This window comes from Anabrus simplex, chromosome 2, assembly GCF_040414725.1.
Source record: "Anabrus simplex isolate iqAnaSimp1 chromosome 2, ASM4041472v1, whole genome shotgun sequence".
Classification (NCBI taxonomy): Eukaryota; Metazoa; Arthropoda; class Insecta; order Orthoptera; family Tettigoniidae; genus Anabrus; species Anabrus simplex.
The window spans coordinates 206,619,814-206,908,171 of NC_090266.1; positions in this window are offsets into that span (position 1 = coordinate 206,619,814).

A 288,358-nucleotide genomic window follows, 5' to 3' on the forward strand; every position below is an offset into this window, starting at 1 on the left:
GTCTTCTGCGCATCATACCTCCATCACATCTTCCCCGCAAATCTCCTCCCATTCTCAAAACTGTAGTCAAGAGGTATCATTTTCCTCCTTCCTCAAATCATCGCATAGCTCTATCCACCTTCCTCACAAATTTCCTCACAGTTACGGCCTGGGAGACGGCGTTAAAATGTAGGGGCCCACCCCTCTCTTTGGGAGGGGAATGAAACACATTTTTGTCGTCATCATTCCCTCCACGGTATGCACTAGCCATGCATCCTGGTGGGTGTGCTATTTGCCAATTGATGAGCCCAACTTCGCACACTGGGGCAAAAAGCTGACAACCTGGAATGAGTTAACTGGATAATTTATAATGTCCACTAATCTACTACTGCATTTATGTTATTATTAAACATTTACTCATTCAGGACAAATATGTCAGGTTCCCTATGGGAATCAACATCTATATCATCTGATGTCCAGGCAGGCATCAATTTTTGCTATTGAGACAAAGTGTTTTATAGTCCATTGGCATTCCTGGTGGCTCCAAATAGCCTTCGCAGTGGCCTTCACGGTACGCACTAGCCATTCAAAAATAAAGGGTAGGATTCTCCACCTGTTCAATACAACTTAAAATGTGATATAAATTAAAATGTCACATTTTATTAATAATTTTTTTTAGGTAGCGGTTTCGGCATTTTTTATGCCATCATCAGCCTAGGTTTAGCAAACAAGGACATTGAGTAAATTACATATGTATATACACAAATAAACCTTCTAAAATTCTAGCAATTTATAATTGCATCACAATATAAAACATTTGACTGCATAAAACTCTTATATATATATATATATACATCATAATAAAGTTCTAAACAAAAGGTAAAATTGATCTATGTACAGCTCTGTGCATTTCTATCACCTGGTGATATTACATGCTACGATTGGGAATGGAGTTACAGTAGCCAAGAAGTTTTTGTAAAATCTTCTGTCTAGACTATCTACACAGCTGATTAAAATTAGATTATTGACCTTGAAGCATTATATAAGATCTTTTTGAATGTTCTATCATGAGAGATTTCAGCATATATACATTATTAGGTAAATTTTTCAGAGTATTACTATATAGTATAAGAGGGAAGAGCATTTATTGTTCGATGTTTGTTACAGATAGTTCCTCAATGGATTATAATCGGAAAGCCATCATAAACTGGTCAGATTTTTTAGAATCCAGTAAAAGGCTTTCATGGCTTGTATCTTGCTTAAATCTTACTGAAATAGCTTGACTATCAGGGTATAAAATGGTTTTTAAACCTTTATTTCAGCAGTATATTCAAACATGTGAATGGCCTTAGGCCGTAGGTTAATGGGTGCGAGTTCATGAGAAACAATGTTTTCAGGTGGTCAAATGTAATTCTAGAAGGATCCTGATTCAAAATGGACCTAACAGAAATTGAAAACTGTATAAGTATGATGTAAACGGATCGAGAAAGGAATCAGGCAATTTTAAAATCTCACCTCAAGCACCATGATACCGGCGAGAAATCCGACCAGTTTATGATGGCTTTCCGATTATAATCCATTGAGGAACTATCTGTAACAAACATCAGACAATACATGCTCTCCTCTCTTATACTATATAGTCATACTCTGAAAAATTTACCTAATAATGTATATATGCTGAAATCTCTCATGATAGAATGCTCAAAATGATTTTATATATTGCTTCAAGGTCAATACTCTAATTTTAATCAGCTGTGTAGATAGTCTAGACAGAAGATTTTACAAAAACTTGTTGGCTACTGTAACTCCATACACAATCGTAGCATTTAACATCACCAGGTGATAGAAATGCACAGAGCTGTACATAGATGAAATTTACCTTTTGTTTAGAACTTTATTATGATGTATATATAAGAGTTATATGCAGTTAAATGTTTTATATTGTGATGCAATTATAAATTGCTAGACTTTTAGAAGGTTTATTTGTGTATATACATATGTAATTTACTCAATGTCCTTGTTTGCTAAACCTAGGCTGATGATGGCATAAAAAATGCCGAAACCAGTACCTAAAAAAATTATTAATAAAATGTGACATTTTAATTTATATCACATTTTAAGTTGTATTGAACAGGTGGAGAATCCTACCCTTTATTTTTGAATGTAAATCTTTTTTCAATACGGACAAGTTATGAAGTTTTTGAAGTTTAATATGTAGTAGCCATGCGCCTTGGTGGGTGTGCTATTTACCAACTGATGAGCCCGACTTCGCACACTGGGGTAAAATGCTGGCAACCAGAAATGAGTTACCTGGAAAAATTATAATGTCCTATAACCGACCATTTATACTGGTATTATTAATAATGGACCATTTATATTGGTATTACATACCACTTAGTCGAGCAGCTCTTCTTCTTTCTCTCAATTCTTCCCAACCCAAACTTTGCAACATTTTTGTAACGCTACTCTTTTGTCGGAAATCACCCAGAACAAATCGAGCTGCTTTTCTTTGGATTTTTTTCCAGTTCTTGAATCAGGTAATCCTGGTGAGGGTCCCGTACACTGGAACCATACTCTAGCTGGGGTCTTACCAGAGACTTATATGCACTCTACTTTACATCCTTACTACAACCCCTAAACACCCTCATAACCATGTGCAGAGATCTGTACCCTTTATTTACAATCCCATTTATGTGATTACCCCAATGAAGATCTTTCTAGATGTTGTTTCCCACAGGGAACCTGACATATTTGTCCTGAATGAGGAAATTTTTATACCACCATGAATGGTCCATTAGTGGACATTATAAAATATCCAGCTAACTCATTCCTGATTGCCAGTGCTTCGCCCCAGTGTGCTAAGTTGAGCTCATCAATTGGTAAATAGCATACCCACCACAACGCATGGCTAGTGCATAAAATGGAGACCACTGCGTATGCTATTATGACCCACCGGCAGTGCCAATGCACTACGAGACACTTTGTCTCATTACCAAAAAATGATACCTGCCTGGCCATCAGATGATATAGATATTGATTCCCATAGGGAACCTGACATATTTGTCCCGAATGAGTAATTTTATTATACCAATATAAATGGTCCGTTATTGGACATTATAAATTTTCCAGCTAACTCATTCCTGGTTGCCAGCGTTTCACCCCCGTGTGCTAGGTTGGGCTCATCAGTTGGTACCTAGCACACCTACCAAGACGCTGGCTAGTGCATACCGTGGAGGACCAAGGACCAAGGGGGATGTTTTCATTCCCCTCCCCTAAAGGGAGGGGTGGGCCACCTAGAAGGTAACGCCTTCTCTCTGTCCAGGAGATTTGGTGGGGTTCGGGGATTTGGAATGGTTTGAAGTTAGAAAGGGGGAGCTTTAGGTTTTAGTGAAATGGGGGTGTTTGATCTCTTGGCTAAGTGTGCACAGCATGTGCCCTTGTGCTTTTTATTAAGATTTTACTTACAATGGTTACATGAAATTACAATACTGGTTTATAATACATAGGTTATACAATGGTTTCTTACATACTAGTGAGTAGGATAGGAAGGATTTGTTGGTAAAATGCTGTGATGTTTGCTAGGGAGGAGAGTAGAAGGTGAAGGAGGTTGGTGTTATGATGTGGATTTGGGAGATGGTGTTGGGGACGGGGTTGGTTGCGAGGTGGGTTTGGGCGATTTTGGGTTTTGGGAGGGGAGCGAGATGGTTCAACTCGGTGTTGCTTCCCGAAGAGTTGGATTCCGTGTTCGATGAGACGCTGGGTCTCTTCGGGAAGCTGGAGTTGGAGCCGCACCATGTAGGTCGGCCCGGCTGCATTCTGGATTCTAGTGGCCTTCTTAGGTTGGAGTCCTATTTTTCTGATTTCTTGAATTATGAGCTCCGGAGGGATGGCTGGGTTGATGCCTCGGATGACGCAGCTGTTGGTGCTTTCTTGTGTTGATGGCATCTGGGTTGTTCTGTGGGGTCCGGACTCAGACTCGGGAGCTGGTGGCGGTGGTACAGGTCTTTCGGTTTCCATTGTGCTGTTGAGGGCTTCTTCTTCTGTCAGTGGCCGGGTAGGGCTGGGGAGGGTTGATGTGGTGGGAGACATCATGATGGGAGTGGAATGGGCCATGGTTGTAGTAGTTATAGGGATATGGGGAGCGGTTCGTGCGGGGGTAGTAGCAAGGGTGGTGGTGATGGTAGTTACTGGGGTGGTGAAAGGATGGGTTGACGGTTGGAGAGGTGGGGTGTATGGTGGTGGGGTGTATGGTGGTGGAGGTATCTTTGTTGTCGTTCGTGGTGACTGGGGTGGCTGGGTTTCCGGGTCCGGTCCGAGATCATTTACCATGTGCAGTGGGCATGGCTCTGCAAAGTGTGGTTTGCCGTTGATGTATATTCCATATCTGATGGCCGCATGTACTGCCTGTTCTGTTGCTAACTTGATTAGAACTCTGTCAGTGGGGATGAAGTCTGCTTGGATTCTGGATAAGTTTACAGCTGGTACTCCTTCGTTCTTGGGATAGGCCAGTAGAGCTGCATCGCTGGAGGAGAAATCTACACCGGATAGAACGATGTTGGGCATGATGGGGGAGGCCGGCTTCCTGCTTGGTGCCTGGCCTGATTTTGTTTTATTGGGACGGCTAGGGCACGAAAGTAGAGTTGTGGTGTCCCCTAGCCGTAATAAAAATGGTGTAGATCGTTTCTCGGATGATGGAGTGGCCTCCATGGTATGCACTAGCCAGCGTCTTGGTAGGTGTGCTAGGTACCAACTGATGAGCCCAACCTAGCACACGGGGGCGAAACGCTGGCAACCAGGAATGAGTTAGCTGGAACATTTATAATGTCCAATAATGGACCATTTGTATTGGTATTATAAATTTACTCATTCGGGACAAATATTTCAGATTCCCTATGGGAATCAACATCTATATCATCTGATGGCCAAGCAGGCATCAATTATTGATAGTGAGACAAAGTCTCTCATAGTGCATTGGCACTGCCGGTGGCTTCAAGTAGCCTACGCAGTGGCCTCCACGGTATGCACTAGCCAGCGTCTTGGTAGGTGTGCTAGGTACCAACTGATGAGCCCAACCTAGCGCACGGGGGCGAAACGCTTGCAACCAGGAATGAGTTAGCTGGAAAATTTATAATGTCCAATAACGGACCATTTATATTGGTAATATAAATTTACTCATTCAGGACAAATATTTCAGATTCCGTATTGGAATCAACATCTATATCATAAGTGGTATGTTCCGAGCTGTCAGCGGAAAGATGGCGTGGAATGACATTAGTAGACAAATAAGTTTGAATGGCGTTTATAAAAGTAGGAAAGATCACAATATGATGATAAAGTTGGAATTCAAGAGGACAAACTGGGGCAAATATTCATTTATAGGAAGGGGAGTTAGGGATTGGAATAACTTACCAAGGGAGATGTTCAATAAATTTCCAATTTCTTTGAAATCATTTAGGAAAAGGCTAGGAAAGCAACATATAGGGAATCTGCCACCTGCCCTAAATGCAGATCAGGATTGATTTGATTTGATTTGATTTGATTTGATTTGATTTGATTTGATTTGATTTGATTTGATTTGATTTGATTTGATTTGATTTGATTTGATTTGATTTGATTTGATTTGATTTGATTTGATTTGATTTGATTTGATATATCATCTGATGACCAGGCAGGCATCAATTATAGGTAATGAGACAAATGCTCTCATAGTGTATTGGCACTGGCGGTGGCTCCAAATAGCCTTTGCAGTGGCCTCCACAGGAGAGATGACCGTCATCGCTTCTTGGGGGACACAACAACTTCTCTAAAGCGGACACTTTTCTACATCCATGCATATCTCCGTCTTTTTGCTCAGCTGGGTGGCTATCATCTTCAGCTGCCTCGACGCCCGCAACAAAAGCATATAGGCTGACGCCTTGTTGGCAGGCGGCCTTCCCATCACTCTGTTCACCAGTGTCATCCCAGAGATTGCTCCAGCCATATCAGAGGACGACATCTGCATTGCAATCTGTTTTGCCGCCTTCGGACTCCATGATGCCTACCTGCTATTGGATGGTGCCAGCTGCTTACGATCTATGCAGATTTTCTGTACTTACCCACGTTGGACGACCAGAACCACCTCATTGACACCGGCGTGTCCATTCATGATCGTTACTACATCGTGGGACCCACTCCTCAAATCATACTTGCTCAACTCTCCTCCGACCTAACTCGCCTCCCCGTTGTAACCACGCGCAACAGCCTACATCGCCCTCCTCCTCTCTTTCCCCCACAAAAACTATCACCAACTCGACCCCTACCACAACAGCTTATTCCTCCTCTCATATACCTGGCACTTTTGTCACAACTTGCCATCCATCGCCAATTACGACCTCCTCCATTCCCATTTCTACACTTCCTGCAACAGTTAATTCCTTTCCACTCCCTGACAACACCTCGGCATCCACCGCCTCAACACCGCCGTCACCTCCATCATCGCTTCAGGAAAACACCACAGCAGTAACAACGTCATCACCGCCCACGCAGCTTCCCACGTCTTCCCACGGTCTGCCCAGCTGTGTGATCCGTGGCATCGACCCTTCGATCTCCAACCAGGGTATACTCAGTGAACTTCATACCGCCGGAGTGAATGCCCGTCGTGTGTTTAGATTTCAGACATGTTCAGTCCCGACGTACATGGGACGCCTACGTCTACCGACTGCAGACGATGTTCACAACCTCATTGTCTCTGGTGTCAACAACTACTGTCATCAATACAGAGCTGAGCCTTCTTGTTCCCCACCTCAGCCATCTCACTATCCATCTAACACCACCTACCATCGCCCCCGGCCAGGCCCTCCTCCTGTTCCACCCCCTCAACCCGTTAGTCCACCCCTTCCTCTAACTAATTTCCTCTTTCCGCCCCCCCCAATCCCCCCCCCCCTCCGACCTTTTCCGACTCTTACTCACTTCTCTTGTTAGTTTCTCATCTGTGTTTCATATCCTTGCTCTTCAACTCCCTCCTCACCACTTCGCTTAAAATTTATCTTCCTTCAGTTCCTTAATGTGTATCTTAAGTCTTAAAACTTCCACATGCACCTCCCTTTTCTTCACTTCAACTTCCCATCTACCTACTGCCCTTGCTCCTTCCAAACCAGCCGAAATTCCTGGCCAGGGTGAAGGTGAAGGTGAAGGTGAGGGGAATGAAAACATAGGAAAAAAGCAAAAAGGCCTCCACGGTATGTACTAGCCATGCATCTTGGTGGGTGTGCTATTTACCAACTGATGAGCCCGACTTAGCACACTGGGGCAAAATGCTGGCAACCAGAAATGAGTTAGCTGGAAAATTTATAATGTCCTATAATGGACCATTTGTATTGGTGTTAGGTGCCACTGTATCTAAAATCCAAAAACTATAGAACCATCATTAGACAAGTAGCACTGTATGGAACCGAGTGTTGGACAGTTACAAGGAGGTACGAACAACAGCTGCATGCCATGGAGATGAAGGAGCTTCATTGGCCAATCAGACTCACCAGACTGGATCACATCAGAAATGAGGATGTTCAGATGGCATTTGGTGTAGCCCCAATCTCTGAGAAAATGTGTGAGAATCGTTTGTGTTTGTATGGCACGTGCTATGCAGATACAGTTCTTCAGTTGCGAGGAGGGCATTACACTTAACTCCTGAGAGCCGCAGATCATGAGTGTGACCGAAGATGCACTGGCTCGACATTCTGTGGGCTGACATGAATGTGTCTCTCCTAAAGATGCACAAAACCGCATCAAGTGGAAGAGAAATTGCACAACAGCAGACCCTGCAATTAAGTGGCATAAATGGTAAGAAGATGACCAAAAAGATTATTTGGTGCATGCTGATGAAATAGCTTCACATACTATCAATCAATCAATCAATCAATCAATGAACTGCATTTACGGCAGTCAGCCAGGTGGCAAATTCCATATCTGTGGTGCACCTACCCTGTTCTTAAATAATTGCAAAGAATTTGGAAATTTACTTGGTAAATTATTCCAATCATTTACTCCTCTTCCTATAAATGAATATTTGCTCCAATTTTTCCTTTGGAGTTCCAAATTTATCTTCATATTGTGATCTTTCCTACCTTTAAACACACTTTTCAAAGTTATTCATCTACTAATATCATTCCACACCATCTTGACACTGAGAGCTCAGTACATACTAATTGGTCAAGCAGCTCCCTTTCTTTCCCCCCAAGTCTTCCCAGCCCAAACTTTGCAACATTATCGTAATGTTAGTTTTGTCAGAGATCACCCAGAACAAACTGAGCTGCTTTTATTTGGACGTTTTCCATTCCTCAAATCAACCAATCCTAATGAGGGTTCCATACACTGGAACTATACTCTAGTTGGTGTCTTACCAGAGACTTAAATGCCCTCTCCTTTACATCCTCACTACAACGTCTAAATACTCACATAACCATGTGCAGAGATCTGTGCCCTTTGTTCACAATCCCATTTATTTGATTACCCCAATGAAGATCTTTCCTTATATTAACACCTAGCTTCTTACAGTGATCCCCATAGGGAATTTTCAACCCACCAATGCAGTAATTAAGACTGAGAGGACTTTTCTTATTAGTGAAAGTCACATCCTGACTTTTAAGCCTGTTTATGATCATACCATTGCCTACCATCCATCTCACAACATTGTCAAGACTTTTATGCAGTTCCTCTCAATTTTTTAACTTACCAGTACTTATTACTCTATACTGTATAATAATAATAATAATAATAATAATAATAATAATAATAATAATAATAATAATAATAATAATACCAGCTTGATACTTGCATTATTTACCGATGAGTGAGAGAATATTGTTTTCAAGTTATATCAGTATATTACACTTGCATCAATATCCCTCCCTAGTAGAACCCATGGCCCAGCTGTTTATCCACCTTGACAGGACCAGCCCACTTAGGTGCGAGACTTGTGTGAAACCCTCCAATCCTATTAATGACTGGGTGGTTATGTCGCAGTACTTGTTGGTCTGGCAGGAAGATCTGGGTCTGTTTGACATCCTGAGCTTTGGCCTGGGTAAGGAATCTCTTCTCGGCCAAAGCTTGCTCCTCCTTGATGTCCTGCTGCTGCTGCTGCTGCTGCTGCCACTGTGCTAGGGAAACAGCTGCATCATCTTGACCGGCAATGGGTGGTGGACAAAGCTCCCAATCCCCGGTGACGTACAGCTGTTGACCATGAAACAGCTCTTCTGGGGTATAGCCAGTGACACGGTTGATGCATCGTCACAGGGCAAAAAGTGACTGTAGTATCTGAAGGTCCCACAGTCAATGCTCTTTGTCTATGAGGTGGACTCATAGCATCCTTTTTAGCTCCTGGTTTCTTCGTTCTGTTGGATTGGTGCAAGGGTTGTAGATCAGTGTGGTCCAGTGCTCCACACCCCAATCTGTCATCATTTGCTGCCATTTCCTTGACGTGAACTGACTCCCGTTGTCAGACAGAATACACCATGGATAACCGTAGCAATGAATACCTCATCTTGCAGAAGGCTGGTGATGCATCCTGTCATGACATGGTATTGGAAAGACCACAATCCATCTTGTGAAGAGGTCGGTGATTACTAGGAGTCCTGTTTTACCCGATGGTGTTCTAGGGTAAGGACCCATCAAGTCCAGGGCTATGACTTCCCAAGAGCGTTGCGGTTGTCTTCCTCGTTGACTGGAATCTGCCTTCCTGTTGCTCGCCTTGGTGCAGGCAAAGATGTAGCAATCCTTGACATAGTCCAGAATGTCTTTCTGAATGCGGACCCAGAAGAATCTTTGTCAGATAGACTGATACGTCTCTTCAACTCCTGGACATCCGGCTTCAGGGCTACTCAAGGATGTCCATCATATTTTAACTGGGGAACACCCTCCCATAACTTGAAACTATTTCTACAGTCCATCATACTCATCGACTTTGCCTTGGATGCAGATTGTATCTTCATTCTTCCTTGATGTCGCTGGATGTGCTCTCTTCTCCTTGACCAGTCTGTGCCATGTCGGGGGTCAGGGTTGCTTCACTGCCAGACTCTTCCTATATGATAGTCGATGCATTCTCCTCACGATAACCAGATTGTGCTGTGTCATTAATAGCCTCTCCTCGAGGCTTACACTGTATGCGCAGCGTCTGGGTCGCTTGCTGCAACTCTGATGCATGGACCTTGACAGGAGGGTTGGTCTTTAGTAAGTAGACCCCATGGCCCAGCTGTTTATCCACCTCGACAGGACCAACCCACTTAGGTGCAAGACCTGTGTGAAACCCTCCAATCCTATTAATGACTGGGTGGTTATGTCGCAGTACTTGTTGGTCTGGCAGGAAGATCTGGGTCTGTTTGACATCCTGAGCTTTGGCCTGGGTAAGGAATCTCTTCTCGGCCAAAGCTTGCTCCTCCTTGATGTCCTACTGCTGCTGCTGATGATGACACTGTGCTAGGGAAACAGCTGCATCATCTTGACCGGCAATGGGTGGTGGACAAAGCTCCCAATCCCCGGTGATGTACAGCTGTCGACCATGAAACAGCTCTGCTGGTGTATAGCCAGTGACACGGTTGATGCATCGTCACAGGGCAAAGAGTGACTGTAGTATCTGATGGTCCCACAGTCAATGCTCTTTGTCTATGAGGTGGACTCATAGCATCCTTTTTAGCTCCTTGTTTCTTCGTTCTGTTGGATTGGTGCATGGGTTGTAGATCAGTGCGGTCCAGTGCTCCACACCCCAATCTGTCATCATTTGCTGCCATTTCCTTGATGTGAACTGACTCCTGTTGTCAGACAGAATACACCATGGATAACCATAGCAATGAATACCTCATCTTGCAGAAGGCTGGTGATGGGTCCTGTCATGACATGGTATTGCAAAGACCACAATCCATCTTGTGAAGAGGTCGGTGATTACTAGGAGTCCTGTTTTACACAATGGTGTTCTAGGGTAAGGACCCATCAAGTCCAGGGCTATGACTTCCCACGGATGTTGTGGTTGTCTTCCTCATTGACTGGAATCTGGCTTCCTGTTGCTCGCCTTGGCGCAGGCAAAGATGTAGCAACACTTGACATAGTCCAGAATGTCTTTCTGAATGGGGACCCAGAAGAATCTTTGTTGGATAGACTGATACATCTCTTCAACTCCTGGATGTCTGACTTCAGGGCTACTCAAGGATGTCCGTCGTGTTTTAACTGGGGAACACCACTACTGCGGACATGTCTGAGAAGTTCTTGTATAACATCTTGAATTCCCTATCAGTGTTCTGACTCCTAATCCACTGCGTTGTGTTCCTACAGGGCTTATCTTGTTCTTACCCCTGTTTGGTTCTCTCAGATCAAGTTCCTTCTTGATGGTCATAAGGACAGGTTCCTTAGGCTCACTCTGGTGTTTTCGTGGGAACGCCCTCTCGACAATGGTGCTCCTAGCTTCAAGTTCCATCGCTGGGTGCCTAGATAGACTGTTTGCTGCTATGTTCAATGGTCCTGGGGCGTTACACACATTGAAATCAAATTTTGCGATTAACAGAGCCCATCACATCAAGTTAGATTTTGAACCAGAGACTGAGTTCAACCATTTGAGAGCGGCATTATCTGTGTAGAGCTGGAACTTCCTTTCCTCCAAGTAGCCTCTGAATTTGCCCATGCCCCACACCAGGGCTAAGGCTTACTTCTCGGCAGTGCAGTAGCGTTGTTCGTTTGGAAATGACTTTCTGCTGGCATACTCAATGATGTCCCTTCCACCTTCACTCCTCTCGTGGAATACCACTGCTCCCAAGCCAGAGTCACTGGCATCTGTCTGCAGGCACATCTTCCGTTGAGGGTTGGGATGGACTAGACCGGGAGCATTGCATATTGCTGCCTAAATGTCTTGGAATACTGCCTCTTCCTTGCTGGTCCATCGGAACGGGCATTGTTACAGAGTAGATTCGTGAGTGGTATTGCCTTCTCTTCAAAGTGTGGCACAAAGCTGCTATAGCATCCACACAAGCCAAGGAACTGATGTACTTGTCGCCTGGTCCATGGGCATTCATCTTCTTCGATAGCTCGATTCTTCTCTGGTTGCCTTTCTAAGCCTTCAGATATTAGGACATTGCCAAGATATTCTACATGGGACTGGGCAAAGTGGCACTTGTCCAGTTGGCAAGTCAGTCAATGAATCTTTAGTCATTCCAGTACTTTACTCAGATGTACAAGGTGTTCTTGAAAATTCTTGCTGTGAATTAAAATGTTGTCGAGATACACTTGGCATAAATCTCCAACATATCCTGATAATACCTTATCCATCAGTCCCATGAAGGTGGCAGGAGCATTCTTCAATCCAAAAGGCATTACTGCAAACTGGTACAATCCTTTCGGTGCCATGAAGGCGGTCAGTGGTTTAGAAATTTCCTCGACCTCCACTTGCCAGTATCCAGAGTTGAGATCCAGCTTGTTGAAAATCCTAGACCCACTTACTTGTTTCAGCGAGTCCTTCAGATCAGGCATGGGGTAGGCATCACTAACGGTCTACTCATTCAACCTGCATAAGTCCACACACATTCGATACTCCCTGTTCTTCTTCTTCTTCTTCTTCTTCTTCTTCTTCGATGGGACGATAGGTGATGCCTAACAGGATGTAGAGGGTTCGATAAGACCTTGCCCTTCCATCTCTTGAATCTTCTGGGTGACAAATTTGCTCTTTAGAGGTTGATTGGATACAGACTTTGCTTGATGGGTCAGGAACTGCTGCATTCAATGGCGTGCGTTACCGTGGTATTCTGTCCTATTTTATTGGTGATGACTTCCACAAAGCCCTTTAAGGTGTGTCTCAGCTCCTGTTCTTCACTCGGTCGAAGATGTGTTGACTAGATATCTCCCAGGTCTAGTCCGACTTCCGTATCCTTGCGAGTCTGGAGATTTCCGTCGTGCCAGGTGACCCTCAGACGTCTGTCTTTTCCCAAAAAGAATTCATGAGCTGCATAGTCTAGGATCACCTTTAATTCCACCAAAAAGTCATGACCTAATATGATGTCAGGTATCAGGTTTTGAATCACTGCAACGTCAATTAAAATACATACATTTAGCGATTAGGTTAGTCCATCCTTGGATGGAATAAGTTACCCCGTCTGCTTCTCCCACTATCCTTCTGAGGTGGTGAGACTTCATAGGTGGTAGTAATCTGGCAACAGTTCTCAAATGAATTGCTTGCTTGGCTGTCGAGTATGGCTGAAAATTTCTCGTTGCCAATCCTTAAGATGATAGCTGGGCGGGGTTGGTCTGTTCTGCTCACTATCTGACCAATCCCTCTCCTACTTGACCAGGGTTGCTTATCTGTCATGTCATGAGGCGCATTCCTGTTCCCGGTCCAATCCCACCTCAATCCAGAATGGGCCGAACCTAGTTTTCCAATGTCAAGTTTGGGTTCTTGTTCTTCAGGTGTCCCATTCTCCCACACTGGTAGCACTTCCTAACTGTGCTGGTCTCTTCTGTAGCTTTGCTCTTGTGTTCCTCCTCCAGCTGGGCAATGATTCTATGTATATCATCAAAGGATCTCGGTTGTGATACTTTCACTAGAGGTCGAATCTTATCATGGAGTAGCTCTGGGATGATCTCGTTTCCACTTCCTTTTGGGTGCAGACGCTTTAAGAGTTGGTATTCCTGTAGGACGGATGTGCTAGCTCTCATGCCAGTAAATTGTGCCTCAGTCAGTAGCTTCCTTTCATGGAGCTCCTCAGCCTTTTGGAATTAAACCTAGTGAGGAATTCCCTCTTGAAGTCCGCCTGGTTTTAATTTAAACCCTTCAAGTTATTCCACCAAGTAGCCGCTTGACCCTTTAATCACAGTGTGATGAGTTACATGAAGATGTCCCCTCGTAGATTACTCTTTCCTAACAGACTGATCGATGCTGCGACGAAGCTAGTAGGGTTCTCTTCCAGTCACCCGGGGAATTCCGAAAGGCTCTCTATAATCACCTTCGGGTCTAGGTGTCCTGTACTGCCGGTTAGGTTTGAGGGGTTAGAGGTACGGGGGTGCATCCTGTTTGAGTTTAACCATCTTCTACTGCATGAAGGAAGCTTTCCCTTATATTCTGCACATCTCTCTTGATGGTCAAAAACTGGTTTTCTAACCTTCCTTGAACAGCAGAAATACAGCTCCCAAAATTTCCCTCGATGGCAGAGATATGGCTTTCCACCTGTTGCTTTATACCGGAAACCTGGATTTCCACCTCCTTCTTGAGGTTTGAGATATCCCCTTCCAGCTACCCTACTATCGATCTGTTCAACCTGTCCCAGTTTTGACCTGATGTCTGATATCTGCAGCGTTAATCAATTGGTGACGTCGCTAATATGCCATGAAATTTTGTCATCTATGGTTGAAATTTTCTATTCTAGGCCCTGTTAAATTTTGTAAACCTGCATTTACACTTGTGATATTTGTCTGGTTAAAACCTATTAATGACTGGGTGGTTATGTCGCAGTACTTGTTGGTCTGGCAATAAGATCTGGGTCTGTTTGACATCGTGAGCTTTGGCCTGGGTAAGGAATCTCTTCTCGGCTAAAGCTTGCTCCTCCTTGATGTCCTGCTGCTGCTGCAGCTGCTGCCACTGTGCTAGGGAAACAGCTGCATCATCTTAACCGGCAATGGGTGGTGGACAAAGCTCCTAATCCCCGGTGATGTACAGCTGTTGACCATGAAACAGCTTTGCTGGGGTATAGCCAGGAACCTGTCCTTATGACCATCAAGAAGGAACTTAATCTGAGAGTAACCAAACAGGGGTAAGAACAAGATAAGCCCTGTAGGAACACAACGCAGTGGATTAGGAAACAGAACACCGATAGGGAATTCAAGATGTTATACAAGAACTTCTCCGACATGTCTGCAGTAGTGTAGTGTGTGATTATATTTCAGGCCTGAACTCTCACCAGACAGGTTTTGTCATCCAGGTTCAGTATTGCATGACATATATCAAACAAATTTTCATTCTATATGATACACGTGCTGTGGTCCAGTTTGTCTCCCATTCAACATAGTCACATAACGGTATTTTCAAGTGCAACAAGGATAATGTCCAGATAGAGGAGGAGACTAAGGCTAAATAAGTATTAAAATTTACATATGATAACAATGACATTTACAATAAGATACAAAAGTTGAAAACTAGAAAAGCGGCTGGAATTGATAAGATTTCTGGGGATATACTAAAGACAATGGGTTGGGATATAGTACCATATTTGAAGTACTCATTTGATTATTGTTTGGTCGGAGGAGCTATACCAGATGAATGGAAAGTTGCTATCGTAGCCCCTGTGTATAAAGGAAAGGGTGATAGGAAGTGAAGTCCACAACACTTTTGACCTCAAAGAAGCCTATGTTGGTGAAGATAACTAAGCTGGCACAGTAAGGGAAGGAGACTTCTGTTGGAAGCAGCATCATCAACCCTAGAAGAGAATCAAATCAAATCAAAATCAAAATCTCTTTATTTGAAAATGAGTTGTCTACCTCAGTGGCAAATGGTACACTAAAATACATTATTGTCAAGCACTAAGTATTAAATTAACAAGAAGAAAATTTTCCTATAATACAATTATACAATTTACGCTAACAATTTTTTCTATTAAACACACAGTTCATCCTTAATAAATTTCTATTGTTTACAAAATTCTACTTATAATATCTCCTGTACTACTTACAAATATAGTCAACTGATATACAGTATGTGGAATTACTTCAAATGATACTAAACAACTGGTATAAGATTAAAATTTACATTGCATTTATTTACTTTTTATTTTTTACCCATTCTGGAACCTAAGTAGCGTAACGACCTGCTGCGTCTTAACCAGAGCCCCTTCTGCCACCACTTTTCAGAGTACCTGAAGGGCCTTCACAGCTACCATACTGGTCCCAGGACCCTGGAAGTCCTCACTGTACATCACCCCTACAGGCATTCCCCTACTTTGGCTGTCCAAACTCCTTAGACCAGGGGATGGAATTAATTTATTCACACACACATTTTTTTTTTACATTAACCTGCACTGGTCGAATGCCCTCTAACATTTCATTTCTTTTCTCTGTTCCTGTTTATTCTCTTCTTGAATATCTGTACAGATTTTGGAAAAGGATCAAACACTAGCCCTGGTAAATTGTTCCACTGTTCCACTTCTTCACACCCTTCCCAATGAATGAAAATTTACCCCAATCGCTTCTGCTAAAATTCCTTCTAATTTTATGTTTGTGGTCAGTCCTGCCGATATAATTATTTTCCAACTGAAGCCTCTCACGGATATCTCCCCATGCTTCTTCTCCTGTATAGGCTCTATATAATCCTGTAAGTCTAGTTTTCTCCCTTCTCTTACTTAAAGTTTCCCACCCAAGTTCCTTTAATATTTTTGATACACTACTCTTTCTCCTGAAATCCCCTGTTACAAATCTTGCTGCTTTCCTCTGAACACTATCTATTTCTTTTATTAGGTACTCTTGGTGAGGATCCCAGACACTGTTTGCATATTCCAATAATGGACGAACCATACTTAAGTAACTTTTCTCTTTTAATTCTTTGTTGCATCCTTTAAGTAGCCTCATTATGGCATGTAACGATCTGTATGCTTTCCCAACAATGTCATCCACATGACCCTTCCAGTGCAAATTACTTTCAAATCTCACACCTAAGTATTTGCACTTGCCATCTTTTGGGATAACTACCTCATTCAAAGTATATTCAAATTCAGTTTTAAAGCTCCTGTTTGTAAATGTTGTAACAGTTGATTTGCCTCCATTAACCTTCATATTATTTTCTTCAACCCATTGTTGGATACTCTCAAGGTCCCTTTGTAATTCTGAACAATCCTCAATGTTATTTATTTCCCTATAAACAATTATGTCATCTGCATACAATCTTATTTTTGATGTTATATTATTCCCTAAATCATTTTTGTATATTAACACATTGCAGACCGGGTGTCCTTCACCCCATGCACAGCCCTGTTCCCGGCCCCTTTATAACTAACTGGAGTGCATGCATTCAAATAAACTGCCAGAACTTCACTAGCCTTTGAAGGACTACGGTGTTTTATTCTGGAGGCCTTCGTGAATAGTAGTTGAAATACAGGTAGGTAAGTATTTGCTGAAATATATTTCGGCTCATAGTTTTCCGAAATATGGGGTTTCCTATTAGATCAGTTGGCCAGTAATCTTTCAGGCACGATTTCTTCATCTGCTCTATCAATATACACAAATGAATTTTTTAATTTCCCTGCTAGGGACATTACTCCACTTTAGGGTTTTATGGGATACGTTATGAGAATGTGAATTCTGCTCATAGTATAAGTTTGTCTGCTCAGCTACATAATGAAAAAATCCTCACCAAACATAAGTCCTGCTACTTGTCCTATGTTTCCAGATTCACTAGGCCATACCTTTATACCAGGAGCACCTTCAAAGTTCTCTAAACTAGATTCACTGTTGTCCCTAACCCAGTTGTCAGAAAACACTGCATTACTTACAATATTAACAATATTTATACCCGTAACACAATTATCACACTCGTTCTGCGCCACGTGAGTTCCACACCTTGAAGATAAGGCTATCTCCTCATCATCACTTGAAACATTTCCGTTAGAATATATTTCATCATCGAACTCTAAATATTCAGCATCACTTAGGCATTCGGAGCCTGTATCAGCACATAATTCGTGAATAATTTCATCCCTGTCTAAACATGTGCGATCCCTCAGCGCTGCCATCTTGTATGGCCCTTCAAACTTTGTAAACATGTTGTCAGGAAATGCAAAGAAAAGCTATGATATGAAGAATAATCGAAAAGAAATGCGACTATCGATTGTGTAGAACCATACATAAGAGTTCTAGCACCCTTGACCTCCAAATAGTTCCAGTATATCTCAAGAGATAGCACTAAACTTCAGTCTGCTGCTAACACGAGATAACTCGGGACCGGTCCGCAACGCTCGGCCAGGCAAACACAAGTTTTCTCGTGACTGGTCCGCAATGTGTTAAGAAAAGTAACGGACTGATTATACTACCCTGTGCAATTCCCTTACAAACTTTCTCTTCCTGCGATACATTATTTCCTACTTTGACTTTCTGAACCCTTGAATTTAGAAATGTTTTTATCCAACGTGTAACCCTTACGTCCAATCCTATTCCCTCCAATTTCTTTAATAATATTCCATGTTCCACTCTATCAAAGGCTTTGGAAAGGTCTATAGCTATGCAATCTAACTGGCCTCCTGTATCCAATTGATATATGTCCTGCTGAAATCCCACCAGTTGTGCCTCACAAGAAAATTTCTTTCTAAATCCATACTGGCTCCTCATGAACCAATTTTTATCATCACATATTCCTCTGATGTACTTTGATATTAAACTCTCCAGTATTTTACAAACTATACTGGTCAGGCTGATTGGTCTGTAGTTCTCTGGTTTCCTTTTATCACCCTTTCCTTTATAAATTGGTATTATTATAGATTCCTTCCATTCCTTTGGTATTACACTATTATTTATGACATAGTCAAAGAGAAATCTTAAATAAGGCACTATGTACCACCCCATTGTCTTTAACACCTCCCCAGTAATTTGATCACTTCCTGCTGCTTTTCCTTGCTGAAGCAGTTGCATTTCTCTGAAAATATCTTCATTTGTGAATGAGTAGCTTCTTGTTTCCCTCTGTGTCCCTCCCTCTATGTCTTCTGTTTCAGTTTCCAACTCCTGACAATCATCTACTGAATCTCTGAATACCCTACTAAATAGGTTTGCTTTTTCAGTATCTGTTAAATAGTGTTCACCCCCTTCTCCCTTGGATTCCTTTTCCTTTTTGATTCCCGATATATGAATACAGCTTTTTCCATTTCCCTTTGTGGTCATTACCCTCTTGAAGTATGCCATTCATATAATTCTCTTTTGCTTCCTTTTTCACTCTGTTCAATTCCATCATTAGCTGTTTTCTAGTTTCTCTACTCTCCTTACCCTCTTTGATTTTCCTGTTTACTATTCTATATTTTCTTTTTAATTTTCTTATTTCCCTTGTATAATAAACAGGGTCTGAGGTCATTTTACCCTTCTTAACAGGTACAAATCTCTTCTCTCCTTCCCAAATTATTCCTTTAAATTTAGCCCTAAGTGTATCCACATTACTCCCTTCACTTATCCAACAACTGAATTGTGATTTAAGGAAAGTCCCAAATTCATCAATAGTTTTTCTGTACAATGTCTTGTGTGACTCTCTTATTAAGCCTGTTTGGTACCAGTCCTACATCCATTTTTACAGCCTTATGGTCACCTATTCCTTCAATTATTACCTCAGTTTTATCAACAATTTCCCATGGTTTAACCAAGAATACATCTAGTAAGTTAATGAGACGATTTGGTTCTTGTACTACCTGTGTAAATCCTCCCTCCCAAATTAACTTATTTGCCAGTTTCTGTTCATGGGCTTCACTTGGAGGGAGAATGTCCTGACTGCTCTCTTCCTCGGTATGTGGGCAGTAGAATACACATGTTGTATCCAATGCCCTTCATAAGAGGTAACTGTAGTGGGACCAGGGGCTCTCAAATTTGTAGCATGGATTGGCATACATGAATACCCTAGCTGAGTTTCACATTGCTTCCAATTGTCGAGTCTCCTCACTGTAATTTTTATATCCAATTTCCCTTGGTCAACTTTTCTTCCTTTCCGACCCTGGCTGTTCAATGTTTGTGAAGCTAAAGGATTTAATCATTCTGAACAGGAATGGAGTAACTTTAAGAGTGCCTTTATAAGGTGTGCAGAGGAACAATTTAGATTCAGAAATGGAAGGTCAACATTGGAACCTATTTCCATTCTGAGACAAATCATGGAAAAGAGCTGAGTATATGGGAAGGATATAGTGATGACATTTATAGAATTAGGAAAGGCATACGAGGGCATCCCCAGAATAAATGTTTGGGAAAACATGACACACAAGAGGATTGGTGAGGAACTAATAACGAGATGAAAGCAATGTATGATAAGTGTTACAGATGGGTGAAGACAATGGTGAGTATAACAGATTGGTTTGGAATTGACAATTGGCTAAAAGGTGTGTGTTGTCAACTTAAATGTTACTTTGGTGATGGATGAAATTGTAAAGGTAGCAAGGGAGGATTAGAGGGAAAAGAATTTATGGAATGATGTTTGTGAATGATGTTGTGATCTGGAGATAAAATGAGGAGAAGGTACAAAAACAGTTGAAAGTACTGAACAGAATTTTAACAATGGGGATTCATGATCATTATGGAGAAGAGTAAGAAAATGTTGATGAGTAGAGAAAGTAAAAGTGGAAAAGGAGTTATCAAAATTGGAGACAAGAAACTGGAAATGGTAGAACTCTTCAAATACTTGGGTAGGAAGACTGGGTAAGGAAATTAGTAGGACGATGTGACTGGGGAGTACCTTTTACCGCGAGGTAGGGAGATTGATATGGGATGAAGATGTATCAGTTAATGTTAAAGGAGTAATATACAAGGGATATTACTTGCCTACCATAACATTGCAGCAGAATCCTGGACAATGACTCAGAGAGATGAGAGTAGAGAACAGGCAGCTGATATGAAATTTCTGAGGAGTATGGTACGGAAGGCAAGGAGGGATAGAGTGAGAAATTTGAAATTATCATTTATCACTAACATTTACAAAAACTGTATAAATAATAATAATAATAATAATAATAATAATAATAATAATAATAATAATAATAATAATAATAGCAACAACAATGACAATACTAAGAGAACATTAAGGGTAAAACACTCAAAGGGGAAGTGCAGCATGTCATAAACCTGACCAGGGTTGGAGGTGTGAAGTAATGGAGCATCAGTGAACTGGCAGCCGTTTGGTTTCGAGCAATGAAAGAGCAGCAGTTTTTCAAACACCTCGCATTTTATTTTGGAGTGGTGACAAAGCAGGGCTTCATTAAGGTAAGTTGAAAATTTCAAATTCATCGATGTTTGGAGAGAAATAAACATAAATACCTCCAAATTTTGAATGTGACTTGAAAGAATCTGATGATGTTCTTTTATGAATGACACATATCATTGTTTGTTTAATAGTGTGTATTCTTATTCCTTGTTTAATAATATACTTTTTTGCAGATTTGTTGTAGTGTGATATTTACATTGAAATTGTATGTTTGACAAACTGAAAAGCTTTAGAATGACATTTTCCTGTACAAAACAGGCAGATTGTAGAAGGTTTAAGTCCCATTTGTGGACTTTTTAATGTTTTAAATACCCCAGGTTTTTTTTTTCTATTGGCTTTACGTCGCACCGACACTTTATGGTGACGATGGGACAGGAAAGGGTTAGGACTGGAAAGGAAGCAGCCGTGGCCTTAATTAAGGTACAGCCCCAGCATTTGCCTGATGTGAAAATGGGAAACCACGGAAAAACATCTTAAGGGCTGCTGACAGTGGGGTTTGAACCCACTATCTCCTGAATACTGGATACTGGCCGCACTTAAACGACTGCAGTTATTGAGCTCGGTCCCAGGATTTTTGATTTGCCAATGAGCTATAGTTTGAGATTATGGTTGCCTGTTGCATGCCAGGTTGTAACTCTCTCCATACCCCCTTTATAGCCCGGAGATTATTATTTTTCTTGGATGCAAGAATTTTTGAGGGCAGTATTCCAAAATTCATACCAGACTCAACCTCATCACAGTTGTAAATTTGATCCCCAGATAGACTCTCCTTTTCAATTAGTCTGTGGAAATTTTCTTTGAATTTATTAGCATTTTGCAAATCAGTAGAAATTTTTCACAATAAGTGTATAACTGTCTGATTCCATAGTGCTTACTTCCACCTGTTGAGCCAGCCAGTACTAGCAGTAAATCCAGCCTACCCTTCTTAAAATTCCTTGTAGAATTTGAGAGTTCCTCTTGCAAAATTGGTCCTGAAATGGGTGTTCCTTTTTCCCTTTTCTGCCTTAACCACAAAGAAAGCACCTCACTCACTTTCTCATATTCACCACCCTTCGGTGCATACTCTTTCCTCACACCAAGACTCTATTTTAGACCTCTTCTTTTTCCACCCTGCTTTGCCCAACAGCTAAGTCCATGTCGATTTTATTAATGCTTTTTCCTGTGTCCAGTCTTTGCAAGACATCAATTTAATTTCCATTGTCATGTTAATTTGTTTCCTTTTCTTGTGTTCCAACATTTTTAATTGCACAGACAACACAACACAACATTTATAAGTCTGGATGTAAACTGTGAAACTGTACTGACAATGAACTGTTAAGTTCATCTAACAATAGAGAACAGTCTTCAGTCAAGCCCCCATTAACAAAAATAGAAAGAAATGTGAGTATTGATTGGCAATTTTCCCCAGCAGTTTCTAAAGGAGGAATGAGGTAGATTGTAATTTATATGAAAAGGACAGAACCTGCCAACAGTTTTGTTAGACAGTTCCATGAATTGAGGAGCTAGATGCAATAACAGCGTAAGTCTACTTACGCTGTTATTGCATAAATACCGTTTTTGGATTTCTCGGTCCCTTCACTACAACCTAGTCCAGGTCTTAGTTCGCTAGGGTGCCGATAAAGGTCAGGAGATCACTAAAACCAGTACCATGCGCTACGCTGTTATTACATGAAGCATGCTTCATGAGCGGCACGTTCAGTTGCTGCCAGTTCTTTGGCTAGAGAAGATGTCAGCGAGCGCAAGAGAAGGTTTTGTGGCTAGTGCAGACAAAAGGGTTGATGTTCTTTACTAATGAAATACTTAAAACCTGAAAATTTTGAGTGGTGTGTGCAAGTCATGTGTGCGTAATGATTCCCTACAGTCTGCTAATGCAGCATGTGAAAGGTGAATCATCCTGATTTTGGTCAATGATGCGGTATTTAAGTATTTTAAACAAGTAAGACATACAATGTCTAAATCCTAATTATAAACTTTGTGATATGTTTTTGGTTTCTTTTCATTTTTTAAGTTTAGAGAATCACTTTTTAAATGAAAATAGGAATAAAAGTTGTTCAGAAAGCAATGTTTCTAATTTTGTAACATTTCAAATATTTGTTGGGGAAGGTGGGGAATTACCGTAGCCTAATACTATAGTTGGGGAGAACACTGTAACAAACCTCTCTCGGCCCTTTGCTCAATAAAGAACAAAAAAGGTGAATATTATATAACGAATAAACTTATTTTTTACCTCTCTTAGTTGACAATTATTTTAATGAATTTGTTCTTAATTTGAGTAAGTTTAGACATTTTTGAGAACTGAGGTGTGATAAACTGCCACTTTTGTTCCTCTATAGTGGGTGTTCATGCTTTTCTATCTCCCTGATCAATACTGGTGTATGGCAAAATATAATATTCCTGCTCTTCATGCAATAACAGCGTATAAAAGGAAATTTTAAATAACTCTGTCTTTCTTATATGCTAACAGATCAATAAAATTCTTTGGGAAATACATTTCCTGGCTGTTTCAAACGTCTTTTAATGAAATTCAGGTTGATTCCTAATATTACCTTTAACTCAGAACATTTATAAACTTCAAGCTTCTGTTTCTCAAAATAACGTAAATCTACTTACGCTGTTATTGCATCCAACTCCTCAATTAATGCCCCAAAGGGAAATGGATACAAATTGAATACAAGGACAAATCTCTAAAGGGAGCATGAAAACATGTGGATATTCAGACACATAAATATGTATGGTATTCTACTTAAAATAATATAATACTGCAATTAAAATACACCTGTAGGTTATCAATGCACAATGTTCTTTGTATTTTCTTTTCCTGCATACTCCTTATTCAACAGGTGAGAAAAAAGAAGACATGGCTTCCTATGTATTGGTAATTTGTGGACGTGATGTTAATCACATTAAAAAATTGTAATCTGTTCCTGAAGTGATAGTTATTCAAACTATTAGAACTTGTAGATACGCAGGTAGGGTAAGCAATATAAGGTAACATTGTGGTGACCATGCAGGTTGTGTGTTCTGATGAAATGTTGTGTCTGGAAGGAAGTCTTTGTTTACATCATGGAGCAAGAATTGGATTGTTCATTGAAGTTAAGAAAGGTTATACACACGGTGTTTACCACACAACTGAACATTCTACAAGGATATATTGAGGATTTAAGTCAAGAGGAGAAAAGAAGAAATGTTCAGGTTTCATTCTCCTTACTGCGAGAGAAAAATTAAAATTAACTTTTGTTATACGGTAAGATCTTAAGTTTGAAAATAGACGTCGGACAGGACGACTTGGAAGGTGAACGCTGGATTGCCGACGACTGTCAAAGGCAGTTCCTGGACACAGAGGTAAGTGAAAGTGAGGTATTAACCTCCACAATGAATTTATCTGATACGGGGAATACCACCAGTGGTAATGTTGCTATGGTAAGTAGGCAGAAGTTCAAGCTCCCGAAGTTGGAATGACAAAATTTGATGGAAATGTCAGACAGTAATTACAATTTTAGGGTGAGTTCAAAAAATTTGATAAAGGGCCAGGCTATAATTTTGAAGCACTGGATAAAACAGTTCTCTGTGATGGTATTCCTCCTGTTGAGAAAGGACCTTGGTTAGAGGACCTTGCAGAGGAGAATATTTCCTTAAAAGATGTAGGTGGAAGGGATGGCCCTGTAGACTTGCTGATTGGGGAGGATGCAGCTGGTAAGCTAATTACAGGGAGACTGAAATTATTGGATTCAGGCTTTGTAGCTATTGAAACTAAATTAGGTTAGACCCTCATGGGGAAGGTTCCGTCACTCTTCAACCAACTTGCAGTAGAGGTTACTTCACTAATTATTAATGGTTTTAGTGACCTCTGGAGGTTAAATATCACTGGTATATCAGACTCAGGCACTCAGAAGACCAAAGAAGAAAGAGATCAGGGGATTCAAACAAATTTTAAGACGTCTATTATCAGAAATGATGATGGGCGGTATGAGGTACCCCTATTGTGGAAGGAGGACCATTTACCTCTTCCAAGTAACCAGAATTTAGCACTTAAGAGACTAGAGTCCACAAGCAGAAAATTACATAAACAGAATTTGTTTAGTTCATATGATGCTGTTTTGACCAAGTGGGAACAACTGGGGATAAGTGAGAAAATGCCACCTCAGGCACTGGGAGATTATGAGCACTATTTACCTCATTGAGCTGTTCTTAATGTGAACATCAATACAAAAGTATGTCTGGTATCTGATGCTTCTGTGAGAGAGAGAGAGAGGTTCACCCCCTCTGAACTAGTGTTTGGAGTATGGGTCTAACCTCATTGAGCTCATCCTCCCATATTACTCAAATTTAGAAAAGGAAAGTTTGGGGTAGTAGAAGATATTGAAAAGGCCTTCCTGAAAATAACTATTTGCCAAGAAGACAGAGACAGTGTTCATTTCCTCTGGTGGGAAAAGGATGGCAGGGCAAAGGTTAGAGTGTTTTGGCACCAGCGGGTGGTGATCAGTTTGAAATATAGCCCTTTCATCCTTTGAGCAGTTCTTGACTATCTTGTCAGTCAAGCAATGCGTAGTCTACTATACAACAACATTATTATGCTGGAAACGAAAAGAAATTTCTATGTTGATAATGTGGTAACCAGTACTGAGTCAGTATCTGAATTACAACAATTCATCAATAAGGCTGTTAACCCTCTGTCGGTCGCGCCATATCCAGAAGGCATCAGCACTAGTTTTTTGCGCCCTACTTCACAGCGCATGCATCTGGTGAACCTGCACTCACAGTATCTTCATAGCTCCCAGTGTCTTACAATACAGTTGAGAAGTTGTCATTGTTGATAACATTAGTGTTGGGATACTGAACGTTGGTGCCTACCGGATGCCATGCGACCTAAACCTTCCATGTTTTTAATATGGCCGGTAGGTAACCATCAGGTTTTTGATTTAAACAATCCTAGTGACTTGAAATTAATGCACAGTTTACTTACTGATGATAATTTTGATGAAGCACAACAGAATGAAGAGGACAGTGATACTGACACTGAAGATCTGCCAGCTGAGAGCAAAGAAGACAACTCCGATACTGAGGAAAGTGGAGCGGAAGATGAACCTCTTCTCAGGGACATCCTGTTTTATGCAGGGAAGGATGGAAACACCAAATGGGGTAAGCACCCTGAATCTAATCGTAGGAAGAAAACATCCCCACATAATTTGCTCACCAAACTGTCAGGAGTTATTGGTGATGCACGTCACATAAAAGATGAAGGTGAGTGTTGGAAATTGTTTATAACTGACAAAATGTTACATAATGTCATTCGGTATACAAATCAGTATATAGAACACATAAAAAGGACATTTTCAATCGAAAGGAGATGCAAAAGTGAATGATATTATTGAAATAAAGGCATTCTTAGGACTTTTATATTTGGCTGGCACTTTATATGCAAACAAAATAATGCTGGAGGACTTGTGAGGCACAGACGGCAATGGAGTGGAAAAATTCTGTCTTGTTATGAATTCGACGCGTTTTAAATTTTCGCTTCATTGCTTTCGTTTTGCCAACAGGGTTACAAGAGGGGAAGGTAAAAAGTTAGACAACTTGGCAGCTATCCAGGAAGTATTTCAATCATTCGTAGACAACTCTAAGAAGAACTATTCCCTTGGGGTGTTCATAACAATAGATGAAAAGCTTGAAGCCTTTCATGGAAGATGCCAGTTTAAGTAGTATATCGCATCAAAACCAGCCAAATATGGGATGAAAATATACACCCTAGTGGATGCAAAACTTTCTATTGTCATAATTTGGAAATTTACCCAGACAAACAGCCAAAGGGACTGTTTCATATCAGTAATAAACCATCAGATGTTGTTAAGCGGTTGGCACAGCCTACCTATAACACAGGTCGTAATATTATGGCAGATAATTGGTTCACAGACTTTGTCTTGATAGTTGACTTGAAGAAGAAGAAGAGATTATCTTAGGTTGGCAAAATTACAAAGAAAAAAAGATGTCTGCCAGCTGAGCTTATGAATGTGAAACAAAGGACAATAAAGTCATCAATGTCTGGTTTCAATGAACATGCCACTTTAGTCTCCTATGTTCCTAAGAAAAACAGAATTGTCCTCCTCGTTTCCAGTCATCATTTAGATGATGACTCGATTGATGATGAAACTGGAGAAAATGACAAACCTACAATCATGACAAGCTCAAACGGGACAAAGGAAGGAGTAGATGACGTGGATAAAATGTGTGGGAGTTACAATGTAGCCCAAAATACCACACATTGGCCACTAGTTATTTTCCTTGCTATGTTGAATGTAGCTGGCATAAATGCTCAAGTAGTGGCTATTGGGAACAGAGTGAATGTTGGTAGAAGGAGACTGTTTCTGAGAACACTATCTCAGCAGTTGGTGTCAGAAGAGATTAGGCGAAGGAGCATGAATATAACAGGTCTCCATTCAACACTACATTTCCAACTCGAAAAATACTGACTGCAGAGCAAGACAAAGAAGCAATAGCCACTGGAACTACCCTTCCACCACTTGCTGAAAAGAAATGATGTGACACTTGCAAGCTTGCTAAACCAAAGAGGCACAAGGCACAGCTGCGAGAAGGGTAAGAAACGTTTCTGCCTGGAACACGGAAGAATGTTGTGAATGCTTCGAAAATCTGGACTTCGGCAAATAAAAGGAAAGATGAACGGTTCATTCTGTATTTTTTCTTTAGTTCTGTACTACATTGCATACTGTTTTTACGTTATTATTGAAAATGAAAACCTACAACCTGTTTTCCAGTCATTGACCAGGTCAGGAATGTGATGAATGAAGCATATATAGGCTGTTAGTACGATGAGGTCACCACTCCCAAAGTGATATATTAATGACTGATAGATGCTATGAAATGAGAATAGAGAGTGTTGCTGGAATGAAAGATGACAGGGAAAACCGGAGTACCCGGAGAAAAACATGTCCGCCTCCGCTTTGTCCAGCACAAATCTCACATGGAGTCACCGGGATTTGAACCACGGTATCCAGCGGTGAGAGACCGACGCGCTGCCGTCAGAGCCACAGAGGCTCCTACGTTATTATTACCTACTTTAAATTCTGTGAACAAGGTTACAGTATATCATGCTATAGTTTTTATTGTTGAGCATATTATTGTATGTGAAACAAATACTACCTAAGAGATATGACACTGAGCATTCTTGTAATATTTGAAGTGAGGTAAAACAACCTGCAGGACTTTATTGTTGCTGTTTATAATGGAAATAAGAGTAAAAATAATGTCAACATTATTTAACTCAATTATATCCAATCATGTCTACAAGAAATGTATTTTTAAAACTAATAACACAATGGCGCCTCCTAGATGCCGCGCGACTTATCATGTCAAAATTAGAGCATGACTGACGGAGGGTTAAGGTAATGGAAGATGGTAAATTCTGTTTAAGGAGATGGCAGTCTAACAACAATAGCTATAATGGGATTACAAAGGTTGTGGTATTAGGCTTGCTCTGGGATATAGTTTTAGACACATTGGTGTTGAAATTGGAATGGCTGGACAATTTTTTGCTAGGTGAGGTGACGGAAAGAACAGTTCTTTCAGTAGCCCAGAAGATCTTTGGCCCTATAAGGATATCCAGTCCTGTATTGTTAATTCCCAGAGTTAGTATAAAAACTTTGGAAGAGTGGGATATCCTAGGATGAGGCAGTTGATACAGATACTAGATAGAATTTTTGACATGATACCAAGGACTTTTCCTTCTTAAGGAGTGGCTGGTCCCACGTTGGTTCCACTATGTTACCAACAACTCTGGTGTAAGTGTTCATACCTTCTATTATGCTAGTGGACTAGCTTATGCTGCAACTGTGTTTATGAGATTGGAGGTCAATTGTTTGGTTAAGATATGCCTTTTAGCAACTAAAGCAAGAATAGCTCCTATAAAGGCAGTCACAATTCCCCGACTGGTGTAGATTGCTGCACTGGTTGAAGCTAGATTGTGTAAGTCTGTGCTTGACTCACTTGATTTGAAAGATACTGACTTGCATTTCTGGACAGACTCTACCACCATTTTGACTTGCATCCAGAAGCAAGACAACTGGATTGTGTTTGTAAACAATCGGTAAAAGAAATCCACAGTCTGATTCACAAGGAGAGGCCAGACCCTGTGGCCAACCGATTTCAACAAGCTTCAATGTACATGTGGGGTTACACTCATTGCTAGCTCGTGTATAAGGGTTGAAATCAATACTCTTTTGTTTGAAAAAAAAAAGAGAGGTCAAATTTCATGACGTAGCATCCACTTTGGGCAAAGTGAAGGTGACAGAACACTAAAAGGCAAACAAATTTTACTTTAAAATGTCAAGTCTGCGAGCCTCCATGGCTTAGGCAGCAGCACGCTGGCCTCTCACCTCTGGTTTCTGTGGATCAAATCCCAGTCACTCCATGTGAGATTTGTACTGGACAAATACGAGGCAGGACATGTTTTTCTCTGGGCACTCCAGTTTTCCCTGTCATCTTTCATTCCAGCAACACTCTCCAATATTAGTTTATTTCATTTGTCAGCCATTAATCATTGCCCCAGAAGAGTGCGACAGGCTTCGGCAGCGTGCATAATTACTATCCTTATCACTAGATTGGAACTTCATTCATCTATTCCTGACCTGGTCAAACGACTGGAAACAGGCTATGGATTTTCATTTTTCATGGCAGGACTGCAACCTAATAATTTCTGAAAAATTTATAAATCCCCGATTCCAGTGCAACACATATGTACATCACAGCCAATCAGTGTGGTGGCATAGTGGTCAAACCTCAAAGATGTGAGTTGAAGTCTCATTACAGCTATATTTTATGTACAAAATAAATTATTATTTGAGGGAACGTGAAGATAAAAATGGGAACAAATGTATTATGCAAATTGCAGTACATTTTATTTTCTACCTAAAATTAATATAGGCCTAAACATTCTCACAGTTACTGCTGGATCTCTCTCTATATGTATACATATATTAATTTGAGGAAGAAAATAATCTAGGTTCGTAGACAAGTACGGTGACCATTCGGCCACCACTCCACTTGACTGTGCTGTAACTCTCTAAGTATATATGCGTTGCATTGAAAATAGGGGATTCACCAATATTTTGGGAATTATTAGGTTGTGGTCCTGACATGTTTAAGTAAAATGTGTTCACCTTTTAATATTCTATCACCTGCACTTTTTCCGAAGCAGATATTGCTTCATGACATTTGTCCTCAAATTTTTCAAACACAAAAATATATTGACCTAAACCTGTATACGTAAGTTACTGTTGAGTGTCCTCCAACAGGTATATCGAAGCTTGTTGAAATCTGTTTGATGCAGGGTTTGGCCTCTCCTTGTCAGCCTGAATTGTGTAAACACATGCTTTGCCACTAAAGCTCTGCAGATCTTGTTTCAAGAGAATGCCAGGCAGATAAACTACTGACACTGAAATGGTGGGAGGGACCAGACTGGCTTAAGAAACCTGAACAAGAGTGGCCCTTGGGAGAGGTACCTGTGGATGAACAGATGAACTCTCTGGTGATGAATGAATCATCACACTTAGTGAGATGTCTTGTGAAGGAGACATTTACCTGTTACTGGTGCAACAGTCCTAAGGAAAAGCATAATGAACAGTGTGAATACCATGGCCTTAGTTGGTAATGCAGATACTACTCAAACTATGACAAAATGATTCGAATGACTGCGTGGATGAAAAGATTCATCCATAATTCCTAGAGCATGAATTTGGTGAAAAGAAGTGGGGAATTATCATGTGAAGAGATCCGCTTGGCTGGAAAATTAGTAATCTGTCTTGTACAAGAGAAAACTTTCATTTCAGAGGGTGATAAATGTTCAAGTAGCCTAAAGGTATACAAGGATGAAAGAAGGCATTCTTAGGTTGAAGACAAAACTAGTCAGCAGGCAAGACAGTGAGTATTTTTATGCAACAACCATTCTTCCTTCTTCTCATCCTGTAGTGTATCATCTTATTATGAATTAACACAATATAATTCACAATGTGGGCCTCCAGACCCTCCTTAATATTTTGAGGGAATGATACTGGATTTTGAAAGCCAGGAAAGCTGTCCAAAATTTATTGTGAAAATGTGTAATTTGTTTGAGGCAAGTAGGACATAATTTAAACACCCCAGCAGCACCTCCTTCTAAAGACCGAATCAAAGACTCATCTGTATTTGATGTGGTTGGTATTGACTTAGCTGGACCCCTTCATCTGAAAGGTGGTGCCAAGTCTTGGTTGCTTTGTTTACTTGTGCTGTTTATAGGGCAGTATATCTTGAATTGTTGTCTTCACTGTCTTTAGAAAACTGTCTGCAGGGCCTTAGATGATTAATTGCTCACAGTGGGAGACCAGCAATGATTTGCTCAGATAATGGGAAAATTTTTACTGGAGCTTCAAATGAGCTCAAATCAGTTGACTGGGACCATATTGCGTGGTACACTAGCATTAGGAAAATTGAATGGAAGTTTATTCCCCTGCAGGTTCATGGTGGGGTAGATTTTTGGGAAAGGTTAACTGGAGTTATAAAACAAATTCTATGAAAGGTCTTTGGCAAAGCTTTGCATTCCTACGAAGAAATGAGCACTGTCTTCTGCAACACAGAATCGCTTATACGAGGGATGTTCAACAGATAATGCAACAGATTTTATTGCTCAGCCAATTTCGGTTTCAAAAAATTGGAATTTTGTTTGGGACATCCTTGAATATTACTGCTTTGCCTTGCAGAATTTCATTAATTTCTGATTGGTGGCAGTGCTATAACTAGCCTTCAAAATGGCATCTGTAAAGGAGGTGCGTACCAAACAGAGAGCAGTTATTGAGTTTCTTTCGGCAGAAAGCCAGGGCATCACAGATATTCATAGGCACTTGCAGAATGTCTATGGAGACTTAGCAGTGGATTAAAGCATGGTGAGTCATTGGGGAGGCGTGTTTCATCATCACAACTAGGTTGAGCAAACCTGTCTGATCTCCCACATGCCGGCCAGCCGCACACAGCTGTGACGTCTGCGAAGTTGGAACATGTGGACACCCTTATTCGAGGTGATCGACGGATCACAGTCAAACACCGCACTGCTGAACTTCATGTTTCTATTGGAAGTGCTGACACTTATCCACCAGCAGGAATATTCAAAGGTTTGTTCCCGCTGGGTTCCTTGATACCTAACCGAAGATCAAAAATTAGATGTATAGCTTTTCAGGCGTTTGCTCTATTAACCAGCATTTCATCCTAGGTCTGACACTAGACTCTTCAGAGTGGGATGTGTCAGACCCTACCCACTGATGCTGGGGTGTATGCAGGTGAACTTATCAGAAGCCTTTTATTAGGCACAGTCTGATAACTGCATACGGGAGATAAGACTCCACAATGGAATTAATTGTACAAGAGAAAACTTTCATTTCAGAGGGTGATAAATGTTCAAGTAGCCTAAAGGTATACAAGGATGAAAGAAGGCATTCTTAGGTTGAAGACAAAACTAGTCAGCAGGCAAGACAGTGAGTATTTTTATGCAACAACCATTCTTCCTTCTTCTCATCCTGTAGTGTATCATCTTATTATGAATTAACACAATATAATTCACAATGTGGGCCTCCAGACCCTCCTTAATATTTTGAGGGAATGATACTGGATTTTGAAAGCCAGGAAAGCTGTCCAAAATTTATTGTGAAAATGTGTAATTTGTTTGAGGCAAGTAGGACATAATTTAAACACCCCAGCAGCACCTCCTCCTAAAGACCGAATCAAAGACTCATCTGTATTTGATGTGGTTGGTATTGACTTAGTTGGACCCCTTCATCTTTCCATGATGGAATGATCAACTCTGAAGTGTATTGTGCTACTCTAGGGAAATTGAAGAAATTACTTCAGCGTGTTCGTAGCCACAAAAATACAAACAAAGTTCTCCTTCTCCAGGACAACGCAAGACCTCACACATTTCCATTGTGGAGTCTTATCTCCCGTATGCAGTTATCAGACTGTGCCTAATAAAAGGCTTCTGATAAGTTCACCTGCATACACCCCAGCATCAGTGGGTAGGGTCTGACACATCCCACTCTGAAGAGTCTAGTGTCAGACCTAGGACAAAATGCTGGTTAATAGAGCAAACGCCTGAAAAGCTATACATCTAATTTTTTATCTGATTTTGATATGCTCTATTGGTGGAAAAATATCTAATTCCCTCCATGGGAACTTAGAATTTCCATTTGGAATTGCTAGGCGGGCATTAATTCCATTGTGGAGTCTTATCTCCCGTATGCAGTTATCAGACTGTGCCTAATAAAAGGCTTCTGATAAGTTCACCTGCATACACCCCAGCATCAGTGGGTAGGGTCTGACACATCCCACTCTGAAGAGTCTAGTGTCAGACCTAGGACAAAATGCTGGTTAATAGAGCAAACGCCTGAAAAGCTATACATCTAATTTTTGATCTGATTTTGATATGCTCTATTGGTGGAAAAATATCTAATTCCCTCCATGGGAACTTAGAATTTCCACCTAACCGAAGACCATAAACAGCAAGGAAGAAACATCTGTGTAGATTGATTTGCTCATTATGAGGCTGAAGGTGACAATTTCTTGTCAAACATTGTCACAGGTGATGAAACATGGATTCATCACTTAGAACCAGGAACAAAATGGCAATCAATGGAATTTTCTCCTATGAAGAAAAAGTTCAAAACCGTACCCTCAGCTGGTAAAGTCATGGCTACGGTCTTCTAGGACTCTGAAGGGGTTATACTGTTCGATGTCCTCACTCATGATGGAATGATCAACTCTGAAGTGTATTGTGCTACTCTAGGGAAATTGAAGAAATTACTTCAGCGTGTTCGTAGCCACAAAAATACAAACAAAGTTCTCCTTCTCCAGGACAACGCAAGACCTCACACAAGTCTGTGCATCTGACAGGAGCTCACAAAACTTCAGTGGACTGTTCTTCCTCATCCACCCCACAGCCCTGATCTCACTTCTTCTGACTTCCATATGTTTGGCACAATGAAGGATGCACTCCGCAGAAAGCACTACATGGATGATGGGGAAGTTATAGATGCAGCACGACGTTGATTCCAACATTGACTGGTCAGGTGATTTCATGCAGGCATACTGGCCCTCACATTAAGGTGGCATAAGGCCATAGCATTTAACAGAGATTATATTGAAGAATAGGGTATTGTAGCAAAAGGTTTGGGGAATAACACGGTGTATTTCAATCTCAGTAAAACCAACCTGCTTTTAGAAAAAGTATGCTGCATTATATATATAGAACTCCCTTCATAAATTCCAGAGCATTAACCTATATTTTTGAGACTGATTGAGAACTACTTCCATTATCACCAGCATTGTTCTTGCATGACATCTCCAAAACTCGAGTGTCAGATAGTGATTTCATTGAGGTAAATTCCCTCAGCAAGAGATTGCAGTATCAGCAGAAGACAATGACAGATTTCCACAACATACTTAGTTCAGAGCACTTAGGTCTATTAATCCAGTTAGCACAAGTAAAAGGTAGTGAATGTTACATAAAATTAGGGGACTTAGTCCTAATAGCAAGTGACAATGCAAAATGGTTAGATTGGCCATTGGGGTGGGTTATGCAGATTTCGCCTTGTAAGGATAATGTTATCCGCTTACTATGATCGCAGACTGCAGCATATATTTTACGCAGACTGAACCTTTAGAAGTCTCTGCTGAATGTGTGGAAGACGTGAAGGTTACTGAATCATCTGGTCCTTCCACAAGAGAAGGAGTATCAAGGAGCATTAGGAGTGGCAGGCTTCAAAACCAAAGATTAATTTGTAAATATTCAGGATATTGTATAAAATGTTTGACAATGTTGTTGTGATTCTTTCTTTTCCTACAATTTAGCTGTGTTTAATGTATTTTTTGTTGTGTTATTTTTGATTTGCCTAAAACCAAATCAAGGTGGGAGGATGTGAGGTTATCAATACACGATATTCTTTGTTTTCTTTTAGTTTTTTGTATACACCTTGGTTAACAGGTGATAAAATCAAAAATCAAAATCCCTTTATTTGCAAATGAGGTGTCTACCTCGGTGGCATAATTGTCAAGCACTAAATTTTAGATTAACAAGAGAAGAACATTTTCCTGGAATACAATATTATACAATTTATGCTAACAATTTTTTCTATTAAACATACAGCTCATCCTTAATAAATTTATATTGTTTACAAAATTCTACTTATAATATCTACTGTACTTACAAATATAGTCAACTAATATACAGTATGTGGAATTATTTCAAATAATACTATACAACTGGCATAAGATTAAAATTTACATTGCATTTAGTTACTATTTACTTTTTTTACCCATTTTGTAACCTAAGAAGCATAACGACCTGCTGCGTCTTAACCAGAGCCCCTTTTGCCACCACTTTTCAGAGTTCCTGAAGGGCCTTCACAGCTACCGTAGTGGTCCCAGGGCCCTCGAAGTCCCCACTGCATATCACCCATCCAGGCAGTCCCCTACTTTGGCTGTCCAAACTCCTTAGACCAGGGGATGGAATTAATTTATTCACACACATTTTTTATTTACAATAACCTGCACTGGTCGAATGCCCTCTAACATTTCATTTATTTTCTCTGTTGCTGTTTATTCTCAAGCAATATAACGTAACAATACCTATACTGTTTGCACTGTTTAGGCAATATTAATATTTACAGTCTAGTTATTAAGAGACCACATTATTTTAAAGGTAATATTCTGATTGCCCAGCCAAAATCGTTTACAAATTAAAAAAAAAAAAAAGAGAGAAATTGTGTTTGTTAAGTTTAACAAACTTATTATTATTAATATTTATTTTCCTTAAATTACACATGTACAATTTAGGGGTGGTAGATGGAAAAAGGGCAAGCCCCACATACACAGAAGTGCCTCCATCTCCACATGTGTACATAAACTCTACTGAATATTGACATACAAACTTATGTAGACAATTTTAAATTTATATATTTACACTACAAACACTGTACCCTTAGAATAATAATTATCTTGATTTATCCTGAAAATATTAGAGTACGAACAACCAGCCATTTATACTCTCACTCAGATCCCTGTATACACACTCATTCACAACCACTCCCACACGTGCACGCATACACATTCGCCCACATACACCTGTACTTGCACCCATCCTTCTTACAATTCTAATTTATACAAGTTATATACATTGCATATGGGTTTCTATTTACATATGCATTTTCTTTACTTCGCGAAGGAAGTGAGGAAGAGGAAGTAGCTTTACCTCAGATGGTATAAGGTTCCAGGTACGAGCAGCCCTTGAGTAAAACCCATTTAAATATGAAGTTGTTCTAGCGAAGGGAGGTACAAGAGTAACTCCTAGGCCTCTTTTAACAGAGCGGTAATTGAGCTGCAGGCGGTGGAAAGGCGGGAGGTGTGTGTTATCTGCCAGGGATTTCCTAAGGATGGCTACATCTATTTGTGTACATAACGAGTTCACTGGTGGCAATGACCTGGCTGTATTTAAGGGGATGTGTTTGTTAATTAAACGTTCTGCTCCTCGCTGGATACCTTCTAGTTTCCTCATATTTTCTATTGTAAGTGGATGCCAGAAAGGAAGGCCATATAATAGTATGGGCCGCACAAGGGAAATATAAGCCGTTCGTAGGGCTTTACTTCTTCCTCCCGAGAGACATCTACGGACGAAACCTAGCGCCCGGTATGCCTTAGACCTCACTTCCTCCACGTGTTTATTCCATTTCAGATTGTCCGTAATGTGAATACCGAGCAGTCTGATGGAGTTAGAAGTTGACAGTTGGATTCCTCATAGAGTAGGTTGGTTCTGGAGTGGTTGTTTAGCTCTGCTTGGTCTTATATATTTACACTTCTTAATATTTGTATACATTCTATTTACCTCACACCACAGAGCTATACTATCCAGATCCGATTGGAATTGTACAATATCATCATTGTTTTCCATGGCTCTGTAAATGACCGTGTCATCGGCATACTGCGCCATGGTCGAATTTACACAATCCGGTAAGTCGAGAGCATAAATCGTGTACAGGAGGGGCCCTATCACACTGCCCTGAATTACTCCAGAAGTAATTGTGGTTTGGTCTGATTTGGCTCCTCCGTACACAACACATTGCGTTCGACCCACCAAAAATGACCTCAACCACGACAGCAGTTTAGCCTGAATGCCGTAGTTGCTAAGTTTTAACAGAAGTCTTTGATGTGACACCTGGTCAAAAGCTTTGCTCCAGTCCAGAGTCACACAGTCTATTTGTGAGACATCAGTCTGCTCCAAAGAGAATTGCCAGTCATCAATGACTTTTGTTAGAAGTGTTGTGCAGGATTTTCCCGGAATGAAGCCGTGCTGGTTTGAGTTCAGCAGGTTTCTCTCCTTGAGAAAATCCAACATATATTTAGCAACTAGACGTTCCATACATTTACAGACCCCTGATGTTATAGAAACTGGGCGGTAATCATCTACGTTTTCCTTATCTCCATCTTTGAAAACTGGCACTACGTTGGCTTCTTTCCACTCCAAAGGTACAGACCCCGTATTAATGGAATAGTTGAAGAGAGCGCAAAGCGAGGGCGCCAAGGCGACTGCACAATTCTTGAGAATTCTTGCTGGCACTCGGTCCGGCCCGGTCACAGCATGAGGTCTTGTTTTCAGAAGGCTCTCCTTTACTTCATTCGTTGAGAAATACAGGTTGGTTAGAGGGAAGAGAGGGGTAGATGTTGTCCTTGAATATAGCATGTTCTCTTCCTCAGTACGTACGGAGAAGTTACTTTTAAATTTCCTGTTGAAGGTGTCTGCAATTCCTTGTGGTGTGGAGACTGCCGTACCGTTATGTTTAAATACAGATGGAGCTCTGTTGCAACCTTTACTTCTGAGAAGAGCCCAGAGTTCCTTGGAGTTGGTGTTGAGACTGTGGATGTAAGAATCGTAGGAATCTCTGATAGATTGTTTAGCCTTGTTCCTAGCCAGCCTGTATTTCTCCCACTCATAATCGGTTGGATTTCTTTTCCATTTCTGGTACAGGCGGTCCCTTCTTCGAATTTCTCGCACTATCTCCTTGGTAATCCATGGAAATTTCCGTCTGCTGGTTATGTTTACTGTTGGTGTGGTTTATTCTACGCATTGAAAGAAAATTTTCTTCCAGTCGTTCCATATCTTGTTTATGCCAGTACTGCCAGTGAAATCCGAGGTGAGAACGGGGAGGCGGTTGGATAGTAAGGTGGATAGATCGTTCCAGTTTGTTCGGGAAAAATTATAAACTGTTCTGGTATGGAGTTTGGGGATGGTTTTATATGGGTCAGTGTTGCGAGAATTGCCTAATGATCACAGAAACCAGGAATAGTATTAAGAGATTGGACGGACTGCGGTATATTACTTAGGAAGAGATCAAGGGTTGAGCGTGTTGTTTGCGTAATACACGTGGCTTCGAACATTAATTGATGAAGGAATAAATCATAGAAAGCGGAAAGGAATTTATTGGCGAGGGGTTATTTGGAACAGGTGCAGCATTTCTGGACCACGTAATTTCTAAGTTGAAATCACCGACAATATAAATGGCATCGTAATTTTGTTGTACATGTTGCACACATTCGAGAGAGAGGATTAGTTCATCGTTCATTTCCGGCGACGACTTAGGGGCGCGATAAATTGATCCAATAAGGAATTTGCGTTTGTTGCACGTCACTTCCACCCACAGTGCTTCGGCTGCTGTCTCTAGGTGATGAACTCGAGTTGGATTACATTCTGGCTTGGCTGCAATTAGAACTCCCACTGCAGAGCGGTGGGATTGGTCCTTACGGAACAATATCAGCGAGTCAGGGAACACTTCTGAGTCATTAATTTTGCTGGACAACCACGTCTCATTGACACATACGATGGTCGGGTCAAGGCTTTCAAGCGATGCATGGATAATTTTGTTTAGCGTTATTCTTCTGGACCAACAAGGTTGAAACTGAAAGGAAAATGGCTTCCACTTTAGGATTACAGCCAAATTCAAGCCTTTTAACGTGTTTGATGGGCGATGCGGTGAGATCCGTGGCTATAACCCGCTTGTTCCGCAGGGACCGTGGAAATATCCCCTGTTTCTAATTTTTGTTTTTACAGTTGCCTGCCTGCTGAGGTTTATTTCTTTTTCAGCAGCATATTCTGGATGAATCTGCCCTCTGATGTGAATTTTTTCAAGTATGTTCTTCCAATACCAATGATTCATCCACAAGTTGCGTTATGAAGAACACAACTAAGAACGACCTAAAGCCGAATAGCTTCATGCTGAAGTTTTATCTCATTGTGTAATTGTTCCTCAGATGCAATAGTATTGCTGTAGAAGGGATGTTTGGAGATTTCGATACTAAATAGACCTCTCTGATGAGATATTAGAACTATGACCTGATTTATTATCCTCACTCTTGAGTTCTTCCTTCACGACTGGAGTGTGTGTTAACCGCAGGTTACACGGCATTTATTATCAAACGCATGTCATAATATAGGCACAATTCATGATTTCCTTCCAAACAGCAGTGACCATGGTTCTATTTGATTCTCTTCCTTACATTTTTCTGCTAAAATGTCTAAAAGGAAGCATCAGCCCTCACTGTTAGAGGAGGATGATTTACGGGCCATGATAAATGAAATGCTGGAATTTAGCGGGGAGGATAGTCATCTTAGTGAAGTAAGTTCTGCTGAAGGGGAATTTGTAAGTGATGGGAATTTACCTTGAACAAATACTGCAGGCTCAATTGTACAGGGTTCAGGCCCAACTGCTGTGAATGAGCAGCAGTCATGAAAGAGACAACACATGTTCGATTCCAGTTCAAGTAACGCTCATGACAGTGACAGCAGTGATGATAATACAGATTATATGCCAACCAATGCAACTTTTTCATCAACTTAGACTGAAAATGGACAATGAAGGTCCCTCTTTGATCCAAAATTCCGTCATGGTGTAAAGGGAGAGTTTTTAGGGAAACAGAGCCAAACAAAATATTTGAAAATTTTTTTGATGACAAGATATGTAATCTAAAACAAAAGCTAAAGGTTTCCACCCATTCAATACTATTTATTGTAACCTTCAAAAAAGTCACATATATTTGATGAAACTAGTTTTGGTCTTGCTAGAGACCATTATCAGTCAAAGTCAATAAAAGTTAAGGCTAGACATGAATTATAGATAAAATTTATAAAGCAAGCATGTGTTGTTGAAATTTAGAAGACCTGGTCTTCTGTGAAATGCATTCTTCAAACTGGAAGAAAACTGAGAACATACACAAGACATGTGATAGTGATGAGTGTGTAACATCCAAATCTTTACTTGTTTTGCACTGAAAACAGGTGCAGGTCAGTGCTCATCCAGCTCTCATGGGAGATGCTTCCCTTAAGCCAGCACTGAAGAGCTGTAGCCCTGTGCTTTTTCTGTCACTGCACATGGCTTGGCAGAATTGTGAAGGGTGCTGGCATATTTTATTTCCTCCTATTGAAAGCTCACCAGAAAATCAACAAAGAAATGTAAGTTCAGTCTTAAGCAATTTCTGTGTCAGCCTAAGCAGTGTGTGACCAGCCAAGTTCTCTTGCTTGATAACCTTAGGAAGTGCACTAACATGGCACATTGACGTGTTGCTAGCTTTCATGCAACCTTGCTAGTAATGGTGATGTATCACAGAGCAGCATCTGATCAACATGCCTGGATAATATAGTATCCTTATTCCGATTATCATGCGCTAAAGGATCCTCAACTGATTGGCATACAAAACTGAAATCCTAGCAGTAAAACTCCTCCTGGTTTCAAGTGAGAACAATGCATATTTTTTGAAGCATTTTGGTAAACAGAGTACATTATGTCCATGTCAAAGTTTGCTACATTGCAAAATAATACTGAAATGACACACCCACCTAACATAAGTTATGTAACAAAAATAAACTTTGCAAACACATCCTGTGGTATTGGCAGGTATTAAAGGCTAAGTTCAGAACAGAGAATGCTAGGATATAGACTAATAAAACTATGTCTAACATAGTTCCATATTTTATTATTATGTTTTGATGGGTGTTAATCAGAAATGTACACCACTATTAATGTCAAACATCATCTTTACTCGCTTGGTAATTTAAGAAATGTCTGAATAAAAGCAAAGAAACAATATTGTGCTTAAAACATTGTTGTACCTGAGAACATTACAAGAGAATAACAAGGAGGGATCTGTCATATTTTTGTACGAAACTTATATCGATTCATCATATACCGTAAAGAAGTTTGAGAGGATGGTTCAACAGAAGGTTTTCCGACCTTTCCACTGCAGGTCAAAGTAGATCAAATGCATTTAGTGAGTAGTGAGAAAGGGTTCATACCATGCAAAATGTGTATGTCCAAATGAAAAATTAAAGCTGACTACCATGGCAAAATGAAAGGCGAGATCTTCATCACATGGCTTAAAACAGATGCTACTCGACGTATCAGATAATGTACCATGGTGATGGACAACTTGTTGAACTGTACCCATCAGATTAATGAAGTACCTACTGCATCTGGTAGGAAATATGAAGTAAGAGACCTGCCTAATGACCAATTGGAGTAATATGCAGCATCTAATTGCTGACAAAGATGTGTTCCAGTTACTCAAGGACAAAGAGCACATCATCATGAAAACTTTTGCATCTGTTATAAGCAAAGAATGGAAGAATGAGTGTGGACACGCTTACAAGTTAGGGGTTGAGTACTGTAAGGGGAGTGGTTTGCTCGAAGGACTCGTAATACATGTTGATAGTGACAGTAATTGCAATTCTAACACCAAGCATGACAGTTTGCTTCACAATGATATATCAGGTATAGAGGAATAAAATTAATAGTATTAGTACCTACCAATGGCTGGCGATACTCTGAAGCAGGGTCTGTCAGGATGCATGCACCAGTGCATTGCACAGTGCACGGTGCTAAAGAAGACTTCGCTGGGTTGATCAGAGTGCGGAGCCCCACTCTTCTATTTAGAGCAATAGCACTGTCTTTCTCTTTCCCCATGCCTGTCTCGCTCACTCTGCCAGTCTCCCTCTTCCTCACTTGCACTGTGCATTCCAAATTCAAGCCGAGTTCAGCCGAGCTTAGCCGAGTCGTCCCAAGATGATGCGCTCGTCCAAGCTGAGCCGAGTGGGACCGAAGCACTGTGCACGGGACCTCTGCACCTCAGTTTGCTTGCGCGAGAGTTTGGGCATTTGAGAGGCCCTGCTCTGAAGGCAACTCAACCATGCATTGTGAGATCACATCTGAACTGGACGTTCCTTATTTCATATTCTATGTTAGAATTACTGGTTTCTTTAAGTCTATTTGCACAGTAAACTGTTCTCTCATAGTGTTAACAGCAGGCTATGACTGTTGTACTTTGCTATGTCAGTAACAGCACGTTCACAGTATCTTCTCTTATAGTCACTCTGATCTGTCACACCAGCTGGTTGAACTAGCACTTATATTACTTGGCATCATGGGTGTTCCTTCAACTTGTTGTGCTATACATTGCTGGTAACCAACTTCACATCGCATGAATCTCAATTGTTGGTAGAGTTGCACATTTTTGAGGAAATTCTCAACTGATTTCCCCTTGTCTGCCAAATCCTATACAACTGGCAAGATACATATCCAGTTCTTCTACCTTTGAAGGCAGTTCCCAACCTTAAAATATAGATTGAAGAGTAGGCTTACATTTGTTTCTTTCCTAAGGAGCTTCTCATACAGTGGGTCAAATGCCTCATAATCAACTGGAGTGGCATTTCATCCTCGCAAAGTAGCTCTATTACTCCATGCATCTGACCCCCCATCAGATATTAAGATTATTTTCCATTACCCAGCACTCAGCGTAGAGTTCGTGGCAATAAGGTCTATAATAGAGTCTCACAAATCCAAGGCTCTGTTAAATTCAAGTGTTATTTAAATTTTTCTTTTTGCAAATTTAAATAGAGTTTTCTACAATATTTAATTACCTGTTTATTCCTGCCATGTCATTGTACTGTGCCTCACCTCTACTTAGATCCGCTATGTATTTGTTGTCATACCTGAAACTAAAACGTTTTTGAGAAATAAGGGTCTGGTGAGATGTATATGCAGTTCTCCTGCCTTTGAAGGCAGTTTCCAATCCTTAAAAAAATAGAGTGAGGAGGAACAGGACCTGTTTCAAAAAATAACCTGAATCCACTCTGTAACACTTCAGGAAACAACAATATAGGACTTTACCTTCATTTGTTGCCTATCCAGATGCACAGGAATTCATATTTTATTATTTCCCCCTCATCATCATCATCATCATCATCATCATCATCAATGTCCCACTCCAATCGCCCAGGTGTAGTTTATTTCCCCCCTAACACGATACATTTGATACAACCTACCCCTTGTACGGATCAGATGGTTTTGGAACATCCAAAATTTAGTACATTCACTCCTGGAAGCAACAGAACATGAGGAAAAAAATCACAAACTTCCTCAGACAGATAAACATGAGGAATGTAGTGTATTGGTTAGGAGAATCATGGAATGAAGTAAAGCCAGAGACACTCACAAAATCATGGAAGAAGGTTTTATGAAGTGCCATATCTGGTGACAATAACTCTGATGACAGAAATAATGGTGCACCGAACTTGCCAGATCTAATCTCAGAGATATCTGGATCTAAAGATGCTAGTGAAATCAAAGTTATGGAATGGATGAAAAGTAATGAACAGCATGAACTTACAGATGCATCAAGCATTCAAATGTTGAAAGAGCCAACAGGAGATAATGAGGAAGAAGTTTTAGTAGAGACGGCACTAAGTATGTCTCACAGCGAGGGTCTCACTGCGTTGGAGGCAGCACTATGCTACATAGAACAACTAAAAAGGCTACTCCCACTGACATCCTACTCTGCAAGAGATGGTGTGACATTGCTGCACAGAAATGATGCAGCATACCAAACAGAAGTCAATAAGGACTTCTTTCAAAAAATGACCTTAATCCATGCCGTAACACTGTAAGAAGGGACAATACAGGACTTTAGCTTCAATCATTGCTGATTTGTTTAATATTTCACTATTTTTCCTGTGTTTCTCCGTGTAGTACGAGTTATTCCAAATCCGAGGTGCCTTCCACCCAATTGCCTCCGATTATCAAGACTCTAATGTATTCGGTTACCATAGCAAGATACTAATCTCATCCTGTGCCCACTTTAAACAAAAATCACCATCACCACCACCTATAAAATGGTTAAAAAAATTTAAATAATTTATCAAATTTAACAAAAGAAGATTAATGTATTGGACAGATGGTATTTTATTACAGGGTGATCAGGCTGGAGAACAGTCAGAAACATGTTTTGATCTAAATGAAAATGCATAGAGATTGTATTTCTCACAACGGGAATAAAATGAAGGTCAGGTTTCTCAATGACTTGAAATTTCTAAGTGAAACCTTGAGTCTCACTAGAAAAATATCTGATGTTCACTCATAACAGTAATACAAGACCACAATGCATTTCCTTCTTTCGATATAGCCAATGGCAAAATCATGTGAAACACCGGATCCCATGAGATCTCTAAAGTTAAGCAACCTTGGGCATGGTGACAAGTGCATGGGTAGTTTATCTGCTATTCGCTAGAGAAGGAGCAAAATGCAACTGGCTATCCCACTGCAAGTAATATCTGACTCAGGATGCCTATGAGCTAGCTGGTGGTAATACCAATGTAGTTGGTCCATTATTGGACATTATAAATCTTTCAGCCATCTCATTCCTGGTTACCAGTGTTTTGACCCTGTGTGCTAAATTGGGTTCATCAGTTGGTAAATATCACACCAACCAATATGTGTGGCTAGTACATACCATGGAGGCGACTGTGTAGGCTACTTGGAGCCACCGGCTGTGACAATGCACTATGAGAGACTTTGCCTCATTTTCAATAATTGATGACTGCCTGGCCATCAGATGATATAGATGTTGATTCCCATAGGGAACCTGAAATTTTTGCCCAAATAAGTAAATTTTTAATACCAATGTAGTTGGTCCGTTATTGGACATTTTAAATTTTGCAGCTAACTGATTCCTGGTTGCCAGAGTTTTTCCCCAGTGTGCTAAATTGGGCTCATTATTTGATAAATAGCACACCTACCAAGATACATGGCTAGTGCATACTGTGGAGGCGTAGCATAACATAAATGTGTTTTTTCAACTCTTACCCTATTACGGGTAAACAGGTCATCAGTTAAACTGGTAGCTCTTTGGCCTTAGAAAAGTAAAGAAGACTCATGAGGGTATACAGAGGGGGGTATGTATCATACATACCGGGAGTGGGAAGGAGAGTCTTATAGAATGTCCGGCGCAGGGGGAACAGCGACAACAAGTTGGACTCAGAGAGAGAGACCCGCATCCCACCCCAGATAGGGAAGCCCCTACTACACCCGTTCTATTGGTTTAAAACAAGATACAGAAACATAGATAGAATATATACATGCTTGAATGACAAGAAAAATTTCTTCTTTGGTATTCAGAGTCCATAGAATTTCTATTCACATACAAATAAACAAAGTTCATCCTAGTGTTTAAGAAATAACAACACAAGGTAATCTTCTGAACATGCACTTCACTCAGTAACGAGTCAGATTAAGAATATAAATATTTACAAGAAAATATAACAAGAAACATAGGAAAAAACCACACGGAATAAGACAGGAATATATACAACAAATAAATAAAATATAAACACAAACAATTGGTGTGCATAAATCACAGCTTGTATATAGCATGCGTGAGGGAGATAGTTTGTAAAGTCAGCTGTGTTAAGAAATAATATGTGAGTTATGAGAATATAAACACAAGCAATTGGTGTACATAAATCGTAGCTTATATACAGCATGCTTGAGGGAGATTAGTTGTAAAGTCAAGTGTGCTGAGAAATAAATATGTGAAGTGCAAAAATAAAGAAGAAGAAGAAGAAGACTTTGGCACCACCTTTCAGATGAAAGGGTCCAGCTAAGTCAATACCAACCCCATCAAATACAGATGATTCTTTGATTCAGTCTTTAGGAAGAGGTGCTGCTGGGGCGTTCGAATTATGATCTACTTGCCTCAAACAAATTACACATTTTCACAATAATTTCACTGCACTTTCACTTGTTGTGGTGCTATTGCCGGTGAGTGGCTGAGACAGGCACAACCATGGCCAGGAGCAATGAACTCAAACTTAGTTTAAAGAGGATAGCCTGTAACAATGTGGGTTGCAGTGTAGAGAAATAAGCGGATGTTAAAGCGGAGCGGGAGGGAAGAGGTAAGCAGTTTGAGCAGTTCGAGCATTGTTTAAAATTGAAGTGGCGAGAGGAGATAATGTGAGTGCTTCTTTAATAATGGGATTATTATGTTGGTGACTGGTAGTAAGATATTGGAGACCTAAGAAGTGGAGATGAGTGTGAATATGAGGGAATTTATAATAAGGCAGGAAGTTAGCAGAGGAGGTATCTAAGGGAAGGCGATACGCAATTCTATTAGCATGGAAGATAGGAAAAACTAGAAAGGTTCCACCTTTTCAATACAAAAATGTTATAGGTTTATTTATAACATGTATTTGCACTTGGGACTAGTTTCGACGCTGTGTTGGCGTCATCATCAGCCAAAAAATGGGAAAATAGGCCAGTGTGTAGGCATTCATATTACACAAGGTGTTACATTAAACAATACAAATCTTGCAAGGAGATAAAAACATGGATGAATATAGAAACAAATGAATCGTTGAGAAAGCAAAAGTTATACATGTTAAAAAATAACCTTAACCACACATCTTGCAGTGCGAAAATATTCTTCTTGAATGATTCCTGAGTATAAAACACACGCGCACACATTTCTGAAGAGCCAGCAGGCAGGACAAAGTAAAGTGAAACCTTAAGGGATCTTCTGAGAAGAGTTCATCATTTTTCTACGTTCCGATTAAATAATGAAGTCTCCCTTGAGCTCCTGATAAACATACACAACAGGAAATTCTCCTTCACTCTCAACAATGGCTATAAAGACCAACGGTAAATTTCATTTTTCAAAGACGTGAAAGCATGATCTTGAACGTGATGTAACTCCTTTCATTTAACCCATTTTTTACACAAGGTGTTGCATTAAATAATATATCTCACGAGGAGATAAAAACAGGGACGAATGTAGAAACACATGCACCGTTGAGAGAGCAAAAGTTGTACATATTGAAAATAAGCTTAAACACATAACTTGCAGTGCAAAAATATTTGAATTTGAAAGATTCTTGAATAAAAGACGCACGCGCACACACTTCTAAAGAGCCAGCAGGCAGGAAAAAGTAAGGTGAAACCTTAAGAGTTCTTCTGAGAAGAGTTCATCATACTTTCAATGTTCCGACTAACTAATGAAGTCTCGTTTGAGTTCCTGATAAACATACACAACAGGAAATTAAACAATATACATCTTACAAGGAGATAAAAACAGGGAAAGTTATACATATTAAAAATAGTCTTAACCACACATCTTGCAGTGTGAAAATATTCGTCTTGAATGATTCCTGAATACAAAACACACGCGCATACAATTCCGAAGAGCCAGCAGGCAGGAAAAAGTAAAGTGAAACCTTAAGAGTTCTTCTGAGAAGAGTTCATCATTTTTTCTATGTTCCGACTAGCTAATGAAGTCTCCCTTGAGTTCCTGATAAACATATACAACAGGAAATTCTCCTTCACTTTCAACAATAGCTATAAAGACCAACGGTAAATTTCATTTTAAATATTGTGCAGAGACGTGAAAGCATGATTATGAACATGATATAACTCCTTCATTTAACCCAATTTTTACACAAGGTGTTACATTAAACAATACACATCTTACGAGGAGATGAAAACAGGGCCGAATGTAGAAACAAATGCATCGTTATGCATATTAAAAATGAGCTTAACCACACAACTTGCAGTGCGAAAATATTTGCCTTGAATGATACCTGAATACAAAAACGCACGCGCACACATTTCTAAAGAGCCAGCAGGCAGGAAAGAGTAAGGTGAAGCCTTAAGAGTTCTTCTGAGAAGAGTTGTATTTTAAATACTGTGTAGAGATGTGAAAGGATGATCTTGAACATGATATAACTTCTTCATTTAACCACCTATGAAAGTCTCTCTCTATATTACATAGCTTCAAAAACAACCATTCTGTAGATGCACAAAATAGTCTTGTAATCTTCACAGGTCCGGTATTCAGCTCGACAAGAATATAAAATTGGTATTCAGGAATACGTTTTTGAGAGTTTGGAGGTTGACTGTGCCAGTATTTGTGGTGTATTGTTGCAGCATTACGTGTAGGGGGGGGGGGGCAGGTTTCTGTGATGTTTATTGCGGGACATGAGGCGGAAAAGCTATGTCGCGAGATGAAGAAGAAACAGAGCGTGTTGTATAGTTTAGGTCTGGGGAGCGGCCATTGTTGGATTAGGAGGGGGGAGGGGAGGAGTGGTAGGGGATGAGGAGTGGAAGGAAGGGAAGTATGGAGGGTGATGTGGTGAAAGTGTGTGGCGTGACAAAGTATTATGCATAATCTGAAAGACCGATCTGTTTTTCGGGATATTCATGTTTTTGAAAAATTCAATGAGAAAGTCGAATAGGATCTTTGGTTTCTCTGAGATATCATTTAAGTTTAGGTTGGGATTGAAATATTGGTCTAAATGAATATAGAGGTTTTCAGTGACGTCTAGGAGAGAACCTTTGTTGAGAATATCTAGTACCTCAAGATCTTGATTTATTTCAGTAAAATTGTGCTTAAATTCTTTTATATGTAGGCCGACTGCAGAAAAACGGTTGTGTTTTATGGCATTGACATGTTCTGCATATCTGATTTTAAAGCTGCGTCCTGTTTGCCCTAGGTAAGAACTTTTGCAGTCTTGGCAAGAAAACCTATATACACCTGATTTAGAAAAAGGACTACTTTTATTTATTGATGAAGAGTTGTGTAGAATCTCTGTGCTTCTATTGTTAGTACGAAAGGCTATTTTAACGTTGTGTTTTTTAAGGACGTTAGTGACGTTGTAAATTTCTTTATTGAAGGTAAATGTGGAAAACGTGGCAGTGCTAGTATTGTCTTTCATTAGGGTGGTTTTTGGGCGGTGTCTGAATTTATTGATTATTCTTTCAATAAAGGATTCATTATATCCATTGAATTTTGCTATAGAGCGGATGGTGTTCAATTCTTTATTTAAGTTTTTTCTTGACATCGGAATTTTGAATGCTCGGTCTACTAAGCTATTATATGTAGCCGCTTTGTGTGTTTGGGGGTGTAGTGAGTCATTTCTTATAGTAGTGGCCGTTTGAGTGGGCTTTCTATAGATACTATATGTGAACGAAGAGGGGTGCCTATTGATTGTTAGGTCTAGGAAGTTGATGGAGTTGTTTGTCTCTGATTCTAAGGTAAATTTAATGTCATGATCAATGTTATTAAGGTTTTTGAGGGTGGATGGTGCGTCTATGGAGCGTTCATCTAGGATTATAAATGTGTCATCTACGTACCTCGCCCAGAATTGGATATTAGCAAATTTGATGTTATTGTCGATGGCGGTGTGCTCTAGGAAATCAAGGTAGATCTCTGCTAAAATTCCTGAGGCTGGTGAACCCATAGCCAAACCATCTTGTTTGTAAATGATCTTATCGAATGTGAAGTAGTTATTGTTAATTAGTAATCTTAGTATGGTCATAAAGTCTTGAATTTCTAGTTTACTTAGTTGATTGTTGGCAAGTAAGTTCTTTTTCGATGATCGGGAATAATGAGTTGGTTTTTATACTGGGATACATGTTGACTATATCAAAAGAGTGCATTGAATGATATGGTTGAAGCTTGAAACTGTTTAGTTTGTTCACTAATTCTATAGTGTTCCTGATAGATTTATTTGATGAGAATTTATAATGTTTATTAAGAAATTGTTGGATAAACTGAGATAATTTATATAAGGGGCTTGGTCTGTAGTTTATTATGGGTCGAATAGGGACCCCGGTTTTGTGGATTTTGGGTAGTGCTTTAGCTGTTGGTAGGCCTGGGTTCATGGTAATTAACTTTTGTTTTTCTTGCTCAGTGAGGAGAAAAGATGTGCTTTTTAGAATTTGTTTCAGTTGCCTTTGAATTGATTGTGTTGGGTCCTTCTTAACTATCGAAAAGGAGTCATTATCTAAGAAAGTTTTGGTTTTTTGAATGTAATCTGTTTTATCCATAATGACTGTTGTGTTGCATTTGTCGGCCTTTGTAATGATGAGGTGGTTGTCTTTGACTTTCTTTTTAAGATTGAGAATTTGTTTTCTTTCAGTAAGGGAATCTTTGTTGATTTTGGTGATAGGGGTCGCAGTGCGATTATTTGAGAAAAAACTTTTGTTTAATTGTTTTTTTACATCCATTCTGAGTTCGTCTTGTAGTTCATGTGGCATTTTGCTGATAGCAACTTCTGATTCAACTACGAGTTTGGAGGCTGTAAGGGCCGAGTTGAAACAAGGCCAGTTGTGCTTTGGACCTTTCGAAAGAATTCTTATATCGTCCTCATCTAAGTTGGTGGTGGAAAGATTAATTACTGGTGGGTGGAATTGTTGTAGAGTGTCATTAGCGAGGTTAGGCTTGCTGTTCGGTTTTGGAGGGGAGTTGCTGTGTTTTACCTTATTTTTAAGTGCTTCAAGTTTTTTCTCTAGTGTTGTCTGTTTTTTGGACAAAATATTGAACAACTTGAGTTGGACTTCGTCTTGAAAAAGATTCCATTGAGCATTTGAGAGTAAGGTGGTTGCCTCTAAGTGAGTTTCATATAATCGATGATTTAAAAACGACTTTTTCTTATAGAGAAATTTTAGTTCATTTTCTAACCAAAGTTTGTTTGTCCTAACCTGAACATCCTGTTGATGGGGAGGGACGAAACGTTGTTTCGTGACGCTTTTCAAAAAATTAGGGGTTAAATTCTGTGTAATGCATTGTTTGATGAGGCAACCACCTTACTCTCAAATGCTCAATGGAATCTTTTTCAAGACGAAGTCCAACTCAAGTTGTTCAATATTTTGTCCAAAAAACAGACAACACTAGAGAAAAAACTTGAAGCACTTAAAAATAAGGTAAAACACAGCAACTCCCCTCCAAAACCGAACAGCAAGCCTAACCTCGCTAATGACACTCTACAACAATTCCACCCACCAGTAATTAATCTTTCCACCACCAACTTAGATGAGGACGATATAAGAATTCTTTCGAAAGGTCCAAAGCACAACTGGCCTTGTTTCAACTCGGCCCTTACAGCCTCCAAACTCGTAGTTGAATCAGAAGTTGCTATCAGCAAAATGCCACATGAACTACAAGACGAACTCAGAATGGATGTAAAAAAACAATTAAACAAAAGTTTTTTCTCAAATAATCGCACTGCGACCCCTATCACCAAAATCAACAAAGATTCCCTTACTGAAAGAAAACAAATTCTCAATCTTAAAAAGAAAGTCAAAGACAACCACCTCATCATTACAAAGGCCGACAAATGCAACACAACAGTCATTATGGATAAAACAGATTACATTCAAAAAACCAAAACTTTCTTAGATAATGACTCCTTTTCGATAGTTAAGAAGGACCCAACACAATCAATTCAAAGGCAACTGAAACAAATTCTAAAAAGCACATCTTTTCTCCTCACTGAGCAAGAAAAACAAAAGTTAATTACCATGAACCCAGGCCTACCAACAGCTAAAGCACTACCCAAAATCCACAAAACCGGGGTCCCTATTCGACCCATAATAAACTACAGACCAAGCCCCTTATATAAATTATCTCAGTTTATCCAACAATTTCTTAATAAACATTATAAATTCTCATCAAATAAATCTATCAGGAACACTATAGAATTAGTGAACAAACTAAACAGTTTCAAGCTTCAACCATATCATTCAATGCACTCCTTTGATATAGTCAACATGTATCCCAGTATAAAAACCAACTCATTATTCCCGATCATCGAAAAAGAACTTACTTGCCAACAATCAACTAAGTAAACTAGAAATTCAAGACTTTATGACCATACTAAGATTACTAATTAACAATAACTACTTCACATTCGATAAGATCATTTACAAACAAGATGGTTTGGCTATGGGTTCACCAGCCTCAGGAATTTTAGCAGAGATCTACCTTGATTTCCTAGAGCACACCGCCATCGACAATAACATCAAATTTGCTAATATCCAATTCTGGGCGAGGTACGTAGATGACACATTTATAATCCTAGATGAACGCTCCATAGACGCACCATCCACCCTCAAAAACCTTAATAACATTGATCATGACATTAAATTTACCTTAGAATCAGAGACAAACAACTCCATCAACTTCCTAGACCTAACAATCAATAGGCACCCCTCTTCGTTCACATATAGTATCTATAGAAAGCCCACTCAAACGGCCACTACTATAAGAAATGACTCACTACACCCCCAAACACACAAAGCGGCTACATATAATAGCTTAGTAGACCGAGCATTCAAAATTCCGATGTCAAGAAAAAACTTAAATAAAGAATTGAACACCATCCGCTCTATAGCAAAATTCAATGGATATAATGAATCCTTTATTGAAAGAATAATCAATAAATTCAGACACCGCCCAAAAACCACCCTAATAAAAGACAATACTAGCACTGCCACGTTTTCCACATTTACCTTCAATAAAGAAATTTACAACGTCACTAACGTCCTTAAAAAACACAACGTTAAAATAGCCTTTCGTACTAACAATAGAAGCACAGAGATTCTACACAACTCTTCATCAATAAATAAAAGTAGTCCTTTTTCTAAATCAGGTGTATATAGGTTTTCTTGCCAAGACTGCAAAAGTTCTTACCTAGGGCAAACAGGACGCAGCTTTAAAATCAGATATGCAGAACATGTCAATGCCATAAAACACAACCGTTTTTCTGCAGTCGGCCTACATATAAAAGAATTTAAGCACAATTTTACTGAAATAAATCAAGATCTTGAGGTACTAGATATTCTCAACAAAGGTTCTCTCCTAGACGTCACTGAAAACCTCTATATTCATTTAGACCAATATTTCAATCCCAACCTAAACTTAAATGATATCTCAGAGAAACCAAAGATCCTATTCGACTTTCTCATTGAATTTTTCAAAAACATGAATATCCCGAAAAACAGATCGGTCTTTCAGATTATGCATAATACTTTGTCACGCCACACACTTTCACCACATCACCCTCCATACTTCCCTTCCTTCCACTCCTCATCCCCTACCACTCCTCCCCTCCCCCCTCCTAATCCAACAATGGCCGCTCCCCAGACCTAAACTATACAACACGCTCTGTTTCTTCTTCATCTCGCGACATAGCTTTTCCGCCTCATGTCCCGCAATAAACATCACAGAATCCTGCCCCCCCCCTACACGTAATGCTGCAACAATACACCACAAATACTGGCACAGTCAACCTCCAAACTCTCAAAAACGTATTCCTGAATACCAATTTTATATTCTTGTCGAGCTGAATACCGGACCTGTGAAGATTACAAGACTATTTTGTGCATCTACAGAATGGTTGTTTTTGAAGCTATGTAATATAGAGAGAGACTTTCATAGGTGGTTAAATGAAGAAGTTATATCATGTTCAAGATCATCCTTTCACATCTCTACACAGTATTTAAAATACAACTCTTCTCAGAAGAACTCTTAAGGCTTCACCTTACTCTTTCCTGCCTGCTGGCTCTTTAGAAATGTGTGCGCGTGCGTTTTTGTATTCAGGTATCATTCAAGGCAAATATTTTCGCACTGCAAGTTGTGTGGTTAAGCTCATTTTTAATATGCATAACGATGCATTTGTTTCTACATTCGGCCCTGTTTTCATCTCATCGTAAGATGTGTATTGTTTAATGTAACACCTTGTGTAAAAATGGGTTAAATGAAGGAGTTATATCATGTTCATAATCATGCTTTCACGTCTCTGCACAATATTTAAAATGAAATTTACCGTTGGTCTTTATAGCTATTGTTGAAAGTGAAGGAGAATTTCCTGTTGTATATGTTTATCAGGAACTCAAGGGAGACTTCATTAGCTAGTCGGAACATAGAAAAAATGATGAACTCTTCTCAGAAGAACTCTTAAGGTTTCACTTTACTTTTTCCTGCCTGCTGGCTCTTCGGAATTGTATGCGCGTGTGTTTTGTATTCAGGAATCATTCAAGACGAATATTTTTACACTGCAAGATGTGTGGTTAAGACTATTTTTAATATGTATAACTTTCCCTGTTTTTATCTCCTTGTAAGATGTATATTGTTTAATTTCCTGTTGTGTATGTTTATCAGGAACTCAAACGAGACTTCATTAGTTAGTCGGAACATTGAAAGTATGATGAACTCTTCTCAGAAGAACTCTTAAGGTTTCACCTTACTTTTTCCTGCCTGCTGGCTCTTTAGAAGTGTGTGCGCGTGCGTCTTTTATTCAAGAATCTTTCAAATTCAAATATTTTTGCACTGCAAGTTATGTGTTTAAGCTTATTTTCAATATGTACAACTTTTGCTCTCTCAACGGTGCATGTGTTTCTACATTCGTCCCTGTTTTTATCTCCTCGTGAGATATATTATTTAATGCAACACCTTGTGTAAAAAATGGGTTAAATGAAAGGAGTTACATCACGTTCAAGATCATGCTTTCACGTCTTTGAAAAATGAAATTTACCGTTGGTCTTTATAGCCATTGTTGAGAGTGAAGGAGAATTTCCTGTTGTGTATGTTTATCAGGAGCTCAAGGGAGACTTCATTATTTAATCGGAACGTAGAAAAATGATGAACTCTTCTCAGAAGATCCCTTAAGGTTTCACTTTACTTTGTCCTGCCTGCTGGCTCTTCAGAAATGTGTGCGCGTGTGTTTTATACTCAGGAATCATTCAAGAAGAATATTTTCGCACTGCAAGATGTGTGGTTAAGGTTATTTTTTAACATGTATAACTTTTGCTTTCTCAACGATTCATTTGTTTCTATATTCATCCATGTTTTTATCTCCTTGCAAGATTTGTATTGTTTAATGTAACACCTTGTGTAATATGAATGCCTACACACTGGCCTATTTTCCCATTTTTTGGCTGATGATGACGCCAACACAGCGTCGAAACTAGTCCCAAGTGCAAATACATGTTATAAATAAACCTATAACATTTTTGTATTGAAAAGGTGGAACCTTTCTAGTTTTTCCTATCTTCCATTCTCAGTTCAATACGGACCAAAAATGAAACTCTTATGTTTAAATAAAAAAAATAAAAAAAAAAATTCTATTAGCATGTCGGTCGAGTCGTGAAATTGCAGGTTATAAATTTCATTTTTTGTCCATATTGAAAATCTACTTGTGATACAATTCTTATAATTTTATTAATACCACCTCTTCAATACATAATAAACTAAAATAAACTAATAACGATGTAAGTCCTTCTTAGTTTACTGTATTATGTATTGAATAGGTGGTATTAATAAAATCACAAGAATTGTACACGAGTTGTGAAAGTCGGGTATAGTCTGTGGGATGGGCTGATATCCAGGTTAGGGAGGCGTAAGTGGGTAAGGGGCAGATGAAGGATTTGTAGAGTGTAAGGATATGATGAGGTTTCGGTCCCCAGGAGGAAGCGGTTAAAGATCGGAAGGGTCAGAAGAGGTGTAGTGCTTTACGGTGGATAGAGGGTAAATGATGTTTCCATTGAAAGGTATTTTGAAAATGTATCCCAAGGTATGTTAGTATTTTAGTCTCGACAAAGGGAATGTTATACATGGTTGGCTGGAGCCTGTTACTAAGGGGAAGAATGCGGGATTTGTTACAGAAAGTCTGATATTGTGTTTTAGTAGTGTTAACGGATAGGTGCCAGGAATTTAACCAGGTTTCAAGAGTATTGAGGTATGTTTGGAGTTTTTGAGAGAGGGTGGTAAAGGTAGGACTAAAAAGCAAGGATAGAGTGGGGAAAGCGGAGAACCTTGAGCTACGCCGGAGGTGATAGGAAAAGTGTAAGAATGGGTAGCATGGGTAGATATTTTACCAGATGTACATTAAAATAATTAAATAATAAGTGCAAGAGGGTAGTGGGCGAGGGCAAATGTGATAATTTGTGAAACAAAAGCCCCTGTGCCAAACGGTATCGAAGGCCTTGTTTACATCAAGGCAGATTAAAGCAGCGGGACAGTGAGTTTGCTGATAGGTGTCGAGAGAGGAAGTGATGTCAAGAAGGTGATCATGTGTGGAGAAATGGGCTCGGAAGCCGGCTTGAGTATCAGGTAGGAGGTGAAGGGACTGTAAATAATGGGATATTTTCTGACATTAAATGCCTTTGAATATCTTGGAAAGGAAAATTCTAAGTTCCCATGGAGGGAATTAGATATTTTTCACCAATAGAGCATGTAAAAACAGATCAGATATAAGGCTTTTCAGGCGTTTGCTCTATTAACCAGTGTTTTGTCTTAGGTCTGACACTAGACTCATCAGAGTGGGATGTGTCAGACCCTACCCACTGACGCTGGGGTGTATGCAGGTGAACTTATCATGGGAACTTATCATGGGAACTTAGAATTTTTCATTCGGAATTGCTAGGCGGGCAATAATTCCATTGTGGAGATTTATCTCCCGTTTATCAGACTGTGCCTCTTATAATGGGCTTCTGATAAGTTCACCTGCATATACCCCAGCATCAGTGGGTAGGGTCTGACACATCCCACTCTGATGAGTCTAGTGTCAGACCTAAGACAAAATGCTGGTTAATAGATTAAATGCCTGAAAAGCCTTACATCTGATCTGTATCTTGGAAAGTACGGAAAAAAGGGAGATGTGTCTGTAAGATCATATGTCGGAGAGGGGTTTGTTAGGTTTTGTGAAGAGGAGTGTAACGGCCTGGCCCCAGTGTTTGGGGAACAAACCAGTATAGAGCATGGTATTAGAAATAGTACAGAGGATATGGATGAGATTCTTAGGAGCTACTTGGATATGTCTACATGTGATATGATCGGAACCTGGAACGGTATTACATTTATTGGAGATAAAGTTAAGGATTTCCTGTGGTATGATTTAAGCATTTAAAGGGTGAGAGTAATCGATATCTCAAAAGTGGAGAAAGGAAGGTTGAAGATGGGGGAGGGTGGGATCACAGTGTTGTAATATTGTAGGTTCATCAGGATGGTGATATTGGGGTAAATGGGATGTTGAAAATAGAGTAGACAAATAGTCCTCAAAAATATCTTTTTTCTTTGGGGGTAGTAGGTGGGGTAGCAAGCGGCAGTAAGAATGGGGTATATAGTGGGGGATGTGCCAGTTTTACTCAGTCTGTGAAAGGTTGTCCGAAGTTTTCATGGGTTGTGCATGCCCAAAAGTTTCTTACAAGTATTGTCCAGTGTTTTTTTCTTAATAGCTTTTATAATGTTTATGTTGACCTAAAGGTTGTATACAGGCTGAAGATGCCCAAAATAATGGGTGAAACATGTACCTGACCTAAAAATGTCTACAGAAAATCATGTAGATAATAACCACATTAAACATTGAAAGTACTGAATAGATGGTTTTTAATTAAATTATCCATGATATCTATGCCTAGCTTTTATAATGAGCGAGCATGATGGAATGTTCGTCGGAATGCAAGTAGAGTTGTCAGATCTCAAGTTTGGACATAGGAATGGTAGCATTCATGAGCTAATTTGAGGAGAGATAGAGCTTTAACGGGTATTGGAGGCTTAGAATGATGATAGGTATGATGTGGAATGTGAAGAGTGTCAGCGGTTTGGCGAGGGGAGTCATGAAGGGGATTACTGATCATGGTTCGATAATTTGTCCAATTCGTTTGGGAGAATCTATGAGTAGGTGGGGGACGAGAGGGTTGGGTACAGGTCGTGTATGAAATGGCCGGAATGAAAAGGAGAGCTGGGAGATTATCGGAGTCGACCAGAAGAAGTTTGTCTATGGTAAGGTGGGTGGAAAGGGATGGGGAGAGGATTAAGGCATCTGGAGTGGTGCTGGAAATTGGAAAGGAAAGGGAATCTGAATGGCCCGGAGTTCAGAAAGTAATTGAGTGAAATTGTTAGATTGAGTGACATTATATGAAGGCGTATTAATATCTGTTATAAAAAATATAAGTAGAGAACTTAGTGGTGGTAAATATAGTGACATTTGCGAAGAGAAGAGTTGTTAGGAAGAAAGGTTTCATTTATAAGGTATTCAAAGAAGTTGTTAGGAAAATTGTAAAAATGAAGCTTACTGGTAATATGTCGCTTTTGACCAATAGCCACACGTCCATGAGCTTCACCAAATCGATCAGCTCTATAGAATCGATACTTAGGAAAATGTGGCTGTTGAAGAGGTGTTAAAAATGTTTCATTTAGAATGAAGACATCAGGGTCACGCAGATCTAAGGGTAGGTTCAGAAGATCCCGGTGAGCATTCGTAGAACAGATATTAGTGTAATATAAATTCAATGTCTTAACTAATCAAAGGGATGGCATTTAGGGCAAGAAATGCAAAGTACATTTTATTCCCCAAATATGCAATGTCAAGATGCGTATTAAATACCAGCCGGGACACTAAATAACCTGATGGAGGATGTAGGGATGGTTAAAGGGAAGGATATTTTGGAGGACCATCGTCAGAAAACAAATTATGTTTTCCAAACATGGGATGGGGAGGGAAGAGGATTGGGCAGGGTTGGTGATGCCTTGGGAGATCAGAGGGATGACGGTTTCAGGATGATTGGGTTCAGGTGCTGGAAGAGATTTACATTTATATGAAAAAGAATGGTGCTGGGAACAATTAACACAATTTGGGGTAGACTTATTAGGACAACTACTGTATTCATTAAATGCTCCTGACCACAAATGGCGCATACCTGAGCCTGCTGACACGGTGCTTCAGGAGGGTGGTCATAGCGCTTACACTGCTCACATCTGATCTTCTGCAGGGGTGCCAAGCGAGATGGTTCCACAAGGTGACAGATCACGTAGATGACTGCGCCATCGCACAGGAGGGCGTCGAGGGTGGCAATGTCATGGAAGAAGATCCTGATGAGTGACGTTGATTCCTCTGCATTGCGAGTGCGTAACATCCTGAAGATCTGGTGGCCCTCCAGTTGAAGTTGGGAAGCCACCTCATCGTCAGTCCAGCTCCTGTCAAACTGGTAGGCCACAATAGAGTGGACGGGCATGAATCAAGAGGGAGTAGCGTGTCTGCTGTGTAATGTTGACCGCACTTGCCTGTTTTCCAAAATTGTCGAGGCCAATTGTGGTAGTGAGGTAGGTGTAGAATGATTGAGCTTTCTTTAGGTTGAAATATCTGTGTCTGGTATGCTGAATCTGCAGTTGATATTGATGTATCCAAAACAACGCACACAAAATGCTGTCAACTTGCGTACAGGGATTTATTCACAATTATTTACTATTTAAATACACATAACCTAAATCACTGCTGTCACAACAAAACATTTCACTCTGTAAACATCAATAAACCACCATTTCTTACAACTGCCTATCATGAAATATCTTACATGAAGACTGCAAACACTGCATGTCAACTACCAACTTTACTAAACCAATTCACATATTTCAAACACTGGTTATCACGAGGCACGTCTCATTAGAACAACTCCTGTTAAACCATGACTCTCACTAAACAGTAACTCTCTCCACCACCAAGACCACTTCCTTATATATGTGCCTTTCCAGCCTTCTAGAAAGATACCATTTCTCGTAAATTCTAGAGTGCTTAAAGCCCAGATATAATGTACAGACTATTCTATAGAGTTCTTGCCTACATAGTACCATTCTGGATATTACAGTGTGCTGCACAATACTGTAGGGGATTACACATTATATACAGGTAATAATAAATGATATCATATTAATTACAGGTTCTTACATTAAATAAACTCATATAAATATCTATATACAACAAATGTTTTATGACATAACCTCACAACTAGTATGATCTTAAACTAATAATGATACTAATAAGTGGATGTACATCACTTCATGGCCATACATTACAAATAATAATAATAATAATAATAATAATAATAATAATAATAATAATAATAATAATAATAATAATAATAATAATAATAATAATAATAATAATAATAATAATAATAATAATTCCAGCTCGATACTTGCATTATTTACCCATGAGTGAGAGAATATTGTTTTCAAGTTATATCAGTATATTATACTTGTATCAATATCCCTCCTATAACTTGAAACAATTTCTACAGTCTATCATACTCGTTGACTTTGCCTTGGACGTAGATTGTGTCTTTATTCTTCCTCGATGTCGCTGGATGTGCTCTCTTCTTCTTGACCAGTTTGTGCCATGTCGGGGGTCAGGGTTGCTTCACTGCCAGCCTCTTCCTAGATGATAGTGATGCATTCTCCTCACGATAACCAGATTGTGCTGTGTCATTAGTAGCCTCTCCTCCAGGTTTACACTGCATGCGCAGCGGTTAGGTCGCTTGCTGCAACTCCGATGTGTGGACCTTGACAGGAGGGTTGGTCTTTAGTAAGTAGACCCCATGGCTCAGCTGTTTATCTACCTCGACTGGACCAACCCACTTAGGTGCAAGATCTGTGTGAAACCCTCCAATCCTATTAATGACTGGGTGGTTATGTCTCAGTACTTGTTGGTCTGGTAGGAAGATCTGGGTCTGTTCGACATCCTGAGCCTTGGCCAGGGTAAGGAATCTCTTCTTGGCCAAAGCTTGCTTCTCCTTGATGTCCTGTTGCTGCTGCTGCTGCTGCTGCCACTGTGCTAGGGAAACAGCTGATTCATTTTGACCGGCAATGGGTGATGGACAAAGCTCCCAATCCATGAAACAGCTCTGCTGGGGAATAGCCAGTGACACGGTTGATGCTTCATCACAGGGCAAAGAGTGACTGTAGTATCTGATGGTCCCACAGTCGATGCTCTTTGTCTATGAGGTGGACTCATACCATCCTTTTTATCTCCTGGTTTTGTCGTTCTGTTGGATTAGTGCATGGGTTGTAGATCAGAGTGGTCCAGTGCTCCACACTCCAATCTGTCATCATTTGCTGCCATCTCCTTGATGTGAAGTGACTCCCGTTGTCAGACAGAATGCACTGTGGATAACCATAGCGATGAATAACTCATCCTGCAGAAGGCTGGTGATGTGTCCCGTCATGACTTCTGGTATTGGAAAGACCACAATTCATCTTGTGAAGAGGTTGGTGATTACTAGGAGTCCTGTTTTACCCAATGGTGTTCTAGGGTAAGGACCCATCAAGTCCAGGGCTATGACTTCCCAAGGATGTTGCGGTCGTCTTCCTCGTTGACTGGAATCTGGCTTCCTGTTGCTCGCCTTGGTGCAGGCAAAGATGTAGCAACACTTGACATAGTCCAGAATGTCTTTCTGAATGGGGACCCAGAGAATCTTTGTCGGATAGACTGATACATCTCTTCAACTCCTGGATGTCTGACTTCAGGGCTACTCGAGGATGTCTGTTGTGTTTTAACTGGGGAACACCACTACTGCAGACATGTCGGAAAAGTTCTTGTAGCACATCCTGAATTCCCTATCGGTGTTCTGTCTCCTAATCCACTATGTCATGTTCCTACAGGGCTTATCTTGTTCTTACCCCTGTTTGATTACTCCTAGATCAAGTTCCTTCTTGATGTTCATAAGGACAGGTTCCTTAGGCTCACTCTGGTGTTTTTCGTGGGAACACACTCTCGACAATGGTGCTCCTAGCTTCAGGTTCCATCGCTGGGAGCCTAGATAGGCTGTCTGCTCCTATTTTCATCGGTCCTGGGATGTTACACACATTGAAATCAAATTCTGCGATTAACAGAGCCCATTGCATCAATTTAGATTTTGAGCCAGAGACTGAGTTCAACCATTTGAGAGCGGCATTATCTGTGTAGAGCTGGAACTTCCTTTCCTCCAAGTAGCCTCTGAATTTGCCCATGCCCCACACCAGGGCTAAGGCTTCCTTCTCGGCAGTGCAGTAGCGTTGTTCGGTTGGAGATAACTTTCTGCTGGCATACTCAATGATGTCCCTTCCACCTTCACTCCTCTCCTGGAATACCACTGCTCCCAAGCCAGAGTCACTGGCATCCGTCTGCAAGCACGTCTTCCGTTGAGGGTCAGGATGGACTAGACTTGGAGCATTGCATATTGCTGCCTTAATGTCTTGGAATACTGCATCTTCCTTGCTGGTCCATCGGAACGGGCATTGTTACCGAGTAGATTGGTGAGTGGTATTGCCTTCTCTTCAAAGTGTGGCACAAAGCTGCTATACCATCCACACAAGCCAAGGAACTGACGTACTTGTCGCTTGGTCCATGCGCATTCATCTTCTTCGATAGCTCAATTCTTCTCTGGTTGCCTTCAGATGTTAGGATATGGCCATGATATTCCACGTGGGACTGGGCGAAGTGGCACTTGTCCAGTTGGCAAGTCAGTCAATGAATCTTTAGTCGTTCCAGTACTTTACTCAGATGTACAAGGTGTTCTTGAAAATTCTTGCTGTGAATTAAAATGTGTCGAGATACACTTGGCATAAATCTCCAACATATCCTGATAATACCTCATCCATCAGTCCCATGAAGGTGGCAGGAGCATTCTTCAATCCAAAAAGCATTGCTGCAAACTGTGGTACAATCCTCTTGGTGCCATGAAGGCGGTCAGTGGTGTAGAACTTTCCTTGACCTCCACTTGTCAGTATCCAGAGTTGAGATCCAGCGTGTTGAAAATCATAGACCCACTTAATTGTTTCAGCGAGTCTTTCAGATCAGGCATGGGGTAGGCATCACAAACGGTCTACTCCTTCAACCTGCATAAGTCCACACACCGTCGATACTCCCTGTTCTTCTTTTTCTTCTTCTTCGGTGGGACGATAGGTGAAGCCTAACAGGATGTAGAGGGTTCGATAAGACCTTGCCCTTCCATCTCTTGAATCTTCTGGGTGACAAATTTGCTCTTTAGAGGTTGATTGGATACAGACTTTGCTTGATGTGTCAGGAAGTGCTGCATTCAATGGTGTGTGTTACCATGGTATTCTGTCCTATTTTATTGGTGATGACTTCCAGAAAGCCCTTTAAGGTGTGTCTCAGCTCCTCTTCTTCACTCGGTCGAAGATGTGTTAACTGGATATCTCCCAGGTCTAGGCCGACTTCCGTATCCTTGCGAGTCTGGAGATTTCCATCGTGCCAGGCGACCCTCAGACGTCTGTCTTTTCCCAAAAAGAATTCATGAGCTGCATAGTCTAGGATCACCTTGTATTCCACCAAAAAGTCATGACCTAATATGATGTCAGGTATCAGGTTCTGAATCACTGCAACGTCAATTAAAATAGGCATGCTCATACATTTAGCGGTTAGGTTAGTCCATCCTTGGATCAAATAAGTTGCCCCATCTGCTTCTCCCACTATCCTTCTGAGGTGGTGAGACTTCGTAGGCGGTAGTAATCTGGCAACAGTTCTGTTGATAAATGAATTGCTTGCTTGGCTGTCGAGTATGGCTGAAAAATTCTCGTTGCCAATCCTTAAGATGATAGCTGGGCGGGATTGGTCTATTCTGCTCACTATCTGACCAATCCCTCTCCTACTTGACCAGGTTGCTTATCTGTCATGTCATGAGGTGCATTCCTGTTCCTGGTCCAATCCCCCCTCAATCCAGAATGGGCTGGACCTAGTTTTCCGACGTCAAGGTTGGGTACTTGTTCTTCAGGTGTCCAATTCTCCCACACTGGTAGCACTTCCTAACCAGCAGGCATCAATTTTTGGTAATGAGACAATGTCTCTCATAGTGCATTGGCACTGCTGGTGGCTCCAAGTGACCTACACAGTGGTCTCCATGGTATGCACCAGCCATGCGTCTTGGTGGGTGTGCTATGTACCAACTGATGAGCCCAACGTAGCACATGGGGGCGAAATGCTGGCAACCAGGAATGAGTTAGCTGCAAAATTTATAATGTCCAATAACGGATCATTTATATTGGTATTATAAATTTACTCATTCGGGACAAATATTTCAATTTCCCTACAGGAAACCACATCTATATCATGAAATGGTACAGATGAGCCAAATTGAGCAGGGTTGATGGTGTTGCAGCTTCTTCGCTGTTCACTTTGATGATGATTCCTTGTCCTGTTGGGCGGATATCAGCAATGTCGTACTTTTGTATACTGAAGTGAAGGAGAGTAGAAAGGATTTTGTGAGCTGAGCGGCATTCTGGTGTGGGATTGGTGAAGAGTAATGAATGGGTCCCTTGGGGGAGGGGTTGGAGCGTATGAGTTGAAATGATAGAACGTTTGGTTGGTAGGAGAGGGAGGGAATTGTTACCGAGAATAGTGTTGGGAGACACTAATTTTTTGATGATATTGTTGTCTGGTTGAGAGGGAGCAGGTACTCTGTGAGGTGGATTTTCCGTTGCGACACGATTATGAGCAGGCTCACTTCCATGTGCAGCAAGAGGTGCTGTACGCTTATACTGGATGTTGTGGTAATACTGTGGAGCAAGTTGTACTAACAGGTGACGAGACTAATTTGGACGATTCATAAGAGTAGACATCAGTGCTGTGTGATGGGCTACTGCTGCGGTTTCAGCAGCTGAGTGGCTTTGCTAAGTGGTGGTGGTGATGGTAGAGGTGGCTGTAGTGACTGTAGCAGTGGGGACAGGTGCGTACTGGTTGAATGGATACATTATATCCTAGAGGAAGGGACGGTGAAATTGCTGGAGACTTGACACCAGTAGAACGTAGTGTATGTAGGCGTGGCTGAGGAGGCTTTAAGTCGGGATCAGAAGAATGAATAGATGTATTGCACTAGTAGAAGAATATGCAAGTCCAGGGTCGAAGCCCCATGAAACCACTCAGTCCACCTGTCCGATACACTCTTTTAAGCGTCAATAAGACGTTGTGCTGGATTACGATTTGCGGGCTCGTCGGGCTTGACACGTACTATGTGATTGGAGAATACACTGCCAGGAGTGCAGTATCGACGAAGGATCCCTGCACTATGGGAGAATTTGCCCCATTTTCAAAAATTGATGTCTATCTGGCCATCAGATGAAAGAGATGTTGATTCCCATAGGGAACCTGAAATATTTGTCCTGATTGAGTAAATTTACAAGACTAGTATATTTGGTCCATTATTGGACACTATAAATTTTCCAGCTAACTCATTCCTGGTTTCCAGCGTTTTACCCCAGTGTGCTATACTGGTGCATTAGCACTGCTGGTAGCTCCAAGTAGCCTACGCAGTGGCCTTCACGGTATGCACTAGCCATGCGTCTTTGTAGGCATGCTATTTACCAATTGATGACACCAATTATTAAAAAGAACAATGGAATTATTATCTGTGGTAAAACTAGTGCTTGATTCATTAAAATCTAGAATGAAACATCAAATTAAAATATGAATAGGAAGTGCATGTATCAAGTTGTAACACATTTCTGACAAACTAATCACTAAAGTCTTAAAATTGTTCTTTGTGTTTATACACAACATTTTGTTGTAGCAATGGTCTCACTGCATTGGAGGGTGCACTACATTACATAGAAAAACAAAACGCAGCTTCCTAAATGGATAGTATAAAATACATTCAACACATGATTTTGTAAATTATTTTACAATAAATATTTTGCCATTAATGCTTTCACGGCCCAAACTTATAGACATGATACTGTATAGGCTTTTGGGCTTATGCCGTGTCAAGAAAACTTACGTTTCGCAGAGAACTGTGCTCTGCTTCTTCAGAAAAAAATCTTGACTGTCCACGAGAAAGAAGCCTTTCAATGTTGCAAGGCCTTCTCAAATTTACAATTTTTCAGACATGCAAGCTCTTCACAGTAAGATGTCAAATGATGTAGCTTTTTCATGACATTACAATGTTTGTAGTAAAAATGGTGATAATTTATATCATTTTGTAAATAATTAAATTGAACTAAATTAAATTATAATATCAATATAAATGGCCCGTTATTGGACATTATAAATATCCAGCTAACTCACTCCCCGTTGCCTGCATTTTGCCCCAGTGTGCTAAGTTGGGCTCATCAGTTGGTAAATAGCGCACCCACCAAGACACATGGCTAGTGCATATCGTGGAGGCCAATCAACCAATCATTCAAAATGGTAATTTCATTCCCACACCTCAGGGAGGGGTGAGTGGGCTGACAGCTTTACGCGTAGCTCTTGGGCCATAGGATGGGGAGGAGAGTTGTGAGATTGAAATATTATAATACATATATGTATGCCTTGATGTCTTGTCCACCCCCCACATGGCACAACAGCCCTTGAAGGGCCTTGGCCTACCAAGCGACCGCTGCTCAGCCCGAAGGCCTGCAGATTACGAGGTGTCATGTGGTCAGCATGACGAATCCTCTTATCTGTTATTCTTGGCTTTCAAGACCGGGGCCGCTATCTCACCATCAGATAGCTTCTCAATTCTAATCACATAGGCTGAATGGACCTCGAACCAGCCCTCAGGTCCAGGTAAAAGTCCCTGACCTGGCCGGGAATCGAACCTGCGGCCTCCAGGTAAGGGACATACATGCTACCCCTACACCACGGGGCTTGCTATGTATGACTTCTACATACAGGAATTTGAAATTGAGTTATATTAAACCTGGCTGGCGCAGAGGGATAACCGCGGCAACAGGACGGACCCCAAGAGAAGCCCACAGAGCACCCCGCCCAGGACAGAGACCCCACCAAACACCCTGTTTATTGATCAGAATCAGATTACATAGTTGACAAAACAGAATCTGGGTAACTCAACAAAATAAACATATAAGTGGTTGGCCTTGAACTTGCTGGGCCGAGTGAAACAAGTTCTGAGTCCAGAGAAACACAAACAAACAATGACGTCATTGACTGAACTGCACACTAAAGTCTGTGAGTGTCTGTTAAAGCAGATGTATCGGTATGAGACCAAACAAAAGAATGAACAGAAATGAATAGTACACTGTGACACAGAAACAAAATTGGTAGATACACTGTACCGTAGAAAATAAAATATATTGTGGAAAACCGACTTCAGGCACAAACACTACAGTACACAACACATGCTGTAAAGGAAACAATGAAGATAGATAGCTGTGTCACATGATGCTAAAGAAATAGTATAAATAATAGGAGAAGTACAGTGGGATGACTTAACCTAAAAATAAAATGAACTAAAGATAACTAAAGCTAAAGAAAATAATAATAATAATAATAATAATAATAATAATAATAATAATAATAATAATAATAATAATAACTACTACTACAAAGAAGTTAGTCGAAGAAAGGCCTTTGCTGGCAGGACCTAGTGTTTACAGTGCACTATATCTTCTGGTATGGGCTAGAGCAATTTTGTTACTTTCATTGATCTGTCTCTGTCTTATCATTGGCTTTGACTACATGAAAGTGACTGAGGTAAGAGCGATACTAATGCCATTCCTTCTGCAGCCAGTCCCTGCTATGAATGGTGTGAAAATGTTGCTCATAGGGTCAGTTGGTGCATGCATTTCAGTGGGCTTGGCAGACTGATATGTAATAGCAACTTCTGGCTCGGTGAGGAAAGCAATGGGAAACTACCTCACTCCTCATTTCCCTAGTACGCCTCTTCAGTGATGCCTAGGCCATCTATGACAGCTGATGGCAGAGCTGTTAAGGATCCAGCCAGCCTTAGGTCTGAAGACTGAACTTACAATAATAATAATAATAATAATAATAATAATAATAATAATAATAATAATAATAATAATAATGATGATGATGATGATGATGATGATGATGATGATGATGATGATGATGATGATAAGAATAGTAACAGGAATAATAATAAGAAGAATCGGAATATAGTATTTATAATAATAATAATAATAATAATAATAATAATAATAATAATAGAATAAAAAACAAACAAAAAATCATGCAGTACTACAAGTGTGGTTTGCACCACTGTACCCAGGAGCAAAGACAAGTAGATAGAAAATATAAACCTGTAGAAATATAAAGTGACTGGTGGCAAAGTGTAGAAGCTAAGTAATGGGAGGGGGGAAGAGATGAGAAGCAGCAGGCGTACGGGCATTATTCAAGATGATCGTGGCTAGAGGGGAAAGGGGTAGGGATTCAAAAATAAGGGGATTGTTGTTGAGTTTTCCTGTGTTGAGGTATTTCAGATGAAGAGAATGGAGATGTTCGAGAATAGTGGGAAAGGAGTAAAGGGGTGTGAAATTTGCAGAAGGAGTATCGAGAGGAAGGCGATGTGCGATACGTAAAGCATGGCGGTGAAGTTTGAGTAGTTGTATATACTGTCTTAAGTCAGCTGTTATTCAAGTGAGGGAGATGTATATAATGATAGGACAAATGAAGGTATGCCCAGTAAGCATACGAAGGGCTTGGAAACGGGAGTAGGCTCTCTTATAAACAAAGGTAAGGTGATGGATCCAGCAGAGATTGTTCTGGAAAAGGATACCAAGATATGTTAGTGTATTAGTTTCCAGCAAGGGAGTGTTATATAATGTAAGTTGGACGCAATGACAAGGACGGCAGAGATGGGATTTCTTACGGAAAACCATAAATTGAGTTTTGACAGGATTTACGGAAATATGCCAGGAATTGAACCAGGATTCGAGGTCATCAAGGTAGTGTTGGAGTTTTTTAGGAAGGGAGAGAGTTGTGTTACATAGTGAGGTCATCCGCGTATTGATATAGGCGGAGGGGAGGATCAGGATGTGGAATATCATGGGTGAATATAAGATATAGGATCTGAGACAACAGGCTACCTTGTGTAACACCAGAAGTGATAGGAAAGGAATATGACGGGGTATGATGAATGATGATGCAGGCAGTACGGAAGTGCAGGAAATTATAAATAAATCTGAAAAGCGTAATAGGGAGCAGGAGTAAACAAAGTTTGAAAAGCAGGCCCAGATGCCAAACAGAGTCAAAGGCTTGATTGACATCCAGACATACCAAGGCAGCGGATTTGCAGGGGCAAAGAAACTGTTAAAGGATGCTGTAATATGGAAAAGATGGTCATGGGTAGAGAAATGAGACCTAAATCCGGCTTGAGAAGATGGAAAGAGGTTTAATGAGGTAAGGTAATGAGAAATTCTGTGCGCAAGTATCACTTCAAAGTTTTTGGAGAGAATACTTAACAGACTGATGGGGTGATAGGAAGTGATGTCAGAAGGAACCTTACCAGGTTTAAGAAACAGAAGGATATTTGCTTTACCCCAGTGTTCTGGAAAGAAACTGGTGTAGAGCATAGTGGTATAAAGTATACTGAACAAGTCAAGGGGAAGGGGGGAGCTTACCAGATATGGCAATACGTGATTTCATTGGAGCCAGGAGCAGTGTTGCGGCAAAGGTGAAGGAAGGAACGGATTTTGGCAGAAGTAATAGGAACGTTAAGAGGATGAGTGTAGTCAATGTTAGCATAGTGGAAGAAGGATAGTTGTAATTCGGGGCGAGTGGGGTGGGCAAATTCGTTAATGAGTGGTTCATCGAGGTGATGAAAACTGGGCGAATAAGTAGACAGTAGCATAATTTGTCAGTGGTAAGGATGTAATTATGGTGGCGAATTGAGTATGTGGGTCTGAGTAAGGCTTTTAATAGTTGTCCAGAATTTACGCGGGTCAAGGGTGTCAGAAAGATCATTACAGGCGATGGTCCATTGTTTACGGTGGATAGCTTTGATATAGGAGCGTGCATGTCAGAGTGTATGTCTATGTTGAATTAAAGTGTCTGGGTCACGGGTACGAACATATTCACGATATAAGTCATGTGCGAGTCAAAGTAATTGTAGTCCTTTGGGTGGGATAGGGGGTTTAAGTGGGGAATAAGAATGGTGGGGAACATGAAGGGTATCTGCTGTTAGTAAGGCATGTTCTATTTTAGCAACAATGTAACGGATCAAACACCCGATATAGACAATTAAAAACAATTGCACGCTGGATGCCAGGCTTCGAAATTAAATGTAATTTGAAACTGAATTTAGATATAAAATGTACTAAACATAATTTAATAAGACTATCTCGGTCGTGAGGTATAGGGATACTAACCATTAAATACCATGTGGGAAAACATAGGGAACCTATTAAAAGTCAATTATTTAATGACGTAAAAAGAAAAAAGTTTTATTTAAAAAAAGATGAAATTACGTAAAACCGAGTTTTTACCAAAATTAAAAATTACTGACTGAGATTACAATTCATTACTACACGCGCGGACTTGCATTAACAGGGATTACTAATGCTCACCGTAGGTTGATCTTCTCGTAGTCTGCTATCGTGGTTGATCGTTGTCGTCCCTCTTCCAACAGCATCATCCTCGTCATCTGCTTCATGGAATGGATTCCATCCTGAATTTATCACTCCCTATTTTGCTGAGTACCAAAACATAGTACCAGCCTTACAATCGGAAATTCCACATCGGAATTAATTGAATAGAGAGAACGGAAAACGTCCAGTCCTTCTATATTATTTGAACTTGTCTTTTTAAATAATCTGACTAAGTCTCACAGAGCCGATAAGAAATGTTGAGTATAAGCACAGCGTAAGCGATGCACCCAAATAGCCGAGTCGGATGCAGAATGCAGAATACAGAATGAAGAGGAATGATCTTCACCACGCCGTGTAGATCTATATAAATCCTCTTCAGATTCCCACTTCCTCCCTTGGTGTCACATGACATCTCGTTCCAATGAGAGCCGATATACGTCACTACCCTCTCGATATATAGATGAAATGTCTGTCCTTGAGAGAAAAAGCCCCCCTGATAGGAGCACGTGATATGAGGTAATTTAGCGTCGCAACAACGAAATTAGGTAGCTTCCTCTTGCTGTTGCGTACGTTTCCGAGAACCATCCAAAATTAACCTTCCTGTACTATTGCGAAACACCAAGTAGCCTGTTAGCGCAAGACCTGTTTTGACATTACCACGGAATATTCTAATATATTACAATTAAAAATTATATCTCGTTCTTACGTACAATTACATAAATGATGATGATGGACGTTAATAATGAATAAAATTACATATGATACATGATACATGATACATATATATACAATTAATTCGGGTGGGCAATCAAATTATGTAAATGTCGTGGCGACCACGATTATTACAACAAGAGAGAGAAGATTAGTGGGAGAGGTAGGGGAAGGGGAATCGCGAAGTAAAGTAGTAAGAGTCTGTCAGTATGCAGTCCAATTAGGTATGATTATATCAACGGGTAGGAGGAGGGCGGGGAGGGGGAGAATGACTATGTGAAAGAAAACCAGGAATCGTAATAAGTGCAGGAGCGTGATCGCTACCAAGCATGAAACATGATTCAATCTTAAGAATATTGGAAAAGGAGGGAGAGACAAGGAGGACATCAGGGGTGGTATTGTGGGCATGTAAAGTGGGGAAGGGGAAGGGGAAATGTATGCCCTGGATATTATGACAAACAGCAGTAAAAGTGGAGAGATCATGTGGTGTATTAGAAGTGATATTAAGATCGCTAATGAAAATATAATCACGAGAAGTATTATCAATATGTTTGATAAAGGCCGTGGGAGGGAGGCTGCAAGCGGGAAGGTAAAGAGTGACTGTGGCAAAGGACTGGGTAGAAGTGAAAATTTCTAAGATATTCTTGAAAGTTATAAGGAAAATTACAGTAATGTTGACGAGCTGTGATATCCCTCCTGACGCCAATCGCCATGCCACCACGAGATTCATGGGGTCGATCAGCATGAAATAAAACATAATTAGGAAAGTCAGACTGTTGGCGGCACATCTGGAAGGTCTCATTTACAACGAAAAATCCAGGGCATACAAGAAAAGGATGGTTTTTAGGAGGGCATGGTTGGCATGAACAAATCTAATATTTAAAGATTAAGGTTTAATGGTAAACTATAAACTAATAATGGAGATGGTGTTTAGGAGAAAGAACGCAAAGTGCATTCTATTCCCCGTATATGCCACATCCGCATGAGTATTTAAGACTAACTGTGCCACAAGTTGAAATTGCTTTAGGAACTGTTGGTGATGAAAGTAAAGGACATTCTGGAGAACCACCATCATGAAGCGGATGATGTTCCCCGTAATGGGGGAGGGGAGGTTGGAGGAAGGGGCGGGGGTAGGAAGGTCCTGCGAAATGACATGTACAGCAGTTTCAGGATGGTTACGAACGATCAACGGTTTCACTTTACATTTATAACTAAAAGAGAAGTGTGACTCATTACAGTTAACACACTTTGGAGATTGTTTGTTCGTACAAGAAGTTGGATAATCCTGAGCACAAATGGCACATACCTCAAGGTGCACGCAGGGTGTGCCTGGAAGGTGGTCAAAACACTGGCAGCGCTCACCGCGGACTCGACGAAGCAGGGCAGATCGTGATGCCTCGACACGATGACGGCGAGCAAAAATCAAGGCGCCGTCCCACAGTAGGTTGTCCAGGGTATTCACGTCCCGAGAGAGGATCCGGCAGCAAGGACGTCAGTTCCCGCTGGTTTTTGATTCGGACGACCCTGTAGATGATGTGTCCCCCGGGTTGGAGTTAAGCTGCCACTTCCTCGTCAGAGTAATCACAATGTAGATGTTGATTCCCATAGGGAACCTAAAATATTTGTCCTGAATGAGTAAATTTATAATACCAATATAATGGTCCGTTATTGGACATTATAAATTTTCCAGCTAACTCATTCTTGGTTGCCTGCATTTCGCCCTCATGTGCTAAGTTAGGCTCGTCAGTTGGGACTTAGCACACCACCCAAGACGCAAGGCTAGTGCATACCGTGGAGGCCACTGCATAGGCTACTTGAAGCCACCAGCAGTGCCAATGCACTATGAGAGCTAAGTCTCGTTTCCAAAAATTGATGCCTGCCTGGCCATCAAATGATGTAGATGTTGATTCCCATAGGGAACCTAAAATATTTGTCCTGAATGAGTAAATTTATAATACCAATATAATGGTCCGTTATTGGACATTATACATTTTCCAACTAACTCATTCTTGGTTGCCTGCGTTTCGCCCTCGTGTGCTAAGTTAGGCTCGTCAGTTGGGACTTAGCACACCACCCAAGACGCAAGGCTAGTGCATATTGTGGAGGACGAATGAGACTCGTGTGCCATAGCGTTCACGATGAGGGATTTATCCGAAGATTTACCCCCTGGGGTATGTTTCTTGAAATGTTGTGTCATCATGCTTTTTGACTTGACTTTGCTTTGGACGGGTACCCATCCTTTTACAACTGGGGTTGTTAGCCCTAGAGGTTGCCTCAAGATGTTTTCTGGCTTCTGGTCATTTACCAGTCTTCGCCGTAACCCTGGCAAGGGACCAGTTTTTTTTTCATGGTGGTATTTTATTTCCCTACTATGGCAGAGCCAGCGAGCTTCCCCAATTCCAATGGGACGTGCCCAATGGAGGTAACCGGTAAATCCCCACATGGGTATTATTATTATTATTATTATTATTATAATTATTATTATTATTATTATTATTATTATTATTATTATTATTATTATTATTATTATTATTATTATTATTATTATTATTATTATTGTTGGTTCATGGTGTGGATTAGTGTAGTCACATCCCAGTTTGTGAATCACAAGCATGCCTGAGTGGCCTAGTAAGTGGTCCTGAGAGTAGCGAAACCAGTTGCTAAGGGATGGGAGTGGGCATCTCGGATATATTCTGAGTCATGGCCCACCTTGCGCTCAGGCAGCTAGGACTAAACAATCCACCAGTTGTCCCTAACCGATTAGAGGAGGGATCCTCACTTGGACTTTGTGTAAGTAGGGTAGCATCCTGCTTCACAAATTTACCGAGCTCAGAAGATTTTAAGCAAAACTTGGACCTATGGGAGTAATGGAATCCCACTCGCATTTGACAGGTGACGGACCCCTTGGAAACAATTTGGCGAATGAATGGGATTCAATGGGGAGCTATCAATATTAATGGGGTTTATGGGAGAAAGAAAGTAGAGATGGCTGGGTCAGCAAAGAGGATGCGTATGGATGTGCTAGGTGTAAGTGATATTCGGGTAAGGGGAGATAAGGAGGAAGAGATAGGAGATTATAAATTGTACTTGACTGGTGCTAAAAAAGGCAGAGTATGGGGTAGGACTGTTCATCAAGAATACTATTGCACGCATTATAGTTTCAGTTAGGCACATAAATGAGCGAATTATGTGGGTAGATTTGGCAGTTTGAGGAATTAGGATGAGAATTGTCTCAGTGTATTCAGAATGTGAGGGTGCAGATGACACTGAAGTTGACAAGTTTTATGAAGCATTGAGTGACATCGTAGTCAGGGTGAACAGCTTTTTTTTTTTTTGCTAGTTGCTTTACGTCACACCGACACAGATAGTTCTTATGGCAACGATGGGACAGGAAAGGGCTAGGACTGGGAAGGAAGCGGCTGTGGCCTTAATTAAGGTACAGCCCTAGCAATTGCCTGGTGTAAAAATAGGAAACCACAGAAAAACCATCTTCAGCGCTGCCGACAGTGGGGTTCAAACCTACTATCTCCCAAATACTGGATACTGGCCGCACATAAGCGACTGCAGCTATTGAGCTCAGTAGGGTGAACAGCAAGGATAGGATAGTGCTAATGGGCGATTTCAGTGCGAGAGGTGGAAATAGAACTGATGGATACAAAAGGGTGATTGGAAAATGTGGGGAAGATATGGAAGCTAATAGGAATGGGAAGCATTTGCTCGACTTCTGTGCTAGTATGGGTTTAGCAGTTACGAATACATTTTTCAAGCGTAAGGCTATTCATCGCTACAAATGGGAAGGTAGGGGTACCAGATCCATAATAGATTATATCTTAACTGACTTTGAATTCAGGAAATCTGTTAGGAATATACAGGTTTCTCAGGGATTTTTTGATGATACAAACCACTATCTGATCTGTAGTGAACTAAATATCTGTAGGCGTAGGTTAGAGAGAGTGAGATCTGTCTGCAAATGAAGATATTAGACAGAAGTACATGGATATGATTAGTGAGAAGTTCTGAACAGTGGACAGTTTGCACGGATGTTTGCAGTTTGCAGGGATGATGCAGTGGAAACAAGAATATCTATATGTAAAGATGGGAAAAAGCAAACATCTTGGTAAAACGATGAAGTGAGAGCAGCTGGTAAACGTAAAAAGAACGCTTATCAGAAAATATTCCAAACAACGGCTGATGCAGACAGGGGATTGCACGTAGATGAAAGAAACAGAGCAAAACATATAGTTGCTGAATCCAAAAAGAAAATATGGGAAGATTTTGGTAATAATCTGGAAAGGCTAGGTCAAGCAGCAGGGTATACTTTCTAGACAGTAATAAATGATCTTAGGAAGGGAGGGAAAAAGGAAAAGACCAGTGTTTTGGGTAATTCAGGTAAAATCATCATAGAACCCAGGGAATCACTGGACATGTGGAGGGAATATTTTGAAAATCTTCTCAATGTAAAGGAATACGTATTGGTGGTGTTGTGAACAAGTGAGCTCATGGGGAGGAGGAAAGTGATGTTGGTGAAATTGTGCTTGAGGAAGTGGAAAGGAAGGTAAATAAACTCCACTGTCATAAAGCAGCCAAGATCAAGAAGAACGGAAGGGGATTGTGAGATCGGCGCGGGAACTTCACATCCCTCAGAAGCCTACGGAGTGAGTGAGTGTGTGAGTGAGTGAGTGAGTGAGTGAGTGAGTGAGTGAGTGAGTGAGTGAGTGAATGAATGAGTGAGCGAGCGTCATAAAGCAGCAGGAATAGATGAAATTTGACTTGAAATGGTGAAGTATAGTGTGAAGGCATTGAAGAAATGGCTTCATAGAGTAGTAAGATTAGCATGGAGTGTTGGTAAGGGTATCTTCAGATTGGACAAAAGCAGTAAGTGCACCTATCTATAAGCAATGGAACAGGAAGGATTGCAACAACTATCGAGGTAGGTAATTGATTAATACACCAGGCAAAATATTCACTGGCATCTTGGAAGGGAAGGTGCGATCAGTGGTTGAGAGGAAATTGGATGAAAACCAGTGTGGTTTTAGACCACAGAGGGGCTGTCAGGATCAGATATTCAGTATGTGCCAGGTAACTGAAAAATGCTACAAGAGGAATTGATCGTTGTGTTTATGTTTCGTAGATCTAGAGAAAGCATATGACAGGGTACCGAGGGAAAAGATGTTCACCATACTGGGGGACTACAGGATTAAGGATAGATTATTAAAATCAACCAAAGGCATTTATGTCGACAATTGAGCTACAGTGAGAATAGATGGTAGAATGAGTTCTTGGTTCAGGGTACTACAGGGGTTAGACAAGGCTGAAATCTTTCAGCTTTCTTGTTCGTGGTTTATATGGATCATCTGGGGAAAGGTATAAAATGTCAGGGACGGATTCAGTTAGGTGGAAATGTAGTAAACAATCTGACCTATGCTAACGATTTGGTCTTAATGGCAGATTGTGCCGAAAGCCTGCAGTCTAATATCTTGCAACTTGAAAATAGGTGCAATGAGTATGGTAAGAAAATTAGCCTTTCAAAGGGTAAATTGATATCAGCAGGCAACAAATTCAACAGAAATGAATGTCAGATTGGTGATATAAAGCTGGAACAGGTAGATAATTTCAAGTACTTAGTATGTGTGGTCTCTCAGGATTGTAATATTGTAAATGAGATTGAATCAAGGTGTAGTAAAACTAATGCAGTGAGCTCGCATTTATGATCAACAGTATTCTGTAGGAAGGAAGTCAGCTCTCAAATAACACTATCTTTATATCAGTCTGTTTTCAGACTAACTTTGATTTATGGAAGCAAAAGCTGAGTGGACTCAGGATATACTATTCATAACAGGTGGGAACAATGGCAGGATGATACTCGGAATGATTAGATAAAGGCTAAGTTAGGAATGAACTTGATGGATGAAGCTGCACGCATGAACCATCTTCAGTGGTGGAGACATGTGAGGCGAATGGAGGAAGATATGTTACCTAGGAAAATAATGGACTCTGTTATGAAGAGTAAGTGAAGTAGAGGGAGACCAAGACAGCAATGTTTAGACTCAGTTTCTAACAGTTTAAAGATAAGAGGTTTGGAACTATATAAGGCCACAGCACTAGTTGCAAATAGAGGATTGTGGTTATGTTTAGTAAATTGACAGAGGCTTGAAGACTGAACACTGAAAGGCATAACAGTCTATAATGATGATGTACGTATGTTATTTTGACTGATAATGGAGAAATTTTAGTGCGTTGGAAGGAACATTTCTCTGCGCTTCTAAATTGTGTCTCCAATGTTGCTGAGGACTTTCTTCGTAATGTCCCTCAGCAGCCCCAACTACCATGGATGGCAGTTCCACCCTCATACAGAGACTTTACCGAAGCACTCAATCAGCTAAAACCAAGAAAGGCTCCTGGTCCTGATTACATCCCTCTGGAACTGATACAAAATGAGGTATACCCTTGAAGACTAGACTTTACACACTCATCCTCTTGATTTGGAAAACTCGAGAAGTACCTGGTGACTTGAAGAATGCTACCATCATCACTATCTTCTAGAAAAACAATCGTGGTATATGTGGGAACTACCATGGTATTTCGCTTTTGTCAACTGCAGGTAAAATTCTCGCAAGGATTCTATTAGACTGGCTTCAAGTTATCTCAGAGAGGATTTTGCCTGAGTCTCAGTGTGGTTTCTGAACTTTCAGAGGCACGACAGATATGATCTTCTGTGCTAGACAACTCCAGGAAAAATTCAGAGAGGAAGAGCAGCCTCTGTATTTAGTTTTCTATATCAGGAAAAAGCCTTTGATTCAGTATCAATCAATCACTACTGATTTGTATTTAAGGCAGTCGCCCAGGTGCCATATTCCCTATCTGTTGTTTTCCTAGCCTTTTCTTAAATGATTGCAAAGAAATTGGAAATTTATTGAACATCTCCCATGGTAAATTATTCCAATCACTAACTCTCCTTCCTATAAATGAATATTTGTCTCAATTTGTCCTTTTAAATTTCAATTTTATCTTCATATTGTGATCTTTCCTACTTTCAAAGACACCACTCAAACTTATTTGTCTACTGATCTCATTCCACGCCATCTCTCCACTGACAGCTCAGAACATACCACTAATCCAGACGAAGGTCTTCAGAAACATCTTTCTAATTCCCATATCAATGTTTGATGTGAGCAATTTTATTTTCTTAAGAAGGGCCTCCTTGCTTGGGCTAGTCTGCAATTTATCTCCTCCTTTCTTCTGACAGTGTTAGTTATTTTACTATACAAGTAGCAATATTCATCTACTTCTTTAATTAATCGATTGATGATGATTGATAGCGATTGATTGATCAGCCTGGGTTGTGTTTGGCCGAACTTGTGACACAAATTTGCCGACTATGTTTCCTGCCCCTCTTCTTGCATTACAGTTGTGGTAAAAGTGGCACTTTAACCTCGTACAAACAAGGACATTTCTGGTATTCATCCAGAAAAACACTAACAGCTTCCTTTGTCCACCCGGATCCTGTCATTTTAGATTAAAGTGTTCTTTTACAATCGAGCTTCACATTCTTCTCCTGACATAGCGCCAGCATGATCATGATGTCAGCTTCAAGATCTGCTATGTGGAAAGTATTGAGACATTTTGGATGTCCTGAATGTTATGTGGAATTGGTTCAAACTCTTCATGATGGCATGTCTGGACAGGCTCTTCATGGTAACTTAGTATCAGGTTCGTTCCCATTCACTCATGGATTGAAGCAAGGCTGTGTGCTTGCTCCTACACTCTTTGCACAGTACATGGCTGCCATGCTGCATGAATCATTTGCAAACAACTAAGGCATGGATATTAAATTTTTTTTTTGATGGAGGCCTTTTCAATCTGGCAGGCCTCACTCACAGAGACATACTCTGGTTACCGGGGTGACAGAACTGCAGTATGCCGATGACACCGCATATCCTGCTCTAACACCTGCAGCACAACAACAGTCAGTCAACTGCTTTAAAACTGCATGTGAACGCTTTGGTCTTGCTATTAATGTGAAAAAAAAACTAAGGTACTTGCGCAATCTATGCCTGGATTAACTCTTCCTGAGTTCAGTATCTCCATCTTAGACACAACACTGGAACAGGTTGATCACTTTTCATATCTTGGAAATATATTTTTCTAAACGGTGTACCAGCGAACAAGACGTTGATAAAAGAATTGGGGATGCTCATGCAGCATTCGGATGGTTAATGCAGAGTCTTCATGAATAAACGACTTAAAACTGCCTACCAAACTCATGGTATACAAAGCTGTTGTCATTTCCACGCTGCTGTATGGCTGTGAAATTTGGTCACTCTATTGCCATGATATCGAAAAGACTTGAACGCTTCCACCAACAGAAAATGAGATACATCTTGAATATTAAGTGGGAGGACTACATGACCAATACAACAGTTCTTGACAAAGTGCAGCTAAATAGCATTGAGGCAACAATCATCACTCATCAACTGAGATGGTTAGGCTATGTTCACTGCATGGGTTATACCAGGCTTCCCCGCCAAATTCTTTATGGTGAACTTTGCTCTGGCAGTAGACCTAATGGAGCCCCTCTTAAGCGTTTTAAGGACCAGCTGAAACACATCATGAAGACAACTGGTATAAATATACAGACATGGGAAGAATGTGCTGTGGACCGTTTACTGTAGTGGGACATTACATCCACCGCTGTCAACTTGTTTGAAAAAGAATGCCCCAGACATCAAGAGGCCAAATGACAAGCAAGAAAACTCCTCCAATTACAATCCCACCCTCCTGGATCCCTTCAGTGTGATTTGTGTGGGCATATGTTTTATGCCAGGTTGGTCTGTTTAGTCATCGCAAACAAATCCATAAACTGAGCTGAACTGATCAAGAAGAATTTACATATACATGGATCGAGTTACAGCCGATGATGATGATTATTATTATTATTATTATTTCATTTTTGTTTGTCAGAAAACGTTTATACTTTACCTTAATTAAGATCCGTACAATTAGTATGTTACCACGAAATAAAGCAACAGCAATAGAATGTCACCAATAAGTTGAGAGATTCTTTTACTTCCTTCCTCACTGTTGTATGCTTTAACGCACTACTGCAGTTACTACAATTACACAGATTATCGAACAAATTCTACATACATACAAGTTCATGAGACATAAAACCCTGATGTTACAACACTGTTAATAAATCAACAACAACCACTTATAAAGATTGCTTAGTTAATGAGAGAAGCAGCAAAATGCATCTCATTACCCTATGCTTTATAATGAACACAGAGATTGAAATAAATAAATAATAATAAAACAGTAATAATAATACTTCCATAAGGGTGACACGCTTGCAAGTTTAAGCCTGGAGTCAAGTAATGTTAAGTCTGCACTCGTAAGTTTGCAAGCCTGCTGCACCTACATTCCACATCTCCTGTACTGTCATTTATCCTGCTAATATCTTTCACACATACCCTCCTCACCTGCAGAGATAACACAATTCTTCTTAAGCCTGCGGTCTGGTAAGATTAAGTTTGCAATCTTAGTGTGGCACCCTTATCACCTCAAACCTGCTGCACCCACATTTCAAATCTCCCACACTCTTATTTATACCAACAACATCTCCTATGCATGCACTCTCTGCCCTCAGGGGTGACTCCTCGTAAGGTTAAGCCTGGAATACGTTTAGCTTGTACTCTTCTAAACATCTGTCAGGTTGGCAAGACTTTTTTGGTTGCTGCGATGTCATGCATGAACTGACATTTATGCTGCCAACTTCTCTCACGCTCTCACACTTAGCTCACAGGGGTGACACCCAAGCCTTGTTAGGTATCCAAGCTGTGATGCATGCACAACAAACAGCCCCCACTTTTCAAATCACGGGTGCTGTGATGTCACCTTGGCATCACACCCAACAGCCCATCAGGAGCCACGCATTCACACATACCCATTTTTCAAACTATGTGTGCTTTGATGTCACATCCCAACAGCAAATCAGGAGTCAGCTCTGTGTATGGAATGAACATACGCACCCTACTTATGTTACAAAGGAGGGCGAGCTAAATAATAAAATAACTTGCACAGGGGGGATATTAAGGTTTGGTATCCTTTGGAACCAACGTTGTGCCTAGTCTGACATGGGTAATGCTGAAGCAAGTGGCTGCACTCCATTTCATGGAAGCAGAAGAAATGAAAATATACTGGAAAGGAAGGTGTAAATTTCACCACAAACATCACAAATCCAGCTGATGAATATTTGGCTAAGGATATCACCCACTATATTTCAGCAGACCATAGTACTACACAGCAGAAATATAAAAGCGAAACGACACTGAAACATTATTGAAACCCGTATCTGTTCAAAAGGTATGATGCCGAAGCAAATGGCTGCACCATGTTTTATGGAAGCACAAGAAATGGGCACATACTGGAACTAGGAGTGAGAATTTCACCACCAAACAGCACAAATCCCATTACTGAAGATTTTGCTGATTATATGCCCTGCCCCACTTCAGGAGGCCTCCGTAGTACATGGTAGAAATGGACAAGTGAAACGACACTGAAATATTATCTAATTGCATTGGCACAGTATGCATTCCAAATGCATACCTAACATACCGCACACTGTTCATAACGATTCTGAGGATTATTAATTTTTTTTTTTTAGCAAAATTTGCTATAAGGTCTCAAAAAAATTATATTATCTTCTCTCTCATAATTTGGGAATATATGAAGGTTGCTCATCTTTCTTGAAAACTGATTCTTTATCTCAAGTGATTCCCTCACAGTGGGGGACTATAACACCTGTTGGAGAACCTGCAGGATTCTTGTTTGCAGTGGGGGATTTTTGGGCACACCATTTCCTGCTTTCATTGGCAAAATATTGATCTTGTATGCTAGAACTTGTCAACAACAGTTAATATTGTGCTTTTATTTGGTATCTCCTGATTAAATTGTTCCTTGTACTCTAAATCAATCAATGAATCAATCAATCAATCAATCAATCAATCAATCAATCAATCAATCAATCAATCAATCAATCAATCAATCACTGAACTGCATTTAGGGAAGTCAGCCAGGTGGCAGATTCCCTATCTGTCGTGAACCTAGTCTTCTCTTAACACTCCGGTTTTTGCGCGAAGTAAAGTAACGTCAGTGGTCACGCGGATCACAATTGTGATCCATATATTCTTTCTGTGCTACTTATTCAATGAATATGATTATGCATTGTGAAAAGAACTTTATTTTCTGTACATTATAATATAATTATGTATGCAAAAGAAATACCTGAAAAATTACTGGACATTGTGATTCGTCTCACTCACTCCCTCCATAATGTTTTTGCGGTACCTTAATATTATGTGTCTATACTGATATAGTCTGAAACTGTTCATTCATAAAGAGACTATGCAACAAAAGTTTTAATCTTTGTATTGCAACAAATATATAAATGTAATGTAAAAAAAATTCAGAGAAAATGTTACACTTTACTCACAATCTGTGTTCAGGGAAGTTCTCACAAGACATTATCTTCATCATGGCAAGTGTCACATTACAGGTCGTTGGTGGTCAGGACACACCCAGTTGGTACATACATGACAGGATTTCCTGCTTGTCTTGTTTCATGCTCGTCCACAAATAAGGCAATTTTGCTTGTTTTAGCAGGAGTTGGGACAGGATCTTCTTCAATTTTCAAAAGCAACTTTCCACAACACTTAATTTCTCTTGGAATTGTTTCCAGGTTGATCCTCCTTTGCTTTTCAGGTTTCATCAAATCCAAAGCAAGAGTTCGCAAGAAATTTTAGTGAGACACTACGGCATAAGTTTGATTTGCAGAAAATATTATTCGAGCATTGATGCCGCCAATATTCAGGCAGTTGAAGGATATAGTTAGAGGCCATCTCCGAGAATTCCTCGAAACATCAAAATGTCCACACATCATATCCAACACATCAACACCATATTTTGCCATCGTGAAAATCTCTGGTTTTCTGTCAACACCTGTAGAATCATCTATAGCCGTGTCATGATGCATAGAAGACACTGCTAGGACAGCTTTATTCTTTTTTAGAACGTAAGATACTAGAGTACAATTTTTATGAAAGCCAAACCGTGAACTCTTTACCTCTCGGGTTTTATTGCGCAAGAATTATTTTGGGATTTCCCATTTATTTTTTCTCAGTGTTCTCAAATATGTTAGTTTCTTGTCCTCTAGTAGCTCAAGCACCAAAGGGATTGATGTGAACCAGTTATCGGCCATGATATTCCTACTTGAAACCTCAACTGGTTCCACAGTACATTTCACTATTTCATTTGGTGTATTACTCTGCTTGAATGGTCCATGAGGTTGAAGTCCTACATATACTTCAAAGTTGTGAGTGTATATGTTTTTACAGTCAACGAGTGCGAATAAGTTAATGCCGTACTTCGCCGGTTTACTAGCCATTTACTGGCAAAATGCACAGAGCCCACAAAAGCTACCTAATTTCTTTGAAATCATTTAAGAAAAGGCTAGAAAAACAACAGATAGGGAATCTGCCACCTGGGCGACTGCCCTAAATGCAGATCAGTATTGATTGATTTGATTGAAACTATCAATTGTTTGTGAAAGGTGAGGTATTCACTTGCAGAATAATTCTACCTACAGTTCAATACGAAGTTCAGAAATGATTCTCTGAAGGCTGCACCTTTCTACGTTCAAGTCTACTATGAATGTCATCAAATCGGAGGCAACGCATGAGAAACTTGAATCTTTGTGCATTCATAGTTACACAAATAGCCTCTACTCCTGTTCCACAGCTATTATCCCACAAATCTGACATATTTCACCTTCCTAACTTCAAGACACTGGCAAGATACAAAATACCTATAAGTGATCTAACTACACACACATCTGTAGGTTTTACATCTCGTTAACGCTGAAAATGAGACCTGATATTTTCAATGTAAACATTTGCATACTCAATATTTTTTGTATTATGTTGTCATCAAAAAATAGTTGAAAACACTGCAAATGTGTGCTAGCATTTCTGGCCCTGCTCTTAGGACCCGGCAAATGAACAATAATGTTGTGAGAACATGTGTATGGTGGTGGCACAACAACTGACTTTCTGCACTTTGTTCCATCCTTTCCAGTATAATAATTAGATGGCACAGAATCATCAGTGGTTTCTTCATCACTACCAGAAGCACTGTTATCCCCACTTTCAGTATCACTTTCCACATCTGGATGCACTTCTACGTGGTCTTCTTCAAACTTGTCTTCATTATCTTGCTCACTATCTGGTTCAATCAGCCATCGATTTATATTCTCATATCATAATTTATGAGCTTCATATTCGTATTGATGATTCACACAAATGCAAAGAGGAGAAGAACTCCACCTAATCAATACTTGTTTATCATTGTTATTAAAAATACAGGACCGGTTTCAACCCTAGCGAGTCATACAATATTTAAAAATTAAGAGGGTTCCTCCTATTCAACATTACATACATACATTATCATTATAGACTGTTATGCCTTTCAGCGTTCAGTCTACAAGCCCCTGAGAATTTACTAAACGTCGCCACAATCCTCGATTTGCAACTAGTGTTGTGGCTTCATTTAGTTCTATACCTCTTATCTTTAAATCGTTAGAAACAGAGTCTAACCATTGTCGTCTTGGTCTCCCTCTACTTCTCTTACCCTCCATAACAGAGTCCATTATTCTCCTAGGTAACCTATCCTCCTCCATTCACCTCACATGACCCCACCACCGAAGTCGGTTTATGCATACAGCTTCATCCATCGAGTTCATTCCTAAATTAGCCTTTATCTCCTCATTCCGAGTTTCCTCCTGCCATTGTACCCACCTGTTTGTACCAGCAATCATTCTTGCTACTTTCATGTCTGTTACTTCTAACTTATGAATAAGATATCCTGAGTCCACCCAGCTTTCACTCCCATAAAGCAAAGTTGGTCTGAAAACAGACCGATGTAAAGATAGTTTCGTCTGGGAGCTGACTTCCTTCTTACAGAATACTGCTGATCGCAACTGCGAGCTCACTAAATTAGCTTTGCTACACCTTGATTCAATCGCACTTACTATATTACCATCCTGGGAAAACACACAACCTAAATACTTGAAATTATCGACCTGTTCTAGCTTTGTATCACCAATGTGACATTCAATTCTGTTGGATTTCTTACCTACTGACATCAATTTAGTCTTCGAGAGGCTAATTTTCATACCATACTCATTGCACCTATTTTCAAGTTCCAAGATGTTAGACTGCAGGCTTTCGGCACAGTCTGCCATTAAGACCAAGTCGTCAGCATAGGCCAGGCTGCTTACTACATTTCCACCTAACTGAATCCCTCCCTGCCATTTTATACCTTTCAGCATATGATCCATGTAAACTACAAACAGTAAAGGTGAAAGATTACAGCCTTGTCTAACTCCTGTAAGTACCCTGAACCAAGAACTCATTCTACCATCAATTCTCACTGAAGCCCAATTGTCAACATAAATGCCTTTGATTGATTTTAATAATCTACCTTTAATTCCATAGTCCCCCAGTATAGCGAACATCTTTTCCCTCGGTACCCTGTCATATGCTTTCTCTAGATCTACGAAACATAAACACAACTGCCTATTCCTCTCGTAGCATTTTTCAATTACCTGGCGCATACTGAAAATCTGATCCTGACAGCCTCTCTGTGGTCTGAAACCACACTGGTTTTCATCCAACTTCCTCTCAACAACTGATCGCACCCTCCCTTCCAAGATGCCTGTGAATACTTTGCCTGGTATACTAATCAATTACCTACCTCGATAGTTGTTGCAATCCTTCCTGTTCCCTTGCTTATAGATAGATGCAATTACTGCTTTTGTCCAATCTGTAGGTACCTTACCAACACTCCACGCTAATTTGACTATTCTATGAAGCCATTTCATCCCTGCCTTCCCACTATACTTCACCATTTCAGGTCTAATTTCATCTATTCCTGCTGCCTTATGACAATGGAGTTTATTTACTATCCTTTCCACTTCCTCAAGTATAATTTCACCAACATCATTTTCCTCCTGCCCATGAGCTTGACTGTTTGCAACACCACCATGATGATTTCCTTTTACATTGAGAAGATGTTCAAAATATTCCCTCCACCTCTCCAGTGATTCCCTGGGATCTGTTATGAGTTCACCTGAATTACTCAAAACACTGTTCATTTCCTTTTTCCCTCCCTTCCTAAGAATCTTTATTACTGTCCAGAAAGGTTTCCCTGCTGCTTGACCTAGCCTTTCCAGGTTATTACCAAAATCTTCCCATGACTTCTTTTTGGATTCAACAAGTATTTGTTTCGCTCTGTTTCTTTCATCTACGTACAAATCCCTGTCTGCCTCGGCCCTTGTTTGGAGCCATTTCTGATAAGCCTTCTTTTTACGTTTACAGGCTGCTCTCACTTCATCATTCCACCAAGATGTTCGCCTTTTCCCATCTTTCCACACAGTTCCTGGGCATTCCCTTGCTGTTTCTACTACAGCATCCCTGTATGCCACCCATTCACTTTCTATATCCTGAACCTGCTTACTGTCTACTGTTTGAAACTTCTCACTAATCATATCCATGTACTTCTGTCTAATTTCCTCGTCCTGGAGATTTTCTACACTTATTCGTTTGCAGACAGATTTCACTTTCTCTACCCTAGGCCTAGAGATACTTAGTTCACTACAGATCAGATAGTGGTCTGTATCATCCAAAAATCCGTGAAAAACTCGTACATTCCTAACAGATTTCCTGAATTCAAAGTCTGTTAAGATATAGTCTATTATGGATCTGGTACCCCTAGCCTCCCATGTGTAGCAGTGAATAGCCTTATGATTGAAGAATGTATTCGTAACAGCTGAACCCATACTAGCACAGAAGTCCAGCAAACGCTTCCCATTCCCATTAGCTTCCATATCTTCCCCACATTTACCAATCACCCTTTCGTATCCTTCAGTTCTATTCCCAACTCTCGCATTGAAATCGCCCATTAGCACTATTCTATCCTTGCTGTTGACCCTGACCACGATGTCACTCAATGCTTCATAAAACTTGTCAACTTCATCCTCATCTGCACCCTCACATGGTGAATACACGGACACAATTCTTGTCCTAATTTCTCCCACTGATAAATCTACCCACATCATTCGCTCACTTACGTGCCTAACAGACACTATGTTGCATGCAATGGTATTCCTGTTAAAGAGCCCTACCCCAGACTCTGCCCTTCCCTTTCTAACACCCGTCAAGTACACTTTATAATCTCCTATCTCTTCCTCATTATCTCCCCTTACCCGAATATCACTTACTCCTAGCACATCCAGATGCATCCTCTTTGCTGACTCAGCCAGTTCTACCTTCTTTCTTCCATAAGCCCCATTAATATTGATAGCTCCCCATCGAATTCCATTTCGTTCGCCAAGTTGTTTCCAAGGAGTCCCTCGCCTGTCAAATTGGAGTGGGACTCCATTACTCCCATAGGTCCGAGGCTTGCTTAAAGTGTTCTGAGCTCGGTAAATTCATAAAGCAGGATGCTGCCCTACTTGCACATAGTCCAAGTGAGGATCTCTCCTCTAACGGGTTATGGACCACCGGTGAATTGTGTAGTCCTACCCGCCTGAGCACAAGGAGGGCCACGACTCAGAATATGTCCGAGATGCCCACTCCCATTCCATAGCAACTGGTATCCCGACTCTCAGGACCACTTACTAGGCCACTCAGCCGTTGCCCATGATTCACGAACTAGGACGTGACTACAGTAACCGACAAACATGAACCATTCAATACAAAGATAAACACAAAGATAAATAGATATAGGTGTTGAATAGGAGGAACCCTCTTAATTTTTAAATATTGTAATCCCACTTCAATACGGATCATGAAATTTCTAAATACCTAGCGGGTCATCCTCAGCTGGACATACATATACATATAACACAACGGGCAATTGCAAACATTACCATATCTAAAAAGGAATATCATGTGACGATAACATGTCAGGTTGTACTCATGAATAGGGCATTCGTCAAATTGGAAGTTAAGTATATGTTATCATGCGTGAATGCACATCTATGAAAAGTGAATATTCCTAAACTTAAAACTAACTTATAAGGATTCATAAAATAAAAACAACATATGCGTAAAACACTTTCATGCTTGTGAATGTTTGAGTTTATGGCTTGCATTGTTTCTTAATTCTTCAGTGTGACTGCTATCATTAAGTCTAGTTGTCCACAACTTGTTGTCCTCTTTGCATTTGTAATATTCTCATAGTCATCCATTTTAAACCTATATACCAATAATGAATATAAACTCATAAAACAGAGTAGATACATGCGCAGGAACTGAGATTAGATACCGTAATAAGAAAACGAACAAAGTCAAAAGAAGTCACGCTAGTGGTCACACGGATCACAGTTGTGATCCACGAGTATAAATTGTTTTATAACACAACAGCCATCAGTCAAGGTTAGCAGACTTCTGCGAATAAGAGAGGGGACGAGGCATGAGGAAGGTACACAGATGCTCAAGGTCAACAGTCATACCAACAAACAGTAGCAAAAAACTAAACGGCTGGATCAGTATTGTGATCCGAGTGACCACTGGAGTGTTAAATAATTGCAAAGAATTTCGAAATTTATTGAACATCTTCCTTGGTAAATTATTCCCAGTGAAGATCTTCACTTATGTTAACTCTTAGGTAATTGCAGAGATCCTCATAGATACCATTCACCCCATCAATGAAACAATTAAAACTGAGAGGACTTTTGTTTTTAGTGAAAACCTCAACCTTACTTTTAACCCTGTTCACCATCATACCATTGCCTGCAGTCCATCTCACAACACTGTAGAGGTTTTTGCTCACAACTGTGTAACTTATTTATTATTCTATGCAGTATAACACCATCCACAAAAAGCCTTCCTCATTGAGAAGGAATCTCCAACTAGGACACAACACTCCACATGATCGGAAAGATTGGTCCACAATAAACATTTTGTCTCTTGGGAGAAACATAATTGCAGAAGTTAACACAACACTCAATTCAAAATTTATCAAAATATCATAATAAATAAATAAATAAATAAATAAATAAATAAATAAATACATTATCATAATAGACCATTATGCCTTTCAGCATTCAGTCTGCAAGCCTCTGTGAATTTACTAAACGTCGCCACAATCCTCTATTTGCAACTAGAGCTGTGGCCTCATTTTTTCTATACCTCTTATCTTTATATCATTAAAAACTGAGTCTAAACATCGCCGTCTCGGTCTCCCTCTACTCCTCTTACCCTCCATAGCAGAGTCCATTATTAACCTAGGTAACCTTTCCTCCTCCATTCGCATTACATCACCCCACCACCGAAGCTGGTTTATGCGTACAACTTCATCCATCGAGTTCATTCCTAAATTAGCCTTTATCTCCTCATTCCGACTACCCTCCTGCCATTGTTCCCACCTGTTTGTACTAGCAATCATTCTTGCTACTTTCATGTCTGTTACTTCTAACTTATGAACAAGATATTCTGAGTCCACCCAGCTTTTGCTCCTGTAAAGCAAAGCTGGTCTGAAAACAGACCGATGTAAAGATAGTTTCATCTGGGAGCTGACTTCCTTCTTACGGAATACTGTTGATTGCAACTGCGAGATCACTGCATTTAGCTTTACAACATATTGATTCAATCTCACTTATTATATTACCATCCTGGGAGAACACACAACCTAAATACTTGAAATTATCGACCTGTTCTAGCTTTGTATCACCAATCTGACATTCAATTCTGTTGAATTTCTTACCTACTGACACCAATTTAGTCTTCAAGAGGCTAATTTTCATACCATACTCATTGCACTTATTTTCAAGTTCCAAGATATTAGACTGCAGGCTTTTGGCACAATCTGCCATTAAGACCAAGTCATCAGCATAGGCCAGACTGCTTACTACATTTCCACCTAACTGAATCCCTCCCTGCCACTTTATACCTTTCAGCAGATGATCCATGTAAACTACGAATAGCAAAGGTGAAAGATTACAGCCTTGTCTAACCCCTGTAAGTACTCTGAACCAAGAACTCATTCTACCATCCATTCTCACTGGAGCCCAATTGTCAACATAAATGTCTTCGATTGATTTCAGTAACCTACCCTTAATTCCATACTCCCCCAGTATGGCGAACATCTTTTCCCTGGGTACCCTGACACATGCTTTCTCTAGATCTACGAAACATAAACACAGCTGTCTATTCCTCTCAAAACATTTTTCAATTACCTGGCGCATACTAAATATCTGATTCTGACAGCCCCTCTGTGGTCTAAAACCATACTGGTTTTCATCCTATTTCCTCTCAATGACAGATCGCACCCTCCCTTCCAAGTTGCCAGCGAATTCTTTGCCTGATAAACTAATCAATGAGATACCTCGATAATTATAGCAATCCTTCCTGTTTCCTTGCTTGTAGATAGGTGAAATTACTGCTTTTGTCCAATCTGAAGTTACCTTACCAACACTCCATGCTAATCTGACTACTCTATGAAGCCATTTCATCCCTGCCTTCCCACTATACTTCACCATTTCAGGTCTAATTTCATCTATTCCTGCTGCTTTATGACAATGGAGTTTATTTACCATTATTTCCACTTCGTCAAGCAAAATTTCACCAACATCATTCTCTTTCTCCCCATGAACTTGGTTGTTCACGACACCACCATTAAGATATCCTTTTACGTTGAGAAGCTTTTCAAATTATTCCCTCCACCTGTCCAGTGATTCCCTGGGATCTATTATGAGTTCACCTAAATTACTCAAAACACTGTTCATTTTCCTTTTTCCCTCCCTTCCTAAGAATCTTTATTACTGTCCAGGAAGGTTTCCCTGCTGCTTGACCTAGCCTTTCCAGGTTATTACCAAAATCTTCCCATGACTTCTTTTTGGATTCAACAACTATTTGTTTCGCTCTGTTTCTTTCATTTACATACAATTCCCTGTCTGCATTGGCCCTTGTTTGGAGCCATTTCTGATAAGCCTTCTTTTTACGTTTACAAACTGCTCTCACTTTATCATTCCACCAAGATGTTTTCTTTTTCCCGTCTTTACACACAGTCGTTCCTAGGCATTCCCTTGCTGTTTCTACTACAGCATCCCTGTATGCCACCCATTCTCTTTCTATATCCTTAACCTGCTTACTGTCCACTGCTCGAAACTTCTCACTAATCATATCCACGTACTTCTGTCTAATTTCCTCGTCCTGGAGAATTTCTACCCTTATTCGTTTGCAGACAGATTTCACTTTCTCTACCCTAAGCCTAGAGATACTTAGTTCACTACAGATCAGATAGTGGTCTGTATCATCGAAAAATCCCCAAGAAACCTGTACATTCCTAACAGACTTCCTGAATTCAAAGTCGGTTAAGATATAGTCTATTGTGGATCTGGTACCCCTAGCCTCCCATGTGTAGCGGTGAATAGCCTTATGCTTGAAAAATGTATTCATAACAACTAAACCCATACTAGCACAGAAGTCCAGCAAACGCTTCCCATTCCCATTAGCTTCCATATCTTCTCCACATTTACCAATCACCCTTTCGTATCCTTCAGTTCTATTTCCAACTCTCGCATTGAAATCACCCATTAGCACTATCCTATCCTTGCTGTTCACCCTGACTATGACGTCACTCAATGCTTCATAAAACTTGTCAACTTCATCTTCATCTGCACCCTCACATGGTGAATACATTGAGACAATTCTCGTCTTAATTCCTCCAACTGCCTAATCTACCCACATCATTCACTCATTTACGTGTCCAACAGAAACTATGTTGCGTTCAATGGTATTCCTGTTAAAAAGCCCTAACCCATACTCTGCCCTTCCCGTTCTATCACCCGTCAAGTACAATTTATAATCTCCTATCTCTTCCTCGTTATCTCCCCTTACCCGTATATCACTTACTCCTAGCACATCCAGATGCATCCTCTTTGCTGACATAGCTGGTTCTACTTTCTTTCTTCCATAAGCCCCATTAATAAATAAATAAATAAATAAATAAATAAATAAATAAATAAATAAATAAATAAATAAATAAATAAATAAATAAATAAATAAATAAATAAATACTTTATCTCTATGGAAACGTAACCAGAATATGAGCAATAAGTTCACTGTCATTTGTTTGCTGCATACCTTACTTACAATTGACCAGGCCAGACTGAAGTGACCGAGAGCAAACATCTTCATTGCTTAGTAACAAAGGGGTTTCTTAATCTTGCTACCAGAAATGTCCACAATATTCTTGATGAAAGAAAAGCATTATTTGTCAATAGCCACCCTACATTTGAGCATTTCAACATGTTCAAAAAGGAGGTACAAAGGTCTGGAACTTCAAATAATGAAGCATGGGCCTAAACCGCAGATACCCGATATACTGATTCCAGAGCTTCCAAGACTTGAAGGAACGCAAGGGGCCGCTCTTTTGTAAACAATAATGTATTGAACGTCTTTGAGTGCACATATCATCGTCGCACCTTAAAATACTGTTATGAGACAATGTTGAAGTTAGAAATACTGACCTGCAGCACACGCATAAAATAGAATTTAAATTTATTGATATTATTCATGAAATACTGGAACGTAGATGACACAACCTTTCTGGACAGAGTTCCAAACTGAAATATCATCACATAGTGGTTTTTCTAGGCTCAACAACAGTATATTGAATCCAGAGGCATGGACTTGAGGCACAGGCCTGGATTATCCAACACTGAAGACTAATTGGAGGCCGAGGGAGATGCTAGATATGGTGAATGAAGTATGGCAGCCAAAATCTCTGAGAATGACAACCTTCAAAATATCAGTGATCTAGTCTTTATTTGAGCAGCTACCAATTACGGTAAGGAGAGAAAACATCAACACAAAGAAGCTAAGAAGCCTGCATGGGAGAGAAGAAATGAAGTGAAGATAGAAAAGCTGCAAGTAGAAATTTGGCACCTGTTAGCACAGCCACTCAATTGCAAATGTCATATGAACGTCTAAAGGTATTTTGAAAGAATTCCAGAACAGTGAGAACCCAACCTTCAGAGATATCCCTGACACTCTGAAGCACAACTTCTCCGTATGTGCAAACAAAATCTGAAGATACTTCGAAAGTCACTAAAAGCATAGAGAAAACAATACATGTGAAACCAACCAGAGGCACTTCTACACAGAATTAAACAGTAATGTCAACAGTTGCAACACACCACTATCACAAACACCTGCCATAGCAATTATATTTTGGAATGGTGTGTAGTCCACTCAATAAGATTACGATACGAGATCTGAGTAGATTCAAACAGAAAGAGAGTGAGAAGGTGGATCACGAGGCAACGCTGGAAGACATTCAACGAGCTATGAAGATATGACAAATGACATGTGACATACACTGCCTGCCAAAACCTTCCAGACAAAACATATATATACCCACACAAATATCTTTAACTCTCTCGCTGTGCTATTTTTCAACAGAACACTTACAGAAAAATGTAATTTTTTTGTATTTTCCAAATGAACTGAAACTTTTTTTTTCAAGGTCAGTGACATTCAACACCATTGCACCATTTTTAACTCAATTTTGGCAAACTAGCAGTGACATTTGACCTTGAAACACACATTACTGTGATACATCTCCGAACATGGAACTGGACACATTGCAGGCTGTCCTGGGCAATTCTTACAAAAAATACTGTCTGTTTTCTCTTGCACAGTCCCTTTCTTTTCTTTGAACATTTTTCTGGTTATATGGAACAAGCAACACAATTATGCTTTTGACTCTTGTCCTGCTGCTCCCCAAGAAAGTGCCTCTCCATCAGGCGCCTTGAGGTATGTAATCGGAAGTTCTTCCTCGATTCACCGGCTGACTTCGCTGATACTCTCATGGAAGTCCAATTATGGCAGAATTTCTGAAGTCAGGAGCACTAATTGCCCTCTTTTAAAGCTTATTGTACAATATTCTTTCATTTGTGCAGTTTCAATGTCATCACAAATATCCCGCTAGACCGATAAAAAATTAAGATCTTCCTCGTTGGCACTATCTTCCGAACAATCACTATGCACATCATCACTTGTTTCATTGTCCAAATTTACTGAACAGTCTGAATCAGAATTGGCAACTAAAAGATAGGAGATTTCTTTACTTCCACTACTAATGTTGTTCCGCATGCTCATAACTACTGAGTGAAGCCTGCTATCGGCCAGACAGCTGACAGGGATGTTGGCGGGCGGGCGGGTGAAAGATAACAAATAAACATAGGTCCAGTATTGGCGGCAAAGATTTCAAACAATGCTTAGTACATAGTGAACACATGACTATAGATGTTTGTATTATAAAATGGGCCTTTATTGAAGAAGCGTGCGGAAATTATAGCAGGAAAGTATCAAGTCGACAAAAGTCGATTACCGCAGTGAATGCTATAGGGAAGTAAGATGACAAAAGTCAACTTGCACGGCGAAAGAGAATGACTGTTTAATAATAGAATATATTACTGTAACCAAGTTTCAAAAGTTTCCGGGCAACGGCAATGAGTTTATGTTCGACGTTTAGCATTGGAAAAAATGCTTTCTACTGTATAACACCTACAGTGAAACATGGAGAGGGCTCTGTGGTAGTTTGGGGTTGTTTCACATTCAGTGTAGTTGGTAGACTGCACTGAATACAAGGAGCGCTGGACAGAAACGCCTACCATTCCATCCTATCTCGTTATGTTCTTCCATCTGGACAACAACGTGGGTTTGCCCTTCAACAAGACAATGACCCCAAACACATGTCTCGCTGTTGCATGAATTATATGAAAATCAAACACAACTCTGTGAAATTGTTTTTAATGGTATGCCCCTCCTCATTCCCGGACCTAAATCCAATTTAGCTGCTGTGTAAAGTGATGGATTGGCAAGTCTAAAAATAGTGTCCTTCTTCATTGGAAAAGCTGTGGGACTTTTTGCAGAATGCCTGCAAAGTATCCCTGCATTAGTTTAGAAAAACATTTCTGAGAATGCCAAGGATATTTAAATGTGTACTTGCAGCAAAGCGGGGTTTCTTCGATGAGAAGAGCATTTGATGTGTTCTGGTGATTTGTGGGAGTAAATGTATACATATTGTCTATTTCTTGCTCAGATGTAATGTGAAAACCTAGTTTTATTGTAAATAATTAGTTTCAGAATATATATTTTTCAATTACTTGCATAGGTATGTTGTTTTCTTTTAATAGCCAGTCATTCTTTTATAATTCAATGCTTGTCTGGAAACTTTTGGCCAGCAGTGTATTCCCCTCTAAAACCATGCAAGAAGTTTATATCCCAGTAAACACCAATCAATAATGTACAAGTCAATAACATCCATATTCACTGAGAATATCCTGCATCACCTGACTGAAAGCATTGCATACAAGTATTACTACAAAGCATTTGACATTTGACAGTATTCTCCCCCAACACATAGTTATGGAAGTGCTGAGCATCTACAAGACAAACCTAACAATTTGTAGTCTTATGGATAGATTCATGCCAAAATGGCAGACCAAACCATGAAGGGAAGAGAATTGAAGCTGAAAACATCTGCATCAAGAGAGGCATATTCCAGTGAGATGCAATGAGTGCCCTGTGGTCCTTTTTAATTCTATACCACCCGTCTGCAATGGTTAATGAGAGAAAACAAAGTGGATAAACGATTAAAATGATTATTGGTGCAGGTTGCTCAGTAACACACAGACTGTACATGGGTAATGTGAAGTTGTTTGTGAACATATACAGGGCCTCAGAGTACTTCTGAGACGAGTGAGGAGTTTTTGACACCATCCGTATGAACTTTGTGTTGTATAAGAGTCGCGTAAATACCTTGGATTAGGGCCGCTGGGCTAAACATGCTGTACACAAACTCAACAAAGCAACTGGAAAAATTGGAGACCTGCAGAAAGGAGAATGCTACAATGATCTGGGATAGAGTACAATTGAATGCTTCCATGAAAGCACTTTGTCTGCTTTACATTCTTGACTGGAAGGTGTACTGTTCGGCAAAGTTCTGTTCAATGTGCAGAAGCTGGTCTTATGGGACAGGCCTTGAGTGGGGTGTTAGTGGTAGCATACTGTTACTCTTCGACTGGTCACATGGTACACTCTGGGTAGTGTTGCCTGTTGCAAGTCAGGATTTTAACACCACTTTGTTTGTGAATTAGGGCAGAAAAATCATTTTACTTCTTAGTTGAGAGGAATTTTGTATGGCCACTAAGAATGTTGATTGTTTGGATTGTGAAATCAATCAATCAATCAATCAATCAATCAATCAATCAATCAATCAATCAATCAATCAATCAATCAATCAATCAATCACTACTGATCTGCATTTAGGGCAGTCGCCCAGGTGGCAGATTCCTTATCTGTTGTTTTCCTAGCCTTTTCTTAAATGATTGCAAAGAAATTGGAAAATTATTGAACATCTCCCTTGGTTATTCCAATCCCTAACTCCCCTTCCTATAAACAAATATTTGCCCCAATTTGTCCTCTTGAATTCCAACTTTGTTTTCATATTGTGATCTTTCCTACTTTTAAAGACACCATCCAGACTTATTCGTCTACTGATGTCCTCCCACGCCATCTCTCCACTGATAGCTCGGAACATACCACTTAGTTGAGCAGCTCATCTCCTTTCTCCCAAGTCTTCCCAGCCCAAACTTTGCAACATTTTTGTAACGTTACTCTTTTGTCGGAAATCACCCAGAACAAATCGAGCTGCTTTTCTTTGGATTTTTTCCAGTTCTTAAATCAGGTAATCCTGGTGAGGGTCCCATACACTGGAACCATACTCTAGTTGGGGTCTTACCAGAGACTTATATGCACTCTCCTTTACATCCTTACTACAACCCCTAAACACCCTCATAACTATGTGCAGAGATCAGTACCCTTTATTTACAATCCCATTTATGTGATTACCCCAGTGAAGATCTTTCCTTATATTAACACCTAGATACTTACAAAGATCCCCAAAAGGAACTTTCACCCCATCAACGCAGTAATTAAAACTGAGAGGACTTTTCCTATTTGTAAAACTCACAACCTGACTTTTAGCCCCGTTTATCAACATACCATTGCCTGCTGTCCATCTCACAATATTTTCGAGGTCACGTTGCAGTTGCTCACAATCTTGTAACTTATTTATCACTCTATAGAGAATAACATCATCCGCAAAAAGCCTTACCTCCGATTCCACTCCTTTACTCATATTTATATATATAAGAAAACATAAAGGTCCGATAACACTGCCCTGAGGAACTCCCCTCTCAACTATTACAGGGTCAGACAAAGCTTCACCTACTCTAACTCTCTGAGATCTATTTTCTAGAAATATAGCAACCCATTCAGTCACTCTTTTGTCTAGTCCAATTGCACTCATTTTTACCAGTAGTCTCCCATGATCCACCCTATCAAATGCTTTAGACATGTCAATCGCGATACAGTCCATTTGACCTCCAGAATCCAAGATATCTGCTATATCTTGCTGGAATCCTACAAGTTGAGCTTCAGTGGAATAACCTTTCCTAAAACCGAATTGCCTTCTATCGAACCAGTTATTAATTTCACAAACATGTCTAATATAATCAGAAAGAATGCCTTCCCAAAGCTTACATACAATGCATGTCAAACTTACTGGCCTGTAATTTTCAGCTTTATGTCTATCACCCTTTCCTTTATACACAGGGGCTACTATAGCAACTCTCCATTCATCTGGTATAGCTCCTTCGGCCAAACAATAATCAAATAAGTACTTCAGATATGGTACTATATCCCAACCCATTGTCTTTATTATATCCCCAGAAATCTGATCAATTCCAGCCGCTTTTCTAGTTTTCAACTTTTGTATCTTATTGTAAATGTCATTGTTATCATATGTAAATTTTATTACTTCTTTGGCCTTAGTCTCTTCCTCTATCTCAACATTATCCTTGTAACCAACAATCTTTACATACTGCTGACTGAATACTTCTGCCTTTTGAAGATCCTCACATACACACTCCCCTTGTTCATTAATTATTCCTGGAATGTCCTTCTTGGAACCTGTTTCTGCCTTAAAATACCTATACATACCCTTCCATTTTTCACTAAAATTTGTATGACTGCCAATTATGCTTGCCATCATGTTATCCTTAGCTGCCTTCTTTGCTAGATTCAATTTTCTAGTAAGTCCCTTCAGTTTCTCATTACTTCCACAGCCATTTCTAACTCTATTTCTTTCCAGTCTGCACCTCCTTCTTAGTCTCTTTATTTCTCTATTATAATAAGGTGGGTCTTTACCATTCCTTACCACCCTTAATGGTACAAACCTGTTTTCGCATTCCTCAACAATTTCTTTAAACCGATCCCAGAGTCTGTTTACATTTTTATTTACCGTTTTCCACCGATCATAGTTACTTTTTAGAAACTGCCTCATACCTGCTTTATCAGCCATATGGTACTGCCTAACAGTCCTACTTTTAAGACCTTCCTTTCTATGACATTTATTTTTAACTACCACAAAAACAGCTTCATGATCACTAATACCATCTATTACTTCAGTTTCCCTATAGAGCTCATCTGGTTTTATCAGCACCACATCCAAAATATTTTTCCCTCTGGTTGGTTCCATCACTTTCTGAATCAGCTGTCCTTCCCATATTAACTTATTTGCCATTTGTTGGTCATGCTTCCTGCCGTTCACATTTCCTTCCCAATTGACATCTGGCAAATTCAGATCTCCCGTTACAATCACATTTCTTTCCATGTCGTTTCCCTCATAGCTGACTATCCTATCAAATAATTCCGAATCCGCATCAGTGCTACCCTTTCCCGATCTGTACACTCCAAATATATCAAGTTGCCTATTATCTTTAGAAATGAGCCTTACACCTAGAATTTCATGTGTCTCATCTTTAACTTTTTCGTAGCTTACAAATTCTTCTTTCACCAGAATGAAAACTCCCCCTCCCACCTTTCCTATCCTATCTCTACGATACACACTCCAGTGCCGTGAGAAAATTTCTGCATCCATTATATCATTTCTCAGCCATGATTCAACTCCTATTTCAATATCTGGTAAATATATATCTATTAAATTACTTAATTCTATTCCTTTCCTTACAATACTTCTACAGTTCAACACTAACAATTTTATGTCATCCCTACTTGATTTCCAGTTCCCTGTTCCCTTATCACCGCTCCCTAGGCCATCCCGTTTCCCTGAATGTACCTCCCTATTACCCTTCCAAACAAATTTCCTAACTTATACGTACCACTGTGGTTTAAATGAAGGCCATCCGAGCGCAGATCCCTTTCTCCTACCCACCCATTAGAATCTAGAAATTTCACTCCCAGTTTCCCACATACCCACTCCATAGTCTCATTTAAATCCCCAATCACCCTCCAGTCAGTATCCCTCCTACACAGAATAATAAGAATGAGTGAAGAAGTTTCAGAGCAATTGAAAGCTAATTTGGATAACTCCCAGATTTATGCAGTACAGTATGTTTTGATGAAAGCATGGATGTGACCTTACAAGCAAGGATAGCCGTTTTCTTCTGATTTCCTTGTGGAAATGTGATGAGGTAGAAATTAGTTAAATTGTTGAGCATACAAACTATGACAGCATGGAAAGATAATGAAGCTAATGGAGGATGTGAAGTCCACTGGCAGTATTAGTACTTTTGATTTTTGTATCTAATAATATTTATCTTTTTAAAATTCGTTTTACGTCGCACCGACATGGATGGGTCTTATGGCGATGATGGGATAGTAAAGGCTTACGAATGGGAAGGATACCACCATGGCCTTAATTGATATATAGCCCCAGCATTTGGCTGGTGTGAAAATGGGAAACCACGGAAAACCATCTTCAGGGCTTCCGGCAGTGGAGCTTGAAACCACTATCTCCTGGTTGCAAGCTCACAGCTGAGCGCCTCTAACCGTGCGGGCATGTCGCCTGCTAATAATATTTAATGACGAAGTGTGTTACAATCGGGCTTATTATTTATTTATTTATTTATTTATTTATTTATTTATTTATTTACAAATAATAATATCTATTCTCAAAACTTACATATTTAAATTTGCAAAATACGACCACGGAGCATGCAATCAAATGTATTTACAAGACATATATCTAATATATAAACAAATAAATAAATAAATAAATATATAACATTTTATGAGCCATAATTAGGAATTTGGAAAGGAATAATACCAATATAAATGGTCCATTTATATTGGTATTATAAATTTGCTCATTCAGGACAAATATTTCAGATTCCCTATGGGAATCAACATCTATATCATTTGGAAAGGAAGTCGCAGGGGGTGGGGGGGGGGGGGCGTATTGTAGGGTGTAGCCATTCCTTAAAGGAAAAAAACAAGTGGCACAGTCAACAGTTGAAAATAATAAACCATACTTAAAATGGCACACTAGTTAGAAAAGGTTCACCATCCCTGGTATAGGGGATAGTACACTTCCCTGTCGGAGACCAGTTTCAACTTTAAACCATTTTGTTTTTCCCATACTAGTCTTCACACTACCAACACAATTTTTGTACATAGCTTTTATCATTTGCACTTCCATCCTGTTAACTTGTTTTTTCCTTAATGTGTCCCATACCAACTGTCTGGGCACACTGTCATAAGCTTTCTCAATGTCAATAAATGTCATCACTGTGTCTTTTCCGAACTCCCATCTTTTCTCCATCATAAGTCTTAAAGTAAAGATCAGGTCAAACATTGATATGTCTTTGATCATTGATCTTTCCTTTCCTGTATGTGAGCATTGAGGTTAAAAGTTTTCAGCAAAGAGAAGTCATTGATGCATATCTGAAGAAGTATTCATGGTAGTTATCCTTCAAGTGGAGAAAATATCACAAAGTTTTATGTACAGCATGTGAAATTTGTGGAAGCGAATTTGCTACAAAATACCCTTTTGATCGCCACTTGAAAATTTTCCATGGCATTGATCCAAAAGCTCTTGAGAAGGAGTTCATTTGCCCACATTATAGTGTTTCCTATGTTACTAAGAAATCATTGTCTCATCATGTTCATCTGAATCATTTTGGTAACATTCATTTTCAGTATAAACTTAAGGTCATGGTGATGTTATATTAATTTTATTACAAAAACATAATCATTTATTGTTATTCTTTGCCTGTGCAGTTCACTCTACCTGTATGTTTTAAATAAAAACTATAATCACTCAAGTCAGAAGCAAAAGACATGGGAGTACCAGGTTCTATGGTCAAACTTCTCAACTTTGATTTCTTAAAAAATTCTAGTTTTGAAATTTGTATGATTAATTCAATTTCTGAAATATGGACAGCCCTTTCTTTTGCTTGTTTTTGTACTGTGCATGACTTAATTACATTCTACAGTCACTCATGCTGCAACAGTCACTGTAACTAATAATAATCACTAAATCACAGGCCCCCTGTAGGTGGGATATGCAGATGAAGAATACTCCTATGGTGCCTGACAGAAGAGGCAACTAACCTTGGTGACCTTGGTGCAGAAATGGCTTGTGCCATTGGAACCATGAATTGGTCCCCTGTGGGTGGGAGGGTTTGAATATATCCACAGGTAATCCCTGCCTGTCATAGAAGGTGACTAAATAAGGTCATGTGTCCATTGGTCCCCTCTCGAGGGTCAGTCGTTGACCAATCAAAATTTATTTGTGTGTTGCTTGGGGAAGGGCCTCTTAAGCCAAGATGGTATCCATAACCCGTCGGGTGGGTGCTCTTTGTATTCTGCAGTAGCATTCGCCTGACAGCGCATGTCTCTGCACTACCAAATGCCAAGGACAATTATTAGTATAAATTTATTTATTTTATTGTTATTAGCTCCGTACACACTATGGAGTACATGCCTGTATCGATGATTTGAGGAAGGGAACTCTGTTGCTCATTGCTTCAGTCATCCTGCCCAGGCGTCGTCAACACTGACCCCAGGCAATATCGTCCATGACCAGGTAGTTATTGCCTTGGCTGCTTGGTTATGCTACAGAGGCCCCTGATCTGAGTGGGGGGTATTCAGGAAGGATGTTTTTTGGACAAGGCTGCAAACAAATGTCAAAAGCCTGTCCAGGGTGTTCTGCCATCCAACTTTTGATTCCTTACGGGGTGCAACCCCATGGGAATATGCACAGCATGAAATGATGGAATCCAGCTTCCCTAGCTTTCTGGTTGCTACAAGAATCAATGGGCATGACTGTAAGTTGGTTAAATAGATCCTATTCTGTCAACATATTGAAAACATCTGCAGCAATTTTGAAGATCTTAAAAAATGTGCTTTGGAAATTTGCCGATCCTGGCTTGTATCGAGTGTAGGAGCACAAATCCTTTAATCTGGTTCATGGAGTCATCTTCCACCATGATGTGACGTTGAACACTGAGAATGTGCTGATGGAAAACATAATGAACCATGCCATGACACACATTATACTCAAAGTCAAAGTTGAGGCTTTAGTCCTTAGTGCTTTCAATGTCTCCTTCATGTTGTCAGTGTTACCAGAGAATTTAAAGGTAACAACCTATCATTGTGATGTGAGGCCATACATCCCATCTACAATGGGGCGCTATAACTGCCAAAGCTTCAGACAAGGTAGTGACCGGTGCTGGTATTGTTCCGTGTCTTTTGTCTATTAGTAGTGTTCAAATATAATATCAAGTCCGTTCAAGTTTGTATCCGGGAGGCAGTGTGTTAGACTTTGATGCAAAATATGAAAAACTTTGGGAAAATGCCCTTGTGAATGGCTCGGAGGTTTGTATTTCATTTCATGTACTGGCTTTAAATGGAGCTATGTCTCTGGTGACGTAACGAGGCAGCCAGTCTGCGAGAAAACAACAGAGGAATTCTAGGCTGAAGATATCGGGTTCAGTTATTTGTATGCTTCTATTAGCTTTGTCCGGTGATTTACAACTGAACCCAGCACGACAATGGTGTAATTCTTTGACAGACTTTAATCTCGTTTTCAGTGAAGCCAAAAAAGTTCGTATTTGTACAGTTGAAAGTTGGTTAAATGATTCTGTTTGTGATAATGAACTGTTATCTACTGATTTCTGTGTGTTCTTTCAAGACAGACATCAGGTCCACAGTAGCAAAGTGAAAGGGGGAAGGATTATGGTTTCTGTGAAATCTGCACTAGGGCAGTGTCCCTGCCAGAGCTAGCGGGAGACTGGGAGTGTCTTGTGGTCAAGGCCACCCCAAGACTAGGAAGGGCTGTGTTTGTAGTGTGCTGCTGCCTGCCATCAGACAAAGTGACTGCTAGGATGAGTAATCTACAAGCAACACTGGCGAACGTCACAGCTGTTTTAAACCCACAGGATATTCTTGTAGTTTTCGGAGATTTTAACATCAGGCAAATGGCTTGGAATTCTGGTCCTGTTATAAAACAAAGACTGTGGAAGTCAGTGAATTCAGTCTCAAGCAAATGTGTCACTTCCCAACAAGAAACAATAACTTGCTGGACCTTGTTTTAATCTCAGAACAATACTATGGATTCTTGGACTGCTTTGAGACAGAAAAGGTAGTTACATCCAACCATCGAGCACTTGAATTCACTTTATCTTTACCGCGAGATATGTACCCCACGCCACAGAAGAAGCTAATGTTCCCATGGACTAAGGCCACTTTTCCTCAAATGGGAGATCTCCTTTTGTTGTGTCCCCCTCCATCGATGAGGCCTAACCCCTTTTCATGATCTTCTTCTTGCTGCAATAAGAGACACTGTACTGTCCCGGACAGTTAGCACGTGGTATGCTGGTATAACACGGAGGTGACAAATAAATTAAAAGAAAAGGAAAAGGCAAGAAAATAGTTTCAAAAACGGGCCATAGTAGTGATTACATGCAATTTTAGACCATACAAGGTGAATTTAAGCATCTTCAGCTCAAAAGATGCAGAAACTATATAACTTCGATGGAATCGAAATTAGCTGCCAAACCAAAGTTTTTTTGGAATTTTTTGAACAATAAACAGAGGTCATCTTGCCTGCCATCTACTATGGTTCAGGACGGAAAAAACTGCAAGAAAAAAGGAGCATCTTGGACAGTTTTGCAGATGCTTTTTAATAGTATCACTCACCTACTGCAAACTGTACTCTGTCCACTTTTTCTGTATGTGATACAGGCCTAACCTCAATAGTGACCTCTCATGCAGAGGTATCTTCAATTCTCGCATCTTTGGAAACCTCCAAATCATTTGGTCCGAATGACATACCCGCAATTATTTTGAAAGAATGTTCATCTGAGCTAGAGAGGCCACTTAGTATAATAATGAATAAGTCATTCTTGTCAGGGTATTTTTGTTGTGAGTGGAAGGAAGGTTATGTCATACCAGTGTTCAAGAAAGGAGACAAAATGGCAATTGATAACTATAGGCTTGTTGTGTTATTATCCCTGATTTCAAGGGTGACAGAGAAGATTGTATATAAGGTATTGCACAGTTCAGTTTCACAGTATATTAACCTGACATTATTCGCTAGGTCTTTACATACACCGTTACTCACTAGTGTTTAAAAGCCATAGTATGCCCATATAAAAATGGAGGTATTTTTAATATGTCAATTTGAGATAATTATTTATTTAGAAACATGAGCGAGTGGAGTGGTCATGAGTGTTAGGCGCTACAGCTATTGGGCTAAGCTCTGCATTTGGGAGACATGCAGGTTCGAACCCCATCATCGGCTGTCCTGAGAATGGTCTTGTATGGTTTCCCATTTACACTTCCAGGCAAATGCTGAGTCAGTTCTATTCATAGGCCATAGCTGATCCCTTCCACCTCCTTACCCAACTTCATTCATCATCATTCACTTTCTTCTTCATTATCTCCTCAACTCAGGTTGGCAACAGGTTGGGCATCCCGTCATAGAACATGCCATATAAATTCATCTCACCTCATTCCTGACCCTGTACAAAGAAATGGGACTAAGGGGTAGACAAACTATTTAAGAACATGAATGCTTAAATTTGAACAAATAGTTATTTATTTAGGAACACGAATACTTAAATTTAAATATATTTGAGATATGAGGAGTATGCTCAGTATGAACTAAATAATGCAAATATATAATCCAGCATAACAGGAAACAAACATTTTACACAATCATTCATCACTTCTGTTCATTTCAGCATCTTTTCTGGAACATAATTTCTGAGTTCAAACATTAGTAGCAGGAGCATGGAGACCCCACATTGTAATTCCATCCATTCCTTAAATGAATGGAATACAGCCTTCAATCAAAGAAAGTGCCTCTTCTTCCTCAGAATTTGCAGACACTCTTTTTATGGAGTTGGTATCACTTCCATAAACCTTACCTGTTTTATTACTGTCACTTTTGGTCTCCAAATCCACTTCCTGCAACGTTCCACCCAACCACAAAATTATCTGATCTGTGGATGTAAATTCACTAACAACAGTCACAATATAAAAATTTCACATTAAACACATGCCTAAAACAAACCTTGACTTATTACAATGTGCACAATTGAGCAGCACTGTTACTTGCTACTGAGCGCACCGCTCACCAAACATACATTGTTGTGCCTAATAATGGACTGAGGGTCTTCGTTTCCAAAGACAATGAAAATAACTGACACCTCCCCTTCCTAACAATCTGCTTGAAAGTTATATGGAGTTTCAAATGTAGAGATGTTATAATATACCAACAATAAGCAATATACTACGGAGGTGAGTGCCACGCTCACCATGCAAGTAACTGCAGGTTAATATAGCTCAGCAGGGTTTTGTGCAGAAATGCTCTACCCTGTCCAATATGCTGGTGTATATCATTTCATTTCAGAATCTCTGGATAGAAGGCAACAAGTAGACGTTGTTTACATGGACTTCTCAAAAGCCTTTGATTCAATTCAACATAATTCTCTACTCATTACACTGTCAACATACGAGATAGGTGGAAGTGCTTCGGAGTGGGATTAGGAGCTACCTCACTAACAGGGTTTGCATAGTAAAATCTGATGGTATTATGACAAAGCCATACCACCCTACTTCTGGTCCCTTTACTGGGTCCTCTTTTCTTTGTCATATTCATAAATGATACAACTCTCATAGAACACAGTAATTGCCTTCTCTATACTTATGATCTAAAGATCTTTAAGGTGATAAATAGTGAGTTGGACTGTAAGTTACTACAGTCTGACTTAAACCTCCCATCTAACTGGTGTCATAAGTGGCTACTTGGTTTGAATACCTCAAAATGCAATGCAATTACATTTTCACATAAGTTGGAAGCAGCAAATTACCCTTGGTTAATTGATGCAGAGTGGGTCTCGGCCCGTAAGTGGTCACGGCTAGTCCGTTGTCCAACAGCTCTGCACTCAGACCGGCCGACCTAGCAGAGGAGCATAGTCACGGCTCTACCATGGCTCTACGCCTCTGTATTCCGGAGACAAGACAAGGCTGGACCTCATGGCTGGCCCCAACTATTGGCTGTCCTGAGAATGGTTTTCCATGGTTTTCCATTCTCCTGTACTAAGGCGAATGCCGTGACAGTTTCTAGTATAGGCCACGGCCACCAACCCTCTCACCTTCTTCTCAAATCTCCATAATTGTAACAAATCTCCTGGCCTGAAAGACGGCATCACCGTCTAGGGGGCCCACCTCCCCCTTCAGGGGAGGAATGAAAACTTTATAGTAGTAGTAATAAGCCTTATCATTTATGCAATTTGCAAATAGCTCATGTGAATGAAATAAATGATCTGGGTGAGACAATTTCAAACTGTTATAGTTTTTCCTTTCAAAAACATTTAAACAAGATTTCTAGGAAATTGTGTAAATTACTTGGCATTCTGAAAAGAATGCATAAAATTTGTTTCTACTAAAACTCTGATAACTTTGCTTTCACTCTAATCAAGCCATCGTTAGAATACTGTTGCAAGGTGTGGCTACCTTCTCAGCAGTATTTAATTCAAAACTTTCAAAGAGTCCAAATAAAGTTCATGAAATGGTTCAACTACAAATGTGTGAATATTTCTCTCTCTTCATCTGATTACGAGTCTTTTTGTATGACTATGAGTAAGAGGATATCGCACACGTGCCACAAAATATGCCAATGGCCTTTTCTTTAAAAGTGTCTGACGAATAGAGTGGATTGCTCAACATTATTGGAGTTGATTCCATTACGTGCTCCTCATTGCAATACTAGGCAGGTTTGCAGTACCCCCATTAATTCTTTATGTTTATTTTAGGTAAAGTTTTATAATTTGGATTACTCAACTGCTGTATTTTCATTCAACAAGACAAACCTATCAAAAGCTTGAAAGAGCAAAGATTGACTACAGGAGACTACAAGCCGGTACTCTTAGATGGTCACTGCAAGAGCCGAAAAGTTTGCAACAGAGAGTCAACCTGAGGTACGATGAAACCTGGACTGCCAGAGGGGTGCGCGGGGCTGATCAAGGGGTGCTTGTTGGCTGCTAGAGGGGTGCGTGGGGAGAGGAAAAGATAGGCGTGGCTTCTTATACATTGCTTAAACGGAGGTCTATCAACCTGGCTCCTCCTACCATGGCCAACTTGATGCGTCGCTCTAGCTAGCTCCTTGCAGCGCAGCGAGGGATCCAATCAGCCGTGCTCCTACATAACCAACTACTAGCAAAGTCACTAGAGACCGTTGGCGCTCAATGTCAGAGTGTGTTACAGAACAGGGATGTCACCTAGCGACATTGGATGGAAGTTCATCTGCTAGATCACCGCCGACTGGATCCCTCGCTGCGCTCCCAAGGAGCTAGCTAGAGTGACGCATCAAGTCGGCCGTGGCTGGATATATAACTAATGGCTTTAAATTTGAAAATAAAAACCACCATTCCTTTCAGTATAGTTGTGAGCTTTGTTATGTGCATACAAGCTAAGTAGCTTATTGATTTCACTGTGTAAACATTCTTGTCAGCGTGTGTGGTTTTATAATTGTGCATTTTTATATTAGTGGTATTTTACCAGATCATGAATTCAGTGCAGTCTTTGTCTGGGCCATTTCCGCAACGGACTGCCGAAGAAAAATCTGAGGTGAAACGAATGGATAGGTTCATGCAACGTTTAATTTCGAAACCAGATACAATACCAGAATTAGGCTACCTCAAAGTGTTTCATTTCAATATGGTAAAAGAGTTTTTAAATGAAAAAATGTTACTGGGTTGTAGTAATATTCCTGAAAATAGAAATGTAAAATTTTTGTTTTATTCTTAATAATAAAAAGTATTCTTGAGTATCTGGATTAGAAAATTAGACTGTAATCATATTATATCAATGGTAAAAATTGTGCACCACTGAACTTTTAAACCACCAGCCGCCACTGGGCAAAGGTATGTTTTCCATCTGCCTAAAGTGAGAACTGTGGCTCGGGCAAACTCATGGCTGCTGAGGGCACTAAAATCACATTAATGAGGTGGGTGAATCATTGGACCTTTTTTATTCACCCCTGTCTAAAATTAGACATGCCCTAATGACCTCATGAATGTAAGGTACCAGTACTCTCTGTAAAATATATAAATATGTGTATGTAAATGTCTCTAGATGTAGTTTAATCATGACAATTATTTAAGGTGATTTATTTATTTATTTATTTATTTATTTATTTATTTATTTATTTATTTATTTATTTATTTATTTATTTATTTATTTATTTATTTATTTATTTAAGGGGGTGTAAATATGTGTATATTAATGTCTCTAGGTTTATTTTAAACTTGGTTATTGTTTTAGGAATTTAGTGTTATTTATTTAAGGTGTATTTGCTGTATATATTATTTTATTGAATCATCTATATTTGGGCAAATGACCTGTTGCCTATCTATCTATCTATCTATCTATCTATCTATCTATCTATCTATCTATCTATCTACCTATCTTGGTAACTCATTGTTTGAATCAGTCTATGTTTGGTACATATGGAAGAAAAGTTTATAGTGTGGAAGAGTGCACCCCTCTAAAAAGGTGTACGAACTGCTCTGGTCTTCATTCTCCTTGAGACAGAAACTGTCCTGTCTGTTTCAGTGAGAGGATCAAGAAGATCAGGAAATTGGATTTTCTTTCATACCAAGTAATGCACCATAAGTTTAATTTCTTGAAGTCATCTGCCAAGCCCATTGACTTTAGTATTACTGTATAAGTTATTACATATTCTACCAGGTTCGTATTTTCTTCCAGCAATACATGTGAAGATCATTTCTCCTGTGAGCAACACCACAAAGAGGAAAAGCACAAAGGTAAGGATCACCCAGTCTTTGACCACAAAAGAAGCCAATGCTGTCTCAGAGAACTAAGCCAACACAATAGGGGAAGAAAAAGTCTCCCTCCCGCAAGAGGTAGCCAAAAGCCGCACTCAAGCCGGCTGAGGTGGCATCATTGACCAGGGCTGAGAATCCACCTCCCAGCCCAACTAAACAAGTAGAGAAGTTGGGGAAGAATAGAGCCCTTCCCAGGTGCTCCCGGACCCTTCCCATGAAGGGGAAAATATGTCCTCCACCTGGACGGTACATGTCAGCCTGAGCAAATCAATCTGCTGCAAAACCTGCAAATGCTTCCTTGCAGGAGGACTCTCTGCCAACGAAAAGCATTGAAGAAGCACTCGCGTATATCACCTCTTCCAGTGACAAGGTTATGGATGTTGAGCATCCATCTCCATCCATAGATGGAGACATTGAGAATGGAGATGGTAGTTCCTTTTAAATTCTGCACTATGGGACTGTTATGGCAGACTTGTAATGGTAAAAACAGGCATTGTACTGAGCTGCGCCACCAGCTGATCAGCCAGTTTGCTGTGTGTAGTTTGTATTCAAGAAACAAATCTCAGACCAGGTCATCATACGGTCTTGACAAACTTTTAGATTGTACTCATCAGAATGGAATTATGCAAACCAGGCTTTCTGTGGTATTGGTATTTTTACTCGTTTTAACACCTATAGAGAACCAAGACGGAGGCAGCAGCAGTTCGTGATAACTACAGTTTGTAATGTTTATTTCCCACCAGGCCAGTCTCTTTACCCATTCCCATCATTTGACGAGCTGTGGTCTTGCACGGTGTTTCGGCGCATGAATCAAATTCCAGGCTCATCTCACAATGATATAATATCTTGCTTATTTTGGTATATTAGATTCCCATTGCAATATAATATGTCACAATACACACCAGAGCCATGTACTGTGGTAAACAATGCAACACTGGGATTGTTAAAAAAACCAATTTACTTTCATCACTAATCAGTATTCATCATGCTTGTGATAATGACAACGGGAGTTTGAAAGTGCTCGTAGAAAGTGTTTTAGACAGCGATTCTGGCAGTAATGACATTTGTGAGAATGAAACAAAGTTTGAGGGAAGTGATAGGGACTATGTAAGTTACTCAAGTGTGGAGAGCATTGAAGAAAATGAGGGTGAACGTACCACGCCACGACCTTCCAGAAATGCATGGCCTATAATGCAAAAGAACTGCAGTGCTTGGAAATGGGAGAATAAAGACAAGATCTTGGTATATATATAACCCTTTTGCAGATACAGTGGTGTTTAAGAAATACTGTACTTACAAAAAGTTAGTCTGATCCATTGTCCCAAAGCACGAGCATTTTAGAGAGTACCTGGATCCGCTCTTAGAAATTATCTAAAATGAAAACATATCAATAACTTATAACTTTCAGTGACTTGAATGCAAAATTTTGGCAAATTATCTTCATTAGGTAGTATTTTATGTATTTTTTTATATGAGCTCAAACCACTTGTGGGCAAATTAAAACTGATACTGCAGGCAACAATGTGGCCATATATTGCGACTTGGATGATTTGATATGAATGATGTAACTGACCTTATAGATCAGCTCTCAGGGGTGTTCAACCTAATCTGGACAGAGGGTGGGTTTCTGTCACATTGGAGTGAGGGGATAGTAATTCCTCTCCTGAAGTTGGACAACGACTCTAAACATCCAGGAAGTTTCAGACACATTTGTCTCACAAACTCTGTGTGAAAACAATTTGGAATGTTTGGAGAAAATAGGATTTTTGTCTGCATACCAGTGTGGTATTTGAGCTGCTTACTCCATCACTGACCACTTGGTACACCTGGCGGGAAGATGCTTTTCCCTGAAAACAGCATTTGGTGAATTCTTCAATTTGGGAAAGGCCTATGGCATCACATGGCGATACGGCTTCCTTTTAGCCCTGCATCAGTGGAAATTCTGAGGTAACTTGCCAGTTATTATAGAAATTTTTTTGTCCCTCCCTCTGTTCCATGTCTGAGTAGAGAGGGCATAGTCGCAATATAACGTTCAGGGAAATGGAGACCCACAGGGATAGGTTATCAGTATCACTCTGTTCGTGACTACCCTAAGCGGTATTATCGTTTCTGCAGGTTCAGCAGTAATACCACTGCTATATGTGGACAATTTTGCTCTGCATTCTAGCTCACAAAATATGACAGTCTTAGAGCGACAATTACAGCAAACTATTAGGAGGAGAGTGGAACAGTGAAGAACAGAAGAGAACAGAACAGTGAAGACCTCTGTTGTTCTCACTTGTGATGGAAGCGTACACTCCACCCCCCATCCTGAGCATTATTTAAGGGAAGTCACTCTATCTGTTGTAGACATGTACCGTTTTCTTGGGCTTCTTGTCAACAGTGCTAGCTGCACATCCATCAATTAAAAGTCGAAAGTGCTATGAAACTTAATATTTTGAGGTTTGTTAGCAGCAATATGTGGGGGACTGATTGCACAATGCTGCTATGCTTTCATAGGGCACATATTTTATCCAGATTAGACTACAGAAACAAGGATTAGCAAGGCAAAACTTTCTTGATAAACTGAATAGCGTCCACCACAGTAGAGTCAGGTTTGGAAGAGAAGCTTTCTGTACAAGCCTGATCGCTCAGTCTGTTATGCCGCATTTACACATGAGGCACCAGCAAATGCTCTTATCCTATGCTATGAATTTTCAGCAGATGCCACTACTTCCAAGCTATCCCTGTATATTCCACAATGAAAACTGTTGGCTGTATGCTGCTTATCCATGAGCACCACAACCAGGTGTTATACATTCTCGGCTGAGATATTTGGTCATGTCCCATAGGGAGTTTCAGTGGAAGAACAATTAAAGAAACAACTAAAGTGTAGAAGAAATCATCCTGGATCTGAACACTGGTGCAAATGTGAATACAGCCCCCTCCAATTATCGGAGGCTGTTCATGTCTCTTTTTAGCTACAATCCAGGGTCAGTAATTATTTACATGGATGGTTCGAGTGCAGAAGCAAAGGTAGATTGTGCATTTCTTGTTGGTAATATGAGGTTTCTTTTTCCTCTGCCTGAAACCTGTAGCATATACACAGCAGAGCTCTATGTTATCGTTGAACCTCTGAGGTACTTGACTCCAGTGAACATCAGCATATTTTGCTGTGTACTGACTTCTTACTATCTATTGAGACATGCTTCCCATGGCATCTTCTGGTGCAGTGGATCCAGGACCTGCTGGCAGGATTGTGGAGGTTTAGCACCAGAATTACGTTTCTGTGCCTGAAAAACCACATGGTTATAGTGGAAAATGAGTAAGCCGGTACGGCTGCCAAGGAGGCGGTCACATTAGCCCCGTTACTTTGCAAGGTTCCAGCCATGATATTCATTCTCGGCTGAGATATTTGGTAATGTCCCATAGGGAGTTTCAGTGGAAGAACAATTAAAGAAACAACTAAAGTGTAGAAGACCCCCCCTTCAGATATCTCAGAAAGAAACAGTGGTATTATGTCGTCTTAAGATTGGCCATGGTATAGCTTCACACTCCTACTTACTGGAAGGGATAAGAGACTCCTGTGTTTACTTACAGCTGTCATATGATCATAGTACACATCTATTTTCTTTTCTCAATGCTTAACTTCACACCGACACAGACAGGTCTTATGACGATGAACAGAACACATTCTTATGGAGTGCATGGACCTGGCCAATCATTGGTTTGAGCTTTAAGATGAATAAAATAAATTATTTTGCTTCAAAGGTAATGACTTACTCAGTTTTATTGCATTTTAATCTATTTTATGTCATTACATAGGAAAATTATGCATTACAAATTAGATCCAATGATTATTTCAAATTCATACTCATCTTCTTCAATATCATTTTTAAGACCTAGTCAGTGGTTACAATTTAATTAATCACAGGTCAAATATCCACCTTATGATTACTCAGCAAAATAATAAAACTGCAAGATAGGGAAATGCATCTTCAAGCTACTCAAATTAAATAGGATGCTTGGAACAATTGGTGGACACGTTCAGACAGTGTATGCACCACTGCATCCCCACTATATGTACTGAGCCCTGATTAAATTGCTCATTTTATTGCTGTACTATCATTTATAGAGAGTATAGTGAAAATTCATTTTCTTAGTCTTGGTAACTTGAAGTGACTAGGGCATATGTTTCACAATTGGACAGGAAGTTTGGTGCCAGTGGTCTATTGTCTGCAAGCTAAATTAAGGAAGAAGGGTTTGCTACCTCACACATGCACGATCTTCACATACATGCTTCATAACAAGGGAATGAAGGAAGACAATGGAGTAGGCCAACGGACTACATTTTGGAAGCCCGACACAAGGCTAAAATGATTTAAGACATGAGTTTAAAGTAAGCATAGGTGATGCGATGATTTGAAAGAGTGGAAAAGTAGCATAATTTCAATATTGGCAAGACATTGGCTAAAACAAGAGATGTTCCCTGAATGAGGATAAGTAACGGCTGTGGGGGTGAATTAATAAAAGTGACCAGCACGTGGCTGAGCTGTTGATTTCTTTTTGGAGTCTTCGAGGAGCGAAGTTGTCTATTTACATGGAAAGGAAGAAGAGAGAAAAATTTATCCACTTACCGTGTGTGCACGGAGAGGAAAAATATGATATTTGAAAATAATGTTGTGTGCTAGGACAATTTAAGATTCAACTCAAGTGCTCAGACTTAGATACTTAAATACTTCAACGTAATCGAGCTCTGTATAAATTCTCATAGGCATGGGGACTTGTAAGGACAACAGAAGCACGTGTATATTTTTCCTTGGGCACTAATTGTTTTGGGTGGAGATGAACTTGTAGCAAATTTTAAAAGTTAGAGACAGCGAAACTAACATGGGATGGACAACATTATGAATTAACATTTGCTTATACATTTGACCTACCTATTCTAATTTCATAACTGTGTGAGATCATTTAACTTTCAAGGGAAAGAAACCGTGCAGAGTAGAACAATTCCCGGTCCAGTTGTAACACTGAACGATGTGCGTAGAGTTGCCAGATAACACTGGTGCGCAGTTTAGAGTGAGATGGGGAGAAAACAAACAGTTCCAATATCAGATAAATAGTGAGGTGTGTCGCGATGATGGCTAAAAACAGGTTTCTCGGTCATTGGTAACCAAGGGCAGGAGTAGTGAATTTTAGAATTCCCTGACCCAGTTCTAATGACAGAATTGATGGTGTGTCGCAGCAAAATTCTACAGGCAAGAGACAGGCAGAAGGCGTCAAGACATGGTTTTCCTCGCCAAGGAGAGAGATGGACAGTGTTTTCCTGTTAATGTCTGAAGACATCATGGTGACAATATGCCGTCACTAAAAGAATGGGAGATGGCTGGTTCAGTGAGTAACAGCTTTTCTATGAAATCATGAGTGTGAGCATATGTTTCCATGTAGCCAATGCTACAGGTTAGGTTTTGCTGCATAAATTTATTAGGCTTAATGTATTTTGTTCCACTGGACTACGCCCTAAATTTCAGTAAGAGGTGGGATGGATTTGACATTGAAATGTATTGTAAAGTACATGTTCGACTGTATGCCTGAAGTCATAGTTTGCCATGTTTATTATAATTGCACAGCTGAGTGGTTACCATTATTTATAAGTAATTTTTTTAAGTCAGTGTTTTGTAATTTCTTTTCTTGAAGTAGAGATGCAAGGAACATCTCAGGTTAACAGTAACTTTAAAAGAGATTAAGATTATATTTAAAAAAAGGATAAGGTTAGTTATATGACGGGTTTTCAAAGGGTATGTCTACATGCTGTCACATTTTCCAGATAGTCTGCATGAAGTATGAGAGTGTGTGGATGCCAGTGGGGCTCTGACCCATGCCTGTGTTTAGTGTCATCTTTATGTTTGTTTGTGTGTAAATATATGAATTAATTTTTGTGGCGTCAATTGAGCATTGTCATAAGTGTTGGAAATTTATTGCTGCTTTACATCGCACCGACACAGATAGGTCTTATGGCAAGGAAATTTATTGATGGGTTATTTGTTCTGCCATTTCAGTTTCATATTCCAAGTCCAAATTGTAGGTTTTTGGTTGTCATTAAAATTTCGTTATTATTATTATTATTATTATTATTATTATTATTATTATTATTATTATTATTATTATTTTGCTATTGGCTTTATATAGCACAGACAGAGATAGGTCTTATGGCGATGATATTATTATCATTATTACTATGGTTATTTGCTCGAGTTGGAAATATAAGTTATTTCAGTAACTTTCTGGTGTTTCGTGAACGAAGCATGTCAAGTTTGTATCTATTTCAGTTTTCTACATATGTATCACAGCAGAGTTGGGCCTTTTTGTTTTAAGTTTAATTTAGCAAGCGCAGTTGCGTTTCAATATTGCCTAAAACGAGAGATGTGCCTTAAATGAGCATAAGGAACGGCTGTGGGGGGCGAATTAATAAAAGTGACCAGCGCGGAGTTAGCTGTCCATTTTTTGCGGGAGTCTTCGAGGAGTTAGTTGTCTATTTACACAGAAATCATTGATTACCGCATGTGCACGGAGTGAAAAAATATGGTATTTGAAAATAATGTCATGAGCTAGGACTACTTAAGATTCACTTCAAGTGCTCAGACTTAGATACTTCAGTATAATCGAGCTATGTATAAATTCTCATAGGCATGGGGACCTGTAAGAACAACATCAGCACGTATAGATTTTTCCATGGGCACTAATGTTTTTGGGCAGAGATGAACTTGTAGCAAATTTTAACAGTTATGGTCATCGTAAACTTTGGTGGGATGAACTTCATTATGAATTAACATTTGCTTATACATTTGGCCTGGCTATTCTAATTTCATAGCTGTGTGAGATCATTTAATGTTCAAGGAATATGAATCTTGCTGAATAGAACAATTTTCGGTACAGTTGTAGGACTGAATGTAGTCTGTAGAGTTGCCTGATAACATTTTTGCAGTTTAGAGTGAGAAGGGAAAAAAACAAACAGTTCCAGTGTCAGATAAACAGTGAGGTGTGTCACGATGATGGATAAAAGCAGGTTTCTCGGTTATAAGCAGCCAAGTGTGGGAGTAGTGAATTGTAGAATTCTCTGATCCAGGTCTAATCAGTGAATGGATGATGTGTTGTAGTGATATTCTGCAGGCAAGCAACAGGTAGAAGGCATAAACACGTGGTGTTCTTTGCCAAGGTTGGAGATTGATGGTGTGTTCCTGTTAATTTATGAAGACATCGTGGTGACAGGCTCTTTTTCTTATTGAAAGCAACTGTACTCAATACTCTCCTGCTGACTTGCTAGGCCTAACGCATAAGAGGATTTTCTTTCAGGGTTTACTCCCTTAGCCTTTGAGGATGCCTTCCTCGTCCTACAAGGCAGTAGGTTCCATCTGTACACCCCAGAAGGATGGGTTGCCTCTTCCGCCATCTCCGCCGTACCGAAGTCCATCTTCTCCGCCGTAGATGCCGTTGAGGTCTTCACCCTTAACCCAGGGCAAGGGCCCTCCATATTTATGACCCCTGGAGAGAGGGTGTCCCAGTATTTTAAAAACCCCAGGAATTGGGCTACCTGTTGGTCCGCGGGTTGTATTGGTTATTTCAACCAGCCTTACATACTGTAGGGGCCCCCTATCCGCCACCTGGGGACGCGCTCTGTAGGGGTCAGGTTCCCCTGGTTACTTATTGGAAGTTAACCCCACCCACAAGGAGTAAGGTTATTTGCAGCCTTTATTTCTAATATTTTTTGACATTGAGAAAGCATATGACAGTGTACCAAGGGAAAGAATTTGGCAATGCATGAAAGAACTTCAAGTGCGAGACAGCCTCATAGACAAAGTGAAAATGTTGTATAGTGGGAACAGAAGCTGTATTCAAGTAGGATGTGGTTTGTCGGACTGGTTTGAAACAAAGAGAGGAGTGCAGCAGGGCAGCTCATTGTCACCACTTCTATTTATTATTGTAATGGATGTAGTAATGAAATCTATTAAAATGAAAGAACATGGAGATATCAAAGCCTTCACATTTGCAGATGATGTTGCGATCTGGAGTGACTCAGAAGAGGAACTGGGAGAGAGAATACAAAGCTGGAATGAGGAGTTTAAGAAATATGGTTTAAACATCAGCAAGACCAAGACGGTGGTGATGAAAGTGTATGGGGAAGGAGCAGAACCAATAGTCATGTTAAATGAAGCTCAACTGGACAGCGTTCCAGTTTTCAAATACTTGGGTAGCGTTATATCAAATGACAACCTAGCAAAACATGAGGTGAATAATTGAATCAATAAGGCAGCACAATTTTACCACCAGGTAAGACACCTGCTGTGGGATGAGCAAATACCCTTGAAAACAAAAATGACATTGTACAAGTCCTATTATACACCAATTCTTACATACAGTCTCGAAACCACAACACTGACCAATAGAGATAATTCCAAACTTCAGGCAGCTGAAATGAAATTCCTATGCACTATGATCCAGAAAACCAGGAAAGACAAGATTAGGAATGAGAAAATTAGAGAAGAAGTAGGAATAGATGATTCTCTCCTCAATAAGATTCAGATATCAAGACTGAAGTGGTTTGGCCACATGAAGAGGATGCCAGTAAACAGAACTGCAAGGAAGGAATTTGACAGAAAGGTAGAAGGAAGACGACCCGTGGGAAGGCCACGAAGGAATTGGATAGATTTAGTTAAGAGCGATGTACTGCTGAGAGGTCATGATTGGGACAAGTTGATGGAGGAAGAATGGTACAAGGACAGGATGAGATGGAGGAGGCTCATATACCACACCCGGGAAACTGAAGATGGTTTAGGATGATGATGATGATCGTGGTGACAATGAGTCGTCACTAAAAGAACGGGAGACGGCTAGTTCGATGGAGCTCATGGCAGAATCTTCAAGATAAGATGAGTAACAGCTTTTCTATGAAATCATGAGTGTGAACATATGTTTCAATGTAGCCCATACTACAGGTTAGGTTTTGCTGCATAAATTTATTAGGCTTAGTGTATTTTGTTCCACTGGACTATGCCCTAAATTTCAGTAAGAGGTGGGATAGATTTGATGTTCAAATGTAAATACTGTAAGATACATGTTTGACTATATGCATGAAGTCATAGTTTGCCATTTTTATTATGATTCCATAGCTGAGTGGTTAGCATTATTTATGAGTAATTTCTTTTGTTTAATCAGTGTTTTGTAATTTCTTTTCTTGAAGTACAGATGCAAGGAATGTCTTGCATTAACTGTAACTTTAAAAGGGATTAAAATTCATTTCAACAAATGGATAAGTTTAGTTAGATTATGGGTTTTCGAAGAGAATGTCTACATGCCGTCACATTTTCCAGGTAATTTGCATGAAGTATGAGAGTGTGTGAATGCCAGTGGGGTTCTGATCCACGCCTGTGTTTAGTGTCATCATTATGTTTATTTGTGTGTAAATACATTAAATATTTTTGTGGCATCAAGTGCGCATTAATTATTCTGATACTTTCCATCGAAATTGCATGAGTGAGATCTACCTGAATGTGGCATGCTTTCGGTATGGGAATGGAAAACGTGATGTATGTTGCTCTTTGATCAGTGTATATTTAATACTTTTATTGTGATTTATGGTGTGTGGGGCAATCCACAGTTGAGTTTGATGTCTTGTTTGTTGCTCGTTCTCAAGTTGTAAATTGGTATTATGAGTAACCACTCAGTGTATACTTTTTCTACAGCTAAACTAGGTTATTTTCACCCACAAAGTGCATTAGAACATGTATAAGTTATGGGACCGCCACTGCGATGTTAAGTGCATGGGTAAGGGAATACTCATCTGAAGTGGAAAGAATTATCAATCCAGCCAGGCATGTGGTGCAGGCATGCTAGCAACATCGCCTTTTAAGAAGTGTTAAAGTTTTCAACCTGTTTCTTGTGTAAATTTTAAGTACGTGTGTCAGCGTACGATTGCTTATTTATAAATGTTAATTTCTTCTAGATGAACTCTATGAAGGATTGAGACAAAATTTTAATCATATAAATTTTTGTCACACTTTCATTTGAGTGGTCTGTTTCCATTTTTTTGTTTATTTTAACAAATATTTTTTCCTCAAAACTTATATCATGCCTTGACTTGCATCATTTATAGCTATTAGTTGACCTCTCTCGTCCATATTAGATATATGTTCCCCCATCAAATCCAGGGTGTAATTTTAAGTTATTTTCATAGTTTGAGTTGTTCGAACTGAGCACACCTGGGAGTGGCTGACTAATCTGGGGCTGATTACCTTGATGGTAGAAAATGGGGACAGTACCTCCAATAAGAGATCTTCCCCATGGATTATTTAAGACATGATATGTGAAATCAGAACCCTAGTGAAGAAAACAGGGAGAAGCTCCAGTAAAAAGGGAAACGAAGTTAAGAACATTGTTTGCTCTGGCTACAACGAATACTTGTGGAATCTGGGCCACAGAAATAATAGTGTGTTTTGTTTTGTTTATTCTTCTCTACTGTTATGTAAAATGGTATTACCATTAATAAAGTATTAAACCATGTAGCTCAAGAAACATATTCACAGCAAATATGGCAACACTGTACTCAATAGCTTCCAACACAAGTGGACAAATATCCAAGGTAACTCCAATGTAGTGAGACCATTCAATATCTCATTCAAGGACAACATGAATAAATCCACAAATTTGCTTCCCCTCCAGCCCTTCCTGCATTCCAAACCATCCCTCCCACTGAGGGAAGTACAAGTGACTTCTTAGGAAATCAAGTTGCTACTATGTAACCTAAAGATAGACTGTGCCATAGGACCAGACTTTGTTCCTGCAAAAAATCTTCAGAACTGTGCCTCGGCTGTTTCTCCACCCATTACAGCTACTGAATTTACAACCTTTCACTTTCCTCTGGCAAATTATCATCAATGTGGAAGACAGCTAACGTTGCACCAGCCTTCAAACATGGAGGCGTGCAAAAGATTCAGAACTACAGGCCCATATCAATCACTTTTTTCTTACAAAAAATCCTGGAAAAAGTAATCAACACCTGAATTATCACACATGTGAAGAACAGTTTCCTCTTGAATGATGACAACATGGGTTGGTACCCGGAAAGTCCTGTGCTACAGTAGCATAGCCAGGATTTCAGTTTGTGGGGGCCCCATTATGGTAGGTCTTAATCCAGAATTTATTTTGGTGGGTGTCCAAACTTCCAGAGAGTTTAGGTGGTATGGAATTCCTTATAAGGAAATGAGTGTCCTTGGTTCCTAGGAAGAGTGGTGGATTTGCTCCGATTATGGAAACTAATAATAATATACATGGTTAGTAAAAGTACATTTGTTAAAACTCCTGGGGTGTCTTGACTCTTTGGACACTTCCCCCCTCCCCACCTCTGGATACGCCCTTGTCTTCATCTATTATTCCCTACCCTACATAACTGCAGCATTTCATATACTCCGAATAAAAGTGAAATGAAAGGAAGAATAAAGATGCAATATTCTGGTCTAGAATAAATATGATAATATTATTGTTATAATGGTCATGTGTTAAGCCATAAAGAAGCAACATTTTATACAAATAATATGGCGAAGAAACATACACACACACTATATATATAGAATGTAAGGGGTATGGGTATAGATATTTTATTATTTGGTAAAGAAAAATATGTCATAACCTCATCCTCACAAGCCTGGGATACAGAATATAGTAGTATAAAGTTACAGTTTTGTGACGCTAATATACGTATGTGCAGTTTGTATATCCATCCTTTGTCCTGAAATTTTTTTTGCTAGTTGCTTTACGTCGCACTGACACAGATAGATCTTATGGCGATGATGGGATAGGAAGGAAGGATGGGAAGGAAGCAGCCATGGCCTTAATTAGGGTACAACCCCAGCATTTGCCTGGTGTAAAAATGGGAAGCTACGGAAAACCATCTTCAGGGCTGCCAACAGTGGGGTTCGAACCCCACTGCAACCTCACAGCTGTGTGCCCTTAACTGCATGGCTTGTCTTGAAATTACCTGTTACACAATAGAAAGGGAGCACAGGTAGTGAGCTGGGCACTGAACCTGTTTACCAAGCTATTGCCTTCCCCAAAATTGTATCTCTTTGCTCCGGAAAATAAGTTTTGCAGGTTACAAAAATATGATTGTATATTGGTTTGTAACATTGTTCTTGACTGCTACAAGAAATATTTATACTCATACCCTCACACCCTACATATCAGTACATTGTTTAAGAACAAGCAGCTTACCTCTAAAAAAGAGGTAGTCTTCGAGCACTATGTTCAAAATGTTTCACAACCTCGCCAATATCCATATTGATATCTCTATGTACTGCCATGAGTGCAAGAGCCATCAGCTTTCCTCACCAGTTTTATTCCTCAAATATGTCTTTAGCCTCTTCAGGGTGGAGAAGCTTCTCTCCACAGATGCTGTAGTTACTGGAATAACAGCCAGGATTTTAAGAAGAGTAGCAATGTTTGGGAAAGATGTCTTGTCGATTTCTTTTAGAACTTCAGTCACAGTCTTTGATCGATTTTCTGGTGAGATTCTGCATTTCAGCTTCCACAAACGCCACTCCACCTCCAGAATGTTTTTGTTTGAATTTTCCAGATCGCTTTAGTAAAATTCAATCACCTTCACAATGTCACCAAAATCTTTCTTAACTGCATATTTTGGCAATAAACATTCCAAAACGAGTAAAGTTTCTTTGTCATTTGAAAAGTTCTTTTTAAGGGTAGCGGATATCTCATCCAAATACGGAATAAATACTGCATGTCTGTAGTAGTCCTCAGGTGAGCTGGCTTCCACATTGCTTCAAAATTTCTGTGTTCCTACTCTTCTAGGAATCAATGAGATCTCCTCCTATTTTTGATACAAAGTAGAATACCCTGCCTCAGCCTGTTTTCATATTTCCATGAAGAGTTCCTCAACTTCTTCAACTTTAGATATTGCTGAAGAGAGATCTAAAGACTCCATTTGAAGGAACTTAGACAACCTGTACGTTACTGAAAAAATTTGCTCATTGTAAGAAGAGTTGTGATGAACAGTATAAACTGTTGCTTTGGTTTTTGAAGACTGGTTGTGATCTGTTGCTATTATTTTCTCCAAGGCTCAAACAGTGCACAGGAGTGACTCGGATAATACAGAGACAGCGTCATGTCGTTCCACCCATCTAGTTTCACAGTTCTTGCAAATCACAGAGTTATATTTACCATCAGATTCAAGTTCTTTCCTTAGGATGTGTATCTGTTTTGGTGAAACCAGGAAAAAAGCTGTAGTTTCTGACATAGTGCAAAAACAAATATGAATGAAATCAGTCCGTGCAGCAGAACTGAGGCACAAGTTCAGAACATGGGAAAAGCAGTGAGTATAAGAAGCTTTGGGGTATTCTTCATGAATAAGAGCCTGTACTCCTTTGAATGTCCTACTCATCGCTGCAGTGCCATCATACCTATGATCACACAAGTTTTCCAACTCTAAGCCATGTCTCTTAAGTTCTTGTTTGATGACTGATGCTAATCCAACCCCAGTCAAATCACATACAGGAAGAAATGTTAAAAAGTCTTCTCTAAGATCTTTAACATCAATGTCAAAATATCTGATGCATAAAGAAAGCTGCTCCACCTGGCTAACATCAGCAGTTTCATCTGCAAGTACAGTGAAGAACTTCACTTTATTCACTCTTCCAACTATATATCTTTTAATTTTCTCTCCAATCAAACCGATTTCATTTTGTACTGTTGGACTAGTATACAATGCGTTTGCTTCCCCTGTGTTGATGTGGAGAGTAAGGAGTAAGTCCCCGCCTTCTGCACGATAGCGAAGCAACACACAAAAATTTCCACTGCTGTTCACGGGTTCTTCAACAGAAAATCGCCCAAAATGGCTGTGATCATGCAGGCCTTTTTTGTCTGCCACTAAATAGGACGGTCTCCGCCATCACGGATATGATTTTTCTGTTTCTTTCAATTTTCAGTTTTGTAGTTTCTAAAATTTGATCCCTAATATTAGGTTGCTTCCCATAAAATATTTGTGAAAACAAATTTCCTGATGCCTGTGAATTTGCATGGTATTTTATTCTTGAATGTTTTCAAACACTTCAAGAGCATCTTTCCACTTGTTGAAGGGTTTGCTGACTAGGTTTGAAGGTACTTTATGAGATCCGTTTCCTGTTTCCAATGGAGAAACCCCCCCCCCCATGGCACATAACACCCTTGAAAGGGCCTTGGCCTGCCCAGCGACCACTGCTCAGCCCGAAGGCCTGCAGGTTATGAGGGGTCGTGTGGTCAGCACGATGCATCCTCTCGGCCGTTATTCTGGGCTTTTGAGACCGGGGCCGCAATCTCACCGTCAGATAGCTCCTCAATTCTAATTACGCAGGCTGAGCGGACCTCGAACCAGCCCTCAGGTCAAGAGAAAGATCCCTGACCTGGCCGGGAGTCGAACCCGGGGCCTCCAGGGGAGAGGCAGGCACTCTACCCCTACACCACAGAGCCGGCGATGGAGAAAACAAAATGTAATATTTACAAAATGCCCCTTGAAATTTATTAGAGTAGGCAAGTCATGGATTCTTCTGAAGCCATTTTACTTGGAACATTTTTTTCTTTGAACCAATTACCCACACGTAACACTTGTGAGATGCTGATGGCTCCCATGTTCTCCTAAGCAGCATTTCCTTCTCAGAATTTGTAATGCTTGATACTGGCTTTCCTATGGACATACCAATGTCTTCTCTAGGGTAATCCTGATGTTCTCCTGTCTGTGTATGGGAGGTCGCTCTGGATGACTAGTCTGACCATTACTCATGCTGGGATTGTTATCTGATAATTTATAATTTTCTGAATTTCTTTCCTGCCCCTGTAAATTAATGAAAAATATAACCACTAAAACTTTAATGGTGAGAAATACACACCTCATCTATGAAAAAAGTTAAGCTTAAATAGAAGCTAATTATACCATAACTTTCTCCTATCCTGATGGCTCAAATATGAGCACATGTCCTGTATGTTGGCTCACTTGTATCCTGACAATGTTGTTGTCACAATGGCACTTCAGATTTTAATTTTTGGATTTTAAAATAATAAATCGATCCAGTGGCATACAAGGGAGGGTATTTCAGGGTTAGAATCCCCTACGAAAAGTACACGAAATTAACACAAATGGGAACGGAATGTGTTGAAAGCCTCGATTACGTTAGTAGTGTCCAGCTCCATAGCTGAATGGTTAGCGTGCTGGCCTTTGGTCACAGATGTCCCGGGTTCGACTCCCGGCGGGTCGGGAATTTTAACCATAATTGGTTAATTTCGCTGACATGGGGGCTGAGTGTATATGTAGTCTTCATCATCATTTCATCCTCATCACAACACGCAGGTCGCCTACGGGAGTCAATTCGAAAGACCTGCATCTGGCGAGCCGAACTTGCCTCGGACATTCCCGGCACTAAAAGCCATATGCCATTTCATTTCATTATGTTAGTAGTAGTTCATTTCAAGTTCTATGGAATATAAACACTCACATCATTACTCTGTCCATTACCGAGCTCGATAACATCAGTCGCTTAAGTGAGTCCAGTGTCCAGTATTCAGGAGATAGTGGTTTCGTACCCCACTGTAGGCAGCCCTTAAGATTGTTTTCCGTGGTTTGTCATTTTCACACCAGGCAAATGCTGGGCCTGTTCCTTAATTAACCCCATAGCCGCTTCCTTCCCACTCCTAGCCCTTTCATGTTCCATCGTCGCCATAAGAGCTCTCTGAGTCGGTGCAGCTTAAAGCAACTTTGTGACAGTATTTAGTGTAACAAACTGCCACAGAAAACCTTTTGGAATGGTATCTTCACCATTAGAAATTCGTATCAACAAACTTTGAAAATGAACATTGTCGTATCACATTTAATGTGTAATATCTTGCTATCTTCGTTCGAATTTGTTTACCATATCAGGTCGGTCTATGAAGTGCTACACTCGGGCGACTAGGCTTCAAACTTTCGAGACTGCCTGAGGGATTCTGCATGCATGCGTGCAGCAGGAAGGGTAAGCCATGCTTCTCAGCTTGGGACGCCACCAGTGTGAGGTGAATTACCATGGGAGTAAGTTGTGTGTGGTGGAGCAGCGATATGCTTCTGGTTGGCGGCTTTGATCCTGGATAAAACCAGGCCTCTGTGGGCATTTGGAGCCCTTTAACCTGGTAGCTGGCCTCGATAATTTTTACATGCGTGCGACGAGCAGTTAATCTGCATTTTCTTCTCCTTTTGGCCTATTTGTGAAAGGTAACATTATGTAGCCCTCAGAGTTGCTCCGTTGTTCATGGATTAAAAACTGTAAGTTTCATCTTTTACTCACTCATGGGAATTCTACTTTAAAAAGGAAAAGAAAAATTCCAAGAAATTATTTTAGTTATGTGTTTCAAAAGTGATCTTTATCCGGAGTAATAATAATAATTATTATTATCTTCGACTGATATAATGACTGCACATTCGTTACGTTACCATGTGTTCGACAAAAGAAGTTTCATCTTGGTGTTTTAAGAGAAAAGCACGGTGTGGACAGTTTTTCAAAATTAATTTTAAGTTCTACTATGATTTTAGCCGGTAAATATTTCTAGAACTCCATGTGAATCGCGAGCCAGTGCAAGGATCTGTTTAATTTTGGTTATCTGTTCTAAATTTTTTTTGGTTGAGCTTTTGGGTTAATGCCAACGGCCGTAGCCGTGTTGAAACACCGGATCCCGTGAGATCTCTGAAGTTAAGCAACATTGGGCGTGGTCAAGAGTAAGGGGTAAGGGAATGGAGGAGCGGAAAGGAACTGGCCACCCTACCACACGTAAACTCCGGCTCAGGAACATCTCTGCGGAGGTTCGGACCTGCCTTCGGGCAGAATAACCCTTACCTATCTTGGGTTAAGTTATCATTTTCTGTTCTGTTTATTTTGGCTCTTACAATTTATTATTCTCTTTGGGGCTATTTTTGTGCCGTATTTTCTTTGGGGGACATGCTGTTTGTTGTTATTGTTGCCTTAGCAACGAGTTGTTGATTCGATTGCTGGGCTAACTTGGATTTTGATCCATCTGGTGACTTAATTGTACCTTCCTTAGTGTGGATATGTTTTGATTTTCATGTGCACTAAGTGTAATGTGATCCTAAATTTTATATGCCATTTATTTTTCAAGGTTTTATAATTCTTGAAAGGGGATTTGCGTTATTCGCTGGTGTACAAAAAAAAAATCCTTGCGTCGGCTTGCCTTGATGTAAAAGGGATTCTTAATTATGGAATTTTACTGCAACCTAGGGCTAATTATTTTCTAGATGTTAAGTTTAATTAATTTTAAGGTAGGTGACCGGTCATTTTAGTAAGCTTTAGTCCTTCTTGTTTTTATTGATTTTTTTATCGAGGTCAGCATTTTATTTTATTTCAACCAACTCTAATTGACCTATATTTTATTTTCCTGTAAATTTTGTCAATTTTGATAACAATTTATTTATTTTTAACAAGGTTAATTGGTTTTCAACTTATTGTTCTTTTAAAGCATTCCAAAACTAAATGATGTTTCATAGTTTCCAAAAATTATTCAGAAGGTTTTAAAAGCCTTCAAGAATTTTAATTTCCATCAGAATTTGTATTTTCTCTTTTAAGTTGTTGCAACATATTTTCTTAAGTGAATTAAAGTCACTTTTGTTACAAAACGTGGATTTTTATTTCACTAAATCAATGAAGCACTGTAACTGTTTCGTTTTCAATTTTTGACTGTGGCCTTTTTCTGCTTCCTCCCACCTTCTAAGGTAAGTGTCTGTTTTCCTCTTGTTTTTTGTATTCTTGTATGTTGTTGTTGTTTTTACATGACTATTTTGGTCTCTCTATTGTGTTCACTTTAACTCCCTTTTTGGGGCGGATACGCTACCAACCTTCTCACTTGGGGGCCTCACTCCTAGGTGGGTAAGCTTATAAGCCCATCGTCTGAAGGGTTGTTCTGGTACCCTTGAGGATGGTGCCGGTTTGAGTGGCCTCAGAGCAGTGGTTGTTTTTTGTTTCACTGTTGTTCTGCACCTGACATTGGTTGTTTCCGCTAAGTGCAGCGTAATTTCCCTCCACTTTTCCCTTGATTTGTTCAGTGCAGTGCTGTATTGATTTGGAGGTGAATGAAAATCAAAAACAAAGAAAGTCAATATTTACTGTGAATGACTATTGCGAAAGGAAGTGCAAAGATCTCATGTAATTCTCTTCTTGATTCTGTTTCATGTCTACTAAAATGTCACATGCGGTCATGTTCCCGTATTACCTGCGCCATGTCGAGGTGGAGTACGAGTTAAGCATTCGCAGCCTTGAACCTGCCTGTACTGTTGCCAAATGTGCTGCCTTGCTATCAGCTTACCGCCAGGTCCCTATTAACCTATCAGTAATTAACAGGAGCCAAGCTGGTGAGTACTTGAATTTGATCTGTGAGAACTTCAATGAAATAAATATTGTTATTGAAGAAATTATTGAAATGCCTCCATTGAAGGCACAGGTAAACTGGCTGAGGGCCAGAGCGAGCCACTACTCAGGCCGAATTCAGGACCTACTATCAATCAAGTCCGATGCTGAATTTATATCTGAATGTGCTAGATTGTTGAAGGTTTTTTCAGGTATTACTGCTGATCTGGACTTGTTAGTCAGCAGGGATATGGAGAATTGCTCTATTTCAGTCGGCCATAATCCTGTTGTACCTACCTCCAATATTTCTTCAAACCAATTTGTGTCCTCTACCCAGAGTTAAAGTACATGCTGTGTAACTGCTCCCTTCTTAGAAAATTTAGTGTCTAGGTTAAATTCTGTTTCTTCTCCAAACTGCTTAAGAGAAGTTTTCTGTGGAGTGAGAAGCTTTTCAGGGAATTCAATCAATGAAAGCATTAAGTTTTTATGATTCCTTGTAGAGTTAACCGACACTGGAAATGTTTATTCCGTCGATGACTTGGGGATTTTCTGCGCCCTCTTCCTTTATTGTCAATGGATTCTAAAAAGGGAAATTTTGGAAGCCATTTCTAGAAATTAAACTATAAATGCATTTCATGAACTTGTCTTATCCAAATTCATTCCCCTCTCTTGCTCTTCAAAGCTCTTCTGCAGTACTGTTTTAGGATGCAGTTTCTCAATAAAAACTTGCTTGCTTATGTTCTCAACTTAAGGTTCTATTGCAAGGTTTTTAAAATTTCTGTTCCCGAAGGGGAAATGTTAGCTCGAAACCTAAAGGGTATCTCTCCTTCATACCGTCCTACCTCTCATTATACAGGTGACCTACCAACTTCCAAGAGTTAGAAGAAGCATGCTCATTTGCGTAGGACGTGAAACGCGGGGATGCTTCGAGACCTACTAATGTTCCTCCTCCTACTGTACGTGCCTATCCAGTTGTTTCTCTGACTTCTAATGAGGTGAATGGTCACAAATACTTCAATTGTGGTTCCAAGAATAATTTGAAAAAGCATTGCCGAACTTTGAAATGTAATTCTGGTGGTTGTTATACCTGTGACTCGAAACAGCATCTTAAAAAGAACTGCCCCATGTCATTTCATGGTACTGGTCAATGACTACAGGGCAACAAGGGAGTGTTTGACCATCATAAACCTATAAATTTTGAATCTTTTGAAAAGTCTGTCTATCCTCCCCTGTGCAAGAAGATCTCAGTTCATGTCCCCTCCTCTGGTACTTGCATTTTTGTTGAGGTTAATAATGAACCAGTAGATGCTCTACTCAATACTGGTGTGTGGTATGTTTAATTAGTTCTGCTTGGTACCATCAGATGAAAGCCTCATGTAAATTACCTGAATTGGAACCTACCAACTTAAAATGTGTTTCTGCCAATTGTCAGTTCTTGGAAATCTTGGGTTCGGTGAAGGTCAAATTAAGAATAGGTAATTTTACTTGGAAAATCAAGCACTTGGTAACACCTAACCTTTCCTGTAACACAATTCTAGGGGCCAATTTTCTGTCTAGGGCTGGATTTGTTTTGGATTTACAATACCAAAATTTCTTTTTCAAATTTTCACCCAGTTTAAAATTTGACTTCATTAATGTTCCATTGAATGTCCCTATTGCTTTGTGTGTGGGTTACCCTCAGTATGATGATCCTAGCAACATTGATCACCTTGACTTGAACCATTTGGGGAATGCTGAAGCCTGTCAGCTCCGTGCTCTATGTAAGGAGTTCCTGGAAGTTTTCACTAGCAAGTTAGGCTTGACTGATATTCTGGAGTACTATATTGAGTTGTTGGACCATCAGCCAGTTCGATCTCCCGTACCATCTTTCCCCACCTCGCATGCTGGAATCAAAAAAGATTATTGAGCAAATGGAGAGGGATGGCGTAATTAGACTTTCTACTTCACCTTACACGTCCCCAGTGTTCTTGATACCCAAGCCTTCTGGTGGCTTTCGCACTGTTATCGATTATAGAGCACTGAACAGCAAGATTGTGTTTCAATCTATCCCATTGCCTGACCTTCGTACTTGTTTTGGATGGTTCTCAGATTTTTCATGGTGCTAGACTTGAACCAAGCATACTACCAAGTACCTTTATCCAAGAAATCCATTCTCCTTACTGCATTCATAACGGATTTGAACCTGTATTACTTTCTGAGGCTCCCCTTTGACCTGTTGTGCAGTGCCGTAGTGTTGGCTAGACTGTTAAATTCCATCCTCTCGGACATAAAATTTAAATTCGTATTCAATTATTTGGATGATTTTGTTATTTTCGCAAATACCTTTGAGGAATATATGGTCCACGTCAGGGAAGTCTTGCAACGGCTAAAGAATGCCGAACTGATAGTGAAGTTATCAAAGGTTGCATTCGCCAGACCCAGCATGTCCTTCCTAGGATCCGGAATTGAAAAGCATCATTAACAAAATCAATAGTGGGACCAAAGTAAAACCTTACTCCTTATCTGAGGACGTTTGCTGTTGTATGGGTTGCAAGGACCATAATTTCAAAATTGTTGTTCCAAAAGTTCTGGTACCAGTCATCTTTAGGTATTATCACTGCTCTCCCATGGTGGTCATTTAGGTAACTTCATAACCAGACAGAAAATTAGGCAGTCCATTGTCTGGAAGATAATGGACAGTGACATCTAAAACATGTTCAAATCCTGTAAATCTTGTGCCATCAGCAAACCTAATTTAAATTACTCTGTGGGATTGTTGTCATCATCACTAGCCTCCCGTCCAATGTAATGGCTGTTCATCAATTTTGTAGGTCCCCTTCCTCGGTCTTCTTGAGGAAACACCCACATCTTGTCTGTATAGATGCCATCTCCCAGTTTTGTTGGATCTTTCCCACCAGGTCCACCAATTCCCATACTTTAATCACCTGTCTGAATTCTATTTTCACATCCTTTGGTCCTCCCAAGTTCTTAGTATCTGACAATGCTAGTTCTTTCACCAGTAACTCTTTCAAAATGTATCTGTTTGAGTTGTGCATCTCCTATGTTACCATTACACCGTACTATCCAAATCCTTCATATGCAGAGAGGTTGAATCGGAACCTAAAGTCTGCGTTGATAGCGCATCATCATGACAATCAGCCCAAATGGGAATCCTGTCTGCACTGGTTGGCCCATGCCTTTAATTCTGCTATTCATTAATCACGTGATAAGACACCTATGTCTCTAATGTTCAGCTATACCCCATACTCCCCCATGTCTAATGTTCTGTGTATCAAAGATCTTCTGCCGGAATTGTCAAAGCCTAATGACATTCAAAGGATCTGGAATGAAGGTAAAATGAATTTATCTGTGTCATATGAGAAGATCAAAAGGAAATACAATAAAGGTATAAAGTCATTTGAATTGAATGTTGGTGATGTGGTATATGTTAAATGTTAACCCGTGAGCAAGGCCGTGAATAAGTTTTCGGCAAAGCTTGCCCCTAGATATCAAGGCCGTGTACTGTGTTGGAGTTCTTATCTCTGGTTTCTATTTTGGTAAGCAATCCAGTAGCAAAACGGATTAGGCGCATTCATGTTTCCCAAATTAAACTGGGTTAACGGGTAATATTGTACTGAATCCTCTGTTGATTGGATGCATCTTTGGTAACTGATCCGTACATTTAGTTGAACCTGGTACACATACTGCGGTTTGGTGGATGAATCAATTTGGTCTTTGTTGTGTCTAGTGTTTGTGACTCTAACTTTAGTGCTTCTTATGTATTATTGTTACACTGTTTGATTACTTGTAGCCAAAAATCTGTTTACCTTGCCTGTCTTGTGGTAATGGTATTTTTTCTTTAAAATATTATCTTGGTATAACTGAACCTTGTGCTTGCGTGGTGTGCGACTAAATTGCCACTGTGGGTGTCTAATCTCATCTAACTTTAATTTGTGCTTCTGGATTGATTCCCTGTTTACTCAAGTGTTGTAATTTAAATTAACGGAATTATATCTTACTTCGTTCTGCATGGAATTTCTTGTGCTGGATCCAGCTATCATCGAATGGCTTAATCATTGCTGGGCTATAGTGCATTTGGGATGGAGTGAGTGGGAGTGAGATTGCTACTTGAATGGTTTACCATTTTATCATCCTTTCATTGTATGTGTGTGAGTATGTGAGGAGCTTAGTATGATTTGGTTGCAATCTGCATCATTTTGGTATTGTGCGGTTACTGGTTATGGTGTATTATGATTTGTTGGGGTCGGAAATGGTTGCCTGCTTGCCTAGTGCATGGACTGTATGTCTTAAAGGTGTTTCATTTTCCGGCTACTGATGTTTTGTATTCATCTATGACTAAGTGATCTAACACTCTTCTTTTTGGTTATTCCGGGCAGCTGTTTCTGGTGCTGTATTCTATGTATAAACCATTGCTAACCTATTTTACCTGTAAATGTTTTAGGTGTGGCATTTATCATCCTAACCTTTCAATTTAAAATTGATTTGAAATAGTGTAGAAATTCTGTCTCTCCATTCCTTATCTAATGGTGTTTGGTTTGTGCACTACTGCGGGCATTGTGGTTGAATCTCCGGTCTTGTAACTTGGCAAAGTTTTTGTGGTTTGCTTTTCATTCTTTGAGTTGTGGATTGTTAGCGATGAAGTGTAATTTACTTTACCTACTAATTACTGTATGGGTTGTTCGGTGGTACAATGTAGGACTTCTTCCCTGAAGGGGGGTATATCCTTTGTACCTATATGATATGGTCCTAGTCCTTGGGTTGTACCTTGTTGTTTTGGTGATGTAGTTTCTGCTCGGTATTGCGCTGAATTTGTGTAATGGCTGGTAAGCACGTGTTGAGGATGGATATCCTTTAACCTCTTTTGAGTTGACTCATGTATCTAGCTGGTCATTATTGGAATAGTGTTCATGCTTCAGATGTTTGGTTGTCAGGACACTTTGGTAGGGATGTGAATTGTCCTTTAATTTCCCTGTGTTGCAGTAGATTTGGCCATTTGTTAGTGGATCCACAACTCTGGTTGAGTAACCTTTCTTGCTGGAAATATCTTGATTCTTAGTGGACTCTGGTTTCTTCAACTTGTGGTTTCCCACTTGATCTTGGTCCGACGCCACCATTCTATATCTTGTATTTCTAGGCTCTTCTTAAGTACCCTGCCAGCCTATGGCATTTTTCCTAGTGAATCCCTTGTATCAGATGATTCTGTATACTTGTCATCTTGCCATTCTGTGGTTTCTCTAGGTGAGTATGGCATTACCTGGGATCTCACAGTTGGTACTATTGTCATCCTACTGATGAGTGACAGGATCTTTGGTTGAGTTCCTTCCTCCCTCTTTCTTTTACTGAGCGTTTCCTATCAAGCGGTTTCATTATCTACAATCTATACCTTTTGGGCCTATCCCTCCTGTGTTTCTTCTTTGAACCATGTGTACCCGGGGTTTCTCATGGTGTTTAAGGTCAATGTTTCATGACTTAGTTTACTTCTATCTGGGTGTCGTTCCTTGTGTGGTACATTTGATATGGCTGTTATGGATGACCTACTGATCGTGAACCCTCCATCTTGTAAACTATAGGAGTCTCCTAACGTGCCTGTCGACTCTAACATTGCTCAGTTTAAGCCATCCTTAACCATGAATTATTTTTAAGATCTCTGGTCCTCTCAGTTGGTTTTCCTTTGGTCTGTTGAAAGTATAAGTTGTCTCTCCTTGATTCTTTACCTAGATTTAGTGGGTAACTATGGATAAGTTGGTGATCCTATCCTAGTGAGTATGTTTATTCGCTGCTAATTTCTGATCTTGAGCAAATTGATGAGTTCACCACTCTGTAGTTATGTGTGCATTACCCAGGTATATGTAATTTAATGTTTTATCCCTGCTGATCTTACTCCAAATATTCTGTGTATTATTAGCTAATCTTGTTGTCTTGACCTTTGCTTTTCTGTTTGTCCTTTGAGAGTTAGTGGTACCATATGTTCCCACTGCATTATTACTATTGTGTGTTCCTGTATCTTTAGTTGTGAGACTATCAGTTTTGTGATCTGTGATCATTGAAACATTTCTACTGCTTCTTCTTCTGTTGTTTTAATAAACCATTTGTGCTATCTATTCTGGTTCTCTTGTGTAGTACTAGGTATAAATGTGTATCACGTACCCTAACATGCTCTTGTTTAATAGTTTCTGTGTATCCTTTTAGTTAGTATATATTGTGGTGGATTAATGTAGTGCTTTAGTTGTGGTCACCTGTTCTTGTTTTTTGTTTGTTGTTGTATTGACTCTCCCCTTTCCTTCTGTGCCTAACCAGGCTTGTGGAGCACTCTGAGCCTCGGTTAATTTATCGGTAGTTAATGTCAGGTAAAGTTAATTGGTGGATCCATTGATCCTTGTAACCATATACTAACCAGCTTTATTTTTATTCCTGTTTCCCTTAACTTGCCCTCCTTGCATTATTTTTGCCTTCCTCCAGTCCTGATTGAATGTTTGATTAGCCTGCTATTGCTAATTTATGACATGAGATGATGCACATCCTTAAAACCCAAGGAGATCTGTAAACATATCATAGCATTAGAATTATGTTACCACCGTGCTTTTAGGAAAAAATCTGGATGCATGAACTAGTAAGAAAGGGACTTCATTTTGGTTCTCGGTTGGAATATTTGAAACTTATGTAAGATTTTTAAAACCTCAAAAGGAAACTTCGTTTTATGTTTGAAAACTATATTACAGTGTGACACCTTGGTTGAAAGTATACTGTGTGCAATCGGCAATTCAGAAAACTCTGGTGAATATGCTCTCAATTTGGTGTGAAATTTTATTACTGCAATTTCCTGAGTGGTCGATTAATGTGACTGTTAATTAATTTTGGTCACACCCCATCTATTTATTTGAAAAGCAACATTATGTGGAACAGTAACTGATGCTATAAGTTTGGTCATGTGGACCTTTAAAAGTAATGAATTTTATCCCAGTGGTCATTCTTCATTGGACTGCTTCAACTAAATCTAGTTTACTTACAGACCACTATATCATCATTGAAGTAAACATTAGAATATATTGTGCTTCGGGGAAGGAGGACTGTGATAGTATTTAGTGTAATGAACCTCCCCAGAAAACCTTTTGAACTGGTATCTTCACCATTAGAAATTTGTATCAACGAACTTTGAGAATGAACATTGTCGTATCACATTTAATGTGTAATATCTTGCCATCTTCGTTTGAATTTGTTTTTCATATCAGGTCGGTCTATGAAGTGCTACGTTCTGGCGACTAGGCTTCAAACTTTCGAGACCACCTGAGGGATTCTGCGTGTGTGCGAGCAGCAGGAAGGGTAAGCCATGCTTCTCAGCTTGGGACGCCACCAGTGTGAGGTGAATTGCCGTGGGAGTAAGTTGTGTGTGGTGGAGCAGCGATATGCTTCAGGTTGGCGACTTTGATCCTGGATAAAACCAGGCCTCTGTGGGCATTTGGAGCCTTTTAACCTGGTAGTTGGCCTTGATAATTTCTACATGTGTGCGATGAGCTGTTAATCTGCATTTTCTTCTCCTTTTGGCCTACTTGTGAAAGGTAACATTTTGTAGCCCTCAGAGTTGCTCCGTTGTTCATGGATTAAAAACTGTAAGTTACATCTTTTACTTACTCATGGGAATTCTACCTTCAAAGGAACAGAAAATTCCAAGAAATTATTCTAGTTATGTGTTTCAAAAGTGATCTTTATCCAGGGTAATTATAATAATTATTATCTTCGACTCGCATAATGACTGCACGTTCATTCCGTTACCATGTGTTTGACAAAAGAATTTTCATCTTGGTGTTTTAAGAGAAAAGCGCGGTGTGGACAGTTTTTCAAAATTAATTTTAAGTTCTACTACGATTTTAGATGGTAAACATTTCTAGAACTCCATGTGAATCGGGAGCCAGTGCAAGGATCTGTTTAATTTTGGTTAATCCTCTAAATTTTTGGTTGGGCTTTTGAGTTAATTTATCATTTTCTGTTCTGCTTATTTTGGCTCTTATAATTTATTATTCTATTTGGGGCTAGTTTTGTGTCTTTTGTCTTTGGGCGACATGCTGTTTGTTGTTGTTGTTGCCTTAGCAATGAGTTGTTTATTTGATTGTTGGGCTAACTTAGATTTTGATCAGTTCGGGTGACATAATTGTACCTTCCTTGGTGCAGATATGTTTTGATTTTCGTGTGCAATAAGTGCAATGTGATCCTAAATTTTATTTGCCATTTATTTTTCAAGGTTTTGTAATTCTTGAAAGGGGATTTGCGTTATTCGCTAGTGTAAAAGAAAACTATCCTTGCATCGGCTCGACTTGATGTAAAAAGGATTCTTAAATGTGGAATTTTACTGCAACCTAGGACTAATAATTTTCTAGATGTTAAGTTTAATTAATTTTAAGGTAGGTGACCGGTCATTTTAGTAAGCTTTAATCCTTCTTGCTTTCATTGGTTTTCTTATCGAGGTCAGCATTTTATTTTCTTTCAACCAACCCTATTTGACCTATATTTTATTGTTCCTGTAAATTTTTTCAGTTTAAATAACATTTTATTTATTTTTAACAAGGTTAATTGGTTTTCAATTTATTGTTCTTTTGAAGCATTCCAAAATTAAATGATGTTTTATAGTTTCCAAAATTATCCAGAAGGTTTTAAAAGCCTTCAAGAATTTTAATTTCCATCAGAATTTTTATTTTCTCTTTTAAGTTGTTGCAACATATTTTCTTAAGGGAATTAAAGTCATTTTAGTAAGCTTTTATCCTTCTTGCTTTCATTGGTTTTCTTATCGAGGTCAGCATTTTCTTTTCTTTCAACCAACCCTATTTGACCTATATTTTATTGTTCCAAAATGTAGATTTTCATTTCACTAAATCAATGAAGCACTGTAACTGTTTCGTTTTCAAATTTGACCACGGCCTTTTTCTGCTTCCTCCCACCTTCTACGGTAAGTGTGTGTTTTCCTCTTGTTTTTTTTTGTATTCTCGTGTGTTGTTTTTACATGACTATTTTGGCCTCTCTATTGTGTTCACTTTAACTCCCTTTTTGGGGCGGACATGCTACCAACCTTCTCACTTGGGGCCTCACTCCTGGTCATGTAAGGTTATAAGCCCATTGTCTGAAGGGTTGTTCTGGTGGCCTTTAGGACGGTGCTGGTTTGGACTTGTAGAAGAAAAAAGAAAAGAGCTCTATCCCTTTATTTTGAAGCGATGTGGCTTATGCTTCTCTTGTTGGCTACAAATGGGTGTAATCGTGGCCAACTAAAATCTTTTGTGTAGTCTAATCAATGAAGACAGTGGTGTATACTGAGGGCTACCAAGGCTATCGGTGAGCCCAAACGTCAAATAAGAATGATGGAAATTTAATGCACATTATAGTATAAGCATTTGACACATTGTTCCATTTTAAAAACTTCAAAGTAATAAGAGAAAAAACTCTGCTCATAACGCTGAGTTCAAGGCATCAGAGGCCGATATCGCAGGCCAGGTGCTGATTCCCTCTCCCCTCGACTCACCTTGTGCTGCTCACGGCTGAATGTCCAATAGATGCGGCGACTGACGGGATAGGTGTGCAAAGCTTTTGCTCAGTCAGTTCAACACGAGAGAGAAGAGAGCTCAGACTCGAAGTTCTCCGGGAGCCTCCAAACGGACACGATTGATTCATGTACTATGGTGTCAAGTCCACGTGTTTGCTGTCGCATGTACAAAGCCTTCCTACTGATTATTTATAGTTGAGAAAATTATTTCTGTTTTATTATAATTCTCAGGACAATTTTAATTTATTTGAATTTACAGTGTGTAACGTGACTGACCTTGTTGAGTTCCTTTTGTAATAAAATAGATACGGCATAAACCATTCTCTGACATGAAGTATGCAGATAAATTGATGATCGTTTAAAATGGTCTACCCCACATCTTCCTCTCCATACTCTTAATTCTCCTTGGAGACTGGGTGTTTATGACGTCTTCACAATCATTCATTTTATCCCCATTAGGTCACCAACAATTCTTTCCAAAGGCCATGCATTATAATTATTATTATTATTATTATTATTATTATTATTATTATTATTATTATTATTATTATTATTATTATTATTATTATTAATATTATTATTATCATTATACATACATACATCATCATTATAGATCATAATGCCTTTCAGCATTCAGTCTGCAAGCCTCTGTGAATTTACTAAATGTTGCCACACTCCTCTATATGTACCAAGTGTTGCGACCTCACTTAGTTCTATACCTCTTATCTTTAAATCAATAGAAACTGAGTCTAGCCATCATCGTCTTGGTCTTCTTCTACTTCTCTTATCCTCCATAACAGAGACCATTATTCTCCTAGGGAGCGTATCATTTATTCGTCCCACATGACCCCACCACCGAAGCCGGTTTATGCGTACAGCTCATTCCAACGAATTCATTCCTAACTTAGCCATTATCTCCTCACTCTGAGTACCCTCCCCCCATTGTTCCCACCTGTTTGTACCAGCAATCATTCTTGCTACTTTCATGTCTGTTAATTCTAATATATGAATAAGATATCCTGAGTCCACCCAGATATTGCTCCCATAAAGCAAATTTGGTCTGAAAACAGACCAATGTAAAGAGAGTTTGGTCCGGGAGCTGACTTCCTTCTTACAGAATACTGTTGATTGCAACTGTGAGCTCACTGCAGTATCTTTATTGCACCTTGATTCAATCTCACTTACTATATTACCATCCTGGGAGAACACACATCCTAAATATTTGAAATTATCCACCTGTTCCAGATTTGTATCACCAACCTGACATTAATTTCTGTTGAATTTCTTACATGTTGACAACAATTTTGTCTTTGAAAGGCTAATTTTCATACCATACTGATTCCACCTATTTTCAAGTTGCAGGTTATTAGACTGCAGGCTTTCAGGACAATCTGCCATTAAGACCAAGTTGTTAGCATAGGCCAGACTGCGCACTACATTTCCACCTAACTGAATCCCTCCCTGCCACTTTATACCTTTCAGCAGATGATCCATGTAAACTATGAACAACAAAGGTGAAAGATTACAGCTTTGTCTAACCCCTGTAAGTAACCTGAACAAAGAACTCATTCTACCATAAATTCTCACTGCAGCCCAAATTGCAACATAAATAACTTTGATAGATTTTTACCCTCCTCTGCGAACCATGTGACCTTGCCGCGGTGGGGAGGCTTGCGTGTCCCAATGATGCAGATAGCCGAGCCGCAGGTGCAACCATATCGGATGGGTATCTGTTGAGAGGCCAGACTAACGAATGGTTCATCGAAAGGGCGGTAGCAGCCTTTCAGTAGTTGCAAGGGCGGCAGTCTGGATGATTGACTGATACGGCCTTGTAATAATACTCAACGTGGCTTAGCTGTGTTGATACTGCTACACGGCTGAAAGCAACGGGAAACTACAGCCGTAACTAACTCCCGAGGACATGCAGCTCTCTCTGTATGAATGATGTACTGATCCCGGGTAAAATATTCCGGAGGTAAACTAGTCCCCCATTCGGATCTCCGGGTGGGGACTACACGAGAGGGGGCGATCATCAGGAAGACGGATACTGACATTCTGCGAGTCAGAGCGTGGAATGTTAGAAGTAAGCCACTACGACCAGCATAGTGAAAGAATTATTGTCGTCAAGATAGACACCAAACCAATGCCCACCACAATAGTGCAGGTCTATATGCCTACTAGTTCAGCGGATGATGAAGAAATCGAAAGAATATATGAGGAGATAGAAGATTTAATACAATATGTAATAGGTGACGAAAATCTAATTGTGATGGGAGACTGGAATGCAGTGGTAGGCCAAGGAAGAGAAGGTAGTACAGTAGGAGAATTTGGATTGGGACGAAGGAATGAAAGAGGAAGTCGTCTGGTTGAATTCTGCACTGATCATAATTTAGTCCTTGCCAATACTTGGTTCAAACACCACAAACGACGGCTGTATACGTGGACGAGACCTGGAGACACTGGAAGGTATCAAATAGACTTCATTATGATTAGGCAGAGATTCAGAAACCAGGTGTTGGATTGCAAAACTTTCCCAGCAGCAGACGTGGACTCTGACCACAACTTGTTGGTCATGAAATGCCATCTGAAGTTGAAGAAATTGAAGAAAGGAAAGAATGCAAAAAGATGGGATCTAGACAAGTTGAAAGAAAAGAATGTGAGGGATTGTTTCAAGGAACATGTTGCACAAGGACTAAATGAAAAGGCTGAAGGAAACACTATAGAGGAAGAGTGGAGAATCATGAAAAATGAAGTCAGTAGGGCTGCTGAAGAAATGTTAGGAAGGAAGAAAAGATCAACTAAGAATCAGTGGATAACTCAGGAGATACTAGACCTGATTGATGAACGACGAAAATACAAGAATGCTAGAAATGAAGAGGGCAGAAAAGAATGCAGGTGATTAAAGAATGAAGTGGATAGAAAGTGCAAGGCAGCTAAGAAAGAATGGCTGAAGGAGAAATGCAAGGATGTCGAAGGCTGTATGGTCCTGGGAAATGTAGATGCTGCATACAGGAAAAACAAGGAAACCTTTGGAGAAAGGAAATCTAGGTGTATGAATATTAAGAGCTCAGATGGAAAACCACTTCTAGGGAAAGAAGACAAAGCAGAAAGATGGCAGGAGCATATCCAACAGTTGTATCAAGGTAAAGATGTAGATAATTTGGTTCTGGAACATGAAGAGGCTGTTGATGCTGATGAAAAGGGAGACCCAATTTTGAGGTCAGAGTTTGACAGAGCTGTGAGTGACCTCAATAGGAACAAGGCACCTGGAATTGATGACATTCCCTCTGAATTACTGACTGCCTTAGGAGAAACCAGCATGGCAAGGTTATTTCATTTAGTCTGCAAGATGTATGAGACAGGAGAAGTCCCATCTGATTTTCAGCAGAATGTTGTTATACCTATTCCCAAGAAAGCCGGTGCTGACAGGTGTGAAAACTACCGCACCATTAGTTTAGTATCTCATGCCTGCAAAATTTTAACACGTATTATTTACAAAAGAATGGAAAAACAAGTTGAAGCTGAATTGGGAGAAGATCAATTTGGCTTCAGAAGAAATGTAGGAACACGTGAAGCTATCCTGACTTTACGTCTGATCTTAGAGGATCGAATCAAGAAGGACAAGCCCACGTACATGGCATTTGTAGATCTAGAAAAGGCATTCGATAATGTTGATTGGACCAAGCTATTTATGATTCTGAAGATGATAGGGATCAGATACCGAGAACGAAGAATTATCTACAATCTGTATAAAAATCAGTCTGCAGGTATAAGAATCGAGGGCTTTGAAAAAGAAGCAGCAATCCAGAAAGGAGTGAGGCAAGGCTGCAGTTTGTCCCCTCTCCTTTTCAATGTTTACATAGAACAGGCAGTAAAGGAAATCAAAGAGAAATTTGGAAAGGGAATCACAGTCCAAGGAGAGGAAATCAAAACCTTGAGTTTTGCAGATGATATTGTTATTTTATCTGAGACTGCAGAAGATCTCGAGAAGTTGCTGAATGGTATGGATGAAGTCTTGTGTAAGGAGTACAAGATGAAAATAAATAAGTCCAAAACATAAGTAATGGAGTGCAGTCGAACGAAGGCAGGTGATGCAAAATATTAGATTAGGAAATGAAGTCTTAAAGGTAGTAGATGAATATTGTTACTTGGGTAGTAAAATAACTAACGATGGCAGAAGTAAGGAGGACATAAAATGCAGACTAGCACAAGCAAGGAAGAGCTTTCTTAAGAAAAGAAATTTGCTCACTTCAAACATTGATATCAGAATTAGAAAGATGTTTTTGAAGACTTTTGTGTGGAGCGTGGCATTGTATGGAAGTGAAACATGGACGATAACTGGCTCAGAAAGAAAGAGAATAGAAGCTTTTGAAATGTGGTGTTACAGAAGAATGCTGAAGGTGAGATGGATAGATCGAATCACGAATGAAGAGATACTGAATCGAATTGGTGAGAGGAGATCGATTTGGCTAAATTTGACGAGAAGAAGAGATAGAATGATAGGACACATCTTAAGACACCCAGGACTTGTTCAGTTGGTTTTTGAAGGAAGTGTAGGAGGTAAGAACGGTAGGGGTAGACCAAGATATGAATATGACAAGCAGATTAGAGCAGATGTAGGATGCAATAGTTACGTGGAAATGAAAAGTTTAGCACAGGATAGGGTGGCATGGAGAGCTGCATCAAACCAGTCTATGGACTGATGACTCAAACAACAACAGATTTTTACAATCTATCTTTAATCCCATAGTTCCTCAGTGTGGTGAACAACATTTGCCTTGGTACCGTTTCATATGCTTTCTCTAGATCTATGAAACATAAACACAAATGTCTATTCTTCTCGTCACATTTTTCAATTACGTGGTGCATACTGAAAATCTGATCCTGACAGCCCCTCTGTGGTCTGAAACCACACTGGTTTTCATCCAATTTCCTCTCAACCACTCATCGCACCCTCCCTTCCAAGACGCCAGTGAATCTTTGCCTAGTATACCAGTAAATGAGATACCTTGATATTTGTTGCAATCCTTCCTGTTCCCGTGGTTATAGATAGGTGCAATTACTGCTTTTGTCCAATCTGAAGTTGCCTTACCAACACTTCATTCTAATCTTATTATTCTATGAAGCCATTTCATCCCTGCCTTCCCAGTATACTTCACCATTTCAGGTCTAATTTTATCTAGTCCTGCTGCTTTATGACAATGGAGTTTATTTACCATTCTTTCCACTTCCTCAATCGTAATTTCACCAGCTTCATTTTCCTCCTCCACTTGAGCACCATTCTTGTGACACCACTGTGAAGATTTAATTTTACCTTGAGAAATGTTTTAAATTATTCTCTCCACCTCTCCAGTGATTTCCTGGGATCTATTATGAGTGAACCTGAATTACACAAAACACTGTTCATTTCCTTTTTCCCTCCCTTCCTAAGATACTTTATTACTGTCCAGAAAGTTTTACCTGCTGCTTGACCTAGCCTTTCCAGGTTATTACCAAAATCTTCCCTCGACTTCTTTTTGGATTCAGCAACTATTTGTTTTGCTCTGTTTCTTTCATCTATGTACAATTCCCTATCTGCATCAGCCCTGGTTTGGAGCCATTTCTGATAAGCCTTCCTCTTACGTTTACAAGCTGCTCTCACTTCATTGTTCCCCCAAGATATTCGCTTCTTCCCATCTTTACACACTCTTGTTCCTAGGCATTCTCTTGCTTTTTCTACTACAGCATCTTTGTATGCCACCCATTCTCTTTATATATCCTGAACCTGCTTACTGTCCACTGTTCAGAACTTCCTACTAATTATGTCTGTGTACTTCTGTCTAATTCCCTAGTCCTGAAGATTTTCTACCTTTATTTGTTTGCAGACAGATATCAATTTCTCTCTCCCAGGCCTAGAGATACTTAGTTTCCTACAGATCAGTTAGTGGTCTGTATCATGGAAAAAATCCCTGAAAAACCTATATATTCCTAACAAACTTCCTGAATTTGAAGTCGGTTAAGATATAGTCTATTAAGGATCTCGTACCCCCACCCTCCCATGTGTAGCGGTGAATAGTCTTATGCTTGAAGAATATATTCGTAACTGCTAAACCCATACTAGAACAGAAGTTGAGCAAATGCCTCCCATTCCTATTAGGTTCCATATATTCCCCACATTTACCAATCACCCTTTTTTATCCATCAGTTCTATTCCCACCTCTCGCATTGAAATTGCCCATTAGCACTATCCTATCGTTGCCGTTCACCCCGACTATGATGCCACTCAATGCTTCATAAAACTTGTCAACTTCATTGTCATCTGCACCCGCACATGTTGAATACACTGAGACAATTCTCGTCCTAATTCCTCCAACTGCCAAATCTACCCACATCATACGCTCGTTTACGTGCCTAACAGAAACCATGTTGCATGCAATAGTATTCCTGATGAACAGCCCTCTCCCAGATTCTGCATTTCCCTTTTTAACACCTGACAGGTATACTTTATAATCTCCTATCTCTTCCTCATTATCTCCCCTTAACTGAATATCACTTACTCCTAGCATATCCAGATGCATCCTCTTTGTTGAGTCAGCCAGTTCTACTTTCTTTCTTCCGTAAGCCCCATTAATATTGAGAGCTCCCCATCGAATTCTATTTTGTTCGCCAAGTTGTTTCCAAGGAGTCCCTTGCCTCCATTACTCCGTTACTCCCATAGGTCCGAGGCTTGCTGAAAATGTTCTGAGCTTGGTAAATTCATGAAGAGAATGCTACATACCCTACTTACACATAGTCCAAGTCAGATGTCTCCTCTAACAGGTTAGGGACGACGATGGATTGTATAGCCCTAGCACAAGGAAGGCCATGACTCAGGATATGTCCGAGATGCCCACTCCCATTCCGTATCAACTGGTATCCCGACTCTCAGGACCACTTACTAGGCCACTCAGTCATTGCCCATGGTTCACGAACTAGGATGTGCCTACAGTAAACCACACCATGATATTATTAAATTAAAATGTGGAAATTTACAAAATTACGAGCAGTCATACCTGTTGTTCACTGTTTATTAGCTTCCTCAGTAGACAAGTGGTGGTGTCCTACTCATGATCATGGAATCGATTTCAAACCACCATGTGTTCCACATCGTATAGACTTCCTCACCTCACATAGAAAACAGAGCGCTGGTATTTCACTCCTGTCTACTTCTGCATCCTTGTAGGAAGACACTGCAGGGCTGCTGTCAGGGGAGTAATATACCGGTAATATTCTTTTCATAGGTAGATCTGTTAAAATGAAATGCAATCTTTCATGTTGTTGTTTGGAATCGAACCCGTAATCACGGGTTGGACACCACCAACAATCTACCGAGGAAGCTAATAAGCCAGTGAACAATGGGTAAGACGACTGGTAATGCTGTAAAATTCTACATTTTAATTTGATAATAATAATAATAAAAATAATAAGGTATAGCCTCTGGAAAGGCTTGGTGGAGACCTAATGATGATGACATGAATGGCGAAGATGTCATAAATATCCAGTCCCCAAGCCAGGGAAATTAATCGTATGAGGTGGTTGAGGCCAAGGTTTGAACCGGTGCCTTCGGACCAAAGGCAAGCATTCTATCAATTTAGCAATAAATCCAGGCTTTAATTTGCTAAACCCTAGGCTACCATTTTCACTGATCAGATTTTGAATATTAGCAGTGGCAGAAGCGAGGGCAGTGGGTTGTGAAACTGGTTTGATAACACAGCAGCCTCCCCTGGTGGCAAAAAGATGCTTAAGTCTTGACATTCACTAAACCAACTATCGAAAAGTAGTAACCTAATTCTAGTGGTGCCCACGTCTTCATTCCAGCATACACCACTGAATGAGGTTAGCAAGTTATAAATTTGTCAAGTATAGAAACTATGCCAGTACTAGAATGACTTTATTAGTCACATTATTATACAGCAACATAGAGCGACTGCTTGTTAGACTGATTCCCTGTGGGTGTGTAACCCTCAAGATTAGTCTCATTCAATGGTTTGTAACCCTGGAACCAGTGCTAGTATATGGTAGTCTGTGCCAGTGGCGTTTTGTGGGGATAGTATTTTTATTTGTTTAAAGTTCATCCCAAATACTATTTCTTAACAGACACCGGACCGTCAGAAGTTTATCCCGCCAGATAATTTTTAACATGCCAAAAGCCAATGACATGGAGCTGATGAAATTACAACATACTTTTAAGCACCACCAACCCAAGCCTGGATTTGAATCTGCAAACTCGGACTAAGAAGGACAGCAACTCAACCAACTGAGCCACATGAAAAGGAGGCATTTGCAATTATTGTTATAAATAGGTACAGTTATTATTTTTACAAATGTTTTATGGGGAGCATTTATTAAGGCATACATTTTCCAACTGTCCTAAATGCACAAGACCGGACGGAAGAATTAGCTGGAAGCTAAGGAGCCTTGTAGGGATGTGACCTAAGGCATCCTGCATTCGATTCCCAGCACTGACAGAGTTAAGAAAGGAAGGGGATGGGGAAGATACAGCCTTGTTTGTGGGTGGAATAGAGTTGCCTTGAGTCCCCCATAATCAAAATATCTATGACACACTTCACCTTCATGGGGCTAACACCAAAGTGGTTCCTTTTAAATAAAACAAATTATTTAAATGAAAATTCTATTTCCTCAAAGAAAAAGAACAATATTATTCATTTTACGATCAGTATCAATAATGTAGCCGCTTTATGTTAACAGTACAGAAGCTATGATTTCGATTGTTGGATATAACTACATCGTAACAATCAAAACCACCAATATTTATTAAAGATCCGCCACCGCACTCGGCAGGACAGGCTTTCTTTTCATAACCATCACTCGAGGTAAATTTGTGTCCATGCTACTGGCCTGGATTTATAGCCCACCCACTGAGAATGCCACTGAATCCACTCACCATTTAAGGTACAAGGTAAGCACAAAGAATGGTTGGATACTCAAAATAAACCACCATAAATGATATTGTAATGGTTCAAAAGTACCAAAAAAGGTAAGCAAGCTTAGAGCTCATTCGATTTTAAATCTTATAATCATTAGCGATGGGATCTACGGTTGTAAGTAGACTGCAGATCAACAGATCATGACTTCTCATTTCAAAAATTTTGCATTCATCGACTGCGATTCAAACCTTAGCCATCTTGATGAGAACATAGAACCATTGTAACTGAGCTGTCATGCCCACCAATTACGAAATAATCACCCGAACTTTTGATGGTGCTATTTGAAGTACAAATCATTCTTCAGGCATCTGACAAAACAGACAGGCCCACCTATAGAACTTACGCACACATCTGTGGATCTACAGTTTTAAGTAGACTCCACATCAACAGAACATGACTTCCCATTTCAAAAATTTTGCATTCCTCGACTGCAATTCAAACCTTAGCCATCTTGATGAAAACATAGAACTATTGGAATTGAGCTGCCACGCCCACCGATTATGAAATAGTCACCCAAACTTTTGATGGTGCTATTTGAAGTTCCAATCATTCCCCGGGCATCTGACAAAACAGACAGGCCTACCTATAGAACTTACGCACACATCCGCGATCATGTCTTGCTACTACATGCTAGTGCTGCTGTTAGAATGCAATGCTTTTTCATCATTTATTGAGGGTGTACATAGTTTTGGCTTCTTTATGACAAAATGGTCCATCTTCAAAAATGTCACTAATATGGCACAAAATGAACTAACATTCGGCTCACAATCCAATCACAGTCTTTCCAACACTGCAAGTTAAATGCAACGCATTTCTCAAGCATGGTACAACCCGGCTATTGCGACCACGTGACATTGTTGTTTCCAGGAACCAAGTTTGTACAAAAGCTGACATGATGTTGGAAGCTTGCAGCTGTTTCTAGCCATGGCCCCATTATCTTGGTGGTCATATTCCGGCGCCCTACAGAGTAATACCTTGCTAATTGCCCTTCTCCTTATCTTTTGACATTTGTCAAGATGCAGTTATGTTCCCAATACTGAGCCTTCTACAGGGGAATATCCCTGCTCATCACAATGCTAAGTGCTTTCCTTCCATTCAAGCACCTTCAAGCAGTACAGATATGGAGAATTACGTATGGCCCTACTGAGCCTTGATAGTTGTTGCTACATTAATTTAACATTTCGGCATACATGAAACAATGGCTACACAGCTAATGGAACTCATCAGTGACTGGCCCGTCTCTCTCGAAAGCAAGCTAGTTAGTGTCATCAAAGTGTTATGTCTGAATTGGAGGAAGGCTTTTGATTCTGTGCCCATCACCGGCTCCTGCTCAAGCTATAGCTGTATGGGATCAGTGGTTCATTGCTGATGTGGCTGGACTCTTTCCTCTCCAGCTGTACCCAGTGCACTTTAAGCGTAGGTTGAGATGCCCTACTCTGTACCCTTGACCTCAGGTGTAATTCAAAGGTCATTCCTGACCCCAACCCCATTTTTTATTGTTACGCTTCACCTCTCTTGGTGTGTTACCATACTTCAAAGATGGCTCAATATGCAGATGACTGTAATTGTACCATGTGACCCAAAGTAATACAAATCCCAGTGCTTTTCTACAAGACGTGATAAACATTGTAATATGGGTCTCAGCAAAGAAATGTCTACAAATAAATCCATCTAAAAGCAAACACATACCTATAACACTTAAGCCTATTAAAAAACACAGCCCTCTCAAGTTGCTTGATAAAGGTACATTGATTCCCAACTCAAGCGGTATCACACTTCTAAAAATGAGTATTACTAGTGATCTGAAGTGGAATATGCACACCAAATGGGTCAGGTCCAAAGACTGAAGACTGTTAGGTTTGTTTTCCGTATCATGAGAGCGTGCACGCCTTCAGCCAAGAAAGCAGTATATCTTACTCTCATCTGGCCCACCATTACATACGGGCCCCTGCATGGCACCCAAATTCAAGGGAGAACGTTAACCCTCCAGTACTAACATGACAAATCCTAGCGTGAGTGCTAACATCGGTCTGTGAGTCCAAAGTAATAAACATGCATATTTATTAAGTTTTAAAGCAAATAAATAATTTATTAAAGAGAAATCACACTATAGAAATTGATTATGAAGCCTTGCATTGTTACTCTTAACAATAAAGGGGAAAAATAAATAAATTCACCATTGTCAGGAGACACAAACACAGAAATAAATACTCTTAATTATTAACTAGAATACAAACACAGAAATAAAAACACCTAATGATTAACTAGAACACCTTGGATAGTGACAATTCTTAACAAAGATGCAATGAACAATTCAGTCACAGTTGATCACCATGTTCATTTCTTCTTTCCAGAACAAGTTGGACAAACAACCACAATGTGCTCCAAGCACATGAACTTCCCACACAAATAACACTTTATTTTGTTACACGATTTTTCTTTAAGTCACAATATGCACACCGACCATGCGCTTCTTCTTCCTGTGCAGGCACCGGTATGTTCGCAGCTGCAATGTTAGAGATCTCTTGAATTCAAATTCAAGTCAGTTTCGGAACTTGTTTGACTGTGGATCTTCTTTTCAGATGATCTCCAATTAAATCAAATGCCATTGTTTCTAAGAAAATTCTTCTCATCATATTAGCTTTAAGATAGTTTCTGTTCATTATCACAAAAAGCATTTATAGCAGCAATGTTCATCAAACTGTAAAAGATTACCATAGGCCACCGGCAAGTTTGCCTGGCACAGGCATACCCTGCGCTAAGTTTATCAACCACATCAACACCCCCTTTCATGCCATTATACAATATGATTATTTCAGGTTTATCAGTGTTGGGGTCAACTTTGTCATCATGATGCAATGTGGATAAAAGAAGCACTTTCTTGCCTTTTCTAGGAATGTATGATACTAGGGTGGAATTTTCCTGAAACCCAAACATACTGGAGCCAACTGGTCTATTTTTGCCTTCCAGAAATTCACGAGGTAACTGCCTTTTGTTTTTTCTTATAGTGCCAAGTAAAGTCAATTCATGGATTTTCAACAAACTTTCAAATAATTCTATGCTGGTGAACCAATTATCCGTGGTCACATTCCTACCTGTACTGGCAATAGGTTTCACTAATCTTTCAACAACTGCTTTCGCACTATTTTCAACAGAATATGGGCCATCAGGCTGTTTACCAACATATACCTCAAGGTTTGACATATAAAACCTTTTAGCACAAACTAACGTGTAAATATTAATCCAATATTTATTAGTTTTGCTTCGGATGTACTGGTGGAAGCCACAAGTTTTTTGTCAACAGTCGTATATTCAGATGGGGTGTAGTTAGCTTGACTCTAATATGCGTCAGCAGAAACCTGAAACTCTCCAGTGACATAGTGAGCTGAAACATCTCAGTTGATGTACCATTAGTTTTCCATAAGTCCGCTGTGTTCAAATTGTTTGTCTCACGTACACCAGAAAGGTACAAGCGACCTAACAAAGCCTTCAATTTCACTAAGTCAGTAGATGTTGCAGTTCGACATTCTTAGTCATTAGTTTCACAGGTTACAGAAAGATTTATACAATTGACCAGAATGTCTAGAATTCTAGCATCAATAAAGCAGTTCCATATATCTACAATAGAATTCAAATTTCTTACCGGTCCTTTCACCTTGGGCAAATGAGTGACGAGATTCACTGAGCGAGTTAAAATACCCAACCCGGCCAGGAATTGAACCTGGGACCCTCTGAACTGAAGGCCAGTATGCTGACCTTTCAGCCAATGAGTTGGACATAATAATAATAATAATAATAATAATAATAATAATAATAATAATAATAATAATAATAATAATAATTCCACCTGCAGTAGCTTTTGGGTGGACTGAGTAGCTCAACAGTTGCTGTTACCGGTCCCAATCCTGGATGAAGGGGAGGGTAAATGAGAAATGAGAACATATCTTGAAGCAACTACTGAGATGGATTAAAATTTATCTCTCCCCTATCTTCAACTTACTAGCACAATGGAATCAATTAACAATCACTCTACCCCAGGCCCTGTTATAGATACTGGAATTTCTCGGTCATCAGATTCTGGGAGACCGAGAACATCATGCGGGAATATATCGGAGCTTTCCAAATCTCTTCACCCTAGACCCAAGCATTTTATTGGTACTCTTAATATCAATACTCCATGCAAAAGTGTCAAACTTAAATTCAACATCCAAATTTTAGCACTTCAGGATATCAGGTAAATTGATAAAAATCACCTTGAATCAGGAAATTACAGAATCTATAAAGGCAAGCCTGCAATCTCACTCCCTAACTCACTTTGCAATTTGGAGCTGGATTTATAATCAACAAAAATAGTACATACTCAGTGCTATACTTCACATCGCCCTTGCAAAGAATTTCATTACTAACCATCAAATGTGGAAACAAAGCTTATGCTCTTAATCAATTTGCATTCACCAGCAAACAGTTAAAATAGAAAGGATCCCAAGAAAGTAGAGGACTCCTGGGATTTGCTAGAAGAAACCATCGCCAAAATTCTGCAACATCACATCAAAATTTTACTGGGAGATTTCAGTGCTCAAGTTAGAGGGGAAAATAAATTTTGAACTACTGTAGGCCTTTTAACTAGCTCAATAGAAATTGAAATTGAAATGGAGAAAGGTTGATAAGTTTCAGAGAAAAATTTTAACTTAAAACTCATGTTGACTCATTTCTTGGCACTTGCATGCAAGAAAAAAGACTTGGCGGTCTCTGAAGCTTCATTGAGTAGAATTTCAATTAGACTATGTAGCAATTTCTAATAAAAATCAAAAGGAAATTATGAATGTCAAGGTTAAGAAAGGAATCATTGAGTCTGATCACTATGTATCTTCAATCAAAGTTAAATTTCAACCAAACATACCCAAAACAAGAACAATAAAACACTTGAGGATAGATTCAGACTTTCTTAAAGAAAACACAGAGACATTCCTTGCAAATATCCCCAATCAAAATCCTTCGGATTGGATGGAACTCAAAGATAATATCACAAAGCCTTTCCAAACCATAAGCTTACCTCCAAGGAAACGGAAGCATAGATGGTGGAATGAGACTTGTGACAAAGCAATTCAACTTAAAATTAAAGATTGGCAAAATTTCAATTTGCACAAAACCATCAACAATTGGATGAATTCCCCAAATAAAAGAATGGTTTCAAAAACCATCAGATAGGTATTACACAACTACGATAAAAGAAAATTAATGAAAATTGAACAGGATTTTAAGAAAATAATACATAGAAATTTTATAAAATATTTAGAGAAGAATCATCAAATTATAAGGCAGTTACTCTTTGTTTTCAAAGTTCAGATGGGACCCTTGAAACAAGTAATATGGAAAATTGCAAAATTCTTGTAAATTATTATAAAGATCTGTTAAATTTTGAGCCCACTCACCAGCACCCTTCCTTTGAAAATCCCCAACCTAATCTGGAATCAGAACCACCCACACTGAAAGAAATCAAACATATAATCAGTGAACTGAAAGATAATAAAACACCAGGAGAAGATGGTACTTGTTTAACAGCTGAAATGTGGAAAATAGGTGGTGATAGCCTAGCTCAGGTAATTCACACCATTATTGAAATATATCCGCATTACAGAAAAAAGGTTCTGATGAGTGGAAGTGTGCCTTAATATATCCCTTGCATAAGATTGGGGGATAAATCTGATGTCAGTAACTACAAAGGGATATCACAATTACCAGTTGCCTACAAAACTTTCACCAAAACACTACCCACCAGACTTCAGAAGCAAAATTACCACTTAAAAGGTTAATATCGGGCAGGTTTTAGAAAAGGAAGATTTTGTGTTGAACAAATTTTTAATCAGAAAAACATCCTACAAATACATAAAACCAGCCAAACTATGGCAGGTTTTGTAGATTTCAAAAAAGCATATGCTTCTTTGGATAGAAAAATGCTATTTGATGTGTTAGAAGAGTTTAGAGTAGGTAAGAAAACAATGAATATGATCAGACAGATGCTGACGGACACCACATCGAAAGGCAAGTTCTTCGCTGAAATTTCAGAACCTTTTGATATTAAGACAGGGATCAGACAAAGAGAGGCTTATCTCCATTACTATTCAATCCTGTACTAGAGAAATTATTCCAAACCTGGTAACAGGAAACAAAATGAATTAATATTGGCAAGCTAGTTAAAGATGAAATTCACATCAAATGTTTGGCCTTCACAGATGATCTGGCAATTCTGTCCAACAATAGGCAAGATGTAATTCCATCTCTGGAAAAACTTCATGCAATTGCATCTAAAACAGAACTCCAAATATCATATGAGAAAATCAATACAAGAAAGGATCTCCTTAATACTTAGACAAACAACCTCTGGTAAATCAGTTTGGCAAAATCCCTCAGGTAAATAATTTCAAATACTTAGCGGAAATTATGTGACCATCCAGATGAAATCATGAAGATAACAGAGAGAGAATTTTTAAATTTTGAAAAGTCTATTGAATTACATGAAACAGGTACAGCAAAAAAGTCAATATTTCAAATAATTTGTCCGTTATTGGACATTACAAATTTTCAAGTTAACTCATTCTTGGTTGCCAGCATTTCACCCCAGTGTACCAATTTGGATTCTTCAGGTGGTAACAAACACACCTATCAATAATGGACCAATCACATTGGAATTATGAATTTACTCATTCAGGACAAATATTTCAGGTTCCATATGGTAATCAATTTCTATATCATCTGATGGCCTAGCAGGCATCAAATTTTTGTAAATGAGACAAAGTTCCTATTAGTTCATTGGCACTGCCGGTGACCCCAAGTAGCGTACACTCTGGTCTCCGTATCACCCCAGAACTTGTACTGTTTCGTGTAGGTGCCTACAGAGGGCAGCACAAGGTGACCCCCAGGCCTCCTGGGCTCATCCAATCACCATCAGGGGTACCAACCCCAAAAGACGCTCTTAAGCAAGTTACAAGAACTTGGGAAGGCTTCGACTGACTACCTGCTCTAACAGTCTGGCTCATTCTCAAATGGTAATGTGCCCGTCCACTGACCAGCTACAGTTCCCATCATCGCACTATCTACCAAAAACACCAATTCCAATGAGGGACTCTTCATGAGAGGTAGCAAAGCGCCCCAACACCAGCCTCGCCGAGAACTTTGCCACCAGAGAGAACGTACCCATCACAGACAGGCCAGCAACCTCAGTTTCCTCAAACTCTACCTTAGCCAGCACCACTCCCTCTCCACCACCCAACACCTCCTCAAACACAAAATTCCCTCTGCTCTCAGGAACCCGGCGACCAATTACAAAATCCAGGACCCTCCAGAAAGCTCCCTCTGGCACCCACACTTTCATCCCACAACCATCCCCTGAGTATCAAAAGCCCCTAAAAATATTCTTCAAACTTCTTCACTTTAATTTCAAGAGGTAGGAAATAGCAGATATCCGCCCCACCAGCAACGGAGTGATTATCAGAATCAATGGTGAGGACGCTGCACGACAGCTCACCAGCTCACCAGCTCAGTTGGGTCAACCCACTTTGGTTCAACAACCCCCCTTAAACCCCTGTCCCCACCCACAACCAAAACCCCATCCCCACCCCCCTCACAGTCTCTTCATTTGTGTCATCCATGGGGTTGACCCCGACATCTCAGAAGATACAAGAGTTAAACGAGGAGGGCATTCCGGTAAGGAAGGCCATGTGGATTAAGAGCTCCTCGGGCCCAAATTTCATGGTCTGAAACCTCCTCCCCACTCCCCACGATTTGGATGGCATTCTGGAGATTAGGGTATCCATATTTAGGCATCACCACTGTGTGGGACCCTCCCCTCCCATGCCCCCGACCCCAACCTATCCGATGCAAGCGCTGCTTATCATATAATAAATAAATAATAAATATAATAAATCATATAATCATATAATAAACACAATACTGCATACTGCACCGCCAAACATCCGGTGTGCTGCCACTGCTCGCAGTCTCACACCACTTCCCGATGCCACAACATCCAGCTTCCCCCCCCCAAATGAAACGTGCAGAGAATCCCTCCCCAAATACTCCCTTAAGTGCAAAGTCCACCATCAACCACCTGATAACCGCTCTGAACTTACGCCCCGGTCTGAACAATTGATGTCCCCTCCCCTCCCTCTAGATTTCATAACCTACCTGAGTGATACCTTCCCCCACTTCCTACTATTAGCCCACCTAAAATTCACCTTCAGATCCCGCAACAAAGTAAACGACCTCCAAAACCTCCTAAGTGACAGAGACTGCTCCCTTATCCCTATACCTGGCCACACTTGCCTCGCCTCCAATATCACCCCAGAAGCAATAATAGCCCACAACTCACTAGTCTGCATCCTCAACATCCAACTACTCCCTAGTATTGGAAGTGACAACCTCCCAGTCCTCCTTTAAATCCATCCGCAAACCCTCACCCAAATCCCTCTCCTCCAATTCCCATCCCCAGTTATACCAAAGCCAACTGGCTTTCCTACCAAACCAATGTAAACCAAGCCTTAGAGAACCCTCCTCTCCCCCTCTCTGATCAAACTTCAGTCAATACCCTCAACACAATCATCCTCTCTGCCATAACCTCTGCCTCAGAAACCAGTATCCCCACCACCCTACACTCCCCATCCCAGCCAAGTGTGTCCCGCCCCCTGCCGCTTTCTCCACCTACAGAAATTCCCCCAATCCTACCTTTGAGAATTCATAAAAACCTGGGACCCCTACTTCCATTGCCTACACTGAAAAATCCTTAGAATTATTAGAAACTACCTTGCTGCACACTCCTGCCCACCTCTGGGACCAAACATGTACCAACCTGAACTCCCTCCACACTCACCCCACCAAATTCTGGTGAAAACTCAATAGCTTACTCAGGACTAAATCCACCCCCAAATACCCAATAATCCATCATGTTGTAGCTCCAGCCAACACTGAAAAGAAACGGTAAATCTTTGCCCACCATTTCTCCCACCACTTTAACACCCACCCCATCTCCAACTTTGACAACACCGATACCCCACTATATCTTTCCTTAGCCTCCTCCCCCCCACTCACCCCCTCAAACAACCACAACCACACCGTCTCCCAAAACTCTCTTGACACCACCATCACACCTTCTGAAATCCAATCAGTCCTGTCCAAATTCCGTAACGCAGCCTCCAGACCCAACAAAACCCGCTACTTCCACATCCAACGTGCTCTGCTATCCCTCCTCACCCTGCTGGCCGACCTCTACACTTTCATCCTTCGCACAGGATTCTATCCCACTTATTGGAAACATACCATAATGCTCCTGTTCCCTAAATCTGGTAACATCTCTTCCGAACTCGATTCCTACCATTCCATAACCCTGATTACAGTCCTAGCCAAAATCCTGGTCCGCCGTCTATACTCCCACCTGCAATCCAACCATCTCCTACCCCCTTCACAATTTGGTTTCTGGCGCAAACATTTCACCGAAGACCAACTCCTCTCTCTCATCCAAACCACATCCAATAACTTTAACCACGCTCATCCCACGCTCCTAATCACCTTCGACTCTGTCTGGCTCCCCACGCTCCTCTTTAAACTAAGGTTCTTCACCTTCGCCATCTCCTATATCCGTCTGATATCCTCATACCTAACCAACCGCACTACCCAGATATCCATAAACAGCCAACTCTCCCCACCTTTTCCTCTCACTGTACGAGTCCCCCAGGGATCTCCCCTCTCCCTGTTTCTCTTTATCCTCTTTGTAGCAGAGATCCCTCAAACCCTCTGCTCCCACCCAACTTTTAGAGTTCGCAGAAGGTACAGAAATCCTGGCCCCCTATACTCAGTGCAAACCATCAACCGAACCATCCTACCTTACCTCGACACCTTCCTCTCCTGGTGTGACCAGTGGCACCAAAACCCAATAACACCCAAGATATTTAGGGAGATCAGGAATCCAGGAGATGCAGCTCTGCTACAGTCCTCACTTAATGCCCTCTCGAACTGGTGCCGTACTTGGAAACTTATCCCCAATCCACAAAAATGCAGCCACATGACCATAACACTACGTAAATCTCCTCTACCGACATCATATTACCTACTCGACAAGCCCATCACTGTAGTTACGCAACAGCATGACCTAGGTGTAATATTCGATTCAAAATTACAATTTAAGACCTACATAGAAACATATACAACCAAGGCTACGAAATTACTAGGCATTCTCTATCGCTTCACATAAATTTCTGACCCCATTGCTCTTCGTCACTTCTTCCTCACGATCATTCAACCTCTCTTAAACTACTGCTCTCCTATTTGGACAACAGCCTCCCCCTCCAATACTAAGCATTTAGACAGAGCAGTGTCCTTCTTTGCTGCAGTTGTAAGGAACAGAAACCCCAAGCTCAGAAATCTGTCTACGCAGCAGGTATTAATGGCAATTAATATGTCACCGCTGCACATCAGGCGACAGGTAGCTGACCTGAGTTTCCTCCACGGGATCTTAAATGGGCATTACCGCTCGGAACATCTTGTCTCACTCTTCTCTCTCCGTGTTCCTTCCCGCTCCACCAGAACCAAAGACCTTCTCCACATTCCCCACACTCAGCACTCAATACTTCAACGATCTTTCCTGATCCGCCTCCCAACACTCTTTAACAATATTAACAGGAGACAAGAACTTGATATAGCATCAAATAAAAGTGTATTCGAGAAGTGTGTAAATAGCCTCTTAAAGATAAGTTGATGTGAAGGGATTATACCGCCATCTTGACCCACGATGACTTGGCTATGAATATGGACATTGTTATGGTTTTCGATTTGGACAGTTGTTATTAGTAGGCTGTGTACCTGATCTTGTTATATTTTGTTATGTTTGTTATATTTTATTATGAAAGTTTACGTTTGTTAAATACTCTGTTGACAGTGCAAGTGAAATTTGCTCAGTATAGCTGTATCTTGTGCTTCGTGAATAAATAAATAAATAAATAAATAAATAAGCCATCCTCTTCTGCAGCAACACGGTAAATTCAGCACCACCCGCAATCCTGACCACCTCAACTTCTATGTCTGGGACACCCGCACCCAACCCATCCTCAAATACCTTGGCATCCTTTTTGACCAGCACCTAACCTTCCATCCCCACTTCCAACATCTCAAATCCAAGACGGGCAACCGTGCCTGAATGGTGCGCTGCCCGGCACACCTTGGGGTCTCAAATCCTCCCTCCTCGTCCTCACATACAAGTCCTTTGTCTGACCACCCATAACCTATGGACTCTCCACCTGGGTAGCCATAGTCAAATCCAACTCTAACCTCTATCGCCCCCTCCTTTCCATAGAATGACGCACCATATGCCACGCTCTCCAGTTCCCATTTCGCTATCCTACCTCGGACCTCAATTACATCTTTCCCTTCCCAAATCTAGACTCCTATGTCCTCACCCAATTTCAGTGTGCCTACCGACAAGCCCTTGACCAGGATCACCCTTCCCTAAATCACCTCCTCATTGGCCCACCTTTCCTTTCCCCACATATCATCCAGACACTTTTCCACCTTTACTGATCCCTACCCCCACCCTAAGGCGATGCCTCCAAGAGAACTGTAATGGTAACCAGCACCCACCCGACCCCCACCCCACGCCCTGAAATCCCATCCTCACTCCTAACACACCAACCAGTCAATAACTTATATCATAAAGGCAAGTCAGCAGCTCGGTGAGCCCTCATCCACGCCCTCCCCACTCCCTAACTGACCACGTAAAGATGTCTACTGAATATAACTTATGTATGTAAGAATAAGTATCTAGTTGGATCATATTGTAAATAATCACATTAACATTTTTCTATATTCCATATACTGTAATATTCCTATTATCTCACATCATTGTATGTATGGTATCTGTGTATTTATATCTATCTAGTTGGTGTCATATTGTAAATAGTCCAATTACAACATTTGTTATACTTTCTTACTAGCAAGATACCCGTGCTACGCTATGGCTTTAAACTGAAAATTATTATTACAAGTTTTACATTTTGGAGAGTCCACTATCAGCTAAGCCTGTAAAATATGCCCTCAGTTCGTACCTCAAACATTTTTTGGGGAACGATTAACTGCATCGCCCTCAATTTTTGTAACCCTTTGCTCACGTTTATCAAGCTATCTGCTTCTTGCCGCTCCATTGAAAAATTAGTATTGGTTAAAATTTGCTTTAATTTCTTTTGCATAGTATTGGTAGGATCCCTCTTTATTTGACAAAATTTTTCCCCCTTTAAAAAAATCATTCGTTTTACTAATGTAATCTTCTTTATTCATCAAAACTATCAGCCTTCATGAAAATTATGTTGTTGTCATTGATCTCCTTGTTAATCATTTGTAGATTATTATTCATTTTGTCAACTGTGGTGATTTAGTGTTCTATTACTTCACAAATTTTCTTTCTGGCCTCGAACCTCATTGCCGATGCCTAAGGTACATAAACAAGGTATAAACTTTAGACCGCTTGTAAACTTTAGAAGTAGTCCTGCATATAAAATGGCCTAATTTATACGTACATTTTTAAAGAAATATTTTAGATTTTATGTAGATACTAGTCTCCGCAATACTATAGATTTTTGTAATAGGAAAAAAAATGTAAGTTTATTGGAACAAAATACTATCTGTAGTTTAGATCTTAAGTGTATGTACCCGATCATTGAGACTATCAACATTGTTAAGGATAACGTAACCACACACAACCTGTTGAGTAAAGTAGAAATAGATGAATTTATCAACTTGTTAACGTTCACACTAGAAAACAGTTTTTTTTACTTTTAATCCCTTCACTGGGGAGTGCAACTTGCAAGTTGCTCAAGGAAATAACAAGCCAGATGGGGAGAGTGTCTTCAGTCGTACGCTGCTGTTTTATTGTTTTCCTCTACACTGAGCTTAGCCGGAGTTGTGAAATTAGGTCCTCGCCATCTGTATGCCCCTGTCATCAAGTGGTATTTTTGGTAAGTACTTCTGTTTGATAGAAACAGAGCAGACAGATTTGTATATCATTGAACAAAATTCGCCTCCGTGCAAAAGCTTGCTATGTGTTTGCTTCGCACGGGAAATAATCAGCTGCATTCTTACTATGTGTTTACTCGAACAGGTTAGTGTTTTATGAGATTGGGAACTGTACACTATATCAATATGGAAAGGAGTAATAACAGCAAAGAGTGAATTTGAATTTATAGATTTGTTGCACTTCTGTTTTTCATTAAAAATATTTCAAGCGTAATAATATCTTCTAAAGGACATGGGGTTGAAGAATTATGTGATGACAGCTTCTTCTCCCTTAGGCTGCTCGTCCACTGGAAGCGACTACGCACGATTACGAGATCAGGCAACTACGTGCGTACTAGCGCGACTGATCCCAAAACGAAGATTGTAATGGAACCATGTCCACTGCAAGCGATCTCGAGCGGCCGACTCACGCGATTATAGGCAATAACAGGCGACAAGCGATGGATCCCACTCGAATGGGATTTGCCGCATGTGGTCGCCTGTACTCCACGGTTCATGCAAGCATCCGGTTGTGTGTCGTCGTCATATGCAACATTATTTTTATCATTACTACATTTTTCATGGATGTAGATAGTGAAAAGTTGATAAGTGAATTTTGTGAAAGAACACTACTTTGGAATATGAAAGATAAACACTATCATTCTCGAGATATACAATTCAAACTATGGTCGAACTTTGCAGATGAAGTGGGTGTTGACTATGTTAAGTACTCTTATTAAATTATTATTTATTTATTTATTTATTTATTTATTTATTTATTTATTTATTTATTTATTTATTTATTTATTTATTTATTTATTTACTTATTTATTTATTTATTTATTTGTTTATATAATATGCCGGACTGAGTACCACAGAGCGCTGGCTTTCCGAGCCCAACTTGAAGGGTTCGATCCTGGCTCAGTCTTGTGGTATTTCAAGGTGCTCAAATACATCAGCCTCGTGTTGGTAGATTTACTGGCACATAAAAGGACTCGTGCAGGACAAAATTCCCCTACCTCGGTGTCTCCAAAAACCATAAAAATGTAGTTAGCGGTACATTCAACAAATAACTATATTATTGAAAATCCACAGCCTGTTTCCAGTCATTCGACCGTGCCAGGAATGGAATGAAAGAAGCCCCCATCCAGCAGTGAGGATAGATGTTGTGCTGGCTGCCAAAGCCTGTCGCACTCCTCTGGGGCAATGATTAATGAATGACTGATGAAATGAAATGATACTGGAGAGTGTTGTTGGAATGAAATATGACAGGGAAAACTGGAGTACCCAGAGAAAAACCTGCCCTGCCTCCATTTTGTCCAGCACAAATCTGACATGGAGTGACCGAGATTTGAACCACGCAACCCAGCGGTGAGAGGCCGGTACACTGCCACCTGAGCCACGGAGACTCTTATAACTTTATTATTATTTATAATATATTATTTTTGTGATTTCAGAACGGGAACATGTACAGTTCCTGTTGTAATATAAAATGAAAAGGAAACAAAACAGAAAAATTAAGTGGAAACAGTACCTAAGAGAGTATGATTGAAAACAACATTTAGAGAATTTTTAAATTAGATTTAAAGGTTTTATATTTCTGTTTAACTCTTTTTATTTATTTTTTCTTACGAATTGTATGCTTTTCTCTCATTTTTGTATGTTGCACTGATAAATTAAACTGCTTACTTAATTCGATCTTTGATTCTTCAAACATAAATAAATATAAAAAATGAAATAGAAATAAATAAATATCAACAATTTTTAATAACTATTCAAACCACTTACCTTAAAGTCACAGTTAAACATTCCAGAGGTGTTATTGTCTACCTGAAATTTGACGTTTTGGGTATTTTTGGTTCTACTGCATTAAAAATATAGTGAAACATTTCTGGACACATCTGATAATAATCAAAGAACTTCTGGGGGTCTTTGTTTGGATCATTGTGCAGATGATAGAATTCTCCCATTGGCTTCCTTTTAGCTAGTTTCGGTTTGCTCAGCACCGATGTCTTCTTTAGCGATTTTTTCTCCGACGCCTCGTTAGGTTGGGACTCTCCAGAATGTAAACTAAATCCTCATCATCCTCTCACAGAATATTTAATAACTTGACAACGTCCACAACGGAAACACACACAGACCTGTACGGAGTGCAGGTGCCGTGCGAAGTCGCCTGCAGTGGACAACCCCAGTCACATGTAATTGCATGAATCAAAGTCGCCTTTAGTCAATTCATCACGTGGTTGCATGTAGTCGCTTCCAGTGGATGAGGAGCCTTATACATGAAATGTTTCAGTTTAGCAATGAGGACAGTGACTTCAGTGACTTCCATTCAGATAGTGCAAATAATTCGTTCCTTGGAGAAGGCGGCAAAAGTGGTACAAGACAGCATTCTGGTGCTATCACAGCGAATCGTCGCAGGTTTGAGGGTGACACTTTGAGTGATGGCAGTGATGATGGAGAGAGACAGGCAGACTCAAACAACAGTGATATGTCAAGGCCTATTACATGGGAAGAAGATGGACGGAAAAGAAGTAGATTCCAGCAAAATTCATTCCTGGAGTAAAGGGACAGTTCTCAGTTGTAAAGACTCCAGAGGATATTTGCGAACCCTTGTGGATGATACTGTCAGTATGTTGCTGAGCAAACTAATACTTATGCTTAACAGAAAACCTATGATAGGGCATTATTTTTCTCGTAAGAAGTTTCTAGCCATGCCCATATTTTGTGTAAGATCATGACAGAAGAGTGGTTTTCCCTTCTATTGAAATTTCTCCATTTTTCTGGCAATAAGGCATATGATGGGTAGGTTCCTCCAAAACTATATAAGGTAAAGCCAGTCTTCGGTCATGTTGTGAAAATGTTTTAGCAGGCTTACATCCTGGATGACTAGCTATCCATAGACAAAAGCATTCTTCTATGGAAAGGTCTCCTTGGCTGGAAGGTCTACATTCCAAAGAAAAGGTCCCACTTTGAAATGGATACATTTGGAATATGTTGTGGTACACTGGAAAATCAACAGAACTCAACAATGAAGTCTGTGGCATTGATGTATCACAGTGCTCCAAGCCGATAAGAATTGTGTGTACGCTGACAGATAATCTTCTGAAACAAGATACCTAATAGGAATGGACAGCTATTATAACAGCCCTGAATTGTACGACCTACTAAACAACCTTGATACTGATGCAGTACCTATGTACAGTAAGAACCAACTGAAAAAATCTCCCTAATGTACTGATGAGAAAAAAGCTGGGAAAAGGAGAGATATTAACTGCTTATCAAAAGAAAGTCGAGGTTCTAAAATGGAAGGACAAGAGAGTAGTAGTATCCACAATGCAGAAATGCAAACTGTCTCCATCAGAGGAAAATATGAAACTAAAGAGAAACCTGTATTTTTTATTGACTACAATGATTCTGTGGAGTGAGTTGATCTTTCTGATATGTACATCATTACGTACTCCACAGCAAGGAAACGCATGAAGAAATTTTACCAGAAAATTTTCCAGCACCTTTTGGACCTCATGGTATTCAATTCATTCATCATTTTCCGACAACATGGAGGAAAATTCCATCACCTGCTGTTCAGAATTCACCTCATTGATAAAATCATTGAGAAGTACACCATACCAACCCCCTCTGAATCTATGCCTATCCTTTCAATTAGACCTATTCCTGCTGCTCCCACAGAAAGATTCAGCGGTAGACATTTTCCTGATGTGAATCCACCATTGAGAAATAGGCAGCATGGTGTGAAGGAATGCGTGGTGTGTCTGGCGAAAAGGGAGAGAATGAAACAATCTGCAGGTGCAGCGACTGTGATGTCACTGCCTGTGCAGCTCCATGTCTCTGGGCTTACCACATGCAAGAAGTGTAAGAAAAAAAAAAGATGTGTGAGGTGCAAACTGTGTAAATAGTGTAAATAATGTAGTTAGTGAAATCAGTTCTGATGTGTAAATTTATTGTGATAAAGTAGTAATTATTGTGAGAAGATGATTAGTACCAAGCTAAAATTGTAAGTACTTACTCTAAAATTATTACTGAGACTGCAAAACCTGCTTGAAATGTATTTTTCTCAGCTGAGGTATTTATTTCTGAAATTTGTAGATTTGTTTATGGTAAAAGTGTATTTGCAGTGCACGTGTTTTATAGTTTTCCTGAAATAATATGAAAATTAAGATATTCCAAGAAGAAATCTATATTTGTAATATACAGAAACTAGTATGAACGAGACTTAGGTAATTTTTGCTCTAAAAATAAAAGACCTGCAAATATTAACAAATAGGTGAAAAACCAATTTCTATATCAGAATTAGGATATATGCAGCATTATTTATTAAGTATTTTAAAATTTGGAGAGTTTCTTGGATTTAATTGATTTTTCTTTAGTTAGGAAATTTCATCCCAACCAGGATGGAATTACACTCTCGTGCACTCCTCAGTTAACAGGTTAATAATAAAGTGTACAAACAAGTTAAGGGGTTGGCCATGGGATCATCAGCATCTAGTATCCTTGCGGACATATATATGAAACATATGGCATCTACTAAAATAGTAGATAAAATAATAGGATTGAACTTATGGCTGAGGTTCATAAACAATGCATTCATTGTCATTAATGAACAGGAACTCAAGCCAAATGAGCTTTCACAGCACTTAAATAAAATAGATACATATATAATGTTTACAATCGAACTGGAAGACAACATAAGTCTGAACTATGTAGACATAAGAGTAACTAGAAATAACAAAAACCTGGTTTAGCAAGTACAGAACATAGAAAGCCTATACAGACAAATGTTTTAATCAGGATAGAATTGAATCACCTGGGACCACACAAGAAAGCAGCATTTTACAGTATGATCATTAGAGAAGTAAAGATACTACTAGATAAAAATAAATTTAGCAAGGAGATGAACATCATCCATGATATTGCCAGAAGAAATGGTTACCCTAAGAGTAATGTCAATGGGATAGAGGGTAAGGTCATGAATAAACCAAAGAAATTATTTGTAGACAAGAAGGAGAAGAAAAACTTTGCTACATTCACTTATATTAATAAACAATCATACAACTTAGTTAGCTAAACTGTTTAGAAAACAATATCAATGTATCTTTTAGGACAGGTAATAATAATAATAATAATAATAATAATAATAATAATAATAATAATAATAATAATAATAATAATAATAATAATAATAATAATAATAATAATAATACATTTTTTAAAATTTAATTTGAATAACATGAACAACAATATTGTTTTCCTCAAGTCGGGAATATATAAATTGTCATGTCAAGACTACAGAAAAAAGCACGTAGGACAGTCTGGAAAAAGTGTGAGGAAGAGCATGTGAATGCAAGAAGATATTCTAGATACTCTGCCATATGCGAACATACATATGAAAACAGGCATCAGTTCACTAATATTGAATGGGACATGGTTATACTACACCCATTAAATAAAGGTAAACAAATGAATGCCCATGAGAAATTAGAAATTTACAAGTTACAAACATTTGACATTGAAAATAGCCTTAATGAATATATGGCAGAGGATGATCAGTTATTTAAATTGGTGACCCAGAGTTCTAGAAAGAGGGAAAGAACGTAAGAGGGAGAACGTGTTATTTCTGTAGGCAGTACCATCCACCCCTCCTTCCCTCCTTCCCTCCACCACAACACCCACTCCAACTCTGCTATCTGTTGTTGAACAACTTCAGTTGCCTCAATGTCCCTCTGACAGCTGCATGTCAGCCTTACACATCCACTTGTTTTACAATATTGGTAAGTTTTAAGCATCTTTACGTGCTGTATTCACAGTTTTTTACATATGCTCACGCACTTACATTCACCATTTTTTACCTTCTTCATACAGGTTCATGTCAACCTAGCAGCATAATTGTCTATTTCCTGAAGGGAATGGCTTGACAAATTGATTAAACACTATTTTATATTGTTCTTAATATGATTACATTTGATTCTGATTAGGCAGTAGGGGCCAATGACCTAGATGTTATGCCCCTATAAACAACATGCAACAACATAAGGGAGTATTGGATTAAGAAGGATACATTTGACATCATATCACAACAGTGTTCAACATTTTATCTACAGTACACAGACACATCCCCAATGTTGAGTTTATAAGGAGATGGCAAAATGGACTTTACTTCCATATCATTATTTATCAAATTTTAATGTCCAGTATTCTATATGTTACAGTTTTAGTTTTCTTAGAGGGGGCTCCCCTGTTTCATTAAGTCTGAATGTAAATATATGAATTTTAACTTACTGTATATAGCTGAAGAAGAGAAGTAAAATATATTTCTCAAAATATGTACAATATATTTTAAGGAGTGAAATGAAAATAAATTTAATACACAGTATTGACTAGGCAGATTACCCATCTCTCTATTTATTGTGTTGATATCGTTCCAATGGGACACACTTTGCCCTATCTGTGTCCTACAAAGCGTGGAACATGTACAACTGGTTACCTGTTTCCTGGCTGCAGACCATCACCTTATTCTCATACAATCTAGCTCCATACCCTATGCCACTATACCAAAAGCACTTACCAGGGCCATATAAACAAATCAGCCTGTGGAAAGTATTATGTCTACATCCTTGCCACATCCCAGGCTATTGGATGTAGAAGAAAATTACTTGCATGGGAGTCGAACGTCTGTAACCCTCGAGCACTGTACCCTATCACATCTCTGACCTTGCCCCTGCGAAGTGAGCTATTGTGAGGCTTGACGTGTAGAACGCAGTTCCTAGCCCATACAGAACCCATTCTGTGTGTGTGTGTGTGTGTGCACGTCCTGTGTAAGTTAAGGTACGTGTTTTTCGTAACTGTGCTTGTAATACAGGTTCATTCGGGGTACCCATAATGAATTAATAGCAGGGCACACAATTTGATAAGATTTTTAACAACAATCTGAAGTACTGTACAATAAAAATGGAATGTACATATTGTTATAAATTAATTTAACATTTACTGTTTCTTTTCCTACAATACATTAATTGCCAAGTCACAGCTGATAAATAACAGGAGTACCAACATCAAGAAAAGATAGTCTACCTTTCTAAAGTTTACAGGTGAATAATAAACTTTACAAATATAATGGCAATGAATATAATAATTAAATTTCAAACCAGTGCTGGTGGTAAGAAGCTGCTTGATAATGCAATAGTGGATACAATTATGATACACAAGAAAGATGGTTCCAGAAGGTATGAGCATGATAAACAGATGAGCCGGTGATGCATTACGAAAACGAAGAAATAGATGAACCTCCAAAATGGCGACCAGTCAAATTTCAGCAGGAGTGAGTGGAGGAATAAATGTTGAAACACATGCATTGTAGACATGAAGAGGTAAGTTAAAAGTTTAAAAAATGTAAAGTCTATATAGATCACACGAAGTAGGATGGCAAAACAGTTTAATTCTTTTAAGTCACCTGCCAGGCCCCTAGAAGGCTTACAAAAAGAGCTAAATTTGCACAAACTAAATGACAAACTGGAACAGAACAGATTGAGGTTGTCTGGACATGTCAAGTGGATGAAGGAAGAAAGACTGCCAAGACAAGCACTGGAAAGACAAATGACAGGGAATAGAGGACAAGGAAGACAAAGATCACGATGGATGGACTCTGTGAAAAACAGCATAGGACAACAGAACCTGAACTGGAACATGTTTTTGGATGACAAATAGTATAGAGACAGGACGAACTGGAGAAGAACCATATTTGTCCCTATCGGTGTCAGCCGGCAAAGGGGAAATGATCATGATGATGATGAGTATGATGATGGAGTCTTTCACTTTCATGCCCTTTGTGGCGCTTTCCTTTCTGTTGTTGATACCATAATTCTTCAAAGTATCGAACCTCTTCTATTTTACTTCTGATCAGTGTTAAGAGAGGGGGTTTCCCAGTTGTATTTCCTCTTAAAAATATAATCATCACCACCACTTCCTAAGCGTTTCCTCACCCCTCGTATGAAGGAGAAAACATGCCTTCCATCTGGAGGGAATATGTCTGGGCCAGCTGGAGCATCTGTTTCTAAGCCAGAGGACTTATCCCCCTTTCTTGTAGAGGAACCCTCTACCACGGAGAAACAACTCAGTGGCATTTCATAACCCTTTATCCCCTATGAAACCTCATCAGGTGGCAAGATGATTGATGGACATTGAGGGTTCACTTCCATCCTTGGATGGAGACAAAAACTGTGTTCCAGTTAGAAACTGGCTTGCTGGAAGAAACCTGTCATGTTCAAGCATAGCATTTACAGATTGTTTGATGTGTATTTGGTTCCTTGTCCTGTGAGAGCACATAGTAAGCTGCTCCTGTACACAATAAGTTGATGTGGCATTACCTTGGATTTGGGCGCCAGCTGAAACGCTGACACTAAAATGTCGACTGCAAGCCAGTATCCATGATCAAATGTGCTGTACACAATTGGCTTGAGGGCAGAAGGAAAGGTGGGTTGTTTGTTGTGAGTAATGAGAGGAACCTGGGGGCTCTGTTGTACATACTGTCCAATGAGTCCCAGCATTACCATGGGTGCTTCGACTCATGCTCACTGCAGTCTATCAATATATATGCATTTTGTAATATGCTTGTTGAAATGTATCCACGATATGCTGCCTGGTATGTGGAACATAAGCAACAGAATTTCATTGTATGGCTCTGAAGCCACACTGGTATAGCCTGAAATGCATTAGCTGGTAAGACTGCAAGCCAGTCAGTTATACTATCCCCATTGTTTTACAAGTTTCCAGCCAGTAATATATATGTTCTCAGCTGAGACATTTGTTAATATGTCAGTGAGAAGAGTAGTGACAGGTCACAACACTTTCCAATAAGCAGAGAAGAATTAGAAGAACAAGTCTCCAGGAGAGATGCAGCACTGTTTTGTTGTCTTTGGATCAGCAATGGTATAGCAAAACACTCCTACATAAAGAATGGAGAAGATACTCACCCCCCCGGTGTCTATTTGAGGTGACCATCCTGGACAATCCCTGCAATAGATTAAAACTTACGAGCACCGTATCCCTCATTCTACGAGATAACGAGCAGTTAGTATACCTCATTGTTTGTATTATGAAGGATAGTTTTAGTGTTTGTAACAGTACAAAGTTATTCTTCTTAATATTTTAATTATTTTAATCTAAATTTAATTTTAGGATTTTCTTTTTAACTGCATTTTTGTTTGTTAATATGTTTTAAATTTGTTTTCAACTTTTGACATTTTTTATATAGTTTGAAGACAGTGCCTTACTGAATTTTATCTGATTTTATTCTTAACTTTTAATCTTTCTAAAATCCTTTAATGAGAGTCATTAATATAAGATGAGTCATGGATAATTTAAACTCAGCACGGCTGTGAGCTTGCATCCGGGAGATAGTAGGTTCGAATCCCACTATCGGCAGCCCTGAAAATGGTTTTCCGTGGTTTCCCATTTTCACACCAGGCAAATGCTGGGGCTGTACCTTAATTAAGGCCACGGCCGCTTCCTTCCAACTCCTAGGCCTTACCTATCCCATCGTCGCCATAAGACCTATCTGTGTCGGTGCGACGTAAAGCCCATAGCAAAAAAAAAAAAAAAAAAAAAAAAAAAATTTAAACTCATGTACACACTCAACCCAGTCAGTGGGTAAACTTTTAATAATCATCCCATATCATGGTTCGTGGTGTGGGTTACTGCAGTCACATCTTACAAGGAAAAACCGCCGAGTGTAACAACCTGATTTCCCAGCAAATTTGCTCAGTGAAAGAGAGGTTGAAGAAAGCAAACACATGTTTTGGCTTCTCTGTACACTCGACCATTTCCAAGAAAATGACGATCGAATTTTCCGACGTGCTTTATGTGTCTTTTAGTGCGTAACAATTTCAAATGACATGGTGGTGTCAATTACTACATGAATGTTTCTTATCAAGTTAGTGGATACAAGGGCGTTATATTGATTGTTAAATTATAAGTGGATTTCACAAAATGTGTTTTGCACTTATTAAATACTGCCTATATATGTGTGTGTTATTTTTCAGGGAATACAGTGTTTTGTAAGTTCATTCTTATATTAATGCTTCAGGGCGATACGGTACATTCCTTTGGATGATACCAATCATAGAAATTTAGCATACCATGAGCATCGCACAAAGGCAGATTTGCCAGAGTTATATTTCTAGGAGGGAATATCACTTGGGAAAAAAACATTAGTATTACTGAAGATTTCACATGTTGGCAATAAGTTTGGGAGAAACAATTTTTCCGAAAATAGTTCGAGATAAGTAGTTTACTTGATTTATTGATGTTTTAAAGTGAATTTACCAGACAGAACATAGATGAGTAAGGGCAATATTTTAAAGTACATTGAACAGAACCATTTGTGTAGTAATCATCAATGGACAAATGTAAATAAAATAAAAGAAAAAAACAACATTTAATTGTGATTTGAACATGGGGTGCAAAAGTGTGAAGCCGCAGAGAATGCCACTGAGCCACCATGTCGGTTGAACATGCTTACCGCTAATAGGCACTTACAGAACGTCAGAAACTTTAACTGTCATTTTCTCGGAAATGGTTGAGTGTCTATGGATACCTAAAGTCAAAAACTTCATGGTTGATCCGTATTGAACTGTTAACCACATGAGTAATTTTAATGTAAGGAAATCCACCTTTTCAATACATACAAAACTGTTGCACATCGTTGTACTACAACATTATTATTATTATTATTATGATTATGATTATTATTATTATTATTATTATTATTATTATTATTATTATTATTATTATTATTATTATTATTATTATTATTATTATTATTATTATTATGAAGGTACTGGTTTCGACATGTTTTCAATATCATCATCAGCCTTTTGTGAAACAGAGCAAGAAAATAAATTCGCATGTAGCAACAATATACACACACTAGGTAAAAATTTTTAGTATAACGATGCACATTTAAAATAGTTTATATAAAATGTATTAAAATTGTTATGCGTTGGCAATGTGATAGTTTTGATGTCATGAGGCACAGTCTGAAAAGTTGGGCAATGATATGATAAAACTTGATGAACATGTTGAAATCTTGTTAAGTATCTTATTCATATTGGAATGCAGCACTGAAAAATAATCTGAGCACTGTTAGCGGCATAGTCTTTCTTATCTCGTGATTGTACTATGCACGTTGGAAGGTGGTTTTCAGTATACATCTAGGTCCTAGGATGATATGTAGGACCAAGGTTCCTCAGTTCAAGCGGAATGCAAAACCTTGCTGCAGCATGCCAAGAAGTTCTCCATAGAGTAAGCTACAATTATACAATACAATTATAATTGTATTGAATAGGTGGGCACAGTAAATTTTATTCTTGAAAGAATTTTACTTATTGTTATCTTCAATACAGAACATATAATTTTATTGAAACCGAGCTCGATAGCTGCAGTCGCTTAAGTGCGGCCAGTATCCAGTATACGGGAGATAGTAGGTTCAAACCCCATTGTCGGCAGCCCTGAAAATGGTTTTCTGTGGTTTCCCATTTTCACACCAGGCAAATGCTGGGGCTGTACCTTAATTAAGGCCACAGCCGCTTCCTTCCCACTCCTAGCCCTTTCATATCCCATCGTCGCCGTAAGACCTATCTGTGTCGGTGCGACGTAAAACAACTAGCAAAAACAAAACAAAACAAAAAATTATGAATAGGTGGACACAGTAAATTTTATTCTTGAAAGAATTTTACTTATTGTTAACTTCAATACGGAACAAAATGAGATTAGTTACATGTCTATGGATAAGCTGAAACAAGTGTTCACTTATTTCAACCCCTCTTTCACTGAGCAAAATTTCTGGGAAATAGGATTGTTAACCTGGTGGGTTCCCCTCGTTAGTTTGTGAAATATGGGCAATGGCTGAGTGGCCTAGGAAGTGGTCCTGAGAGTCAGGATATCAGTTACTATGGAATGGGAGTGAGCATCTCGGGCATATTCTGAGTCATGGCCCTCATTTTGCTCAGGAGGGTACGACTATACAATTCACCATGGTCCCTAATCCGTTAGTGGAGAGACCCTCACTGGAACTATATATAAGTAGGGTAGCATCCTGCTTCACTAATTTATCAAGCTCATAAAATGTTAAGCAACCTCAGAATTCTGGGAGTAATGGAATCTCACTAGGGACTACTTTGAAACAACTTGGCAAACAAAATGGAATATGATGCGGAGCTATCAGTATTACTGGGGCTTATGGATGAAAGAAGGAAAGAATAACTGGCTGAGCCAGCAAAGAGTATGAGTCTGGATATGTTAGGAATTAATCATGTTTGAGTAAAGGGAAATTGTGAGGAAGTGATGATGCAGACCACTGTGTGATCTGTAGTTAACTAAGTATCCTTAGGCCTAGGATAAGGAAAGTGAAATCTGTCTGCAGAAGAACAAGGGTAGAAAATCTCTGGATACAGAAATACACCAGTGCAAGGACATTATTAGTAAAATGATCCAAACAGCAGATAGTAAGCAGGTTCAGGATAGAGAAAGAGAATGGGTAGCATATGGGGATGCTGTAGCAGGAGTAGCAAGGAAATGCCCAGGAAAAACTGTGTGTAAAGGTAGAAAAAGTGAACACCCTGTTGTTGTGGTCAGCAGTATTCTGTAAGAAGAAAGTCAGTTCCTAGAGGAAACTATTTTTTACTGGTCTGTTTTCAGACCAATTTTGCTTTACAGGTGTGGAATCAGTATATATTATTCATAAGTTAGGTGTAACAGACATGAAAGTGGCTGGTTGTTCAAGATGGTGGCGTGTGCAGAAGTGACGCTAAGTGTTATGAGTACCGGTAGTGTTATTATATTTTTGGTGGTAATGAGTTTAGTGCATTATTGCAAAAGTGTTACAATCACTTCACATAACCCTCCCGGATATCTGGAAAACATGACTCTATTGGAAAAACTATTGGTCAGTGAAAAATATACTCTCAACTCTTTGCTTGGTGCAGTGCTGAAAGTCTGGGACTGGCAGCCATAGGTCGGCCACGGCGAAGGGATGGGAGTGGTGTTGTCGGACTGCTCATGGCTAAGTGGCCCTTACTGTGCTTGGCGCTTGCCCTACGTGGGGACATCAAACCGAAACCACATCTTTAACAGTGCACAACTGGCAGAAATAGCTGTAGGAGGAACAAATTATTTGTCTACTGTAATAACTGCTCGCTAAATAGCCATAGAACCTGCACAAAGCTCTCAATGTCTGACTTCAGAAAAATAAAGAATGTTTCCCAGACATGGTTATGCTGGCAGTGTGGCACTGTTTTCAGGATCGTTCTTTACAGTTACCAGTGATAAGCCCAAAGACTTAGTGAATAATTCTAAATGTAAATATGTAAATAAAAATCTCTCACCTTTCACCTTCAAAGCACGCAGTATTATACAACCTGGAATCAGAGATAAGGATTTTTGCGGATGATTTTATTCTGTACAGAGTAATAAGTAAGTTACATGATTGTCAGCAACTGCTAAATGACCTCGATAATGTTGTGAGATGGACAGGAGGCAGTAGTATGATGATAAATGGGGTTAAAGGTCAGGTTGTAGTTTCACAAATAGGATAAGTCCTCTCAGTTTTAATTACTGCATTGATGGGGTGGAAGTTCCTTATGGCAATCACTGCAAGTACATAGGTGTTAATATAAGAAAAGATCTTCATTGAGGTAATCACATAAATGGGAATGCAAATAAAGGGTACAGAACTCTGCATATGATTATGAGGGTGTTTAGGCGTTGTAGTGAGGGCGTAAAGGAGAGGGCATATAAGTCTCTGGTAAGATGGCAAATCAAGCATGGTTCCAGTGTATGAGACCCTCATCAGGATTGCTTGATTCAAGAACTGGGAAAAATCCTAAGAAAAGCAGCTCGATTTGTTCTGGGTGATTTCCGACCAGAGAGTAGCTTTACAAAACTGTTGCAAAGTTTGGGTTAGGAAGACTTGGGAGAAAGGAGATGAGTTGCTGTACTAAGTGGTATGTTCCAAGCTGCCAGTGGGGAGATGGCGTGGAATGACATTAATAGACTAATAAGTTTCAGTGATATTTTTAAAATTGGGAAAGATCACAATACAAAGATAAGAGGACAAACTGGGGCAAATATTTGTTTATAGAAAGGTGAGTTAGAGATCGGAAAAACTTACCAATGGAGATGTTCAATAAATTTCCAATTTCTTTGAAATAATTTAAGAAAAGGCTAGGAATCTGCCACCTATGTGACTGCCCTAAATGCAGATCAGTAGTGATTGTTTGATGTTGGTTACAAAATATACCTGCCTTGCTTGAAAGCCTTGGGCCGACCATCGCATGTGTCAGTGAGACGCGGTTGTCAAGCAAAATTAACCCGGCAGTGGTCGCAATGTGAGCGATTGTTTTACTTTTCGATTTCTTCATATGTAATTGCTCAGAAAGTGTGCGCACATTCCCTCCCTCTCAGGTATTCTTAGTGGGGGGTTGGGGCATTACCCATCGCTTACTGCAAACAGTTTCAGTGTTTCAAATGTTTGGGCTAGTGAAGATTTTGTGCACATCTGCAGATGAGTGAGATTTTCGCACATCCGTGACCACATATGTAATTTTTTTTGCTATCAATGCAGTTTCCCCTGTTTTTATATAAATTTTGTAATTGAGATAAACATGGAGAATAGATAAGAAGAAGAGGTCTTGAGTTGGCTGGATGAGGTGGAGGAGGAATTAAGAAGAGATACGGCAGGAAATGATATGTTGGTTGATGGTAGTGCTTATGACAGCGCTAATGAAGACAAATTGGGTAATGTTGCACTTAGTGATCTTAATAGTGCTTCCTATATATCTGGTGATGAACTGGAAGATACCAAACTAGATTGTGCAGTGGCCAGTATTTAGGGAAAGATGGACAAACAAACTGGAATCTCCATTGTCGACAGTCTGTTGCAAAAACAAGACACAGGAACCTCGTTAGACATCTGCATGGAGTAAAATGTGACGCAAAACGTGTCTCCACCCCCATTGAAGCATGGAGATGGCTTTTTTCTGTTGAGACTGTACAAAAAAACATAGATTGTACTAACAGACAAATGTCCAATTTGCATGAAAACTATAGGTGAGAAAGAGACGCTTAAAACATCAACTATGAAGAAATAACTGCTTTATTTGGTCTGTTCTACCTTTTGGGTGTTTTGAAATATTCTCCTGCAAATGCAGAAGATATTTGTGCTGACGATGATAGAGCTCCAGGACTTTTTTGTCACCTAATGTCACTGAGATGTTTCTGCCTCCTTATCCGAGCTCTTTGCTTTGATGACATCAAGACCAGGAAGCAGACAAAGGAGAGGGATGAAATGGCTCCTGTTTGCAAAGTGTTTGAGGATTTTGTAGAGAAATGCCAAGCATACTACAGCACTCACAAGTATGTTACTGTTGACAAAATGTTTGATTCCTTCAGGGGAAGGTGCCAATTATGTCAATTCCTGCCCAGCAAGCCCGCCAAGTATGGCACTAAATGTTTTCTCTGGCCGACATTCGCATTTACTACATTCACAAGATGGAATTTTATGTTGGAAGGCAGCCTGATGGACCTTTCTCAGTAGTGAACACCCCTGCAGAAGTTGTAAAATGGCATGCAGAAACAACTGAGAATAGTGGACAGAACATCACAGCTGATAATTATTTTACATTGGTTCCTCTGGCCTTACACCTGCTAAAAGATAAGTTGGAACAGTTAGGAAAAGTAAGGCAGAACTTCCACCAGTATTCCTCGACATGAAAAGACTAGTGCAATCAACCATTTTTGCTCATGGCAAGGATATGTAACTTGTATCCTAAATTCCTAAGAAGGGGAAGGTTGAACAGTTACATCATACTGAGATTCAACACAGACAGTAGAGCACCAAGAAGAAAGTATCTACGTCTTAAAATGTCTTTTCTTTTTTAATTTTCAAACTTATTCTGTTCATGCATACAACTCCACCACCACCACCACCACCATCATCATCATCATCATCATCATCATCATCATCATCATCATCATCATCATCAATATCCCACTCCAGTTGCCTGGGTGTGGTTAACAAGCCTCCTCCACTCCCTTCTGTCCTTCCACTTTTCCTACTCCATTACTTCCGCCACATCCAATCCAGCTTCTCTAATGTCCTTCGAAATCTGATCCATCCACCTTCTTCTCGGTCTTCCAACTGGTCTCATTCCCTTAACATCTCTTTCCAATTCCCTTTTTGCTACCTGTTCCTTTCCCATTCTTTTTACATATCCAAACCATGTCAGTCTTGCTTTCTGTATGTTCTGTACTAACAGATCTATATGTAGCTCTTGTCTGATTTTAATATTTTGAATTCTATCTCTTCTTGCCTTTTTAGTAAATATAGAAATGAAACCTACTAGTTACACATGCAATATGTTACCAAAATATTTACACTGTACAGGTTAAGTAATTACATGGCATACAAATAAAACATTCTATCACCACACTTCAGATCATACAGTAGGACTACTTAACAAGGTTTACAAATAAAAACTTCTATAAACACTTTCCACTTCCAATATATTCTACACCTGTGTCATCTGTATGCCTTTGCTGGCAGGACCTAGTGTTTACAGTGCACTATGTCTTCTGGTATGGGCTAGAGCAATTTTGTTACTTTCATTGATCTGTCTCTGTCTTATCCTTGGCTTTGACTATATGGAAGTGACTGAGGTATGAGCAGTGCCAGTAATGCCATTCCTTCTGCAGCCAGTCCCTGCTATGAATGGTGTGAAAATCTTGCTCATAGGGTCGGTTGGTGCATGCATTTTTTTTTTTTTTTTTTTTTTTGCTAGTTACTTTACATCACACTGACACAGATAGGTCTTATGGCGATGATGGGACAGGGACAGGGAAGGGCTAGGAGTGGGAAGGAAGCAGCCATGGCCTTAATTTGCCTGGTGTGAAAATGGGAAACAACGGAAAACCATTTTCAGGGCTGCCGACAGTGGGGTTCAAACCTACTATCTCCCGATTACTGGATACTGGCCGTTTCAGTGGGCTTGGCAGACTGATATGTAATAGCAACTTCTGGCTCGGTGAGGAAAGCAATGGGAAACTACCTCCCTCCTCATTTCCCTAGTACGCCTCTTCAGTGATGCCTAGGCCATCTATGACAACTGATGGCAGAGCTGTTGAGGATCCAACCAGCCTTAGGGCTGAAGACTGAACATACACACTTAAAAATTTCATTTGTACTGCTTGGATCTAACTATCTTGTCTATATTAGTTACCAGTGATTCTAGTCTGTATGTTAAAATTATTGGTATGAAATACTATTTATATGAAGTTAATTTCATTCTCTTGGGTACTTTGTCATCCCATAAAAGCTCTCTGACTTGATGATAAAATGTTGCACCATTACTTAGTATGTTATTAATTTCAGGATTGATTTCATTACTTCCATTAATAATGCTACCCAGATAATATATAAACTGTTCTACATTCTCTAACCGTTCTCCGTCTATGTTCACTCGGCTTCTCTTTTTCTCTTTTCCACAGTGCATGACTACATTTTTCTTTTTACTGATTACCACTCCAAACTCCTTAATATTTTCATTCCAAATGTCCAGTCTCCTTTGTACTTCCTTTTCTCCCTTTCCCCAAATCACTACATCATCTGAAAATACCAAAGCATTCACTTCATCACTATTGATACACTGTTTTCCACATTTTATGATTTCATCCATCAATATAATAAACAATAATGGCGACAGTGCACTTCCTTGCTTGAGACTTTTTTTTGCATAAAATGTTTCAGAGTCACCGCTCCCCACTTGTACACTGCTTTTACTCTCATGATACAACATATTTATCTTGTTAATTAATGATTTTTGTACATTCCTTTTCAGTAGACATTCCCATACATGTTTTCTCTTAACTGTATCATAAGCTTTTTTCAAATCCAAAAATACGAAGATGATTTCCTTGTTTCTTTCCAGATGTTTTTCCATTATCCTTTGCACTGTAAATATCAAGTCTATTGAACCAGCTTTTGGGTGGTTAGACCATGTGCATTTGCAGAGTTTTGCCCAGACGTGCCATTTGGGCTCATCAGCTGGATTGGCACGCCCCTCTACGACTCTGCTTAGCAGTGGCAGACCAACTGCGTGGTCCCGCCATGTTAGCAAATAGGGATTGCTAACCTGCTAAGGGAGAAGTGGATTCTCCATTTACAAAAATAGTTCGCCCCATGGAGATACACTTTCAAAAATGGCTTTAACGGCTGAAGATCTTACCATTACGGAAATAGAACCATTTTTTAGGTTGTTAGGCCATGTAGATTTGCAAATTTTTGCCCAGACGTGCCATTTGGGCTCATCAGCTGGATTGGCACGCCCCTCCAGGAATCTGCTTAACAGTGGCAGACCAACTGCGTGGTCCCACCGTGGTAGCAAATAGGGATTGCTAACGTGCTAAAGGAGAAGTGAATTCTCTGTTTACAAAAATAGTACTCCCCATGAAGATACAATTTTAAAAATGTGCATTTGCAGAGTTTCGCCCAGACGTGCTATTTGGGCTCATCAGCTGGATTGGCATGCCCCTCCAGGACTCTGCTTAGCAGTGGCAGACCAACTTTTTATTTTTTATTGCTTTCATTCCCCTCCCTGAAGGGAGGTCATCTCCTTTTAACTCTTTTAGGGAATACTGGGCCTTCCTTAATTCTTTCTACACTATCCATTCTACTTATCGCCCAAATACTTCTAATAATGTTGGAATCAGCTGTAGCCATCATTCAATCATATGTATTTGCTATTAAATAAAATAAGTGATAATAATGAAATGAAGATGAAGGTTCTTCCACTGTGACTGGTTGGTCCAATTAAAGTTTTAAATCTCAATAAAATTAGTCCATAAGATAAAATATCTCCCCCAAAACAATAGCTTGCAGGTAACGCCTTCACGCTGGCCAGGAGTTTCGGCTGGTTGGGAAAGGAGCATTAGTGTAAAGAGGAGGGTAAGTTGAAGTGATAAATGAGGAGGTGTGCACTGATGTGAAGTTTAGATAAAGGTACCAGGATGAAGGTGGAGGGTTAGGAGGTGCAGGGTCATAGTGATATGGTAGAGGGAAGATGTTAGGAAAAGTATGATTTCGTACATCAGAGGTGTGGAGGAGAAGAAACTAGTTAGGGGAGGTGGTGGACTGGCAGGTTGACGAGGTTGAAAAGAAGTGGCAGGCCAATTGCGATGATGAGGATGATTGGTAGGATGGCGAACAGGATGTGGTGGGGAGATTGAGGGCTCCACTTTATGGTGGTGGCGATAGATGTATACTCCATTATTGATAAGGTGTTGGACATCTTTGGTAGTTGGGAGGTGGATGCGAACCATGTACATTGGGCTGGTGGAGTTCTGGATTTGGAATACGCGACAAACTGGATCGCTTTCAGCATGGAGTTGGTTCGGTTCAATAGTGCACGATCCACACCGTGGAGGACACAGCTGTACATGTTGTGGAGATTAGGTGGTGGCTATGTAGTCGATGGTGCGGCGGTTGCTGTTTCGTTGGCAGGTGAAGATGGCAAAGGCAGTTGCGCGGCTGTAGACTTGGATGTGTCGTCAGGCAGCGACTGGAGTAGTGGTTGTTCAGGGGTGCAGGAGGGAGGGAGCTAGGAGGTCATGACTGGTGAAGGATGGCATGTTACTATAGTTGTGAAAGGGACCTGAGAAAAGGTAGATGTGGCACTCTTGGTGCCGGTAGTGATGATGGTGGTGGTGGTGGTGGTGGTGGTGGTGGTGGTGATCAGGGTAGGGTAGAAATGAGATGAAAACTGTTGTTGTGGTGTCCGCTGTTATGGTTCAGCTGCTGCGGCGTCAAAGTATGGAGGACTGGGTTCCACACGATGTCACAGGCGGTTAAGGTAGACTCCGTAGTTGATGATTCACTGAAGGGCACCTGGCCGATAGAGGTAAACAAGGACCCAACTTATAGGGATGAAGTCCTGCAGTATCCTGGATACGCTGTCAACTGGGATGCCTTTCCATTGGAGTTGTGTGAGAATATCATGTTAGGAGAGAGTGGGATCAACATCACGGAGCACTCAGCTGGACATGATGGGAGGTTGACTTCCAACTAGGTGTCAGCCTATGTGCTTTGCTGGAGTTGGCGAGGTAGCAGATTTTAAAGACGGCGAGCCACCTGGCCGAGAAAAAACTAAAGGAGGTGCTTCGGAGAATTGCAGTCCTGGTTAGAGGGGTCAGTGATGAACCTGACCAATAATGTAGACCAACTGCTCGCTTGGATGCTTTCATTCCCCACCCCTTATTCCCCACCCTGAAGGGGTGGGATGGGCCACCTAGATGGTGTCGCTCTCTCCCTGGCCAGGGGATTGGATGGGGTTGTTTTGGATTGGAGGATGAAGGAGATGGGGAAGGAAAGGATTAGTGCTTTTCAGGATATGTTGAAGTGAGGAATGACTGGAGGCAGGGGTAGGATTACTCTTTATTATATAGGGCGGGCATAGGGGGGACAGATTTTGTATTTATCGGTGTAGTTTAGTTCCATTTTTAGGTTTGTTGCACGGGTAATATAGAGCATCGTGATATTCTGTTAGTGTTTTTTTAATTGTTTATTTATATACAGACATTATTAACAGATACAGACATACAGAGTAAAGAGAGTTAGAAAGATGTGCAGGGGAAAAGGTGAAGAGCAAAGAGGTGATAAAATGAGGAGAAGTGAACAAGTGAGGTAAGTAGAAGGTGAAGATTGTCAGAGGAAAGGCTGACCAGCTCATCAGCTGGTTCTATTCCCATGATCATAAGATCTGCGGCCATTAAAGCCATTTTCAAAATTGTATTTCCATAGGGAGTACTATTTTTGTAAACGGAGAATTCACATCTCCTTTAGCAGGTTGCAATCCCTATTTGCTAACATGGCGGGACCACGCAATTGGTCTGCCACTGCTAAGCAGAGTCCTGGAGGGGCGTGCCAATCCAGCTGATGAGCCCAAATGGCACGTCTGGGAGAAACTCTCCAAATGCACACCGCCTAACCACCCAAAATCTGGTTCTATTCCCGTGATCGTAAGATCTGCGGCCGTTAAAGCCATTTTTGAAATCAAGTCTATTGTTGATCTATTCGGTCTAAAGCCATATTGCTCTTCCTCTAACTGTGTTTCCTTTATATCCCTCAGTACTGTGTCTACGACTTTCTCCATTGTTTTTAGCCCACGTGATAATAGGGTTATACCTCTATAATTTTCACATTTCTTCCTATTTCCTGTTTTGAACAATGGTACAATGCTTCCCTGTTGCCAATCTTCAGGTATACTTTCATCCTTCCATATGGCATTGAGAGCTCGGTATAGATACTGTAGTCCAATGCTTCCTGCTGCCTTAAATCATATCAGCATTGAATTTGTCTTTTCCACTTGCTTTACCTGTGGTCATTGCTATCACTGCCCGTGAAGTTCCAACCATGTTATCGGGTTCTCTTCTTTTTCTCCATCTATTTCCATTTTCTTATCTCCTTCCTCCTCTCAGCAGTCATCCTCATTATAAAGTTTTTCAAAATACTTTGCCATAACCTCCTGAAGACCCTTTTTGTCATGTACTAGGGATCCATCTTCTCTCTTTAATGCCTTGAATTTTTCTTGATTTATTCTTTTAGATTTTATTACTCTGTATAATAGTTTCTGATTTCCTTGACTATCTCGCTCAATTTTATTGGTAAACTCTCCCCAACATATCTCCTTTTCTTCCTTGATAATCCTCTTTACTTGCAGTTTCAATCTTTTGTATTCCACACGTAACCTTTCTATCTTATTCTCATCTCTCTGTACGTTTTTTTGCTTTTCCTTGTCCATTTCTTTCTTTACCTTGTTCCTTTCTTTAATTTCTTTTCTTATTTTGTCTGTCCACCACCGTGTCTCCTTTCCCTTAGCCTTTGCTTTTGTTTTTCCGCATACGTCAATTGCTGCTTCCACAAATGCCAGTCTCATATTGTCCCACTCTTCTTCTCCACTTTTTATTTCTGTGTTAGGCAACTTCCTTTTTATAAAATCTTGGAATGACATTCTTTTATCCTCGTCCTCCAATTCCAAAATTCTGATTTTTGGTTTCTTCTTCAATACAATTTTAGGAATTTTTACTTGTTTTAATTTCACAGTTAACAATCTATGAACACCCTCCATATTTTCGTATTCATGACATATCTTCCCCATTCTCGGTCTGTTATTATAAAATAGATGAGTGTTCCTTACTGTCTATCCCAACTATATTGGCTGATATTTTGGCTGTTCCTCTTCATAAACCATGTGTTCTTTATTATCAGGTTATTTCTGATACAAAAGTCCAACAGTTTCTCTCCATCTTCATTTCTATCCACATACCCATGTGGGCCCAGAACATTCTCATATTCCATTATATCAGTTCCTGCATGAGCATTCAGGTCTCCTATTATCATGATCACATCTTCAACAATATCTGTTTCCAGTTCATTGAGAAACTCTTCTTTTTCTTCCATGCTTCATCCTGTCTGTGGTGCATACACCTGTACTATCTCCAGTAGTTCCTTGTTTACATGTATATAAATTATTATAATTCTTTCATTTACATACTCAACTGCAGCTATTGGTTCAATATTCTGATTCACTACAAATCCCACTCCATTTCTTTTCTCTTTACTGTTACCCATCCAGTACAATGTGTACCCCCTTTCTTAGTTCCTTCATTCCTTTCCCTTTAAATTTTACTTCACTTAATCCCAGGATGTCAAGTTTTCGTCTCTCAATTAGGTCAGTCAATTTATTTTCCTTCCCATTCATTGTTAAAATATATTTATATATACTTTTTTGTTCTCTGATCTAACACTTGCATGAACATCAGGATTACCATCATACTGTGCAACTGTAGCGAGAGATTTGTCAATTCCATTTCCATTTTTAAACTTCCACCTGAGGCTTGTATTATGTACAAATTTACTCATCTGCTGACCTGCTAAGCCTAACGCATCTGAGGCTTTTCTTTCAGGGTTTACTCCCATAGTCTTTGAACATCCCTCTTTTCCACAAGGCAGTGGTTTTCTCTTTTAATTTTCCCCAGAGAGGATGGGTTACCTCATCCACCATCTTCGCCATTCCGAAGATCTCCTTCTCTACCTAAGATGCTGTTAAGATCTTCACCCGTAACTCTGGGCATGGGTTCCACGTTATACCCCGTGAGACTGGGTCCCTACCTCAACTTAGCTCTCCTTCACAGCAGCCTACTGATGTGGAGGATACCCACCCCCACAACGTGAATGAGCCAGACAAGATTTACTCAAGTGAAGGATAGGTAAGATGAGCCTATCTCCCTTGAGCTGGGTTGATGGTTGTTTATGATGCCACAAACAACGCTTACATTTTAGTGCGGTTAATTATTCTTGCTTTTGAAAATGAATTCTAATGACATGATTTTAAAGAGCAGATGTCTTTATTTTGACAGTAGATTGGAATTGGGAAGGCTAGGACCTCTGAAACCTGATTTAAATATTACAAAGTTTCAAAATCCTTGCAATAGTAGAGTTGGCTATACCAGAAAATTCAACCGCACATTGAACGAGCATACAGACTGGCTTTTGCTACATGTGTTTGGCTATGAATTCTGGTGATCCTCTGTTGATATTAACTGGTGTTAAGGACCTAAGACACTTGAATGAGAAAGTGAAAAAAAAAAAACATAAATCTGGTGAAAAGCATATTGTATTTGTGGTCCTTGATAAGGTGGACATCAGGTGCCAGTTAGACAACACGTATAGTTTGAAAATGATATCTTTCAATGAGGCCATATCTAAAAACAGCTACATACTCAGTAAAATGACTGACTGCATCATGTTTTGTGGAAGATTTGCGCTTGCATTGCAAGGATACAATGAAATCAATTCATCTGATAATCCTGAAATTTTTCATGGGCAGGGTAATTTAATGGTCAAGCTAGACTTTAATTCAAAGGAGCACAATGGAAATACTAACAGTCACGTGTGTCTGGATTTGTCTAAAACTGTACAGAATGAGCTTTTAGACTCAATCTATTCCACGAGCCTTCAATTGATTTGTGACAAATTTCTTATAGTCAACCAGAACAAGCATTACTGTCATCCAAAATATTTTCTAGCCACTTAATCAATTAATTTTTGTAGACAAAAGCAGTTCTTATGCATTGTGACCTAAAATTCCATCTAGTAATAGCAGAATTTTTTGGCATCCATTTCTACATGATCTCATTTAGTATGGCTGTCTGTCTGTAAGATTTAGAGAAAAGTGTGGAAAATCCTTCTTAAAAAACCTTTCACCTTCTTGTTTTGGGTTGCACAGTGCTCAATAATCAAGTTTGATTGATGGACATAACAATGAACAAGGTGTGCATTTTTGTACATTGCCTTCATTCTTTCATGTACACCTGTGCATTTCCCGCTTATCACATTCGAACCATCATAGCTCTGAGCAATTCCTTTTTGAGGTGAGCTCCAGTTTATCTCATTAGGAAAATAAAGCTTAACTTATTCCATATATTTATAATCTTTTCACTTCATCAGATCCTCAGTGATGGTATCCTTTAACCCGTGAGGGGTGGCGTCCGGTCGTTTCAACCATTTCTAATTATTTTGATCAAACCTTCCGTGAACACTGTTTATAATACTTCCTACCCTGCAGTACCTTTCAATGGACTCGTCCACACTTCTGTCATACCACTGTTATCCCTCTCCACTCCTTCAGTGAGTGACAAGCGGGCTATCCGGTCATTTCGTTCGCACGCGACTCCTCACATTACCTGTCTCCATTCTATTCAATTATACGTGACACATGACGTATACTTATTTATAATGCGGAAAGTGCACTTTTATCATTCATTGTTGAGTAGAGGAAGAAGGAGCATTGTGTAAATGTGTCTAAAATGAAATTAAATATCATTTTAAAAGTATTTGTTGTAAATAGAACTTGAATTTTTATTTTCAATTTCATTAGCAAAAGCCAATCTCATAATTATAATTATTATGTTAAAAGTGTTTGTGTGTGTTTAAATAGTACCATCTTATGCAACCTGTGTCTGAAAAGTTCAGTGAATGGTCTCATGAAATAAAAACAATGTTACACACAAAACTCCTTTCGAAGTAATCTCCATTAGCTACAACACACTTTTGACATCAACTGTAAAGCTGCTAGAAGCTAGTAGCAAACGCTGCTTTTGGAATCTCCTGGAGAACCCTTGTCACACATTGTTGGATACCTGCTACAATGTCGAACCAGTGGCCTTTCAGGGTTAATTTAAGATGGGGGAGCAAAAAATTCTGCCGGTGGTAAATCCGGAGAATATGGAGGGTGTGAAAGAACAGTCACCTGGCGTTCAGCGAGAAACTGGGTCATGCGGATCGCGGTGTGCAGACGGCCATTGTTGTGGAGGAGCTTCCACTGTCCACTCCGGCACAGTTCAGACCAAACCCGTCTGATGCGTTGCAGTAGCCATTTCAAAATTCCCTCATAGAATTCCGCGTTAACAGGTATACCCTGGGGTACAAATTCATGATGAATGACACCGTTGCTGTCAGAAAAAGGCGATCAGCATTGTCTTAATCTTGGACTTTATGCGCCAACTTTTCTTGGGAGGCAGAGAAGACGCTGAACACCACGCCATTGACTGTCTCTTGGTCTCCGGATCATACTGGTAACATCACAACTCGTCTCCTGTAATGATGGTTTTCAACACCTCTGGATTTTGGACACAAACGTTAATGAAATTTCCCGCTGTTTCCATCCAAGTTTGCTTCTGCTCGTTTGTCAGGTTGTGCGGTACAAACTGGGCACAAATCTTCTGCTTTTCCAAAGGTTCATGAACATTGGTACTTACACTGTCCTTGTCTACACCCACTTCACCTGCTATCATTCGTTAGGACAGTTGCCGATCATTCGCAAGCATCTGTTGCACTCGTTCGGTGTTGTCTGGAGATGTGCTTGTGGTTGCTCGACCCGAACGTGTCTTGCTTTCAACACCTTCCTTTCCATCTCAAAAGCGTTTAAACCAGTCAAAAACGCATTTTTAAATCACTGCTTGAGTGTGGTAAACTTGCAATAACATTGCGTGTGTTTCTGTTGCCATTTTGCCTAGGTGGAAGCAAAACTTCATGTTAACCCATTGATCCATTTTGCACTCCATTGTGCAATGATACGAGTCCTCACACTGACGCCGTGTGATGTGTTGCAGCGTTCAACTCCACTTCACTGTGTTGAGTTGACCGATAGGGGGCACTTGGTGTCATGTCTCGCAATACGTATGCCCGAGCACATCGTCTGAACTAGCACGGTGTACAACCTAGGCGACCATCCACCGAACTTTTCAGACACAGGTTGTATTATTGTAACATTAAATAGTGTATTAAGTAAGCATTTGATGTTACATTGATTTCCGGTCGAAACGACCATACACGACTTCTGACGTATTATGAATTTACTCATTCGGGACAAATATTTCAGGTTCCCTATGGGAATCAATATCTATATCACCTGACGTTACACTCGAAATGTGACCCCTCATGGGTTAAATGTAATCTTCATTGTATATCCAAATGACAAAAACAGCTGATATGAGCAGCCTTAAGATCAGGTGTCAAAAACATTATTAATGTGGTACTTTTCATTTAATATAAAAGAAACTCAATTTACGTTTCTCTTTTCTGTGAAATTTGTCAAGAAAAAGGTGTGGGAGAAAGTACTGTGGTAACCCCCCCCCATCCCCAACCCTAAGAGTCCACCGGCCGCTACTGCACTGAGAGCGGTAATTCCTCCCACACTGGTGCACTTACAACTCAGAAGAAATGTATCAAATGCCAACCAAGTTTCTTCTCAATGAAGATATAACTTGCAGAAAAGCAGTCAAGTAAACAAACAGATAAAGAAATATTGGCACGGAAGAACCATCTGCATAACCAGTGAATGTTGACAATTTTAGTCTCATTACAAACATCATACTTAATCTGACAGCTAGCTACAGCTAGCTGAGCAGAGATGTGGGTACACTGTGTTGACACATGCTCCAAACTGCGGTACTACATTCAAAACCAAACTTGTTCTCAATTATGTGCTGTGGAAAATCATACCCATGAACAAAAATCCTAAGAGCATATGTACTTCATTATAGACTGTGTGCCTCTCAGCATTCAGTCTGTAATCTTCCATGAATTAACTAAGGACCTCCCAGTCCTCTGTTTGCAGATACTTCTTATCTTTCAATCATTAAACCAACTAGTTTCTGCAAGCTCATGGACCGGAGCAAGCAGAAAGAAGGGTCAGCAGCTGTCAGGAATTGGTTACACAGGGAGATCTGTACTGGTTAATGAAGCAACTGGAGGCTCAATGTATAATAATGCTAGCTGTCAGAAAGAATAGCATATTTTTTAATGGAGCTATCATTGTTTGTGGATAAGTAATTTTTAATACTTTATTTTATAGAATATTTTGCCATATACAGGATGGGCCAAAAATCACAATCAGGAAGCTTGCTAGTGCTACATATGTATTTTTATATAGGTGATTCAGAACGTAGTTCTATTTACAGATATTGTCATTGGAGCACTGGTGTCATAACAATGTTGTAACATACAGAAAATCTTTTCACAAGTGCCTTTATCCAGCCAAATTTCCACACTTTTTTATATAAATGACCAGAAAAATTCTCTGATATTGTTCATAATTACAGGCATTACTGATGCTTTATGTTGGTTTTGCTTAAAGGCTGCTATTGAAACTTTATATGTAATTATAAATTCACAATAAATTGGCAATTAGGTACAAGCAGTCAGTCTACTTACTATTTTCAGTGATTATCACATTAATTTTTCTTAATATTTCAAAATAATAATAATAAACTTTCTGATCCCTCTAAGTTCTTTGATTGTTATTTAAAGCGCAGACTATTTTTTTTGTGCATTAATGATGTAAAGCCCGTTTGGGAACAACTTTTCAACTTGTGCTGATGATGGTGAAATTTAGAGTTTAATGGTTAAGTTTGCAAGCTCCTTGTGGTTTAATTCAGAAGAATTGTGCTACAGAGTCTCATAGTTCATGGTTATAGAATATTTAAATGAGTAAAAATATGATATTTTAGCAGCTCAAGATATTCTTTGTTGTTTTCTTCTTATGTTTATGATGAAACATGCCTGCTGTTTACTTTTTAACTTATTGTCATGGACTTCAGAAAATTTCATATCCAACCTTAATTCTACTCCACAGAGTGAATTATGTTTGGTATCATTTCTTGATGGATGCACTACTTTTTCCATCTGTATGTTGGTTGTGACAATATGGAAACTGCTGGGATGTGGATAGTTCTGAGTAATCACATTTGGAGCATGGCTTTAAATGTTATGGAAAGTGTTTGTGACAGGGGCATTCATGCTGCAATAGCACTTTTTGTCCAGTGAGGAAACTACCTCTCTCGTCTTCTTGTCTAATATGACTCATTCTAGTGCCTTCATCAGTTTTTGCAGTTTCCTTATAACGGCATAACCAGTGGTGGCGCTATTTCTGGATCCAACCAACCTCTGGGCTGTTGACCTAACAGACAGACTGAATATTTTGTTCCATTAGCTGCCACCTTTCTCACTGCAATAGTATTTAAGGATATACACAATTCCATTTCTGAGCATGGTACTAATTTGTATCTAGCTGAAATTTACTGCCACTACATTTTCACAGCTCATATTGGCAGTCAGGATGCTTGATCACTTTGGCACTGTGTTTCATTCAAGTCTGTCTGTGAAGTCTTGGCTGGTTGGATCCTCAAAATGTAAAAAGGAAGGTTGTGCATTTATAGGGGAAGGGAATGAAAAAACTGATGGTGGTGCTGTAATGAGGTAAGCAAGGTGCGATAAGATGTCAGGTAGTTTGTCATTCCTTTCCTCACATGTTCAGAAAATGCTATTGGAGCATGACCAACCCTATGAGTAGCATCTTACATAGTATCTATATACAGTGGTTGTGATCCACACATCATCAGCAGCTTCAGCACTGTCACAGCCATAAATAAGACTTGCGGCTTTGGTACAAACTACAATTTGCTCTGGCCTGTATTGAGAGACAGATGAAGAAATACTGGATCTGTCAAGAATACATTTAACAATTGACAGGTTATCCTAATCAAGTCAGTTGACACAATAATATGTGAACTGCTAACAGTTTGTCACACATTGATCATGTTATCCCCTCCCCTCATTCTTACAATATCAAGCACATCAAGGTCTTCTTGATAGATGTTCTCTTAGGGGTTGATACCATTTTGAGCAGAAATCACAACAGTAAAATGGTTTATTACAGCAAATGAAGAATTTGGAAATGACAAGGGGAACGTTTCTTTCATAGTAAAATCCATCCTGTCAATAAATACAATGTTATTTGAATTTATGACACTTGGTTGAACGCAATCAAATCAGACAACCTTGTCTTTGATGAATCATTGTTTCCAGGTCTTTAGTTATGGCTGCAGACAAAGCTGAGGCAATCAACATATTTTGGAGGTATTTAATTGGAAAATGTATTAATTCAGACCAGAGTTGTCTCTTTTTTTAATTTATAGTCATCAACATCAGGAGCAATGTTTGATTTTCCTTCATGGAGAGACCCTACTGGGTTTATATTCAAAACAGAGCTCCTTAAAGAGATGAGTATGCTGCATGGGCAGCCGCATGCAACATAAGTTGGGCTGAGGCAGCTGCTGTAGCGCAGAGTATAAACACAATGTGCTTGGTCTGGGTTTATAAGAGAGACCCTGTACATACATTTACATTAATATTTACAAATTTACAGGGGCATATGACAAAGAGTTAACAGTTGTAAACAAGCTTTTTCTGTTTTCTCCTTCCATTTTCTCAGTGAGTACCGGTACAGAAAAATATTGCAATTTTATAACACTGAATAGAATATTTAACAGAATTGTTGTTTAGTACAGTAATAAAGCGATATAGGATAGTAAAATTTGGTGTGATGTTGTGAATATCCAGTATGTTGGCCAAGGGTAGTATAAAACATGCTAGGAGCATTAACTTTATTGAATGCTGCTCCTGTAGTCATTGAAGTTCATGTTGCATTTAACCCTAAGACCTCAAATAGCAGCGTAGCTCACTATTCTAAAAGTTTTGAATAATTATTTTTCTTGATTTGTGGTATAAATTATACAGGTGTGGGAGAATTTCAGATGTAAATTACTCAACAGTGCAACAAGCCATACACAATTTTGTTGTGCATTTTAAAAGAGCAGGGTTTGCCATCTATGTCACATACAGTAGATTGGAGTGAACTAAAGGTCGTATTGACCACAGCTTTCAAACAGGTGTTATTATTGTGGTGCGGACGGTCTTGGCTCTGGCCTTTGAGATCATGTGCATCATCTTGTCCAGGCTAGTCATTCAGCCAGCCAGTCGCTAGCATGGTGTGGACTGGTGGACACCGAGGTTTCATGATTGAGACTTTTTTCAAAAATGCCAAATCTGTTACCACAACACAGTGTTTGTTTTGCAGACACTTTGGCTTATGTCGACATGAGAAAGTTCCGAGCACAAACACCATTCTGTTATGGGTGAACAGTTTATGAAAATGAAGCCGCTGGGCCTCGTAGCGTCCGAACACCAGAGACCGTCCGTGCAGTGAGACACGCCATTACCCAATCTCCTCAATGTTCGGTGCATAGGCATTAACATGCTATGGGACTCTCGGATTGCACCGTAAGGAGGATTTTACATGCAGACAGGAAGATCCATCTATACAAAATGGCGGGTGTTCAGAAACTCAGTGAACATGATTGGACCAACAACAGAGTGTGTTGTGAGACTATCCTGGAAGTTGTAGCAGCTGACACCAGTGTCCTGGCAAGTGCTGGAAGTTGTGTAACAGCTGTACGTAACGATCCGATGTTACAGTTCTGTCCTCCTCTTCAAAAAAGTAAGGGCCTACAATTCCGAAATCATTGACAGTGCACCAAACAGTAACACGCTCACTATGGAGAGGTCGCTCATGAATCTACGGAGGATTTGTCAGGATACGTTGATAAACATAATTTTTGATACTGGTGCACAACCAATCCTCAGTAGATTCATGAGCGACCTCTCCATAGTGAGCGTGTTACTGTTTGGTGCGCTGTCAATGATTTCGGAATTGTAGGCCCTTACTTTTTTGAAGAGGAGGACAGAACTGTAACATCGGATCTTTACGTACAGCTGTTACACAACTTCCAGCAGCTGACACTCACCGACTTAGGGAATCCTGCTGTGTGGTTCCAACAAGATGGCGCCACTGCCCGCACAGCCAGGGTGTCAATGGGTCTCTTCAGAGAAATGTTTCCAGGATGTCTCATCTTCTTACGGGGTGACGTTCCATGGCCAGCCCATTCCCTGAACTCGCCCCGTGCGATTTCTTTCTCTGGGGAATTTTGAAGGATTGCGTCTTCCAATGTAAGCCATGAACACTACATGACCTGAAAGCTGCCATCCATGAAGAAAGTGAGGCAATACCACAAGACATGCTCAAGCGAGTCATGCGGAGCTTCAGGGAGAGGCTTTAGAGGTGAATCAAACAGGAAGGTCAGCATTTGGAGGACATTATTTTCAAAGCCTAGTGTGTATGTGTATGTGACACAAATGGCAAATACTACTCTTTCCAACTGTGCAATAAATCTTTAAATGGCTTGATGTGTTGCCGAGTTATTTACGTTTGAAATTCGTCAGGTATTTCTGCCGCCCCCTGTACATATTCAACATGTATTACAACAATCTTAAAGAAAATAATGGTTTCCTAATTTCATTCACAGATTCTTCATTGTTTTTCTTCTATTTTGATTGGCTGTAACAAGGAGAGACCAACCTGCAGGCGTCTTATTCACTTTTTACATATTCACACTTATGTAGTAATTTAAATGTATAGGTTAAGCTATCTCTGTAAATTATAAGGGTACTCTTCAGTGCTGGCTTCTTGTTTCCCCTGCAACCTAGTTTTTAAATGATTGAATAACTTCCTTAATTTTCTGGACATTCGGTGGGATTGAATCAGGATTACTTCTGGGAGTGTTGAACCCAAAGTTTTCTTGAGGTAATTTACAGTTAAGTAGTTTGGACAAACATGCTGAAAGGATTTTACAATTAGCATTATCAGTGTCAGCGATTTTTCCATTTTCATTGGTAAAATGGAGTGCTGGTGGGGATTATTTAGTTAATTTTTGTTTGAAAGTTCTGTAGTAATTTTGTGAATTATGTTTCTAAATTCTTCTATATTTTGCAGTTATATCTCTTCATTTTGTTTATGAAGTTTCTTAATCATTTAGGAACTATCTTTCTAATATTATGAAGCTCTTGAAACGTGATTTGATTTGTTGTTGTTTATTGTAATTTTTTTCTAAATTTCTGTGCTTGACTAAATGTAATGGACATGAAAATATGACCAGATCATGACTTTTTGTTCATTCCATGTAATATATAGACTTAGGAACACAAAAGTAATTTAGTTGCTGGCAGAAATTTGCTTTGATAGGTTCTGAAAACAATAGCATAACAAATAATTGTTTATATAATTATTGGAATGCAGTGGTTATGCTCATCATATTTCCCTTTCACCATACAATTAAGAATTTGCAATTCTGTCATTGTAGATTAATGGAAAGAAAATGTAAATTTAAAAACAGTACTCCAAAGGCAGTATTTGTATAAATAGAATATTTAGAAGAAATTTATTGTATCTTAATAGGCTAGTTCAGTTTAGACTGGTAGCTAACCTATACATTCAAATTACTACATAAGTGTGAATATGTACATAGTGAATAAACACAACACAATGAGGAATTCAACTAACTCTGTTGTATAACCACATGTTGATGATGACGCGTAACTAAGCAAATTTTCGGGGCGGTCCATGATATTGTTGCAGTGTAGCACTACTCCCAATAATTTTTCACTTCATTTGTCGTCTTTTCTTCTAATTTTTAACATTTAATAAACGTAACATGTATTTGAAAATATGTTAACATCAAGCATCTTTGGTCGTTTGATGTACTAATGCTTTGTTATTGACCAATAAATGCTGCCAGCTTTGAATTAAACTCAGGGGGTGTTCTTTCTGATGGCAACTCCCAAAATGACAGCGCAGCGCAATGTGGTCTAAGCAGGGATGAGCCTAGGCCTATATGTAGCATCACGTAGCAAGCTCTTGTTGTTGTTGTTGTTGTTGTTGTTGTTGAACAGTTTTCATTCCTCACCCTGAGGGGGTGAAGCAGGCCACCTAAAGGGTTACGCCCTTTCTCTGGCCAGGAGATGTGGACCGGTGGGGGAAGATGTGGGGATAGAGGGAGATGGGTGGGGGAGGTGTGAGTGTTTGTGGATTTTATTTTATTTATTTCAGATTATTTCTACAGAGGGGTTTTACATTGATTTTTCATATAGATTTGTTACAATGTATAATTTATAAACATAGATACATTGCTTTTTTTTTTAATATGGAAGGGGCTTGATGTTGTCTATTTTATATATTTGTTGATTTTTCATATTTGTTACTTTACATGTTTGTTGGTTTTATATATTTGTTAATTTTGCATATTTGTTTTTATATACACTTATTTTTGGTTCCATACTTACATTTATACAAATTATTATTTTTTCTGTAGAATAATAATAATAATAATAATAATAATAATAATAATAATAATAATAATAATAATAATAATAATAATAATAATAATAATAATAATAATAATAATAATAATAATAATAATAATAGTAATATGTTTTATTTATCCTGGCAAGGGATGTACTCCCTTTCTTACACTTAACCAGTCTTAACCTAGAACACTTAACAATAACTTTAAAGTGTGATTACCTTTGTCAGTACTGTTACTGTTATTGTTAATGTTATCATATCATATTGTCATCATTATCATATCGTCTATATAATACATGGCGATTAACATTTTCCTTCTTTTTGTATTTATTACAACTGTGAAAGGTAATTAGTGATTGTTGAAAATGGTTGGGGAGTGGAATCGGAGGTAAGGCTTTTTGCGGATGATGTTATTCTCTATAGAGTGATAAATAAGTTACAAGATTGTGAGTAACTGCAACGTGTCCTCGAAAATGTTGTGAGATGGACAGCAGGCAATGGTATGTTGATAAACGGGGTTAAAAGTCAGGTTGTGAGTTTCACAAATAGGAAAAGTCCTCTCAGTTTTAATTACTGCGTTGATGGGGTGAAAGTTCCTTTTGGGGATCATTGTAAGTATCTAGGTGTTAATATAAGGAAAGATCTTCATTGGGGTAATCACATAAATGAGATTGTAAATAAAGGGTACAGATCTCTGCACATGGTTATGAGGGTGTTTAGGGGTTGTAGTAAGGATGTAAAGGAGAGTGCATATAAGTCTCTGGTAAGACCCCAACTAGAGTATGGTTCCAGTGTATGGGACCCTCACCAGGATTACCTGATTCAAGAACTGGAAAAAATCCAAAGAAAAGCAGGTCGATTTGTTCTGGGTGATTTCCGACAAAAGAGTATCGTTACAAAAATGTTGCAATGTTTGGGTTGGGAAGAATTGAGAGAAAGAAGAAGAGCTGCTCGACTAAGTGGTATGTTCTGAGCTGTCAGCGGAGAGATGGCGTGGAATGACATTAGTAGACGAATAAGTTTGAATGGCGTTTATAAAAGTAGGAAAGATCACAATATGAAGATAAAGTTGGAATTCAAGAGGACAAACTGGGGCAAATATTCATTTATAGGAAGGGGAGTTAGGGATTGGAATAACTTACCAAGGGAGATGTTCAATTAATTTCCAATTTCTTTGAAATCATTTAGGAAAAGCCTAGGAAAGCAACAGATAGGGAATCTGCCACCTGAGCGACTGCCCTAAATGCAGATCAGTATTGATTGATTGATTGATTGGGAAGAAGCTGCCTTGTACCTGTATGTATATGTACATACAGACATACACTACATACATCTCTGCTGTTGAGTAGATTGTGTTGGTTTTCTGGAGAAGATTCTAATTTGGTAATGTGAGCCAGTGGTGTTGATGAGGGTTGTTGTAGTATGGTGCATTTTATGGTTTAGGAAGTGGGGGTATGAGTGTGGATACGAGGGTTGAGTCATAAGTCAAGGCAACTATTTTTTTTCTCGTGAACTGGAGACAACACGGAAAATTTAAGATATGCATTTGGAAATATAGGGCCTTTACTTAAGCATAGTGCCTAAAGACAAATTCTGACTTCAGGAGATTCCCGTAGGGAAGTGACAGAACACAGGCCATTGGTAAACATTGTTTTAATATGGTATAGACAGCAAATACACAAGACTACGTACAAAGGACAGTTCTTCACTGGTTACAGACCTTCAAAATAATCACGCAAGGTTTCCACTGTGTGTTGCCAGCGGTGGGGCAGGCGCTGAATACTATTCGCTGCATATGTATCACTAACATGTGACACCTCTCTCCGAAAAGCTGTTACGATGTCCTCTTTATTAGCAAACTGTTGTCCACGCAATGGCTTCTTGATGTTGGGGATTAGATAATAGTCACATGGGCTCAGATCAGGCGAATAAGGCGGGTTGGAAGAACCTCCCATCTCCACCGTTGTAAGCGACGTTGAACGATGGCTGCTGTGTGAGCTGTCAATCAATCAATCAATCAATCAATCAATCAATCAATCAATCAATCAATCAATCAATCAATCAATCAATCACTACTGATCTGCATTTAGGGCAGTCGCCCAGGTGGCAGATTCTATATCTGTTGTTATCATGTAGGATTATGGCATTGCCCAAAAGATCTGGATGTTTGGTTTGCACACCTAATGCTTCCTGCAGCTCTGCATGGCATTGGCATGCATTTCTGTTGTGGAGAACTGCTATTTTAAGACACAATCATTGCTCCTGCTTGTTACTTCTGTTTTGTGATGCTCTCACTCACACACTGAAATTGGGGGCCTGCTTAGACCCATAATGTTGATTACATACACCATCTAGTGGCATCATACGCAAGTACATACCGTACATTTCCAAATGCATATCTTAGATTGTCTGTGTTGTCTCTTGTTCGCGAGAAAAAGAAATAGTTGCCATGACTTATGACTCGACCTACTTAGTCAGTGGTATGGGGATGAAAGAATGAAGGAGCGTTGCTGTTATTGGGGAGGATTCACCCCAGTATAGCCTTAACTAAGGGGGCAGTCGATCTGTGGGCTCGGACAGGGTGCGGAAGTAATGGATTGGGGAGGATCTTCAAAATTGGGATTTCAGTGGGGTCTGCAGGAGTTCAGTGACGAGAGAGTTGTTCCAGTCTAGGGATTGCTGTAAAAAGTGGTGGAAGAGGATGGAGATGTACGCGTCAAGTTTGGGAAAAGGGAATATATCATAGAGGTCTTGGGTGTGAAAGTGGGGTGGTAGACAGAGTGCTAACCGTATAAGATGTTGTTCCATAGAGAGGAGAGGGAGAGAAAGGTTTCAGTTGTAGTTGAATATGGCTGCTCATGCCGGATGGCCATATGTTATATCAAGTCTCATGAAGGTTTTAGAGATGAACAGGTGGAGCTGGGAGTTGAGGCCCCAGTTCATTCCAGCTAGTCTGCTAAGCAGATGGGCCATGCGGTTCGACTTGGATTTGAGGATAAGGAAATGGGGCCGAAAGGTGAGGTGTTGGTCATTGGATATGCCTAGGTATTTTAGCGTTGGTTGAATGTAGATAGGGGTTTCTAGGAGGGATAGTTGAAGGCAGTCGGGATCACGGGAAATACTGTAATTCTTCTTACGGGTTCGGAGGAGGATTGATTGGGTTGAGTTTTAAGTGCCATCGGTCACATCAAGACACAAATGATGTGAGAAAAGTTCGGATAAGTTTATTCATTGATTGGACAAGGGAAGCGTGGCTAACATGTCAGTGCCATCGGCAAACTGTAGGAGCTGGGCTGGGGTGGGAGACTGGGGAATATCTGCTACAAACAGGACTAATAGTAGAGGGGATAATTATGATCCTTGGGGGACTCCCATCATCATGGGGAAAGACTTGGATTGGTATTATTGCATGGAGATGTGAACTGATCGATCTGTTAGGTAGGTGGACAAAAGTCTGACATAGGAAATTTGGAGGGTAAACTAGTGAAGCCTAATATGAGGGCAGGGTGCTAGACAGAATCAATGCTTTGTTAAAATTTAAGGTTATGAGAGGTGTTGACCGACCCAGTTTGAAATTGTTGGTAGTGACTTGGATGAAACGGAGGAGTTGTTGGTGGGTGGAAAGACCAGGACCAAAGCCGCATTGGGATTTGGAGAGAAGGGGGTTTGAGGGAAGGTACGCATATAGCCGCTGGACCAGTATCTTATCAATGATTTTGGCCAATACGGTAATAAGGCAGATAGGCCTGTAGGAGTCTGGGTCTGTGGTGTCCTTGCTGGGTTTGGAGAATAGGAGCACATTGGTTTGTTTCCCAGGAAGTGGGGTAAAAGCCTGTGGTGAGGATGAAATTATAGGGTCGGGCTAGGATGGTGAGTAACACAGGTGGGGCTTCTTTGATATGTCGATACCTGATTCTGTCTGGGCTGGTGGGTGTGTCTCATGATTTGCGTAGGGCATCTGCTGTCTGCCTCATTTGTGGGGTTGTCTAGAGGATATGTTCACAAGGTATGGGTTGAGGATGGGGTGAGCTGTGGTGAGGTTTGGATGGATTGGCAGTTCATAGTTGGCATAATCAAAATCTATATCTATGCAGCTGGTAAATCTCTTCTGGAAGTGTTTGGCAAGGATCTCCTGTTTTTCCATGGTATTACTTGAGGATATTTCCTTTATGGATGATGAGATAATTGGGAGAGCTATTTTGGTCTAGCAGGGAGGACAGTCGCTGCCAGAATTGATTTGGTTGGGCATGAAAGGCATTCAGGGATGTGCAAGTGTTGGTCCAGGTTTGTCGTTTGTGGGCTGACAGGTAGCTTTTTATGGTTTGGATTGTTTGTTGGTGTAAGCATAAGAAGTAGTGATCTCTGATCCTGGAGTATTCATGGATGTAAGATTGGGAGAGTTTCTGGAGGTGAAGGAAGCACAGTGGGGAGTCAGGGTTCAGAGGGGGAAAACATGGTTGTGGGAATGAGGGATTTGGCAGATTCAGCTCTGGTGGTTTTTATACATTCAGCATAGGAGTTGAGGGATTTGGCATCTGCAGGGAAAGCTGGGAACTGGTCCAGGCATGTGGTAATTTGTTTTTGGTAGGCTGGCCAGTTGGCTTTTGAGAAGTAGGGCCTAGGAGTGGATGGAGATAAGCTATACTTGGTAAATAGGAAACATTTAGCATGTGAATGAGGGAATTATGAGCAATAATGGCATCTGGGGTTGTTTGCGAACTAAGTCAAGAAGGATCCGTGGAGTGGGATTATTGAGGAATCGATGAGGCTGAGGAACGTGTTAAGGTTTTGGATTTCTAGATTAATTCAACTGTGGAGATTTAGATTGGCCAGTAAGAGAAAGTGGCGGTAGGTGCTCTGTATGTGGAAGCAGATGTGTCTGTCTGGTGTAGATTTTAGTGAGAAAGAGGATTCTTGGACAGAAGTAGACTGTGGCTATGACTGATTCCAGGGGAGTGGATATGGAAGATGGTGTAAGTGGAATGGGAGGGAAGGGCGGATGGCAATGGCTGCTTCTCTGCGCCTGGTATCATGTGGATGATCAGAACGGTGGATGGTGAAGCCAGGTAGGTCGGTGAGGATGGAGAATAGATTTGTTCAGGAGGATTGTGTGAATAGTGTGTTGAAGGGTTAGGGTGTGTAGTTGGAGGCATCTGGTGTGTAAAGATTGGATACTTAGGAAAAGGATGGAGATGGGATGGGAGCCATGGGTATGTTTCTGAATTTGGGCCATAATGATATAGATGTTCATTCTCATAGGGAACATGAAATATTTGTCCTGAAAGAGTAAATTTATAATACCAATATAATGGTCCTTTATCAGACATTATAAAATTTCCAGCTAACTCATTTCTGGTTGCCAGCAATTTACCCCTGTGGGCTTAGTTGGGCTCATCAGTTGGTAAATAGCATACCGACCAAGACGCATGGCTAGTGCATACCGTGGAGGTCACTGCGTATGCTACTTGGAGCCACCGGCAGTGTCAATGCACTATGACAGACCATCTCATTACCAAACATTTATGCCTGCCTGGCCATCAGATGATATAGATGTTGATTCCCATACAAAACATGAAATATTTGTCCCAAATGAGAAAATCTGTAATACCAATATAATGGTCCTTTATTAGACAAATATTTTCCAGCTAAATCATTCTTGACTGCCAGTGTTTTGCCCTTGTGTGCTAAGTTGGGCTCATCAGTTGGTAAATAGCACACCTACCAAGATGCATGGCTAGGCATACCGTGGAGGCCACTGCGTAGGCTGCTTGGAGCTACTGGCAGTGCCAATGCACTATGCGAGGATTTGTCTCATTACCAAAAATTGATGCCTGCCCGGCCATCAGATGATATAGATGTGGATTCCCATAGGGAACCTGAAACATTTGTCCCAAATGAGTAAATTTATAATACCAGTATAATGATCCGTTGTTAGACATAAATTTTCCAGTTAACTCATTTCTGGTTGCCAGCATTTCACCCCTGTGTGCTAAGTTTGGCTCATCAGTTGGTAAATAGCACTGCTGGTGGCTCCAACTAGCCTCCGCAGTGGCCTCCACGGTATGCAGTAGCCATGCGTCTTGGTAGGTGTTCCATTTACCTGCTGATGAGCCCAACTTAGCATACAGGGATGAAAAGCTGGCAACCAGGAAGGAGTTGGCTGGAAAATTTATAATGTCTAATAAAGGACCATAATATTGATATTACAAATTTACTCATTCAGGACAAATATTTCCGGTTCCCTATGGGTTAACTTCTATATCATCTGATGGTCAGGCAGGCATCAATTTTTGGTAATGAGACAAAGTCTCTCATAGTGCATTGGCAGTGCCAATGGCTCCAAGTAGCCTATGCAGCGGCCTCCATGGTATGCACTATTGATGCGTCTTGGTAGGTGTGCTATTTACCAACTAATGAGCCCAACTTAGCACACAGCGGTGAAACGCTGGCAACCAGGAATGAGTTAGCTGGAAATTTTTAATCTCTAATAAAAGACCATTATATTGGTTTTATAAATTTACTCATTCGGGACAAATATTTCAGGTTCCCTATGTGAATCAACATGTATATCGTCGCTTCACCGGTAAAAGGTGTTAATCCACAAAGCTCTTCCTATCGATTATTCTCCTTAAGTATGGTCATGCCTCCGAGCCACGTATGGATATGCAGCCCATCAGAACAATGTCCGTTGTGTTCGTTTTCCTATGCCGACGAGTAACCAAAAATGAACCTAACATGCATTGTACAATAGGAGTGCATAAATACGTAATGCAAGCATACATTTGTATAGTACGGTACAGTAAGGTTAATTTTCCTTTACACATGGGCATAGGAAAATGAACACAACAAAATTTGTTCTGATGGACTGCATAACCATATGTGGCTGGGAGGCGTGACCAGTCTTAAGGAGAATAATCGATAGGAAGAGCTTTGTGGATTACAACCTTTTACTGGTGAAGCGACGATATCATCTGATGGCCAGGCAGGCATCAATTTTTGGTAATGAGACAAAGTCTCTCATAGTGCAGTGGCATTGCCGGTGGCTCCATGTAGCCTACACAGTGGCCTCCATGGTATGCACTAGCCATGCGTCTTTTTAGGTGCGCCATTTACCAACAGATGAGCCCAACTTAGCACACAGGGGCAAAACGCTGGCAACCAGAAATGAATTAGCTGGAATATTTATAATGTCTAATGATGGACCATTATATTGGTAATATAAATTTACTCATTCAGAACAAATATTTCAGGTTCCCTATGGGAATCAACAGCTATATCATCTGATAGCCAGGCAGGCATCAATTTTTGGTAATGAGAGAAAGTCTCTCATAGTGCATTGGCACTGCCGTTGGTTCCAAGTAGCCTTCTCAGTAGCCTCCTCTGTATGCACTAGCCATGCGTCTTTTTAGGTGCGCTATTTACCAACAGATGAGCCCAACTTAGCACACAGGGGTGAAATGCTGGGAACCAGGAATGAGTTAGCTGGAAAATTTATAACATCTAATATAGGACCATTTTGTTGGTATCTGGGCCATAATTTAAACAAGAAATTCCAGGCAGGTGAATTTGAAGTTAGTGTTTAGGCTGGCATGGGTGGTTTGGAAGTGTAGGTTCAATGCTTGGTAGGTTGCTGCTTTGAGATGGGAAAAGTGAAGGGGCAGTGGTATTGGTGGATGTTCATGAGGGAAATGGTGATGAATCTTACTATATCTTCAACGGTGGGTGTGGGAAACATACAGTTGGTTGGAGTGGTGGTGGGGTCAGCGGTGCGGTTGGGGGCTACGAGATCAGGACGGTTTTCTGGAGGGGGGTTCTGGCTTTACAAAGACAGGAGTAGGTAGGATGGGTCTGGCCACATGTGTTACAGTGGGGTGTAGCTTGGGGTGGGGCATTTATTTTTGGAGTGAGTTTGCTTGCATTGTCCACAGATTGGCTGCTCTGCTTTGCTTTGATGGGTGTTGTGTTGGTTGTAGGTGAGGCACCGCTTGTAACATAATGGTTCTGGTGGTGGAGCACATGAGGGTTCTACACTGTAGGTGTTGACAGTGGATGGAGACATCTGATTTGAGAAGGCGGTCAATATCATCCAGAGCTGGAAGGAGAAACCTTACCATGAACTTTGGGCCAGATGCGTTGCGGATGCGGGTTTTGGGAGATATTTTGGAGAGAAATTGAAGGGGCCTGCAGAATCTCACATGGCAGAGCCCACTATTTGTGTTAATTTGTTGGCAGCTTCTTCCCCAATTACCTTGTTTATCATTCCATTACCAGTGTGCCTAATATCTGCAATTATGTGTCATTGGAAGTGAAAGTTCTGGAGCTTTCAATCTATTGTTCATGATGACCGGAAATCTGGGGAGGGATTTATCAGAAGGAAGGAGTGAGTGCCTTGTGGTCTTTCTTGAATGGTTCTGACAGAGGTAATGGGAGTGGAGTGAATTCAGAGTGTGAGGAGGTATTAGGGGCATTTAAGTAGTCGTCCATTTCCAGGTCTAACTGGCTTGTGTTGGAGAATAGCACTGGGGTGATGTCCACCACTTGTCGACGGGTTGCTGGTCCTTCGTCCGGGGGTTGTTTGCTTGTACTGGCATGTGCAAAGTTGGCTATGTGGAGCTGTGGTACTAGCAAATGGCAAGTGGTTGTTAGTGGGGGGGGTTTGCCACTGATTAACGCATCACAGCTCTGTGGTGAGAAGTGCTGGTGACGGTGGTTAGGCAAGTGGTAGCAACAGTGGTAGTAGCAGTAAACATGGTATTAAACACAACACAGAACAACTCTCAGCAGAATAGTCTTTGTGAGGTGATGAGACCCCTCGTGTTTTTGGATGAACCCTATGTTTAAGGAATCACCGTCTCCATCCTGAAGATGCAATGGGAAAAAACTCCCTAGTCGATAAATGTACTGGGGTGAGATCCCTCGATTGCCTCTGAGTCCACCTGTCGGTCCACCATTAAGTAGGCAAAGGTACTGTGGGCGCTTACGGTGTGGGGACAGACGCTGGACTTCAATAGCACAGTAATATCACACCACTAAAAATTATACTCATACACACTGAACTAACCTCAAAGCCTCTGGAATCTTTGATGAGCAGCTGGGCGAAGGGCTGGAGCTAGGCAAAAGATGTAGCACGCTCGCCAGTATCGGTCCTTGAGTGTTGCTCGAGGCCAGCAAGTCCCCCATTGAGAAACAATTCCAGATGTCCCCGTTATATTGCACCACTCTGAGGAGATAACTTCATTCCTGCTTTCTCCCCTCTTGCAACAGTAATTTCTTCTCCATGCCACTAAAGTACACCAAACCAGACCACCCACAATATTCCCAACATTTTGAATCAATGAAAAAAGGAAAGCAAATTGTCAAATTATGTGACATAACAATAACTGTAGTTATACTATAATTTTCTGTTTTAATTGCCGGATATATTTCAGTTTTAATAGGAATGTTGTTCATTACTTAACGATAATAGAGTTTCTTGTTATTTCAGTAAGCCCTACCATATGAAAATGCGACAACAAAAATGATGGTGCAACCCCCAGCTTCAGATACTACGGTACAGACCTCCACTGCAAATTTTATGACTCATATACTTCGCAATGAAATATTCATTCCATTGTGTCTTAGCTCTTAAAAGGCAGAAATGTATATATTAACTCCCATAACAGGTTTCCCGTGAGCGAAATTCAATATAAGTTATTAAATTATCAGAGATCAAAAACTCAACAGATGGCAGTAAATAACACTTATAGGTCTGGCTGAAAGGAAAATCCTCAAATGCGTTATCTCTCTGCTAGCTTTTTACAAGCTATCGTGCTCAATCAAGCATGAGTTGCGAGTTTTGCGACCGGTTTTTTGCGATTTATAAAGCTATTTTGCAATATGGTTAGTAAGATGAGGCTTAGAGAGCAATAGATTGCTTCAATTTCGGACTCTACGGATGTAGATGAATGTGATCTTTTATGGGTCGGTAGATGCAGAGTGGGTTTCGGCACATAAGTGGCCACGGCTGGTCCGTGGTACAACAGCTCTGCACTCTGACCGGCCAACCGAGCAGAGGAGGGGTGGCCACGGCTCTACGCCTCTGGATTCGAAGACGGGACAGGACTGGACCTCACGGCTCGCCCCAGTCGTCGGCTGTCATGAGAATGATTTTCCATGGTTTTCCATTCTCCTGCACTAAGGCAAATGCCGAGACAGTTCCTAGTGTAGGCCACGGCTGCCAACCCCCTCACCTTCTCCGAGCATCTCCTTCACCCTAAAAAATCTCCCGACCTGCGAGACGGCATCACCGTCTATGAGGCCCGCCTCACCCTTCAGGGGAGGAATGAAAACATTTTGGTAGTAGTAGTATTTTTCATTTGAAGTATCCGAAGATGGAAATTCAAGTAGTGAGGCTTCTCAGTACAAGAGCGGCTCAAGTGCCCCAGGGAACGAAACAACTGACTAACGGACTGACTTGAGTAACTTGAACCCAGGACCTTCAGGTACCATTCCAATATATAATATTAATCAAGGACCAATTTTACATTCATAGAGAGTACTTTTGATTTCTTTTTTTTTATACAGTAATTTTGACATAATTCACCAGGAAACCGTAATTCAGGGAAACAACAGGCAACACCTCCATCTAGAACATGTAGAATCAAAGACTGGTCATCCCCAATACTATCTGATATAAGGGCTTTGATTTTCGTAATAAGTTATTTGTGGAATGAATCTTATGCTCTTTTCGCACTAACATGCTGCTCTGTAAAAAACGTTAATATCCCACGGACCTCTGTATTGGAGTACATCCAATATTTTGTAATTAATTAATATTACATACATATGCATGTTTACACCTGGTGTTCGACAATTCTGGATGAGTTTTAATTTGCCCAAATTTTCAGTCCACGTACAGACATGAAACGCTTCCGCTCATGTAGGGTTAGAATAACGCATTTCCAGTGAAATTAAATTTATTTATTTTCTTTTTCCAACTTTCTTTAAACCACATACATTTTATGCCCTTTATCAGATGTATGGCATATAGTTATAGGCCTAACATCTCCAGTGCTGATGTAGCTTATAAGTGATTATAATAATCCTAATGAATTATACTAACTTCACTACTCTTTCTAATGGTAAGTAAATTACCTCATTGCAGTGCTGTCTACTGTTTCAGGAATGGCCAAACTCAGCCACTGATTTGCAGGGAAAAATACTGGATATCAGATGTACTTTACCAACAGTGGCGTATGCTGGGATCAAGACGTGGGCTACCACTACACTTAGGTTACCCCTTTTCGATAGTTGGTTTAGTGAACGTCAAGCCTTCAGCGTTTTGAGCTGTAGCCAATAGCCAACGGAGACGCCTGATGTGTTGTCAAGGTTGCTTCACAAGCTACTGCCCTGGCCTCTGCTGCTGCCAATGCTCAACCCCTGATCAGTGGAGATGGTACCGTAAGGTTCAGCAAATTGAAATCCGGCCTTATGGCTAAATGGATAAAATGCCAGCCTTTGGTCCGATGACCCGGTTCAGTTTTCAGAATCAATCCCTCATACTATTAATTATCCTGGCTTGGGGACTGGATGTTTATGACGTCTTCGCCGTTCATTTTATCCTCATTAGGTCACCACCAAGCCTATACAGATGCCATGCACCATTATTATTATTATTATTATTATTATTATTATTATTATTATTATTAGACTATTATTATTATTATTATTATTATTATTATTATTTTTTTTTTTTTTTTACAGCGGTCGTACCCATCGTTTACTGGTTAATTGGCTTCCTCAGGAGATCAGTGGTGGTGTCCGACCAGTGATCAAGGGTTCGATTTCAACCAACAAAAGAGAGCACTAAACCTGAAAGACTGCATCTCATTTTAGCAGATCTGCCTATAAAAATAAGATTATATTACTCCTATAACAGCAGCCTTGCTTGCAGGGTCTTCCTACAAGGAAGTAGAAGTAAACGGGAGTGAAATACCAGCACTCTTATCTATATAATTAAGTCAGAAGTATGAGGTGAGGAAGGATATACGATGAGTAACGCATGGTCGATAGTCAACAGTGGCGATCTTAAGCCTTTGCTGGCAGGACCTAGTGTTTACAGTGCACTATGTCTTCTGGTATAGGCTAGAGCAATTTTGTCACTTTCACAGACCTGTCTCTGTCTTACCCTTGGCTTTGACAATATGAAAGTGACTGAGGTATGAGCGATGCTAGTAATGCCATTCCTTATGCAGCCAGTCCCTGCCATGAATGGTGTGAAAATGTTGCTCATAGGGTCGGTTGATGCATGCATTTCAGTGGGCTTGGCAGACTGATATGTAATAGCAACTCTGGCTCGGTGAGGAAAGCAACGGGAAACTACCTCACTCCTCGTTTCCCTAGTACACCTCTTCAGTGATGCCTAGGCCATCTATGACAGCTGATGGCAGGGCTGTTGAGGATCCCACCAGCGGCATCGCTGACGGACTGAACAGTGGCGACCTGACGGACCGAAGCCTAGCACACCTATCCTCCCCGGTCCCCGCTCCGATCAGATATAGGTACAGCAGCAAGCCGCGTGCGGTGAGTCGATGGGAAGGGGCGAGAGTCTGGGCTGCGATATCAGTCTCCGAAGCCTGGTTCTCAGAAATACGTGCGGCGTTTTTTCTCACTGCTTTCAAGGTTTGTAAATGGAGCAATGTGTCAGATGCTTACATTATAATGTGCTTTAGATTTCCATCGCTCGCATTTGAGGTTTGGGCTTCACTGATAGCCTTAGTAGCCCTCAGTATTCGCCACTGTGTACCAACATTATGTTTTGAAAAATATTTTTAAATGATTTTAAAGTTCATACATACATACATTATCATTATAGACTGTTATGTCTTTCAGCGTTCAGTCTGCAAGCTTCTGAGAATTTACTAAACGTCGCCACAATCCTCCATTTGCAGCTAGTGTTGTGGCCTCATTTAGTTCCATATCTCTTATCTTTAAATCGTTAGAAACCGAGTCTAACCATCGTCGTCTTGGTCTACCTCTACTTTTCTTACCCTCCATAGCAGAGACCATTATTCTCCTAGGTAACCTATCCTCCTCCATTCGCCTCACATGACCCCACCACCGAAGCCGGTGTATGCGTACAGCTTCATCCATCGAGTTCATTCCTAAATTAGCCTTTATCTCCTCATTCCGAGTACCCTCCTGCCATTGTTCCCACCTGTTTGTACCAACAATCATTCTTGCTACTTTCATGTCTGTTACTTCTAACTTATGAATAAGATATCCTGAGTCCACCCAGCTTTCACTCCCGTAAAGCAATGTTGGTCTGAAAACAGACCGATGTAAAGATAGTTTCGTCTGGGAGCTGACTTCCTTCTTACAGAATACTGCTGATCGCAACTGTGAGCTCACTGCATTAGCTTTACTACACCTTGATTCAATCTCACTTACTATATTACCATCCTGGGAGAACACACAACCTAAATACTTGAAATTATCGACCTGTTCTAGCTTTGTATCACCAATCTGACATTCAATTCTGTTGAATTTCTTACCTACTGACATCAATTTAGTCTTCGAGAGGCTAATTTTCATACCATACTCATTGCACTTATTTTCAAGTTCCAAGATATTAGACTGCAGGCTTTCGGCACAGTCTACCATTAAGACCAAGTCGTCAGCATAGGCCAAACTGCTTACTACATTTCCACCTAACTGAATCCCTCCCTGCCATTTTATACCTTTCAGCAGATGATCCATGTAAACTACGAACAGCAAAGGTGAAAGATTACAGCCTTGTCTAACCCCTGTAAGTACCCTGAACCAAGAACTCATTCTACCATCAATTCTCACTGCAGCCCAATTGTCAACATAAATGCCTTGGATTGATTTTAATAATTTACCTTTAATTCCATAGTCCCCCAGTATAGTGAACATCTTTTCCCTCAGTACCCTGTCGTATGCTTTCTCTAGATCTACGAAACATAAACACAACTGCCTATTCCTCTCGTAGCATTTTTCAATTACCTGGCGCATACTGAAAATCTGATACTGACAGCCTCTCTGTGGTCTGAAACCACACTGGTTTTCATCCAACTTCCTCTCAACGATTGATCGCACCCTCCCTTCCAAGATGCCAGTGAATACTTTGCCTGGTAGGCCTATACTAATCAATGGGATACCTCGATAATTGTTGCAATCCTTCCTGTTCCCTTGCTTACATTGCTTATAGATAGGTGCAATTACTGCTTTTGTCCAATCTGAAGGTACCTTGCCAACACTCCATGCTAATTTTACTACTCTATGAAGCCATTTCATCCCTGCCTTCCCACTATACTTCACCATTTCAGGTCTAATTTCATCTATTCCTGCTGCCTTATGACAATGGAGTTTTCTTACCATCCTTTCCACTTCCTCAAGCATAATTTCACCAACATCATTTTCCTCCTCCCCATGAGCTTGGCTGTTTGCGACACCACCAGGATGATTTACTTTTAAATTGAAAAAATGTTCAAAATATTCCCTCCACCTCTCCAGTGATTCCCTGGGATCTATTACGAGTTCACCTGAATTACTCAAAACACTGTTCATTTCCTTTTTCTCTCCCTTCCTACGATTCTTTATTACTGTCCAGAAAGGTTTCCCTGCTGTTTGACCTACCTTTCCAGGTTATTACTAAAATCTTCCCATGACTTCTTTTTGGATTCAACAACTATTTGTTTCGCTCTGTTTCTTTCATCTACGTACAAATCCCTGTCTGCCTCGGCCCTTGTTTGGAGCCATTTCTGATAAGCTTTCTTTTTACTTTTACAGGCTGCTCTCACTTCATCATTCCACCAAGCAGTTCGCCTTTTCCCATCTGTACACACAGTTGTTCGTAGGCATTCCCTTGCTGTTTCTACTACAGCATCCCTGTATGCCACCCATTCACTTTCTATATACTGAACCTGCTTACTGTCTACTGTTCGAAACTTCTCACTAATCATATCCATGTACTTCTGTCTAATTTCCTCGTCCTGGAGATTTTCTACCCTTATTCGTTTGCAGACAGATTTCACTTTCTCTACCCTAGGCCTAGAGATATTTAGTTCACTACATATCAGATAGTGGTCTGTATCATCGAAAAATCCGCGAAAAATTCGTACATTCCTAACAGATTTCCTGAATTCAAAGTCTGTTAAAATATAGTCTGTTATGGATCTGGTACCCCTAGCCTCCCATGTGTAGCGGTGAATAGCCTTGTGCTTGAAGAATATATTCGTAACAGCTAAACCCATACTAGCACAGAAGTCCAGCAAACGCTTCCCATTCCCATTAGCTTCCATATCTTCTCCACATTTACCAATCACCCTTTCGTATCCTTCAGTTCTATTCCCAACTCTCGCATTGAAATCGCCCATTAGCACTATTCTATCCTTGCTGTTGACCCTGACCACGATAAAACTTGTCAACTTCATCCTCATCTGCACCCTCACATGGTGAATACACGGACACAATTTTTGTCCTAATTCCTCCCACTGACAAATCTACCCACATCATTCGCTTATTTACGTGCCTAACCGAAACTATGTTGCGTGCAATGGTATTCCTGATAAAGAGCCCTACCCCAGACTCTGCCCTTCCTTTTCTAACACCCGTCAAGTACACTTTATAATCTCCTATCTCTTCCTCATTATCTCCCCTTACCCGAATATCACTTACTCCTAGCACATCCAGATGCATCCTCTTTGCTGACTCAGCCAGTTCTACCTTCTTTCTTCCATAAGACCCATTAATATTGATAGCTCCCCATCGAATTCCATTTTGTTCGCCAAGTTGTTTCCAAGGAGTCCCTCGCCTGTCAAATGGGAGTGAGACTCCATTACTCCCATAGGTCCGAGGCTTGCTTAAAATGTTCTGAGCTCGTTAAATTCATGAAGCAGGATGCTACCCTACTTGCACATAGTCCAAGTGAGGATCTCTCCTCTAACGGGTTATGAAGCACCGGTGAATTGTATAGTCCTAGCCGCCTGAGCACAAGGAGGGCCACGACTCAGAATATGTCCGAGATGCCCACTCCCATTCCATAGCAACTGGTATCCCGACTCTCAGGACCACTTACTAGGCCACTCAGCCGTTGCCCATGGTTCACGAACTAGGACGTGACTACAGTAACCCACAATAGCAAAGAAATATCATGGGACAACCAAATTTAAAGATGAGCATCTTGTAAAAGTAAAAACAAGGCGTATCAGAGAAGGCTGGAAACTAGGGCTAGTGATACCCGCGGACTGGGATACCGAGTTATCCGAGCATTACCTGATGTGTTCAGGTAATAAGAAGTTGGTACACGTATTACCTAGGTACCCGTTCACTCAAAAGCCGATTCTTGTATTACCCAGGTACTCGTTCGTTACAATTTTGCAATCTGTATCTTATAATAGAAGGGTGAATTAAGAGAGTTATTTCGAAATGTTCGTACTCAAAAAAGTAAAGGCAAAGTTGGTGTTTTAAAAGAGCCTAAATGGAATCGTATTTAATAGCTGTGGTACAGGGTAAACGACGTGACCGATGTAAAAACGTTTGCTTACATTTTCCTCCCGCATTACCACCAATACCTGAAATGGAGGGATTTTGTTATGGCGAATACGTACTTGCCCACTTACCCTCTAAATTAGTTGGAATAATTATGGGATAAGTTATTTTATTTTAAAAATATTTGATTTAGCCTGTCCTAAACCTAACGGCAACACATTACACCTTTATAGACAAAAAAGGGGCATAACGGGCCGATAGGCGGTACTTTATATACCACTGCTTTGGTTTCAATCTGCTTTACTTTGCACCGACACAGATAGGTCTTATGGCGACGATGGGATAGGAAAGGGCTAGGAGTGGGAAGAAAGCGGCCGTGGCCTTAATTAAAGTACAGCCCCAGCATTTGCCTAGTGTGCAAATGGGAAACCACGGAAAACTACCTTCATGGTGCCGACAGGGGGGTTCAAACCAACTGTCTCCCAAATGCAGGCTCACTGCCTCCGCGATGTACAGGCGGTTCTGTAGAACTCGCGTCTAGGAGAATGTTGCGAGTTGTACATATGAATGAAGTAATATTAATTGGGATAATTCTTTGGATAATTATGGCTGTTAAAGGACGGGCCTTCATTTTTAAGTTGTAAATTTTGCATGATAGCTCTCTAAATTTGTCACATCGGTATTTGCGTAAAGAGCGTTTTCTTCTTTTTTCTTTCTACCATGGCCTTGATTAACCCTCACGCACACTCATTTGCAACGTTAGTAGTCACGCGGGGTATTGACAACACCCGAACTCTCACTTCATAGTAATACCTAGGTCTACTTAAAGATTTTTTCCAAAAAGAGAAGGTATTATGTATAAAGTAGATTTACAAAAGAGACTAGCATACCAAAATCATACAATGCGCAATATATATCTACAAAAGTACCAAGCATATGAAACTAATTAAATAATGTCTAAATTTCTGCACTTCAATACAAAACTAATCAATATATTAATATTTTTGAATTCCACCCATTTGTTCTGTTATCAAACTGAAGTAAAGACATGTAACAATGCACTCAAAATAACACAACGTCAGAAGTCCCGTATCGTTATTTTTCGTCACTACCTCCCCGTGCCGGGAGTGGGTAATTTGCGCGCCTGCTGCCTTCCTTGGATGTGGTAGCCGTTTCTCAGGGTCCCTCTCCGGAATCGAACCCTGATTCCCCATTACCCGTTACAACCATGCTAGGCGCAGAACCTACCATCGACAGTTGATAAGGCAGACATTTGAAAGATGCGCCGCCGGTACGAGGACCGTGCGATCAGCCCAAAGTTACTCACAGTCACCAAGGCAAACGGAAGGACGAGCCGACCGATTGATTTTGATCTAATAAAAGCGTCCCTTCCACTTCTGCATGTATTAGCTCTAGAATTACCACAGTTATCCTAGTAATGTGGTACGATCTAAGGAACCATAACTGATTTAATGAGCCATTCGCGGTTTCACCTTAATGTGGCTTGCACTGAGACATGCATGGCTTAATCTTTGAGACCAACAACACTTTGTAGTACACCTGAATCTTGGTCATTTTTCACACACATTCCTCATAAGTTTCAGACACACCCCAATCAATCAATCAATCAATCAATCAATCAATCAATCAATCAATCAATCAATCAATCAATCAATCAATCAATCAATCAATCAATCAACACTGATCTGCATTTAGGGCAGCCGCCCAGGTGGCAGATTCCCTATTTGTTGTTTTCCTAGCCTTTTCCTAAATGATTTCAAAGAAATTGGAAATTTATTGAACATCTCTCTTGGTAAGTTATTCCAATCCCTAACTCCCCTTCCTATAAATGAATATTTGCCCCGGTTTGTCCTCTTGAATTCCAACTTTATCTTCATATTGTGACCTTTCCTACTTTTGTAAACGCCACTCAAACTTATTCGTCAACTAATGTCATTCCACGCCATCTCTCCGCTGACAGCTCAGAACATACCACTTAGTCGAGCAGCTCTTCTTCTTTCTCTCAATTCTTCCCAACCCAAACATTGCAACATTTTTGTAACGCTACTCTTTTGTCGGAAATCGCCCAGAACAAATCGAGCTGCTTTTCTTTGGATTTTTTCCAGTTCTTGAATCAGGTAATCCTGATGAGGGTTCCATACACTGGAACCATACTCTAGTTGGGGTCTTACCAGAGACTTATATGCCCTCTCCTTTACATCCTTACTACAACCCCTAAACACCCTCATAACCATGTGCAGAGATCTGTACCCTTTATTTACAATCCCATTTATGTGATTACCCCAATGAAGATCTTTCCTTATATTAACACCTAGATACTTATAATGATCCCCAAAAGGAACTTTCACCCCATCAACGCAGTAATTAAAATTGAGAGGACTTTTCCTACTTGTAAAACTCACAACCTGACTTTTAACCCCGTTTATCAACATACCATTGCCTGCTGTCCATCTCACAACATTTTCGAGGTCACGTTGCAGTTGCTCACAATCTTGTAACTTATTTATCACTCTATAGAGAATAACATCATCCGCAAAAAGCCTTACCTCCGATTCCACTCCTTTACTCATATCATTTATATATATAAGAAAACATAAAGGTCCGATAATACTGCCTTGAGGAATTCCCCTCTTAATTATTACAGGGTCAGATAAAGCTTCACCTACTCTAATTCTCTGAGATCTATTTTCTAGAAATATAGCAACCCATTCAGTCACTCTTTTGTCTAGTCCAATTGCACTCATTTTTGCCAGTAGTCTCCCATGATCCACCCTATCCACCCCGTTACTACACCGATCACAGTTCGACTTAGTCTTAACATCTTTGCTTCTAGGGCGTACTATGCACCGAGAATATTTCGGAACTCGTTCTCGGACGATTGTTTCCTTACTGGTGTCATCAGCACCAGTCAGTTTTGCCGCTTCTTCCTGAATGGTCTTCGGTAGCTTTCACTACGGACTCACTAATGCCCTCCCAAGTTCACGCAGGGGCATCTGGCGTACAAATTTATTTCAGGGTTGTCTGAAAAACGTATGATCTGCGCGTTAATTCCGGCAATGGCAAGAATTCTGAAAAATATCGATAACTATCTCACAATAATATTACTTTCTTTTGGTTCTGACTCAACGAAATCTTCCTCACAACTTTCGTCTTCTTGTGAAAGTTCGCGTATTCTAGCCTCCTGATTTTCATAGCGACACTTTTTCACAGAAAATAAGACTTTCACCACTCAGGCGAGAGGTGAGCACTGAGCCGGAAAAATTACCATTGTGGCCGCGCGGGGGTATGACGACGCCCCACGCGAATTAAGAAAAACGTGTAATGAAAAGAGCGTTAACGCCTGGCACAGCAATTCTAATTATAACCACTCGCTGAACACTTCAAGGTCAATGTCACTTTGAGAGGTATAGGAGACTACAGCAGGCTAAATAAACCCGATCCCAAGATTTAGCCTAACAAATGTACGTGGGGTTTTGTCAACATCCCGCGAGACTCGTTGACTGTTAGGGTACAACCCCAGCATTTGCCTAGTGTAAAAATGGGAAAGCACGTAAAACTATCTTCAGGGCTGCCAACAGTGGGGTTCGAACCCACTGTCCCCCGAATGCAAGCTCACTGCCTTCGTTATGTACAGGCCGTACTGTAGAAAGCGCCCCGAGCACGTTGGCTGATCGATTGAGACGATCTAAACGAATATTACGAGTTGTATCTGTGAATGAAGTAATATTGACAGGGATAATTCTTTGGATAATTGTGGCTGTTGAACTGCAGGCCTTCATTTTTAAGTAGTAAATATTCCATGCTTGCTCTCTAAATTTGTCACATCAGTATTTGCATAAACAGCCTTTTTTTTTTTTTTTTTTTTTTTTTTGGCAATTTCCGCGAATGTGGGGATACAACTAACAGATCTTGCTGTTTGTAAGTTAAGATTTGCGAAAACATGGACTATTCCTTAAACCGAGAGAGTTGGTCGTGCAGTTAAGGTAACGTCTCTGTGAGCTTGGATTCAGGAGATGGTAAGTTTGAATCCCACTGTTGGCAGCCCTGAAGGCGGTATTCCGTGGCTTCCTATTTTCACACCACACCTTAATTAACGCCATGGCCGCCACCACTCGTAAAAAGGCTATTCCTAAACAACTACAAAACTTCGTACAAATATTTATGTGGAATGAAGGGCTGCAAAGTACTCAGAAGTTCCAAGGAAGAACTTCACGAAAGCTGTCATTTTTATGGCCATCTAGAGGTATGAAGGTAGCCTAAAGTCGATTTCTATGTATAAAAAATAGAATAAATAAATGCACTTTCTCTGTGCACAAAGAGCTACGTTTAGCGAGAAAAAGGGAAGTGGAGCAGAGAAGAAGTCTTTGCAGGGTAATGGGAATGAAAATAATGCATCGCCGTCAGTACACGCATTCACTAATACTATTTTTATGGCCCATTTCAAAAGAAATTGGAGTTGCTTGGATACCAAGAAATTGGGCGACCACGCAACGCCGCTTGTGTATTTCATGGCAGCACTTATTGCGCAACTGGAGTCGAGGAGACCGGAAGACCGAACCAACACGAGTATCCATGACTCAGCATGCTGGTCTCCTCGCTACTCCAGTCTCTTGAGTAGCGGAACTCACGAATTAGGAGAGCAAGATTTTAACATGAAATTCGTGAGCGAAGTAGAAAAGCATCCTGTGCTGTGTAATTACAAAAATTAAAGGGTACTCAAGACTAAAGTTTGGAGTGAGGTGGGCCAAGGAGTTCAACTCACAGGTACGCACACGATATTTGCTTTATTAGAAAGATAAAAGTGTAAACAAGAATCAAAAAGAGGGTGAAACTATGGTGTCAGTTTTAGTTCTGTGCTTTATTTCACAGCCGGCCCCGCGGTGTAGGGACAGCTTGCCTGCCTCTCATCCGGAGGCCCCGGGTTCGATTACTGGCCAGGTCAGAGATTTTTAGATACATCTGAGGGCTGGTTGGAGGTCCATTCAGCCTACGTGATTACAATTGAGGAGCTACCTGACGGTGAGATGGCGGCCCGGGTCTAGAAAGGCAAGAATAATGGTCGAGAGGATTCGTCGTGCTGACCACACGGCACGTTTTAATCTGCAAGCCATCGAGCAGCGGTCGCTTGTTAGGCTATGGACCTTCGGAGCTGTAGAAGAATGGGGTTGTTTTTTGCTTTATTCCACAACCATTCCTAATAAATGAAGTGCAAACGTGATGAATTACATAGCCTAAAAGCAATCAACGTAGAGTGAGTTTATGTACATTTCCAGTGCCACAGAATGAAAGCACAAGGAGTGAGAAACTAGTTACATACATACAAACATTATCATTAAAGATTGTTATGCCTTTCAGCGTTCAATTAATCATTACTTATCTGCATTTAGGGCAGGCAACCAGGTGGCAGATTCCCTATCTGTTGTTTTCCTAGCCTTTTCTTAAATGATCGCAAAGAAACCGGAAATGTATTGAACATCTCCCTTGGTAAGTTATTTCAATCCCTAACTCCCCTTCCTATAAATAAATATTTGCCCCAATTTGTCCTCTTGAATTCCAACTTTATCTTCATATTGTGATCTTTCCTACTTTTAACGACGCCAGTCGAACTTATTCGTTTACTAATGTCATTCCACGCCATATCTCCGCTGACAGCTTGGGACATACCACTTAGTAGAGCAGCTCGTCTTCTTTCTCCAAGTTATTCCCAGTGCAAACTTTGCAACATTTTTGTAACGCTACTCTTTTGTCGGAAATAGCCCAGAACAAATCGAGCTGCTTTTCTTTGGATTGTTTCCAGTTCTTGAATCAAGTAATCCTGGTGAGGGTCCCATACACTGGAACCATACTCTAGTTGTGGTCTTACCAGAGACTTATATGCCCTCTCCTTTACATCCATACTACAACCCCTAAACACCCTCATAACCATGTGCAGAGATCTGTACCCTTTATTTAAAATCCCATTTAAGTGATCACCCCAATGAAGATCTTTGGAATTCAGTTGGGAGTCTTGTTGCTGTGTGGCGTTGAAGTGAACAGTATCAATTTCACTACTCTAAAGCATGTTTTCAAAAGGCGATAGCCGTCGTAGATTCAAATCGAGGTCGCCCGTGGCAAAAATAAGTCAGAACGTTATCGAGGTTTACGTGAAGCATGTAGTGAGAATGCATTACCGTTATAGTAAGTATGGTTGCACGATGGGTCAAGGCGTTTCGGGCGGGTCGGAGTGAATTCTTGAAACACCCTCCATACTCACTAGACACGAGTCCTTGTCACTTTGACGTGTTTCTGAAATTGAAAGAACTCCTCCGAGGTCGCCGATTTCCAGACATGGCATCTGTAATCCGCGCAATAGGGCGCTCCGTCTCTGTTATCAACAGAAGGCGCCTTGCCAACGGTTCCCAACGGCGTCTCGATATTTCGCACAAAATTTAATAGACTTTGCGGGTGACTACATGGACGGAATGTAATACAAGTGCACTTGTTAGTTCATTGCGTTCAATCATTATTGCCACTACTTTATTTATATCCCTCGTATTTACCTAAGAACAGATTTTGTGACATATCCACTTCTGTAAATCATAGGTACTGGAAAAGAAGAATATTTTTTTTCCTTTCTTTGAATTAAGACACCACTAAGAACTACTTTAAGAACTATGGACGGGGAATTCATACCTGCTAATTTTCAAAGTCCACGGGTAGGGCCTATTTAACATCCTGGCCTGCACACTGAAGCAGTTATCTACCCAATTCAGTCACGAAAATTACATGTTAATGCGTAACATCCAAGTGAGGAGTCACTGTACTCGTTTCCAGCCAGCCTGACAAGCAGCAGATGGCCTGATGCTAAGATCGAAAGGTCTAGGGGCTATTGGAACGAACGTTCTTAACTCACGCCGAGCGATTTGGCTACTCGATTCACGCCGTATGCCTTTTATCCTGAATTCGAGAGAGGGTGTTTTCAAACCTCTCTGTCCACATTCCTGAAGATACCTTTCTATGGTTTCCCGACTGCACACTGGGAAAAACTTGGGGCTCAACCTTTATTAAGGGCGTGGTCACTTTCTTCCTAGTATATATACATATATAAACACATTAAGTTAGGAGTACCGTAAGGGATAAACATGTTTTATACTAGGCTGGATAAATCTGTCCAACAGCCTAATAAAATGTATACATTTATATTTCTATATACTTGATGCAACCACATTTAGATCTCTACCTGCAGAGTTTGCTAGGCAAATGCATGGTGAGGGGAAAGTGAAGATAGATTTCCACTTACTTCCCCTCCTGTGAATGTGAGTGTGTGATATGTCGAAGAATACAGCCACTAAAAGTAGCTAAGGTTTACAGGGTATAAAATTTAAGGAATAGTTTATTTTGTTTGAGGTTTTTCTCATTGGAGTGTTTAACAGGATATGAATTTCACATTTTTACAGAATCATATTATTGGGAGGTTAACATCCATTCAATATATCGTCGTTGCCGGGACAAAACCTCCTATGTGATAATATTTTTGGAGATATACTGACCCGCAGCACATACATTATGAAAAGCGAGAATGCCTTGACAATATGCACACAATATTGCACCTTAGATGACAGAACCTTACTGGTCAAAATTCTAATCTAAAATATTTCACATAGGAGGTTTTGTCCCGTCAGCGACATGTTGGCAGTGCTGACGGCGGTAAATCGGTAAGTGCCCCTTGGCAGCGCCACTAGTTCTGTTTACCACGGAGGAAGCTAGAAGCGCGAGCGTCATTCGTGGTGGTAGTTGCAGACCAGTTTGCGGTCGAGCCCATTATAGGAGTTACGATTGATGTGCAACATTGGTTGTATTTTGTAGTGATTGAAGGAGAAATAGATAAGAGTACCGCAAGTTGGTGTGAATCTCTTCCGTAATATTTCCAGAGAGTGTGTGTTGTTATATACGAGCTTCAGAATCCTATGTAAGTATTGTCCAGTACACTATTCTATTTGTGCTCTAGGCTGAGTGTCTCAGACGGCCGAGGCTCTGGCCTTCTGACCCCAACTTGGCAGGATCAATCCTGATTCAGTCCTGTGGTATTCGATGGTGCTCAAATAGGCTACGTCAGCTTAGTGTCGGTGTATCTACTGGCACATAAAAGAACACCCGCGGCACAAAATACGGCATCTCGGCGTCTCCGAATAGCTTCAAAAGTAGTTAGTGGGACGTGAAGCCAATAACATTATTATTATTATTATTATTATTATTATTATTATTATTATTATTATTATTATTATTATTATTATTATTATTATTATTATTATTGTTGTTGTTCTATTTGCATCATTGTCGCACCCAAGGGTGATATTTGAGGCATCGGCTTGCTGTTCCTTGTTGCCCACTTCGCTAATATTGTTGCCCGTCAGTCAGATTTATGGCTTCTTGTGCGACAGGAATATCTAGTCGTGAAACGAGGAATATCGAAAGCTTCTCGTTTATTTCTTCACATGGTTTATAGTTGATATTTATGTACTTCAATATGCTTCACAAAATGTTCTTTAGAAACCTCTTTTAAACAGGAATAATCTACATACGTTTGAAGTGAGTTTCTTTATTTAAGGAACTCCGTCCTTGTTTGGGCTTGTCTACATTTTATTTGTTCCTTTCTTTTGCCAACATTAGTTTTACTAATACACAAGCTACAACATCTATCTACTTCCCTTCAAGGTACAGAAGACAGACAAGAGGAAGGAGAATGAAGGGTAGAAAATGTGGACGACATGTGGACTTATGGTCCAGGGGAAGGAAATCGAGTGTAATTGGATCTTGCCAGGGAGTGGCTTCAGGAGAAATATCGGTTAGAGTCACTGCAGTGGGAAGATGGGAAACGCGGAAGTGTTGCGGGGGATTGCGGGAGGTAAGGGTAAAGAAAAAAATGAAATGGCGTATGGCTTCTAGTGCCGGGAGTGTCCGAGGACATGTTCGGCTCGCCAGGTGCAGGTCTTTTGATTTGACTCCCGTAGGCGACCTGTGCATCATGACGAGGATGAAATGATGATGAAGACGACGCATGCACCCAGCCCTCGAGCCATCGAAGTTAACCAATGATGGTTAAAATTCCCGACCATGCCGGGAACCGAACCGGAGACCCCTGTGATCAAAGGCCAGCACGCTAACCATTTAGCCATGGAGCCGGACAAGGGTAAAGAGAAAAGTAGGAAAGGGAAGCGTACAGTGGAGGATAAGAAGAAAGAGGTGGAACAGGGCTATGAAAGGGAGAGAATTGAGGAGGATATTGCTTATTCAACCACCAGGGAGGATAATAGAGATCAGCAGCGGAGGGGACCTAACTTAATAGGGTGGGTGGGTTTGAGGCTCTGGTCATGGTGGATACTATTATCGGCCCTATGGGGAAATTTTGTAGAGGAAGGTGAATTAGGGCGGAGCGTTATCCAGGAATCAGGTTAAGGCAGATATTGAGGAATGTAGACGGAAAATAAGAAACTTATGATAAGACATTGTGGAGGAGTTGTTCGTTAATGTAATCAGGAAGGATCTTAATCCGAGGTGAAACAACTAACACTCTCCGTGTACCCTTCAGCGTCACTGGGTTACGTCACCGAGAACATATCAGTGCGGGCCCCGTTGTCAAGCACACCCCTTGCGGGCGCATGCCACAGTAGGTACGTGTTTCAGGCGACGGACAACAAAATGGCGGATGCTATCCGGAATCCTCGACAGGTTTCACATTTGTGCCAACAAAATGAAGTAATAATAATAATAATTTCGTGTGGCTAATTCTAGCCGGGTGCAGCCCTTGTAAGGCAGACCCTCCGATGAGGGGGGCGGCATCTGCCATGTGTAAGTAACTGCGTGTTATTGTGGTGGAGGATATTGCTATGTGTGGTGTGTTGCAGGGATGTTGGGGACAGCACAAACACCCAGCCCTCGAGCCACTGGAATTAACCAATGAAGGTTAAAATCCCCGGCCCGGCCAGGAATCGAACCCGGGACCCTCTGAACCGAAGGTCAGTACGCTGACCATTCAGCCAACGAGTCGGACAACAAAATGAAGTAAGATGGGATAAGTACTAACGTAGATGGAGATATGTAGGATCTGGTTATGACAGCGCGGAAGATGTTTAAGAGACCAGATTGTTAGTAGTGGGATGGAATACTGTGTGGAAGGGGTACTATCTGAAGGTGATCGGATATTTAAATAAGACTTGAGTGGGAATGTGGAAAACTGTGAGTGAGATGGATGGGTAGAAGATAGGAAACTGCGCTCAGATGGCCTTTACTTGAACTGCAGGGGTATATGTAAGTTAGGGGATTTGTTTAGAAGGGTTGGTTTTTTCTTGCTGTTTGCTTACGTCGCACCAACACATATAAGTCTTATGGCGACGTTGGGATAGGGAAGGCCTAGGAGTGGGTAGAAAGCGGCCCTGGCCTTAATTAAGGTACATCCCCAGCATTTGCCTGCGCGCCCCTAACTGCACGGCCAACTTGCCCGGTAAAGGTGTGTTCGGTTCATCTGGAGGAACGTGGGTTTGTTCCCCATCAGGAAGTGGAAATATTTATGAATCGAGAATTCCACATCCGGAGGTGCAAATGGCTCTTAGGTTAACACTTCTTTGCTGTATGACTAACCTAAAGTCAGATAAAAACAAGGGTTGGCTTTTCCCTCGGACTCAGCGAGAGATCCCACCTCTACCGCCTCAAGGGCAGTGTCCTGGAGCTTCAGATTCTGGGTCGGGGATACAACTGGGGAGGGTGACCAGTAACTCGCCCAGGCGGCCTCACCTGCTATGGGGAACAGGGGCCTTGCGGGGGATGGGAAGATTGGAAGGGATAGACAAGGAAGATGGAAGGCCTTAAGTTAGGTACCATCCCGGCATTTGCCTGGATGAGAAGTGGGAAACCACGGAAAAACACTTCCAGGATGGCTGAGGTGGGAATCGAACGACCTCTACTCAGTTGACCTCCCGTGGCTGAGTGGACCCCGTTCCAGCCCTCGTACCACTTTTCAAATTTCTTGGCAGAGCAGGGAATCGAACCCGAACCTCCGGGGGTGGCAGCTAATCACACTAACCACTACACCACAGAGGCGGACCCTGAAAAGCTTTAAAGTTAAATTATCAATAATTTCGATAGTTTCCCCGGCATTCTCCTTTGCCTGTTCATAATTTTGACAATAGAATACTACTCCCATCATCTTCCATATCATTCCCCTGTATTCTCTTTTTTGTTAATTTATAATGTGGTGTTATCATGTCTGGACATATGTTCATGGATTCCCCTAGAGTGCTCCTATTTCTTCCTCAGCTCTTAGAATTTGTATTTCAATATCACCTACTCACTGCACCACTTTTCTACAGACACTTCTTTCTTTTAAATTTTTACGCAATAGTTCTTTCTAATAATTGCTGTAAGTTACCCGCCCAGTACCCGTCGTAGTACCTCAATTGGTGTCGCTAAGCTATATTTAGAATTTCTCCTAAAAAGCAAAGCAAAGTCATCTCCATCCAGGCCATGAAGGTCCTTGGAGGGGTGGAAGGTAAAGGCTTCCACTATCCGTAACCTCGGCACTTGATGGGGTAGAGTGGTTAGCTCTACGCCCGGCCGCATTTGCCCCCAGGAATTAACCTAGTACTCATTTTTGGTGTAGGCTGAGTGTACCTCAGGGCCAAATGCACCTCCGGAAGTGGAAAACTCACTTCTTCAATTTTACGACTTCCTGGCGAGGATTCGAACCTACGTCCTTCCAGGCGAACAGAGCACGCCCTTACCGCCTCGACCAGGCAGCCCCTTAGAATTTCTCCTCCTCCTTCTTATTTAACCTAAACCAATATTTTATTGCTCTCATAATTATGTTCACTTTTATACTTTTAATTTAATTTCGTGTGGCTATTTCTAGCCGAGTGCAGCCCTTGTAAGGCAGACCCTCCGATGAGGGTGGGCGGCATCTGCCATGTGTAGGTAACTGCGTGTTATTGTGGTGGAGGATAGTGTTATGTGTGGTGTGTGAGTTGCAGGGATGTTGGGGACAGCACAAACACCCAGCCCCCGGGCCATTTGAATTAACCAATGAAGGTTAAAATCCCCGACCCGGCCGGGAATCGAACCCGGGACCCTCTGAACCGAAGGCCAGTACGCTGACCATTCAGCCAACGAGTCGGACACTTTTATACTAATATGCGTACACAGTAATCTTGAACCATTATTCAACGTACATCTTGGTAAACCGGTAATTATTTTAATAAATCTACTAGTGACTGAATCAAGCATTGAGATTTCCTATTCTGTGCCCCATTCGTCTGAACCGTATAACATTTTAGATTTAATCATAGCATTGAAAATTTTCCTTTGCGCTCTAAAATCAATATTAGTCATCCTGCTGTCTCATATTCGTACACTAGCTAGAGCTGCTTCACCAATCATTTTTGCCCTCTTGACGTGTTCAGGTTAAGGCCTTCGGTTTAGAGGGTCTCGAGTTCGATTCCCGGCTGGATCAGGGTTTTAATCGCATGTGATTAATTCTTATGGTTCGGGGACTGGTTGTTTGCGTTCTTACTAGGACTCTTCTCTTCATATTCAGACAACACACTACACAACCAGCTACCACAGACACACGCAATAGTGATTACATTCCTCCACATGGGGTTGGCGTCAGGAAGCCTTCCGGCCATAAAACAGGGCCAAATCCACATGTGCGACACATGTGTGGGAAAAGCGGTAGAAGAAGATTCCATCTTCCAGATGTACTCTTTCGAGATGTATTTTTGCCTTTTTGCTAAATATTTCCCTTTTTTATACTATTACCTTGTTTGTACGTGCATTAATTGACAGCACTTCTCGATACCATCAATGCTTTTCTGCATTGCACTTGATGTTAGTGTGAACAGGAGTATGTCACCAGCAAAGAAAAAAACCAGGAATATCGTGATTTTCTAAACATGGTAGTGCAAATCTCTCCCCTCCTTCAAATTTTAGTATATTATTCATAAAGAAAAGAAATATAATAGGTGACAATTTACACCCCTGTTTCAGTCCCGTTTTAAAAATAATGTCTCCTACTACTACTCCCCTATCGAACTTATCATCTTACACGATGCTCCAACTTGTCTCAACCTAGTAACGACTGCCCCCTGTTCACAGAATCAAATGCTTTTTCTAAATCTATTGGTGTTACACAGATTTTACTTCCATTTATCTTTATATATTTGTCAATAAGAGTTCTGACAATAAGAACATTATCTGGTGTTCTTCTCACTCTTCTGAAACCACACTTTGAAATTTCGACTGAATTGATGATCTCTCTGCCCAGTGCCTTAGTCTGTGAGTCAAAATACCAGTATTCTCTATACTTTCCCCAATGTATATAATATGGTTATGCCCAGGCTACGGTCTGTTACCTTTAGTTTAGTATAAAGGGAATATCATTCCCCCTTTCCATGCTTTCGGGAACATCACTTTCTCGAAGTAGTTATTGAATATCCTTATCAAAATTTACATCATACCGTTTTGTTTTCCCATTTTCTTCAAAAAAATAATATCTAATACCCGAAATAACTCGTGATTTTCCATTTCTGGCTCTTCGTGAAAGCTCCCTTATTTCTTGAGCTGAAATACCTTCATCTAATTGAGGAAAAATGGCACTACTTGCCCTCCATCTATCCTCTATCTACTAAGTGCCTTCATATCTAGTGTCTTTTCTTTTGCACATTCCGTATGAAACCATCCACTTTCTATCTGCGCTTTACCTGGATTTAGCTCTATACATTTTCCTCGTATTGCTATTAAATCTTCTATCCTAGTTAGGGCTTCTTCAACTCTATACTTTCCTATTAATTTTCCAAATCATAACATTCTCTTCACTAAAGTACTCTCTGAATTGATTCCCAAATTCTTCTCGCCAAAGATTCCTATGTATCATCCTCTCCTTTCAGCTGTTGCTAACCATCTCCGGCGCTCTTATGCCTTGGCTCATTTTTATAGTTACTGGCATAGGGTTTGCCTCCGCTCATCTCCCAATTTGTATAACTTCCAGACTATCCCTCCAGCATACAATAGGTCAATAGTAACGCCACCATTTTTTACTATATAGATTAGCTTTATACTCTCATCTTCCAAATACCTTCCATTCAATATATAAAGCTCATCCTCCGTGCATAATTTTAGTAGTTCTTGCCAATTTCTGTTACATTCTTTATCCTAGATATTTCTATCACCTACTGATACCGCGTCCTTATTTTGACTGTAAACTATCTTCCTGAACCATATCCTCGTGTTAAATTATCCTATAATGATAATTCTCGCCTTTTCATACGCACTTATCATTCGTCTAATTTCAGCTACTATATTCTTATAAAAGTCACTCTGGGCAAATGGGGAGTTCAAAAGTGGATTATATATATAAAATCTATACATATTTCATTCTTCCAATTGACCCTATATGATATATACAATTAAATTCCTTTAACTCAGATTCTAAAAGCTGTAACATATCTTTTAAGTTATCTTTAATTACCACTGAAACTCTGCCCGATATCCTTCCTGTATTGGATTTCCTTGATTCACTTTGACTCCTAACAATACGTCCATCTATCTTTAGGTCTTCCTTGCAATCAGACCAAGTTTCCACAAGTCCAAGGATGTTCATTGTTTCCAATAGTTCTTCAAAGTCTTCATTGCATAGCCTATTTTTTTTCCACATCCCTTCAATATTAACACATTCCACCTTTAAATCTAGTTATTTCATTTTACCTCTCTGTTCCACTGAACTCCAAGATTTACTTCTAATTATCCACATCAATGCCACTAGCCGTGGCATGTAGAAACACCGGATCCCGTGAGATCTCCGAAGTTAAGCAACATTGGGCGTTGTCAAGATTTGGATGGATTCCCCACACGCTGTTGGTGGGGTGTAAGGGAATGGGGGAGCGGAAAGGAACTGGCCACCCTACCGTACGTAAACTCCTGCTCAGGCACACCTCTGCGAAGGCTCGGACCTGCCTTTGGGCAGAATACACCCTTACCTTTATCCCCTTCAATTATACTCCCCTCAGGAGAGCAAATAACGTCCTTCTGAGACAGCTCCTCTGGGATTTTTACTCTGATACGTGAACTCATCACTATCTTCTGAAAAATGTCTCTTAAACTCTCTGTCTTACGCATTGAAGTATCCGCATCTGCTCCACTTGATCCCGCCGAAGTCATCTGGCTCGCATAGCAAGTTATAATCTAGATATAGGCCTATGTGTAGGACTGTGCATGCGTATTCACCTAAATTTGTTATTCTGAGGTATCACATTTCACTATTGTAATAATAATTATGCTGGTGGTTTTACGTCTCACTAATTACTTTTACGGTCTCCGGGTAAGCCGAGGTGCCGGAATTTAATCGAACAGGAATTTTTAACGTGCCAGTAAATCTACGAACATGAAGCTGACGTATTTTGTCAGCTTGAAGTACCACCGGACTGAGCTGGGAATCGAACCCGCCAACTTGAAGTCAGAAGGCCAGCCCTCAACCACCTGAGCTACTCAACACGGCTTTCGATCTTTTACTCATGTGATGGTTGTCTTTTGAGGTGTAACTCACCTATTCCTATTTTGACCCCGTTTTCACATGCTCCTGCTCCAATTTTCGTTTTAAGACACATGGGCTCTATAAGCTCGTTGACTACTTCAAACCTGCTACTTATTCGTTTCATATTTGCTGAAGCGTGACTTAAAATTATTACGTCTACTTTAGTTTTCTTTATTATTGCCTTCATGTTTTGATGTCTACGTCTAGATTAGTCGTGATGTCTTCAGATGGGTGCTGCTGGATGCGATAATGCTGTAACCTATCTGCATAAGTCAGATTTCCACTTTTTGCCCACCACGGAGATAAGTCCTTCCCAATTATCGAACGCCTGTCTCAACGTAAACTCAATCAGAAGCTGTCTGTCAAATCATCAGCCTAGGCACTAGTTGGGTCCTCAAACAGCACTACCGAAATTTATGCAGTTATAACGGAACCGCCAAAACCAACGGCGGTGCCATAATGTGGCATACTAGGCAAGACGAGAGATGAGATAGTTTTCCATTGCTTTCCTCACTGAGGCACACGCGACTGACTCTAGGAACATCACCTTTCACAACACCCATATACAATAATAGTGCACTGAATATCATTACTCAGCACCGCCCGTACTGTCACAGGCATGAGACTTCAGTGAATGCTATATTTTGCTCTGGTCTGTATCGAGTGATAGATGCAAAAATACTGCATACATCAAGAAATAACCACAGGGAGAAATTATAGAGTATGCGTTGTGTTTTACCACCCAATGGACGTACACTACAACCCTGTTTTTATCTTATTTTACAAATAATGCTCATCACTTACAATTCAATAGTATGTGTTAACATAGTTAACCGATAGCTGCAGTCGCTTAAGTGCGGCCAGTATCCAGTATTCGGGAGATAGTAGGTTCGAACCCCACTGTCGGCAGCCCTGAAAATGGTTTTCCGTGGTTTCCCATTTTCACACCAGGCAAATGCTGGGGCTGTACCTTAATTAAGGCCACGGCCGCTTCCTTCCCACTCCTAGCCCTTCCCTGTCCCATCGTCGCCATAAGACCTATCAGTGTCGGTGCGACGTAAAGCAACTAGCAAAAAAAAAAACAAAAAAAAAAAAAAAACATAGTTAACTCCACGGCTGTCGCGACCCTTGATCAGATGCGGGACGGGCGTCCTTCCTAAAAGCACGATTTGATCTCTGAGGTTATATCTCATCAATTTTAATATAAGTTCACTTGACCAAGATCAAACACCTGCATAATTAAAGCATATTAAATAACTAAAAACCAAACCAAACCCCATGGCACTACAGCCCTTGAAAGGCCTTGGCGTACCAAGCGACCGCTGCTCAGCTCAAAGGCCTGCAGATTAAGAGGCGTCGTGTGGTCAGCACGACCAATCCTCTCGGCCGTTATTCTTGGCTTTCTAGACCGGGACCGCTATCTCACCTTCAGATATCTCCTCAATTCTAATCACGTAGGCTGAGTGGACCCTGAACCAGCCCTCAGGTCCAGGTAAAAATCCATGACCCGGCCGGGAATCGAACCCAGGGCCTCCGGGTAAGAAACAAGCATGCTACCCCTACACCATGGGGCTTGCTTATTAAATGAACTATTCGGGCTAAAATAACTTAAATTGAACTCACGCACATTTGCCGTCATGAACTCTTACAACTCATCCAACATTTCACTTACTCTAAAATGAACTATGACTTTCATAAATGGCGGTGTTGATATTTCAATGGATTCGTGCATATTTTAAGCCTGGTCTTCTTCTGGTAGTCATGAGGTTCGAACCTCACGTTTGTACTAAACCACCTTCGTTCGTTATGAAATAAAAAAAGCCCGCAAAACGAGGTTAATAAATTATACAGCATGTTCATGAGGTTTACTCTACGCCCGGTGCTATTACCAATTACTTTTTAAAATTTGGATCCCGTTATCAGTGCCACAGATCCTCACATCTACGATTTTAAGATGAATTGCTTCTGAATAATGCTGTATACTTCATCCAATCTGCCACTGCAGCTTCGTATACTAGATAGGATGCACATGGACTGTTGAACCTTGTTAGCAACCAAAAGGAATCAAGTCCGTTTGATAAGTTGCTTGCTACTGGCAGTAGTTTTCTTCCCATCTTTCCATTGCTCAGATATCGCAGTATCAGTCGTAACGCCAGGTGTTCAGCTGGCAAAACGTCGTCTTGGCATGCTTTTTATTTCACCACAGATAGCGCTGTAAATTTTCGTGGTCTATTTGCTGTACCTTACGGCCCGATGCTGCCAGAGAATACCCTCCGAACGCTCAACGATTGGTTAGAAATATCTGACCATGTGGAGAGCCGTACAGTGAACATAAGTCAAAAATAGGTCATGCAATCCACTAAATTTTCACTATCTTATGTATGGCCTACGAAGTGCGAAAAGAATGATATTTATTCAACGGCAATATTCGCTCGTAAAATGTAACATCCTTAAGACAACAGTTGCGTCAAAATAACACCTATTACGTTCTAATCATGATAGTTCATGAGTCACGTGACTGAACTTTTGAACAAAATTAAAAATCATTTTAAGTAGCACAACATGAGGCTGAACTGTCTCCTAAATTAACAATACCCTGTACTCGTAAGTCGCCTTTCACTAGGGGTTCGATTTCGCCTTTATCCCGGTCAGATTCCTCGCCTTCACTTATTGTCGATGATGCATTTATACTGATTATCAGTTAGGCAAACACAGAGTCCGTGATCCCAACTAAAATCGAACAGTTTCCGTACACATGCTTGATCTTAATCACCACAGATCTGCATTTAGGCCAGTCACCCAGGGGGCAGATTCTCTATCATTCGATTGCCTAGCTTTTAAAAATAATTTCAAGAATTTGGAAATTTATCGAACATCTCCCCTGGTAAATTTTTCCAATCCCTAACTCCTCTAACTATAAAGTGATATTTGCCCAAATTTGTGCTCTTGAATTCCAAATTTATCTTCATATTGCGATCTTCCCTACTTCTAAAAATACCACTAAAACTTATTCGTCTACTAATGTCATTCCACGTCATATCTCCACTGACTTCTCGAAACATACCACTTACTCGAGCAGTTCGGCTCCTTTCATCCAAGTCTTCCAACCCAAACTTTGCAACATTTTCGTAACGCTAGGCCTACTCTTTTCTTGGAAATCAACTAGGAAAATTCGAGCTGCTGTTCATTGGATTATTTCCAGTTCTCGAATCAAGTAATCCTGGTGAGGTTTCCGTATACTGGAACCATACTATAATTGTGGTCTTGCTAGAGGCTTATATTCCTTCCCCTTTACACCTTCACTACAGTCACTAAATACCATCTTAAACATATGAAAGGATCTATAATGTTTATTCACAGTCCCGTTTATGTGATTACCCCAATGAAGATCTTTACTTATGTTAACACCTAAGTACTTACAATGATCCCATGAGGAACTTTAACCCCATCAACCCAGTAATTAGAACTGAGAGGACTTCTCCTCTTTGTGAAGCTCACAACCTGACTTTTCACTCCTTTCACCATCTTACCATTGCCTGCTATCCATCTCACAATATTATCGAGGTATTTTTGCAGTTGCTTACAGTCTTATGAATTTTGAATTACTCTATGCAGTACAACGTCATCCGTAAAAAATGCTTTATCTATGATTCCAGTTCTTTATGCATATCATATATATATATATATAAGAAAACATAATTTTTAATAATTTTCAATAATACTGCCTTTAGGAATTCCCCTTTTAAAATTACACAATCAGATTTTGCTTCATCTACTCTAATTCTCTGAGTACCACATAGTTCAATTGTGCTCATTTTCGTCAGTTACCTCCCATGATATACCACATGAAAACCCTTGCTAAACGCGTTACAGCCCATTTTAATACCTGAATCGAAAATATCTGTGCTAGAATCCTAGAATTTGAGCTTCAGTGGAATAATAAAATTCGAACTGCCTTCTATCAAACCAGTCAATAATTCCACAAACATATCTAACATAATCAGAAAGAATGGTTTCCCAATTATCACACGCTACACACGTCAAGCTGACTAGCCTGTGATTATTTTTTGCTAGTGGCTTTACGTCGCACCGACACAGATATGTCTTACGGCGACGATGTGATAGGAAAGGCCTAGAAGTAGGAAGGAATCATCCGTGGCCTTAATTAAGGTACAGTCCCAGCATTTGCCTGGTATGAAAATGGGAAACCACGGAAATCCATCTTCAGGGCTGCCGACAGTGGGATTCGAACCCACTATCTCCCAGATGCAAGCTCACAGCTACGCGCCCCCTAAATTAAGGCCATGGCTGCTTCCTTCCCACTCCTAGGCCTTTCCTATTCCATCGTCGCCATAAGACCTATCTGTGTCGGTGCGACGTAAAACAAAATGTAAATAAAATCCTCACATAAAACAGTGTGATTCAGCAGCCCCTTCCTATATCGTTTGCTGCAGCCCAACTGACGTGCACATGGTTGTAGGGATGCTATTTCCCTGCAAGCTCACTGTATGGTACTAATGTCCAGCGAGCACATTTTGCACATGATTCTGAACCCTAGTGAAATATATCACCCGTTCACAAAACATGACGCCTTGAAATCATAAAGCAACGTCCTTTTACTACCTAACTATGTCCAAATTGTCGATGATAGTCAAGGAGTGCAATTAACTTTGTTTGCAGATGATATTACTGTATTTGTAACTCTGAAGGGTTTCAATTAAAGGCAGGCAATATAGTGAGTAATATCCTTAGCTGGCTTGAAGATAATACATGAATTATTTTAAGTAAACAGGAACTTCTGTGATTAGATTTCACCATAAAATTAATCTAAGTATGGAAATTAGTCCAATATCATTTGGAGAGATCATAGTTGTGTACTCATCATCAACAAAGTTTCTTGCCTTGTTGGTGGATGCATCATTAACCTGGGAAAAACATACAGAGTTTATAGGAAAAAGCATAGTAGACACAGACCTGCCGGGAATTGAAACCGTGTCTCTCTGAAGAGCCAAGGAGCCAGACTGCTTGCCGGGGAACCAATTGTACATACTCCGGTTCAAGAATACTTGAAACTTTAGTCGAAGGAATAAAATTCAATCACGCCCATGTAATAATTTATTACGTGTCATTTTAATAACAAGACTGTAAAAACACAGGAGTCTCCTTTTCGCACCTATTCCTTCCACAATATATTAGTTTTCACGTTCGGCCAATGAATTGATTTATCCACTTTAATCACTTCGTCCCCTAAATGAAGCATTTCACATTGTTATTATTACTTGCAAAAGGTACTGATTGATTTGTAGTTTAAAACATCTGGATAAAAATGTATTTGATGTGGTGTATACCTTCTCATTCCAGCTCCCAGATAATCACCTAGTTGCAGAACTACGCCACTTGTGCAGACAGTTTCTGGCTGGCAGGCAGCCATGGTTTGTGAGGTTCATCAGTGAAGTTGAGGAAGGGGATAGTCTCTTCGAGATTATGGATAAATCTAATGGTAAGACGGGTAATTACTTAGTGCTTCTAACAGTTCAAAGTACGAAAGGGGAAGATATGCAAAACTAATAGGAATCAGAAGCGTTTGCTGATATTCTGTGCTAGTATGGGCTTAGCAGTTACGAATACATTCGTCAAGCACAAGGCTATTCACCGCTACACATGGGTTGGTAGTGATAACAAATTCATAATATACTATATCTGAACCTTCATCGAATTCAGGAAATCTTTTAGGAATGTACAGGTTTTCCGGGGATTTTTCGATGATACCGACCACAGTCTGATCTGTATTGAACTAAGTATTTCTAGGCCTGCAAACGTATAGGGTAGCAGATCTCCAGGACCAGAAAATTAGAAGTACATGGATATGGTTGGTGAGACGTTCCGAATAGTGGACAGTAAGCAGGTTCAGGATATAGAAATAGAATGGGTGGCATACAGATATGCTGTTGTAGAAACAGCAAGGGAATCCATCGGAAAAATTGTGTGTAAACACCTTGGTGGAATGATGAAGTGAGAGCAGCCTGTAAACGTAAAAGGAGGCTAGTCAGAAATGGCTCCAAACAAGGGCTGATGCAGACAGAGAATTGTACGTAGATGAAAGAAACAGAGCGGAACAAATAGCTGTTGAATCCGAAAAGAAGTCATGGTAAGATTTTGATAATAACATGTAAAGGCTAGGTCAAGCGGCTGGGAACCATTTCTGACAATAATAAAAAATCTTAGGAAGGGAGAGAAAGTAATAATAATAATAATGTTATTTGCTTTACGTCCCACTAACTACTTTTACGGTCTTCGGAGACGCCGAGGTGCCGGAATTTAGTCCCGCAGGAGTTTTTTTACGTGCCAGTAAATCTACCGACACGAGGCTGTCGTATTTGAGCACCTTCAAATACCACCGGACTGAGCCAGGATCGAACCTGCCAAGTTGGGGTTAGAAGGCCAGCGCCTTAACCGTCTGAGCAACTCAGCCCGGCGGGGAGAGAAAGAGGAAATGAACAGTGCTTAGGGTAATTCAGGAGAACTCATAATACATCCCAGGCAATCACTGGACAGGTGGAGGGAATATTTTGAAAATCTTCTCAAAGTAAAAGGAAATCTTCCTGGTGGTGTCGAGAACAACCGAGCTCACGGGGAGGGGGAAAATGTTGGTGAAATTACGCTTCAGGAAGTGGAAAGGATAATAAACAAAATCCATTGTAATAAAGCAGCAGTAATATATGAAATTAGACCTGAAATGGTGAAGTACATTGGGATGGAAAGGCAGTGATAAAATGGCTTCATAGAGTGATAAGATTAGCATGGAGTGTTGGGAAGGTACCTTCAGATTGGACAAATGCAGTAATTGCACCTATCTATAAGTAAGGGTACAGGAGAGTTTGTAATAACTATCGAAGTATCTCATTGATTAGCAAACCAAGCAAAGTATTCAATGGCACGTTAGAAGGGAGTGTGAATTAGTGGTTGAGAGTAGGTTGGATGAAAACCAGTGTGATTTCAGACCACAGAGGGGCTGTCAGGATCAGATTTTCAGTATGCTCCCAGTAATTGAAATATGCTACGAAAGGAATAGACAGTTGTGTTAAAGTTTCGTAGATCTAGAGAAAGCATATGGCAGGGTACAGAGGGAAAGCATGTTCGCCATAATGGGAGACTATGGAATTAAGTGTAGATTATTAAAATCAATCAAAGGCATTTAGGCACTATGTTGATCATTGGGCTGCAGTGAGAATTGATGGTAGAATGAGTTCTTGGTTCAGGGCACCTAAAGGGTTAGAAAAGGTTGTAAACTCTCACCTTTGTTGTTCGTAGTTTGTATGGATCATCTACTGAAAGGTATAAAGTGGTAAGGAGGGATTCAGTTAGGTGGAAATGTAGTAAGCAGTCTGGTATATGCTGACGACTTGGTCTTAATGGCAGATTGTGCCGAAATGCTGCAGTCTAATATCTTGCAACTTGAAGATTGGTTCAGTGAGTATGGTATGAAAATTAGCCTTTCGAGGACTAAATTGATGTCAGTAGGTAAGTAATCCAAGAGAATTGAATGTGAGATTGGTGATACAAAGCTAGAACGTTTAGATAATTTCAATTATTCACGATGTGTGTTCTCCAAAATGTTAATATAGTGAGACTGAATCAAGGTGCAGTAAAGCTAATGCAGTGAGCTCGCAGTTGCGATCAACAGTATTCTGTAAGAAAGAAGTTGCTCCCGAACGAAGTTATCTTTACATCGGTCTATTTTGAGACCAACTTTGCTTTAAGGGAGCGAAAGCTGGGTGGACACAGAATATCGTGTTCATAAGTTAGAAGTAGCAGACGTGAAAGTAGCGAGAATGATTGCTGGTACAAACAGGTGGGAACAATGGCAGGAGAGTACTCGGAATGAGGAGATAATGGCTAGGTTAAGAATGAACTCCATGGATGAAGCTGTACTCATAAACTGGCTTCGGTGGTGGGGTTATGTGAGGCAAATGTAGGAGGATATGTTACCTAGGAGAATAATTGGCTCTATTATGGAATGTAAGAGAAGTAAAGGGAGACCTAGGCGACGATGGTTAGACCCAGCGTCCAGAGATAAGAGGTATAGGACTCTATGAGGCAGCAGCACTAGTTGCAAATAGAGGATTGTGGCGATGTTTAGTAAATTCACAGAGGCTTGCAGACTGAAGGCCGGAAGGCATAACGGTCTATAATATTGTATGCATGTATGTATGTATGTACTCCTTCTCCAAGGCTGTGTCCATACTATACAGCAATTTCTCCACTTTTTCCGCAGACTCAGATTAATAAGACCACCGGCAAATATCAGAATTTTGATTCCAAGCCCTAGAAGTGAGATTCAATTTGCAAATTCCTCTTTGTTTTAGTTTACCGCTTGTAATACATAAACGTTGAAAAGGAAGTGGGACAAACTGCGCCTTGCAGCGCTCCTTTCTGGATTGCTGCTTCTTTTTCATAGCCCCAGATTCCTATTACTGCAGACTAATTTTTGTACACATTGAAGGTAATTCTTTTATTGGTATTTGATAAAAAAAGCATGTTCCCATACTCCTATAGCTTGGTCCTATCAGCATTATCCAATGTCTTTTTCAGATCTATGAATGCCACGTATGTGGGTTTGTCCCTCTTAATTTGATCGTTTAAGATCGGCTGTAGAATCAGGATTGTTTGACGTGTTCCTACATTTCTTCTGAAGCCTAACTCATCTTCCCCCAACTCAGCTTCAACTTGTCTCTCCATTCTTCTGTATATAATACGTGTTAAAAATGTGTCATCAATTTCAGGTGTCTTGTTCGTATTTTGCTTTCTCAAAGCGCTGTCGAATTCTGACCTCAAAGTTGGATCTCCCACTTGATCAACATGATCTGCCTATTCTTGTTCCAGAACCTCATCAACTCCTTCGTTCCCTTGATAAAGTTGGTGAATACGTTGTTGTCATCTATCTGCCACGTCTTCTTTTTCTAGAAGTTGTTTCCCATCTCAGCATTAACGTTCAAATATATAGTTTTATTTATAGCCTAGTGGTCTAACGTCTCACTAACATAGAACCTTTTCGGCGACACATGGACGGTGCAGGGCTAGGATTGGGAAGATAGGTCCCATGGCCTTAGTTAAGGTACATTTAGCTGGTGTGGAAATGGGAAACCACGAAATACTCTGTTCAGGGCTGTCGATGTTGGGATTTGAACCCACTATGTCCTGAATTCCAGCTCACGGCTACATGATTCTAACTTCGTGGTCAACTCTTCCGGCAAAACCTAGTTTTCCTTACTCAGAAGGTTTTCTTATATGCAGTATATATATTTCTCCGGCCCCCGTGGTGTAGGGGTAGCGTGCCTGCCTCTCGCCCGGAGGCCCCGGGTTTGATTCCCGGCCAGGTCAGGGATTTTTCTCTCGACCTGAGAGCTGTTTCGAGGTCCACTCAGCGTACGTGATTCGAATTGAGGAGTTATATGACGGTGAGATGGCGGCTCCGGCCTCGAAAGCCCAGAATAACGGCCGAGAGGATGCGTTGTGCTGACCACACGGCCCCTCGTACTCTGCAGGCCTTCGGGCTGAGCAGCGGCTGCTGGGCAGGCCAAAGCCCTTTCAAGGGCGTTAAGTGCCGTGGGGTTTGGTTTGGTTGTAGCCTATCTATATCTCCAACAACCGTACAATCTTCCACATCCTTGCGCTTCCGATCTATCTTGCACTCTTCATTTTTTAATCCCTTTTATTTTATTCTACCCTCCTCATTTTTTGAATAAGTTACTTGTACTTTCGCCGTTCGTCAACCAGGTCTAGTATTTCCCGAGCAAACCACTGACACTTACTTCATCTTGCCTTTCTTCATAACATTTCTTCAGCAGCCTTACTGATCTCATTCTTCTTTTTTGACCACACTTCATCTGTTGTGTTTGCTGCAGTTTGATAATGTTTTCCTTGTGCAACATGGAAAAAAACTCCAATCTCGTTTTCTTCAACTTGTCTAGATCCCACCTTCTAGCTTTCTTTCCTGTTCTCTATTTCATCACTACCAATTTGTGGTGCGAATCCATGTCTGCTCCTGGGAAGATCCAGCTCCTGGTATCTGAATCCCTGCTTATTTATAATGAATTCTAGGCTTACTTGATAACTTCCAGTATCTCCAGAATTTTTCCACTTTCGTTTGTGGGTTTTGAACCAAGTATTGGTGCAGAATTCTACCAGCCGAATTTCCCTTTTATTCCTTTAACCCATTTCAAATTATTTTACGACATTACCTTTTCTTGCTTGGCCTACCACTGTATTCCCATAACAATTAGATTCTCAACTCCTTTAGCTTATTGTATTAACTCTTACAGCCTATCTCTTCATATTTTGTTTCGAACAGTTCCGGAACTGCCAATCTAGTAAGCATGAAGTTCTGCACTATTGTGGTGGTGTCTGTCTTGACAAACCTAATCTGTTCCTTATGATGGTCTTAGTAGGTTATAGCCTGCTATGTATTGTCATTAGTTATTAAATCAACTGCAGCATTTGCGTTGCTTGATTTTGCGTTGATAATTCAGTACGACCCTGACCAAAAATCCTACACTTCCTGCAAACGTACTTCACTTATACCAACTATATATAACGAGGAACTACTTTACCTCTTATTATTTTACCCGGGAGGAAGCCATCATCAGTTCATAATTTATTCATACAGATAGAGCTGCACATCGTAGGGAGTAAGTTAGGGCAGTCTTTCCCGTTGCTTTTCGCCGTGCAGCAGTATCAACATGGCTAATCCATGTTAAGTTTTATTACAAAGTAATATCATTCAGTCATCCAAAATGCCACCCTGCAAGTTTCCCAAAAGCTGCCACCCGGAATTCGATAACCATACGTTAGTCAGGTCTCTCGACGAATACCCACCCGACATGGTGTCAGCTACTGTTCGGCTGCATGCTTAGTGGGACGCACACGCCTTCATATCGCGGCCTGGTCACATGGCTCACTGGGGAATGAAGTGGCAATGTTGGAATGTTACCAGCTACGTGTAATTGTTTGCAGCATGTACAGACCTTCAATGAGCTTTGTAAAGAGAAGGTTATGGCTAAATGTATCACAGGGTTGACAAACAATGCTATGATTGGGTTGGTGAAAAATGTTGTTCACATTTGCGAGATGACTGAAATACATCTCTCGTGTTTCTCCGTACTTCCATGAACAGCTGCGGTACAACACATTACTCGAAGGTTGAAAAGATTCAAAATATATCTGTGCCAAAATAAATTCTCGTTCACTGCTTCAGTGAATAATAATTTCATGTGGCTATTTCTAGCAGAGTGCAGCCCTTGTAAGGCAGAACCTCCGATGAGGGTGAGCGGTAGCGGCGATTGGGAATCAAAAGTGCGGGGGCAAAAAAATATACAGACACCCCCCCCCCCCCAAGAACCCTCCTTCATGTCATACGAAGGCTGAAATCTAATAACCGAGACATGAAGGAATCAATTTTCACAAAATATTTACTGCTAAAATTTTGAATCTTCGAAACAAACAGTACCCGGTTTTGTGGGATATGGTAAAGGATGGGGGAGGGGGGTTATATACATAATTTTTTTTTAAAAAAAGGCCAAAAAATGGTAAGTTTCTTCCTGCTCTCTCAGCTAATTTCGACAGAGAATTAAAAATTGACAGTTTACCAACTTAAATGCGGTATTAATAGTTCTTTGAGATTTTAATTCAATACTATACAAAACAAAATCGCCAAAGGAACAGTATTACACATTTGTATGTTTAGTCCTCAGCCCGAAGGCTGGTTGGATCCTCAACAGCTCTGCCATCAGCTGTCATAGATGGCCTAGGCATCACTGAAGAGGCGTACTAGGGAAATGAGGAGTGAGGTAGTTTCCCGTTGCTTTCCTCACCGAGCCAGATGTTGCTATTACATATCCGTCTGCCAAGCCCACTGAAATGCATGCACCAACCGACCCTATGAGCAATATATTCATGCATAGCAGGGACTGGCTGTAGAAGGAATGGCATTACTAGCATCACTCATACCTCAGTCACTTTCATTTTGTCAAAGCCAAGGATAAAGCTGAAGCAGATCAATGAAAGTAACAAGATTGCTCTAGCCCATACCAGAAGACATGGTGCACTGTAAATACTAGGTCCCGCCAGCAAAGGCATATTACATATTTAACACAATTAAAAGAGAATACGGCCTGATTATACAATTAAAAAACATTTAGTACTTGACTGTACACTAAAAACTAACACAATAAAGAGACTGCAAGACTGATGAATGCACGCGACAAGATGGTGAATCATACCTCATTATCTATGACCTTAGCAAAACAATATAGCTATGGTACCCTTTCTCATAGCAAAGGCAGTCTCTCCAATATTTGCTGTGGCGCTATACAAATCGGTTAGCCGGGACTAAGGACATTTTGTGCGTATTTCCGCTGATAATTTTGGTATAATTAAAGAAAATAAATAGAAGAATTATCTGATAAGACAACAGTTTTTTTAAATAATTCGTATTTTTAGCCCGCTAAAATGGAATAAAAATGTAATATTTTCTCCAAAAATTGATGATGATGCTCGTTGTTTAAAGGGGCCTAACATCGGTTCTCTCCAAAAACTGGAGGGGCGACTCCCCTCCCTTCATCCCCCGCCCCCCACAATCGCTGCTACTGAGGGTGGACAGCATCTGCCATCTTTAGGTAACTGCGTGCTATTGTGGTGGAGGATAGTGTTAAGTGTGGTGTGTGGCTTGCAGGGATGTTGGGGACAGCACAAACACCCAGCCCCGAGCCACTGCAATTAACCAATGAAGGTTAAAATCCGCGACCCGGCCGGGAATCGAACCCGGGACCCACCGAAACGAAAGCAAGTACGCTGACCATTCACCCAACGAGTCTAACGCTTCAGTGAATGATCAGCGTAAAGGCCTTCCTTTCAAACAATCAGAGGTTCGATCTCCGGCAAGTGAACATATCCCTCCGAGTAATGTTGCCATTGAGGAGGGAATCTGGGCGTAAAATTGTGTCATGTCCAATATTGCCCTTCCTTGCTTCATGGAGGGTCAAAGGGGACAGTCTTCTTCTTCTTCTTAATCTGTTTACCTTCCAGGGTTGGTTTTTCCTTCAGACTCAGCGAGGGATCCCACCTCTACCGCCTCAAGGGCAGTGTCCTGGAGCGTGAGACATTGGGCAGGGGATACAACTGGGAAGGATGACCAGTACCTCGCCCAGGTGGCCTCACCTTCCATGCTGAGCAGGGGCCTTGGTGGGGGATGAGAAGTTTGGAAGGGATAGACAGGGAAGAGGGAAGGAAGCGGTCGTAGCCTTAAGCTAGGTACCATCCCGGTATTTGCCTGGAGGAGAAGTGGGAAACCACGGAAAACCACTTCCAGGATGGCTGAAAGGGGAATCGAACCCACCTCTACTCAGTTGACCTCCCGAGGCTGAGTGGACCCCATTGCAGCTGCTAACTTAATGTAGAGAAAATTCCCAACGTGTCACCTCCGTCCAGAGGACTTTTCTCCTCTCTTCCAAATTTGGACAACCTATACTAGGTTTGAACTTACGACCTTGGTCACTGGAGGCAGAAACGCCGTCATTGACGCACATAGGTTACTACATAAGTTACATAATACACACTATTGCGTTTTGGGATATTCTCATGCTGGATGTGAAATGGCTCTTCAACAGTGAAAATGGAATTATTTTAAATCCATAATTGCCCTATATATTAAAATATTTATTTATTTATTTATTTATTTATTTATTTATTTATTTATTTATTTATTTATTTATTTACTTATTTATTTATTTTATTTATTTATTTATGATGACCAGTACCTCGCCCAGGTGGCCTCACCTGCTATGCTGAACAGGGCCCTTGCGGGGGGATGGGAAGATTTGAAGGGATAGACAAGGAAGAGGGAAGGAAGCGGCCGTGGCCTTAAGTTAGGTACCATCCCGACATTTGCCTGGAGGAGAAGTGGGAAAACACGGAAAACTACTTCCAGGATGGCCGAGGTGGGAATCGAACCCACCTCTACTCAGTTGATCTCCCGAGGCTGAGTGGACCCCGTTCCAGCCCTCGTACCACTTTTCAAATTTCGTGGCAGAGCCGGGAATCGAACCCGGGCCTCCGGGGGTGGCAGCTAATCACACTAACCACTACACCACAGAGGCGAACTATGTATGTATTTATTTATTTATTTATTTATTTATTTATTTATTTATTTATTTATTTATTTATTTATTTTTTTATTTGATTTCCTGTTGAACATAAATCGATAAGGTAATGATTGAAGTACTTGAAAGTTAAATTATAACCGAAGTCAATAATTTTGCGCTGTACTGTCCCCGTTGTTCGCCCCTGTGATGTAGTGGTTAGTGAGAGTAGCTGCCACCTCCGGAGGCCCGGGTTCGATTCCTGGCTCTGCCACGAAATTTGGAAAGTGGTACGAAGGCTGCAACGGGAGGGATGCGTTCGCTATTGTGTGGTTGTGTTGTGCTTGACAGTGCACTGCAGCGCATCGTGTGCAAATTAAGAAATTTGTAGGGCCTGTTAAGATAAGCACAAACTATCAGTCCCCTAATACTACGAATTGACAAGAAGCGGCTAAAATCCCCACTTGCCGGAGACCGAACCTCTGATTCTTTGAAAGAAAGGCCTTTACGCTGACCATTCAGCGAACAAGTCTGACACTTCAGTGAATGATCAGCGTACTTGCCTTCGGCTCGGAGGGTCCCGGGTTCGATTCCCGGTCGGATCGGGGATTTTAACCTTCATTGGTTAATTCCAGTGGTTCGGGGCTGGGTGTTTGTGGTGTCCCCAACATCCCTGCAAGCCACACACCACACTTAACACTATCCTTCACCACAATAGCACGCAGTTACCTAAAGATGGCAGATGCCGCCCACCCTCAGTAGCAGCGGTTAGAGGGGGGGTGGGCGAATTGGCAGTCGCCCCTCCAGTTTTTGAGAGAACCGCTGACCTTAGATGTTAGGCCCCTTTAAACAACAAGCATCATCATCATCATCATCAATTTTTGGAGAAAATATTACATTTTTATTCCTAAAACTAGGAATTATTAAAAGAGCCCTGTTGTTTTATCAGATAATTCTTCTATTTATTTTCTTTAATCATTACCAAAATTATTAGAGGGAAATACGCACAAAATGTCCTTAGTCCCGGCTAACCGATTTGTATAGCGCCACAGCAAATATTGGAGACTTTGCCTTTGCTATGAGAAAGGGAATTCTAACCGGGTCACTTTGTTAACATTATCGCAACAGCGTTATTCTAACTGGCTTATTAAGAGGTCCAAAAATTGCAAGAATACCACGTTCCTTAAGTATTCCTCAGGATCCTTATTTGATATATTCATTCTTCGAGATTGCCTGCGTCAAATACTCGGCAGACGGATTTCTCCATCCATTGAAGCAGCCATATCACGTGATGCAATAAAACTGCCTTAAACTGTTCATCGGTATTTTTTCTCATTTTATTCAACCTTCCTATTTCGGTGTCTGTAACACAATGCATATGGCAAATTGCAAGAACTCAGTGTGGGCCAAACAGTGATCAGCTGTTTCCAAACCAATGATAAATTAACTTCTTCTCAAAGCCACGCCTAAGGCAAATAGCTTTACTTAACGTCTCACTGTCTATATTTTATTTGTTCACGAAACCTTACAACAAGTAACATTCGTTTCTGAATTACAATGAGGCTATCATGATTTTCTACCCAATGACTGGGAAAAAAAGCTTTTAACTGGCAGTTTTTGACTCATATCAGATTCACCAATAACTCTTCGAAGAGCAGACATTCCTTTCACCAGAGACAAGCGTTGTCGGAGTCGAGAGAATCTCTACCATAGCCTATTCTTGATCACAGGCTTTTGTAAAGCGCACGTTTAGATGATGGCTGGAGCAGTGTGTGTAAATGCCAAAGTTTACTCATTCAAAATCATTGCTTGTGTTCCAATAAGTTTACCTGACATATTTGATCCGACTTCAAAGCCCTGACCCGAAATCGTCAAAGTTAATCCAAATTTACTTAAGTCAATGGCAATGACATTTTTGTGTTCACTTCAGCACTCGAGGGAGCAAATTGTATACGGTATTGTTCATCGTAGGCAAGCAACTATAAGCAGTCTCTCCTGAATTTGCGTGTATGCTTGCCCTCCAAATTTCCAGAGAACGAAATATTAGCTGGGAGTTTTCATGTTTCAGTTAAGAAAGTAAATTTTGTAAATGCATGCAATGACTTCCCAACAAAATGCGCAAAATTGTAAGTATGATATCCTTCAGGGAACCCCTGAAATTTGAAGACGTAGACTACAGTTCCATACACTGTTGTATTTTATTGGCTGTAAAAGGGCTGCTTGTGGAAAATCTTTACATTCATTGTTTTGAAAATGAAACAACCTAAAGAAAAATGATATTTTTATATTTTTTACATCAACTCGTGAATTATAGTGTGGGTATAAAGCGTAATTACATGCTCATGATATTAAAATATTTATCAGTGGCTTGACGAACATACTACTACTTTATTATCAGAAAAGTGGCTAAATAATGTATATCTATTAGGTAGTGGCATATAGCAGCAATTTGCTGCTAAAATATTTATAACTTTCGTTATAATTTATATTACGGCGCACCGACGGATATAGGTCTGTGGGAAGGAAGTGGCCGTGGCCTTAATTAAGGTACAGCCTCAGCATTTGCCTGGCGTGAAAATGGGAAACCATGGAAAATCATCTTCAGGGCTGCCGACAGTGGGGTTCGAACCCACTATCTCCCGGATGCAAGCTCACTGCTGCGCGCCCCGAACCGCACGGCCAACTCGCCCGGTAAAATATATAAATATCTGGTACATAATACATTGGTATTAATAAAGTAAAATATATAATTGTTATAGTAGAATATAGTGCCTGTGACTGGTACGGATTGAAAAGTAGTAATAATAAGTAACTCAAAAATAATTTTTTGGTCAAATTTAGTAAATAATAAATTAAAAATTCTTAATAAAAATTCCAAGCTCTAAAATGGAACTCGGGCTTTCTGCTTGACAGCTCGACTCTATAACCAGTACACCACGAAAAGCGAGAAGACAGAACCGTCCTAAGAGGCTACATATCCACTTCAACAAATCAAAGTTTATAGTTCGTTACATTTTCGTGAATATTACATCTGTTAGAGTTCTCATTGTTATGTGACTACCAAAATTGCACTACACATTCAATACTGAACACTTTCACACATAAATAATATGAAAGACATTTCTTCAAAGAATTTAGTAAGTTCCTATTATATATCCGACTAGCAAAACCCGACAGACGTCCTGCCTGTGTACATTTATTTACCTCAGCATATACGACACTAATATAGGTCGTTTTCGATTACTTTTAAATTTCACCCTCTCCCGTTGGGCTGGAAGGGGTGTCCTGCCCCCACACTATTTGATAAAAACAGAAATAAGTTTTAAGGAACATACTGTTGGGTAGGCAACCCGTTGATCGAACTTGTCTTGCGGTTTACTTATCTTCTACTATTTTATTTTTCACCCCTTAGTGCCGAACTACCAATCAGATTTCATTCAAACCACTTCATAATCCCTCTCAGATGTAGTAAGAACAAACTGTGAAAATTTCAACGAAATCGGTCCAGTAGTTTTTGAGTCTATTAGCTTCAAACATACCAACATCCAATTTTATATATATATATATATATAGATTACTGTAAACATGGGAGATGTACTACGCATGCAGAGTTATACAAGCCATCGTTACCAAATGCATATCCCCCTGTTTTGGTCATGTGTCATATAATACATGGGACTTTCGAAAATTACTTGTGAGTAACTTTATTACAAAATTTTGTAGTAAGTTTTTGCTTATCACCGACTAACTACTTACCGCAAATTGAAATGTTATTTATTAGAAAAAATAGATAGCACCTGTTTTATTGGTCCTGCCAGTTTTCCTGTGACGATCTCAATGTCATTTGGGAGAGCGGAAATTTTAGTTGTTCCGACTATTTAAAGCAATAGGAGCACTTATCCTTATTTCATCATCTGTTGATCTCTGTTCTTTGATATGGCCCGGCATAATCCATGTGCACTCGCTACCACTTGCTTTCTGGTTCCATCCATGGGTGCAAAGGTGCTTCCGGTGTACTTCCCTTTACAAATTCACAAGCTGGAAAATCACTTCAACGTCGCTAGATGAAGACTTTATGAACAGATTTTTGATATGTTTTATCTTCTCCTTGTTTTTTGCTCTTTAAACAATGATAAAAATGAAACACTAAAAATTTTACCTTTGTTATTCATTGCATAGAAAGAACAATTAGTGTACTTTCAGCAAGTACTTCAAGTAAACTTATTACTTTTCAAGTGAAACTAACATATTCACTGTGAGTGTTAATGCACCGCAATCCATAAGCTGATCCTAAATTCTTGTGAAGCCCTGGACTAGGCTGTCGTTGAGATAAACGGTATAGCAATGCCAACAAGCAATCTATCGTTGCCATTCCTGCGGCCACTGCTAGGACGAGTCCAATACTTACTACAGTTACTATGCTATAGTCACTAAGCTACAATTCATCCCTAGTGAACTTTGGTGACATGCGTATTTAAAGCAGAAATGAAATGTCGTATGGCTTTTAGTGCCGGAATATCCCAGGACGGGTTCGGCTCGCCAGGTGCAGGTCTTTCTATTTAACGCCCGTAGACGACCAGCGCGTCGTGATGAGGATGGAATGATGATGAAGACAACACGTACACCCAGCCCCCGGCCAATAGAATTAACCAATTAAGGTTAAAATCCCCGACCCGGCGGGAAGCGAACCCGCGACCCTCTGAACCGAAGGCCAGTACGCTGACCGTTCAGCCAACGAGTCGGACTAAGGCAGAAATAAAACTGTTAGGTACAATTTCATTATACAAAAACAATGTTTAAACTTTTTAACGTAACTAGGGGAGGGGGTAAAGCCCTCCTTAGCCCCTCCCTGGATCCGCCTCTGATTACTACATAGCACATGCTAGGATGTGGGCTGGTATAGCCCAGATAATGACAGTTAGGAATAAGTAACATGCACAAGTCACTAACAAGTTTCAAGCCGGTCCAATTATTTATTTTGGGAATCAGTCTTTTTAGGCATTGCTTTGGCTACCGCGGGTCTTTCCGATTAAACAATCATGGCGTTAGAAGTCCTAGGACCTGCTGGACAGCCCGATTTCCTTGTTGATCCTGGTGCCTAGTTCCCGATCTCGGCCGCCTAAGCAAGGACCCATTAGAAGGGGCACGCACACGGCGATAGACCAAGGACCAAGGGGGATGTTTTCATTCCTCTCCCCGAAGGGGAGGGGCGGGCCACCTAGAAGGTAACGCCTTCTCTCTGGCCAGGAGATTCAGCGGGTTTGGGGATTTAATAGGTTAGATGAGAGGGGGGGGGGTGCTTTTAATTTAGTGATGTGGGGGATTGGCCTCTTGGCTAAGGGTGCAGCATCTGCTCTCATGCTTTTTATTGGTTCTTGTTACATTAGTTACAATGGTTTACATATTTTGGATGATTACAGTACAGATTTACAAGTTACACAGATTTTAATTAAAAGTGGTGTTGTTGGATAGGAGAAGGTGAATGGTTTGTTGATAGAAGGAGGTGATGTTGACGAGGGAAGTGAGTAGTAGGAGGAGAAGGTTAGAGTTATTAGGTGGGCTGAGATGGTGGGGGAGGCGGGGTTAGTTCCGTGGTGGGTTAGGGTTAGGGCGGGTGGGTGGTTGAGGATTGGAGCGAGAGGGTTCCACCCGGTGTTGTTTTCCGAAGAGCTGGATCACTTGCTGTATTAGTCTTTGTGCATCTTCGGGTTGATGGAGAAGGAGCCGCACCATATAGGTGGGCCCGGCCGTGTTGTGGATCCTAGCTGCTTTCTTTAGGTTGAGTCCCGATCGCTGTAGTTCCTGTGTGATGATTTCCTGGGGGATGGCTGGGATGACTCCTCTAATAACGCAACTGGCGTTGGACTGAGACGCTGGTGGTGGTGGTGGTGTCGGCAGAGTTGCTTCGTTGGACTCGGGAGCTGGTGGTGGTGTTTCTCTTCTAGTTTCCATGGTGACGCTGGTGGCGTCTTCTTCTCCGGGCTGTAGGTTTACTGGATTAGGCTGCTTGGTGGGTTGAGGGGACATCATTATGGGTGAGGAGTGGGTCATCATTGTGGAAGTTATGGGAATGGTGGGGTGGAGGGGAGAAGTAGCAATGGTGGTGGTGATAGTGGTAGTTGTAGTGGTGTGTGGATAGGTCAACGGATGACGTGGAGGGGTGTATGGAGGTGGTGGCCGTGGTGATGGAGGTTGGATTTGTTGGGGTGGCTGGGCTCCCGGGTTCGGTGCGAAGTCGTTTTCCATGTAGGCTGGGCATGGTTCTGCGTAGTGCGGTCTTCCATTTATGTAGATGCCCCATCTTATGGCATTTTGGACAGCTTCTTCTGTGGCAAGTTGGATCAGGACTCGGTCGGTGGGTGCAAAATCCACCAGTATTCGGCTTAGGTTTAATACTGGTACTCCTTTGTTTTTGAGGTACCCGAATAAGGTAGCGTCGGTGAAGGAGCGATCTACGCCAGGAATTATGCAGTTGGGCATGTTGGAGGGAGGCCGACTTCCAGTTTGGTGTCTTGGCCTGATTATGCTTTGTTGTCACGGCTAGGGTACGAATTGGAGACTGGAGTGTTCCCTAGCCGTAGTAAAAAGTGGCATAGATCGTGGCGAGAAGCGATGGCGATAGACCTCCTTCCGGGCTGTGTGCGCGCCATGCCCGGTAGCCTATACTGAGCAACTGCAATGAGAGGCCGAATGGCTCCCCACACGTGTGGCGCGAACTGGCACCTTCCTATGTGCCGTGCAGGCTGTGGTGGGGGCGGCACCAGAACAGCGGTTGTAGCGTACCTGGACTTGACTCCACACAGCCCTCGCAGCTTCTCTTTGTGACTTCCTTGAAGTAACTACGGAGAAAAATAAAATAAAACAATAAGCAATGTTATGACCTGGTTTCAAATGAAGCGGTTTTCAGAAATAGCCTTCTTTAATACTACGAGAGTAACTATAGAGAGATGCGCTAGCCAATTATAAAGTTATTTGATACCCGACTTCGCGAGGAAGGAGTGGGTGAGAAATACTCACCAGCTGGGGATTGGTGTGAAAGGAGAGTGTCTGCTTGGTATTTCATTACCAAACTAAACTACCGTTCCTTTATGGACAACATTTTCTGCTCGCAACTACGGATATGGAATGACTTTCATAGTTCGAAAAGAAAAATATCAAACCACCATTCATTTGATGTATCAGGATTTATTACAAATATTTGTTTCTTTACAGGTATTCCATCGCGGGAACCAGCGGATGCAGATTCACGAGCACCAATATCTGAAGATGGAACATTTGACCCATTTAAGTACGGGGAGGTTCAGGAATTAACAGAAGTTTTTAAGCGCCTTTCTTCTTTACATCAGTTCCCAGATGTAAATCCTCCAGAATCATCTAGGCCGACAGATGGATTCGAATTTCCACAGGGAATCAGTGTCGAAAATAATTCAGGAGGCTGTGAAGCTTCTGAGAATGCTACAAGTAAACAAAAACTTAGGTGTATACCAGAAAGCACTAATGCAATCAAAGAGCAAACGAGTGGATATCATCTCAGCGATGTCCCTAGGAGCTCTGGATGTGGATCTCCAAAGCTGAGCTTATCTGAGAAGGCTACAAGTAAACAAAAACTTTGGTGTATACCAGAAAGCACTAATGCAATCAAAGAGCAAACAAGTGGATATCATCTCAGCGATGTCCCTAGGAGCTCTGGATGTGGATCTCCAAAGCTGAGCTTATCTGAGAAACAATGCGTATGTTCTCCCGATAGGCCAGGGATGTCCGGAGAATCTGCAACGATAGCTCCACGCATAGGACATTTCCGAAGCTATGAGATTTCCACAAGTAAACAAAAACTTAGATGTATACCAGAAAGCACTAATGCAATCAAAGAGCAAACAAGTGGATATAATCACTGCGTTGTCCCTAGGAGCACTGGATGTGGATCTCCAAAGCTGAGCTTATCTGAGAAGGCTACAAGTAAACAAAACCTTAGGTGTATACCAGAAAGCACTAATGCAATCAAAGAGCAAACAAGTGGATATCATCTCAGCGATGTCCCTAGGAGCTCTGGATATGGATCTCCAAAGCTGAGCTTATCTGAGAAGGCTACAAGTAAACAAAAACTTAGGTGTATACCAGAAAGCACTAATGCAATCAAAGAGCAAACATGTGGATATCATCTCAGCGATGTCCCTAGGAGCTCTGGATGTGGATCTCCAAAGCTGAGCTTATCTGAGAAACAATGCGTATGTTCTCCCGGTAGGCCAGGGATGTCCGGAGAATCTGCAACGTTAGCTCCACGCATAGGACATTTCCGAAGCTATGAGATTTCCACAAGTAAACAAAAACTTAGATGTATACCAGAAAGCACTAATGCAATCAAAGAGCAAACAAGTGGATATAATCACTGCGATGTCCCTAGGAGCTCTGGATGTGGATCTCCAAAGCTGAGCTTATCTGAGAAGGCTACAAGTAAACAAAACCTTAGGTGTATACCAGAAAGCACTAATGCAATCAAAGAGCAAACAAGTAGATATCATCTCAGCGATGTCCCTAGGAGCTCTGGATGTGGATCTCCAAAGCTGAGCTTATCTGAGAAGGCTACTAGTAAACAAAAACTTAGGTGTATACCAGAAAGCACTAATGCAATCAAAGAGCAAACAAGTGGATATCATCTCAGCGATGTCCCTAGGAGCTCTGGATGTGGATCTTCAAAGCTGAGGTTATCTGAGAAACAATGCGTATGTTCTCCCGGTAGGCCAGGGATGTCCGGAGAATCTGCAACGTTAGCTCCACGCATAGGACATTTCCGAAGCTATGAGATTTCCACAAGTAAACAAAAACGTAGGTGTATACCAGAAAGCACTAATGGAATCAAAGAGCAAACAAGTGGATATAATCACTGCGATGTCCCTAGGAGCTCTGGATGTGGATCTCCAAAGCTGAGCTTATCTGAGAAGGCTACAAGTAAACAAAAACTTAGGTGTATACCAGAAAGCACTAATGCAATCAAAGAGCAAACAAGTGGATATCATCTCAGCGATGTCCCTAGGAGCTCTGGATGTGGATCTCCAAAGCTGAGCTTATCTGAGAAACAATGCGTATGTTCTCCCGGTAGGCCAGGGATGTCCGGAGAATATGCAACGATAGCTCCACGCATAAGACATTTCCGAAGCTATGAGATGTCTCAGAAACAGCCTGCCAAAATTCTGACTGATATTCGCACTGGGGACCATTCAGTAGATTGTATTGGTGTACATGGGTGCAGTATACATGGTAGACACGATGGAAAACTGCAACATACATCTGCTCGTTGTGGAGGGCAAGTACAGTCATCTGTTGCAGAATCAGGATATCCACATGAGTATAGTGGAAGGCAAGGACATTCACATCGATCTTATATATCACTATCATTTACACCGGGAAGTGTTGGAGGAAGAGTAGGTTTTTGTGCTCACGGAGGTCCGCTACGTACGTATAGAGATCTCTATCGACCAGCAATTAGACCAAATCTTTCGCCTAGATTTTCTGTAACGTTGTTCGCACATGGTCCTGTTGTTGTACCCAGATTCCCATACGGATGGGTCAGTGGGGTGGGATGGCCATTTAGATCTGGTGCAAGGCAGAGAGTTCCTCGTAGACCTCTTGATGCACCTAGATTTCAAAGAGACCGTGTTTATGAACCAAGTCATCTATATGACCCGTATGGTAATCAAAGTAATGAAATTAGGCGTTATCGTAGGAGAACACGTGGAAAACGACCAGGACGGGGGCGAAAAAATTGATGTGGGGTACAAGATGGACATAGGCGGCAGTATGGACGAGGTGGACATTTATTGTTTGGTAAACACAATAATACAAATACAAATAATTATACAGTAAAACAGTGATGCTCAAGAAAATTTTGCGGGCGGGCCGAATTCCTCATTCACGTCAAGTACAAGCCCTCCCTCATTGCAATATTTTACAGAGCATTTCAGTGTACGATATGATATATGTGTGTTTTAATGGTTCTTTAGTGAATGAGGATAATTTTGTACAACAGGTTTGTTTTTTGGCTCTGTGTGTAACAACATTAACCTTCTCCACACACCCAAGCATGATTATCTGATTAATTTAACCTGTCATCTTAGTTGTAACTCCTTTACAGCAGTATGTTCATAATTTTAAAAGTTTTTAAACTAGGATATCCAGGAAGCTAAACATTACCTGTTTGTTAATAACGCACTATTCAGTGAACTGATTAATCATAAAAGATTCCCACTGACCGCATGTTCATTGGACACCAGCATACCGTATATCAAGTTATTACTACGTTTAGATACAGAGTAGCTCCCTCCTCTTGGGCCATTACGACGGGAAATTTTGGATTCGAGAGAGATGTGAATTATATCTCCATCATCGGTTAAACAGGGTTTCCTAATTTCACCGCCTGGCAAATGATATTATATGAAAGCTACGACCACATTTTTCAGTGGGTATGCTCTAATGAGTTCTTCAGATAGCATAAGAACGCAGTAAGTTGACAGAAACATGCCACGATGTCCTAATTCCTGAACATAGACCTGTACTAAGAAATAAGAAAAATGTGTTGACAAAAAATAACAAAATAATAATAATAATCAGGAGTTCAACTGTTTATAACCAACAGCAGGAAATTATTATTTATGACATTGTGCTACTTTTCATCTTGTATATTTGTATTCTTCTTTCCAACTGTCTCTTTGACATTAAATATGTATGTCTGAAGGATAGGATATGAAAAACAAATAATTACAGTTACCAAATTGTGGTATTATAACTTGTAACAAGGGAATACTTTTAGGTAAATAATTAGTTTAAAGGTGGTATATGGGGCAGGGATGGTTGTTACTTAAAATCACGAAAACCGCAGAAGAAAGATATACTGCACCACCAAACATTTCCTTGAAATGACGTTACATTTAAACGTTCACGAAAGAATGAAGTATTTTTTATTCATTGCACTAAGGTAGATTAACGTATACTCTTTGATGTCTTACCTAGCCAACATAAATCTATCTTTAATAGCATTTTTTCATATTTTAAATATTAGCAATTCTCTATATCATAAGCAGTATTCGGCTCTTTGTGAAAGAAATGTTTATTGAAGTTAAAATTAATAAAATACTCCATTGCAGTGTACTTCCGTAGTATGGGAATTTCATATTCCTTCCTCAATACCTATAAATTTCTGCTATTTAGGAGTGACAGATAGAAATTTTTGCATAACTTAAGCCATGAATAGTTGCAAAATACCCCTAAAATTATGTTTATAAGTATTGTTATTACATGACAAACCTTTATATCTTTTCGTGGGTGTGTGTAGTTCTATTGAAATGATTGAAGGTCATAGAATTCATAGCATTAAAAAAGATGTGTTGATTTTTAGCTTATAATGTGAGACCATTCTCAGTCTAACTGTTTTTCTATGTTTTTTAACCAGCGGAGCTTTTATGACTTGCTGTTTAATAACATACTTCTAGGGATTTGGACGTAATTAGACTATCAATTGATCGGTTGGTACTGTCCATCTCATTACAGTATTGATCCTGCAATTTTTCACTTGCACTTCCGTAGTATGGGTATTTCATACTCCTTTCTCAATGCCTATGAATGTCTGCTAATTAGGAGTGACAGGTGGAAATTTTTGCATAATTTTTGCAAAATCTCCCAAAAATTATGTTTGTAAGTTTTGTTATTACATGATAGAACTATATCGTCCCTTAAGAAACATTACCGCGTATCTTACAATGCTCTTCGTATCCACTATGTTCCTTAAGACTTGCCACGCCTCTCAGGCTCATATGGGTATACAGTCCATCAGAGAAACTTTCGTTGTGTTTATTTTCCTATGCCGATGTATAAAGGAAAATGAACCTCAAATACATTTTACTATAGGAGTGCGCAAATACTGCATGCCAACATACGGTACGGTATGGTACGGTAAGTTCATTTTCCTTTAAACGACTGTTAAATCAACTTAACGAAAATTGTTCTCAAGGACTACATATCCATATGTGTGGTAGGCGTGACCAATCTTAATGAACATAATGGATAGGAAGAGCATTGTCAGATACGCGGTATTAATTTTTAAGGGACGATATCTCTTCGTGGGCGTGTGGAATTCTATTGAAATGTTTGAGGGTCATCGAATTCATAGCATTAAAAAGATGTGTTGATTTTTAGCTTGTAATGTGAGACCCTTCACAGTCTACGTTTTCTACGTTTGTAACCACCTGAGCTTTTATGAACTGCCGTTTAATAATATACTTGTGTGGATATTGTTGGACTTACTTATCACTTTATCAGTTCGTATTGTCTATCTCATTACAGTATTAAACCTGCAATTTTTACTTGGAATAAATTATACTACTGTTTGTACATGTTATGTCACAGAATGAGGAAAATAAAAAAAATATTGAATTGTATTCTGTTAAAAATCATTTCAGTATGTATAGTGATCAAGTTACCAATAGATTTAAGACACATAAGTACAGAAAATGTACTACACTATCATTACTCTCACACCTGAGTCCGTTGGATTTACATGAGTCTCTAGTCTACAGTGCGCTGTCTAACTATGTACGAAGTGAAATATACATATCTTGAGTCATTTGGGGATGTTAATATTGTTTCGTCACCAAGACACGTTTCGTTACCTCTGCAAGAACTGCTTTGTGCACTATTACAAGGAACTTATGGTTGAAAAGATCACGGGAATAGAACCAGCTTTTGGGTAGTTAGGCCTTGTGCAGACGTGCCATTTGGGTTCATCAGTTGGACTGGCACGCCCCTTCAAGACTCTGATTAGAAGTGGCAGACCAAACTCTGCAAATGCATACGGCCTAACTACCCAAAAGCTGGTTCTATTCCCATGATTTTACATCTGCAGCCGTGAAAGACATTTTTTAAAGGTTGAAAAGGTTCCACCTGTTAAAGTTGTACAACACAGATGACAGGATTCTCGTCCTCAACGGAAGGTTGTCACGGATTAGCATTTCCTTGAAAAGACAGTAGCATTGCTGTCCTGTCAGAAGCAAGAACAATATACCATACTGTGTGTACTGACTGTACATATTTTAGGGCGAAGTATACTATACATCCAGTATATAGTGTTTGTCTTTCACTATGAAAAGAGTGATGAGAACGAAGAAACCTGGTACATAGATAAAATATTAGTATACTGAACTATATTCAGCTGGCCCCACGGTGTAGGGGTAGCGTGCTTGCCTCCTACCCGGAGGCTCCGGGTTCGTTTCTCGGCCAGGTCAGGGACTTTTACCTAAATCTGAGGGCTGGTTCGAGGTCCACTCAGCCTACGTGATTACAATGGAGGAGCTATCTGACGGTGAGATAGCGGCCCCGTGTCTATAAAACTAAGAATAACGGCCGAGAGGATCCGTCGTGCTGACCAGACGACACCTGTGTAATCTGTTGGCCTTCGGATTGAGAAGCCGTCGCTTGGTAGGGTACGGCCCTTCGGGGCTGTTGCGCCATGGGGATTGGTTTGGCTTTGGAATTTTATTCAGTTATACGGTACTGGCTAGTCTGAGTGGAAACTTTTCTCTATGGACATGGGCTTGATTTACTGGCCGAGAAGTTGAGAAATTTGGGAGAGCACTTAGACAGCAGGAGTTTCATTCTCCCTATACTGTCATATAATTAAAAATCTATTAATTTGCATTAAACATGAGGGATGACTGAAGCAATCTTGCCACCAGAAATGATACACTCCGCTATGGCCCCAGGAGAAATAAAAGCCGTCATGTACCTCAGTGCAACTCTCAAATAGTTTTCAAATGGGGCATTTTCTCCAATTACCTGAGGTTGGCACTGATGTGGATTAAGAACAGTTTTACGGCCGGGTGCTCTTCCTGACGAGAATCTCAAGTGGAGAGATGTACTCGCTGTGGCATGTTCCTGCTGTACTTCGCAGTGTGATGTGTTGTATATGCTGTAAATGAAGATGTGCAATGAGACGGTCACAAATGGAGGCTTATATCCACTAGGATTCTGCAACACTGCGAGGACACTGAGTGAGTCTGAAATCATTGAAACATCTGGACGTTGAATATTTTCAGTATAGGAGAGAGTTTGGTATATTGCAGTTTCTTCTGCTTCATAGTTCCCCCCCCCCCCTAGTGTTTCACCGCCAAACTTCCGGCGGGGCAGCACCCTCACGTAATTAGACTACCATAATGTCTAGTCATCAAGCATACACTCTCCATTGAGACGAGGATGTGCAGCATATGCCGTGCATAGGAAACTACGGCTTATTGTTGGTGTAGTGTGTGATACACAGGAATGTTGGGAATATTAAAAAATATCCATGTTCCCTAGCCGGAAGAGTTAAAATTCGCTATCCAGTCGGAAAATGAACCAGTTTCTCTACTCAGACAAGATAACCCAGGATAAATATTATAAATACTAGCAAGATACCCGTGCTTCGCTACGGTATTATAATGAAATTTATCATTGAATGCTTAACGTTTTATATAATCCGCCGAAATTCGCGATATAACTCGTTTTCTGAGAGAATCCGCCAACATTTGCGATCTAACCCATTTTCTGAGAGATTACTGCAAAATTCCTCCCATTTTTCAATCTTTCTTTCCAGCAATCGATTTCGTACTTCCCGGGCTAGGTCCAGGTATTCCACCCGGTCAGTTGGGTCGATAAATCTTTGCCATCTTTTCCTATAAGCATTTTTATTATGGATCAAATCCTTGAAGAGACACGGTGTGGTGTTGTCTTGGGTGCCTTGGCGGTACTGAACCCGGGCTGGACTGCAATCGTAGTCATAAACCGGCCAGGACCCGTTTCCAGCGCGGTCCGCACCTTTTGATGAAGGTCCAGAACATTTATTATTATTATTATTATTATTATTATTATTATTATTGGTCTGGACCCTACAGCAAGATACAAGACGGCTAGTTGGCGGTAAATTTCACCTGCTGCTATTGTCATTGCTGACAATGTGAACAGCACCATCGTCGTGCGTAGGCAAGTGCGCCAGATTTCTGGCGACACGAATGATACACTTCCGCGCATTGACCTTATTATAGAGGTTAACAATTGCACGGTCAATATCATTCCAATCGTTTATTTCAAATGTGTTTAAATTTTTATTTATATGCCAGGAGAATCTACTGTAATCTAACTTTATGTTCTCCAATGGAAAACATGGTTCTTGAAAACGAACCCAGGAAAGATAAAAAATGATCAGTTTATGTTCAGAATAAGTACATTATGAACAGTAAAATCAATTGGTCTCAGCTCCTTTTTCACCCCACCGCCGTTAAGTTGATTTTTCCCCCTCCCAAAAAAAAATTATGATTAAAGGAGATTCCAAATACTCGTACAAATGTTTACGTCTGTTGCCTTCAATTCTGAGATATAAGTATCCCCATAAAAAGAATTCACTTTTTCACTTCCTTTCACACTCGCCCCCTCCTTATTTCCCGTTAAAATACTTGTTTCTTTAATAGTAAAGGGTTTTATAAATATCAATTATCACGACTCTAACATCTTAGGTTTTTGACATGTGTGTCCTCATAAAAGGAATTGACTCCTTTTCACCCCCGCCCCCAAGATGATTTCCCCCCCAAAAAGCTTTAGTCTTTGTTTTTAAAGAAGATCCAAATACAAATTTTCACGTCTGTAACAACTTTAGATTTTATTAGATGTAAGCATCCTCACACAATTAATTCAATTATTTTTTCAATTCTTTCACACACACACACACACACACACACACACACCCCTTCATTGGATTTTCCGAGAATACGTGTTTCTTTAATTTTAAGGCAGATTCCAAATACCAATTTTCACGTCTGAAAAATCTTTCGTTTTTAAGATAATAGTATCCTCATACAAATAACTCAACTAATTTTTCAGTTTCTCACCCCCGTTTAGGTGGATTCCCAAAAAAAAATACGTATTCCTTTATTTTTAAAGGAGATTCCTAATACCAAATTTCACGTGTGTAACATCTTCAGCTTTTGAGATATCAGTATCCTAATTAAAAGAATTCAACCCGATTTTCAGTCACTTTTACCCCCCCCCCCCAAGTGGATTTTCAGAAAACAAAAATGCATGTTTCTTTATTTTTAATAGAGATAAAAATACTATTTTTCACTTCGGTAACATATTGAGTTTTTGAGATATACTGTAGAAATGCTCATTTTAAAATTTCACCCCATTTTTATTTCCCCTTAAGTGGAGTTTCCAAAACAAAATCACCTATGTTTCTTAACTTTAACAGGAGATTCAAAATACCAATTTTTACGTCTGTAACATTTTACGTTTCTGAGATATACTGTAGATATAGTCTTTCTAAAAGTTCACCCCAATTTGTCCCTCCTGTTTAACCCCCATTAATTGGAATTTCCAAAAACAAAACAATAAGTGTCTCTTTATTTTCAAAGGAGATCCCAAATACCAATTTTCAGGTGAATTTAAGTAAATTTTCCGGCAAAAATACTTGTTTCTTTAATAGTAAAGGATACTCTAAATACCAATTATCACGATTCTAACATCTTCAGTTTTTGAGATATGTGTCCTCATTAAAGGAGTTTAACCCCTTTTCACTCCCGCCCCCCAAGATGATTCTCCCCCCACCCCCATAAAACGCGTTTTTCTTTGTTTTTAAAGCAGATCCAAATACCAATTTTCACCTCTGTAGCAACTTTATTTTTTGTTAGATGTGAGTATCCTCATACAATTAACTCAATTAATTTTTCAATTCTTTCACCCACCCCCCCTCCGTTATATTTTCCCAGAATACGTGTTTCTTTACTTTTAAAGCAAATTCCAAATACCAAATTTCACGTCTGTAACATATTCAGTTTTGAGATATCAGTATCCTAATTAAGAGAATTCAACCTCTTTTTCAGTCTCTTTTACCCCCACCCAAATGGTTTTTCTGAAAACTTAAAAAACACGTTTCCTTTTGTTAATAGAGATAAAAAGTACCATTTTTCAATTCTGTAACATGTTAAGTTTATGAGATATACTGTAGAAATTCTCATTTTAAAATTTCGCCCGCTTTTTAGTTCCCCTTAAGTTGAGTTCCCAAAAACAAATGACCTATGTTTCTTCACTTTTAGAGGAGATTCCAAATAATCTCTTTTTACGTCTGTAACATTTTATGTTTCTGAGATATACAGTACTGCAGATATAATCTTTCTAAAAATTAACCCCAATTTGTCACACCTGTTTAACCCCCATTAATTGGATTTTCCTAAAACAAAAATACGTGTTTCTTTATTTTTAAAGGAGTTCCCATATACCAATTTTCAGGTCTGTAATATTTTCAGTTTCTGAGATATAAGTATCCTTATTAAAGGCATTCAACAATTTTTCCCCCTTTTCAGCCTCCTATTAGGATTTTCCGAAAACAAAATTACGTGTTTCTTTATTTTTTAAAGGAGGTTCCAAATACCAATTTTTACACCTGTAAATTAAATTTTTAAAGTTTTGAGATATAGATACACTCATTTTCAAAATTCACCCCCCCCCCATTATTTGGATTTTCCAAAAACAAAAATACGTGTTTCTTTATTTTTAAAGGAGATCCCAAATACCAATTTTCAGGTCTGTAATATCTTCAGTTTCTGAAATATAAGTAGCCTCATTAAAGGCATTCAACCACTTTTTCACCCTTTTCCACCCCTCCTATTGAGATTTTCCGAAAACAAAAAATACGTGTTTCTTTATTTTTAAAGGAGATTACAAATGCCAATTTTTACATCTGTAAACCTTTCAAATTTTGAGATACAGATACTTTCATTTTAAAAATTAACCCCTCTTTTAACCCCCTTAGCGACGGAATATCCAAAAATCCTCCCTTAGCGGGCCCCTACATGTTAATATGAATGTATCACCAAAATTTCATTTCTTTATGTCCAGTAGTTTTGGCTCGGCGATGATGAATCAGTCAGTCAGTCAGTCAGTCAGTCAGTCAGTCAGGACAAGTTCTTTTATATATATAGATAAGGAAAATTTATAAAACATAAATCGTTCGTTCGTTATCTGTTTACCCTCCAGGGTCGGTTTTTCCTTCGGACTCAGCGAGGGATCCCACCTCTACCGCCTCAATGGCAATTTTCTGGAGCTTTAGACTCTGGGTCGGTGGATACAACTGAGGAGGATGACCAATACCTCGCCCAGGCGGCCTCACCTGCTATGTTGAACAGGGGCTTTGCGGGGGATGGGAAGATTGGAAGGGATAGACAAGGAAGAGGGAAGAAAGTGGCCGTGGCCTTAAGTTAGGTACCATCCCGGCATTTGCCTGGAGAAGAAATGGGAAACCGCGGAAAACCACTTCCAGGATGGCTGAGGTGGGAATCGAACCCATCTCTACTCAGTTTACCTCCCGAGGCTGTGTGGTCGCGTTCCAGCCCTCGTACCACTTTTCAAATTTCGTTGCAGAGCCGGGATCCAGCTCGGGCCTCCGGGGGTGGCAGCTAATCACACTAACCACTACAGCACAGAGTCGGACTATAAAACATAAATAATGAATAAAAAGGAAAAATAACAAAGTAATCAACAATTAATAAATAACGTAATCTCATCAGATGATCCTAGGATACGAGAAGCAATACACTTACGAGAGGAGCAATGTATAGGAGTCATTTTACACTTCAGCCTCAACGCCCAGTCCCCGAGTTGGAAGAGTGAAAATCCGCAACCCAGTCAGAAACCGAACCCCGTTTCTTTATTCAGAGAATTTTAAGCAGATCAATACATTAGGTATTAATGCCAGATTCAGATGATTCGTGCTGTGGGTTACTGTAGTTACGTCCTAGTTCCTTAACTATGGACAACGGCTGAGTGGCCTAGTAAGTGGTCCTGAGAGTCGGGATAAAAGTTGCTTTGGAATGGGTGTGGGCATCTCGGACGTATCGTGATTTACGGCCATCCTTGTGCTCAGGCAGCTAGGACTATACGATCCACCGGTGGTCCCTTACTTACGCTGCTTCACAGCATGCTCATAACACTTCAGGCAAGCTTCGGACCTATGGCAGTAAAGGATTCCCACTCCCATTTGACAGATGAGGTACTCCTTGGAAATTGGCGAACGAAATTGAATTCGATGGGGAGCTAACAATATTAATGGGCCTTATGGAAGGAAGAAAAAGTAGAACTGGCTGGGTCAGCAAAGGGGATGCATCTGGATGTGTTAGGAGTTTATGATATTCGAGTAAGGGGAGATAACGAGGAAGAGATTCAAGTGTACTTGACGGGTGTTAAAAAGGGACAGGCAGAGTGTTGGGTAGGACTGTTCATCATGAATACTATGGCACGCAACATTTGTTAGGCACGTAAATGAGCGGATGCTGTGGGTAGATTTGGTAGATGGAGCAATTAAGACGAGAATTGTGAAAGTGTGTTCACCATGTGAAGGTGCAGATGAGGAAGAAGTTGACAAGTTTTATGAAGCCCAGAGTGATTATTTCCACGCGAATGTTATTATTTACAGTCTTTTCCGTAGGCCTACATATAATATTTACAGAGGAAAGCTAGCAAGTCAGCTGCGCTGTTCGTGCCATTTAGCTGTTAGCTTGCACTGGGGAGACGGTGGGTTCCAAACACCACTGCCGAAAGCCCTTAAAATGGTTTCCTGTGGTTTCCCAATCTCAATCCGGAAAATGATTGGGCTGTAAATTAAGTAAAGGCAAGTTATCTTCCTTCCCATTCCTAGCTCTGTCCTATTCCGTAATCACCATTAGACATGTCTGAAGTCGGTGCGAAGTAAAATAAATAGTAATGTTTGTTGTTGTTGTTGTCGTTTTCTACCCCTTAATCCCACCTCTTGATACGAGATCAGGCATGAAGTGAGATGAGATTATATGAAAGGTTCTGTACGGTCGGATGGCCTTCCTAACACCCCTGTCATTTGAGGAGCGAATGAAGCTGGAATGAATGAGGGTGATTGAAATTGTGTAATAAAGTGGAAGGAATCGACTGTAGACTATGAATTAGTTGCTGTCCTGGCATTTGCCTGGAAGTGAAAGTGGGAAAACACAGTAAACCATTTGCTAGACAGCCGTCGGCGGGGTTCGAACCTACGCGTCTCCCGAATGCAGAGCTTGGCGCGATAGCCGTAGTGCGTTAACATGCACGGACAGTCCACTCGGTGATGTCAAATAAACAGCAATAAAAGAAAGAAAAGAGAACACGTCAAATGTCTCGGTCACTGCCTCTCGATTGTTACGGACAATGGCAACAAATTAAATGGCACGCTCGTCTTTAGAAATGGACGTCATGATCAACTCTCTTATGCTATTACGGTGCTCAAAAGATGGACGTAAGTTTGTTGATATACCGTTCGGTATATTGTTAGTATATAAACTGTCAATATCGGGCTGAGTGGCTCAGACGGTTTAGGCGCTGACCTTACGACCCTAACTTCCTGGCTCATTCTGGTGGTGTTTGATGGTGCTCAAATACGTCAGCCTCGTGTTGGTAGACTTACTGGAACGAAAAATAACTCCTGCGGGACTAAATTCAGACACCTCAGCGTCTCGGAAAACCGTAAAAGAAGTTAGTGGGTCGTAAAACGAATAACGTTAAAATTATTAAGCTCTCAATAGCCATTTTCCTATTCTTTTAACACTGTCTAACAGAGCAACCTGTTAGTAGCATATAGGCCTAATATTGCTTACTGTACGGGAGCCCATACCTAGTTGGCACGGTTTTTGTAGTTTTATTTGTTATGATCTTTAATATAGCCTAGTCAATATTATTATGACAACTTTACATAGTAGGTATCATTCGTCAGGTAGGTTTACAAAATAAAATATACCCACATTTCATGAAGTTCACAAAGAAACTAACTTGTTTAAACTTCGACATGTGTGTCAACTTACCCTATCCACGGGGAAACTTGTCAACATTTCAGCTACGAATTACTTTAACATAAATAACGTAAAATCTCAGTTCAGTGCTTCATTAATTACAATGTTACGACATTTCTGTAGACGAATTGACACTAATAAGCCGAGCTAGGAATTTTAGGTGCGAAAGTTTGGTTGAAAGGGTGCAAAAAAGTTGCAAATTTTATATGTGAATATTAATACAAACATCATCAAAACAACTTTTATATCATATATGGCAAAATTCTCTCGCGTTATCAAGTATTAAAAGTCTTGGCCGTTCGCCACTTACGGGTGGCTGCCGCCCGGAATTACCGTGTTTTCTAAAAGAAGCATTTAAATCTCAATCGCCATAACAGCATAAATGTCACCCTTTAAAGAAAACAACATAGACGTTAAATATAGATGTAATTTCTTTTTCATTTCGTTTTTAAATGATCAGTGCGTGTTTGTTTGTACTCGCCGTAATTTTGAGTCTAAATATTGTCCAATTTTACAAAACCATTCCAGTGTCATTGCCTGCCTTAGTAAAGGGCACACGCAAAAGTCCCGTAGGAAGTAATAGTCATTTTAAGGTTAAACAACCAAACCGATATGAATTAATAAATAATAATGCTATTTGCTTTACGTCCCACTAACTACTCTTCTACGGTTTTCGGAGACGCCTAGGTGCCGGAATTTAGTCCCGCAGGAGTTCTTTTACGTGCCAGTAAATCTACCGACACGAGGCTGACGTATTTGAACACCTTCAAATATCACCGGACTGAGCCAGGATCGAACCTGCCAAGTTGGGGTCAGAAGGCCAGCGCTTCAACCGTCTGAGCCACTCAGCCCGGCCGATATAAATTAGAACACCAGGTATGCCCTTATATCATTAGCATAATATTCATCCGGTTAATACCAACAGTGCCGGTTTTTCTTTGTAAATATTCGACATAAATATTCGTCTAAGCTCATAAAATTCCCATCCCACAAATAATTGAAAAACGTTTGAACTCCCAGAAGGTAAATCATGATTTGAACCAGCATTGCTTTACCATATTTCCAGTTCATTAGAAACAAAATCTCGATATTACTAGTAAAAGGTAATTCTAACCCCTTCCCTCGGTCTTCATACCATATTCGTTCACGTTTTTATGATTCTCGGATTCATTATCGCTACTAGGCCTACATTCATCAGAATATTTTTCTGAACGTCTACTAGGAAGTTTACTGTCTCCCCTAATCTCTAATATACCAGTACACCAGTTTCGCATTATTTCAAACCTTGCAACACTTCTCCGCGATAAGTAGACGACATGATGAAAACTCGAACATAAATAATGTCTAGCCGGAATACGATGTTTATAAACTAGGCCTGCTTGTGAAATACGCAGAGGAAAGACTCAACAAGATGCTGAGCTCATGAGAATGCGTTGTGGTTTCACGAGACCCTTCAAGATTACCGCCAACACACTTCTAATGACCGCGTGTGTAACGAGCGCTTAGGATCATTATGCATGGCAGGCGACCCGTGAACGGCATTGGGTTAAAAATCTGTATGAAACAAGTCCCTGAATACAATATTATTAAAAATCACACCTCCAGAAAACTGTTAAAAACAGAGATTTCAATGTTATTTCCAGTGAAGCTGCATCTACGGTCACTAAGCAAACACTTACACGTAGACTAAGAACGTTCTACGTCAACAGATACAAGTGGTGCATATTTTGTTTGCAGTTGATAATTTAAATCACTGTTCGTTCCAACATATTCAACATCAGGGTTTTTGGTTAAGCTCTTTCCTAGTACCTGCTTTGCAGTACCCCCTAGTACTTCCTTCACATCCATCAGAACAGTCCATTGCTCCTCTTTCTGTTGTCAAGAAAGAGTAACCATGCACAGTAAAAAGTTCATTTTGCAACTCCTGTTTACCTGCTAGTTCTTTGGCCTTTTTTACAGCTGAAGAATCATTTGGTATAACATTTAAGAAATCACACATAGCCTTAAAATGGTTACAAATAAACACCGCAGCCTTTATCCAACCCCAATTAGTAGGAATTGGTTTATTTGGAAGAGGAAATCCTGCATTTCAGCAATTTCTTAATGAAAGACAGAAATGTATTTGCATATGGATATTCAACCTTTAATGCTTCACAAATACGTGCTTTAGGTTTCAGTACATAGGTTTCAGGTTGGCAAATGCCATAAGGTGCTTCGTCCGTGCTACTAAAATGTTTAGAACATATCTGTTTTGCCTATCACAGGTTTCATCTAGTAGAATATATATTGAATTTTCAGCTATTACTTGGCTGATCTGTTTCTATTTTTATTCGTGCAGAAGCTGAAGATATGATTTTCGTAAGATGCTCTCATCTGGAACACTTCCCGGTGTATTTCTGCAAATACCTTTTCGTAGTAGGGTTGTTAAGCTTGGAAAAAGACACATACCACACGCCGCAAATATCTTAGCTGTTCAGTAATTTTTTTAAAATTTTAAGTAGTCATTGCCTCACCAATGCAGTGTTGTCGAACTCCACCGTTATTACACTGTAGTTCCTTATCGATGGCCTAGAATGAAAACCTCGTATCTCACAAAGTTCTTCCTGTCCATTACTTCCCTTAAGACTGGTTAAGCCTCCCAGCCACACATGAATACGCAGTCCATCAGAACAATGTTCGTTGTGTTCTTTATTCCTATGCGGACGTGTGAAGGAAAATGAACCGTATCGTACCGTACCATAGGAAAGTATGTCTGCGTGACAAATTTACTGACTCCTAAAGTACAATTTTATAAGGTTCATTTCCCTTTATGCGTCAGCATAGGAAAATAAACCCAAAGAACATTGTTCTGATGGACTGCATATTCATGTGTGGCTGGGAGGCGTGACCAGTCTTAAGGAAAATAATAGCTAGGAAGAACTTTTTGAGATACGAGGTATTCAATCTAGGCCATCGTTATACTTCACATGTTATGTGCTAGCTATATGAAGCGTGACACGATTACGTTGGTGTTTTTCATCAATTGTGATTGATATATCGCAAGCAATGTACCTCAGAACAGATCCATCACTCTCAATATCATCTGCAGTAAACTGCTAACAACATCACGTATTTTTCCGATGTTCACTTTCTGTTTCGGCATAACTGATACTAACGCTGGAAACACAGACAAATAGCAGACACCACACACATTCAAAGCATATTCTGAAACATCGCCTGCGTAATACTAGAAAGGCCGATACACTGTTCAACAATCACTTACCAGGTTCATAATTACAGTCATAATACCGAAAGATGCATCCTGACAGTTCTTAGAGGGAGGTCTGTTTACGGCCTACCTGACTGGGAAGAAGGGAGTAGGCGGTATGGTTGCCATGCAAACGTGGGCGTGCCCAATGCGATTGTCATGGAGATAAGCCTGCTGGCCGGGTCGAGTTGCTAGGATTTGCCAAACCTCCCACTTCTGAGCGGTCTGAACGAACGAACAAATGAGTCGGAAACGAGGGGAAGGAGGACGGAATGCATGAATGTAGCAACACCGTGCAGTGGCATGTGCAGTGATCCTCCCTCCACCCCCTAACTGTCAGAATACTTCTTTCAATATTACGGGCATAGATCCCGATTAGTGCATCGAGAGCCTGCGCTCCTAGCGGCAAATTGAGGAACTAAGCTTTACAGACGAAACCCTCTCCATTTCTCGGCCTCTATAGAAACGTGCGTGTTTCTTTTCTTTACGAATCAAATGTGGCAATAAGCCAACAAATATCATGAAAGTGGGGGAAAAGGTGCTGACATTAAAAAAAGCTGCAAAAAGGTGTATGTATTGAGAAAAGGTGCAAAAAGATGCAACCACAACACAGTTAGGCATGTTCATTTAATGTTTACTTTGCAAGACAAGCTAATTTGGCCATTTTAATAGCAAAAATCAAAATCAAGTTCTACTACGTAAAGTTCCTAGCTTTACTAATAAGTTATCACTTCGGGGTCTTCACCTGATATATCAGAATTGCAGTTCAGGCAACCGAGCTCGATAGCTGTAGTCGCTTAAGTGCGGCCAGTATCCAGTAATCGGGAGATAGTGGGTTCCAACCCCACTGTCGGCAGTCCTGAAGATGGTTTCCCGTGGTTTCCCATTTTCACACCAGGCAAATGCTGGCCGCTTCCTTCCAATTCCTAGGCCTTTCCTATCCCATCGTCGCCATAAGACCTATTGTGTCGGTGCGACGTAAGGCAAATAGCAGTTCAGGCAAATATAGTCCAATTTGACTCCGCGTAGGTATTTCAAATAGGCCCGCGTCTTACATTGGATTCACTGAATACATTATTTTCCGTCCAAGTTTCTTGAAAACTTATGCGCGCAAATCAAGCAAAATGATTCATCGTCACATTGATCGTCCTCATCAGTGTATTTTGATGACAATTTATTCATTGGCTTTCTAAATTTCACTTCTGTTTCTATTTTTTCAAAAAGGACGTTTTTTGCATTCAGTTTTGTTTTTGTTTTCGTTTCCCTCAATTTTTTTGATTTCGCATGAAGATTCTTTCACCAGAGTGTCTGTCAGAATAGGTGTAGATCTCTTCATTCTATACGTTACATCCTTATCTTCTTCCTGGCTGGAGCTTGGTAAAATGGTCGGGTATCTTCAAGTATGGGAGATGCATTTGATGAACATAGCTGTTGTGATCGGAAGGACCAGGATTTTCGGTGACGGTAGTTGGAGCAGTTGGCAGATGTGGGAGGTGAACTGGAAGGAGGAGACTTTTTAGAATAAGTGGGTTAAATAGATAGGATATCCTCAGGTATGGGAGATTCATTTGAAGAACACGAGTTTTGTACTTTGTGAGAACGACGCATTTCAGTGACAACGGGTGGAGCAGTTCTGTCAGCGACATAAAATGGTAGAAATTCTTCATCCCTGAATATGTCTCTGTTGTAAGGAAATATTCCTGTAACTTCAAAGCCATAAAATGATTCTTAAAATGCACTCTTGGGAAAACGAAGAACGGACGATCTGTGTTTCCTGTCGCAGATCTTGTCATTGCCAAAGTCACTAAGTTGTTAAGTTCTACACACACTATCCTACCTACCTATTTTTTTGAAGCCACGTCTTGATACAACTCTGTCTCGTTTCTGCACAGTCGTGATTCCCATTTCGTCAACGTTTCAGATGGTCCCTGGCAAAGTTTCCAAGCGCCGAATCATTTCTATCCAGTTGTCAAGAATATACTCAGAATATTCTGACTTCTGTGATAGAAGACATGATTTAGTGTGTCTTCATATATCTACTTACGCACACGTTTAATTAGAAACCTATGAACATGCTTTTTATTGCTATTTTATTGACCTAAATTACTTGAGACATGAAGTATGTCACTATTGAGGATAAGTACAAATAGATAACGATCCCCGATTAACTCTAATGAGCGAAGGGAAAGTGAAGAGTTCTGATCCTTCTAAATATGAAGGTGCTCTATTTGTACACAGTTGAGGAACACGAAGTAGGTCTAGTACGTTAGGCGTTTCACCCATAGGTGTACAAACCAGCATGTTATATTGCGTTTCAGTCCCTTAATGTACGATACATATACTAAATCTATCAAGAACACTTGTGAGGTACTGATCTTCGTTCAATGTCTTGTCCTTTTTTGTAGCACTCATTACTCACATATCTAGATGATAACCAGATTCACTAAGATAATTAAGTTCCAAGTGTTCCCGAAGCTCATTATTCTGAAGTATATAGAAATGGTCATCATACGTAACTAAATTAACCGTAGAATTACCTCAATGTTCCATTTACAAACAGGTGTTATCTTTACCTTTTAATAAACCATTCTGGATTTCTCAACCTCTCATATAAGATAACACATTTGTTGTTCTCACAGGTCTGAGTAAATACCATTCCAGCACTAAGATCGGAATTAAAATCTTTGAACAATCCAGGAATAGAAACGGGCCTCCGTAAAAGATGTAGAACGACAGTGAGCGCACAAAATAAATCATTACTCAGTTAATCTCTATTTTCTTCCCAGTCTATGAACCGATTAAACCAGAAATACGTCGATTGGCGAACAGTACAAAGTATAGCGGAAAATTGTGGAGAAGGAACTTCACACCACTGATATCGCAATGTAGACTAAACACGGACAAACTTGGCACATAGCGGGTGGATAGTGTGTGACAAACTTCACAAACTTTCACAAGCTTTGGAAAGAGAAACCTGAAAGCCCTCCGTAGCCCTCATGGGGTTTTCAACGCTAACAAGAGCTTTGGTGTTAAATGCCAGGGATTGCCAAAATTTACCTGCAATGTTAAGGAAATATAGGGATGATGAGGATTTGAGTGTGTAGTTTGCGTGCCGTTTACGGAAATTTGAACATGAACGAAGTAGCCACCCTGTCAAAAGTAATTTCTGATTCGAAGAACCTTATCAGCGTTTCATTGGCATTATATACCGGTTCTGAATATATCATCAAGGTCCAGACTTGGATAAGGCATTACGGGTCCTTACGCTATTTCCTGTGGTTCTCATCTCTATATTTCATGATAGTTATATTTAACAACTAACTCTTTAGTGGTTCCTGGTACTAGTTCATGGACAATGAAGAACGGCTGAGTGACGTAGTAAGTGGTTGTGTCAGATCCCTGTTGTAATAGGGCTGAGAATATCGGGCATATTCAAAGTCATGATCCTCCTTTCCTAAAGCGGCTAGGTCTACCAGTGGTCCAGGATGCAACTGGATGTGTTTGAAATTAACGATGTTAGTAGGGTAAATGGCGATCAGAAGGAAGTAGTAAGGTGATCAAGAGGGGACACAGAGAAGTGTGGGTTGGCGTCGTCCATTAGGAAAACCATAACACGGAACACAATTTCTGTTCGGCCCGTAAATCAACGAATGATGTAGATACTTTTAGCGGTTGGAGAAATTAGGGCGAAAGTCGTTTCGATATATCGATGGCTTACTTTTAAATCCTCGTATGTCCCAATGTTCTTCCTATCCATTATATTCCACAAGACTGGTCACGCTTCTCTGTCACATGTGTATATGCAACCCATCAGAATAATTTTCGTTGTCTTCATTTTCCTAAGGTTATGTACAAAGGAGAATTAACCTTAAATATATTATTGGCTACTATAGGAGGGTGTACATTCGCTTGCAGACAACATCCCTACAATATGGTATGGTGAAGTCTATTTTCCTTTACATGTTAGCATAGGAAAATGAACACAACGAGAATTATTCTGATGGACCGCATGTAGATACGTGGCTGAGAGGCGTGACCACTCTTAAGGAATACAATGGGTAGGAAGAGCATTGGGACATACGAGAATTTAGAAGTAAGCCATCGATAACTTATTCACTATACGAGATAGCAAAGACAATCAAGTTTCATGAAACACTAAGTGATATCACACCCATGATCAACAACAAGGACAAGATTTCAAGGAGATAATTTTGAATAGGAGTGCATATCGTCGCTTCACCGGTAAAAGGTTGTAATCCACAAAGCTCTTCCTATAGATTGTTCTCCGTAAGACTGGCCACGCCTCCCAGCCACATATGGATATGCAGCCCATCAGAACAATGTCCGTTGTGTTCGTTTTCCTATGCCGACGAGTAACCGAAAATGAACCTAAAATGCATTATACAATAAGAGTGCGTAAATACGTAATGCAAGCATACATTCGTATAGTACGCTACAGCAAGGTTAATTTTCCTTTACACATGGGCATAGGAAAATGAACACAACAAAATTTGTTCTGATGGACTGCATAACCATATGTGGCTGGGAGGCGTGACCAGTCTTAAGGAGAATAATCGATAGGAAGAGCTTTGTGGATTACAACCTTTTAACGGTGAAGCGACGATATAATAGAACGATGTAGGAAGGAAATGAGTAAATGTGGGGAAGGTGTGGAAGCTAATAGCAACTGGAAGCGTTTGCTGGACTTCTGTGCTAGTATGGGATTAAAAGATACAAATTCATTCTGCAAAAGTAAGGCTATTCTCATATACACATGGAAGGATACGGAACCATAATCACAATGTGCTATATCAAAACTGACTTTAATTCCTGTAATCAATTAGGCATATACGGGTATTCCGAGGATTTTTGATAATGCACATCACCATCTGATCTTCAGTGAACTAGGTATCACTGGACTATAATAGCAAAAGTAAAGTTTTGCTGCTGATGTATAAATGAAGGAAATATCTGAAATGTGGATATTTGACCAAAATGGGTGCATATGAATACTGAAAAATTCCACAGAATAGACAAAAAGCGAGTTCAGGTTACAGAAAGAGAATACATTTCATACAGGAATACTGTAGAACAAACGGACAGGAATGTGTGTAAGGATGGAATGATGGTGAGATGTAATATCGTAAACGTAAAAAAGAAGGCTTACAAAAAAGACTAAACTAGAATTGATATAGATGAAATGAAAGAGACAGAGCATTACAGATAATTGCCGAGTCCAAGCAGAAATCGTGTGAAGATTTCAGTTATAACCTGGAAAAGATTCGTCAAGCCGAAGGGAACCTTTCTTTCACCGTAAAAGAAATAGACTCACAAAGGGAGGGAGAATGAGAATGAATAGTTTATTGGATAATAATAGTGATAATAAAAATAATAATAGTAATAATAACGCCCCTGATAGATTCGCGAGAGTCAGCCGGTGAACATGAGGATCCCGAGGTGGACCATCCATGTCAGCAGCGCATAATTTAAGACATTCTTAGGTGTGGCAGTATTCAGAAGGTGTCAGGCAAATGATAACAGAAAATACACACAAAAGATCAATTTATTAAAATAAAAACAAATCAATTAATAAAATAAATCTCTTTTTCTTCTCCTTTAAACCTTACATTTCACTCAATCATTATTTGTGATAATTAATATTGTTACCGTGTTTTGGTGGTAGTTATGCATGAAAGAAGGTGCTGGGTGGTGAATAGGTCTCAAGCTACTAAAGTGAAATTAATTTTAAAATTTAACAAGGTTATATTTTCTTTGCAAAATTAGGTAACAACAAATAGAACAGGTACTTAGTAGCCGAAACACGGTTGAAAAATACATTTACATAGGTACCCCATTTGGGGCTTCAAAAGTCAGAAACATAATCCTTGGGCAATCAGCTCAGTTTTACCCCAAACACAATTTTAACAGAGGGGCAGAAAACCCCATTCATACCTAGGAGCCCTTGCTCCAAATTACACGGAAAAGCCTCCTCGAGGCATACAATATACAATTTTCAAAAGAGCCACTCGCTCTCAAATTTAAGCCTCTCCCAGGCCACACCAAAACTCCACCTTTAAGCTGTCCTCAAAGGACATATACACAGGGGTAAAATACCCAACCTACTGAGGTCTATTAAATGACAAGAAGGTTAATACATGACCTCTAAAATACAATTTGAGGGGAGGCGAACTTGCACTCCTAATACACTTTGTTTAAGACCTACTTGGCCTTAGGCCGTTAGTGCAAGGGCTAATCCCATACTACAGAGGTGACTTAAGAAAATAACAATTTACATTACATTACTGAAGAATTGGTTGAGAAAATAAGTTCACCTCAAGACAATGTGAGTGGGAGCTCGAGAGGGTTAGCACTCTCTATCCCAGTATGTAGCTTTACAAGAGAATAGATGAAAAGAGAAGTTACATTTTAGGAAAAGGTTACATAGTGGAACGCTTAGAACCCGCCCCGAAAGTTAAACTGCTGAGCTAGCAAAGAAAGAATTTATTAATCGGCCATTACCTTGTTGTTGACCGCTGCCGAAGAAAGAGGCGCTTCCCGCCCCCTGCTATGTACTTAACACACTGAAAGATGGAACAGAAGTGGCCGAGAGACCCAAAAATCAGCAGTTTAAATACTCTCGCGGAAGTTTCTAGGCGTTAGGGGAAAGAAAACACCCTCCCACAAACACTTTATTGGGTAGGACACAGCAACATATTCAAGTTGGGGGAAGATACATCTGATTGGATAGAAATTAATTTAAGAAATTCGGGATTGGTTAGGTTCAACACAAGGGGAAAGAAGGGGTGAATATTGCCAACTTAAACAATGACTGAAAGAAATTTAACAAAGAACGAACTCTTGAAATTAAATTTTCTCCAAAAAACAGTTCTTTCACTTCGCACTAGAGTGCACCGTTGTTGATCTTCAGTAGTGTCCTCTAGAAGAGAAAGTTCACACTTCTAACTACAAGTGAAACAAAAACACATCAAAAATGACACAGTTCAAAAACTCAAACTTTTCCACGTGGTGACATCTTCTGAGAAAGTAGAAAATTAATACCGTCAATAAAGTTCAGACTTCCTCCAGCAGAGGAGTTTCAATTGGCGCACATTTTAAAATTAATTGCGTGGAGGTGTACCGCCTGGTACAGACCTCCCCCCCCAAAAGTTCCACCAGGGGTGATATATGAAACCAGGTCCCAGGTTTGATGTAGATATGGAGATTGATTGCCAAAAAAAAATTTATAAGATTTTCTTAATTTGGTTTGTATCGGTTTCAAAATTTTCTTGTTGCAGGAGAAGTATAGTCTTTAAGTTGTAGAAGTTGAATTCTGAAGATAAACTTTTAATACTTAAAAGTGATGAAGAATTTTGCAATGTCCACCAAATATTGCTTGTTGGATTCCCAAGTGTAGTCATCTCTTATAGTGACTGTCCATGTAGTTGATGTAGGCTAAGTTGGATGGCCAGACCGGCCGTTGCAGCTTGCGTCCAAAGGGAACCGCTCGGACCCCTCAAGTACCCTGAGATACCGCTCGCCCGCACTATGAGGGGAGCAGAGGTGTTGAAGCACGCCGCGCCCGCGGTGAACATATACAGGCTGCGGGCAAGTAGCAGGTCGTGCGCCGCACATCAGCCTAGGCCGGGAGGAGAGCTCCGGCTCGCCGTGCACATGTCGTCCTCGCTGGGGCCGAGGGGGCCCGTCCTCGAACCCAGCCGCGGGACAGCGCCGCGCGGCTGCGGGGGCACTGAAACATTAAAGCTAGGCGGCAGAATTGTGTTGGACTATCATCTTCTTTGAGGGTACAGGCTTGTGGAGAGGTTGAGGGGCCAGCGGCGTGCAAATATCCATGGCATAAGTTAAGCCACTGTGTAAGGTGGAGCAGGAGACGGGAGCGTGGTAATGGCCGTGGCAAGGACAGGATGGCGGTTTAACAATCGGGGAGGTTTACAAGAAATGCTTACATATAAAATAAAATATAATAGAAGGAGCAGAATGCCTTAAGAGTGGAATTCAAAAAAAAAAATATAACCATCATATTCCTATCAAATTATATGAAGCAAGTTGACACAAAATTTACACCGGTTTCACCTGGGACAGGTGAACCCTAAATATCCTCTCGGTGGCTGGATTGCTTACTAACAATGTAACCGGTGTGAGAAAATCGAGAATGATGCATGGCCCATGAAATCTGGGGGCAAGCTTGCCCGCGGGAACAAAATTTTTGACCATAACCTGGTCACCTACCTTCAAAGGGGTGGGTCTCCGTCCACGATCATACCTTTCCCTAACCTTTTCATGAGACACTTTAAGATTGGCTTTAGCCTTCTTCCAAAGTTCTTTAATGTTATCCGGATCTATTGTCTCGGGTAGAATGTCATTCAGAGACCAGAGGTTAGAGAGCGGCGAGTTGGGAACAAACTTGAACATCAAAGAAGCTGGAGTAAACTTGTGAGATTCATGAACCGCCGAATTCAAAGCAAAAGCTATCCAATGCAGGGACGTGTCCCACCTGGAATGATCTTCATGATGATAGGCAATAAGTGCGGACCTGAGATTACGGTTAACCCGTTCAGCCAGAGATGGTTGAGGGTAATAAGCAGAAGTAGTTACATGAGAGATTGATAAGTCAAAACAGAATTTACGAAATAAATTAGATGTAAAAGCCTTAGCATTATCAGATACAATATATTGACACGGACCAAAATAAGCAAAAATAGAATTTAAGCAGGTAATGGTAGACTGAGCGGTAGCCAGCTTAGTCGGAAATAACCAAGAAAATCTGGTAAAACCATCTACGCACACAAAGATGAACTTGTTGGCATTCCCCTTTGACTGGGGGAAGGGTCCTACATAATCAATATACAGGCGTTCCATGGGGCGCGACGCTTGCTGAGAAGACAAGAGGCCTACCTTGGTGGACATGGTCGGTTTACTGAGCAAACAAGATTTACAAGCTTTTACAAGTTCACGAATTTCGCCGTCCATACCTTTCCAGATGAACATTTCACGAATCTTTTCACGGGTTTTAAAGATTCCAAGATGCCCTCCTAATGGGGTCTCATGATAATACTTGAAGATCATAGGTACAAGAACCGCTGGAACAACAACTTTCATCAACTTATCATGCCTCGAAGGGCAACATAAAACACCATTCCTCAGAACATAAGGGACAACATGTTCCCCAGAAGAAAGGGTTTCCATTATCGGAGCCAGCGTCGGATCTTCACGTTGGTATTTCTCGATATCCCTAAAAAGCATGGGAGCATCTGTTAGGATGGCATTAACCTCAGATAGCATGGACTCGGGAGGTGATGAACTGTCGACCTGTTCATGGTTCTCAACGTCGTCTGAAAACATACGGCTGAGTCCATCAGCGACAACATTTTCGGTACCTCGGATATGCCTGACATTGAATTGGAAGGCAGAAATACGGATGGCCCAACGGGCTATACGACCAGTACGACGCGGCCTACCTAAGACCCAGCTTAATGCTTGATTATCTGTCTCCAGGTCGAATTTGACGTGTTCCAGATAGAGACGGAACTTTTCTAAGGCGAATAAGACTGCCAAACCTTCGAGCTCATAGATGGAATACTTGGCTTCTTGAGCCGACAATGTCCTAGACGCATAGGCGATGGGTCGCCTCCCTAGTTCAGTCTCTTGAAGAAGGACTGCAGCTACTGCTGACGACGATGCGTCGGTTTGGACGATGAATTTCTTCGAAAAATCAGGCATAGCAAGAACAGGGGCATTACAAAGCGCTAATTTAAGGTCTTCAAAAGCGGCTTGTTGAGAAGGTCCCCACTCGAATTTGATGCCTTTCCTACGAAGGAGGTTTAAGGGCGCCGCTCTATTAGCAAAGTTAGGAATGAACTTTCTGAAGAAATTCACCATACCAATAAACCTGGCGATGCCTTTAATGTCCTTGGGAGGTTTAAAATCACGGATGGCCTGTGTTCTAGAATGATCGACTGCTACCCCATCGGGTGACACAATATGCCCTAGGAATGACATAGAGGGCTTAGCAAAGGCAACCTTGGACAACTTAACAGTTAACCCAGCCTTACGAAGGCGATCGAGAACTTCTCGCAAATGATCTAGATGTTCTTCAAAAGTCTCTGAAAATACGACGACATCATCCAAGTAGTGATATAAGTACTCAAATTTGATGTCGGAGAAGACCCTATCTAGTAGCCTAGTGAGTACAGCTGCTCCGGTGGGGAGCCCGAAAGGCACGCGGTTGTATTCATATAAATTCCAGTCCGTGGCAAACGCTGTAAGGTGTTTAGACTCTTCGGCAAGGGGAATTTGATTATAGGCCTGATTTAAGTCCAAGATGGTGAAGAACTTGGCCTTACGAAACCATGAAAAACAAGAATGAAGGTCAGGAAGGGGCACAGATTGCAACACCACCTTCCGATTGAGAGCCCTGTAATCAATGACAGGCCTGAAGCCTCCTTGGGGTTTCGGGACTAGAAAAATAGGCGATGAATACGCCGACTTAGAGGGCCTAATAATACCATCCTTCAACATCTGATCGATAATTTCTTTCAGAGCATTCATTTTAGGTGGAGATAGCCTATAAGGTGGAAAACGGACAGGAATCGAATCCGTGACCTCAATTTTGTATTCAATAAGGTCAGTAACACCAAGAGTATCAGAGAACACCTCTGGAAATGACTGACATAATTTACGAATACTATCAGCCTGCTCCTCAGGAAGATGTCTAAGGTCTAACAACATCTCATCCTGGGTAGGCGAAATAGATGAACATGACACAGAATTACACTTTAACAAGGGAATTTTACAATTGGACGCAAATTTGAATGTGCACGACTTACTCTGAAGATCGAGCACAAGACCAGTGTGAGAAATAAAGTCCGCTCCCAGTATGATGGGGCAAGACAGGTGCTTAGCCACAAACAATTTAATTTTCCATGTAAATTTAAAAATACGAATTTTGACCAGTACGGAACCTAGAATTTCTAATGGAGATGAATTAGCCGAAACATATTGAATAGGAGATGAGACGTAGTCAGGTAGTTTACAAACAGCTTTCAATTTAGAATACCATTCAGCCGAAATAATCGAACAAACACTGCCTGAATCTAAGAGAGCTGTTATAGGCTCGTTATTTAACTCAATCTTAAGAAAAGGAACAGGTGCGGGGGTATCCGCCGCAATCCTAAGACACTCTTTGGGGCATTCAAAAGATGTATTCGAAGACTTATCGTTCCCTGAATTCTCGACCTTTTTGCCAGGGGCTGAGCCTTGGGAAGCAGAATTAGTTGACTCAGCCGCAGCCACTAGTCACTTTTGATTGTTGTTGGAAGTTACACCAGAAGTTGAGCAGGAGGGGGTGCTATTCGAATTGGGACAATTCTTTGCGATATGTGAGAAAGCCCCACATTTAAAACAGCCTTGTGATGAACCCGCTCCATTATTTGCCCTACTAGACTTGATCAGAGGACAGTTATTGCGCAGATGGTCAGGCGACCCGCAAGCATAACATTTACGAGGGGTGACTGATCGGCGAGGTGGAGGCCGAGTATTACTAATGGAAGGCGGGGGTTCTTTCGCGACACGCAAAGAATCGGCGTATCTAACTCCTTCCGCTGAGACGGCCAATGCTTCAAGTTCCGAGAAAGTTTGCGGGCACGCCGCGAAACACAAATATGATCTATAGGGAGGTGAAATTCCCTCTACAATAGCCTGTACAATCTGATCTTCAGGAAAATGAAGGGCAAACACCCTAGTATAAAACTTAATGTCCTGTATGAAATCAGCCAAGTTTTCATCCAAGCGCTGTACACGATAATAGTACTTCTGAATAAGGGAGGACCTGGCCCTAGCAGGGATGAAGTTAGCTAGCAAATGGGCATGGAAATCCTCAATAGATGATTGCTCGGCAATGGCTCTTACGATTTTATCAGAGAGAATACCAATAGCATACGGATAGATAATTTGCAAGATTTGACATGGAGAAAGAGAAAAAACAAGGGCATGATCCTGAAATTCCACTAGAAATCTTAAAAATGAAATTACATCACTGGTGGTATTAACGGAAAACTTAGAGATACCTCTGAGCAACATTGCCAATGGATGAGGCAAGCTGCTAAACCCGGGTGACATAGTAGGTAAAGGTTTCAATGGTAAGGAAGTTAATTCAGAACGGATGTTACTCAATGATGCACGACGTTCGGATTCGTTGTCCAATGGGGCAGGGATAGTTTGAGCAGCAACGGTTATTCTATTAACTTCTCCCTTGGGAGGCGCTTCCTCACTACCTGCATTTACTATGGTGGGTTGATCAGATTTGGGAGGAACTTCCCCAGTTAACAATTGAGTGACCTTACTAGATAATTCGGAAATATTTTCCAGGAGCGTACTAGCTTCCTTCCTCTGAACATCATTCAGTTTTAGAGACAACAGATCGTTAACCCTATTGGAAAAATGATATAGCCTACCTTGCACACGCTTAATTTGATTAGGAGACGGATCATTTTCATCAAAAAAACTAACTACAGAAGCTAGCCCAGTAATATTCTCCGTGATCGTGGAAAGAGAGTCGTCAATTTCTTTCTCTCCCAAATTGGGGATGGAAATGGGCAAATCAAGGGACTCTCTAAGCTTGTTAGTGTCTATTGCAACCGTGCCTCCAGATTGCACATTTCTGATAGTTAATTCATAGATCAACTCCTCCTTGCGCAAATAGTTAAGAAGGAGAACATCGCGAGGGCCGGGCATGATGACAGACCAATTTTGAAAAGGTCAAAAAATTCCAGCAACTGAGAAAATGGTTAGAGTTCGGATCAAAACAATGTGTAGCCGTCAAAAGGGGCTAAATTGAGACCCATTCAACCACGCTCTGCTACCATTTGTTACCGTGTTTTGGTGGTAGTTATGCATGAAAGAAGGTGCTGGGTGGTGAATAGGTCTCAAGATACTAAAGTGAAATTAATTTTAAAATTTAACAAGGTTATATTTTCTTTGCAAAATTAGGTAACAACAAATAGAACAGGTACTTAGTAGCCGAAACACGGTTGAAAAATACATTTACATAGGTACCCCATTTGGGGCTTCAAAAGTCAGAAACATAATCCTTGGGCAATCAGCTCAGTTTTACCCCAAACACAATTTTAACAGAGGGGCAGAAAACCCCATTCATACCTAGGAGCCCTTGCTCCAAATTACACGGAAAAGCCTCCTCGAGGCATACAATATACAATTTTCAAAAGAGCCACTCGCTCTCAAATTTAAGCCTCTCCCAGGCCACACCAAAACTCCACCTTTAAGCTGTCCTCAAAGGACATATACACAGGGGTAAAATACCCAACCTACTGAGGTCTATTAAATGACAAGAAGGTTAATACATGACCTCTAAAATACAATTTGAGGGGAGGAGAACTTGCACTCCTAATACACTTTGTTTAAGACCTACTTGGCCTTAGGCCGTTAGTGCAAGGGCTAATCCCATACTACAGAGGTGACTTAAGAAAATAACAATTTACATTACATTACTGAAGAATTGGTTGAGAAAATAAGTTCACCTCAAGACAATGTGAGTGGGAGCTCGAGAGGGTTAGCACTCTCTATCCCAGTATGTAGCTTTACAAGAGAATAGATGAAAAGAGAAGTTACATTTTAGGAAAAGGTTACATAGTGGAACGCTTAGAACCCGCCCCGAAAGTTAAACTGCTGAGCTAGCAAAGAAAGAATTTATTAATCGGCCATTACCTTGTTGTTGACCGCTGCCGAAGAAAGAGGCGCTTCCCGCCCCCTGCTATGTACTTAACACACTGAAAGATGGAACAGAAGTGGCCGAGAGACCCAAAAATCAGCAGTTTAAATACTCTCGCGGAAGTTTCTAGGCGTTAGGGGAAAGAAAACACCCTCCCACAAACACTTTATTGGGTAGGACACAGCAACATATTCAAGTTGGGGGAAGATACATCTGATTGGATAGAAATTAATTTAAGAAATTCGGGATTGGTTAGGTTCAACACAAGGGGAAAGAAGGGGTGAATATTGCCAACTTAAACAATGACTGAAAGAAATTTAACAAAGAACGAACTCTTGAAATTAAATTTTCTCCAAAAAACAGTTCTTTCACTTCGCACTAGAGTGCACCGTTGTTGATCTTCAGTAGTGTCCTCTAGAAGAGATAGTTCACACTTCTAACTACAAGTGAAACAAAAACACATCAAAAATGACACAGTTCAAAAACTCAAACTTTTCCACGTGGTGACATCTTCTGAGAAAGTAGAAAATTAATACCGTCAATAAAGTTCAGACTTCCTCCAGCAGAGGAGTTTCAATTGGCGCACATTTTAAAATTAATTGCGTGGAGGTGTACCGCCTGGTACAGACATAATATAATTCAGAACCAATTCTTCCCGTCCACGCTGATGAATTTTAGTAAACTGAAAAATAGAATAACTTTCCATTAATTTATTGATTAAGTAAACTGAAAATAGTGAGTGGAATATAAGAATTTCCAGTTTATGCCATAATAATATTTTCATATGAGCTTCCATTCTGCCCCCGTGGTGTACGGGTAGCGTGCCTGCCTCTTACCCTGAGGCCCCGAGTCTGATTCCCGGCCAGGCCAGGGATTTTTACTTGGACCTGTGGGCTGGTTCGAGGTCCACTCAGCCTACGTGATTAGAATTGAGATAGCAGCCCCGGTCTAGAAATCCAAGAATAAAAGCCGAGAGGATCCATCGTACTGATCACATGACACCTCGTAATCTGCAGGCCTTCGGGCTGAGCAGCAGTCGCTTGGTAGGCCAAGGCCCTTCAAGGGCTGTAGTGCCATGGGCACATAAAATGCAGAATAGCACAAGAGTATGAATAATCACATCGGCAAAATTTTAAATTACAATCACGATGTTTTACGGCATTTATCTGGAATTTTAACGAAGTGGTCTATTACCTTTACAATGTCCGACTCGTTGGCTGAATGGTCGCGTACTGGCCTTTGGTTCAGAAGGTCCCAAGTTCGATTCCCGGCCGGGTCGGGGATTTTAACATTCATTTGTTAATTCCAGTGGCTCGAGGGCTGGGTGTCTGTGCTGTCCCCAACATCCCTGCAACTCACACACCACACATAACATTATCCTCCACCACAATAACACGGGTAGATGCCACCCACCCTCATCGGGGGTGTGCCTTACAAGGGCTGCACTCAGCTAGAAACAGCCACACCGGGCGAGTTGGCCGTGTGGTTAGGGGCGTGCGGCTGTGAGCTTGCATCCGGGAGATAGTAGGTTCGAATCCCAGTGTCGGCAGCCCTGAAGATGGTTTTCAGTGGCTTCCCACTTTCACACCAGACAAATGCTGGGGCTGTACCTTAATTAAGGCCACGGCCGCTTCCTTCCAACTCCTGGGCATTTCCTATCCCATCGTCATCATAAGACCTATCTGTGTCGGTGCGACGTAAAGCCACTAGTAAAAAAAGAAATAGCCGCACGAAATTACAAATAATTAAATTATGATTATATTACTTGTAGCTTGTGTGGCTTAGGCGGCAGCGCGCCGGCCTCTCACTGCTGGGTTCTGTGGTTCAAATCCCGGTCACTCCATGTGAGATTTGTGCTGGACATGGCGAAGGCGGGGCAGGTTATTTTGCGGGAACTCCTGTTTTCCCTGCCATACTTTATTCCAGCAACTCTCTCCAATGTCATTTCATTTCATCTGTCAGTCATTTATCATTGTCCCAGAGGAGTGCTACAGGCTTCGGCAAGCGGCACAATTCCTGTCCTCACCTGTGGATAGGGGCGCCTTCATTCATTCCATTCCCGACCCGGTGGAATGACTAGAAACCAACTGAGGATTTTCATTGTTATACTAGTTATCCCTTCCTTTCTGCAGTATAATATATAACTAACTTTGTAGTTATGAACTTAAAAATGTTCAGTTTAATAGATGAAAAGTCATCATTAATATATTGCATTACATTCAATTTATTGTTATTAGATGTGACCAGAAATATAGGGTGATTATTTACGAGCTGACGGAGGAGTTCCTGTCTGTATGTGTTACGCTGTAAAACATGTCATAATTGAATCGGAATCAATCTGTCACCACTGATCTGCATGTTAGGGCAGTCGCCCAGGTGGCAGATTCCCTGTCTGGTTTTACCTTGTCTTTCCTGCAATAATTGCAAAGAATTTGGAAATTTAATGAACATCTCCCTTGGTAAATTATCACAGTCCCTAACTCCTCTTCCTATAAACGAATATTTGCCCAATTTGTCCTCTTGAATTCCAAGCTCGGAGTGAACGTGCGTCTCCGCTCCGTTAAGAACACTAGAAACTTTCAGCTGTTCGCAAGAGTATGGATTGAAAGTAAAATTCAACGAAAGAGGATATGACTACTACACTAGCGTAGAGTAGTTACAAAATGGTGTTAGGACACAATGAAGGTGCTTGTGCTTGTACGGTGCGCGCATGCAAGACTTATCATTACAAGGACACTGATACAAGTGAACTATGTTGATATTCAGATTACCGGGCGAGTTGCCCGTGCGGTTAGGGGAGCGCAGCTGTCAGCAGCCCTGAAGATGGTTTTCCGTGATTTCCCATTCTCACAACAGGCAAATGTTGGAGCTGTACCTTAATCAAGACCACGGCCGCTTCCTTCCCACTCCTAGGCCTTTCCTATCCCATCGACGCCATAAGACCTATCTGTGTCGGTGCGACGTAAAACAAATTGTAAAAGAAAATTCAGAACAAGAACAATAACATCAAGGTCAACAGTTTACAATCTAAAATACAACTTTTGAGGCTTCTTAGAAAACAGATTCAACAGATCTGTTGGTTGTACAATTATGTCTCTGAATGGTTATTTAGTTTACTGTCAGTTCCTGTTTATTTTCTTTTTGTAAGCATTCCATGTTGAGAGTTTCTAACCTCCGGTAACCTCCACTTGGCTACGCCTCTGAACTGCTACTACTGCTGCGACCACCACCCAAGTTTTCTTTCCGTCCCTGATGGGGACGGCGGGCCTCCTAGACGGTTAACACCGTATCTCAGACCAGGGAGATTTTATCCGGTGAAGGAGATGTTCGGTGAAGGTGAGGGGTTTGGCGGCATTTGCCTATACTAGTAAGTGTCCCGGCATTCATCTTAGTGCAGGAGAATCGATAACCACGGAAATACCGTCCTCAAGACTGCCGACGATGGGGACCAGCTCAAGAAGATATATAGTCCTCTCCGTGTAAGGACGTACCCTAAGGGTGCAACCTTACCCTTTCTCCCCTGTAATATTAAGATATTGATTTATGGTTACTTTTCTTGCTGTTGGGTCTTTTTCAGTGTCGGTAACCATACAGTTTAGGGACCCTACTTGCCGATACGACGTCTTACATTTACCGTTAATCTGGCACGTTGGCAACGTTCAATCACTGCTCTAGCGTGAAGTGCGTGTTGCCACCGCGTCGCCGTTAAAGTCACTAGTGATACATTTGCGAGAATATTTAAAGCATATTTTCTTTTTCTGTGGGATTGTAAATCTATTTGGCTAATACCAGGTAAGTAGGATTGTGGCATGTTCGGATAATGCATTTAATAACATAGTTTGTGTGAAATGATGAAAGTGCTCAAATACGTCAGTCTCATGTCTAGATCTACCGGTACATGAAATAACTCTTGCGGGACGAAATTTTGGCAGTAGAACTTATAACATTATTATTTTCAAATCCGCAGTGAACTTGAAAGCTGACCTAAATTCCGTTCACGGAGCTTGGCACATTAGTATTCCTATATGTTTCCTGATAAGCTTGAAGATATAACCAGCGTGCAGGCTGAAAATATGCCCAATAATCTCTCTCCTTACTGGTTACCGGTATTGAAGAGAGAAGGAAATATTCGCGCAAAAGAAAGGGAAGTCATTGGATGTCTGGAACTTTCGAAAATCACACTGCAAAGACTTATTAAATAAATTGCATCGTTTAACACGCCCCTTTTCAAGAATATGGTTATAGTACGCCTACTGTATATCAAAATAAAGACAGATAATTTAAGTGAGAAAGTGTGTTTATTTCCTTAATTCCTCATTGAGGAGATATTCATAATTATCTTGATTTATTTCATCTTATCTTTTATCATTTACTAGGGTAGGGAAACATTCATTATCGGTGTTTACATTGAGGTTAGTTTGTTATGGTTATGTCTGATGATTTTAATATGTAACTAGGCAGGTTGGCAGCAGTGATCAGCCATTACAAAAAAGAGAAAAGAAGAGCATCGGGCGGCGATATTTACTTTCTGGGGTATTTCCTTACGTGGCAATTACTATAATTCTGTCCAATAGCGATGAGGACAGGAGCCAAACAGTTTAAGGAATCAGTTCCAGCAGACAAACACTCACACAGAAAAAGGCCGCACAGTTTGGGTTACGTAGCTATCAGCTTAGTATTGTACCATATCACCAGATCACGGTCCAAATAGCATCATTTTATATAATCAGAATATACAAATACAGCACCATGCAGAGCCCGAAATCTGTGGTATAGGAGGAGACGACCCCATAGCGCAAGCCCCAGTCCTTGCAATAAATTGTGGAGACCCCGAACGGCAAGCAAGCTTTATTTCAAACTTACTCGTGAAGACCCCGTAAACAGCGTTTCTACGCCAGGGAGAGTGAGAGAAATGAGATCGTAAGAGGGTGACAGAGATGTTTGAATTTGTTACGTGAAGCGAGTAGTACCAATTACAAGTACCCAAATATGAACACTTCAGGCCTGTCAGCAAGTTATTAGATCAACTTATTTCCATACGAGTGCCAGTTCTATCATTTGTTGAACACTAAAACATATTGTTTGTGGGTTACTGTAGTCACGTCCTAGTTCGTGAACCATGGGCAACGGCTGAGTGGCCTAGTAAGTGGTCCTGAGAGTCGGGATACCAGTTGCTATGGAATGGGAGTGGGCATCTCGGACATATTCTGAGTCGTGGCCCTCCTTGTGCTCAGGCGGCTAGGACTATACAATTCACCGGTGGTCCATAACCCGTTAGGGGAGAGATCCTCACTTGGACTATGTGCAAGTAGGGCAGCATCCTGCTTCATGAATTAACCGAGCTCAGAACACTTTAAGCAAGCCTCGGACCTATGGGAGTAATGGAGTCCCACTCCCATTTGACAGGCGAGGGACTCCTTGGAAACAACTTGGCGAACGAAATGGAATTCGATGGGGAGCTATCAATATTACGACGATGGTTAGACTCGGTTTCTAACGATTTAAAGATAAGAGGTATAGAACTAAATGAAGCCACAACACTAGTTGCAAATCGAGGATTGTGGCGACGTTTAGTAAATTCTCAGAGGCTTGCAGACTGACCGCTGAAAGGCATAACAGTCTATAATGATAATGTATGTATGTATGTAAAACATATTGGTTTAATTTATGGAGGGCTACTTGCACCATTGCGGTGACAAGCAAGCTACTTAATGGTTTCTTCACTCAAATTCAAACGGTCGTTAACGGCACGCTGCCAGTACACAGACACTCTGTAGAGAGAACGGGGATTCACTGACCCTAACGGAAACGGACATTTACTATAGGCTAAAGGGAGGCCAGCCGGGGAAGCTGGTAGCTTGTGACTGAAAGATCGGCATGGAGTGCGTGTTGCTCGTTCCTATTAAATTTTAAATAGGAAATAAACTAGCTCGCCCGAACGTGTGCGTTGAGTAGATGATATCTGAACTAGATCAAGTTCATAATTTTAGTGCGGCTCGTGGAAAGTTGTGAACTTGTTGAACTTGTTGTGACCGGGTTTTCATGCCATAATAGGCTACTCGTGATCGAACTCATAAGTAGGAGATTTACTTTAACAGTCTCGCCTAGGTCGCAACAGTGTGCGCATATACATACAAGGCAGTAAAAAGGAATATTTGATTGCAGCATCCAGTTTCCAGGACTTGCAGTGGAGCAAGAGAGAAAAAGACGGCAACTTTGATGGCGTTCCCAGGAGTCGAGTGCCAGGCTTCCAGATTCAAAATCCACAGCTCTAGGATGTGCTAACTCTACAACGTAGCCCCAGACGGCGTGCGCAGGCAATGGCAGTGGATATCAGAAGAGTTAAACTGCAATTTAAGCATGACTTATAGTTGTAGACTCGACTCAGGGCCTTTTCTTTTTCAATTGTGTAAATATTTAATTACGTAAGTTTCAATGCCTCAAGCCTGATTATTTCATGTGTAGATTAATTAATTTAACTTGGGGCTCACGATACGCGCCAGCCATGTGTTTTATTATCTTTGCTTAAGATGGTATGAGGGTAATAATAGTTAATAGTTTTTACGTGTTTTATATGTAGTTTCCTTAAGCGCCATTTTGGACTCGAGGGTTATTTGATGTCATTGTCTTCAGTTAGATTTGGAGGTCAGTTCACCTCTAGAGTTTCGAACGGGGAATCCGGTATCGAATACCATACTGTCAGGATGTGCATGATTTGTATTGAGCACGTTTTTCAACTTGGAGCTAAACCAGAGAGATGTTTCCACCGTTGTAAATGAGCAACAGACTGGCCCATAGCCGAGAGTGAGATTATAACACAGTGAGGATAGATGCGAAGCTAGAATGAGTCCAGATATGTGTGTGTATTATCGCCATGAGTTAATAGTAGAATTAGCCGTGAGAATGCTTAGATAACAGGCCGAGAGCGAGCCGAGAGATTAGAGGAACTAGCCGTGAGAAAGCTTAGATAATGGGTCGAGAACGAGCCAAGATTCCAACCTGTATATGTAGATGAGGGGCGTGAGAAGCGCTAATGAGTGTAGCCTATCCTCCAGAGAGAGCCGAGGTACGTGTGAAATACGGGTTATAGTGAGCTCTGATGTGGCGTATTGTGTGACGCAATTTATGAATTTTACAAGGTGCTCTTTTGTGTTCCTTTATGTGTCAATGCGATGGTAGTTGAGTACCGTTCCGTAAACCATGTGGATAAAGGTCTGTAAGGAACGCAGGTAGTTTCCATGCCGGCATCCTGAGCCGTTGTAAATTAATGGGCGTGTACACACAGTCCCGTTATGCTCTGAACGAGGCAAAGGGGTTCTGTTCGCATTTAAACTTATTTCCACTGGTCACTTTCTCAAATAACTCAGCTGATATTGCCAAGCCTCGCCGGCAAACACCTGCAACGTGCGCAGAATACAGCTGGTGATATCCAGACCCATAGGGGGCCCGTGTTCGAGACCAGGATATCAGACGACGACATCAATTGTATTTCTACGTTTTTCTCTTTCAGGAAGTGTCTTATTACACTTTGTATGTTCGTTTCTATACTTATGGTCCTTTATTATTGTGTTCAACGTTGTATAATTGGATTGCAGCGCGAGCTGGATTTTTTGCTGTGAGGTTCCACCCTCTTCAGCGTATCCGGGCGGATCCCGTGATATTAAATTCAGTGTCTTTTTGGGGGACATATGTGTCAGTCCCAAGTCATTGTTTTGTTATGTGTTTACCGACTAGATCGGATTTGTTTAACGAGGCCGAGATGTGCGAGTCTATATTTATATGTCACGCGCAGTGACGATCATGATCGAGGCTTCGTGCCACCCGTAGATTTAATTCATCTGTACGCTCCGTAAAACACAATGATACCACAGTATTACCACACATAATACTTATGAATTGGGTTCAAGGCACGTGTTTCGTTTAATATAATGTGCCGGCGATTTCTCTGTAAACATCTTTTAAATTTAACATTGTTATTTTATTTAGGGAATTTATCACGCTTGCATATGCGATTTGTTAGTAAATTTGTTCCACCCACTATTTCCACGATTTCTCATTTAAGAGATATATATCCTAGAACCTGTCCTGTTGATACAAGCTAATTTTAGATAGACTTTGCGACCCATTTATTTCACCCGAACGGTCCACGCAGCTTCTCCGCTGAGCTAGGCCAAAAGTTTGGGGACAGAGAAACGTACAGTATCTGTAATACCGCCAAATAATTCAATTATTTACTTAACTGAGGGGCTTAGTTTCGCACAATAATAGCGATAAGTTATGTCCTTCATTTCCTGAAAAAGTGTGCGTTCTTTTTCCCCGCACCAAGTTCAAACTACACGCTTGTCATTCAATCGGAGGTTCTCCTCCGGAGGCACCGATTGAAAGCACCAGAGCCTTCTCTCCGTAAACAACCGTTCCGTTAACAGTGCTATAACCAAGAAAATATATCAGAGCAGTCCGGCTCCATGGCTAAATGGTTAGCGTGCTGGCCTTTGGTCACAGGGGTCCCGGGTTCGATTCCCGGCAGGGTCGGGAATTTTAACCTTAATTGGTTAATTTCGCTGGCACGGGGGCTGGCTGTATGTGTCGTCTTCATCATCATTTCATCCTCATCACGACGCGCAGGTCATCTACGGGTGTCAAATCAAAAGACCTGCATCTGGCGAGCCGAACATGTCCTCGGACACTCCCGGCACGAAAAGCCATACGCCATTTCATATCAGAGCAAAGAGAGAGTGCATAACTGAATTACGCGATCCTTTATTCCCTCGTTTCCCAAGGGTGGGATAAATCACTCTTCAATGATAATATTACTTTATGGATTGTCATATCCTTCATTGTTTTTTAGAGTTAAAAATTTCATGTTTGTTCCGTATTGAATAGAGAAATATACAATATTAAATAGAAGGAAGGATCAACCTTTCAATACTCCGTTTTAAGTTGAACCAAATAAGTTACAACATGTTCATTTGGGACCGGTTTCAACACATTTGAAGTGTCATCATCAGCCAATTAGCAAAGCAGTGAAAAAATTAAGTCATAAAGATCAACTTAAAAATGGAGTATTGAAAGGTGGATCCTTCTTTCTATTTAATATTGTATATCATTCATTGGTTCGACCCTCGGTCACCGATTCCTAAATAGCACATTGGAGGGACCTGACTCCCTCAGCCAATAGCTAATATTACGGTATCAGATTGCTTACAAGCAATACTAGAGACACGTCAAGATGGAATTCCAAGGTAACAGCTATCCCTTCTCAAACACAGCTGATTGACTTGACCCAGTAACGCACATATTATCGCACCACGGCAATCCAATAAACATACCGTAACAATACCGTAGTAAATAGATATATGAAGTCTCATATTGAACACGGCACACGTCCAGACCCGAGTCATTTGAATTACCCAATGAAAGTTAAAATCACAGTTCCGGCCGGGAATCGAACCCGGAGTCCCCTGGGCCAAATGCCAGCGCGCTAACTATTTAGGCATGGAACCAGACAGTTTACTGGATAAATCAGGTGAACTCGTTGTACTATAGATCCCAGCAGTGGCGGAAATGTGATAATTTTTGTAGGGTAGACGGAGGCTTAATGAATCTCGAAAGCGACAAACATACTCAATTCCTGAAAAAAGTCACAGCCTTATCCTACTGGAAAGTATGTGTCCTTTAATCCACCGGAGGTTGGAATGTCTTTCTTCCCTTCAAGAGCGCACCCTGTTACTCATACCAGGCATGGAAAAAATTAAATAGAATAATTGTCTTAGGTGAATTGTACTTTTCACTTACAAATTGTCCAGCTCTTTGAGTGAATGGTCAACTTAGTCACCCTTGGTTTAGAGGGTCTCTGAAACTCAAGCATCACACAGAGCACCATCCTCCACTACAGTAATACGCCGATTCCTATAAGTTACAAGGCCGATGCCACCCACCCTCATCGGAGAGTCTGCCTTGCAAGAGCTGCACCGGGCCAGTGTTAGACGGAGTTATTACTACTTAGAAATTAATAATAAATCAGAGCAGTTATTCAACATTAATAAAAGGAAACCTTCACAGCTTCGTAAATTCGTATATAAGTAGGCCTACACCAGTGAAGCCTTATAAAGTATTACGCATTTTACATTAGTGAGTCCTTAAAAAGTATTGTACGTTGTATTACTAGATCTATAATGTTTTTAAAATCATTTGATGTTAAAAGAGCCATATTTCAACTCCAGTAGATAAGCGCAACGGCTATTATCGAAGGATTCCACAACTGACATCGTGAGTACTATGAAACTTTCTTAAATATAGGTCCAACATTGAGTTATGCACCGTAATAATAATAAAGCAATAATATTCAAAGAGAGCGTTCATGGTCTAAAAGACCAGCACAGAGGAAAACGCAGTCGCATGGTCAATCGATTGAAACTAAATCAGCGATACCAAGAAAAGGAGACCATTCGAAGTTACTGTGAAGGACGGAAAGCGACGCGGATTCCTGTCAGTTTTCCCGAATCCAGTATCTCGAAAGTCGTGTTTGCCGACATACATTATCCCGAGAGCACCTTTCCCGAATCGTATTTCCCGACACCATTCCAATCCCAACATACACTTTCCCGACAGAACTTTTCCGAAAATGAACGCAGTCGCGTGCGTTATTGCACATAGCATAATTTGTATTATCATAGAAATAACCAATGATATCGTCACTGCACCAGCCAAATCTCGTATCCCACAATGTCCTGCCTGACCATTACTCTCCTGTCCGGCTCCATTACTACAGTAAATGGTTAGCGTGCTGGCCTTTGGTCACAGGGGTCCCGGGTTCGATTCCCAGCAGGGTCGGGGATTTTTACCATAATTGGTTAATTCCCCTGGCACGGGGACTGGGTGTATGTGTCGTCTACCTCATCATTTCATCCTCATCACGACGCGCAGGTCGCCTACGGGAGTCAAATCAAAAGACCTACACCTGGCGAGCCGAAGTCCTCGGACACATCCCGGCACTAAAAGCCATACACCATTCCATTCCATTATTCTCCTTAAGACTGGTCCCGCCTGCCAGCCACATTTGGATATGCAGTCCATCAGAGCAATTTTCGTTGTGCTCATTTTCGAATACCAATGTGTAAAGGAAATTGAACATAAGGCTACTATACCGCACTATAAGAATGTATGTTTGCATTACGTATTTACGCACTCCCACAATATTTAAGGTTCATTTTCGTTTACCCGTCAGCATACGAAAACGAACAGAACGAAAATTGTTCTGATGAACTACATATGCATATGTGACTGCATTTTGACTGCGTTATAACAGACTGTGAAAAATTTAATTGACATTTCGGGGGGGATTCAGTAAAACATAATTATTGTGATTTCGTTGGATATGTTTTAATAAGTGAATTTTTGTGCCTCATTTTAAGTAGTTATGCTCTCCTCTGAACCCTGTCGATCAGTCAATGAAGTGACTGAAAAGAATCCTACACGACCCTAGATCTAGGAATCAATATTATTCTACCGAAGTAGCCGAGGCAGATGACC